Source organism: Stegodyphus dumicola, chromosome 12 (assembly GCF_044657685.1).
Source record: "Stegodyphus dumicola isolate Sdum_Otavi_A_Nest chromosome 12, ASM4465768v1".
Lineage (NCBI taxonomy): Eukaryota > Metazoa > Arthropoda > Arachnida > Araneae > Eresidae > Stegodyphus > Stegodyphus dumicola.
Window position 1 is genome coordinate 98,025,893 of NC_140779.1, and position 288,358 is coordinate 98,314,250.

The 288,358-nt window shown below is 33.6% G+C and overlaps 2 protein-coding genes across 2 annotated transcripts; one reads left to right on the plus strand and one right to left on the minus strand.

Annotated features, from left to right (window-relative positions):
* The first annotated feature begins 2,559 nt into the window (after window positions 1–2,559).
* On the plus strand, window positions 2,560–159,475 carry LOC118195984 (U3 small nucleolar ribonucleoprotein IMP3). The gene is made up of 6 exons (XM_085806710.1): window positions 2,560–2,782; window positions 13,502–13,609; window positions 152,827–152,901; window positions 154,661–154,740; window positions 158,922–159,046; window positions 159,391–159,475. Exons 1-6 carry the CDS (start codon window positions 2,646–2,648, stop codon window positions 159,412–159,414), a joined length of 549 nt encoding a protein of 182 aa, XP_085662836.1. The 5' UTR covers window positions 2,560–2,645; the 3' UTR covers window positions 159,415–159,475.
* Window positions 159,476–183,333: 23,858 nt separating this feature from the next.
* Window positions 183,334–204,309, minus strand: LOC118185356 (uncharacterized). Its single transcript, XM_035355199.2, has 2 exons — window positions 202,789–204,309; window positions 183,334–184,951 (listed from the first exon to the last, which is right to left on the minus strand). Exons 1-2 carry the CDS (start codon window positions 204,071–204,073, stop codon window positions 184,839–184,841), a joined length of 1,398 nt encoding a protein of 465 aa, XP_035211090.1. The 5' UTR covers window positions 204,074–204,309; the 3' UTR covers window positions 183,334–184,838.
* Window positions 204,310–288,358: the final 84,049 nt, after the last annotated feature.

Sequence of the window (288,358 nt, forward strand, 5' to 3'; positions counted from 1 at the left end):
AAGCGTGCTTTCGCCATAAAATATTTTACAAAAAGTATGATGGTTTGGAGGGTACGCAGAAGGCAGTTCCGACGTTTTTTCAACTTAGGGCGTTATGGTTGGGTTCCCTCGATACATGCGAGATCGAAGAAACTGGATCTGGTCTAAAAAATAAACGACAGGATGACGAAGAAGTGCTTGCAAGATTACCAGATTTCTCCATTTGTGACTTTCTTTTTGTGGAACTACCTTAAAAGTCGGGTCTACACGACTCGGCCAAGAACACTGGATGAGTTGAAACAAAGAATTCAAGATGAAATTCCTGATACCCCAGCCGAAATGTTGCAGCTATGAGTGGAAAACCTCCACAACAGAATCGTAAGAATGCATAAGTACAGAAGGGAGCTATAACTTTCAGACTTTGAACATTTGGATTTGTGGCCTTGGCTACTAATGTTCAAAACATTATTATTAGGAACAGCATGAATTATAAAGAAATAGCTAAGTTTATTGCTTTTTATTTTCCAGCTATCGAAATGCGACACTACTAGAATATCAGTATTTTGGAAACCAAAACCAAGCAACCATGAATCAGAACTCGTTGCCATTCAGCATAAAGAAATGTAAATATAAATATGAACTACTTGTTGCCATTCAGCATAAAGGAAATATAAATATAAATATTAATAAAATATTAAATTTTATAAAATAATTAAACGCATGAAAAAATATAAAATACTTGAAATAAAATATAATTATTTCTCATGCAATAACTGGGCCGCTACAGATTGTTTCTTAAAAAAAGGCAGTTGCGCTCAGTTGGTATCAATAAAGTGGCTCAGTTGCTATCAATAAAACTTTTTGTTGGATTTCTTTTATTTTATTGGGTTTTTCAAAAGTTCCCGTTTTTCTGTGTCACCCTGTATAAGGACTGGTGAAACGAATAAAAAGTTAGATTTCGGAATTTTTGTAATACTGATATCTTTAAATTTCAAAATGCTAAAACATGAACATTTACGTCATTTAAAACGTTTTTGTAACTGGGAGTACATGTCTACTATCAACGGTTGAAAAAAAAAAAAAAAAAAAAAAGAAGAAAAGGCTGGATAAGTACTTTTGGTAGATACAACTTACAGAAAAGCTAAAGCATTGTGAAAGTTAGAAAAAAAAAAAAAAAAAAAAAAAAAAAAAATCGGTTCCTATTACATATCATATGGTGTTGAAACATCTTTTGTTAAATTTAAAAAAAGAGCTACAAATCTTTAAAAAAATTTCCATTTTACTTAAACAGGAAAAGAAAGATTTAAATTATTAAAGAAGAGCTTTTTTTATCGTTTTTAATCTCTTAGTTTCTTAATCAATAACATAATAAATTTGACAAAATGTGAAACAGACAATAAAATAAATTCCAAATGCGGGCTTCCAAGTGCTCATATGCGGGTGGAGGAGTACGTTATTCAAAATTTGATGGCTCTTTCGTTGTTTTTTTCACAGTGCCAGAAACATAAAAAACATTCATGCAGATTCTTCATTATTTAGTTTCTTTAAATATGATACAGGGCAATAATAATATTTGGTGACAACATGTTGAAAAGTGATACAACGCATTTAAGTGTTTCGATGTAAAATGCTGTTCCGATACTAATATCCCATTCGGGACTAATGTCCCTTTTGGGCTAAAAATATATAACGTTATTCTATGAAAATGTTGAATATTTTTAATTATCATTAGTTAAATGTATTTTTATTACTTAAATTAATATAATTCAAAAGTAAGAAATGAAGTCTTAAGAACTGTATCTATTGCTAGAACAATTTGAAAGATAAATAGCTTACATTTTACCGAATGGCAACAGACTCGAATGAAAAGTGAAACATATTTTCAGTGATTCACTTTTTCTCTCGATGGACATTATTCGCCTTACTCCTCACTACTTTGGACTTGTTTTATTATCTGAACTGCTATTCACACCTACAGATATGTTACTTACACATTTACTCGTATATTTATTAATCTGGTATAGGGATACGGCCCAGAAACCCATGCCTCGTGCCTTCGACCACCTAACACGAACTACGTTAGTAAAGTCCCAAATTTTGACAATAATAGCCCATTTAAAGTTAATAATAATAATAATAAAAAGAAATGAAAAAGAGAAAAATCTTCTTAAAACGAGTACATTTTAGACAATCTATCCCACCCTCCCACGATTTTATGAGATTAAAAAAGTGTAACAAAATTTTCGCTTAATATTAGAGGCAGATATGTATACATGCATGCATAATTTTTAATCCATAATCGAAATTATGTAATCACTTTTTAAACGAATTTGTCAAAAAAATTAAACCCCTTAACTGGTTTGCAGATAATCTGAAATACGTAATAACTGTACACTATTTTTCATACGTTTCTCTTAAGTGACAGTTATCAGATAAAGTATTGAATATACTTTTATAAGTACAACATGCCCTTTTAGAAACTATGAATGCACAAAATGATTTTCCGTTTCCAATAATGTCATATATAATAGTTGTTATGATTGCCAATAGATGGCAGAACTGTTTTCCCGGAAATACATTAAATTTCCGGTCCTCGTAGCACGTTGTTAGATGAGTTTGTTTACTAATTTATTCGTTATTCTTGTGTTTCGTATTTAATCCTTAAAATGGTCAGAAAGCTGAAATTTCATGAAAAAAAGCTGTTGAAAAAGTTAGACTTCTTATCATGGGAGGTGGATAATAATCTTCATGAACTCAAAGTCATGAAAAAGTTTTATGTGCAAAAGCGGGAAGATTATACAAGGTTAGTTCTAATTACTTTTTAGTCTTGTATTTTTAAAATTTGTGGGCGAGAAGAAGGATTTATTTGAAAAATCATGATTAAGAACTGAAAATTCTTTATTTGACTGCTTTATATTGTAACTGAACTGTATATTACATTTTTCACTTGCGATTAAGCCTTATCAGTACTATGAAAATTGTGTCCAATACTTTCAAACTCATGGCTGTTATGGACACTTTTTGATATACATTGATGTGTCTTGTCAGGTGATTTTAATGCATCTAAATCAATATTAGTTTCCAATTAAAATAAAATTATTTTCTGTTGCTGTTCATCTGAAGTATTTGATTAAATTTTGCATTAATAATTCTCCATCCTTTATGTTAAATATTCAAACATTGATTTGCACTTTTTTACTGCTCTGTATTTGTAAAATTTCGCTATTTTCAATTTCACTCACTGTATTAGCTTTCTTATCGTGTAATTTTATGTGTTTTATTAATTAGCAAGCTTGCAGAAGATGACAAATTGTGTAAAAATAGTAACTTCTAGCTACCTTAGGTATCATATTTTTGATAGGAAAAGGTTATAGCAAAAATTCTTTTGATTGTTTTGTAAGAATGCATTTCCTGCAGTGTCCTAAACCTGCTATATTGTTTCATATTAGTGTTGCTTTCCACTAATATGAAAAAAAGCATTAATTGACTGACATGTAAATGAAGATTTACTAAGTAGTCATTATAAGTGACCTGTTTGTATGAAGGAAATGTGTATAGTAGAACGTAAAGATCGTTCAGATGGCTTTGAATGAGTTTGTCGCAAGAAAGGTCATGCAAGAAATGCCACCGACAGTCTGGCACTACGGAGGAGATTTTTTTACTCTTATTTTTTTGAATTTATGTGGTGATGGCAGTATGCATGTTCGGTTGATCTTTACATTACGGTAACTTGGCGATTTTTTGGCGAAAATTTGGCGACCAACTCCCCTACAGCAACTCTATTTTTTTTTCCCCGCCGCCAGACATGTTTCTTTTCTTCTTATCTACTGAACACTTCTTCCAACAATCTACTAGCCGAATTACACTTATGCTAGAAATTTTATCAAACAAAACTGCTTAATCATGACAAATATTCACTGCAAAATTCGGAAAAAGTGCACAATACCATACACCTTACGCGTTTTTCAAAATAACACATACACATAAACCATGTACACGCCGACTTATTTTTACTTAAAAAAACATCCCAGAATTGCACAAAAATGGCATTGCGCACACTCTTCACTATATCCATGTACACTGCTTTTTTCTCATAAATTCGAAAAATTTCACGAAAATACATGACAATTTTCTCAATCTTTAAACCCGGTAAAAAGAACATATATGAAATTACCTGATCGCGGAAAAGTATTTACCCTTTACAAATATGAACATTTCCACATATAAAATAAATAAAATATCCAAAAACTTTTACCTCTAAATCATCTATTACATTATACACGTCACCAACGAATTCATACATGAAACATTACAAATATTTAGTATCAAATATTTAAATTATTTCCGTGCACGTTTATTTCAACTTAAACGTAAACCAAATTCCTACAAGCATAAAATTCACAAAATAACTATCATTTCATTAAAATATCACTGAACCATGTACACGTCGACTTATTTTTACTTAAAAAAACATCCCAGAATTGCACAAAAATGGCATTGCGCACATTCTTCACTATATCCATGTATACTGCTTTTTTCTCATAAATTAAAAAAAATTTCACGAAAATACATGACAATTTTCTCAATCTTTAAACCCGGTAAAAAGAACATATATGAAATTACATGATCGCGAAAAAGTATTTACCCTTTACAAATATGAACATTTCCACATATAAAATAAATAAAATATCCAAAAACTTTTACCTCTAAATCACCTATTACATTATACACGTCACCAACGAATTCATACATGAAGCATTACAAATATTTATTATCAAATATTTAAATTATTTCCATGCACATTTATTTCAACTTAAACATACACCAAATTCCTACAAGTATAAAATTCACAAAATAACTATCATTTCATTAAAATATAATTAAATTCAAAAACGCCACTTAAAATATACATGAGCACATACATTCAATTAATAAAAATTACCTTACAATCCTAATTACTTTAAACTAAATCATTGCTAATAACAATTTTCCCAATAATACCAAATTCCTTTCCACCTTACATTTCCAACAATGCATAAAAATCATTAAAAATACTAACTTACCTAATCTCCTTCAGAATCTTCATTACGTGGCGGATACACTTTTCTTCATTCTCTTTCAGAATCTTTAAAATCATACTTATCTTTCAAAGCAAGATACCACGTAAAATAAATAACATAATAAAACATGTTTATTTCTCTCTCACACAACCTTAAAAAACATTTCTTACTATCCTTTTCAATACCACTAAATACCCATTTCGAATTCACTTTACTTACGGCCATGGGATCCAAAAATTCACAAACACTATTTCACACAACACAGAATAAAGCCAAATACAAAATTCCCAGAATTTTCCCCATTAAAGAACAGTAATTCGTCCATTAAAATCACATGACATATCCCATGATCTCTTCCGATTAAAGAACCGTAATTCGTCCATTAATATCACATGACATATCACACAATCTCTCATTTCCCCCACACAAAATAATGCGTAATCGGAACTCAGTACTGCTCACATTATTGCCAAAGTCCCAGGTAGTAACCTTTATCGCCTCCAAAATGTCGCCAAACTACCAGTTACCGTAATGTAAAGATCAACCGCATGTTCTAGTTCAGATAATTTTAGAAAGTTTTTTTTTTTGGGGGGGGGCTTAGTGCAGAATCACTCACTATTTGGCATGTTTTTAAGAATTGCACAAACTCGATATTCATGTACACATCGACCTATTTTCCAGTTGAATAAATAAGATGATGTTCTCTAGATATTTAATTTGCAAAGATGCAGTGAACAAGTTACGAGCTTCATATGCATGCATTTCAAAGTATGAATGATTAAGTAATGCATCTGACAATGAGCTTTCTTGTAATACCAGTTCAGATTTTGAACATAATACTATTATATGTGAAAGTGAAAACTTGAATAGTTCCTATATGAAGAGATACTTGAAAATGAAGGTAAAAGTATATTTTAGGGTGCCTCTTGGCGATTTTTGGTGGTACATGGATACCGAGTTTGTGCAATTCTTTGACTTGCGTAGCGGTGATTTTCACGCCAAAAATCGCCGCTACACAAAGCCATAATAACAAGACAAAGAATTGCACAAACTCGGTATCTATATACACATCGACCTATTTTCACTTAAAAAACATCAGAGAATTGCACAAACTAGGCTTTGTGCACTCTTTTGTCTTTGTCCATGTACATATCGAACTATATTCGTTTAAAAAGTCAAAGGAGCTGCCAACAAAAAATATACAATCTGAATAAACTACATTTTAAATCAAGCAATGAAATAACATAAAAAAGGAAATTCATTTTAACACACGAAGAAAATATCCACTTACCTTATTTACGAATTTATGCGTCTTTAGTGAAACAAAATTCCTTAACAGCATCCAAACGCTTCCTAAAATTATCTGAACTAGAATTTGTATACTGATGTCACCACATAAATTCACAAAAACAAGACTAGAAAATATCTGATGTTCGACCATATGCATTTCCTTCCTCCAAACAGGACACTTAATAATGGCTACTAAATAAACTTTCATTTACACACCAGTCAATTAATGCTTTGTTCCCTTTTGTTCCAAATCCTACAGAAACTTCAAATTAATCTTACCACATTCAGCCAATTTACCATGTAAACCACAAAATAACAATGCACTTATCCAACACACACAAGCCCAAAATCTGACACACACTTTCCAAATTTTTTCCCATGATTCAAACTCATCGCAACCAATTACGTCATAATAGGGTTTCCATAGCATTCAATTACTCAGGTTGTCATAAATGAGACAACAACTTGGCAATAAATGAAACAACAACATGGCGATAAATGAAAAACGGCTTTGCCAAAATATAAGAAGCGATAAATGAAAAACGGCTTTGCCAAAATATAAGTCAACTTTAACTTAAATTAAATTTTAGCTAAATAAAAACATTTAGTTATTGTATTGTGATCATCTAGAAATTTGAAAAATGTAAGGGTTAGTCTATATTTTAGGGTGCCCTTTGGATTGTCGCCAAGTTGTTGTTTCACTTATGGTAACCTGAGTAGTTGAATGTTATAGGAACCCTATTATGACGGGATTGCAGTAGCTTTGACTGATGGGAAAATATTTGTTAGGGCATATTTCTGCATTGGATGTCAGTTAGGAAGTATGCTGCTTATTTTGTGCTGTATACATAAATGGCTGTATGTCATGAGATTAATCTGAAGTTTCTGTATGACTTGGAAGGGGAAAAAAAGCATTAATTGACTGACATGTAAATGAAGATTTACTAAGTAGTCATTATAAGTGACCTGTTTGTATGAAGGAAATGTGTATAGTAGAACGTAAAGATTGTTCAGATGGCTTTGAATGGGTTTGTCGCAAGAAAGGTCATGCAAGAAATGCCACCGACAGTCTGGCACTACGGAGGAGATTTTTTACTCTTATTTTTTTGAATTTATGTGGTGATGGCAGTATGCATGTTCTAGTTCAGATAATTTTAGAAAGTTTTTTTTGGGGGGGGGGCTTAGTGCAGAATCACTCACTATTTGGCATGTTTTTAAGAATTGCACAAACTCGATATTCATGTACACATCGACCTATTTTCACTTAAAAAAATATCAGAGAATTGCATAAACTCGGCATTGCGCACTCCCTTGACTTTGTCCATGTACGCATTTTCGCTTAAAAAGACTAAGAAAACTGAGAAAAATCCAATTCTTCATATTCTCGTAAAAAGCGCCAAACAAAACATGCCAAATAAGTGGCCAAACAAAACATGCCAAAACATGCCAAATAATTTACTAAGTAGTCATTATAAGTGACCTGTTTGTATGAAGGAAATGTGTATAGTAGAACGTAAAGATTGTTCAGATGGCTTTGAATGGGTTTGTCGCAAGAAAGGTCATGCAAGAAATGCCACCGACAGTCTGGCACTACGGAGGAGATTTTTTACTCTTATTTTTTTGAATTTATGTGGTGATGGCAGTATGCATGTTCTAGTTCAGATAATTTTAGAAAGTTTTTTTTTGGGGGGGGGCTTAGTGCAGAATCACTCACTATTTGGCATGTTTTTAAGAATTGCACAAACTCGATATTCATGTACACATCGACCTATTTTCACTTAAAAAAATATCAGAGAATTGCATAAACTCGGCATTGCGCACTCCCTTGACTTTGTCCATGTACGCATTTTCGCTTAAAAAGACTAAGAAAACTGAGAAAAATCCAATTCTTCATATTCTCGTAAAAAGCGCCAAACAAAACATGCCAAATAAGTGGGCGATTCTGCACTTCACCTGTTTGTGGCTGCTATTAAGGAAATGTGTAGGCCCACCAGCGGCCGAGCGGTAAAGTCGCTGAAGTTGTGTTCACTACGCCACTGTGCGGTAAAGTCGCACTGGTAGTTCGGTCCGAGGTTCGAATCCCGCGAACGGGCGCTGGTTGCATGGGTGTTTTCGTGGTTTTTCCCATGTGTAACATGTATACGAGCCAGTTTCCCTTAGAAAGTCCTCCACGAAGGCATCCCTTCCCTTAAGCAGATAGCCCTAGTGTGCTTTGCCATAATTAAAATGCACCATCTAAGGAAATTTGTGTGCCACAGACTGAAGATACAGAAATTTCTAAATATGATAAGTCGATATGGTTAGAGTTGTATACATGGATAAAGTCAAGGGAGTGTGCAGTGCCAACTTTGTGCAATTCTGTGATGTTTTTTTAAGTGACAATAGGTCGATGTGTACATGGATACCGAGTTTGTGCACTTTTTTGTCTTGCTATTCGCTGCTACACAAGCCAAAATAACAAGTCAAAGAATTACACAAACTCGGTATCCATGTACCACCCAAAATCGCCAATTTTCGCCAAGGGATACCCGTAAATATACTTTTTCTGTCGATATTTCCTTTTTATATTGCGTATATTCGATAAGATGCATTTCCTTTTTTGTGTTATTTTATTGTATGATTTAAAATGCAGTTTATTGAGCTTTGATTGGCTACAAACTTTGTTCAATTTTGGTGATCAGTAACTTCGTTTTAACATCATATGATGTCATCATTCTCCTCATTTTTTTTTAAAGTGAAAATAAATCGATGTGTATGTGGACAAAGTCAAGGGAATGCACAGTGCCGAGTTTGTGCAATTTTCTGATTTTTTTTTCAAGTGCAAATAGATTAATGTGTACATGGACAAAGTCAAGGGAGTGAGCAGTGCTGAGTTTTGTACAGTGGCGTAGTGAACACAACTGGCGCCTGGGGCAAAATAACACAAAATACCTTTTTGGCATCCCCCCAAAAACAATTACAGTAATATAATGTATAGAATATATTCGTAATAAAATGTTGAATCTGCCATAAAAATACTCTAAAACATGTTAAGAATAGTTACTACTGGATTCGGAAATGTATCTATGTTGGCTGAAAAATCAAACATACGATTATCTGGAATGAGTTAAAAAAGTATTATTTATTTTACATATTTATATAATTGTTTTTAAAAAAGTACAATTTTTAAACAATTAAAAGTTTAATATATATTACAGATAAGTAGATATATTTAATAATAATATTATAATACATTAATACAATTAATTACTATGTATACATTTTTCTTGCCTTAGATGAAGGAAATTTATCAATTACTTCATCAAAATCGATTATTTCAAATTTTTCTCTTTCCACATTTAAAAATGCTAGATGACTTAGGGGATCTTGTCCCACCGTTGATTGTAACTAGTCAAAATTTATTTAATTTGCTGAACGAACATACATAGCTAGCACTTGATAATGAAATAGTAAGGAGTATTTGAAGTGCGACTCTTAGGTTTGGAAAAACATTTTCTCCATAGATCTGTAATGGAGTTTTAGGCTCAATTTCTTTTCTAATGTGGAGTAATATCTTGCAGTCACATTCACTGCTCAAAACAATTAGGTTATATTGTGAGTTTGGTATGAAATGACCATATAATCGACAACCATTTTAACAAAAAGAAAAAAAAAAAAGAGATTATAAAGGAAAATTAGAACCTCTACAAAATATGCAAATTTAGTCTGTTACGTTGAAAACTATGTGTATTAGATAAGGAATAAGGAGTGACCTGCAGCATTCCTTTGTAGTAGAAGATTAAAAACAATTGACACACGTTGAATGCTTTATAGCAGTGAATATACAATGTCTCAGTAAGATGACTTAGTTGAATCAGTAGTCAGGAAGGCCATTAGTTGAATCAGTAGTCAGTCGTTTACAGAAGAGTCAAACGAAATCCCTTGTAGCAGAAGCATTAGGAGTTTCCAAAAATGTCATTTCCAGACTATGGAATTGTTTTTGAAAACTGGATATGTTTGAGAAATTTGGGACAAGGCCGTGTTATCAGTTTAAAATAAAAAGCGAGAGCTATATGTGCATTTCGTTTAAAAAAAAACTAAAAATATATCTCTATTTTAGAGAAATAAAGTGGTCATAAAGAACATTTTGTATGTGGAGATATTTGGTTGATGTACTGCAAACATTTTATTACACATTTTATCAGACAAACCAAGAAAATAAATAATTAATTATATTACAATAGTTATTAATTTTAAATATATTTTCTAGAAATCTATCAAAATAAAAACTAAAATTTTCCAAAAATCTCGCCCCTCTGCAAGCGACGTCCAGGCATCATGCACCCCCCTCGCCACGCCACTGGTTTTGTACAATTCTCTGATTTTTTTAAAGTGAAAATAGATCGATGTGTACATGGACACTGAGTTTGTGCAGTTCTTTGAGTTGCTATTTTGGTTTTGTGTAGTGGCCATTTTGAAATTGTTTGTGCAATTCTTTGACTTATTTTGGTTTTGTGTAGTTGTCATCTTGAAATTGTGCCTTGCTGACCAATTGCCAATTTTCGCCAAGGGCACCCATAAATATATTTTTACCAATGTAAGAAATATTTTCATGGTTTCGACAAGGAGATCATGAGATCATGAATGCAGTGTATAAAATTTACGTATTATCACAGCCACCTTTATAGAAGTCGCGAAGTTTTCAGAATGTGTCATAACTGTCAAGCAATTTTAGCTCATAGCAATCAAGAGCTTATATGCATACTGCCCAGAACCATTGCTTCAATTAAGACTAGAGCAGCTGTGTTGCCATCAGTATTTTAGTTTAAAGTCTCTACCTGACCATCTTAGTCATCTCTATACACTTGGTGGCTTTTGTGACTTACTATTTGCAGCAAGGCCACTGTGCATGCTTCCTTTCCATGAAAGAGTCCAGCCACTGTTATGAAAATATCTGGTTGTACTGAAAGTTTTCTACCAGAAACATTCTAATTGAGATAACAACAAAGAAGGGATATAAGCTCTGTTTTTTTTTCCTTGCATTTTGGAAAAATGCTTAATGTTTGGGATTGCATGAAGTTTAGTACAGTAAAAGTCTGCGATCCGGACTGATTTAAAATCCAGATCTCAAAGCCACCACCAACTTTTTCTTTTGTATGTTTTACACATGCGTATTTAATTTCCCCCCTCCCCACATAATAAAACACATTGAGAGTCCCGATTCTTAATTTCACTTTGGTACTAAATAAAATACCTTGTTATTGAAGAAACGGTCATTTTAGCATAAATTTGTATGATCAATAATTTGGCTGCGTTGCTGCATATCTTCTTGGCATACATCTCAAACCGAAACATTGTACATAGAAATATCGTTGATTTTACACCTACTAATAATTTATTTCTCTGACGCCAACCTGGCAAATCATCATTTATTATAGTTTACTTTCATCACTGTATGTTCTTCAACACGTGACAACTTCAGTAATGACTCATGTAGTGATGCTTAAACAATTTTTTATGTTAGTAATTGAATAATAAAGAGCATGGTAACCTTTTATGTTGACATTATGCTTGGCGCTGATTACAGATTTAAGTTAAATGCGCTAAGAAATGTTGACAAGGAAAAATTTAACGAAAATTTCTTTACATATGCTAAAAATAGATTTGGTTAATGATACTTATATGTCAAAAGATTACATTTAGTGCTATTTGAATTAAGAATAACTGATTTGTTATTCACATAAAACCAGAACCAGCACCAGCACCAAGACTCGTATGGCTGCACCAGGCGGTAAAATTTAGGGAAGAAAAAAGGAGGCACTTAGTAACAGAATTTAGGACCCACAGAGACTGCATCAGGCTCTAGTGCTGTCCCTCAGCAAATATATGTAGGAATGTTAAGTATATGTAGTTAAGTATGTTAAGTATATGTAGGAATGTTAAGTATGTTAAGTATATGTAGGAATTTATTTATTCAGGACTCAGATAAGCCTTAAGCATGTGTAACAAATAGGCATTAAGTATAATAAATAATTAAATTAATGCAATTCACCTTAATTGTCTCAATGCGAGATGGAAGCAAGATAAAATTTAGTGGAACAACTTGTCATTAGTCACCAATCTCATGATACATAGCCAAATATGAATAGTTAATGATAGCTAAATTTTATGATGATACCTGCAAATTTTAAATCGCAAACCAAAGGTAATCGGATATCACAAGCCAAAGGTGAAATTTTTCAATTAACGGATTTTGTAAAGAAATGTAGAGAAGCAGTAATAAATGAAGATGATATAAAAGAAAGTGTTTCATTGTAATGACAATGCTTCTCAATCATCAATCAATTAATGGATGGTGAAATCTGTAGTATGTTTCTAGATCCAGAAAATACCACTGCCAATAGTGAAGAAAGTGACAGAGAAGTTACTGTAAACAAAAAAATTTTGATTGACAACTTAGTTGGAATTCTTGACGCAGCAGTTACAAGACTTCAACAATGTAACTGAACAAGAAATTATGTCTGTCTACAGAATTAAAGAGAAAGTATTAGCACAAAAAATGAAATAACGTGCATTAAAAGAAATGTTTAATAAAGTAAACAAATAAATATTAAGCTTTTTTTAATTAAATTTTGATACCCATTAGAACATAAATGCTACTAGTTTTAAGTTAGTTGATCTAATATCTGGAAAAATCCCAAATTCGGAATCGCGGAAGTTCCTTCCAGTCCGGATCTCGGATTTTGTACTGTATTTTCAAAGCTACAAGATCCAGTATCAATAAAAGTCACAAATGGGGAAACAATGGAGGTATAACATAAAAAAGTTATAAGTAATTTAAGTTTTTCTATGCCATACCTGTATTTTGCATCTGTTTATTATCTAACTGACTAAAGAGTGATCTGCTTCTGACGAAATGATTGGTGTTATCTCTGCCAGCTTTCAAGTTCGTCGGTAGTACATTATTGGATCAGACATTTTACCATGTTAAAGGCCTACAAAATCTGTTGGCTTTTATGGCTGAAACATGTATTTTTTCATGAAATCCTGTATCATTTTAAGTGTAGGCTTTTGATATTCATGTTTGTAACAAATAAGATGATTGTTTTCATAATTTTATTGCAAAAGTTTCACCATTGATTTTTATTTTTTCTTTTCCCCCCAATTTCTAATTATATATATGTACATTTTAGGTATAACAAATTATCAAGAAAAATAAGAACTTTGGCTCGCTTGATTAAAGATCTTGATATGAATGATCCATTTCGAAAGGATGTAGGGGGTCGTCTTTTGCAGCTGTTGTAAGTAAATGTTGCTGTAATGTTGTTGTAATGTTGCTGTAATGTTGTAGTAAATGTTGTTGTAAGTAATGTTTGAAATGTATTATACATGTTTATTTATTTTTATTAAATCTTTTTTTATGCTATTAAGAAATAATAACACTGCATTCACAATTTAGGTAATTCATGTAACAAAGTCCAGCTGACTTCAGCCAGTTTAAGAAAAAATAGGGATTTTTTGATTAAAAGGGCACCAAACATAAATCTTTAAACCTAAATAGAAATAGGAATAGCAGCTCTAAGAATATATGCAGCTTCCTGAGAAGAATGAAAATTAAATAGATACAAAAATTTATTTTCCGACATTAATTTCAATGTACACAGGAAGTATAAAGCTGTTGATATTGTTTAACATTGCTGAAAACATTTGTCTCTCAAACATTGGTCATGCAATTAATTGATGCCACGTGAATTAAATTAGTAAAAATCTAAGTAGTGGCAAACAGTGCTGTGCTGATGTTTAGTTTGCAATTTAGTACTATCAAGCCCTACAATCCATGTTGATCTGCTTCTGGGAAACATAGCAGGAAAACAGCTGCAAAGCCAAATGGAAAATTGTTGGATTGATTAAGAGAGAAAAGCAACACATAAATAAAATTTAAAATTAGGCAAAACAGCAAGTTTGTGTTTTGGAGTAGATTTTATCAAAACTCTTGATTTCAAGGGCAAACAGGAACAAGTCTCTCTTCATCAGGAGTAAAAATATTGTGCAAGAAATGGAATAGCTACAGCCATATTTGCATCAAAAGTGAAGAGCAAAGCAAAGCAAACTTGAGCGTAGTGGCATCTATCTAGGGAAATTGTTATGAAATATGAAAAATTAAGATGTTAGACTTTTAAAAGCATTAGAATTGCAAATTATGATATGTTACTTTTTCATGTTTCATTAATATTCCCCTCGACAGACAGTGCTACATTCATGTTTGCTCCTCCCTTTGTTTTTGGTGTAAATATGATGATAAATCCTGTGTCCTTCGGAGAATTCTTTTGCTTCTGATGAAGAGAGGCTTGTACCTGTTTGCTTTCAAAATCAATAGAGTTTTGATTAAAATCTATGCCAGATACTAGGTTGCTTTTTTTGCCTTATTTTAAATATTGGATTAATGTTTATGTTTCCTGCTTTTTCACAATGCCATTGCTCAATTATTTAGATTATGAAATAAAATGGTTACCATAGGTTACCATATGTGGCACCTTTGTCACACAATTATGACGGGTGCCAGTAAGTACCAAAATATACAACACAAGAGAAATGTATTTTTCTCCTGAAGTGGCTGATGAAATCATCACTTCAGAGTTAAAGATCTTGACTGAAAGTCCAGTGCAACAGAACCCAAAGTTCTAGATTTCTACCATTGCTTCATAAATAGCATAAATTGTATGAATAGCTTTATGCATTATGTTTGTTTATTTATTTACTAGCAGCTTTGCTGCCAGCCTTTGCCGGACTTTTAAATGTACCGGAAAAATGGCTGAAGGGAACACCAAACGTTAAATTTAAAAACTGCGTAGAATTTTACTCTGCAGAACAACTTCATAAAAAAAGTTATTATGTATAACAAAATTAGAATGAAATAAGCAATATCCCTTAATAGTAATTATCCTAATAAATAAATTAACCAACTTCCCTTTGCAAAATCTTAAGAACTCAAATGATATAAAAGAGGTTAAGAATTTTGTTTCCTAAAAAAAATCACTTAAAACTTTTCAATATCTTAAAAACAGTGAAATGAGCAATAAATAACATAAAAGAATACAAAAAACATAAAATTCTGAAAAGCAAAGTATAATTAATGATATTTTATCTTATATTTTCAATAGAAAAAATTTACAATGAAATAAGCTATATCCCTTAATACAAATGTTAATTATCCTAATAAAAAAATTAACCAACTTTCCATTGAAGAAAAAAAAAAAATCATGCAAAACTTTTCAATATCTTACAAAGAGTGAATAAGCAAAAAATAACATGAAAGCTACTCAAAAAACATAAAATTCCGCGCAGAATTTTGCTCTGCAGAACAACTTTATCAAAAAAAAAAAAAAAAAAGTATTATATATATATATATAAAAGACAATGAAATATGCCAATCTCTTAAAAACAGTGACAAAAGAAATACGATGAAAAATTGTTGCCAAACCCATATTTCTAAAAGAATGATACTATTCAAAATGATGCAATTTCATCAAAAATCTATCTACAACAGTAAGAAAAGAAAATTGTTGCCAAAATCACATTTTTAAAGATGAGAGATGTGAAAAGTGTACTCGGAAGCTTCATTTAAAAATTTTTTTAAAAATAAAAAATATTATTTTTCGAAAATTCTTTTTGTAAAAGCAGTCGTAAGGATGAAAGTTTAACGTGTCCAAAAATCAAAGAAAAATAAGCTATACATTTTTAAAAATAAACTTTTTTAGAAAAGATCTCATTGAAAAGGTGTTAAGCTCCCTTTGTTAAATAAATTCATATTTAATCGATATATTGAAATGCAAAATTTATTTTAAGTTTGTAAAATAGCTAAGTGCTTTGTTTCATGACGATGTGAAAATAGAGTGTGTAGAGTAAAATCTCGCTTTCCTATAGTCCATTATGTCTCAAAATGATGTGATTTCGTCATAAAACATAAAATATAAAAAAATTCTAATTCGAATTTCGAAAAAATCGCTTCGAGGTGCACTGGCTCTTGTCTAGGTGCACCTATGTACCACCAAATTTCGTAGCCGTGGGTCTATTAGCTTACGTGCAGCGTGAACGAAAGACACACACACACAGACAGACTCTTTCTTTTATTATATGTAGAGATTTATCAGGTTGATGAGTCTATATGACAAAATTCTGTTAGGTTTAGCCAGTTTAAGAAAAAATACAGCAAAGAAGGGGTGCACTTCATCATGTAGTGCCAAATGAAATTAATTATAATGTGAATTCAACTTCTTGAATGGAAATTCTGTGTTAATTTCAACTTCTAAATCTAAGAAAAAAGTACTAAGAAAAAAATTACTAAGAAACTTACTAAGAAAAAAGTGAATAAAGAATGAGGGAAAGAAAAACAGAAATATGCATTATTAAAACAATCAGCCAATGTAAAATCATGCATATATTTATGTTAATCTCAGTTAAAATCTTTTCTCAACATATCAGTGGGCATGTTCAAAATTGGTTTCATATGGAATGAATTGTGATAATCAAAACATTTAGATTTTCCATTTTCATTTCTGTTTGAGAAATGGGCTCATGCTATAAGCATATACAAGTGAATTATTTTTCCTTATGTCTTAGGTGTAATCAGCTCAAATCTAAACTTGCATATATATGAAAAAATGGCTTCTGTGTATTTTTTTTTTAACCCATAGTGGAACTTCTAGTTATGTATCAATAGATAGATTTACCTTTTTCTTTTTGCTTTTTTTAAAATCTCCAGTTCCTAGGTGTTACTTTTCATTAAAGAATCATATTTTTACAGACCATGTTTTTAAAAATATTTTTTATAGTTCAAATCAAGTAGAAATGCAGATATTTTTTCACAGCTATTGTTACCTGTTTCTTTAACAGCAACAACTTATATACCCTCATCACTGAGCCTTTTGGTGAGCTATGAAAGTTTCAGTGCTATCTTATAAAAACAAAATATCAAATTTTAATTAAATGTTTTACTTTTTTTATAAAAGCAGAAATTGCAAATAATTGTGCATGAAAAAAAAATGTTTTGAAACCAAAAAAAACTAAAATTAAAAAAAAAAATGAAATAATAGCACATAAATTACAAAAATAAAGAATGAAATTAATTATTCTGCATGATTTATGAGAGCAGCTGCTACACATTATCTTCTTTGTCATTCAGATCAGTCCATCTTCGGAAAGATTCTAAAGACAAGACATAATTTTTCAAAATAATTTTTTATCTAATTTTTAGGATTAAATTCTGTAGAAGGTTGCCCAAAGATTGTGTATCTTCCATCTTGTAAAAGTAAATAAGAAAAGAGACTTCAGCCGACTGTCCTGATTTTAAGCAGTTTGACATCCAAAGATACACTTATTGAAAACGGAGTGCATTTTCCAACACCTGTTTAAAATTTAGGCTATCTCAATGTATTTGACTGAAAGTAAATGAAACTAAAAGAAATCCTAGAGTAACATAAGCGTAAGCAGGATTATGACACACAAAACATGTTTTTTGTGATGTAAATATGTAAACAAAAAGATAGAACTAGGGACTCCCAAGTTAAACATGAACTTAACAAAGGTCTATGCCTTTTGTAGCTCACCACTGCCCATAACTCTATTGAAGGAAAAATAATAACATGATCGCAATTTGGGTGAGTCTCTTAACAAAATTCAGTTACATTTAGTCGATTTCAAGAAAAATAGAGGAAAGCGAAAGTGCAGTTCTTCTTGAAGTGTTGGATGAAGTTACTGACTGAGGCATGCTCATGCTGAAGATCTTAACGTAAAGTACAATACAGTGAAATTTAAAATCCAGACTGTCTCTCTCCCATTTCAATATTCTTGCCTTGGCTCCTATTAATATCCCTTTGCCTTGACTCATATCAATAGTTGCATATGGAATTATGATGTAAACTCCTCTTGCAAGGAAATTCTATGCTAATTTAAAATTTCAACATCTATTAACTCTGTTTTATACGATTATAATATAAGATGCGCTTTTCATTATTTAAGTATAAACCATTTATTATTGTGTATTGATATCAAAGAAAATCAGAATTGAGCTCTGAAGTATATATCTAATAATTTGAATCTCATCTGTCAGCTATATTTCTCTTATTGTTATTATCATTTGCTCTCTAACCAATTAGTCAGTTTTTCTAATCAATGAATTAAAAAAATAAAGGGTACTTTTCCGTTTCACCGGCGCAATTTCGCCAGGCAAACTTTATTGGCGACAACATACAGTATACACATAAAAAAATGTTAACATATGTTAGTTCTAAGATTTTTCTTATTATGAAGGCATAAACATTTTAATATCGTTTAAAATTTTATACAAAGCCAATAAATAAAGACAATAAATTTGTAAAAAGACATTAAGAATTTACTATTCTTTCATGGTTCAACATCCTGATTCACCGGTTCATATCATGTGATCTCATCTCATGCAAACTACACTACAAAAATCTAATTCTCTCAGTAATTATCTACTTTAATTTCAAGTTAAATCTTGATTTGGGATGCAAGAATTATTTCAATTTGTACGAATAGCTTACTCAGAAATTATGTAAAACCACAGTGCTTTACTTCGCTAGTGCATTCTCATTAAAATTGATGAATTTTCCTATTCTATATTTTCACCTTCGGGTGAGCGCTGTGATTGCTTCCTAATTGACTTAATTACTGTGAATGGCCTTAGGGCATAAAATTGAACTATCTGGTAAAAATTCTAATTGTGTGCAGTATTGAAAGAAACAATCAATCTGATAAGAAATGGCTTCTTTTGAAAATGAGGCGTAAAAGGTTGCAAGTGAGGATAAGCCGTTTGGCATCAGTTGTACCATTAATTGGCGATGGCAAAACGGAAAAGTGCCAAATAAAGTTTTTATTTAAATTGGATAGAATGGTTAATAAGCTCAAAAGAGAAAAATAATTTGTGATTTAATGGAAACAAGAGATTAAATAATTCTCTTTGTAAAGTCATTAGGTTTTTTTGGAAGCAGGAGTACATGAAAAATGAGCAATGCCCTCGCCAGGACTTGAACCTGGACCTCTCAAGTATGTGCCGAGTGTGCTAACCGTTACACCACGAAGGCATGCAGAAAGAAGGGAGAAAATACCTTTTATCTTTATAAAATACATAAAAAATTTTATGTGTTTAATGATAAAAGTTTGGGGCATTCTTGATAATCATACACAAATAATTACATATTACAATATTATTTAAAAATTTATTTTGTGTACTCTAAACATTTGTAAAGTAATTTCAATAAGATTAACACATTAAAAACCTTTAGATTAATTAAGACACAATAACACGCCGAATAAATACTGATTCAGAAGTCAAACAACAAAAATCAGCGTTAATTCACAAAATTTTCACAGGACTAGTTTCGATGGATTTACCGAACCATCCTCTTCAGCTGCAAAACCGCAAATGAACAAGATAGGAAATAATGTTTAGATAAGATAAGAAAGCCTGGACAAGAATAAGCAAGTGGCGCCATCTGTTGGCGAAACCAGAACTAAAACATAATTTCTCTAAAAGCCGAAGGCAAATTTGGATTGGAATTAGGATCGTTAACTAGAACAGAAAGATTTTTCTGAATGTGAAATGCCTCTAGAAAATCCAGTTCTCCAATGGAAGATGTTTTTTGAATAGTTTTGGCAGCAGAAAAATTGAAAGTGTGATTTTCGGACCAACAATGTTGAGCAACAGAAGACTTCTGTGTTTCCTTTTTTCTAACACATGCCTCATGTTCTTTGACGCGAAATTTTAAGGCTCTCTTAGTTTGGCCAATGTAAATTAAACCGCACTGGCAAGGAATCCTATAAATACCCCAAGAATTCATATCCGGAATGGGGTCCTTGAGTATAGAAGTTGGAATTTTATTGATGGGAGAGTAAACAACCCGAAAGTTAAATTTCTGCAAAATATGTGCAACTTTATAGCTAATTGATGGAAAGAAGGGAATGACAACAGAATTTTTATAATCAACTAAAATAAGAGTGTGGCTTTTAGTGTGTTGAGATGAGAATTTTTTAACTGCTTGATTAATAATGTTGGGTGAAAAGCCCCTGTCAATAGCTATTACTTTTAAATAATTTAGTTCTTCATCAAGGGCTAGTTTGGAGGAGCAAACTTGAAGAGCACGGAAAACATAGGAATAAAATGAAGCTAACTTTTGTTTAGTCGGATGACATGATTTAAAGTGTGGTGGAAGGCAAACCGATGAAGGTTTACGGTAAACTGTAGTACTGAAGTTGGATGTGTTACGTGTGACCAGAATGTCGAGAAACGGAAGAGAATTGCAAGTCTCAAGTTCAAAAGTGAACTGAATAGCAGGATCAATAGAATTCATTGTTGAAAGAACTCTATTTAAATCATCTTTATTACCTTCAAACAGGGTAAAAGTATCGTCTACGTAGCGGAACCATGCCGGGAAGTTTAAAGTTTCAAACAATTTTGATTCATAATAATGCATGTAGATATCAGCCAGGATGGGACTGAGGGGGCTTCCCATGGCTAATCCCTCAGTTTGCTTGTAATATTTATTTTGGAAAACAAAATATGTTTGTTTCAAACAGAGTTGAGTGAGAGAAATTAGCTCATCAATTTCGATGCAAGAGAAATGAAATTCGCGAAGTCTGGTTTCTAGACATCTTAATGCACCCTCCACTGGGACATTGGTGAATAATGATTTTACATCAAAAGAAACCACGAGTAAATTACGAGGAGAAATGTTTTTAACCTTTTTTACAAACTCTATTGAATTTTTTATGGTGTAAATGTTATTGTCTAATAGAGTGGAAAATCTAGAAACTAAATATTTAGCTAATGGATACGAGGCAGTACCTAAATTTGATACAATAGGGCGGAAAGGAATACCACTTTTATGAATTTTCGGAAGAGCATATAATCTGGCACAATTCGCAACAGATGGGATAAGCGAATGTTTTAAGTTGCTTGAAATGATTTGCGAAGATTTGATCGCAGTTTTTATTTTGGATAAGTCCGAAGGTGAAGGATCTTTAGGGATCGGATTATATGGTCCTTCGTTTAAGAGTTTAGTGACACCATCGATGTAAGTGTTCTTATCCATGACGACTATCTGGCCACCTTTGTCGGCCTTTGAAATGACAATATCCGGGTTAGAATGAATCTCGCGCATTGTAGCTCTTTCTCTCGCAGTTAGATTTGGTTTCAAAGGTTTATTATTTAATTTCACATTATGAGCGATAAGATGCCTAATCATTTCTTTCTGTGAATCTGAAACTTTACTGAACTTGAAAGCTTTATCGATAGGAGCCAAAATCTTTGGAATCGAGGGTTTACAGGTTTGTGAGAAGTTAAAATTATATTTTAGAATTCTCTTTTGTTCTTCTGAAAGACTAACATTAGAAATATTAACTATTGGCTTGATGTTTACAATGGGAAGATTTTTTGAACTACTTGAACTGGAAGACTGTAAAAGAAGTTTTTCGAATTTAACTGCAAGGGTGTTTTTATGACGGTTAACTGCATTCTCCGTTCTAGACCAAGACTTTTGTTCAAGGGCAGTGAATTTTGGATATGTTTTAGCGAGTTCCAGATGAAGCTTATAGAGTTCATGTTCAATTTTGGACAATTGTTGACGTGTATCCCTTATCACGGACCGAAGTAAGGCAAGTTTGCAATTTAACAGAATTCTTGAAACGCGACTCGAAGGTTTTTGATTAGATTTGATTTGAATAACTCAAGGGACCCCATTCCGGATATGAATTCCTGGGGTATTTATAGGATTCCTTGCCAGTGCGGTTTAATTTACATTGGCCAAACTAAGAGAGCCTTAAAATTTCGCGTCAAAGAACATGAGGCATATGTTAGAAAAAAGGAAACACAGAAGTCTTCTGTTGCTCAACATTGTTGGTCCGAAAATCACACTTTCAATTTTTCTGCTGCCAAAACTATTCAAAAAACATCTTCCATTGGAGAACTGGATTTTCTAGAGGCATTTCACATTCATAAAAATCTTTCTGTTCTAGTTAACGATCCTAATTCCAATCCAAATTTGCCTTCGGCTTTTAGAGAAATTATGTTTTAGTTCTGGTTTCGCCAACAGATGGCGCCACTTATTCTTGTCCAGGCTTTCTTATCTTATCTAAACATTATTTCCTATCTTGTTCATTTGCGGTTTTGCAGCTGAAGAGGATGGTTCGGTAAAACCATCGAAACTAGTCCTGTGAAAATTTTGTGAATTAACGCTGATTTTTGTTGTTTGACTTCTGAATCAGTATTTATTTGGCGTGTTATTGTGTCTTAATTATAGAAGCCCCAAACAGGCTTACATTTTGCTTTCTTTTTTGCACGTGGTGTGGCCGCCATTTTGTGATTGTAGGAGTTTCTGCGAGTACATTTTTGCAATTTTCAAGTTATGTTTATGTTTTGTACATTTGGATATTGTGCTTTGCTTGTCTGATTTCATGCATTTTGCTTACAAACATTTTTTTTCTATTCATTTCAGTGAGGGATTTTTCTGCTATTTTGTGTGTACTTTATTATTGCTCAGTTAATTTAGTTTGATTTTCTGCATTGTTTATCATGCCTTCATCCGTTAATCGTTTCACTAAATTACGCCTGAAACGGCAAAAATTCCTGAATCATCTTGACTTTTTACTTAAATGTAAATGTAAAAAATTGATCCCCAATTTTATTCAAATCAAATCTAATCAAAAACCTTCGAGTCGCGTTTCAAGAATTCTGTTAAATTGCAAACTTGCCTTACTTCGGTCCGTGAAAAGGGATACACGTCAACAATTGTCCAAAATTGAACATGAACTCTATAAGCTTCATCTGGAACTCGCTAAAACATATCCAAAATTCACTGCCCTTGAACAAAAGTCTTGGTCTAGAACGGAGAATGCAGTTAACCGTCATAAAAACACCCTTGCAGTTAAATTCGAAAAACTTCTTTTACAGTCTTCCAGTTCAAGTAGTTCAAAAAATCTTCCCATTGTAAACATCAAGCCAATAGTTAATATTTCTAATATTAGTCTTTCAGAAGAACAAGAGAGAATTCTAAAATATAATTTTAACTTCTCACAAACCTGTAAACCCTCGATTCCAAAGATTTTGTCTCCTATCGAAAAAGCTTTCAAGTTCAGTAAAGTTTCAGATTCACAGAAAGAAATGATTAGGCATCTTATCGCTCATAATGTGAAATTCAATAATAAACCTTTGAAACCAAATCTAACTGCGAGAGAAAGAGCTACAATGCGCGAGATTCATTCTAACCCGGATATTGTCATTTCAAAGGCCGACAAAGGTGGCCAGATAGTCGTCATGGATAAGAACACTTACATCGATGGTGTCACTAAACTCTTAAACGAAGGACCATATAATCCGATCCCTAAAGATCCTTCACCTTCGGACTTATCCAAAATAAAAACTGCGATCAAATCTTCGCAAATCATTTCAAGCAACTTAAAACATTCGCTTATCCCATCTGTTGCGAATTGTGCCAGATTATATGCTCTTCGGAAAATTCATAAAAGTGGTATTCCTTTCCGCCCTATTGTATCAAATTTAGGTACTGCCTTGTATCCATTAGCTAAATATTTAGTTTCTAGATTTTCCACTCTATTAGACAATAACATTTACACCATAAAAAATTCAATAGAGTTTGTAAAAAAGGTTAAAAACATTTCTCCTCGTAATTTACTCATGGTTTCTTTTGATGTAAAATCATTATTCACCAATGTCCCAGTGGAGGGTGCATTAAGATGTCTAGAAACCAGACTTCGCGAATTTCATTTCTCTTGCATCGAAATTGATGAGCTAATTTCTCTCACTCAACTCTGTTTGAAACAAACACATTTTGTTTTCCAAAATAAATATTACAAGCAAACTGAGGGATTAGCCATGGGAAGCCCGCTCAGTCCCATCCTGGCTGATATCTACATGCATTATTATGAATCAAAATTGTTTGAAACTTTAAACTTCCCGGCATGGTTCCGCTACGTAGATGATACTTTTACCCTGTTCGAAGGTAATAAAGATGATTTAAATAGAGTTCTTTCAACAATGAATTCTATTGATCCTGCTATTCAGTTCACTTTTGAACTTGAGACTTGCAATTCTCTTCCGTTTCTCGACATTCTGGTCACACGTAACACATCCAACTTCAGTACTACAGTTTACCGTAAACCTTCATCGGTTTGCCTTCCACCACACTTTAAATCATGTCATCCGACTAAACAAAAGTTAGCTTCATTTTATTCCTATGTTTTCCGTGCTCTTCAAGTTTGCTCCTCCAAACTAGCCCTTGATGAAGAACTAAATTATTTAAAAGCAATAGCTATCGACAGGGGCTTTTCACCCAACATTATTAATCAAGCAGTTAAAAAATTCTCATCTCAACACACTAAAAGCCACACTCTTATTTTAGGAGATTATAAAAATTCTGTTGTCATTCCCTTCTTTCCATCAATTAGCTATAAAGTTGCACATATTTTGCAGAAATTTAACTTTCGGGTTGTTTACTCTCCCATCAATAAAATTCCAACTTCTATACTCAAGGACCCCATTCCGGATATGAATTCCTGGTGTATTTATAGGATTCCTTGCCAGTGCGGTTTAATTTACATTGGCCAAACTAAGAGAGCCTTAAAATTTCGCGTCAAAGAACATGAGGCATATGTTAGAAAAAAGGAAACACAGAAGTCTTCTGTTGCTCAACATTGTTGGTCCGAAAATCACACTTTCAATTTTTCTGCTGCCAAAACTATTCAAAAAACATCTTCCATTGGAGAACTGGATTTTCTAGAGGCATTTCACATTCATAAAAATCTTTCTGTTCTAGTTAACGATCCTAATTCCAATCCAAATTTGCCTTCGGCTTTTAGAGAAATTATGTTTTAGTTCTGGTTTCGCCAACAGATGGCGCCACTTATTCTTGTCCAGGCTTTCTTATCTTATCTAAACATTATTTCCTATCTTGTTCATTTGCGGTTTTGCAGCTGAAGAGGATGGTTCGGTAAAACCATCGAAACTAGTCCTGTGAAAATTTTGTGAATTAACGCTGATTTTTGTTGTTTGACTTCTGAATCAGTATTTATTTGGCGTGTTATTGTGTCTTAATTATAGAAGCCCCAAACAGGCTTACATTTTGCTTTCTTTTTTGCACGTGGTGTGGCCGCCATTTTGTGATTGTAGGAGTTTCTGCGAGTACATTTTTGCAATTTTCAAGTTATGTTTATGTTTTGTACATTTGGATATTGTGCTTTGCTTGTCTGATTTCATGCATTTTGCTTACAAACATTTTTTTTCTATTCATTTCAGTGAGGGATTTTTCTGCTATTTTGTGTGTACTTTATTATTGCTCAGTTAATTTAGTTTGATTTTCTGCATTGTTTATCATGCCTTCATCCGTTAATCGTTTCACTAAATTACGCCTGAAACGGCAAAAATTCCTGAATCATCTTGACTTTTTACTTAAATGTAAATGTAAAAAATTGATCCCCAATTTTATTCAAATCAAATCTAATCAAAAACCTTCGAGTCGCGTTTCAAGAATTCTGTTAAATTGCAAACTTGGCTTACTTCGGTCCGTGAAAAGGGATACACGTCAACAATTGTCCAAAATTGAACATGAACTCTATAAGCTTCATCTGGAACTCGCTAAAACATATCCAAAATTCACTGCCCTTGAACAAAAGTCTTGGTCTAGAACGGAGAATGCAGTTAACCGTCATAAAAACACCCTTGCAGTTAAATTCGAAAAACTTCTTTTACAGTCTTCCAGTTCAAGTAGTTCAAAAAATCTTCCCATTGTAAACATCAAGCCAATAGTTAATATTTCTAATGTTAGTCTTTCAGGAGAACAAGAGAGAATTCTAAAATATAATTTTAACTTCTCACAAACCTGTAAACCCTCGATTCCAAAGATTTTGGCTCCTATCGAAAAAGCTTTCAAGTTCAGTAAAGTTTCAGATTCACAGAAAGAAATGATTAGGCATCTTATCGCTCATAATGTGAAATTCAATAATAAACCTTTGAAACCAAATCTAACTGCGAGAGAAAGAGCTACAATGCGCGAGATTCATTCTAACCCGGATATTGTCATTTCAAAGGCCGACAAAGGTGGCCAGATAGTCGTCATGGATAAGAACACTTACATCGATGGTGTCACTAAACTCTTAAACGAAGGACCATATAATCCGATCCCTAAAGATCCTTCACCTTCGGACTTATCCAAAATAAAAACTGCGATCAAATCTTCGCAAATCATTTCAAGCAACTTAAAACATTCGCTTATCCCATCTGTTGCGAATTGTGCCAGATTATATGCTCTTCGGAAAATTCATAAAAGTGGTATTCCTTTCCGCCCTATTGTATCAAATTTAGGTACTGCCTTGTATCCATTAGCTAAATATTTAGTTTCTAGATTTTCCACTCTATTAGACAATAACATTTACACCATAAAAAATTCAATACAGTTTGTAAAAAAGGTTAAATACATTTCTCCTCGTAATTTACTCATGGTTTCTTTTGATGTAAAATCATTATTCACCAATGTCCCAGTGGAGGGTGCATTAAGATGTCTAGAAACCAGACTTCGCGAATTTCATTTCTCTTGCATCGAAATTGATGAGCTAATTTCTCTCACTCAACTCTGTTTGAAACAAACACATTTTGTTTTCCAAAATAAATATTACAAGCAAACTGAGGGATTAGCCATGGGAAGCCCGCTCAGTCCCATCCTGGCTGATATCTACATGCATTATTATGAATCAAAATTGTTTGAAACTTTAAACTTCCCGGCATGGTTCCGCTACGTAGATGATACTTTTACCCTGTTCGAAGGTAATAAAGATGATTTAAATAGAGTTCTTTCAACAATGAATTCTATTGATCCTGCTATTCAGTTCACTTTTGAACTTGAGACTTGCAATTCTCTTCCGTTTCTCGACATTCTGGTCACACGTAACACATCCAACTTCAGTACTACAGTTTACCGTAAACCTTCATCGGTTTGCCTTCCACCACACTTTAAATCATGTCATCCGACTAAACAAAAGTTAGCTTCATTTTATTCCTATGTTTTCCGTGCTCTTCAAGTTTGCTCCTCCAAACTAGCCCTTGATGAAGAACTAAATTATTTAAAAGCAATAGCTATTGACAGGGGCTTTTCACCCAACATTATTAATCAAGCAGTTAAAAAATTCTCATCTCAACACACTAAAAGCCACACTCTTATTTTAGGAGATTATAAAAATTCTGTTGTCATTCCCTTCTTTCCATCAATTAGCTATAAAGTTGCACATATTTTGCAGAAATTTAACTTTCGGGTTGTTTACTCTCCCATCAATAAAATTCCAACTTCTATACTCAAGGACCCCATTCCGGATATGAATTCCTGGTGTATTTATAGGATTCCTTGCCAGCGCGGTTTAATTTACATTGGCCAAACTAAGAGAGCCTTAAAATTTCGCGTCAAAGAACATGAGGCATATGTTAGAAAAAAGGAAACACAGAAGTCTTCTGTTGCTCAACATTGTTGGTCCGAAAATCACACTTTCAATTTTTCTGCTGCCAAAACTATTCAAAAAACATCTTCCATTGGAGAACTGGATTTTCTAGAGGCATTTCACATTCATAAAAATCTTTCTGTTCTAGTTAACGATCCTAATTCCAATCCAAATTTGCCTTCGGCTTTTAGAGAAATTATGTTTTAGTTCTGGTTTCGCCAACAGATGGCGCCACTTATTCTTGTTCAGGCTTTCTTATCTTATCTAAACATTATTTCCTATCTTGTTCATTTGCGGTTTTGCAGCTGAAGAGGATGGTTCGGTAAAACCATCGAAACTAGTCCTGTGAAAATTTTGTGAATTAACGCTGATTTTTGTTGTTTGACTTCTGAATCAGTATTTATTTGGCGTGTTATTGTGTCTTAATTATAGAAGCCCCAAACAGGCTTACATTTTGCTTTCTTTTTTGCACGTGGTGTGGCCGCCATTTTGTGATTGTAGGAGTTTCTGCGAGTACATTTTTGCAATTTTCAAGTTATGTTTATGTTTTGTACATTTGGATATTGTGCTTTGCTTGTCTGATTTCATGCATTTTGCTTACAAACATTTTTTTTCTATTCATTTCAGTGAGGGATTTTTCTGCTATTTTGTGTGTACTTTATTATTGCTCAGTTAATTTAGTTTGATTTTCTGCATTGTTTATCATGCCTTCATCCGTTAATCGTTTCACTAAATTACGCCTGAAACGGCAAAAATTCCTGAATCATCTTGACTTTTTACTTAAATGTAAATGTAAAAAATTGATCCCCAATTTTATTCAAATCAAATCTAATCAAAAACCTTCGAGTCGCGTTTCAAGAATTCTGTTAAATTGCAAACTTGCCTTACTTCGGTCCGTGAAAAGGGATACACGTCAACAATTGTCCAAAATTGAACATGAACTCTATAAGCTTCATCTGGAACTCGCTAAAACATATCCAAAATTCACTGCCCTTGAACAAAAGTCTTGGTCTAGAACGGAGAATGCAGTTAACCGTCATAAAAACACCCTTGCAGTTAAATTCGAAAAACTTCTTTTACAGTCTTCCAGTTCAAGTAGTTCAAAAAATCTTCCCATTGTAAACATCAAGCCAATAGTTAATATTTCTAATGTTAGTCTTTCAGAAGAACAAGAGAGAATTCTAAAATATAATTTTAACTTCTCAAAACCTGTAAACCCTCGATTCCAAAGATTTTGGCTCCTATCGAAAAAGCTTTCAAGTTCAGTAAAGTTTCAGATTCACAGAAAGAAATGATAAGGCATCTTATCGCTCATAATGTGAAATTCAATAATAAACCTTTGAAACCAAATCTAACTGCGAGAGAAAGAGCTACAATGCGCGAGATTCATTCTAACCCGGATATTGTCATTTCAAAGGCCGACAAAGGTGGCCAGATAGTCGTCATGGATAAGAACACTTACATCGATGGTGTCACTAAACTCTTAAACGAAGGACCATATAATCCGATCCCTAAAGATCCTTCACCTTCGGACTTATCCAAAATAAAAACTGCGATCAAATCTTCGCAAATCATTTCAAGCAACTTAAAACATTCGCTTATCCCATCTGTTGCGAATTGTGCCAGATTATATGCTCTTCGGAAAATTCATAAAAGTGGTATTCCTTTCCGCCCTATTGTATCAAATTTAGGTACTGCCTTGTATCCATTAGCTAAATATTTAGTTTCTAGATTTTCCACTCTATTAGACAATAACATTTACACCATAAAAAATTCAATAGAGTTTGTAAAAAAGGTTAAAAACATTTCTCCTCGTAATTTACTCATGGTTTCTTTTGATGTAAAATCATTATTCACCAATGTCCCAGTGGAGGGTGCATTAAGATGTCTAGAAACCAGACTTCGCGAATTTCATTTCTCTTGCATCGAAATTGATGAGCTAATTTCTCTCACTCAACTCTGTTTGAAACAAACACATTTTATTTTCCAAAATAAATATTACAAGCAAACTGAGGGATTAGCCATGGGAAGCCCGCTCAGTCCCATCCTGGCTGATATCTACATGCATTATTATGAATCAAAATTGTTTGAAACTTTAAACTTCCCGGCATGGTTCCGCTACGTAGATGATACTTTTACCCTGTTCGAAGGTAATAAAGATGATTTAAATAGAGTTCTTTCAACAATGAATTCTATTGATCCTGCTATTCAGTTCACTTTTGAACTTGAGACTTGCAATTCTCTTCCGTTTCTCGACATTCTGGTCACACGTAACACATCCAACTTCAGTACTACAGTTTACCGTAAACCTTCATCGGTTTGCCTTCCACCACACTTTAAATCATGTCATCCGACTAAACAAAAGTTAGCTTCATTTTATTCCTATGTTTTCCGTGCTCTTCAAGTTTGCTCCTCCAAACTAGCCCTTGATGAAGAACTAAATTATTTAAAAGCAATAGCTATTGACAGGGGCTTTTCACCCAACATTATTAATCAAGCAGTTAAAAAATTCTCATCTCAACACACTAAAAGCCACACTCTTATTTTAGGAGATTATAAAAATTCTGTTGTCATTCCCTTCTTTCCATCAATTAGCTATAAAGTTGCACATATTTTGCAGAAATTTAACTTTCGGGTTGTTTACTCTCCCATCAATAAAATTCCAACTTCTATACTCAAGGACCCCATTCCGGATATGAATTCCTGGTGTATTTATAGGATTCCTTGCCAGCGCGGTTTAATTTACATTGGCCAAACTAAGAGAGCCTTAAAATTTCGCGTCAAAGAACATGAGGCATATGTTAGAAAAAAGGAAACACAGAAGTCTTCTGTTGCTCAACATTGTTGGTCCGAAAATCACACTTTCAATTTTTCTGCTGCCAAAACTATTCAAAAAACATCTTCCATTGGAGAACTGGATTTTCTAGAGGCATTTCACATTCATAAAAATCTTTCTGTTCTAGTTAACGATCCTAATTCCAATCCAAATTTGCCTTCGGCTTTTAGAGAAATTATGTTTTAGTTCTGGTTTCGCCAACAGATGGCGCCACTTATTCTTGTTCAGGCTTTCTTATCTTATCTAAACATTATTTCCTATCTTGTTCATTTGCGGTTTTGCAGCTGAAGAGGATGGTTCGGTAAAACCATCGAAACTAGTCCTGTGAAAATTTTGTGAATTAACGCTGATTTTTGTTGTTTGACTTCTGAATCAGTATTTATTTGGCGTGTTATTGTGTCTTAATTATAGAAGCCCCAAACAGGCTTACATTTTGCTTTCTTTTTTGCACGTGGTGTGGCCGCCATTTTGTGATTGTAGGAGTTTCTGCGAGTACATTTTTGCAATTTTCAAGTTATGTTTATGTTTTGTACATTTGGATATTGTGCTTTGCTTGTCTGATTTCATGCATTTTGCTTACAAACATTTTTTTTCTATTCATTTCAGTGAGGGATTTTTCTGCTATTTTGTGTGTACTTTATTATTGCTCAGTTAATTTAGTTTGATTTTCTGCATTGTTTATCATGCCTTCATCCGTTAATCGTTTCACTAAATTACGCCTGAAACGGCAAAAATTCCTGAATCATCTTGACTTTTTACTTAAATGTAAATGTAAAAAATTGATCCCCAATTTTATTCAAATCAAATCTAATCAAAAACCTTCGAGTCGCGTTTCAAGAATTCTGTTAAATTGCAAACTTGCCTTACTTCGGTCCGTGAAAAGGGATACACGTCAACAATTGTCCAAAATTGAACATGAACTCTATAAGCTTCATCTGGAACTCGCTAAAACATATCCAAAATTCACTGCCCTTGAACAAAAGTCTTGGTCTAGAACGGAGAATGCAGTTAACCGTCATAAAAACACCCTTGCAGTTAAATTCGAAAAACTTCTTTTACAGTCTTCCAGTTCAAGTAGTTCAAAAAATCTTCCCATTGTAAACATCAAGCCAATAGTTAATATTTCTAATGTTAGTCTTTCAGAAGAACAAGAGAGAATTCTAAAATATAATTTTAACTTCTCAAAACCTGTAAACCCTCGATTCCAAAGATTTTGGCTCCTATCGAAAAAGCTTTCAAGTTCAGTAAAGTTTCAGATTCACAGAAAGAAATGATAAGGCATCTTATCGCTCATAATGTGAAATTCAATAATAAACCTTTGAAACCAAATCTAACTGCGAGAGAAAGAGCTACAATGCGCGAGATTCATTCTAACCCGGATATTGTCATTTCAAAGGCCGACAAAGGTGGCCAGATAGTCGTCATGGATAAGAACACTTACATCGATGGTGTCACTAAACTCTTAAACGAAGGACCATATAATCCGATCCCTAAAGATCCTTCACCTTCGGACTTATCCAAAATAAAAACTGCGATCAAATCTTCGCAAATCATTTCAAGCAACTTAAAACATTCGCTTATCCCATCTGTTGCGAATTGTGCCAGATTATATGCTCTTCGGAAAATTCATAAAAGTGGTATTCCTTTCCGCCCTATTGTATCAAATTTAGGTACTGCCTTGTATCCATTAGCTAAATATTTAGTTTCTAGATTTTCCACTCTATTAGACAATAACATTTACACCATAAAAAATTCAATAGAGTTTGTAAAAAAGGTTAAAAACATTTCTCCTCGTAATTTACTCATGGTTTCTTTTGATGTAAAATCATTATTCACCAATGTCCCAGTGGAGGGTGCATTAAGATGTCTAGAAACCAGACTTCGCGAATTTCATTTCTCTTGCATCGAAATTGATGAGCTAATTTCTCTCACTCAACTCTGTTTGAAACAAACACATTTTATTTTCCAAAATAAATATTACAAGCAAACTGAGGGATTAGCCATGGGAAGCCCGCTCAGTCCCATCCTGGCTGATATCTACATGCATTATTATGAATCAAAATTGTTTGAAACTTTAAACTTCCCGGCATGGTTCCGCTACGTAGATGATACTTTTACCCTGTTCGAAGGTAATAAAGATGATTTAAATAGAGTTCTTTCAACAATGAATTCTATTGATCCTGCTATTCAGTTCACTTTTGAACTTGAGACTTGCAATTCTCTTCCGTTTCTCGACATTCTGGTCACACGTAACACATCCAACTTCAGTACTACAGTTTACCGTAAACCTTCATCGGTTTGCCTTCCACCACACTTTAAATCATGTCATCCGACTAAACAAAAGTTAGCTTCATTTTATTCCTATGTTTTCCGTGCTGTTCAAGTTTGCTCCTCCAAACTAGCCCTTGATGAAGAACTAAATTATTTAAAAGCAATAGCTATTGACAGGGGCTTTTCACCCAACATTATTAATCAAGCAGTTAAAAAATTCTCATCTCAACACACTAAAAGCCACACTCTTATTTTAGGAGATTATAAAAATTCTGTTGTCATTCCCTTCTTTCCATCAATTAGCTATAAAGTTGCACATATTTTGCAGAAATTTAACTTTCGGGTTGTTTACTCTCCCATCAATAAAATTCCAACTTCTATACTCAAGGACCCCATTCCGGATATGAATTCCTGGGGTATTTATAGGATTCCTTGCCAGTGCGGTTTAATTTACATTGGCCAAACTAAGAGAGCCTTAAAATTTCGCGTCAAAGAACATGAGGCATATGTTAGAAAAAAGGAAACATAGAAGTCTTCTGTTGCTCAACATTGTTGGTCCGAAAATCACACTTTCAATTTTTCTGCTGCCAAAACTATTCAAAAAACATCTTCCATTGGAGAACTGGATTTTCTAGAGGCATTTCACATTCATAAAAATCTTTCTGTTCTAGTTAACGATCCTAATTCCAATCCAAATTTGCCTTCGGCTTTTAGAGAAATTATGTTTTAGTTCTGGTTTCGCCAACAGATGGCGCCACTTGCTTATTCTTGTCCAGGCTTTCTTATCTTATCTAAACATTATTTCCTATCTTGTTCATTTGCGGTTTTGCAGCTGAAGAGGATGGTTCGGTAAAACCATCGAAACTAGTCCTGTGAAAATTTTGTGAATTAACGCTGATTTTTGTTGTTTGACTTCTGAATCAGTATTTATTTGGCGTGTTATTGTGTCTTAATTATAGAAGCCCCAAACAGGCTTACATTTTGCTTTCTTTTTTGCACGTGGTGTGGCCGCCATTTTGTGATTGTAGGAGTTTCTGTGAGTACATTTTTGCAATTTTCAAGTTATGTTTATGTTTTGTACATTTGGATATTGTGCTTTGCTTGTCTGATTTCATGCATTTTGCTTACAAACATTTTTTTTCTATTCATTTCAGTGAGGGATTTTTCTGCTATTTTGTGTGTACTTTATTATTGCTCAGTTAATTTAGTTTGATTTTCTGCATTGTTTATCATGCCTTCATCCGTTAATCGTTTCACTAAATTACGCCTGAAACGGCAAAAATTCCTGAATCATCTTGACTTTTTACTTAAATGTAAATGTAAAAAATTGATCCCCAATTTTATTCAAATCAAATCTAATCAAAAACCTTCGAGTCGCGTTTCAAGAATTCTGTTAAATTGCAAACTTGCCTTACTTCGGTCCGTGAAAAGGGATACACGTCAACAATTGTCCAAAAGTGAACATGAACTCTATAAGCTTCATCTGGAACTCGCTAAAACATATCCAAAATTCACTGCCCTTGAACAAAAGTCTTGGTCTAGAACGGAGAATGCAGTTAACCGTCATAAAAACACCCTTGCAGTTAAATTCGAAAAACTTCTTTTACAGTCTTCCAGTTCAAGTAGTTCAAAAAATCTTCCCATTGTAAACATCAAGCCAATAGTTAATATTTCTAATGTTAGTCTTTCAGAAGAACAAGAGAGAATTCTAAAATATAATTTTAACTTCTTAAAACCTGTAAACCCTCGATTCCAAAGATTTTGGCTCCTATCGAAAAAGCTTTCAAGTTCAGTAAAGTTTCAGATTCACAGAAAGAAATGATAAGGCATCTTATCGCTCATAATGTGAAATTCAATAATAAACCTTTGAAACCAAATCTAACTGCGAGAGAAAGAGCTACAATGCGCGAGATTCATTCTAACCCGGATATTGTCATTTCAAAGGCCGACAAAGGTGGCCAGATAGTCGTCATGGATAAGAACACTTACATCGATGGTGTCACTAAACTCTTAAACGAAGGACCATATAATCCGATCCCTAAAGATCCTTCACCTTCGGACTTATCCAAAATAAAAACTGCGATCAAATCTTCGCAAATCATTTCAAGCAACTTAAAACATTCGCTTATCCCATCTGTTGCGAATTGTGCCAGATTATATGCTCTTCCGAAAATTCATAAAAGTGGTATTCCTTTCCGCCCTATTGTATCAAATTTAGGTACTGCCTTGTATCCATTAGCTAAATATTTAGTTTCTAGATTTTCCACTCTATTAGACAATAACATTTACACCATAAAAAATTCAATAGAGTTTGTAAAAAAGGTTAAAAACATTTCTCCTCGTAATTTACTCATGGTTTCTTTTGATGTAAAATCATTATTCACCAATGTCCCAGTGGAGGGTGCATTAAGATGTCTAGAAACCAGACTTCGCGAATTTCATTTCTCTTGCATCGAAATTGATGAGCTAATTTCTCTCACTCAACTCTGTTTGAAACAAACACATTTTATTTTCCAAAATAAATATTACAAGCAAACTGAGGGATTAGCCATGGGAAGCCCGCTCAGTCCCATCCTGGCTGATATCTACATGCATTATTATGAATCAAAATTGTTTGAAACTTTAAACTTCCCGGCATGGTTCCGCTACGTAGATGATACTTTTACCCTGTTCGAAGGTAATAAAGATGATTTAAATAGAGTTCTTTCAACAATGAATTCTATTGATCCTGCTATTCAGTTCACTTTTGAACTTGAGACTTGCAATTCTCTTCCGTTTCTCGACATTCTGGTCACACGTAACACATCCAACTTCAGTACTACAGTTTACCAGTACTACAGTTTGTCCAGGCTTTCTTATCTTATCTAAACATTATTTCCTATCTTGTTCATTTGCGGTTTTGCAGCTGAAGAGGATGGTTCGGTAAAACCATCGAAACTAGTCCTGTGAAAATTTTGTGAATTAACGCTGATTTTTGTTGTTTGACTTCTGAATCAGTATTTATTTGGCGTGTTATTGTGTCTTAATTATAGAAGCCCCAAACAGGCTTACATTTTGCTTTCTTTTTTGCACGTGGTGTGGCCGCCATTTTGTGATTGTAGGAGTTTCTGTGAGTACATTTTTGCAATTTTCAAGTTATGTTTATGTTTTGTACATTTGGATATTGTGCTTTGCTTGTCTGATTTCATGCATTTTGCTTACAAACATTTTTTTTCTATTCATTTCAGTGAGGGATTTTTCTGCTATTTTGTGTGTACTTTATTATTGCTCAGTTAATTTAGTTTGATTTTCTGCATTGTTTATCATGCCTTCATCCGTTAATCGTTTCACTAAATTACGCCTGAAACGGCAAAAATTCCTGAATCATCTTGACTTTTTACTTAAATGTAAATGTAAAAAATTGATCCCCAATTTTATTCAAATCAAATCTAATCAAAAACCTTCGAGTTGCGTTTCAAGAATTCTGTTAAATTGCAAACTTGCCTTACTTCGGTCCGTGATAAGGGATACACGTCAACAATTGTCCAAAATTGAACATGAACTCTATAAGCTTCATCTGGAACTCGCTAAAACATATCCAAAATTCACTGCCCTTGAACAAAAGTCTTGGTCTAGAACGGAGAATGCAGTTAACCGTCATAAAAACACCCTTGCAGTTAAATTCGAAAAACTTCTTTTACAGTCTTCCAGTTCAAGTAGTTCAAAAAATCTTCCCATTGTAAACATCAAGCCAATAGTTAATATTTCTAATGTTAGTCTTTCAGAAGAACAAGAGAGAATTCTAAAATATAATTTTAACTTCTTAAAACCTGTAAACCCTCGATTCCAAAGATTTTGGCTCCTATCGAAAAAGCTTTCAAGTTCAGTAAAGTTTCAGATTCACAGAAAGAAATGATTAGGCATCTTATTGCTCATAATGTGAAATTCAATAATAAACCTTTGAAACCAAATCTAACTGCGAGAGAAAGAGCTACAATGCGCGAGATTCATTCTAACCCGGATATTGTCATTTCAAAGGCCGACAAAGGTGGCCAGATAGTCGTCATGGATAAGAACACTTACATCGATGGTGTCACTAAACTCTTAAACGAAGGACCATATAATCCGATCCCTAAAGATCCTTCACCTTCGGACTTATCCAAAATAAAAACTGCGATCAAATCTTCGCAAATCATTTCAAGCAACTTAAAACATTCGCTTATCCCATCTGTTGCGAATTGTGCCAGATTATATGCTCTTCCGAAAATTCATAAAAGTGGTATTCCTTTCCGCCCTATTGTATCAAATTTAGGTACTGCCTTGTATCCATTAGCTAAATATTTAGTTTCTAGATTTTCCACTCTATTAGACAATAACATTTACACCATAAAAAATTCAATAGAGTTTGTAAAAAAGGTTAAAAACATTTCTCCTCGTAATTTACTCATGGTTTCTTTTGATGTAAAATCATTATTCACCAATGTCCCAGTGGAGGGTGCATTAAGATGTCTAGAAACCAGACTTCGCGAATTTCATTTCTCTTGCATCGAAATTGATGAGCTAATTTCTCTCACTCAACTCTGTTTGAAACAAACACATTTTATTTTCCAAAATAAATATTACAAGCAAACTGAGGGATTAGCCATGGGAAGCCCGCTCAGTCCCATCCTGGCTGATATCTACATGCATTATTATGAATCAAAATTGTTTGAAACTTTAAACTTCCCGGCATGGTTCCGCTACGTAGATGATACTTTTACCCTGTTCGAAGGTAATAAAGATGATTTAAATAGAGTTCTTTCAACAATGAATTCTATTGATCCTGCTATTCAGTTCACTTTTGAACTTGAGACTTGCAATTCTCTTCCGTTTCTCGACATTCTGGTCACACGTAACACATCCAACTTCAGTACTACAGTTTACCGTAAACCTTCATCGGTTTGCCTTCCACCACACTTTAAATCATGTCATCCGACTAAACAAAAGTTAGCTTCATTTTATTCCTATGTTTTCCGTGCTCTTCAAGTTTGCTCCTCCAAACTAGCCCTTGATGAAGAACTAAATTATTTAAAAGCAATAGCTATTGACAGGGGCTTTTCACCCAACATTATTAATCAAGCAGTTAAAAAATTCTCATCTCAACACACTAAAAGCCACACTCTTATTTTAGGAGATTATAAAAATTCTGTTGTCATTCCCTTCTTTCCATCAATTAGCTATAAAGTTGCACATATTTTGCAGAAATTTAACTTTCGGGTTGTTTACTCTCCCATCAATAAAATTCCAACTTCTATACTCAAGGACCCCATTCCGGATATGAATTCCTGGGGTATTTATAGGATTCCTTGCCAGTGCGGTTTAATTTACATTGGCCAAACTAAGAGAGCCTTAAAATTTCGCGTCAAAGAACATGAGGCATATGTTAGAAAAAAGGAAACATAGAAGTCTTCTGTTGCTCAACATTGTTGGTCCGAAAATCACACTTTCAATTTTTCTGCTGCCAAAACTATTCAAAAAACATCTTCCATTGGAGAACTGGATTTTCTAGAGGCATTTCACATTCATAAAAATCTTTCTGTTCTAGTTAACGATCCTAATTCCAATCCAAATTTGCCTTCGGCTTTTAGAGAAATTATGTTTTAGTTCTGGTTTCGCCAACAGATGGCGCCACTTGCTTATTCTTGTCCAGGCTTTCTTATCTTATCTAAACATTATTTCCTATCTTGTTCATTTGCGGTTTTGCAGCTGAAGAGGATGGTTCGGTAAAACTATCGAAACTAGTCCTGTGAAAATTTTGTGAATTAACGCTGATTTTTGTTGTTTGACTTCTGAATCAGTATTTATTTGGCGTGTTATTGTGTCTTAATTATAGAAGCCCCAAACAGGCTTACATTTTGCTTTCTTTTTTGCACGTGGTGTGGCCGCCATTTTGTGATTGTAGGAGTTTCTGTGAGTACATTTTTGCAATTTTCAAGTTATGTTTATGTTTTGTACATTTGGATATTGTGCTTTGCTTGTCTGATTTCATGCATTTTGCTTACAAACATTTTTTTTCTATTCATTTCAGTGAGGGATTTTTCTGCTATTTTGTGTGTACTTTATTATTGCTCAGTTAATTTAGTTTGATTTTCTGCATTGTTTATCATGCCTTCATCCGTTAATCGTTTCACTAAATTACGCCTGAAACGGCAAAAATTCCTGAATCATCTTGACTTTTTACTTAAATGTAAATGTAAAAAATTGATCCCCAATTTTATTCAAATCAAATCTAATCAAAAACCTTCGAGTCGCGTTTCAAGAATTCTGTTAAATTGCAAACTTGCCTTACTTCGGTCCGTGAAAAGGGATACACGTCAACAATTGTCCAAAATTGAACATGAACTCTATAAGCTTCATCTGGAACTCGCTAAAACATATCCAAAATTCACTGCCCTTGAACAAAAGTCTTGGTCTAGAACGGAGAATGCAGTTAACCGTCATAAAAACACCCTTGCAGTTAAATTCGAAAAACTTCTTTTACAGTCTTCCAGTTCAAGTAGTTCAAAAAATCTTCCCATTGTAAACATCAAGCCAATAGTTAATATTTCTAATGTTAGTCTTTCAGAAGAACAAGAGAGAATTCTAAAATATAATTTTAACTTCTCAAAACCTGTAAACCCTCGATTCCAAAGATTTTGGCTCCTATCGAAAAAGCTTTCAAGTTCAGTAAAGTTTCAGATTCACAGAAAGAAATGATAAGGCATCTTATCGCTCATAATGTGAAATTCAATAATAAACCTTTGAAACCAAATCTAACTGCGAGAGAAAGAGCTACAATGCGCGAGATTCATTCTAACCCGGATATTGTCATTTCAAAGGCCGACAAAGGTGGCCAGATAGTCGTCATGGATAAGAACACTTACATCGATGGTGTCACTAAACTCTTAAACGAAGGACCATATAATCCGATCCCTAAAGATCCTTCACCTTCGGACTTATCCAAAATAAAAACTGCGATCAAATCTTCGCAAATCATTTCAAGCAACTTAAAACATTCGCTTATCCCATCTGTTGCGAATTGTGCCAGATTATATGCTCTTCCGAAAATTCATAAAAGTGGTATTCCTTTCCGCCCTATTGTATCAAATTTAGGTACTGCCTTGTATCCATTAGCTAAATATTTAGTTTCTAGATTTTCCACTCTATTAGACAATAACATTTACACCATAAAAAATTCAATAGAGTTTGTAAAAAAGGTTAAAAACATTTCTCCTCGTAATTTACTCATGGTTTCTTTTGATGTAAAATCATTATTCACCAATGTCCCAGTGGAGGGTGCATTAAGATGTCTAGAAACCAGACTTCGCGAATTTCATTTCTCTTGCATCGAAATTGATGAGCTAATTTCTCTCACTCAACTCTGTTTGAAACAAACACATTTTATTTTCCAAAATAAATATTACAAGCAAACTGAGGGATTAGCCATGGGAAGCCCGCTCAGTCCCATCCTGGCTGATATCTACATGCATTATTATGAATCAAAATTGTTTGAAACTTTAAACTTCCCGGCATGGTTCCGCTACGTAGATGATACTTTTACCCTGTTCGAAGGTAATAAAGATGATTTAAATAGAGTTCTTTCAACAATGAATTCTATTGATCCTGCTATTCAGTTCACTTTTGAACTTGAGACTTGCAATTCTCTTCCGTTTCTCGACATTCTGGTCACACGTAACACATCCAACTTCAGTACTACAGTTTACCAGTACTACAGTTTGTCCAGGCTTTCTTATCTTATCTAAACATTATTTCCTATCTTGTTCATTTGCGGTTTTGCAGCTGAAGAGGATGGTTCGGTAAAACCATCGAAACTAGTCCTGTGAAAATTTTGTGAATTAACGCTGATTTTTGTTGTTTGACTTCTGAATCAGTATTTATTTGGCGTGTTATTGTGTCTTAATTATAGAAGCCCCAAACAGGCTTACATTTTGCTTTCTTTTTTGCACGTGGTGTGGCCGCCATTTTGTGATTGTAGGAGTTTCTGTGAGTACATTTTTGCAATTTTCAAGTTATGTTTATGTTTTGTACATTTGGATATTGTGCTTTGCTTGTCTGATTTCATGCATTTTGCTTACAAACATTTTTTTTCTATTCATTTCAGTGAGGGATTTTTCTGCTATTTTGTGTGTACTTTATTATTGCTCAGTTAATTTAGTTTGATTTTCTGCATTGTTTATCATGCCTTCATCCGTTAATCGTTTCACTAAATTACGCCTGAAACGGCAAAAATTCCTGAATCATCTTGACTTTTTACTTAAATGTAAATGTAAAAAATTGATCCCCAATTTTATTCAAATCAAATCTAATCAAAAACCTTCGAGTTGCGTTTCAAGAATTCTGTTAAATTGCAAACTTGCCTTACTTCGGTCCGTGATAAGGGATACACGTCAACAATTGTCCAAAATTGAACATGAACTCTATAAGCTTCATCTGGAACTCGCTAAAACATATCCAAAATTCACTGCCCTTGAACAAAAGTCTTGGTCTAGAACGGAGAATGCAGTTAACCGTCATAAAAACACCCTTGCAGTTAAATTCGAAAAACTTCTTTTACAGTCTTCCAGTTCAAGTAGTTCAAAAAATCTTCCCATTGTAAACATCAAGCCAATAGTTAATATTTCTAATGTTAGTCTTTCAGAAGAACAAGAGAGAATTCTAAAATATAATTTTAACTTCTTAAAACCTGTAAACCCTCGATTCCAAAGATTTTGGCTCCTATCGAAAAAGCTTTCAAGTTCAGTAAAGTTTCAGATTCACAGAAAGAAATGATTAGGCATCTTATTGGTCATAATGTGAAATTCAATAATAAACCTTTGAAACCAAATCTAACTGCGAGAGAAAGAGCTACAATGCGCGAGATTCATTCTAACCCGGATATTGTCATTTCAAAGGCCGACAAAGGTGGCCAGATAGTCGTCATGGATAAGAACACTTACATCGATGGTGTCACTAAACTCTTAAACGAAGGACCATATAATCCGATCCCTAAAGATCCTTCACCTTCGGACTTATCCAAAATAAAAACTGCGATCAAATCTTCGCAAATCATTTCAAGCAACTTAAAACATTCGCTTATCCCATCTGTTGCGAATTGTGCCAGATTATATGCTCTTCCGAAAATTCATAAAAGTGGTATTCCTTTCCGCCCTATTGTATCAAATTTAGGTACTGCCTTGTATCCATTAGCTAAATATTTAGTTTCTAGATTTTCCACTCTATTAGACAATAACATTTACACCATAAAAAATTCAATAGAGTTTGTAAAAAAGGTTAAAAACATTTCTCCTCGTAATTTACTCATGGTTTCTTTTGATGTAAAATCATTATTCACCAATGTCCCAGTGGAGGGTGCATTAAGATGTCTAGAAACCAGACTTCGCGAATTTCATTTCTCTTGCATCGAAATTGATGAGCTAATTTCTCTCACTCAACTCTGTTTGAAACAAACACATTTTATTTTCCAAAATAAATATTACAAGCAAACTGAGGGATTAGCCATGGGAAGCCCGCTCAGTCCCATCCTGGCTGATATCTACATGCATTATTATGAATCAAAATTGTTTGAAACTTTAAACTTCCCGGCATGGTTCCGCTACGTAGATGATACTTTTACCCTGTTCGAAGGTAATAAAGATGATTTAAATAGAGTTCTTTCAACAATGAATTCTATTGATCCTGCTATTCAGTTCACTTTTGAACTTGAGACTTGCAATTCTCTTCCGTTTCTCGACATTCTGGTCACACGTAACACATCCAACTTCAGTACTACAGTTTACCGTAAACCTTCATCGGTTTGCCTTCCACCACACTTTAAATCATGTCATCCGACTAAACAAAAGTTAGCTTCATTTTATTCCTATGTTTTCCGTGCTCTTCAAGTTTGCTCCTCCAAACTAGCCCTTGATGAAGAACTAAATTATTTAAAAGCAATAGCTATTGACAGGGGCTTTTCACCCAACATTATTAATCAAGCAGTTAAAAAATTCTCATCTCAACACACTAAAAGCCACACTCTTATTTTAGGAGATTATAAAAATTCTGTTGTCATTCCCTTCTTTCCATCAATTAGCTATAAAGTTGCACATATTTTGCAGAAATTTAACTTTCGGGTTGTTTACTCTCCCATCAATAAAATTCCAACTTCTATACTCAAGGACCCCATTCCGGATATGAATTCCTGGGGTATTTATAGGATTCCTTGCCAGTGCGGTTTAATTTACATTGGCCAAACTAAGAGAGCCTTAAAATTTCGCGTCAAAGAACATGAGGCATATGTTAGAAAAAAGGAAACATAGAAGTCTTCTGTTGCTCAACATTGTTGGTCCGAAAATCACACTTTCAATTTTTCTGCTGCCAAAACTATTCAAAAAACATCTTCCATTGGAGAACTGGATTTTCTAGAGGCATTTCACATTCATAAAAATCTTTCTGTTCTAGTTAACGATCCTAATTCCAATCCAAATTTGCCTTCGGCTTTTAGAGAAATTATGTTTTAGTTCTGGTTTCGCCAACAGATGGCGCCACTTGCTTATTCTTGTCCAGGCTTTCTTATCTTATCTAAACATTATTTCCTATCTTGTTCATTTGCGGTTTTGCAGCTGAAGAGGATGGTTCGGTAAAACTATCGAAACTAGTCCTGTGAAAATTTTGTGAATTAACGCTGATTTTTGTTGTTTGACTTCTGAATCAGTATTTATTTGGCGTGTTATTGTGTCTTAATTATAGAAGCCCCAAACAGGCTTACATTTTGCTTTCTTTTTTGCACGTGGTGTGGCTGCCATTTTGTGATTGTAGGAGTTTCTGTGAGTACATTTTTGCAATTTTCAAGTTATGTTTATGTTTTGTACATTTGGATATTGTGCTTTGCTTGTCTGATTTCATGCATTTTGCTTACAAACATTTTTTTTCTATTCATTTCAGTGAGGGATTTTTCTGCTATTTTGTGTGTACTTTATTATTGCTCAGTTAATTTAGTTTGATTTTCTGCATTGTTTATCATGCCTTCATCCGTTAATCGTTTCACTAAATTACGCCTGAAACGGCAAAAATTCCCGAATCATCTTGACTTTTTACTTAAATGTAAATGTAAAAAATTGATCCCCAATTTTATTCAAATCAAATCTAATCAAAAACCTTCGAGTCGCGTTTCAAGAATTCTGTTAAATTGCAAACTTGCCTTACTTCGGTCCGTGAAAAGGGATACACGTCAACAATTGTCCAAAATTGAACATGAACTCTATAAGCTTCATCTGGAACTCGCTAAAACATATCCAAAATTCACTGCCCTTGAACAAAAGTCTTGGTCTAGAACGGAGAATGCAGTTAACCGTCATAAAAACACCCTTGCAGTTAAATTCGAAAAACTTCTTTTACAGTCTTCCAGTTCAAGTAGTTCAAAAAATCTTCCCATTGTAAACATCAAGCCAATAGTTAATATTTCTAATGTTAGTCTTTCAGAAGAACAAGAGAGAATTCTAAAATATAATTTTAACTTCTCAAAACCTGTAAACCCTCGATTCCAAAGATTTTGGCTCCTATCGAAAAAGCTTTCAAGTTCAGTAAAGTTTCAGATTCACAGAAAGAAATGATTAGGCATCTTATCGCTCATAATGTGAAATTCAATAATAAACCTTTGAAACCAAATCTAACTGCGAGAGAAAGAGCTACAATGCGCGAGATTCATTCTAACCCGGATATTGTCATTTCAAAGGCCGACAAAGGTGGCCAGATAGTCGTCATGGATAAGAACACTTACATCGATGGTGTCACTAAACTCTTAAACGAAGGACCATATAATCCGATCCCTAAAGATCCTTCACCTTCGGACTTATCCAAAATAAAAACTGCGATCAAATCTTCGCAAATCATTTCAAGCAACTTAAAACATTCGCTTATCCCATCTGTTGCGAATTGTGCCAGATTATATGCTCTTCCGAAAATTCATAAAAGTGGTATTCCTTTCCGCCCTATTGTATCAAATTTAGGTACTGCCTTGTATCCATTAGCTAAATATTTAGTTTCTAGATTTTCCACTCTATTAGACAATAACATTTACACCATAAAAAATTCAATAGAGTTTGTAAAAAAGGTTAAAAACATTTCTCCTCGTAATTTACTCATGGTTTCTTTTGATGTAAAATCATTATTCACCAATGTCCCAGTGGAGGGTGCATTAAGATGTCTAGAAACCAGACTTCGCGAATTTCATTTCTCTTGCATCGAAATTGATGAGCTAATTTCTCTCACTCAACTCTGTTTGAAACAAACACATTTTATTTTCCAAAATAAATATTACAAGCAAACTGAGGGATTAGCCATGGGAAGCCCGCTCAGTCCCATCCTGGCTGATATCTACATGCATTATTATGAATCAAAATTGTTTGAAACTTTAAACTTCCCGGCATGGTTCCGCTACGTAGATGATACTTTTACCCTGTTCGAAGGTAATAAAGATGATTTAAATAGAGTTCTTTCAACAATGAATTCTATTGATCCTGCTATTCAGTTCACTTTTGAACTTGAGACTTGCAATTCTCTTCCGTTTCTCGACATTCTGGTCACACGTAACACATCCAACTTCAGTACTACAGTTTACCGTAAACCTTCATCGGTTTGCCTTCCACCACACTTTAAATCATGTCATCCGACTAAACAAAAGTTAGCTTCATTTTATTCCTATGTTTTCCGTGCTCTTCAAGTTTGCTCCTCCAAACTAGCCCTTGATGAAGAACTAAATTATTTAAAAGCAATAGCTATTGACAGGGGCTTTTCACCCAACATTATTAATCAAGCAGTTAAAAAATTCTCATCTCAACACACTAAAAGCCACACTCTTATTTTAGGAGATTATAAAAATTCTGTTGTCATTCCCTTCTTTCCATCAATTAGCTATAAAGTTGCACATATTTTGCAGAAATTTAACTTTCGGGTTGTTTACTCTCCCATCAATAAAATTCCAACTTCTATACTCAAGGACCCCATTCCGGATATGAATTCCTGGGGTATTTATAGGATTCCTTGCCAGTGCGGTTTAATTTACATTGGCCAAACTAAGAGAGCCTTAAAATTTCGCGTCAAAGAACATGAGGCATATGTTAGAAAAAAGGAAACATAGAAGTCTTCTGTTGCTCAACATTGTTGGTCCGAAAATCACACTTTCAATTTTTCTGCTGCCAAAACTATTCAAAAAACATCTTCCATTGGAGAACTGGATTTTCTAGAGGCATTTCACATTCATAAAAATCTTTCTGTTCTAGTTAACGATCCTAATTCCAATCCAAATTTGCCTTCGGCTTTTAGAGAAATTATGTTTTAGTTCTGGTTTCGCCAACAGATGGCGCCACTTGCTTATTCTTGTCCAGGCTTTCTTATCTTATCTAAACATTATTTCCTATCTTGTTCATTTGCGGTTTTGCAGCTGAAGAGGATGGTTCGGTAAAACTATCGAAACTAGTCCTGTGAAAATTTTGTGAATTAACGCTGATTTTTGTTGTTTGACTTCTGAATCAGTATTTATTTGGCGTGTTATTGTGTCTTAATTATAGAAGCCCCAAACAGGCTTACATTTTGCTTTCTTTTTTGCACGTGGTGTGGCTGCCATTTTGTGATTGTAGGAGTTTCTGTGAGTACATTTTTGCAATTTTCAAGTTATGTTTATGTTTTGTACATTTGGATATTGTGCTTTGCTTGTCTGATTTCATGCATTTTGCTTACAAACATTTTTTTTCTATTCATTTCAGTGAGGGATTTTTCTGCTATTTTGTGTGTACTTTATTATTGCTCAGTTAATTTAGTTTGATTTTCTGCATTGTTTATCATGCCTTCATCCGTTAATCGTTTCACTAAATTACGCCTGAAACGGCAAAAATTCCCCAATCATCTTGACTTTTTACTTAAATGTAAATGTAAAAAATTGATCCCCAATTTTATTCAAATCAAATCTAATCAAAAACCTTCGAGTCGCGTTTCAAGAATTCTGTTAAATTGCAAACTTGCCTTACTTCGGTCCGTGAAAAGGGATACACGTCAACAATTGTCCAAAATTGAACATGAACTCTATAAGCTTCATCTGGAACTCGCTAAAACATATCCAAAATTCACTGCCCTTGAACAAAAGTCTTGGTCTAGAACGGAGAATGCAGTTAACCGTCATAAAAACACCCTTGCAGTTAAATTCGAAAAACTTCTTTTACAGTCTTCCAGTTCAAGTAGTTCAAAAAATCTTCCCATTGTAAACATCAAGCCAATAGTTAATATTTCTAATGTTAGTCTTTCAGAAGAACAAGAGAGAATTCTAAAATATAATTTTAACTTCTCAAAACCTGTAAACCCTCGATTCCAAAGATTTTGGCTCCTATCGAAAAAGCTTTCAAGTTCAGTAAAGTTTCAGATTCACAGAAAGAAATGATTAGGCATCTTATCGCTCATAATGTGAAATTCAATAATAAACCTTTGAAACCAAATCTAACTGCGAGAGAAAGAGCTACAATGCGCGAGATTCATTCTAACCCGGATATTGTCATTTCAAAGGCCGACAAAGGTGGCCAGATAGTCGTCATGGATAAGAACACTTACATCGATGGTGTCACTAAACTCTTAAACGAAGGACCATATAATCCGATCCCTAAAGATCCTTCACCTTCGGACTTATCCAAAATAAAAACTGCGATCAAATCTTCGCAAATCATTTCAAGCAACTTAAAACATTCGCTTATCCCATCTGTTGCGAATTGTGCCAGATTATATGCTCTTCCGAAAATTCATAAAAGTGGTATTCCTTTCCGCCCTATTGTATCAAATTTAGGTACTGCCTTGTATCCATTAGCTAAATATTTAGTTTCTAGATTTTCCACTCTATTAGACAATAACATTTACACCATAAAAAATTCAATAGAGTTTGTAAAAAAGGTTAAAAACATTTCTCCTCGTAATTTACTCATGGTTTCTTTTGATGTAAAATCATTATTCACCAATGTCCCAGTGGAGGGTGCATTAAGATGTCTAGAAACTAGACTTCGCGAATTTCATTTCTCTTGCATCGAAATTGATGAGCTAATTTCTCTCACTCAACTCTGTTTGAAACAAACACATTTTATTTTCCAAAATAAATATTACAAGCAAACTGAGGGATTAGCCATGGGAAGCCCGCTCAGTCCCATCCTGGCTGATATCTACATGCATTATTATGAATCAAAATTGTTTGAAACTTTAAACTTCCCGGCATGGTTCCGCTACGTAGATGATACTTTTACCCTGTTCGAAGGTAATAAAGATGATTTAAATAGAGTTCTTTCAACAATGAATTCTATTGATCCTGCTATTCAGTTCACTTTTGAACTTGAGACTTGCAATTCTCTTCCGTTTCTCGACATTCTGGTCACACGTAACACATCCAACTTCAGTACTACAGTTTACCGTAAACCTTCATCGGTTTGCCTTCCACCACACTTTAAATCATGTCATCCGACTAAACAAAAGTTAGCTTCATTTTATTCCTATGTTTTCCGTGCTCTTCAAGTTTGCTCCTCCAAACTAGCCCTTGATGAAGAACTAAATTATTTAAAAGCAATAGCTATTGACAGGGGCTTTTCACCCAACATTATTAATCAAGCAGTTAAAAAATTCTCATCTCAACACACTAAAAGCCACACTCTTATTTTAGGAGATTATAAAAATTCTGTTGTCATTCCCTTCTTTCCATCAATTAGCTATAAAGTTGCACATATTTTGCAGAAATTTAACTTTCGGGTTGTTTACTCTCCCATCAATAAAATTCCAACTTCTATACTCAAGGACCCCATTCCGGATATGAATTCCTGGGGTATTTATAGGATTCCTTGCCAGTGCGGTTTAATTTACATTGGCCAAACTAAGAGAGCCTTAAAATTTCGCGTCAAAGAACATGAGGCATATGTTAGAAAAAAGGAAACACAGAAGTCTTCTGTTGCTCAACATTGTTGGTCCGAAAATCACACTTTCAATTTTTCTGCTGCCAAAACTATTCAAAAAACATCTTCCATTGGAGAACTGGATTTTCTAGAGGCATTTCACATTCATAAATATCTTTCTGTTCTAGTTAACGATCCTAATTCCAATCCAAATTTGCCTTCGGCTTTTAGAGAAATTATGTTTTAGTTCTGGTTTCGCCAACAGATGGCGCCACTTGCTTATTCTTGTCCAGGCTTTCTTATCTTATCTAAACATTATTTCCTATCTTGTTCATTTGCGGTTTTGCAGCTGAAGAGGATGGTTCGGTAAAACCATCGAAACTAGTCCTGTGAAAATTTTGTGAATTAACGCTGATTTTTGTTGTTTGACTTCTGAATCAGTATTTATTTGGCGTGTTATTGTGTCTTAATTATAGAAGCCCCAAACAGGCTTACATTTTGCTTTCTTTTTTGCACGTGGTGTGGCCGCCATTTTGTGATTGTAGGAGTTTCTGTGAGTACATTTTTGCAATTTTCAAGTTATGTTTATGTTTTGTACATTTGGATATTGTGCTTTGCTTGTCTGATTTCATGCATTTTGCTTACAAACATTTTTTTTCTATTCATTTCAGTGAGGGATTTTTCTGCTATTTTGTGTGTACTTTATTATTGCTCAGTTAATTTAGTTTGATTTTCTGCATTGTTTATCATGCCTTCATCCGTTAATCGTTTCACTAAATTACGCCTGAAACGGCAAAAATTCCTGAATCATCTTGACTTTTTACTTAAATGTAAATGTAAAAAATTGATCCCCAATTTTATTCAAATCAAATCTAATCAAAAACCTTCGAGTTGCGTTTCAAGAATTCTGTTAAATTGCAAACTTGCCTTACTTCGGTCCGTGATAAGGGATACACGTCAACAATTGTCCAAAATTGAACATGAACTCTATAAGCTTCATCTGGAACTCGCTAAAACATATCCAAAATTCACTGCCCTTGAACAAAAGTCTTGGTCTAGAACGGAGAATGCAGTTAACCGTCATAAAAACACCCTTGCAGTTAAATTCGAAAAACTTCTTTTACAGTCTTCCAGTTCAAGTAGTTCAAAAAATCTTCCCATTGTAAACATCAAGCCAATAGTTAATATTTCTAATGTTAGTCTTTCAGAAGAACAAGAGAGAATTCTAAAATATAATTTTAACTTCTTAAAACCTGTAAACCCTCGATTCCAAAGATTTTGGCTCCTATCGAAAAAGCTTTCAAGTTCAGTAAAGTTTCAGATTCACAGAAAGAAATGATTAGGCATCTTATTGCTCATAATGTGAAATTCAATAATAAACCTTTGAAACCAAATCTAACTGCGAGAGAAAGAGCTACAATGCGCGAGATTCATTCTAACCCGGATATTGTCATTTCAAAGGCCGACAAAGGTGGCCAGATAGTCGTCATGGATAAGAACACTTACATCGATGGTGTCACTAAACTCTTAAACGAAGGACCATATAATCCGATCCCTAAAGATCCTTCACCTTCGGACTTATCCAAAATAAAAACTGCGATCAAATCTTCGCAAATCATTTCAAGCAACTTAAAACATTCGCTTATCCCATCTGTTGCGAATTGTGCCAGATTATATGCTCTTCCGAAAATTCATAAAAGTGGTATTCCTTTCCGCCCTATTGTATCAAATTTAGGTACTGCCTTGTATCCATTAGCTAAATATTTAGTTTCTAGATTTTCCACTCTATTAGACAATAACATTTACACCATAAAAAATTCAATAGAGTTTGTAAAAAAGGTTAAAAACATTTCTCCTCGTAATTTACTCATGGTTTCTTTTGATGTAAAATCATTATTCACCAATGTCCCAGTGGAGGGTGCATTAAGATGTCTAGAAACCAGACTTCGCGAATTTCATTTCTCTTGCATCGAAATTGATGAGCTAATTTCTCTCACTCAACTCTGTTTGAAACAAACACATTTTATTTTCCAAAATAAATATTACAAGCAAACTGAGGGATTAGCCATGGGAAGCCCGCTCAGTCCCATCCTGGCTGATATCTACATGCATTATTATGAATCAAAATTGTTTGAAACTTTAAACTTCCCGGCATGGTTCCGCTACGTAGATGATACTTTTACCCTGTTCGAAGGTAATAAAGATGATTTAAATAGAGTTCTTTCAACAATGAATTCTATTGATCCTGCTATTCAGTTCACTTTTGAACTTGAGACTTGCAATTCTCTTCCGTTTCTCGACATTCTGGTCACACGTAACACATCCAACTTCAGTACTACAGTTTACCGTAAACCTTCATCGGTTTGCCTTCCACCACACTTTAAATCATGTCATCCGACTAAACAAAAGTTAGCTTCATTTTATTCCTATGTTTTCCGTGCTCTTCAAGTTTGCTCCTCCAAACTAGCCCTTGATGAAGAACTAAATTATTTAAAAGCAATAGCTATTGACAGGGGCTTTTCACCCAACATTATTAATCAAGCAGTTAAAAAATTCTCATCTCAACACACTAAAAGCCACACTCTTATTTTAGGAGATTATAAAAATTCTGTTGTCATTCCCTTCTTTCCATCAATTAGCTATAAAGTTGCACATATTTTGCAGAAATTTAACTTTCGGGTTGTTTACTCTCCCATCAATAAAATTCCAACTTCTATACTCAAGGACCCCATTCCGGATATGAATTCCTGGGGTATTTATAGGATTCCTTGCCAGTGCGGTTTAATTTACATTGGCCAAACTAAGAGAGCCTTAAAATTTCGCGTCAAAGAACATGAGGCATATGTTAGAAAAAAGGAAACATAGAAGTCTTCTGTTGCTCAACATTGTTGGTCCGAAAATCACACTTTCAATTTTTCTGCTGCCAAAACTATTCAAAAAACATCTTCCATTGGAGAACTGGATTTTCTAGAGGCATTTCACATTCATAAAAATCTTTCTGTTCTAGTTAACGATCCTAATTCCAATCCAAATTTGCCTTCGGCTTTTAGAGAAATTATGTTTTAGTTCTGGTTTCGCCAACAGATGGCGCCACTTGCTTATTCTTGTCCAGGCTTTCTTATCTTATCTAAACATTATTTCCTATCTTGTTCATTTGCGGTTTTGCAGCTGAAGAGGATGGTTCGGTAAAACCATCGAAACTAGTCCTGTGAAAATTTTGTGAATTAACGCTGATTTTTGTTGTTTGACTTCTGAATCAGTATTTATTTGGCGTGTTATTGTGTCTTAATTATAGAAGCCCCAAACAGGCTTACATTTTGCTTTCTTTTTTGCACGTGGTGTGGCCGCCATTTTGTGATTGTAGGAGTTTCTGTGAGTACATTTTTGCAATTTTCAAGTTATGTTTATGTTTTGTACATTTGGATATTGTGCTTTGCTTGTCTGATTTCATGCATTTTGCTTACAAACATTTTTTTTCTATTCATTTCAGTGAGGGATTTTTCTGCTATTTTGTGTGTACTTTATTATTGCTCAGTTAATTTAGTTTGATTTTCTGCATTGTTTATCATGCCTTCATCCGTTAATCGTTTCACTAAATTACGCCTGAAACGGCAAAAATTCCCGAATCATCTTGACTTTTTACTTAAATGTAAATGTAAAAAATTGATCCCCAATTTTATTCAAATCAAATCTAATCAAAAACCTTCGAGTCGCGTTTCAAGAATTCTGTTAAATTGCAAACTTGCCTTACTTCGGTCCGTGAAAAGGGATACACGTCAACAATTGTCCAAAATTGAACATGAACTCTATAAGCTTCATCTGGAACTCGCTAAAACATATCCAAAATTCACTGCCCTTGAACAAAAGTCTTGGTCTAGAACGGAGAATGCAGTTAACCGTCATAAAAACACCCTTGCAGTTAAATTCGAAAAACTTCTTTTACAGTCTTCCAGTTCAAGTAGTTCAAAAAATCTTCCCATTGTAAACATCAAGCCAATAGTTAATATTTCTAATGTTAGTCTTTCAGAAGAACAAGAGAGAATTCTAAAATATAATTTTAACTTCTCAAAACCTGTAAACCCTCGATTCCAAAGATTTTGGCTCCTATCGAAAAAGCTTTCAAGTTCAGTAAAGTTTCAGATTCACAGAAAGAAATGATTAGGCATCTTATCGCTCATAATGTGAAATTCAATAATAAACCTTTGAAACCAAATCTAACTGCGAGAGAAAGAGCTACAATGCGCGAGATTCATTCTAACCCGGATATTGTCATTTCAAAGGCCGACAAAGGTGGCCAGATAGTCGTCATGGATAAGAACACTTACATCGATGGTGTCACTAAACTCTTAAACGAAGGACCATATAATCCGATCCCTAAAGATCCTTCACCTTCGGACTTATCCAAAATAAAAACTGCGATCAAATCTTCGCAAATCATTTCAAGCAACTTAAAACATTCGCTTATCCCATCTGTTGCGAATTGTGCCAGATTATATGCTCTTCCGAAAATTCATAAAAGTGGTATTCCTTTCCGCCCTATTGTATCAAATTTAGGTACTGCCTTGTATCCATTAGCTAAATATTTAGTTTCTAGATTTTCCACTCTATTAGACAATAACATTTACACCATAAAAAATTCAATAGAGTTTGTAAAAAAGGTTAAAAACATTTCTCCTCGTAATTTACTCATGGTTTCTTTTGATGTAAAATCATTATTCACCAATGTCCCAGTGGAGGGTGCATTAAGATGTCTAGAAACCAGACTTCGCGAATTTCATTTCTCTTGCATCGAAATTGATGAGCTAATTTCTCTCACTCAACTCTGTTTGAAACAAACACATTTTATTTTCCAAAATAAATATTACAAGCAAACTGAGGGATTAGCCATGGGAAGCCCGCTCAGTCCCATCCTGGCTGATATCTACATGCATTATTATGAATCAAAATTGTTTGAAACTTTAAACTTCCCGGCATGGTTCCGCTACGTAGATGATACTTTTACCCTGTTCGAAGGTAATAAAGATGATTTAAATAGAGTTCTTTCAACAATGAATTCTATTGATCCTGCTATTCAGTTCACTTTTGAACTTGAGACTTGCAATTCTCTTCCGTTTCTCGACATTCTGGTCACACGTAACACATCCAACTTCAGTACTACAGTTTACCGTAAACCTTCATCGGTTTGCCTTCCACCACACTTTAAATCATGTCATCCGACTAAACAAAAGTTAGCTTCATTTTATTCCTATGTTTTCCGTGCTCTTCAAGTTTGCTCCTCCAAACTAGCCCTTGATGAAGAACTAAATTATTTAAAAGCAATAGCTATTGACAGGGGCTTTTCACCCAACATTATTAATCAAGCAGTTAAAAAATTCTCATCTCAACACACTAAAAGCCACACTCTTATTTTAGGAGATTATAAAAATTCTGTTGTCATTCCCTTCTTTCCATCAATTAGCTATAAAGTTGCACATATTTTGCAGAAATTTAACTTTCGGGTTGTTTACTCTCCCATCAATAAAATTCCAACTTCTATACTCAAGGACCCCATTCCGGATATGAATTCCTGGGGTATTTATAGGATTCCTTGCCAGTGCGGTTTAATTTACATTGGCCAAACTAAGAGAGCCTTAAAATTTCGCGTCAAAGAACATGAGGCATATGTTAGAAAAAAGGAAACACAGAAGTCTTCTGTTGCTCAACATTGTTGGTCCGAAAATCACACTTTCAATTTTTCTGCTGCCAAAACTATTCAAAAAACATCTTCCATTGGAGAACTGGATTTTCTAGAGGCATTTCACATTCATAAAAATCTTTCTGTTCTAGTTAACGATCCTAATTCCAATCCAAATTTGCCTTCGGCTTTTAGAGAAATTATGTTTTAGTTCTGGTTTCGCCAACAGATGGCGCCACTTGCTTATTCTTGTCCAGGCTTTCTTATCTTATCTAAACATTATTTCCTATCTTGTTCATTTGCGGTTTTGCAGCTGAAGAGGATGGTTCGGTAAAACCATCGAAACTAGTCCTGTGAAAATTTTGTGAATTAACGCTGATTTTTGTTGTTTGACTTCTGAATCAGTATTTATTTGGCGTGTTATTGTGTCTTAATTATAGAAGCCCCAAACAGGCTTACATTTTGCTTTCTTTTTTGCACGTGGTGTGGCTGCCATTTTGTGATTGTAGGAGTTTCTGTGAGTACATTTTTGCAATTTTCAAGTTATGTTTATGTTTTGTACATTTGGATATTGTGCTTTGCTTGTCTGATTTCATGCATTTTGCTTACAAACATTTTTTTTCTATTCATTTCAGTGAGGGATTTTTCTGCTATTTTGTGTGTACTTTATTATTGCTCAGTTAATTTAGTTTGATTTTCTGCATTGTTTATCATGCCTTCATCCGTTAATCGTTTCACTAAATTACGCCTGAAACGGCAAAAATTCCCGAATCATCTTGACTTTTTACTTAAATGTAAATGTAAAAAATTGATCCCCAATTTTATTCAAATCAAATCTAATCAAAAACCTTCGAGTCGCGTTTCAAGAATTCTGTTAAATTGCAAACTTGCCTTACTTCGGTCCGTGAAAAGGGATACACGTCAACAATTGTCCAAAATTGAACATGAACTCTATAAGCTTCATCTGGAACTCGCTAAAACATATCCAAAATTCACTGCCCTTGAACAAAAGTCTTGGTCTAGAACGGAGAATGCAGTTAACCGTCATAAAAACACCCTTGCAGTTAAATTCGAAAAACTTCTTTTACAGTCTTCCAGTTCAAGTAGTTCAAAAAATCTTCCCATTGTAAACATCAAGCCAATAGTTAATATTTCTAATGTTAGTCTTTCAGAAGAACAAGAGAGAATTCTAAAATATAATTTTAACTTCTCAAAACCTGTAAACCCTCGATTCCAAAGATTTTGGCTCCTATCGAAAAAGCTTTCAAGTTCAGTAAAGTTTCAGATTCACAGAAAGAAATGATTAGGCATCTTATCGCTCATAATGTGAAATTCAATAATAAACCTTTGAAACCAAATCTAACTGCGAGAGAAAGAGCTACAATGCGCGAGATTCATTCTAACCCGGATATTGTCATTTCAAAGGCCGACAAAGGTGGCCAGATAGTCGTCATGGATAAGAACACTTACATCGATGGTGTCACTAAACTCTTAAACGAAGGACCATATAATCCGATCCCTAAAGATCCTTCACCTTCGGACTTATCCAAAATAAAAACTGCGATCAAATCTTCGCAAATCATTTCAAGCAACTTAAAACATTCGCTTATCCCATCTGTTGCGAATTGTGCCAGATTATATGCTCTTCCGAAAATTCATAAAAGTGGTATTCCTTTCCGCCCTATTGTATCAAATTTAGGTACTGCCTTGTATCCATTAGCTAAATATTTAGTTTCTAGATTTTCCACTCTATTAGACAATAACATTTACACCATAAAAAATTCAATAGAGTTTGTAAAAAAGGTTAAAAACATTTCTCCTCGTAATTTACTCATGGTTTCTTTTGATGTAAAATCATTATTCACCAATGTCCCAGTGGAGGGTGCATTAAGATGTCTAGAAACCAGACTTCGCGAATTTCATTTCTCTTGCATCGAAATTGATGAGCTAATTTCTCTCACTCAACTCTGTTTGAAACAAACACATTTTATTTTCCAAAATAAATATTACAAGCAAACTGAGGGATTAGCCATGGGAAGCCCGCTCAGTCCCATCCTGGCTGATATCTACATGCATTATTATGAATCAAAATTGTTTGAAACTTTAAACTTCCCGGCATGGTTCCGCTACGTAGATGATACTTTTACCCTGTTCGAAGGTAATAAAGATGATTTAAATAGAGTTCTTTCAACAATGAATTCTATTGATCCTGCTATTCAGTTCACTTTTGAACTTGAGACTTGCAATTCTCTTCCGTTTCTCGACATTCTGGTCACACGTAACACATCCAACTTCAGTACTACAGTTTACCGTAAACCTTCATCGGTTTGCCTTCCACCACACTTTAAATCATGTCATCCGACTAAACAAAAGTTAGCTTCATTTTATTCCTATGTTTTCCGTGCTCTTCAAGTTTGCTCCTCCAAACTAGCCCTTGATGAAGAACTAAATTATTTAAAAGCAATAGCTATTGACAGGGGCTTTTCACCCAACATTATTAATCAAGCAGTTAAAAAATTCTCATCTCAACACACTAAAAGCCACACTCTTATTTTAGGAGATTATAAAAATTCTGTTGTCATTCCCTTCTTTCCATCAATTAGCTATAAAGTTGCACATATTTTGCAGAAATTTAACTTTCGGGTTGTTTACTCTCCCATCAATAAAATTCCAACTTCTATACTCAAGGACCCCATTCCGGATATGAATTCCTGGGGTATTTATAGGATTCCTTGCCAGTGCGGTTTAATTTACATTGGCCAAACTAAGAGAGCCTTAAAATTTCGCGTCAAAGAACATGAGGCATATGTTAGAAAAAAGGAAACACAGAAGTCTTCTGTTGCTCAACATTGTTGGTCCGAAAATCACACTTTCAATTTTTCTGCTGCCAAAACTATTCAAAAAACATCTTCCATTGGAGAACTGGATTTTCTAGAGGCATTTCACATTCATAAAAATCTTTCTGTTCTAGTTAACGATCCTAATTCCAATCCAAATTTGCCTTCGGCTTTTAGAGAAATTATGTTTTAGTTCTGGTTTCGCCAACAGATGGCGCCACTTGCTTATTCTTGTCCAGGCTTTCTTATCTTATCTAAACATTATTTCCTATCTTGTTCATTTGCGGTTTTGCAGCTGAAGAGGATGGTTCGGTAAAACCATCGAAACTAGTCCTGTGAAAATTTTGTGAATTAACGCTGATTTTTGTTGTTTGACTTCTGAATCAGTATTTATTTGGCGTGTTATTGTGTCTTAATTATAGAAGCCCCAAACAGGCTTACATTTTGCTTTCTTTTTTGCACGTGGTGTGGCCGCCATTTTGTGATTGTAGGAGTTTCTGTGAGTACATTTTTGCAATTTTCAAGTTATGTTTATGTTTTGTACATTTGGATATTGTGCTTTGCTTGTCTGATTTCATGCATTTTGCTTACAAACATTTTTTTTCTATTCATTTCAGTGAGGGATTTTTCTGCTATTTTGTGTGTACTTTATTATTGCTCAGTTAATTTAGTTTGATTTTCTGCATTGTTTATCATGCCTTCATCCGTTAATCGTTTCACTAAATTACGCCTGAAACGGCAAAAATTCCTGAATCATCTTGACTTTTTACTTAAATGTAAATGTAAAAAATTGATCCCCAATTTTATTCAAATCAAATCTAATCAAAAACCTTCGAGTTGCGTTTCAAGAATTCTGTTAAATTGCAAACTTGCCTTACTTCGGTCCGTGATAAGGGATACACGTCAACAATTGTCCAAAATTGAACATGAACTCTATAAGCTTCATCTGGAACTCGCTAAAACATATCCAAAATTCACTGCCCTTGAACAAAAGTCTTGGTCTAGAACGGAGAATGCAGTTAACCGTCATAAAAACACCCTTGCAGTTAAATTCGAAAAACTTCTTTTACAGTCTTCCAGTTCAAGTAGTTCAAAAAATCTTCCCATTGTAAACATCAAGCCAATAGTTAATATTTCTAATGTTAGTCTTTCAGAAGAACAAGAGAGAATTCTAAAATATAATTTTAACTTCTTAAAACCTGTAAACCCTCGATTCCAAAGATTTTGGCTCCTATCGAAAAAGCTTTCAAGTTCAGTAAAGTTTCAGATTCACAGAAAGAAATGATTAGGCATCTTATTGCTCATAATGTGAAATTCAATAATAAACCTTTGAAACCAAATCTAACTGCGAGAGAAAGAGCTACAATGCGCGAGATTCATTCTAACCCGGATATTGTCATTTCAAAGGCCGACAAAGGTGGCCAGATAGTCGTCATGGATAAGAACACTTACATCGATGGTGTCACTAAACTCTTAAACGAAGGACCATATAATCCGATCCCTAAAGATCCTTCACCTTCGGACTTATCCAAAATAAAAACTGCGATCAAATCTTCGCAAATCATTTCAAGCAACTTAAAACATTCGCTTATCCCATCTGTTGCGAATTGTGCCAGATTATATGCTCTTCCGAAAATTCATAAAAGTGGTATTCCTTTCCGCCCTATTGTATCAAATTTAGGTACTGCCTTGTATCCATTAGCTAAATATTTAGTTTCTAGATTTTCCACTCTATTAGACAATAACATTTACACCATAAAAAATTCAATAGAGTTTGTAAAAAAGGTTAAAAACATTTCTCCTCGTAATTTACTCATGGTTTCTTTTGATGTAAAATCATTATTCACCAATGTCCCAGTGGAGGGTGCATTAAGATGTCTAGAAACCAGACTTCGCGAATTTCATTTCTCTTGCATCGAAATTGATGAGCTAATTTCTCTCACTCAACTCTGTTTGAAACAAACACATTTTATTTTCCAAAATAAATATTACAAGCAAACTGAGGGATTAGCCATGGGAAGCCCGCTCAGTCCCATCCTGGCTGATATCTACATGCATTATTATGAATCAAAATTGTTTGAAACTTTAAACTTCCCGGCATGGTTCCGCTACGTAGATGATACTTTTACCCTGTTCGAAGGTAATAAAGATGATTTAAATAGAGTTCTTTCAACAATGAATTCTATTGATCCTGCTATTCAGTTCACTTTTGAACTTGAGACTTGCAATTCTCTTCCGTTTCTCGACATTCTGGTCACACGTAACACATCCAACTTCAGTACTACAGTTTACCGTAAACCTTCATCGGTTTGCCTTCCACCACACTTTAAATCATGTCATCCGACTAAACAAAAGTTAGCTTCATTTTATTCCTATGTTTTCCGTGCTCTTCAAGTTTGCTCCTCCAAACTAGCCCTTGATGAAGAACTAAATTATTTAAAAGCAATAGCTATTGACAGGGGCTTTTCACCCAACATTATTAATCAAGCAGTTAAAAAATTCTCATCTCAACACACTAAAAGCCACACTCTTATTTTAGGAGATTATAAAAATTCTGTTGTCATTCCCTTCTTTCCATCAATTAGCTATAAAGTTGCACATATTTTGCAGAAATTTAACTTTCGGGTTGTTTACTCTCCCATCAATAAAATTCCAACTTCTATACTCAAGGACCCCATTCCGGATATGAATTCCTGGGGTATTTATAGGATTCCTTGCCAGTGCGGTTTAATTTACATTGGCCAAACTAAGAGAGCCTTAAAATTTCGCGTCAAAGAACATGAGGCATATGTTAGAAAAAAGGAAACACAGAAGTCTTCTGTTGCTCAACATTGTTGGTCCGAAAATCACACTTTCAATTTTTCTGCTGCCAAAACTATTCAAAAAACATCTTCCATTGGAGAACTGGATTTTCTAGAGGCATTTCACATTCATAAAAATCTTTCTGTTCTAGTTAACGATCCTAATTCCAATCCAAATTTGCCTTCGGCTTTTAGAGAAATTATGTTTTAGTTCTGGTTTCGCCAACAGATGGCGCCACTTGCTTATTCTTGTCCAGGCTTTCTTATCTTATCTAAACATTATTTCCTATCTTGTTCATTTGCGGTTTTGCAGCTGAAGAGGATGGTTCGGTAAAACCATCGAAACTAGTCCTGTGAAAATTTTGTGAATTAACGCTGATTTTTGTTGTTTGACTTCTGAATCAGTATTTATTTGGCGTGTTATTGTGTCTTAATTATAGAAGCCCCAAACAGGCTTACATTTTGCTTTCTTTTTTGCACGTGGTGTGGCCGCCATTTTGTGATTGTAGGAGTTTCTGTGAGTACATTTTTGCAATTTTCAAGTTATGTTTATGTTTTGTACATTTGGATATTGTGCTTTGCTTGTCTGATTTCATGCATTTTGCTTACAAACATTTTTTTTCTATTCATTTCAGTGAGGGATTTTTCTGCTATTTTGTGTGTACTTTATTATTGCTCAGTTAATTTAGTTTGATTTTCTGCATTGTTTATCATGCCTTCATCCGTTAATCGTTTCACTAAATTACGCCTGAAACGGCAAAAATTCCTGAATCATCTTGACTTTTTACTTAAATGTAAATGTAAAAAATTGATCCCCAATTTTATTCAAATCAAATCTAATCAAAAACCTTCGAGTTGCGTTTCAAGAATTCTGTTAAATTGCAAACTTGCCTTACTTCGGTCCGTGATAAGGGATACACGTCAACAATTGTCCAAAATTGAACATGAACTCTATAAGCTTCATCTGGAACTCGCTAAAACATATCCAAAATTCACTGCCCTTGAACAAAAGTCTTGGTCTAGAACGGAGAATGCAGTTAACCGTCATAAAAACACCCTTGCAGTTAAATTCGAAAAACTTCTTTTACAGTCTTCCAGTTCAAGTAGTTCAAAAAATCTTCCCATTGTAAACATCAAGCCAATAGTTAATATTTCTAATGTTAGTCTTTCAGAAGAACAAGAGAGAATTCTAAAATATAATTTTAACTTCTTAAAACCTGTAAACCCTCGATTCCAAAGATTTTGGCTCCTATCGAAAAAGCTTTCAAGTTCAGTAAAGTTTCAGATTCACAGAAAGAAATGATTAGGCATCTTATTGCTCATAATGTGAAATTCAATAATAAACCTTTGAAACCAAATCTAACTGCGAGAGAAAGAGCTACAATGCGCGAGATTCATTCTAACCCGGATATTGTCATTTCAAAGGCCGACAAAGGTGGCCAGATAGTCGTCATGGATAAGAACACTTACATCGATGGTGTCACTAAACTCTTAAACGAAGGACCATATAATCCGATCCCTAAAGATCCTTCACCTTCGGACTTATCCAAAATAAAAACTGCGATCAAATCTTCGCAAATCATTTCAAGCAACTTAAAACATTCGCTTATCCCATCTGTTGCGAATTGTGCCAGATTATATGCTCTTCCGAAAATTCATAAAAGTGGTATTCCTTTCCGCCCTATTGTATCAAATTTAGGTACTGCCTTGTATCCATTAGCTAAATATTTAGTTTCTAGATTTTCCACTCTATTAGACAATAACATTTACACCATAAAAAATTCAATAGAGTTTGTAAAAAAGGTTAAAAACATTTCTCCTCGTAATTTACTCATGGTTTCTTTTGATGTAAAATCATTATTCACCAATGTCCCAGTGGAGGGTGCATTAAGATGTCTAGAAACCAGACTTCGCGAATTTCATTTCTCTTGCATCGAAATTGATGAGCTAATTTCTCTCACTCAACTCTGTTTGAAACAAACACATTTTATTTTCCAAAATAAATATTACAAGCAAACTGAGGGATTAGCCATGGGAAGCCCGCTCAGTCCCATCCTGGCTGATATCTACATGCATTATTATGAATCAAAATTGTTTGAAACTTTAAACTTCCCGGCATGGTTCCGCTACGTAGATGATACTTTTACCCTGTTCGAAGGTAATAAAGATGATTTAAATAGAGTTCTTTCAACAATGAATTCTATTGATCCTGCTATTCAGTTCACTTTTGAACTTGAGACTTGCAATTCTCTTCCGTTTCTCGACATTCTGGTCACACGTAACACATCCAACTTCAGTACTACAGTTTACCGTAAACCTTCATCGGTTTGCCTTCCACCACACTTTAAATCATGTCATCCGACTAAACAAAAGTTAGCTTCATTTTATTCCTATGTTTTCCGTGCTCTTCAAGTTTGCTCCTCCAAACTAGCCCTTGATGAAGAACTAAATTATTTAAAAGCAATAGCTATTGACAGGGGCTTTTCACCCAACATTATTAATCAAGCAGTTAAAAAATTCTCATCTCAACACACTAAAAGCCACACTCTTATTTTAGGAGATTATAAAAATTCTGTTGTCATTCCCTTCTTTCCATCAATTAGCTATAAAGTTGCACATATTTTGCAGAAATTTAACTTTCGGGTTGTTTACTCTCCCATCAATAAAATTCCAACTTCTATACTCAAGGACCCCATTCCGGATATGAATTCCTGGGGTATTTATAGGATTCCTTGCCAGTGCGGTTTAATTTACATTGGCCAAACTAAGAGAGCCTTAAAATTTCGCGTCAAAGAACATGAGGCATATGTTAGAAAAAAGGAAACACAGAAGTCTTCTGTTGCTCAACATTGTTGGTCCGAAAATCACACTTTCAATTTTTCTGCTGCCAAAACTATTCAAAAAACATCTTCCATTGGAGAACTGGATTTTCTAGAGGCATTTCACATTCATAAAAATCTTTCTGTTCTAGTTAACGATCCTAATTCCAATCCAAATTTGCCTTCGGCTTTTAGAGAAATTATGTTTTAGTTCTGGTTTCGCCAACAGATGGCGCCACTTGCTTATTCTTGTCCAGGCTTTCTTATCTTATCTAAACATTATTTCCTATCTTGTTCATTTGCGGTTTTGCAGCTGAAGAGGATGGTTCGGTAAAACCATCGAAACTAGTCCTGTGAAAATTTTGTGAATTAACGCTGATTTTTGTTGTTTGACTTCTGAATCAGTATTTATTTGGCGTGTTATTGTGTCTTAATTATAGAAGCCCCAAACAGGCTTACATTTTGCTTTCTTTTTTGCACGTGGTGTGGCCGCCATTTTGTGATTGTAGGAGTTTCTGTGAGTACATTTTTGCAATTTTCAAGTTATGTTTATGTTTTGTACATTTGGATATTGTGCTTTGCTTGTCTGATTTCATGCATTTTGCTTACAAACATTTTTTTTCTATTCATTTCAGTGAGGGATTTTTCTGCTATTTTGTGTGTACTTTATTATTGCTCAGTTAATTTAGTTTGATTTTCTGCATTGTTTATCATGCCTTCATCCGTTAATCGTTTCACTAAATTACGCCTGAAACGGCAAAAATTCCTGAATCATCTTGACTTTTTACTTAAATGTAAATGTAAAAAATTGATCCCCAATTTTATTCAAATCAAATCTAATCAAAAACCTTCGAGTCGCGTTTCAAGAATTCTGTTAAATTGCAAACTTGCCTTACTTCGGTCCGTGATAAGGAATACACGTCAACAATTGTCCAAAATTGAACATGAACTCTATAAGCTTCATCTGGAACTCGCTAAAACATATCCAAAATTCACTGCCCTTGAACAAAAGTCTTGGTCTAGAATGGAGAATGCAGTTAACCGTCATAAAAACACCCTTGCAGTTAAATTCGAAAAACTTCTTTTACAGTCTTCCAGTTCAAGTAGTTCAAAAAATCTTCCCATTGTAAACATCAAGCCAATAGTTAATATTTCTAATGTTAGTCTTTCAGAAGAACAAGAGAGAATTCTAAAATATAATTTTAACTTCTCAAAACCTGTAAACCCTCGATTCCAAAGATTTTGGCTCCTATCGAAAAAGCTTTCAAGTTCAGTAAAGTTTCAGATTCACAGAAAGAAATGATTAGGCATCTTATCGCTCATAATGTGAAATTCAATAATAAACCTTTGAAACCAAATCTAACTGCGAGAGAAAGAGCTACAATGCGCGAGATTCATTCTAACCCGGATATTGTCATTTCAAAGGCCGACAAAGGTGGCCAGATAGTCGTCATGGATAAGAACACTTACATCGATGGTGTCACTAAACTCTTAAACGAAGGACCATATAATCCGATCCCTAAAGATCCTTCACCTTCGGACTTATCCAAAATAAAAACTGCGATCAAATCTTCGCAAATCATTTCAAGCAACTTAAAACATTCGCTTATCCCATCTGTTGCGAATTGTGCCAGATTATATGCTCTTCCGAAAATTCATAAAAGTGGTATTCCTTTCCGCCCTATTGTATCAAATTTAGGTACTGCCTTGTATCCATTAGCTAAATATTTAGTTTCTAGATTTTCCACTCTATTAGACAATAACATTTACACCATATAAAATTCAATAGAGTTTGTAAAAAAGGTTAAATACATTTCTCCTCGTAATTTACTCATGGTTTCTTTTGATGTAAAATCATTATTCACCAATGTCCCAGTGGAGGGTGCATTAAGATGTCTAGAAACCAGACTTCGCGAATTTCATTTCTCTTGCATCGAAATTGATGAGCTAATTTCTCTCACTCAACTCTGTTTGAAACAAACACATTTTGTTTTCCAAAATAAATATTACAAGCAAACTGAGGGATTAGCCATGGGAAGCCCGCTCAGTCCCATCCTGGCTGATATCTACATGCATTATTATGAATCAAAATTGTTTGAAACTTTAAACTTCCCGGCATGGTTCCGCTACGTAGACGATACTTTTACCCTGTTTGAAGGTAATAAAGATGATTTAAATAGAGTTCTTTCAACAATGAATTCTATTGATCCTGCTATTCAGTTCACTTTTGAACTTGAGACTTGCAATTCTCTTCCGTTTCTCGACATTCTGGTCACACGTAACACATCCAACTTCAGTACTACAGTTTACCGTAAACCTTCATCGGTTTGCCTTCCACCACACTTTAAATCATGTCATCCGACTAAACAAAAGTTAGCTTCATTTTATTCCTATGTTTTCCGTGCTCTTCAAGTTTGCTCCTCCAAACTAGCCCTTGATGAAGAACTAAATTATTTAAAAGTAATAGCTATTGACAGGGGCTTTTCACCCAACATTATTAATCAAGCAGTTAAAAAATTCTCATCTCAATACACTAAAAGCCACACTCTTATTTTAGTTGATTATAAAAATTCTGTTGTCATTCCCTTCTTTCCATCAATTAGCTATAAAGTTGCACATATTTTGCAGAAATTTAACTTTCGGGTTGTTTACTCTCCCATCAATAAAATTCCAACTTCTATACTCAAGGACCCCATTCCGGATATGAATTCCTGGGGTATTTATAGGATTCCTTGCCAGTGCGGTTTAATTTACATTGGCCAAACTAAGAGAGCCTTAAAATTTCGCGTCAAAGAACATGAGGCATATGTTAGAAAAAAGGAAACACAGAAGTCTTCTGTTGCTCAACATTGTTGGTCCGAAAATCACACTTTCAATTTTTCTGCTGCCAAAACTATTCAAAAAACATCTTCCATTGGAGAACTGGATTTTCTAGAGGCATTTCACATTCATAAAAATCTTTCTGTTCTAGTTAACGATCCTAATTCCAATCCAAATTTGCCTTCGGCTTTTAGAGAAATTATGTTTTAGTTCTGGTTTCGCCAGCAGATGGCGCCACTTGCTTATTCTTGTCCAGGCTTTCATATCTTATCTAAACATTATTTCCTATCTTGTTCATTTGCGGTTTTGCAGCTGAAGAGGATGGTTCGGTAAAACCATCGAAACTAGTCCTGTGAAAATTTTGTGAATTAACGCTGATTTTTGTTGTTTGACTTCTGAATCAACCTTTAGATTGTTTGTATTCAGTTGGCAGTTACATATTTATGTATTATCACAATCACCTTAGTGTAAAAGTTGCCAAATTTTCGAAATTTGCAATCTCTGACAGTGATGCACATAACAATCCTTCAGTCAAGCAATGTAGACAATTTTTTATGCATTCTTTTTGTTGTATTCCAATTCCAACTTTTTTTTTTTTTTTTTTTTTAAGCAAATTGTGATATTTTTTGTCTTAATTTTAAAATATGCAGTTGTGGAATTTGCCAGCTGGGAGATAAATTGCACTAAAATTTCTGCAAAAATACAGTATTTTGCCATAAAGTGGGTAAAAAGAAAATTGTTTTGAGTTTGGGATGTCACAAAATTTCATTTGAACCAGTGTGTAAATAGATTTAATTATTGAGTTTTGAATAAGTACCAAATTAGAAGATAAAATATATATGCAGTAATACTTATGTATAAGTAAATTTTTGCGAGTTAACTGAATGGTTATTTAAGTCAAAATTCTTTTAATGGGTTAAAGTATGTGTCTCCAAACTTTTTTAGCCCGTGGGGCATATTGATTCTTTATGAAGCTTCGAGGACTAAGACCTAGTCAATTCATCATAACATGGTGATGTAATTATGATGAATAGCATATACATGTTTAAACAAGTCATCAAGATTTTTGCGACTGGATCTATACAGCTATGTAAAATTGTTTAAATATTTACAAAAATATTCTTGCCTCAGAATATCAGAGATTTCTTTGGCTTGCAATGTAATTTTACTTTTAACTGGATTTATTTCCCCATTATAACAATTTATCTGTGCATTTTGTTTACATTTTGATCAGATGCAAGCTTTTACTCAAAGGTATTTCATATTTTGGACAAGTTTTGTGTGAAAAAAAATCTTCAAAATTAAAATAAATTACAACATATGTAGAACAAAAATTAAGATTTAAGCAAAATCAGTGCTGAAAATTTATGTGAATAAAACAGAATACTTAATAATAATTTTTTAATACAATTATTGTATTTCATTTGTAAATTTACAAATGATTGTACAGTATCCGGAATGATCTGAAATCAAGAATCCGGCAGCCACTTTTTAGTCCAAAGGGATTTGAATCCCGAAGGACTATTAGTTTCGTTTTGGCATTTTGCGTCGGACTCATAAATGTCGGTTCACTTTTCAAACTGTTGCCACAAAATGTTAGAGTCCTGCATTATATTTGAAGAAATTAAATAATGAAAAATCTGCATAAATGTATGTATATTTCTCGTATTGTGATAAAACAACGGTACATAGAGTCATCGAATTTTGAATAACGTAATCCTCCAACGAATATGAGCATGTGGAAGACCAAATTTGAAATTTGAAATTTGTTTTATGATCGATTTCCTATTTTTTAAAACTTTGACGAATTTTTGATTAACAAACTCAAGGATTTCAAAGCGAGCAATGGCAACGTTGTGCAGAAAAAACATTTTTATCTCCAGCGCGTGAGTCTCTGTATCGGAAATTCTAAAGATATGCTCGTTTTAAAACTATTTTGCGATATTGCTGTTGCACTGGATCTTATGGTTTAAGTGCGAGGAACATGATATTTAATAAAGAAAGGTAACACACAAAATGTTAAAAAACGCCTCTTTGGACGTAATTTAAAATCTGAAACATTTCAGATTTTTTTTTTTTTTTTAAATTTATTTTTATGCTTTATGCTTGCACAGTTGTTATTTTGTCGTACATGTGGAGAGCTTGATTCTTAATCAGACACCAACCTGGCGAAACGCTATTTAGTTTTTTTTTTGCTTTCATCATCGCATGGCTATAAACACACTGTAGCTTGAAAAATAACTCATGCAGTGATGTTTAAACAATTATTATTATTTTAAAATTTTAATATTGGTAATTGAATGCCATAGAGCATGGTAACCTTTTGTGTTGACATTATGCTTGGCGATGGTTACAAACTGCTAACTCCGCTGCGAAGTGTTAAGTGTATTAAAAAGAAGTTTAACGGAAATTTTTGGAATAGAAAATAAATTTTGTAAATGATACTCTTAAGTCAAAAGGTAACATTTAGTGCTTTTTGAATTAAAAAAAACTGATACGTTATTATTTTCAGAATTTAGGAAAGTCACTGGAATGCAAAATTTAGGGGCGGCAAATTTTTTTCTGAATTTACGGAAGTGCTTGGCAGCAGAATTTCGGACCCGCAGAGACAACACCTAACCACAAAATGTCTAGCACTGGCCCTTGAAAAGCCTTAAGTATATGTGGGAACTTATTTATTCGGAACTCGGATAAGCCTTAAACATGTGCAGGAACTAGGCTAAGTACTATAATAAACAAGCGGATAAGACTAAGGCTTAACTTTTTCAGCGTGCTATAGAAAAGCAATTAATGGAGCAACATGCTTTCAGGCACCAATCTCATGATACATCTCCAGTATAGCAGATGTTAGCTAAGCTTTATGATTATAGCCGAGAAATTGAAGGTTTTCAGATATGGCAAAACAAAAAGGGAAATTTTTCATTTAGTGTTACTTGTGGAGAATTATGCAGAAGTGGTAACAAATGAAGATGGTATAACAGAATTAGGATGATGCAACAGAATTGAAAATTTTATTGCAATGGCAGTGCCCCAATCATCAATCAACTAACATATGGCGAAATCTGTAACATGGTTCTAAATCCAAAAAATATCGCTACCGATAATGAAGAATGTGTCAAAGAGGTTGAGAAAATTTCCAGTGATAATTTAATGGGAATTTACAGAATTTAAACAGTGGAACTTTGTAACTTGACAAGAAATTATAGCTATCTACGGAATTAAAAAGAAGACATTAGCAGCAGATGCAGAGTGATGGTGCAGTTTTTCAATTTTTTTAAATTTACACTGGAAATCACTTGGCTTCTGTTTTCAACTTGTTAATTAAAATAGTTGTTTCTTGTGCTAAGAAGCAATGCGCAAAGTCAAGTGTTATTAAAAGGCTATTTCTGTATACATGCTAAATGAAATAAAAAGTATAAATTTTGGGAATTTGGATTTTATTCATTGCTAATGTAAAAATGTGGTGCTTATTATGTAGATTGCCAATAAAAGGTAAAATAAAACTGCAGTAAGAAATAAAGAAAAACTTATGCTTAATTTAGATTGATACTCTCTGATTATCCTCACCCCGATGAAACGTCGCGAAAAAGTATTCGCGAGGCAAAGCAATATAGTTATGTGGCAACCCACGATGTTTCCAAAATGTATTTACTAACAGTCAAGGTGTATGTGTCGCTTACGTTTGTTTTGACCGGTGGGCAAAGCGGAAGTTGTACACTGCGGGGGGGGGGATAAACAGCTCTATATCTCCCGTTCTACTGGGCCGATTGACGAAATTCAAATAGCATTTTTCATATCTCGAAAGAGGAACTTAGGACATATATTAGATTTATATATAGCTTTGTTCTAACATAGGTATTTTGACACAAAATCGGACTTTTTCTGAAATAACATACCAATTTTTTTCCATATATCGATTCTACGTCTTAAATTATGCCTAGATATTAAATTTTGTAATTTTTAGTGAGAAGTTTATGTAGAAATTTAAAAATTATCTTGGCGAATTTTTTCAGTATGCGCCAAGAATCAGTTCGCCACATGGCGAACTTTTTAATTCATAGCAACATATTTTCCTTCACTGTCCACAAACGAAAAAAAAAGGTCATCGTTCATACTTTCAAATAATTTTAACAAAGTGCCTAAACCACATTTAATGTTGTAATCGCTTTCAACAAATAGGCCAAATTTCAAAACGCGCTAGTATATCGAGTAAACCTTCGGCAATATTAAATACAAAACTCTAATTTTTTTGCAGATATGTTTAGAAATACATCTGCATTAAGATGATGATAAAAATTTTATACAATAATTAAAAAAAATTTTTGAAAAAGTTATAAAAATTATTTTAAAATACAAATTTAAAAAATAAATCATAAAAAACGCACGAATTTTATTTGGAATGAAGTTAAATTTCGAAATGGGAAAGGAAGAATCAAATTTAATAAAAGAAGACATATTAATAAATATTTACCAAATTCAATATACACTGAGGAGCTAAAATTTTGAGAGCTAATTTTTTAAAAACTACTCGTACGATTTTTACAAAACTTGGCAATTTTGACATAATTTGAGTCGTAGAATTGAAATATGGAAAAAAATCGATATATAATTTGAGAAAAAGTCTGATTTTGTGTCAAAATAACTATATTAAAACAATGCTGTAAATAAATCTGATACATATCTAAAATATTCTAAATTCTGTTCATATCTAAATATTCTAAAAGTTGTGCTATCGAGACGTAAAAAACGCATTTTGAATTTCGTCAATCGGCCTGGTAGAACGGGAGATATAAAACTGTCTTTTTTTTTTTTTTTTTCCTGCAGTGTACCGAGTCAAGCGTATAAAACGGAGGATTTCTTGAAAAAGGTAAGTGTCTTTATTCCCGATGTATCTTGCTTTTTTAATTTTATTGATTCTATAGAATTCTGCGCACTCCGCCATTTTGAAAATGTTGCTTCTCTCCCATTAGCTTGGCAAAACGGGTTAGCAGCCTTTCAGGCAGCGGGGTGCAGAAAATCAGAGAGTACGTGTAGATTTTATTGCAAAGGCCCAGTGATGTATTTATGACGTATACGGTGCACTAGAGGCTGAGGTGACTAGAATTTTATCTTCATGGTAATAATAAATCACAGCAAAAATCATGAGAATTAACTGATTTTTCTCTAGAGATCTTATTATTCTTATTAAAGCGCAATTAGTTTTCATTCATGGTAAAGTATGGAGATTTGTTTGAGATTTTTACTATTCATTTGTGAATCAAGATTTTCAAATAATCAATTCGCGCTATATAAAGACGAGCAAAACCTGTCTTGGTCTGTTAAATCAGTTTTTAATTTTATAGTCAGTTCTGAAAATTGGTTTAAAATAAATATAGCAATTAATATCTCATCATAAGTATAATTAAATAATGTTATAAATGGACTTAAAAATGAAAGGAATTGTATGCAAAATCCATTTTGTCCACCTAATCATTAGCGTGAATGGCCTTTTAATACGTACCCTGCAGAAAAAAGGGGGGGGGCAATTCTGTAACTCTCATATTAGATATATGTATAGCATTGTTCTAATACAGGTATTTTGACACGAAAATCGGAATTTCTGAAATGACATGCTAAGTTTTTTTCATATTTGGATTCTATGACTCAAATGATGCCAAACTGCCAATTTTTATAAAAATCGCACGAGTAGTTTTTAAAAAATTAGCTCTTAAAATTTTAGCTCCTCAATGTTAATTGAATGTGGTCTGTATTTATTAATATCTCTTTTTTTATTACACTTACTTGATTCCTTCTTTTACAGTTCGAAATATAGGTTCATTTGAAATTAAATTAAACCATTTTTTATGATTTATTTTTTACATTTGTATTTTTAAATAATTTTTATAAATTTTTGGAAAAACATTTTGTATTATAACCTATAAAATGTTTTACCATCATCTTAAAGTATATGTATTTCTAAGCATACCTGCAAAAAATTAGAGCTTTTTATTCAACATTTCGGAAGATATATGTGAATTTATATATTGGCGCGTTTTGAAGTTTTGCACATTTGTTGAAAGCGATAATTAGATATAATGTGGTTTACGCACTTTGTGAAAATTATTTGAAAGTAGGAACGAAGTGACTTTTTTCCGCTTCTGCACAATGAAAGGGAAGGGAAAATAGGTTGCTATATATTAAGAAGTTCGCCAAATGAATTATTCTTGGCGCAAAGTGAAAAAATGCGCCAAGCTAAATTTTTAAATTTCTCCGTAAATTTCGCACCAAATTTTACAAGATTTAATATTTAGGCATAATATGAGTCGTAGAAACGAAACATGGAAAAAAATTGTTATGTTATTTCAGAAAAAAGACTTATTTTGTGTCAAAATACCTATGTTAGAGCAGAGCTATATATAAATCTAATATATATCCTAAACTGGGCTTTCGAAACATGGGAAACGCAATTTGAATTTCGTCAATCTGCTCGGTAGAACAGAAGATACAGAAAGGTCCCTGCCCCCCTTTTTTTTTTGCTCAGTGTACATAATTAATACGGGAAATATAAGCAAAAATTAGTTTCAACTTTATATTGCCTTTCCAGAAATCTAAAACATGGCAGATCTTAGTTCATTCGCCACCTGACAGTATAAAAGTATGTTGGTTAATATTTTATCTTTGAGGAAGGGGGAGGGAGTAGAGGGCTTTTGAAAGTAAACAACAAAACATTGTCTTGCCTATCTGGAAACTATTTACGAATTGAACTGTGCGATATAATTTGTAAAATTTAAAATTCCATTTGAATTCTTCTTGATATATATTTATTGTAAAATACAAGAGTTAATTTTTTAATTATGTGTAGTATTAAGTCTTACTCTTAAATTATTTAGAATGTTTTGCCTGATGTAGCGAAGATTTTATTAAGCATTTCTTTTTAATTCTTTAAGACAGTATAGAAGGTTGCCATGGGGAAAACCACCAACGATTTTCCAAATTACGGTATAATTTTGATTGGTTTGATTTATTTAGTCATGGCAAAGCACACTATCTGCCTAAGAAAAGGGATGCCTTTGTGGAGGAATTTCTAAGGGAAACTGACTCGTATACACATTACACATGGGAGAAACCACGAAAACGCCCATGCAGCCAGCCCGTTCGCGAGGTATAATTTTAAAAGTATGGTATGGTGTAGATTGATACATAGCATTACAAATGCAGAAGTTTTTTGTATTAATAAATACGGCATTTTTGAATTGCACTTAAATAAATTTGTATTTTTTGGATAGTTTTATAAAGCCGACTTTTTATTGGGGCATTTTTTTTATAAATATAAATAACAATGCATGTAACATTTTTGCATACATAAATTGGATGTAATTATGTGATGATTAATTAATTTGTGACAAGGATGAAATTAGTTATTCTTTACCAGCTTAAAATAATAGCTTGTACACTTATTATACTTCGCAGTGCATTTTCACCCTTCGCAATCAGGCGTGTTCTACTTTCGCTAAGACCAAGACAGAGATGAGAAATGTCTGCGGTGTGAGGGTGGAGCTCTTCTGCTATTCCTCATCTACGAACTCGTCAGTTAAATGACTTTCCCCAAGAAGTGTGACAGCTGTTTCATCTGACTCCTACCTCCCAAAAGCAATAATAAAAAAAAATTAAAGAACGAGTAATGGATGCCGTTGTACCATAGGTTGGGTTGCAAAATTAACTGTACGTGGGTTAGCCACAAATACCCTGCAGATCTAATTGAATGCTAGTCAATAATCTTCCAAATTCGGTAGACATTTGTGGACGTTACTTTCCGCTTTCGAAACTGGATTTCTATACCCCTGATCTTCATAAAGCTGTTTTATAAATCTTGGGACTTTAACAATATTGGAGAGTAGACTGATTGAACGATAGCTATCGCAATATTTTGGATTTTTTTTAGGCTTTTTAAAAATAATTTGAATTCCCAGGTTCCAGTTTTATGGGTAATAATATTGGATGAAGCATTTATTGAAATTTTGAGCTAATATTTTAATGTTAGAGTTGGTTTAATCATTAAGGAAAATAAGCACATCCTTAGCACGTGTATCAAGGAAAGGACACATGAAATGCATGCTCAGGGATTACGGGAAAAATTTCTGTAGCGGCCCGCTACAGAAATTTCTAAAAATTGACATAAGTTTATGTTAAGTGCTTAAAAGACCTCTAAAAGTCTTAATTCGGCCATCTGTGATATGGTTGCTGGGAAGCATCTTCATAGCTCTATTGTTAATTTTTTTCATACTCTGGGGCTTTTCTGTGTTTAAAATTGTTGATAATATCACAACCTCCTGCATATTACTGATTAAAATTATACAAAATTAATTTATCATTTTAATAGTTGTTCAGTTGAAACTGGTAGTTCGAATTAGCAGATTTATAATGTCAAACTTCCAGAATATATAGAATAGTTATGGGTAATTTTTTTTTTTTTTTTTTTTTTTGCTATTGCAATAAGTATAAACAGTAGTTATGAACTGTGTAAATTTAAATTGCAATTATTAATGTGAAAACTTCAGTTAATTTTCCAGTAGGAAAGTGTTCTACCATTAAAATATTGAAATCAAAAAGTATCTAAAAAATATCTGCCTGCTAAATAGATGTTCATTTTAATCGTTATATATAGTTTTTTTTTCTTTCTCTTTATAAATTTATGAAAGAATCTGATTTTCTGAGTGATCTGATCGTCATTTTATTGAAATTTAAATTTTCTATATTTGTTAATTTGTGCATAATTTAATCACATATTTGTGAATTTGAAATATTTGCTTTGCTATATTGCTATCTTTCTGAGATCTGTATGAAGATATCGCATTGCTTTGCATATTATTATTTTTTTTTGATACTTTGTTTTTATCATATACTTTTTTAATGCTTGCATATTTGTTGATGGATGTCTAATGTGGCGATCCTTTTTCAGATTGAAGTTGATTGTGTAATGATCAGGTTCGCCCTTTTCTCCACAAATGCACTTCTCTCTGTGTTGGAAATTTTTTTGGCGTAAAAATACATGGGAAAGGGTCTATGCCCTGTTAGATAGTAGGTGATATAAGGATTGTTAAAATTTGCTAGCTTGTTTCCTTTTAGGATTATTTCATGAAGAAGATGTCTGCATTGTTGACACAAGCCCTACTCTTCTCGCCATATTTTATTTCGCAGTTCTTCATGTTATCCCTTTAAGGAAGATTTTGAGATCTTCACTTGTGAAGTTCCTCTAGGACTGACTGGCTATCTGACTATGTTAAAACTATTTCATATTGTTTGTTTATTCTAATGTGAATTGCTTTCTTTATGGTTATAAGTTCAGCTTGGAAAACACTATTGTTTTCTTTCGGTTTATTATCGAAATTTATTTATTTTTTTTTTCGCCTTGTTTCTGATTCATGCTGTTGATCTTTAAAAATAATGTAATTAATTCCAACCTTTTGTCCCATTTTTGAATCGTCTGTGCATAATATTGCATATATATTATTTGTTTGTTCATTATGTTTCACTGAAATAATTACTCTAGGACCTAATACAAGGTGTCATCCTTAATGTTTCTATTTCTAGGAATCTAGCGACTTTTAACCTATCGTTTTAGTGCCTCGCATATTATAGTTGATATTAATGAAACGGAATTATTTAAATTGGTATCCGCATCAGAGGTTCCTTCGCTCATTCTACTGTCTTTAATTTTATAGGTTCATTTGTTTTTACGATAATATATATATATATCTAAACAGTGGGAAGGGGTGAATTTTCCGCAATTCCCTAAAGGGATTGAGTAATTTCATATGCGAATATATGTGAAATGTGTGACAGCTGAAGCTGGAGGATAAGCTTAAGAATATTAATAAATAAATGCAGAGATAAAAACTGTATATCAGAAGCTCTAAATAAAGCTTGTTTTCTAGAATGAGCGATTAGTTGTTTTTGCTGTAGAGGCATTCAGAAAACTATTTTAGTGTCTGATACTTCAGGTATTAAATGATGGAATATTTACATGAAAGAATATAATATAGCATATTTCATCGCGTATTTCCCCCCTTTTCTTAACTAATTTTAACCGTCGAAAATCGAGAGGAAAAAAATATGCGAATCATGTAATTTCCGAAGAATGCTGTTGCAGTAAGAACATAACGAACGAAACTTAGTCATGGATAAACTACTGGTAACTATCACAATATTATTTCTTTAAAAGAAATCTACATTCCAATAAGAATACATAGTAATATTAACATAACAATATATGACGATGGTTGAGAAGGACACATCGCGCAGAGCGCGTCGTATCCGGCTCAGGTCCCTTGTGAAGCCTCTGGGGTACCTCACATGAAGTCATGATCGCAGTTTGCGAGTGGAATGGAGAAGAAGGGGGCAAACAAAAGACCCGGATTTGGAAAGATCGAACATGTCAGTAGTAAGTACGGCTACAGTGAACTGGAACGTGAATAATAGGAGTAAGGTGAAATCAAATCTTTGTAAAGTTTCTCAAGTGGAACAACACGTGCCACGTCCGGGTAGTTTAACGAAGATAATCTGCATAAAACGAGTTTCAAATAATAAATACAAGGGAAAATGAAATAGATGAAATGCTGATACAAAAATGCAAATACAAATTGAGAACACTAAATAAAAATAATAAAGGGAATACAATTTACTAATAAATTGCTCTCATAGGGAAAAACTGTCTAGAATAGAGAAAACGGAAAGTTTAGCGAATATTTTTTCATTTTAAGAACTTAGCGTTAAATTCTGATTGTGAAGTATTTTTTTTTTTTTTTTTGTATTTTTTTTATTGAAATGCTGCGAAAGCTAAGATAAAGACTCTTCTTCCTTAATTTCTATAACTGTGTTCTTTTTTTTTTTTTTTTTTTTTTTTTTTTTAAATCAGATTGGGTTATTTTCTCATTTTTTACATATTGTTGCTTGCATACTGTTCTTAATAGATTGAATGCACACAGAACCAATGATGGCTTGATAAAATTTATTTTACCAAAAGGAATACTTTAACCTTCTGGAACTTTGCACAAAAGTACTCATGCAGCTCTTCCCAGCATTACACAATACGATCAGTAAAAACTGTTTAGAATACTGAGAGCGTTAAACACAACGCATTGCAAAACGCTTCTAAAAGGCGAAGCTCTCACGGATATGTCTACTCTCTGAATTCAGCTCTAAACTAACAACTGAGAAACTGATACTCCCTCCTCTCTTTTATAGTTTCCGCCGGCCGCCGGGAAATCTGTAGTACTTTCCACTTTTCGAAATTACTGGAAAGTAAATGAGGGCGGATTCGGTTACAATTGCATATAGTGATCAATTACATTTATTCAATCACAGTACCAATTACAGTTAGAGACCGGACCGAAATTCCTTAATTATCGCAAAGTTTGGCAACTTTTGGGTAATTTCTCGCCAAATTTGAGGATAAAATTAGTTGCCAAAACATCTCCAGCTTTTCCATATCTCGTCCGTTTAGCGAGTTAGCCATTTACCTCAATGATAGACTTGGCGCTGTGATCTTATTTTTTTCGCAGAGCTTCGTCTCTTTCAAGCATTTCATGTTACGTTATACAAAAAATACTACAGTTTCACATATAATTTCACTAAAATTATTTACATGTGTATAAAAAAAATCCCTAACAATATGTTCCACCATAGCGTTCTGCTAAATTTAGACGCATTTTGATGGCGATTTCTGCGTGTTCAACATCGAACTATGCGTGTGAACTGTTACTAAAAAAAGTATGTCAAGTACTCTTTTGTCTTTTTGTATCATGAGTTTAATCTTAATATTTACAAATTATTTTCAGTCAGCTTGAATGGAATGCCGGTATTTCCTAGTCATCCTAAGTTCATTGCTCTATAAAGATAAAAGAAGCATCAAAAGTTTGAAAATACCATTTTTTCCGATATCTGTTTTTGTATGGGTCTTTGGATTACTGGGGCTTCTTTAGGGTGCGAGATCTTTGTAGCCTTAACTTCGGAGACCTATTGTCGGTCAAATGCTTTCCCCTTCAAGCTTTTACCTGTCCCCCCCTTTAAAACGTGAAGTCGAGAGTGTTCGTAAATGGCCTCCCTCGTGATCAGAAGCACGCCGAGCCACTTTCCCATAACCTTCCCGATCATCTCTCTCCAGTAGCTGCGGCTTTATGGGGGGGGATCGTGATCCCACAACATCCGGGATCTAGGATCGTCCGAAACTTTTAAGGGGATGTGCTCTATCTGAATCGGAAACTTAACGGTGGTTGCCAGGGTTCAAACTAGCTCATGTGTACTAGTTTTATGTTGTTGATTTTTTATGCTGTTTTTATGTTGTCGTCAAAGAGTTGCTAAGCAGGTATGATGGCGCTGAACATACTAGATCATTTATCAGAGTTGGTAGTCTGCCTTATTAAATCATCATTAGCATCAAACATAGCGGGTGCAGTGACATTTTATGGAGTCACATAATTAATCAAACTTGCTTATTTTCTTTAAGTATCATCGAGAGGATAAAGATATAGATAAGTTTCAACTTTTAAGCGATAATTTTTTTATCAATCTTCTCTCCTTCCCCAGTACGCTATTTGAGAATGTTTATATATATATATATATATATATATTTTTTAAAATTGTTTATTTGTTGGTTAACTGATAACGGCAAACACAGAACTACCATCTGCCGTAAGAAGGTTACTTTTATGGAGATCTTTCTAAAAGAGTTAATTTGTATTCGTGTTATATACGAGTCTAGCTAGCCTCATCGTCCGGAACAAAACCTAATTCTAATAACTTCTTATCAGTCTTATCTTATGGTCTATCATTATCTTATGGTTATCAGTCTTATCTTATGGTAACTTCTTATCTTATGGTCTCCAAGTGATTGGAGACTGCTGAATCCTGGCAATACACTGACTTACACGCGCGGCGTCAATTAGGACGAGTGATTCAAATTTAAAATTCAAAACTCTTTTATTGCACTATATTTTATTATACTTCTGGTAGTGTAATTAGCATTTTGTCGACGATTTGAAAAAATTCCTGTATCTTTGCAAATTGTAATAGAAATAATGTTAAGAAAAGCAAATTTAATTTATGCTGCAAATGTAACACATTTCTCTTCATTGGTACAGAAGACAGGGAGAAAACTAAAAAAATTTGACTGCTCTCTCTCTGATTGTTTTTGATTACTGTCATTTTCGAAGACATTGCTTGTAAACGTAAGCATTGTTCAGCTGCATTCGTCCAGACCATACCCATTTTTTTCACTTTGCTGTTCGTTTCTCTTCGCCTTTCTGAATCATATTAACCATGAAGCTTATGTCACTGCTAAGGCTGGAAATAATAACTAAAGTAAACAAGAACTAAAGTAGGTAACTGATGTATTAAAAGCTCATTCATCTCATAACATCAAAACAGTTTGCAGAGCGCAATTCATAAAATTAGATGATAATAATAATTTTTATCAATCCTATTAATTGTATTATTCAACTCTTGAATTTCACAAATTTATATACTTGAAAATAACATTTTGCCTGTTCTCCCAAATAAAAATTTTAAAACATAGGATTCGGTTTTAAATTGCTATACAAATCATTGCCATCTACAGCTACAAAACAGAGAATAATTAATCTAAACATTTTGATATTTCCCGCTTTTTTTCAAATACACAGTTGGTATATTTGTGTGTTAGCAGTTCGTATAAATTTTGTGTATAACCATGCCAGAAGAGTAAAAAAATTAACTAAAAATTTAGAACCTCATTTACGATTCTAAACAGTAACAGTTTTTGCAGGTGATGATATCCGGAGCAAATCCAGATAGCTTCATCAATTTACATATCAAATATAGCGAACATAAAACAGAAGTATGGCAATACCCTTAACACTCTGTAAACGTAAACATTGATCAGCTGACTACATCCATAGCACACACATTGTTTTTTTCTCTTCGTTCTTTCTAATATCAGCTATGTTTATCTTTTGGTATTGTTTTACTGATACAGATACATCGATTATTTGATGTATTTCAATTTAATTACCCAGTTATATGATTTGTGATGCCTTTTTAATATCATTTTTGTGTTAAACTTGACTGAGAAATCGTCTTAATTTACATTAATTGACTATCTTCAGTGCGCGAATACTGGCATTTTGAGGAATGTCCTGTTCAAATATTGTACCTTTACACCTGGGGGGATCTTGAGGGGGAAAATCATTTAGCATTATTACTTACTGCGACCTTGTAAGTGAATAGCGTTTATAAATGTTTAAATAAAATCTAATTTACATTAGTTCTAATCATCAATTTTGAATGCTGAGGAGTGCTACAATAAGCGCCGTTGTATGCGATCACGTTTGTCCACTGCTATTTTGATAACATTAAACCGAATCATAACATTAAACGATGAGAAAAAATAGGCTTCAAAAAAGCAATGGAATTTAATTAATTTAATTTAATATAACTTGAAGCATATAAGTAAGCCCTTTCACGGCATTTCGAGTAGGAAAAAGCTAAAGTATGTTTATGAACTGTTCATAGCATTTCTGGAAATTGTTTAACTAGTGCTGTATGCTGTACTTCTAATATTAATACACAGAGGGCATTTCTCATTCGAAGAGTGTAAAATTTAAAATTAAGCAAAAAAGCAACCTTAGTTTGGCGTAAATTTTTTCAGAGATTTCCCCTCCCTCCAGAGGAAAATATTCTGTCTGTACACATTTTTTTGCTTCTGAAGAAGAGGGACCTGCGTTTGAGTTCAAAATTAATAGAGTTATGGAAAATCTACCCCAGGCTAAGGTTTTTTTTAGCCTAAGTTTAAATGGTTCATTAAAACCGAAAAGTAGCTTTTTGGCGATTTTATAAGGCACTTTCCCCCTCCTTCCAGCAGGCCTTCGTGGTGTAACAGTAGCACACTCGGTGTGTATTCGTGAGGTCCAGGTTCGAGTCCCGGGGAGGGCATTGCTCATTTGTCATGTACTCCTGCTTCAAAAAAGCCTAATGACCTTACAATGGCGCCCGAACTAAAAGGCGTTGGACAATAATTCGTCACCACCAGGATTTGACGACTGGTGGATCCAGTCGTCAAATCCTGGTGGTGACGAATTGACGACTGGATTTGACATCCCCTCATTTTCTCCATGGAGGTAGGAAGTAAGAAGGAGTCGCCCTAAACAAGTTTCTCCGTACCCTGCTCTGAAGCACCGGCGATCCCTACGTGGTGACCAAAACATTGGGTCATTTACCATTGAGTTCTATGGGATTTGACGCGTTCGGGTGTAAATATTTTGTAATTACGTCGCAAATATACATATAAATGTATATATTTTCTTTTTCTACAACACTTCAGAGTCCTAAGTATGTGAAAACAACATATTTTTAAACATTTCATTCTGAACGGAATTAAATGCTATACTTTTCACAGGACAGTTTTCTCAGAATGGTTTAATTTGAATGAAATATTTTCACAAGTTTTCATTAATTACATTAGAAAAAAAAAATAAGGTAATTCGATTTTATTCGGTTAAGGTACAAAAATTAAGATCAAAGTTTATTGTATTATTAATATTAAAATTATGCATTATTTCTTTTCTATTTATAGAGCTTCTTCCTAAAATACTTTCTTAAATATGACATGATTTTTTGGCTTCTTTTAAAATCGAAAAATGTAAGTCAATTTATAATTAATACTCTATTCGGTTCATTTTAAATTAGAGAATTATTAGGAATTAGCGAAATACTTTAAATAGTACTTGACTTTCTCTGAACATTCCTGAAAGGGAATAAAATAATTTTTTTTTTTTTTTTTAAAGTATTATTTAAAACTTGTAACTGAGTTATTATAAAATGTAAAGGGAATAATTCTTTTAATTATACTTATCAGATTTTTTTTAACCCTTCATTTCAACAATACATATTCCAAAACTCTTTATTACGTTCTTAAGTGCGCATCTTATAGCATTTGCTTTACAATACCTTTTAACAGATTGCTTTCCAATACGAACAATTCTTGCTTAAATAGTTTTATAACGTATTTGTCAACAGGATTTCAATTTATGTTTACAATTCAATATTAAGGTTATTATATATTTAGATAACATTTATAATCATTATAAATTAGATACATTTAATCAGTAGATTTCTTCACAGTACTTTCACAGTTGTTTATAAGTGAATAAATTCTTCATTTGAAATACATTTATAAATAATTTAATGAATATTTAAGTATTTTGTCAAAGGCAGATACATGCTTTTTGCAAGCACATGCATAAATACCCGTAATATTTCCTATTTATCATTTCCGCATGTGCAAATTTTTAATTTCTGTGCATTCACTATATTTTTTGTGTAAAGTAATTTACACTAATTTAGCATACACCCGAAAGTTTTACATAAAAAATATATATGAATATAATTTGAATGAAAATTATAAGTATTATTTTTAATACCCACTCAAAGGTCAGTTTTTCTTCAAAATTCCTCCACGATGGCATCTCTCTCTTTAGGCAGATAGCCCTTGCATGCGTTACTCTATTTAATAAAAACTTAATCTGACCTATGTGCCTAATTACAAACATTTTAACATACATAATTTTATATTTACATTTAGCCATCAAGTTTCAAACGTTTCAAATCTTCTAGAAAATAAATTTTGGCAGATCTCTTTTAGCAATTTTCTTAAAATCTATATGTTTGTAGTGCAACAGCTTAGAATTTTATAAAACAAATTCATAATCAAAATCGCTGTTGTTAGTTATCGAAAAATAACCAAGATGTGATTTTTGCGTAAATGTCAGTAAACTATACAAATTGCTATTATCCATCACACTATGAATGTTTCTTTCATGCGAGAGTGTCCCTTTTTCGATTTCTATGGAACTGTCGTGTGTCGAAATACTATCAGAATCTTGTCAAGCGAGCTTCTGAATGTAAACAAAGAACACCCCGCCTGGTGACCCAAGCTTCAAAGCAGTGCTTCACTTCTAGCGCGGAATGGCCCCTCCTCCCTTTCCTACCTCCATGATTTTCTCCCTTCGTTCCATATGCCTTCCTGGTGTAATTGGAAGCATACTCGACGCGCATTCGAGAGGTCCAGGTTAGAGTCTCGGCGAGGGCATTGCACATTTTTCAGATCTCCTGCTTCAAAATAATCTCTACAACTTAATCTTTTACTTGGCGCATTTTCTTTGTCACTTGCCAATTTTATAATCTATTGTGACCTTATTTGATGACTTCAGTTAAAAAAGTATATTCTGTAAAATTTTGCTGATAGTAACGGAACTGTTGATCACAACAAGCGATGCACATATCCCGTGTTTTCCAGAATAATAACTTTAACCGCGATCACATTAAGCGGCGAGTACTGTAGATGAGTTTTAAGAAACATAGGGCAGGCCAAAAATTTTAACTTATGGCAAGATTTAAGTTTTTTGCTAATGTTTAAATTAATTTTATTGCTTATTCCTCTTACTTTTATGAAAGTCTGATGTATAAAAATTTTCTAGTTTTCAGACTTTTATATGAATTACGTTTTAATATTTTGTTTTTATTATTATTTTAGCTCGTTTTGTTATGAAAGTGACTTCATACTAAGAAAAAGGTTTAACTATGAATACTTAGATTAAATATATTGAAACTACTGGGATTTAAATTACAGCCTTTTATTTGAAATCTTTTGAGTTGTGGGCAGATTAAAAATACATTCTAAAATTTGTAATAGTGTAATATTGAGAGAGTTGAGTATTCCGAAAAAGGTGTATGTTAAAAAGCTTTTGCCAATATTTTCTATAAACGTGGCACATAATTTACTATTTAGAAGTATGTGCCATAATGGAAATAACATCAATGATGGTCAACGCAATGGAAAATTTGGTGGCGTTACCTTCTCATGAATTTTAGGTAATATAATATTACCTTTTGGAACCAGTGCTATGTTTCAAATATTTTAAAGAGCTGAACTTGTTAATCAAATATTTATTCCTGATTGTAAATATATAATGAGTTATATTTTTCTAAGAAGTTTGTCTTGATTGGAGGATATTAGCTTAAGTCAAAAATACGTAAGCAGAGTAACTGTAACTCTTTCCATTTAATTCTTAAGTAATGGAATTTGAAAATATTCCCATTTTAGTTTTTGAACCAAAGACCGTAATTGAAGTGTAATGCATTTAAAAAAAGAGGAAGAGGAGGACGGGAAAAGTAATATTAACTTTTCTGCATAGCCTTTTTTAGCATACGTATTTATTTCGTCATTATTGTTGTGTAGAGACATAAGGATTTTTTGGAAGCAGGAGATGTGAAAAATGAGCAAAGCCTTCGCCGGGAATCGAACCATGGACCTCTGGAATACGCGCCCAGCGTGCAGGCCACTACACCACAAAGGCACGCTAAGAAGGCGGGAGGAATACCTTATATACTCCTTTTCAAGGGCGACTGAGGTTTTAGGGGACCGAATCGCCAAATTCTGGGTGTGGAGGATCATCATCCACCACCCTTTTAGTTCGGGCGCCACTGTAGAGTTTGGAAGCAAGAGAGATGAAAAATATGCAACGCCTTCACCGGGAATGGAACCACGGACCTCTGGAATAGCGGCCCAGCGTGCAGAACCACTACACCACGAAGGCACGCTAACTTTTTCGGTTACTCAAAGAACTTTTTCGGTGTCTTCTCAATTTACCTATTTATGGCATGGTTAAACTCTCAAACACGTAAAGGTTTTTTGAAATGTGGGAACAGAATGCTCCCCGCAGACATGGAACAGTTTCTAAAATTTTCACTTCCTCTTTCTACGAAACGAAAATAATTGTTCTTCGCATCTTTCAGGGTTGCAAAAGCGGTGCTACAAAATTGCGCCAGTATCTGTCAACTCCAGTGCAATAAAGAATATTGCACGGAATAGCTGCATAAACATGTCAAGACTTGGCTGTGGCCGATAGCGTTGCCTATAAATCTAGAACTTTGAAAACATCCTGCATAAATATATACTTCGTAAATTTTTTCTAGCTTCATTTGTGAGATTCTACGGAGCTTGAGGCAAGGTTCATTTTTAAGGCATTATTCTATTTGCGCTTATATTCCGACCACTGGGTTTGAGAGCTGTTTTTTTGGAAGCTTTGCATTCTAGACTTCTCGTGTTGTGTAAGGCTTTAAAATAACTGAGTGTTGATATTTAGTTGGTCCCCCCTACGAGTTTTCTCCTTAGAGAGGTTGGTGTAGGCACGATTCAGCAGGGATCCAGTCATCTTAGCTGAGATAGGTGAAGGCATCATGCCTTCCTAAAAATTGCCTTTCAGTGGGAATGAACTCCAAATCTCTCTGGAACCGATTGATGATATATCTATACATAAACGCTGAATTGGAGGGAGAAACTTCACGGCACAGTTCGGGTGAAGATAACGAAAGTTGTGTTTGTAACCTGCAGGCACGACTTTCAACCCGGAGCATACTAGGTACCGTTCTTCAAAGAGTACTTCCCCCCAGGTAATTATTTATTATTTTTTCCCTCTATGATGGTTTACTGGGTACTTTGTGGTCACGTTTTAGTAGCATCACATTTACTTACTACTCTTTTTTTTTTTTTTTTTTTGAACTGCACCACGGTCTTCCTTTTCCTTAGGTACCAACCACCTCAGGGTATGTTTCCTAGTGGTGTGCTAAAAGGTGGGGTGGTGAAACATGGTTGTAATTTCATAATTAAGAACGTGTTTAGTGTTTTCGCTCCCGTTTCCCGGTACCGCTGTGAAGCGCCTCTGAAGTTGGGGCTAATTTTGAGCCCTAGTTATCTTCAATTTATATTGAACAGTGAGTGATTTTGTTCCCCTTCTTGAGAAAATTGGAGAGGAGTAGAGTGGGTTCGGGAGGACCAGAGATTGAGTTAAAAGACTTTAACATTTATTTAGCAGTTTGAGTTTTTCTTCTTCTTTCATTTGACAGCTTTGTTTCGGTACAACTATTGATTGTATTATAAAGAGGTGAAATTATGATTTCACATAGTCTAAGAATTCTTTTTCTTATAAGCGTTTATTTAGTTTACTCATGGTGCTGCACTCTACGACGTGGTGAAGCGATTTTGTTTTGTTTCAAAATTAGATTAAAAATTTTTTGTTTAATGTTTAAATGATTTTTCCCACATACCTTCGTTTAACGAACAAGCTAAACGTGTCAGAATTTTACTTGTTTGCATCATCGAATAGAATGGAAAAAAATCTTTTCAATGAAAATTAAAATTATACCTTAGTTTCTGAATTTTTGAAAATTGCGCGATTTTTTTAGACTGACGTTTATGATTTAAAATTTCAGCATATAAAAGTGTATTGGATATAAAAGTTTTGAAATTTTAACAGGTTATAAAACAAACTTTGCGTCCTCATTTGAAATATGAATGATTAAAAAATAGTAATAGAGCAGTTTCCTTCATTTTTATTAAAAATGTGTTGCAATCTGAAGTAGACGGGAAAATAAAGCTTTACTTGCGGAAAAACTCCTTTCGATCTTGGGCGCCCACCAGTGGCCGAGCGGTAAAGTCGCTAAACACCGGTAGTTCGGTCCGAGGTTCGAATCCCACGAACAGGCTGGCTGCATGGGCGTTTTCGTGGTTTTCCCCATGTGTAACGTGTATACGAGCCAGTTTCCTTTAGAAAGTCCTCCACGAAGGCATCCCTCCCGTTAGGCAGATAGCCCTAGTGTGCTTTGCCATAATTAATTAAATACACACCTTTCGATCTTGGCGTCTTAAGGGTCTTGGCGACGAATTGGCGGTGTTTTTCCTTTTTCCTCCCATTTTACCTTAAATAAAATGCTTTTTATTAACACTGTTATCACATCGAATTTACGAAACTCAATATTTAAAGCAATTTCTGCATTCCCCGAGTAGCGTTCAGTTATTTTTCTTTATTTCATAATTTTCTTATAATTCATTGGTTGTAGTTTAAAAATGACTAAAAATTTCATCATTGATGTGTGCAATTGAGATTAAAAAAGTACAATTAAAAAAAGCTTTTTATACAATAAGCTTTTATTTAAAATGGATATAATAATTAATGCACTAAAGGGAGAAAAATAATGAACCATATTGTGGAAGGCAAACAGTAGATTAAATAATTCTATTTATAGAATTCATTTACAGTTTTATATCGCGATTAATAAAAACATAACGCCTAAATAACGAAATCTGTTAATTTAATTGCATTGTGAAATGCATAAGCCATTATCTTTTTAAATTTATCATGACCCGTGCTTTTATTATTCGCGATATAAGATTTTTGATTGCTAGAATGTAAATAGATTTATTTAATCTAGTACTACCATTAAACTGTATGATAAATTATTTTTTTCTTTTGAGTGCATTTATTGTAGGGAAGCGTCTCTTACTTAAATAAAAGGTTACTGATATCTGCAGATTTTGAATTAATTTTCACAAATAATATTTTGATTATCTTTCAGAATTAATTTGCTTTTACCTCCTTATTATGTGCGTACTGTTAGATTAGTACATAGTTAGATATGAAAATACTTTAGCTTACTCCGTGCTTGAAACAGCTTTAGTATGGGTATTGATCCTCAAAGTATTAAGTGTGTTTTAGGGAAAAATAAACTTTTAAACATCATTAAGAAAATAAATGTAAGAAGTAGGCGTGTATCAAATGTATGAAGTAGAAATGATGAATGTAAAATCACTAAAAAATTTTATAATTCTTGGCGATGATGAAAAGCGAATATAATATAAGGTAAAGCAATATGTGTTTAAAAATCAGTATTGCAAGTTTTACATATTTTAACGTGATTAGCCAAAAAAACTAAGTTTTACAGTTATTAATTAAGGAATCACGAGCTTGTAATATTTTTTAAAAACTTGCATTGAATACTCAGCTATTTCGGGATTTATATATATCAAATCTTTTTTAATTTCATTAATCCACCTTTAAGATTTTAACGTTACATAACAGAATTTGTTAAGTTTTTTTTTTTTTTTTTTTTTTCCCCTCTTTCGGAGTATCTCAGGCTACGAATCCTGCTCTTAGACTCACTCCTGCTAATAGATTTTTTTTTTCCGTCTTTTTATCCTTATTATTAAGCATCGCTTTTTTTCGCACTTACACTGTATAAAATTTAAGAGCAAACTAACAAAATATTTAAAAACAGCATACCTTTTAAATTCTTGATAAAGTGTTATAGGCTGTAATACATTTTTTTTTTATTTTCGCTATATTGTTTCTTTTAAAACTAACCACTCGAGCGGCCAATCGCCTACAATATATATGTAATATTGTGGTAGACAGGCACAGGAATGACGAAGCTTGGCATCAGAATCCGGACATTGTTGTGCCTGATTGTAAGTAAGGCATTCAATGACGACACACAGAAGAATTTAACTTTATAGCTCCATATCTGTATTCAATTCAAACGGCAGATCATTATTCTTTCAAATTGTCCAAAACTATAATGAAACTATAATTTCATCCAATAATGATTTAAATTAAAATGAGGTTAAATTTAAGCTTTCAACTTCATAACTATTCTAATAAAGGGAAGAAGAAGCGACAGAGGACGGCAAGGTCTTATGGTAGAATGCAGTCTCATGAAAAATTGCGCGAACTCTTTATTTATATAGCAGCGGTTACGTAACATGCCCGAATGTTCTCGAAAGTACTGGTCTAGGGAAAAGATCCCGAAATCGCGGAAAGTTAATTAAGGGTTACCTGTTCGCGTAGAGCAAAGCCATTGCATTTTTTCTATTTTACATCCCCCCCCCCTCAAAATGAGAGGCCGGGAGAGTGCATTAGTACATTAGTGAAGCAAGAAAAAATTTTAAAAGTATGAGGAAAGATATGAAGAAAAACATCCAGGACATAGCTTTAACTATGCCCTACTATAACTCATGATCTTTCTCATATAATTAGAAACTTCTTAATTGTATAATTTTACAATGGAACCTATGATTTATAAATAAACATATGATTTAGAACTATAAGACAGTAATATATGGAAGAATAATACTAAATAATAAATTACAATTCTAAAAATCCTCGATTTTCTTCAAAATGTCCATTGAAAAGTGAAAGTTTTGTTTTAAAGTCCTTTCACAAAAAATAGTTTGAAGTTATATGAAAATGCTTTTTTAAAGTCTCTTGATGTCAGTAAGTCCACAACACTTTTTTCAATGAAGATAGTTCCATAGTAAGTTTTGAATACAAGATGTTTAAAAATTTTGCGGGGAACATCTTTTCACTTAAAACTTAGATGATATACAATTTATGCGTAATGTACTACTTGCATTCATTCTTCTCATCGTAGGTAATCAAGAATACATTGACATATTTTAAAGCAATATAAAAATTCAATAAAAAACATTATAATATAATACACCTTAAGAAAACAATTCAATATAAATCTCTAATAATATAATGCAATATTTGATAAGACAATAGCATCTTGAATAAATCTTTGGCATGTCCTCTCCAACAAATTTGCTGTTGGTTGGGGGGTGCATAAGTACAAAATATATATTAAAAAAAAAAAAAAAAAAACCTCCACTGGCTAATAAAAGGTAAGTGGTTTTTGGTGTTGTGCATTGAATCAAAGTCTTTTGTAAAAAAAAAAAAAAAAAAAAAAAAAAAAAAAAAAAAAAAACATCGTATTTTTTTTTTTTTTTAAATTTTACACGCACACACATATATATAATGATTTTAATGAATCCAGCTAGTGTCATTTTATATAATTAATTAATATTTTAATTATTCTTCTCACGATATAAATGCATTCTGATTTAAATCAGTCGGATTAAAAAGTAGAAAAAATATTTTTAAAAACTGTGTTTATTGCTTTTCCATCATTTGTCTTGCTACTCAGTAACAGAAATATTAAAGTTAAGTTTTACGCTTTGCTGAATGGCAACACATTGGCGTATAGAGCTAATACGTATTCTATTTGAGGGAGTGACGACATATTTATTTCTGAAAACGTGTTTATATTTATCAAATTAAAAATAATAATATAAAAAATTGTTAAACGTAAATATAATAAACCATTTTTTCATTCTGTAAATACCTTATGCAAGAGTGAGCAGTTAGTTCATTCAATAGTTTATAATTAAGAAATTTTTTACACCTTGACATAGTTTTAAAAATTATGTATATTTGTTCATCTGGCAGGAGGATCACGAGGGGGTGGAGGAAAGTTTTCGTAGCTGTCATATGATAGGAAACGGGAATAAAAGCAACGAAACTAATCTACCGAAGGGTAAAATGGAGTAGAAAAAACTGGGATCAGGTTTTAATCCGCCTTCTTTCAAAAAGCATCTTTGAAAAGAATGATTTCTTAGAAATTTGAGGGTTCAATGGCAAGAGTTCTTAACCAAATAAAAAAGAGAATCGTCATCTCCGAACGCCTCACAAACGGATCTTTTGATATCGCCACGTGCACGTAGCCTCTGGCTGCCAGTTTGATTTTTTCATAATAAATATCGTCTGTCTTGTTCATATCATTTAACACTCCGACTTTCCCGCATAGATCAGGCAAGGCTCACAATGGCGTTCTTTGTGTCGGCTGTGGAATGAAGGCAAAGGAAAAAAAAATTGTTTCCCATGTTTTGAAGTAGTATTTCCCTCTTTTTATATATGTGTATGGACAGTGTGCTAATTTTGATTTTTACAACGTTATAAAAGATTGATGCATTGTGAGAAAAAGCAAAGAAGTCTAGCATGTAAGCAACGTTTAAGTAGTTGTTTCTGGAGTTAGGTTTAATAATTCTTCGGTGCCAATTTTTTTTGGCAATTTATTTCAGTATGAAGCACTGGTAATGTAACCATTTCAGAAAAGTCAAATGAAAAAAGTTATACCTAATTACATATAATCTCTAATTTGTAAAGCGTCTACTCTTACTTATTGACTACAAGTAGACGTTCCCATTATTGTTGTTTTTTTTATGCAAATGCGATAGTTCAGCAAGTAACAACTACTGTGTCACACACACGCACATATATATAGAGAGAGAATCAAGGTATAATAATTAAATCGAAATTGGTGGCTAACAGTCTAACAAGAAGAGCATACATCAAAATTGGAACAAAAACAAACAGCTCAATAACATAAAAAAAAATAATATAACGAATAGTCAAAAATTGTTTGGTCTTTTTCAAGACGCATCCAAAAAGTTTCCTACAGCGCCACGTTTTTGAATATTTCTGAATGATTATAAATTCGTGAGAAAGTAATAAAAAGAAAGTGCCAAATAAAATTAAAGGAAAAAAAAAGTAATTAGTCTTTTTAATAAATGATTAAGATATATTCTGGCACGACGTGGCTCAAAATCAAAAATACTGTCTAAAATTTAAACAGTAAGTGAGAAATTTCGAAATAAGAAATGAGCTAAATTAATAGTTTTCAAAACTGCTGAAAAACTGTCACAAATTAAAAATACGAGGAAACGAAACTTGAAAGCCCGAAGTGGCGTTAGCCCAGGGCTATTAGTATCGAAACGGCATTTTGCGTCGGTTCACTATAAATGTCCCTTTCACCTTTCAAATTGTTGCCAGCAAATATTATCGCTCTGTATTATATTTAAAGAAATTAAACAATGAAGAGTCTACATGAATGTATTTGTATGTCTCACATTATGTAAAACGACGATACCTACGGCCGTCGAATTTTGAATAACGGAGTCGTCCAACCGAACATCACCGGCACCTAGAAGCCCAAATCTTGAACTTCGAAAACCTTGAACTGAAAAACCTTGAACTTGTTTTATTATCTATTTCATATTTTGTAAAACTTAACACATTTATTAACAACCTCAAAGATTTTAAAGCCAGCAATAACAACGCTCTACGGGGGGGGGAATAATCTCCAGCACAACGAGACTGTGTGTCGGAAATTCTGAAGATATGCTGTTTTTAAACATTTTTAACTCAAAGGGACACTATCCCAAATGCTCTCGAAACATATATGGGTGTGTAAATGAAAATAACACTCCTTTAGGCATAATATAAAATCTGATTTTTTTTTTATAAAGAATGTTTGGCGATTAGTATAAACTGTGAAACATTTCAACAGGCAAAAGATTTTAAATTCTTAAAAAAAAGCATTAATAATAAATTCTAATGAGAATTATTCCGAGAGATTAATGCCTAGGAAAAAGTATCACAAGAAATCAGTTTTCATACACAGACATTGGTCAAATTAAATACAGTAAGCTAAATAAAAAGTTTTCAAAATATGTAGAACAAAAGAATATTTTGAAGAAACTGCTAAACAACTGCTGCAAAACAAAAGCAATTAAATTTTATCAAAATTTAAGGAATATAACTTTACTTCTAAGGAAGGTATTAAATTAAATTTTATTGCAAAAGCAGTCATTATTCAAAAACCTGGAATGAATGTGCGAGTTATTGAATCGCAAGCTGCGTTTATTGCGTGCTGGAAACTCACTTTTTTATCCGTTTCTTTTTTGTGTCCGAATGGCTTTTCAAACTGTTGCCACCAAAATTTATTGCGATGTATTATTTAATAAAAAAAATAAATAATGAAGAATCTGTGTGTATGTATGCTCCTTGCGCTGCGCAAAAATGACGGCCCCTAAAGCCACTGAATTTTGAATAATGTACTCCTACATCGGCCCATGGACACCTCGAAGCGCGAATTTTGAATTTCAAATTTTTTTAATATTTATTTCCTATTTCGCACAAATTTTAACAAATTTTAATTTAATTAACACAGCTATTTGAAAACGAGAAGTGGCAACATTGTTCGAAAAACTTTTGTATTTCCTGCTCGCCAGGCTGCTTCCATTCCTCAAAATGTAAGATTTCTTTCAATATTAATCCACAAATAATGCTGTTCGAAAGCAATATGTTGCCACTGCCTCAAACAGAATACTTATTATATCCATGCACCAGCGTGTTGCCATTCAGTAAAGCGTAAGATATTTAACTTTCAAATTTAACCTTTCTGTGAGTAGCAAACCAAGTGATTGAGAAGCAATAAGCACAGTTCTTAATTTTTTTCTACTTTATAATCTGTCAATAATTCATGTACGTCATGAGATGTCTAATTAGAAATGTTAAATATTTTTATGAAATCGCACTAACTAAACCTATTGAAATCATTATGTACTTATAGTTGTTAACTGCATAATCATAATGAAATTTTATAGTTGTTAACTGCAGCTCTGCACAAAAAAGAAGAAGGGGAGTACTAGTGAAAAAGCAAAGAAGATGATATGATGAAGGCACACCCACACGGTTGCGCTTTGCATGCATTTAATTAAATCATTTTCTACATTTACTGAAGTCACGGAATGCTCGTAATAATAAATGGCGCTCTTGTACGTGTGCTTGGGCGTTTTCTTGATAAGCATAATAGTATCTAACACCTCTTCGTAAAAACTGTAATTCTATACATTTTTTATTTTTCATATTTAAGTAGTATTGAAATTCCTGTCACGCAAATTGTCTACTATCAGACTGAAACGTATCAAACTTATCAGACTGAAACATCTTCAAATAAATACAAAGTCCAAAACATGATATATTAATTTAAACATAATGATTTGATTGAAATTTCATGAAACTTCTGGAGCTGATTAAATATTAGATTGCAGATTTGTGATGTGAAGGGACAAGTTTTCATCTGTAATATTCATTATTACCGAGTTTCATTGAAGTTTTAAAACGTTGAAATAAAGAAATTTTTTGTTCTGAGTAATCCAACCCTTAATCAACGATTAAATAGTATTCAAATTTTTGGACTAACATCTCGCAGATTCATTATTTTCGTACACTGTTGAAAACAGTTAAGAGATGAAACACTTTTTACCAAATATCTCGAAAAATACTCGATAGAAATAAATGAAATTAAGTATGAATATAGCTTATTGTATGACAATAATGTATGCAGAACAACAATGAAAATGCCATTCATTAGCATGAGTTATGGCCAAGAGTTCAATGTTGTCCAAACTTGAGATTGAACGTTGGCAGTGAAAATGGCTAGTAATGGTGTGTGTTCACATCTCACAGACAAACAACATACACAACGAGTAACCATGCTATTAACAAGAGAGTTCAGGAGTGTCTGTGGCGGTCTCACCCACTCCTTCACCAGAGCAGTTTTTAAATCCTGAATGGTTCTGGGTGGAGTTTGGCGTATTGCAAGTGCCCTCCAAGAGTATCCAAGCATGTTCAATAGGATTAAGGGCAGGAGATTTGGCTGGCCAATCTATTCGGTGAATATCCTAGCTTTCTAGATATTCATCAACCAGGTATGCCGTATGTGGTGGTCCATAAAAATTAACTCGGGCCAACAGCACCCCTGAAAATTCGCACATAGGACTCTAGGATCTCTTACCTGTACCTCTGGGCATTCATGGAACCAGTGTTAAACACATGGACAGGTGTGCGGGTAACTTGCATGATCCCTACCCAGACCATCACTCTTCCACCACCGTAATGGTCCCTTTCCATGATGTTGCTGCGATGCCATAGGGTTCCAGGTTCCGCCTCCCCATATCAATAATAGCCGAGAATCAGGTTGTAGACTGAATCTGGACTCATTCGTGAAGATAATATTAGCCCGCTGGAGCTGTATCCAGTTTGGGTGTTGTATGCACCATTGTAAACGCTTTCTTTTGTGGGAGTGAGTGAGTGGGATGTAAATAGTGGGCTTTCTGGCATAATGTCCTATCTTATGTAGCCTTCTGGCAACTGTCTTCCTTGAAATTGATGTTCCTGTGGCAGTAGCTAGGTGACAAAAAGTTGTGTGGTTTTAGACGTCCTCTGGCGCTTGGCTGAAAGTAATAAATACCGGTCGTCATTGGTCGTTGTGGCTCTCGGGCGACCTTGTCCTAGTGTTCTGAATACTGTCAAACTAATTCTACAAATTAGAGATGGCACTTGGTCTTACATCCAGTTCTCTTGCAGCCTGAACTAAGAACTGTCCCGTCTAATATCTACCCACGATTCTCCATCTCATACCTTTGTCTATGTTATACCATCGATGTTTGCTCATTTCACTTAAAAACAGCAAGATTATTTAAGAATAATAAAAGTCGCTACAGTGTTGCGGAGTAGAATAAGCTGAGCGGACTTTTATACCTCCTGTTGGCGTAGCGACGTCCACAGGAACACATAAACTCATCTCAGCGACACCAGCGCCACAGTGACATTATATGGCAACCAACTATCCAGGATCTATCTGGTATTTTAGGAAAAATGTGGGAAATTGTTTTGCATCTCTTAATTTTGTCCACCAGTATAGTTGGAACTATAGTTGGGCAATTATCTCAGTAACTGATTCAAGTAATCGATTCACTTTATTGAGCGAATGGACAGTGATTCCGGAAAACCGAGTGGTACTCTTTTATAGTTCATGGAGAGCTTTGGAAGCGGGCCAAGAATAGAGATGTGCTGTTTGTTCATAAACCGCATGATTCGGGAGGGGGAAAGAGCGAAGTTCTTTTAGAGTTCACTCATTGAGAACTTTTGTTAGAAGCATGCCAGGAATGTTGGATTCCCATTTTAGGGAAGAAAAGAATGTTTATTCTCTTATGTTAAAAATTGAGTTTAATATCTTATTTCCCAATTAAAAAAAAATTATTCTAGAATTTTAGTCCTTTACAGAAAGGAAGCTTTAGGGAATTTCAAAACTGCAGTTGAAAGAAATCAGTTGAGGGACTTGGCGCTTAAGTGTGTGGATTCTTTCGATCCTACTGCATGTTCGGTTCTTTTCGCTGTTCATTGCATCCTCACTAACTGTTCCAGATCTCGCTGTTCGTGCGATTTTTCTGTTGTTCGTCCATCTTCGCTAACTGCTCTTGATTCACTCCGATGTTTTCAAACAAGGTTATTGTTAATTAGCGGCGAATGATACAAAAGAACCGATTCGCTTCAGTGAGTAAACGGTTCTGATCCGATCTCATAAAGGAGTGGTTTTGCCTGTTTCTAGTTGGAACATTATTGTAGTATCTGCATTGCGTAGGTAGAGTGTGAGTGAAAGGAAAAGAGCTGCGAATATGCAGTCTTTTCAAAAGCATTGTGCGAGTATTGGTATCCTTACATGGTTTTCATAATGTTAGCTTATGTGGTATAAGTGTTATTCCTCATTTCTTACCTCTACTTTGAAAGCATTAAAACTTATAAGAATTGCTCCATCTACGCTGTTAATATCTTAACAAATATCCTTTTGTAGAAGGCTTACACGTAGTGACTTCTAAAGTATTTCTTTCTACTACCGTATATGCTGATATGCTTGGATTTCTATTGTTCATGAGGTGCGTAATTGGTTTTTCAATATTCATCACTGCGTTTTTTTCGTTATTAAATTTGCTTTTTATTTCAAGAAAGTGCAACATTTTCTGTGCCTTGTGTCTGTTCAAATAGGTTTTTGGATTTCTCCCAAACTTTAATTATACTTTCAGAGTTATTTCCTCTATGTTATCTGATAACTTTTTATTTGTCTGAGTGCTATTGAAATTATTTCATTGGCATTTATATTAAACTAATTCAAACATTAATGCACGTGTCATTAATGCACGTGTAAGTCAATTTATATTAATTTGACAAGCAAAGTAAAATATTCAATAATGTAGTATACATTAAAATATTTCTAGCGTTATAAAATACATTACAATACTAAGAAGACTTTTTTAGGGTTAGAGACAGATTTATACAATGAATATTTTTCATTTGAGGACATTTATATTCTGTGTGAGAACAGAAAAAATCAAAGAACTTCGGTGTACTGTTTTTCACTCAAAACAAGCAAACAGACAAACAAAACTATTCTTTCTATTGTAAAGTTGAAAAAGCCTTTGGAAATCCCCACCAGCGGTTTACCGATAAATTCACTGAACATAGTAGGTTCGACAAGGTTCGAATTCCGGCGAACAGGCTCGTTACGTGGACGTTTTCATAGTTTTCCCAACGTGCCTCTCTGTAATTAAGTACACCCAAATCCTTTCTTTGAATGAGGTACACTTACGTAAAATTGCCAATTATTTCATTTATTTTGGAATTATGTTTTCTTTTTTCTCCTTCTATTACCTAATTTAAATTATTGTTCAGGTATCTTGAATAATTTTTCAAAAAATTAAAGGTGTGGCTGCCATGTCTCCATGTGTCGTAGTGTTTAATATTTTAGTAAAAATGTTTAGTAAATAATATTCATTAAGGAACGCAACTGTATTTGCATAACAAAAAAGATTAAGAACATTTTTGGGATATGTATGCAATATATTCAGGAGCAGGAATTTTGATGCGTAGAAGTGTTAATCCACAATGACTAAGAAATTGGAGGCGAAGGCAGATTAAATCTTCAGTTTTATTTTCAGCAACATGTTACGGCTACACACAAGTCGGCACATTAAATGTGCCTGTTCCAAAGAGCTTACATTTTTGATAACTTTGCAGCAAGAAAGAAGCAGTAGATAGACAGCAGTCCAGCTAGGCCAAAGCGTAGAAAGTAAGTGCGTAATGCTCAGGATGAAATCTTAAGTCAAACTGAGTTAGTTTTGGTTCTCAAAGCATTTTGATTGGATAGTTAATACTGCTTTAAAATTATTATTGGCTGCTTGAGTTTTAGTTCCATTTACATCACCAGAATTACGTAAGAATCATATGACGTAGATTTTTCTCGAAATGACGCAATACAAATAGATGTTGCTATTTTTAGAATAGAGAAGGGAAATTTTAATTTACGCTGCTAATTTAATCTTTTACATATTCTTTATTTTTCTTACATGTATATTTGCAGTCCTATTATCAGTTTAGTAGAGATGAGCAAAATCGCCGTTTTATGGGACCGCTCAGTAAAATGGATTTTTTTTTTTTTGCTCACTGATCATTTACAATAACCATGATGAAAACGATCCAAAACGAGAAGTTAATCAAGAGTGCTTAGCAAGGATGGAGTGAAGAGCGGAAAGAATCAAACGAGCGGTGGATCAGGACCAGTCGCTGAGGATGGAGCAAAGAACGAAAAGAATCGAACGCACCGTGGGATTGGAAGCATCGATTCAGTCAAACACTTCCTGAACTAATTTCTTTCAACTGTTATTTGAAAATTCTCTAAAATCTCCTTTCTACTTATAACTAACAATAATATTCTAGAATAAAAAATTTTCAAAATGTTGGGAAATGATAAAAATTTAACTTACTTTTAACATGATAGGATAATCATTCTTTTTCCCCCTCAAATGAAAATCGAATTTTTCTGTCACGCTCCAACAAGAGCCCGCTATTTTTCTGCGAATGAGACTTCAGATCACTATTCCTGGCACGCTTCCAACAGGAGCTGTCCATGAACTGTAAAAGAGCTACAACTCCAATTTCTGAAATGGAAGTAAATCGCTGAGAAAACTGAGTTTCGGAACGGATCATCCAACTCTAGTTTGCAAATATCATCTTCATAAAAATCACTGAGTATTTTGATGAATCAATGTCTTTGTGGTTTCGCCAGAGTGCGAACTGATATTTGTTTTTTTTATCGGTAATGATGTATTATGCAATCAACCACATCATGTTAGTTGCTAATTGTTTAGACGGTAACTCTAAAATTGGTTGCTATTTTAGCTATTTATTTTCCCGCCATTTATCGGATGAATTTTAAAATAGCATTTTAGTGGCGCCATTTATAAAATAAATAAATAAAGAACAGCCGTAGATCTCATATTACATGATTAGCGAAGTATCAACTGTTATAAAACAGGACTATAGAAATATTTATTTCCTATCTAGCGAAATTATTATCTTTTGTGTAGGGATAAGTTGTCAATAGTTTAATAACGAAGTTCTACATTTGTTGGAACTTTTACATCACAGATACGTTTGGACTCTGTCAAGGAATTTGAATGGTAGCTATGTTAAATGCAAATGCATAGACAACTGATATAACTGGTGGGGAGGATATTCCACCCCCCGGCAATCTTAGCATTTAAACATGAATGTATCTCAAATTATGTAGTAATGCGTCAAATAATATATTTCAAAGTATGTAGTAAATTTTTTTCCCTTTAAATGCCGTCAAATATACCTTTATGTTACCTGCATAAACTCGAAAATTGCCAATTTAGGTATTATTATCCTATTTTCTAAATTAGGTTAATTTTTTTTTTTTTTTTAAATGAGAAAGAAACTTTTGTTGTGTAGTAGAATAATTCGTAGTGGTATTAAATAAATAGTCGAGTGCTATGTGTACGTAACCTAAAGCGGGCGATCATGAGAAAGACTGGAGGATTTAATTATGTTTGATCAGTTAATGACGATAATTTTTTTGTTAAATGATAAAATGACCTATTATAATTATGGCGGCATAAATAGGCTGAGAACAATGCGAAGGCCTGTGACGGAAATTTATCTGCGGTAGATGACAGTAATTAACTGTCATCGCGTCCGCTCTGATACAATTATCAAGTGCTCCTCACCTGTGTTTTTCGTTGTATGTTAAGCTTTTTTATGCTCGATTACCTCGAAACACAATACGGATATGTAATTATGCCATAAACATTTCGTACATTTTGTCTTGTTCTAATTTTTTTGGGCTGATTATGTTTCTGACTCTCAGCTTTAGGCTATAAATTTTAGCTATTTTCTGTTCTTTTGATTAATATTGTGTAATTGATGAGCTTTGCTTATGAATGGTGTTACTTTATTTTATTTATTTATTAAATTTAATTTTTGTTTATTTGCCCGTTCTGTTTTCGAGAGTTTGTGAAATCATATTCAATTTTAAGTGTAATTTTTATGCTAATTGGGTGTAATGTTCTCTCAAAATGGTGTCACTGATTTTATGATTATTTCATGCTTTCTTTTATTAATTATTTTAAGCGGTAGAAAAATAGTTTTATTTTCTGTAATGTCATGAAAAGAACATGCTGTGTAGAGACATCAGTTCCTTTTTTTTTTTTTTTTTTTTTTTTTGAAGTAGGAGAAAGGCGGAAGAAATACGTTATATACTTCCCCTTTTAAAGGGCTATTGGGGATTAGGATACCCAGTCGCCAAATCCTGGTGGTGGCGAATCATCATCCACCACCTTTTTTAGTTCGGGCTCCTCTGTAGAGACATTAGGTTATTTTTATGCGGAAGACTTGAAAAATCAGCAGTGCCCTCGCTGGGACTCTAACCACGGGTCTCTCGAATACACGCCGAGTGTGCTGCCCATTACCCCATGAAGGCATGCTAAGAAGGCGGGAGAAATACCTTATAGCTGTTTAGTGGAACTTTTCGAATATGATGTTCCATAGCTGGCAGCTTTGAAATATGAAAAACGAGGAGGTTCACCTACCAAAAATCGGGAGTTTTCTGGAAGTTTTCCAAGTGATTGAAAAGCATCAAACGTAGTTTTTTAAAACATTTTTTTCTACTTTTTAATATGTTTGATTTAAATAAGAATTGGTTTAAGTCATGAAATGTTTGATTAGAAATGTTAAATATTTTTATGAAATGACACTGGCCGGACTCATTAAAAATCATTGCGTACTTTTTTCTTTTTTATGATAACTGTGATTTGTAATAAAGCTAAAAAATGTATTAGAAGTGAGTCCAAGATCTAATTGATAATCTGCGATACTCACCGAAGGCATAAAAAACCTTAGCAAATCCTCTGGTGCTACGTTAAAATCTTAATCCTTTCAGATTTTCTAGGTTTCTTTTCTCTCTCTCTTCCTGCCCCTGAAGAAACGAACTTGCAAATTAACGTTTAATTGTAGTTTAAAATTTCGTCCTCCATCTTTTTTGGTTGCTGTTGCGTAAGACAAGAAAGAACCAATCATATTCAAGTTTGTTGACACGAAATATTTCCCGATAACGGTATCCTCCTCCCCCCCCCGTGCTTTTTCCTTGTGAAACCTAAAACGCTATTCATGAATATTTCTAAAGCGTACTTACAAAGGAGCTACATTAAAAAGCTAATTCGAAACATGATATTCGATTAAAAAAAGTTGACAAATACATTGAGAATATTTAACGAAGATCATCACTTTTTCCATAGTCAAATCTGAATAATTAATTGAGACTTCCGAATTAAATAGACTTTATGGCGCCGGCAGAGGAGATGGGGTTAAAAAAGTGCGACGAGACAAACTGGACGCTGCTAAAAAACTTTTCCCAGCATTTTCACGTGACATAAACTTCCGCACCTGTTGCAACTGTCAACGACCCTCAGTGGATCGGAGAAATAACTTTTTTTTTGCATAGTTAAATGTACTCTAATTTCTTTTAATGGTGCACTTCTTCTGTGGGAAAAGAAATTTTATCTGTATGTGCTTGCCTCGAGTTGATAATTCCGATCTGAGTGCGAGGCACGAAGACTTTTGAAATGATTAATTAGTTCATTCTGACTTCCAAAAATGACTAGTTTTTTCTCCTCCTTTTTATTTTTTCCGTGAATTCCCAACGCAAATAAGGGAACGTGATCGCCGTGTTTAATGACGTGAGATTTTTCATAGGCCTGATCGTAATACCCTTCATAAAAAGCAAAGGGTTGAATTTATTTGGAATGTGCAGCTTCATCTTTCTGTCATATGGATAATTACTTATAATTAATCCAAACTTTAATGTTAAAAAGTTGCAAATTAATTATCAGGGCATGCTGAAGTTGACGTTGCGCTGAGTTTTATGCTGACGGCAGTTCGAGTTTGAATCATTGAAATTTTACTTCTCGAAGTTTGTGGCAGAAATATTTTCATTTTGTGCTGGAATTCTGAAATACCGAAACCGTGTACTGTTTGCTAAATTTTATGAGAAAATTTTTGCGTGATTTTTTTTTTATTTAGTCCAAATCGGCAATATGCCCTGAAGGACTATTATTTTCGTGTTGGCATTTTTGCGTTGGTTCACTATAAATGCGCAATTCGCTTTTCAAATTATTACCACCAAATATTATCGCCCTGTATTATATTTAAAGAAATTAAATAATGAAGAACCTGCATGAATGTATGTATGTTTCTCGCATTGTTAAAAAAACGGTACCTGGAGCCATCCTTGTTTTGAATAAGGTGCGTTTCCACTCAACTATGGGCATCTGTAAGCCCAAATTTGGAATTTGTTTTATTATCTATTTCATATTTTGTAAAACTTCAGCGAATTTTTGATTAACAAACTCAATGATTTAAAAGCGAGCAATGGCAACGCTCTACGGGGGGGGGAGGGAACATTTTTATCTCCAGTGCGTAAGACTGTGTATCGAAAATTCTAAAGATATGCTCAGTTAAAAATCATTTTGCGATATTGCTGTTGAACTGAATTTTATGGTTTAAATGCGAAGAACATGGTATTTAATAAATAAAGGTAACACACAAAAACATTGAAAAAAACGCCCCTTTGGACGTAATTTAAAATCTGAAACGTTTCTGATTTTCTTTTTTTTTTTTTCTTTTTTTCTTTTTTTTTTTTTTTTTTTTTTTTAAATTTATAAATTTATTTTTTGAGCTAAGCATTTCCACTATTAAAAATTAACTTTGATAAAATGAAGAAAAATTCTTCTGAGGAAATATTTAAGTATTAAGCATTTCTGTTTTAAATGTTTCAAGTCAAATATGGATTATTTGCATAATGTACCGCAAATAATAGAGGGTAATGTTGTAGCGAGTTTCAAAATACAGAATATTTCATTAGGAGTCCGCCTTAGTTTGTTGTATATTCTGTATAGCAGGATCATAGACCATTAAAGATCCATAGTGCATAAAAATGTAGCAGTATTCACAGAAAATGTTGGAAATATCCCAAACCATATCCAGACATACTTGAAGAAAGTGATACTGCGTGAGATTGCTTCACTGATGTTGCTTTCTAAAAAGAGACGTAACTCTTCAATATATATATATAAAAATGTGGAGTCGAGTGGAGTGAAAAAGCATATTGGAATCATTGGTAGAGATAACATGGAATGTATGAAATATTTTATTTTCGGGAATAAAGTTAGGTTTGGTCAGTTGAATTATGGCATAGCTATCAGCCTAAAAAGACGTAAACCGCGATCCCTCATGAATTGTTGGTGGAGATTCCAATGGAGATTCCAATTCCCCTTGATAAGCTGGGATCATTCTGTGGAATCAACAATGATGATACTCTTGTTTAATTATTTAATAAAGCACTTTAATTACCTATTCCAGTTTAATTAATTACAAATTCCAATTTTTAATTCTCTCAATAGTATATATTGACTATCTAAATTTCATTTAGCATTTCCTAGGAGATAGATTTTCATTCATATATTCTACATGCACACACATATATGTATGTGCAGTGTTTTGAAACGTATAAATTATTATAGCTTAACTTTTTATTTAATTGTATGCTTCCTGCTAAAATAAAAACCCCAGAGAGAGCGCGTTCGAGAGTGACGTTGCAAGCTTGTTTTCTGGGAGTTTTTTGCTGTGCTATAGAATGTTGTTTATATTGTTAAATGCATCATATGTTGTCAAGTTTTTAAATAATAGAAGTCTGGATATTTTTTAAGATTATTCTTTTAATTTCTACGATGCCCTTGGGTGCAAATTCCCGTATGATTATCCGCATTGCCATATACATATGTAGTGCCGATCGCTTGCAGCCATGACGAAATCCAGCCGGCCATCCGAGGGTGGACTGGTCCTCCAGGACACTCATATAAGTATGTATATTTTCAGTACTTTTTTGCCTTATTACAGTTTGGTCCATACTGGGGCGTAATGTGTTTAATTTTTAATGTATTATTTAATGTATTTAATATTATAAAAATATTACTTTTATTATCGCAGATATATTTGTGAGAATTCGCAAAATGTAATGTTGCCTCGTAATTTTATTTCTTTCATTCCTATTGGAAGTTGGTACAGGGTAAAACATATATACCAAAAGGAAAATTAAAAATTTTTTAGCCCAAAGAGGCGCAATTTACCCAGAAGAGCTATTAATTTTTTTTGGGATTATGCATTGGTTCACTATAAAAATCTCAATCATTTTTCAAATTGTTGCCACCAAATATTAGAGCCCTACAGTATGTTTAAAGAAATTACATAACGAAAATTCTGCATGAATGCATGTATGTTTCTCGCATTGTGGAAAAACAACGGTACCTAGAGACATCAAATATTGAATAACGTAATCCTCCACTCGGATATGGGTATCTGGAAGCCCGAATTTGAAATTTGTTTTGTTATCTGTTCCATATTTTGTAAAACTTTAACGAATTTTACATGAAGAAACTCAACGATTTTAAAGCGAGCAATGGCAGCACTGTACGGGAGCGTGCGAGGCTGTGTATCGGGAGGTTCTAAAGATATGCTCATTTTAAATATTTTGTGATATTGCTGTTGAATTGAATTTTATGGTTTAAGTGCGAAGAACATGATATTTAATGAATAAAAGCAGCGCGCAAAACCTTAAAAAACACCCCTTTAGGCGTAATTATAAAATCTGAAAGCTTTAGGATTTTTTTGTTTTTTAATGTTATTTTTAAATCGCAAATGTATTTGTGAGACTTCGCAAAATTAAGCATTGCCAGGTAATTTTATTTCTTTCGTTCCTATTGGAAAATGTTACAGAGTAAAACATACATGCCAAAAATTAAGTTTATTTATTTATTTATTTATTTATTTATTTTTTTTTGTTTTATTTTATTTTATTTATTTTAAATAGAATGGATAGGAAGGTATGCTACAATGTCTGGTATCAGACATTTTACTTTTCATGTTTCATTTTCCAAAGAGCTTGATATTATCCATGACGAAAGGAAAATGCTATTAAGATTAATTTCTGTCTCTGGAAAACACAGAAATTATAAGAGTAGGAAGATTCATAATCATCTTTAGTCTTTTCCAACCAAACGAGAATCAACCTGTCTTTAAGGATAATCATTACTTGCCGTTTTCGAGTGAAGAAAACCGCATTTACCTCATTGTCTATGCAAGTATTATTTTTATTTATTGTTTATAGCTTCTCTTTCGCAAAGATTGAGTCATACGATATTCCATTTTCCTTCAATTGTTCTCTGGCAAAAGTTCGGAACAATTCCAATGTCTCACTGATGTTTGGCGGGAGGAAGCCTTAGAACATTGCCACATTCCAATCCGCCCGTTCTCTTCTTTCTTTACCTTTCTCTCTCTCCTCCTCCTTCTTTCTCTCTGTCTTTTTTTTAAAAACTTTTAGAAGTGGTCCTTCTGGTGGCTCGTTTTCTTCTGTAACTCATCGCAAAGAAAGGAAACGCCCTTGTCTTTACCCTCGTTGGCTTTCCAGAGCACTTTTGCCTCATTTCCTTTCCCCCCTACTGTTGCTTAAGCTCTTACTCCCTCTCCTTCGTCTTGACCCTTATTACTTTTGATGGGATGCCCTTTCATCTTAGTCAGTTATTATAGCATGTGACGTTTCCAAGGTAGTTATTGCAAAATTTTACCGCCTGTGGAAGACAGGTTTTCCATGATACTGTTGCTGAGAGATTCTGGTACTGAAACCAATTTCAGTCCTTAGCCCTGTAATCCAGGGAGTGAATTTCAGAGTAACAACCATAGACCATTTAGTTAGTATCCAGGCATTTGGAAAAATAGTATTCTGGCAAACGAATTTTTCGCTTTTTCTTCACTCGGTTTTGAGGCCACTCGTTGCAAGCGTGTGAGAGAGATCTTTAAAGCGGTTACGTCTGAGGTTACGTGAGATCCGTTCAAGTCTTTGGTTTTAAATTGTAAAATATAAAGAGGCAAATTCAATTTAATATAAGTAACTTTAAATTGACTTGTGATCTTCAAAATCATAATAATTAACGCATTCCCTCTTCCAGATTTTTAGCTGCAGGTTCTGAAAATTTAAAAAAATTAAAAATGAAATATGAAATATACTACACATGTATATCATGTAAAAAAATGAACTGGCTTTTGAAATGCCAGAAATGGAGTTTTAAAAGTTCAAAATGGAGAATACGTTTATATGTCAAGAGCATTTAAAACCCGATAATCAGTTTTGTAGAAGCGTTGCATTAACTCTTCCATAACTTATTTTTTGCATGTACGGGTTCGTAATGGATTGAATGCACACAGTACCGATGATAGCTTGATAAAATTTATTTTATCAAAAGAAACACATCACAGTTCTGGAACTTTCGACAAAAATACTAGTACAGCTCTTCTCAGTATCACAGAGTGCAATCAGCAGTTACATTTCCAGCAACTAAGAACGTTAAACAAAGCGCATCTAAAAAGGCGAAGCTCCCACGGAGATCTCTCAATACTCCGAATTCACGCTGAACTCAACAACTGAGAAACTAATCTTCTCCCCTATCTTCTTACATAGTTTTCTCCTGGCTGCCGAGAAATCTATAACCTTCTAGTTGTCGAAATTACTGGAAGGCATACGAGGGCCGAATACGGTTACAGTTACATACAGGGATCAGTCACATTTACTCAATTACAGTTCTACATGGACCGGACCCAAATGTTGCCAAGTTGTTACCTTTGTCCATTTATCGAAAAATTTACGGATAAAAATTAGTCGCCGAAACCATGGCTACTTTGATGATATCTCGCCAATTTAACGATATAGCCATTAATCACAACGTTAAATAGACCTTCCCTGTTATCTTATTTTATTATATATTATAAAATTATATATATATATATATATATATATATATATGCATAATTCGTAACAATCTATATCCCAGCCGGCCATGAATTTGCTAGACTTACGTGAACCGTTGGTAATGAAAGGATTCAAATTGTTTAATAAAGACATCGATAAGCTTTGTATAAATAAATAAATAAAAAAAAAAAAAAAAAAAAAAAAAAAAAAAAAAAAAAAAACACCTGATAGCTTTTAGATTTTATATTACGCCCAAAGGGGTTAAAGTTTTGTGTCTTACCTTTATTTATTAAATATCATGTTCTCTTCGCACTTAAAACCTAAAATTAAATTCAACAGCAATATCACAAAACAATTTAAAAAGAGCATATCTTTAGAATTTCCGATATGCAGTCTCGTGTGCTGGAGTTAAAAATGTTCTTTTTCCTCCCCCCCGGAACAGTGTTGCTATTGCTCGCTTTGAAATCGTTGACTTTGTTAATCAAAAATTCGTTTAAGTTTTACAAAATATGAAATAGGTAATAAAACTAATTCCAAATTCCAAATTTGGACTTCCAGATGCCCATATTCGATTGGAGGACTACGTTATTCAAAATTTGATGCCTCTAGGCACCATTGTTTCTTTCACTGCGCGAGAAACATACGCACATTTATGAAGATTCTTCATTATTTAATTTTTTTTAAAAATATAATGCAGAGCTTTAATATTTGGTGGCAACAATTTGAAAAGTGAAACGCCGTTTATAGTAAACCAACGCAAAATGCCAAAACGAAATTAATAGGTCTTTTGGGAAATTGCCCCATTGGGCTTTATATATATATATAAAAAAAAGCCAATTGTCCTTCAGTATCTTGACAAGAATTTAGAAATAACGGTATTTTTGGGGGAAAGTGAGAGAAGAAGAAAATTGGAAAGAAGCGCAAAATTGAAATTTAGTAAATGTTAATGTCAAACTGATAAATATACTTAGGGACTGCAATTTGATGAGGTCCGATGTTCAAATTTCTAGTCAGAGTGTCTGGTTTATACTGCAGTGGTTTCAAATTCGCCGCTCCGAAGCAATTTTATGAGTTCCGCGAATGCATTTCTGTTATGTATTTGTTGCAAAGGCGGTGTGACTAAGATCCAAGATTTTAGTTATTTGATGTCGGAATTCACATTAGTTTCGCTACCATTAACAGTGAATATGAATAACGCACAAGAAAATTATCTATAAGTGAAACTAATTAATTTGCAATGTGATATAAATCTTATTCAAAGATTTGAAGGTACAGATATTTGCTTTCATTTTTATATGTCGAAAAATAAATTTGCTCAGTTACGAATTTTTGCATTAAAAATAATCGTTTTATTTGGGAATACATTTATTCGCGAACAGCTCGCACAGTTGAAAATTAATAAGAAAAGGACCTGATTAGCTAATGAGCATTTACAATTTGTGATGAAAATAATTTTTAGTATCTCTCCAAGACTTCAGATATTATCAGAATCGAAATGCTAGCAGATACCAGCTGTAATAAGAAATAAAGTTTATAAATTATTTACATACAACTATATGCATATTTATTTATGCGACGAAGAAAAATTTGTTAAAGAGATTAGGTTGCCATTATTTATTCTGAAATTTTGTGCCACTTGGGAAGTTTTCATAAGTTTATTTTTAACTTATGAAAATTATTTAATGATTAGTTAAACATGTTAGAATTATTCAAAAGACATCTCCATGTAAGAATTGAATGTTTAGCTATTTTATATTTGAATTACAAAATATAACCAAAAAAATTCTTTTGCAGGTACCAAACTTTGGATTTCAAAAAGAAAATAAATATAAATTTGAATTTTTTCTCTATGTGTTATTATTATTGTTTATGTATGTTTGGATAAATGTTTAGTAAGAGAAACATAAAACTTATTTAAAATATTTTTTACTTTTTTCATAAAAATGTTCTTCGTATTGTTAATAACTAAGTAAATTAAATAAGTAAAAAGATTATGGCTTGTCAGCTGTTTTTAGATCGTACATTCTGCATTCATGCAATTTGAATTTGAGACTGCTGTAGTATTAGACAAGTAGGACATGCCAAAATTTCGGTGTCTGTGTTCCACATGTGTGCATTCTTCGGTTCTCAATTCCTGAAGATCAGAAAGTTAACTATATATATTATTCTTTGCCACGCACAATGGATCTAGCATTATTTCTTCAAATATCATAAAATTTGAATTTCACTTATATTTAGTATTTTAATATCTGTTACTAAATTGAAAGTGGTTACCTATACAGGTTTTTTTTTGTATTAAATCGTAATAAATGCTTAAAAACATTATATAAATTTATAATAATATATAATTTATATTACTTTTTACTTCCTTGTGCGAAGTAAAAGAAGTATTGTAACAGCGAAAAATGTCGAGTATCATATCGAAATTGGCATTGGAATGTTTTATCGAAAATATCTATTTTTACTATTTTTTTCCCCCGTGAGGTCTGTACGTACGGACAGAATAAAGGAGTCTTTATTCCAAAACGGGTTGTAAAATGATTTCAAAATGGATTTTTTCGAGACGTCTGTACGTAGATATGTACGCATGTATCTTGCATAACGCAAAAATTATTAGCCGCAGAACGTTGAAATTTTGTATATGGGATTGCTATAACATGTACTTATGCATAAGAAGTTTGATGGGGGGCAAAATTATAAGAAGTTTGACAAAATTTGACCGAAATACTCAATTTCAAAATTTGAAGTTTTTGATGTCATTTTCAAATTGCCTTGAAAGATAGGTTAATTTAGTTAGAATAATTTAAATGAAGTGTTGCAAAAAATGTGTACAATTTAATAGGCCGTACAAAGAAGTCACGTGGTTTTTCAAGAACGAATCAACTCCACTTAAATTAGGTATAAAAATTTTAATCGCTGTCTCCGAAATATGAACTTTTACAAACGGCTCGTCAAACCCATATATAAACAGATGAGTTTCATTGAAAAACAGAAAGTGATTAATTAGAAAAAATAAATTGAGGGTTGAAATTAGCAGTTTTTGGGAGAATTTCAAGAACAAAACAGTTTTATAAGGAATTATCTTTGTCTGTTATGTGCGCCGGCGAGTGGTAGTGTGGAGCGCGAGAATCTCTATAGTGGCGGCCGAAGTAAAATATGATGGACAATGATTTGTCACCACCCTGGATTTGGCCGATTGGGTCTCGTTCCTCCTTTTCTACCGCCTTTTAAAGTAGGAAAGATGAAAAAGCTTGTAGCTTTCCCTCATGTATGCTTTTATGGTGTAAGTGGTTGCACAGAGGTTATACATCGGATTATCAGAAGATTCGTCGTTATCAGAATCCTGCAGAAGTATAGCTAATTTTTGACTTCTCTTGCTCAGAAAAATGTAATAGCTGTGCAACATACGAGGTTGTTCCTAGAATATCTAACCATTCATTATTATTTAAAAAAAATTTTAATTAAAATATTTGTTATATATTGCACTTGATTAAAATTTAGTTAATTTTTCTGTGCTTTTTTGTATTTCTTAACTATATTATTCCAAGCATAATCACTTATTATCCTTTACAGCCAAATTCATGGCCTTTCATACCCAAATTCGGATTTTTGTCTCCAATTTTTTTGACAGTTTGACTTTTGACCCGTTTTAATTAGATTTCTGAGAACACGAGAAAGAACAAAGCTTCGTGTGAAGTATTTTGTCTCTTATCGGGCACACCTCCCACTCGTAACTTTTCGAAATATTCTGAGGTGTGTTTCGTGAAGAGGCTGCAGCAGACAGGTTCTGGACAAGCGCCCCGAAGGTCCTCCTCCACCACCTCGCCTCGTGCCGGCAGGCCAGAAAGCATTTTTATTCAATGTACCTCGGCTTAGAGGCCATAATTTGTGGGTGGAGCGCCCGTTCTGACGACTCAAATTCGTTTTTATGCGCATAGAAAGCATATTCGTTGGCATTAAACAAAGACAGTTGCGGATTTAATTTGGTTTAGAAGGTTCTTTTCTTAGTTTTACACTCCCTTTTGAGACAATTGTACTCCAGTCAGAATATATTTAATGAAAGGGATTTTTTTAGCAGCGAAATGCAGCAATGCGTGGGTCACCTTCTTTCTTTCTTTTTTTTCTTTTTTAAATATTAAGGGAATATTAGTTCGAAAATATTCAAAACTGAATGTTGCTGACTGAATATTCGCTCTAGGATTTTATTACTGAACGCTAGAGCTTAGAAAAATTGTAATTAGCTTAAAAGAGCGTTAGCCCAGAAGGATTGTTAGTCTCGAAACGGCATTTTACTTCGGTTCACTCTAAATGTCCGTTACACTTTTCAAATCGTTGCCACCAAATATTAGAGCACTCTATTATATTTAAAGAAATTACATAATGAAGAATCTGCATGAGTGTATGTATGTTTCTGGCATTGTGAAAAAACAACGGTACATAGAGCTATCAAATTTTGAATAATTTAGTCCTATATCGAATGTGAGTACCTACAAGCCATAGTTCGGAATTTCGAATTTGTTTTATTGTTTGCTTCATATTTTGTTTAATTTTAACGAATTTTTCATTAACAAACTCAGCGATTTCAAAGAGAGCAGCGGCAAAACTGTACATTTTTTATCTCCAGCGAGCGAGACTATCTGTCGGAAACTCTAAAGATACGCTGTTTTGAATTATTTTTAGCCTAAAAGAACATTAGTGTTTTTCGGCGGACGCGTCGGGAAAAGGGAACAGAGCATTGAAGCTCCAAAAAAGATTTATTCGGGACTATTCATGTTTTTTATAAAAATTTTTTACTCATCAAACAAGAGCTTCAATGGTCTGTTTCGGCGGAATGCGTAATGGTATTTAGCCTAGTTCGACATTTTTTTTGTCTTTTTGTAATATATATATGTACAAGGAAATCTTAGTGTGAAAATATTCAAGACTGAATGTTGCTGATTGAATATCCGCTCCAGAATTTTTATACTGAATGCTAGGGCTTCGCAAAATTATAATTATTACCCCAAATGGGCCATTTGTCTCGAAACTGGATTTTGCATTGTCCACTAAACGGCCGTGTCACTTTTCAAATTGTTGCCACCAAATATTATCGCTCTTGTATTACATTAAAGAAATGAAACAAGGAAGAATTTGCATGTGTGTTTGTATGTTCCTCGCATTGTAAAAAAAACGACGGTACCTAGAGAGATCAAATTTTGAATAACTTAGTGCTTCACTCGAACACGTGCATCTGGCAGTTCGAATTTATGTTTCATATTTTGTAAACCTTTAATGAATTTTTTATTACCAAACTCAACAGTTGAAAGCGAGTACTGGCAACACTATACAGAATAAAAACATTTTTATCTTCAGCGAGCAAGACTATCTATGGTAATTTCTCAAGGCGGCAAAATTACTGTTGAATTGAATTTTTGTGACGTAAATGGGTAGAACGTGATATTTTAATTAGTAAATTGAGCACACATAACGTTAACAGTAAGAAGACAAAAAAAAAAAAAAAATTGTTATGTTTAAGATGGCTGGCTATCTTACTAAGAAAACTAAAAATTGATATGATAAAAAGAGAAAAGTATAGGAAAAAGGTATGCTAGCACTTAACATTGCATCGGGAATTTAAACTTACGGTGCTATGCAGCTTTTAATTTTTTTGTAATTTTGCTGTATAAGTGTAATGGTTAATAATAGAGCTTAAAAGAAAAGGGGGGAAAAAATAGCACGAGCTAGTGCAACAGCAGATTGGTAGACTACGAGCTCATCGAGAGCGTAAAAAAATTCTTAACGAACACTTTTGGGCGGCAGTTAAAATCTGAACCTGTGAGACTTTTTTTTTGGGGGGGGGTTCGTATTATTATTATTATTATTTAGTTGTTATCAGTACGACCTAAGTATTCTGCTCTCTGCGAATGTGCATTTTTACTTAAATTACTTCAGGGATTCTCAAACCTTTTTCTTACATTGAACCCTATTAAAGGAATGGCTTTTTTTTATCGGCCCCCTTACATCATCTTCATATTCTAGTGTATACCATGTAATCATACAAATAACTGCATATAAATAACTTAAAAATAACAGTTAAAGTAAGAATATGAAAAAATATGCATTATATTTATGTTTAATTTTATTGCATTATTGTTAATTTTACAAATATAAACAAATATATCTCATATTCTAACAGCACGATTTTAATTGATACGATGGCTGTGCTCGACGTATTGATGCATTTTTTAATGTTATGCATAAAATTGCGTATTTTAATTTTTAAATTGGCAGGTTCAAAAATATTTAACCTGTTTCTTGTTTTCCATTTTAATTTTGTGTTTTTCTTGTTTTATCGGCGGGGGTGACATTATATTTGCGTGTGTTTTTGCGTTTTACTTCTTTAAATTACGCTTATTGTATAAAAAATTATATATTTGAGAAACATGTTATTTATTCTTAAAACATATTAAAAGTAATTTAATGTATTTTCTCCTTATGTTTATGTCACATTATTTCTTCCATCCTACATGATACAGCTTTATATTGATACGCAATTAATTATCAATTTTATGAATAAATTTCTTTTTATAATCAATGGGATGTTGATTTTGCCATTAATTGCCGGTGCATATTCGGCTAGCGACCCCTTGATCATCGTCGATCCCGATGGGAAACCCTGCTTTATTTCTGTGAAAGAGTTTTACCTCATTTCTCTGACTGAGGTAATCGAAAAGAGGTTTCGCCTTTACGAAAAAAGACGAACAACGGAGATGGCGTCCAGAAATTGATTTTGTGCAGTTATATTAGAAGAGAACTGAAAATTTAATTATGAAAGAGCACACAAATTTAAGGCATGTTGCAGAGTACTTCTGAGTTGATAAAAAAAAAGGATGCTTAAGTGGAGAAAGAAGTTTAAAGTATACTTAAATTTGAAGCCTTCCGCATCAGGCCATAGCCAATGAAAGACTTTGACCTTCGGCATTGAAACGTTCTAATTACGGATTCAGACAATAATAAGGCGTTCTTAAAGATTCTCTTTTAGGTTTTATGTTTTTAATCTGCCATTACTTAACCTCGGCGCTTCATTCTAACGTACTGTCGTCACCGTAGCTACTTCTGAGACTCTCAGTTATAATGTTTCCATTCTTCGTGGAACATAAACTACATAACGTTATTTCTGCTTTATCATGACATTTCTTCCCCCCTCATGTTAGTGTTATTTTATGTTTTATTTTTCTCTTTAATATTTCTGGAGTCTGAGAACACAAAAATTTTCCCCATAAAAATAAATAAAAATTTAACTTCGGATTAAAAAAAATTTTTTTTTTTAAATTTTTAGTTTAAGAAAATTTTCAGGAAAGCTGTTTTTCACTGTATTCCACCATTAACTGTATAATCACAGTAATTGAGAAATGTACAGTTTTGTAAAATCTGAGACTAATATAGTATGCTACTATATTAGTCTCAGAGTTTACAAAACTGTATTGGTTAAGTTAAACAATTAACAAGATAAAAGTAATATAGTATTGGTTGTGCAAGATAAAATAATTTTATCTTGCACAACCAATACATGAAATATTTAAAACTGTATAGTTTAGGTTCAGTTTATGGTATCTTGCATGCGCTATACATAGAAAGAAATGCCTGATTTGTTAAACTTCATAGCATGCCTTTGTTAGTTTTCAATATCTAATCATGAGCTGATCTTGCAAATTCTCTTAATGTAAAGGAACTATAAAGCTTTATGCAAGAAATAAGTGCGATTAAATTTCCGATGGCTATCATTGAGAGAGCAAGAATTTGACGTTTTATGCAGTTTTTATTCTTGAACATAGTGCTTTTCAAGTTCATTTTAAGGAAAGGTGCTTCAACGAAAAGTAAGGATGTGTGTCTGATAGAAAGTCCGTGATTGTTTTTCAGTTGATTTATTGTGCTGTCGATATTTTATTGCATTTTGCTGAAATTTAAATATAAAATGCATTATGCCTTATTTGCTTACGTCTAAATTTTAGAGTCTAGAAAAAATTCAAATATTTTTGTATTTCCTGTATTTTAATCCAGTTGCCTGAAAGGGAATTCTAAAAAAATTATCTGTAGTGTGTAACAAATAGTTAGAATTAAAAAATGATATATTCTATAGGATCGAATTCTTTGAGTTATTTTTCTCTTATTCTGTTATTTTTACATACGTGGAATATTTCTTTCTCTCTTTAAATGATTTTTATTTATTTTTATTTATTTATATTTTTTTTAAATAACGACCGCGTGCATTCTACTTGGGTAATTTTAGATTTGATTTCTTGAAGAGGAAAGCTTACACTGTGTGTAACTGTTACCTTATCTTTTATTAGTTTTGATTGCATGAGTTAAAAAAATTCCTCATGCAATTGAATTCTTCTTGCTTGGAGTTCCTGCTTAGATAGCCTGGGGATGAGGGGTACGTAGCTTCCTTGCGTGCATTTGTTTTTATCTTGTAGATTTGTAGATTTCTATAAGATGTCTCACCTTCTGGGAGGTCTAAGTTCTGAGTTTCTTTGACCTCCTTTCGCTCCTACTCAAAAAATTAGCTTTGGACAAAGTCTGATAGTACTCCCCTCCCCCAATTCCAGAGGAAGTTTTGTTCCTAAATTCGAGTGACCTTTTCCCTCCTTTTCACTTGCAATTGTAATAAAATAAACTCCCTTAATTTTATTTTGCGAATTTTATTTCGCAGTCTTTCGTAGATCTTGAGCGTTATTAAAATGTTATTAATTATCTGTTAAGAAAGGCTGTTGGTCTCAAAACGGCATTTTGCATCAAATCACTAAAAGTGCGTTGAAACACTTTTTAAATTGTGGCTTCCAGGTACTGTCGCCATGTGTTATATTTAAAGGTATTAAATAATGAAGAATCTGCATGCTTGAATGCGTTTCTCACATGCCAAATAAATAATAAAAAAAATAATTTTGGATAAATAGCGAAATATAGCTTTTAAAGTGATCCTGTATTTGTATTTTGGAAAGTTTTGTATTCGTTACCAAAAAATAAAATAAATAGAAATTTGACTTAAGTACGGCAAAAATTAAACGAGATATTTATTTAATTTCAAAATTTGGAATTTTTGATGTTATTTTCAATTTGTTCTGAGGGTTGGGTTAATTAAGTTAGACTAATTCGTGGGAATAAGTTTAAATTAAGTACAGCAAAAAATGTGTGTAATTTAACAGGCCTTACAAGGAAGTCGTTGTGTCCACATCAGATTTACATTGGCGTGTGCTCTTTCAACAAGGAATGCCTTTCGAGTATTAAGAATAGGGGTATTTAACATTTGTCAAATAATTTGCACAAATTTTATGGACAGTCCATAAATGAACTTTTGCATTAAATAAATTTTTTGCGTAACTTGCTGTGAAAGTATGAAAGTATTTGCTTAAAATTTTCAAAAGAACAACCTTGTGTTTTGCATAAATTTAATTCAAATTCTGTTGATTTCGAGGGCGAACAGTACAAGTCCTTCTCCCAGGAGCTGGATCTAGGCTCTCGAAATCGATAGAATTTCAATTAAGTCTATGCCAAACACAAGGTTGTTGTTCTTTCGCCTAATTTTTTAAGTTTTACTTTTGGGTGTTTTTCCTTTTTCCGGCCATGAAAGTACAGTGTTTTTGGTTATATTTATATGACATTTAGTTTACTTGCATTGCTATTTTGAAGGCGTATTTTTCTTATTGTTTAGTGTTATCATTCCGTTAATGTTATCAAAATAGCTATGGATAAACATGATCACATTAACTGACGCCTATTGTCGAGCATTTGTGCATAATGAGGCGTAACATAAGAAATGAAGCTCCTATTCGAGAATTCCGTTTCTGTTATACGGTAAGAAGATTAATTTTTCTTTTTAAAGCTTGTTTAAATCCAACTTGTTTTGTTTTTCAAACCAAATTCTATCGCAAATCGAAGGATTAGCTATAGGATTCTCTAGTCCAGTATTTATTGATATTTATGCACACTATTTCAAATTATTAAAAAATTTTTTTTTCGTTTTGTATTTGATATTTGCATGACATAATTCGCATTTTCTGATGACAAGAAAGATGACTTAACAAATATGCTAATGAATTCTATTGAGCCTGCTATTAAAAATTTCACTTTTGATGCTAAATCTTTCAGCCCCTTCCTTTCTTTGACATTCTAATAACATGCGGTAAATTTAATTTCAGCCCTATAGTTCATCAGAAACGTTTGCCTGTTTGCTTTCCTCCCCATGTCAACTTTTGTCACTTTCTTAAACCAAAAATGATTACTTTTTATTCACTTTTTTCGCGTCCTTTAAAGTTTGTTCTTTACAGCCATCTCTTGCTCAGGAACCAGTTATTTGAAAGCTATTGCTATTGACAGCTGGTATTCCTTTTGTGATTGATTAACCTCTTTCTTTTCTTTTACTGTTACAAAGAATATTCTGTCATTAAAAACATTTAGTACAATAATTTCATTTATTCTCATTTTTCCATTCTGTTTGTTGAAAAGTTCCAGGGTATTTCATTAGTTCAAATACCAGGTTATTTCATAAGTTCAAATACCAGGTTATTGTCTTTTGTAGTAATTAAATTCGTTGTTTAGACATTTTTCAGTTTTAATTCCTAAGTAATTTAAAGTCAATGTTTCCTGTCAGTATAATTTAGCATAAATCGGCCAAAACTAAGCGGAAATTTCATTTTAAAGAACATGAATCTTCTGTAAATCTTCGATTGCTAACCATTGTGTTGGTTTCTTAACTATTCCTTTTTTTTTTTTTTTTTTTTTGATCATGTTAAAATTATTCAAAAGATTTCAGCCTCTGAATTATTACCGAAGCTTTTTACATTTATCAAAAACAAGTCAGCTTCAATTCGTGATTTTTGATTCGTTTTCCTGACTCAATTTTATGAATTCATATTTGTTTAATCCTTTTATTTCTGACTTGTTCAGTAGATAGCGCTGCAATGTTTGCTTCTCGTTTTATTTTATTCAAATTGTTACTGTTATACATAATTAGATGATTTTAGTGCTGTTACGTGTGAACCTATTGTATTTTTCTGTGTAATGCAACATGAAAAATCGAGAGAGGAACTGTACTGGAAAAGTAAGGATGCAGGGGCAACTTTGTTTAACATTAAGTAACTTGGTATTTTGGTAATTGACGAGATATCGCCAAGCTGGCAGTGGTTTGTGCGACTAATTTTGTCTCTAAATTTTGCGAGACGTCGCTAAACGTGGCGGCCATTAGGCGACATTTTGGTCCGTTGTCTGTATTATCGTAATAGGTATCGTAATTGATCACTGTAATTAGCTGTAACCGTAATTGACTCTCTTATTGCCTTCCAGTAATTTCGAGAAGGAGAAAGTACTAGAAATATCTCGGCGGTCGGGTGAAAACTATGTAAGGCCGGAGAGATCATCTGCTCTCAGTTGTTGTCAGCTATTAGCTCAGTGTGAGTTCCGAGTACTGTCTCCGGTTTAGCTACGCTCTGTAGATGCGCTTTGCATTGCATGGTGTTTAATGTTCATAGTAGTTTGAAGTGTAACTACCGATCGTACTCTGTGATATTGTGAAGAGTTGTACGACTATTTCCGAGGAAAGTTCCAGATCTCTGAAGGGTTTCTTTTGATACAAATAAATTTTATCAACTTATCATCGAACCTGTATGCATTCAGTCTATTCCGAACCCGTACGCGCGCAACAACATTTCTTTTATTTAAATGAAGTACTTCCAGAAAAACAGCGTATAATCCACCCTTCAAAAAGAGGGATCCTTTTCGTTTCTTTAGAAATAATATAATTTTGCTATAAAGTCAACATCATTCTAATGTTCAATACTAAACGAATATTAATAATAAACGCAGCCATATCATAATGCAGTACAACTCTAATTTGTTAGAAGCATCAGCATCTAAACAGGGGACCATTCAGCTCACGCCTAAAATAGTAACATCCGTCAATTCATATTCATGCTTGTGATGTACTGTATATTATTCTGCAAGAAAACACCAATAAGACAATTTCCTTTTCGCCTTAAAATTGCAAACGTAAGTATTATTATGAAGTTTTCATATAATCCAGATCTAAGTACGAGTCCTGCAGAATCATTTCTGGAATACGAAATGCATTTTCCATACTCAATACATACACACATTCAGAAATACTCATTTGCTGTGTTGTACCTAACCGACGCCAAAAACATAAAGATAATTTTTCGATTTTTTTTTTTTTTTTACGTTCTGTGTGTTAACATAGCACATAGTTTAAATCCGGTGTATCATACTTAGGGGGCGGCATAAAATAAATCAAACCCAAAGCAAGTGATAACACATTGTAATGTCACAGACACTCATGGAAATCAGGACTGCTTAGTTAACCTTCATGAAAACCTTTATTTCTGGACTAAAATACAAACGAAAATTCAACGATTTACGATCAAAATCATCAACGAAACATCATTAATACTTTATCGTCTCACGTAGCTCGTCAGCAACTCGTTTCCATGAGGCGAACAGTTATCTCCAGAAGAGAAAAATCTCAGTCTTCCGGTGCGCATGAATCGAAGCATAAGGGGTTGTGTACTTCTGACCTTTCTACATTACACTAGATGTCTTCTCTTTCTCATGGGTGAAAACTTGTTTAGAAGGAAGATTCCTGAAACATCCGTCACATAGTGTGGCTTTAAACTTGTGGAAAGTCTAAGAACGCGTATATTAAAATTGAATGGTTCTCCAAAGCAGGAACGACTCCGCGAGATCTCAAAGGGAAAGTATACTCCAAATTTACTTTACAGGGACTATCCATCTATCCATCTTTCTTGTGCACATCGAGACTCGCAGAGGGAAAAATATATTCCAAGTTTACTTTACAGGGGCTATCCATTTAATACTTTCTTGGGCATGCACGAAATAGTTCTCGAACCGGAATCGAAGCAGAACCAGCTTTAATACCTTTTTGCGCATACGCGAAACAGTTGTCGAGCCGGTGAAGATCGAAGATCATGTTGTTCGAGAGTTCAAAGTTCTGAAGTTCTGTGATACCATTTTTCCCCACGGTATCGACGTAAATCAAATCAGTGATCCTTGCAAGTAGATTAATTAATGGATTATTTGAGTAATAAAATCTGCGAAAATTTTCATTTAAATTATCGCGAAAAGATTTGTCAAAGAACGAATCTTATAAATTCTTTAGTTATGTACCATATTGGAACTTGGGAATTGGCCGACGAGAATTTGTGGAGAATTAGCGGCTCAGTAGTCAAACTGGTTTACATTACGTGTATGGAAGGTTTCCTTCTTCACATACTATACGTTATTTCGTCTAAGCTAGCTGCTCACATGTGTGTAGAATACGTTAAAAATTCGCTGTCTTTAGAAAAATGAACTGCTAGGCGATAATGTACAAGGATTTGAAAGGCAAAAACCTACTTATGTGGGTTCTTCAGTCTGTATAGCTCATGTTGGAGATGCTGACCGTCACGGCCCAGACACAGTTTTGCCCGATGAATCACGTCATGTGCGACTTACTGTAACGCTTCGTTTTGGATGTTAGTTACAGCGTTGCATATAATCTGTTCTATGCATGAAGAGTTCGTGAATCGTTCTGGCAAACCTTCAAGTTGCACTACAAATAATAACAGTTACTGATACATTAGGTGACTGTGAAGACGATAGATCTTTCGAGACGATTCTGTTAGGGGTGAAAACTGAGTGCACTGCTTCCAAGGAATCATGCATTGTCTCTCCGTCAAGTACACTTATTTTTTTATTATTATTATTTTTGTTTTGTTTTGTTTTGTTTTTGTTTTTGTTTCTCCTCTGACACGTCCATTTCGGCTTATCGTGGGCCACGTTATATATTGTCCCCTCAAACTTATCATTTACACAAGCATTTGCAACTTTGACAGGACTATGGACCAGATTAGTAATTAGAAGTAGTACGCGGGCCGGAGTACTCTTTAAGAGTTATTTATATGAAAATATTTAAGAAAAATTAATTAGTTTAATTTCTCTGTTACTTCATATAACCTTTCTACCCATCATGAAATCTAAGAAACAAAATAAGATAATAATTTTAAAATAAAATAAATAAGTAAATGAAATAGAAAAAACATTTTTTAATATGACGATTGTGACTTCGTGCTTGACCGAATACACTAGCAACGCGTTTTCAAGGTGCGCATCAATAATTCACGTCTTCCTCTTAGATTTCATGAAAGTCATCTATGAAAAGTGTTGCTCCCATGTATAAATGCTTCCAAGTAGCGTCATTTTTTCCTGGGCTAAAACTGCCAGTTGCCGAATCTTGTCACATGAGAAATAGATTTTATAAAAGTCAGTTACTATAATATCCTTGATTTTTGTCTTCAGAAGGTTTTCTTGTAGTTCAATTAATTCCAGCTACGAGTGTTTGTTGTTCACATTTTAACAGTTTACAGGCCATATTCAATGATATTTGCAAAACGCGTTGCAAGGCGTACAAAATCAAGACTTAGCCCGCAGGTCCAGAGTTAGCCCTCGAGCCGTGTGTTGCATATACCTGATTTACAGTGTTAAAATTAGGGATTGTGTGAGAGGGGGATAGTTTAGTCTGAGCCGTGGTTCAGCTGATCAGTACGCCTCCGCGACATTTACACGAAAAAGCATGTGTAAAAAATATGCTGGCGGAATTCTCCCGTTACTATGTATTATTATATATCTAGCACATAAAGTATAAAAATTAAGACAACCGTGAAGCAATTGGCAGTTTTCAGACTAACGAGGACTTCGTAATCTCTAGATTTTTTAACGCATAAATAAATAAATAATAATAATAAAAACTAGATATAAATTATAAGAATTCGTATAATTTTTAAGGTGTAGCATTACAGTTCTGACTTTTAAGGAAGTAGCGCAGTTTTTGCAGTTATTTATAGTGCTGATTAAGCAGCTTTTAAATATATATTTGATAATTTTAGGATTCGTGGGAGAGAAAACACATTATTTTTTTAATGATGGCCGATATGGTTATAGATGTTACCGGAACAGTGATAGAAAGCATAGTAGAAGGCAGGAACACACGCAGGAGACAAACGAAGGCAGGAGACAAACGTAGCTGTAGACTCAGCATATAATTTTATTTCTTGATGAATAATATTTAGGGCACATTTTCTTGTTTATACATCAGTATGGGTACGACAAGTACCTTACAATTTGATATAGCGTATATCACATCTCGAGACAATGGATGGAGCGGGGAAATGTACAGCACACGTTTGGACAGCGAGAGGAAGGCAGAGTGCGCATTTCAGTAAAGGGGTTGGTTTGATTTTTTTCTTTAAATTTTCAACGGTGATTGCACAAGAGGTACCCGCAATGCTACTTTTACAAAATGGCGTTATGCGGACTTGTTTTCAGATGACTCAGACAGAAAGGGGATATAACAAAATTAAAAGGAGGAATTAAAAGGACCATTGCTAAATTAAAGTTAATAGTTTTCTTTCATGTTTTTTATCACATGTGTAATGTTAGAATTTCTGTTTTTAATTATATACAGGTCGTATCCACGGAAGTCCTAATCCAGTCTTTATTTTTGAAACCGTTGATCGTAGACATAATATTTCCAATTTCAGAAATGTTTTAAAAGTCGTAAATATTCATCTTTTATCATTTTTTAATTAAAAAAAAATCAATTTTTAAAACATTACGAAATCTAACTTTTTCTGTTTTCTCTAGGTCTGTATATTTAGGAAAACTCTATATTCATTATAATATATAAAAGGCAAAAAGTAGTAACTCTTACCCGTTGCGATTAGAATTTATGTTTTTTGTATTTGTCCCGCCCGTTTCTCCGATAGTGCTGTTAGTGGGAATTGATTGTATAATAAAAAACAAAACTTGTTTTTCCATATTCAACTTTGAACGCGCAGAATATGCTTTTCTGATTTTAGAGCATAAGTTATAGCTTTATTTATAGATTTGTTTGAGATAACATCAATGATAACTATGAGTACTTTCGAATTTTATTATTTAGCGAATGAATTTCGTACTTTGAAAATTTACAAAATACATTTCTTGGTGAGAATGAGAAATACTTCTAACTCGATAAGGTTTTGGGCGAAATAATGCTTCTTGTATAAATTTCATTGTTATGTATTCTGGTAGATAATAGTGATAAAAAATATTCAATACATTTTAGGGTTATATGTATTCCTTAGCATGGCAAATGAGCGAGCGGGCGTGTGGCAACTTCCTCTGATCCAACACGTCGTTTGACGAGCAATTTCCAAAATTGCTACATTTGCCTCCCCCTCATTAAAGTCAAAACTTAACTGATGACGTCTTTTAAGTATTATTTGTTTTCCTTTTCCTTCAATTTCGCGTCGTGACTGTGGTTTTCTCAACGGAAATGCGCTTGCGTCATTGTCCAGATGTCAACGAAATCTACGTTAATGACCGGTGGCGTCTGTCTGGGCTCTCCATAATACACAATTTCTTCTGACTATCCCCCCTCTTTCCTGCTGATCTTTAAAATGATGTAAAGACAAGCAAGGGCAAAAAGCGGGTAAAAGGCATCGAAAAAGCAGAAGTTAACGTCCATTTGAAAAAATTTTTCTTTTTCGTTTTTTGTTAATTTCGCATGCGAATTTTTTTAGCTATAAAAATTTAAACAAGCTTTGCTAAATTTGTTCTTATTAACGATACCTTCACGCTTTCAGTAATTGTATCATAGTTTCCGGTCTAATGATATAAACTAGGGGTTTCCAGAGGGGTCGGTGTAAGGGGTCTATGATGATCAAGGGACCGATTGGGAGTCGGTAGTCGAATTTGCTCTGCAGCTTAATCAAGACTCCATGGATTAGAAAATACGTGTTAATAAAATTGTGATACCAATCTTTATCGTATATATAAATCAAATCTCATTCAAACACACATGAGTACGCTAAGTTTTGGAATTTAAAAGTCATCTGAGAGGAATATCCCTAAATAAAAGTTGTTACCGGACGAGCATTATTGATTTTCCCTTCCTCTTAGCTAGTGTAAGCAAGCTTAGTCAGTAATTTACTATGGAAAACTAGAAAGAAGTTGAATATTTTTGAACGAGCAGCTGTATGGCAAATATTCCAAAAATTGCATTAATACATAAAGCGCAGCCATCTCATTCATTAAAATTGAACTTTTGGGTCATTAGAATCTGAAATTTATAGCGTGATAACTTGTAATTCTGTTTAACTTGATATTTGTAAAATTAAAAGTAATAATAAGAAAAAACTAATATACATTTTTTTTTCTCAAAAACCTTTGTTTATATTCTAAATCTAATTGTTACCTTAAAGTTACGTATACGCAATTATTTGTATTATGATTATGTTGTATGCTATATGCTATAAAGAAAAATGTAACGGAAAGCCGATGAAGAAAATTATTCTTTAAAAAGGGTCGATGCAAGAAAAAAAAATCTCCAAAATAGATAAATACAGACCAAGGGCTTTTAATCTTTTTTGCCTCATGCATCCTTTTCACCACTCCTCAAAGTTCATTCTTTCCTACCTCCTCTCCTTTCTATGACTTGAAAAATACATATGCATTTATTTAGATTATTTTTTACGGGTTCTGTTAATTTGTAGAACATTAAGTTATTTTGAAGCAAGATATGTGAAAAATGTGCAGTGCCAGCATAACAATAGGACGAGAACTCATCATTGTTTTCGGGTACCTTGCGCATTGAAGTTAATAAAAATACACATTAATTTATCAGATGCTATTTTTTTAAATAATTTAACAATTCGCAGTTTCAGTAAAAGAGTATTTGGCAAATATGAAGTGTCAAATAGCTGTTAAAATTTTTTGCGCTTAATTTTGAAACAAATACACTGGCTGATAATCTAGCACATGAGTAGCATTGCAGGAAGCATGAAAAAGTATGCGAAATGTGTTTTCTTTTTAGGACTCTTTAAACTTAGCGAGGCTGGATGGCGTGTAACCCTTCGGTTTAGTTTGGGAAAGCATGCGAGGACTGTCAGCCTAAGGGAAGGGATGCGTTCGTAGATGACTTTATAAGGGAAATCGAGTGGTATCCACACTACACATGGGGAAAATCACAAAAACGCCCATGTCGTCAGCCTGTTCGCCTGGAATCGAACACAAGTTCAGAGACTTTACCGCTCAGCCGCTAATGGGTTCCTTTATCTCCTCGGAAAGAGATGCTTGTTATAGAATACAAGGCTTGTTTTTCACTAGTAACTTAGACTCAAAATATTACTTCCAGCGCTAAATTTCGTGTAACCCAGACTGTCAGGTAGGATGAAGATCGGGGGAACATTTTGGTATGATGATGTCAACAATGTTTGCAATCAGAAATTATGATCTGATGAAATAAAAGCTGCTTACATTGAAAGAATTAAAAAAATAAAACTGTATCTTAGAGATCTGAAGCATCTGCATTACAGTGAAAAACTGCGGAAAATAAAAGATCGGTTTTGATAAAATAGATTAGAATTTGAAATGGTATTCATCAAGAATGGAGTTTTTAATGTTGCAGCAGTTTTAAGTGATCATACAGTTTCTGATTTTGGCATTAATTTAATGACTATAGTCTACGAACTAGTGCGAAGAATTCACAGAAATTTGCGGTTACATCTGTGTTGTCTGATGTTACTAAATCTGAATAACCCTCCAAATAACTTGAGCGTATGTCATGACAATCTTAATAAAATAAAAGATCGGTTTTGATAAAATAGATTAGAATTTGAAATGGTATTCATCAAGAATGGAGTTTTTAATGTTGCAGCAGTTTTAAGTGATCATACAGTTTCTGATTTTCGCATTAATTTAATGACTATACTCTACGAACTAGTGCGAAGAATTCACAGAATTTTGCGGTTACATCTGTGTTGTCTGATGTTACTAAATCTGAATAACCCTCCAAATAACTTGAGCGTATGTCATGACAATCTTTAAAGTAAGTGAAAATTGAGCCTGGATTAAAATGGCATGTATAAATATTGGGAAAGAAATGTTTTTATGAATTTGAGACAATTTTTGTGCAACTAGCGACGAAAAATGCTTGAAGAATAAATTATCCTTTGCTTCGATTCTTTTATAAAAGTTGTAAAATTTATAAAACTAAATTATTAATTTTTTATGAGAGTTATTCGCAGCTTCGATGAAGTTCCCAATAATAAATGTTAGAAAGGCTATGCAATCTACTCATCTATGAAAATCGAAACTGTTTTCGGAAATGTTTTATGCATTCTTGCGCTTGTCTTTTGTGCTACGTAATATTAGATGTGTTCTTCATCGACTCTGCAGATTACATTTTTCTTGGGTCGAGAGCACGTTTGTGTAAACTTTATTTTAAAAGACTATGTCTCTATGACCACTTTCCTTTGACACTGACACTTGACTTTCTGTAGCTGTAGCGGATTCTCACGAACTTAGCGCTGCATTGTTTTAAAAAACGAGAGAGTAGCGCCACACTTCTGCAGATCCCGCTGCTTAATGTGTGATATCCGGTTTCAAGTTCAAAATGTGAGCCATGAATTAAAGCAGAAGCTTATTTAAAATATAGACGAAATAGTTTATAAAGTCTCTGTAAGGTATTTTAATTTATCTGATATTTTCAGGTAATTTAATTGCACTCAGTTAATCTTTTTTAATCAGGTTATTACTAGTTATTGATGAATGAAATTTAAATGAACATTTTTGTGTATTATATCCATTTTCCTCCTCTGAAATTTTTATCAAACTTTTCAGTTGCTGCTAACTCATAAGCATGAAATTGCTCGATAGGGAAATAATATATAGTGAATCCTCTCGTTACGACCACTCCCTTAGGGTGACCACTGTTATAAGTGACTATTATTACGGAGAATTTAAATAAACATCAGTCCTGAGAGGCAGTTCTTTAAACTGACCACATCCTCAAAAGACCCCAAATCATCTAGAACTTTTTAAATGGTTTTAGAGAGATTATTTATTTATAGTATTATTTTTTTAATTCATTATTTAGTGGATTAGAAGTAAGGTTGTGTTGATAGATTTATTTCGAATTTTATGACTACTAGTTTTAATTTTTTTTAATGAGATATTACTTTTTTTTACGTTAGATAATTGTGAATAAGGACGCTAAAATTTAAATATTGCTCTAAAAATTTCAGTGCAATTAGAACAGCCTATAGAACATTATTACAATTACATAACGGAAAAGGGTTTCTTAACTGTGGGGCATTACTCTTGGATTATTTCAGAGTTTCAGGCAGAGGGATGGGATCAGCCTGACTCCGTTTGCTTCGTGCTCTGCTGTTAAAAAAGTATAGTCTAATTTTGAATAAATAGATATTTCGAGTGTTGGAAAGGGGGAAAGGTGTGCATGGGGCAAAACAGGTTGAGAGCAACTGGTACAGAATTTTAACCGTTTCCTTTAAACTTAAATTTCTTTCAAAAACGTTTGTGAATGAGAATATTAAATGAAAAGCGAGAAATAAAATTATTTTTACTTCCTTGTACGAAGTAAAAAGGAAGTATTGTAATCGCGAAAAGTTTCAGGCAGCATATTTCAACGAAAATATACATTTTGACCGCTATCGAATGCAATTTAACGATGTTTTTGCGTGATATCTGTACGTAAGAGCAGAATAAAATACTCTTTTCCTCCAAAAAAAAAATTATAAAACTTCTTTAAAATGAATTCCGAAGAGAATTTTTCGTTGCGTCTGTACGAACGTATGTATGTACGTATCTCGCATAACTCAAAAACGAGTAGCCTGAGAACGTTGAAATTTTGTATATAGGTCTACTATAACATATAGATGTGCACCTCGTACTTCGGTTGCAATCGGCCGCACCAAACGTATATAAATATATTTATATATATATCCACTCTGTTACCCGGCTCAGTGATCTCAGTTTCTTTAAACTTATGCAAGACTCTTGCAAATTGTACATTTTTTGCTTTAAAAAGGATTGAATTATGCTGTTCTTATCTTCCGGTTAAGGTTTTTATGCCTTTAGTAAATCTGTATGCAATATTTTTAGAATTATCAACAATTTTAAAGTTGTTTAAGTGCCGCTAAGCCTAATAATTTTTTCGATGGCGGCCATTGCTTGTTTACAATTGAAACAGCAGGATAGTGGATTTATTGCCAATCTAGAGAAACTTAGCTTCGCAACAACAAAGATAACGCCTTCATTTATTATTGCGAATTAAATCATGCTTAATCCTTTCTGGAATGTTTTTGAGGAAATAAGTGTTTAAGATTTACTTCGTAATTTTTAATACAGATATTTTGAGTTTTTATCTATTTTTGCTTTGTTGCGAAGTGAGAACTGAATTAATTGAATGAGAAATACTCAATCGTCTGTGAAAAACTGTTTCTTTTTTGTTTTGTTTGCTTAATTTCTTTTATACATCGTTCTAGCTTTATTATAGTATTTGAATAGAACATGTAGCAACGATTAGATAATTCTTTAAATGATATAAATTTTGTGCATTCTGAGTTATAATATGAACGGAATATAATACTGCTAAGTGAACCTAGCGCCAGAGTGTCGGTATGGTAAACAAATAGAATGAATTTTAAAGAGTGCATTTATTCTATTGTAGTTTATGCGCTGTCGACGAAGTTGATTTAATTCAATCCAATAAATTTAAATGAAATGCAAGAAAAAATGCGTATAATTTAATATTCCGTGCAAGGAAGTCATGTGGTGTACACATCTGATTTTTTTAAAGTAGGTTCCGTAACGAAAGGCAAAAAAAAAATTTCTTAATTAAAGTATAAAATTAATTATTCTCTTAAAGTACCTTGGGATATGAATAGTGTGAACTCATATGTTTCAATTATTTCAGTTTATTCCTTTAAAATGCACATTTTATCCTGCTTATGCACGTTACATGCTTATGCACATTTTATCCTAGAAAATGATTATGAGCTGTCATCTGTGGCGCTTCAAATGGATACCAAACACCGATTAACGTCTATTATGTAATGCATTCTTTTATAAACTGTGGATCGCAACTCCCAAGGAGGTCGTGCGACCTGCAGCAGGGGGTCGCCAAAAATTTTAAAAGTTTTGATATTTCTTTAACTTAATATAATAATTTTACAATTATCAAGTATTTTTACACAATGTATCTGAAAGTAGATAAAGATAAGACAATACAGACAAAGGAAAAAACGAAAACGTTTCGACGCATTCTTTTTATAATATAAACGTTAATTTTCCTTGCTTTGCACGTGACGCTATCTTTTTTTTCTGTTACTTTTTAAAATTTTTAAAATTGTTCTATGTCTTAAAATTAGAAATTAAAGTTAATGACCTAAACCTGCAAGAGTATATTACAGTATAAGGGAAAAAAAAAAAAAAAAAAAAAAAAAAAAGACCGTTTTACTCACGCGTGTGTCGGATTTGCGCAATACTTATGGGGCCCCACAAAATTGGTCTTGGGGGACACGAAAAAAATCTGTGATAAAAAGGGGTCGCGACCGAAAAAAGTTTTAGAAACCCTGGTGTAATGTATTCCTTTGTATTCGTGTGAACATATTTGCCTTGTTTTATTTTTCATTTTTATTTTGTTTAAGTATCTTTTGTTTTTCATGTGGTAAATTAGCCTCCTAGTGGCCGAGCGATAAGATTGCTGAGCACTAAGAGTTGGATACGTATTCAAACTCAGACGAACAGTCTGACTTTGATAGTTTTTGTGGTTTTCATGAAATTAAAATAAATTAGCTACTAAAGGCATTTTTTTAAAGTTATTAGGATGGCTGAGCCTCATTCAGAATGTATTATGAATATTATGAATTTATAGTCCTTGGCTCAGCGAGCTGTAAAACAGTACAGTTCGTTTCTGTGAAGCCTTCAGTTTCGCAGATTTTGGAAAATAAAAAATTTTAATGCTTCCCTTATGAAATCTGAAATATCTCTTTAAAAGTTTTCCCGCTCGATAAATTGTACGCAATATGGGCTGGGGAGAACAACATTTTTTTAAAGTGGAAGATACTCGCAATGAAAATTTTATGTTAGCTGCAAAAGACTTTTTTGAATAACACTGGTGTCATGATGTCACATTCCAGCATCAGCCCCAACTAGGAACGGTCCGACTGCAGTCTTTTACATTCTGGTATCCCACTGAGAGAGAGAGTCTGCTTTCATCTCCTTTTGTATCTTATCGTCTTATCGACCTGTCAGGACATCGTTCAAGTGTTTTGGATTTATATTTGCGTCTTGCCAGAGATTGGCGGCGCTTCTTTTGGGGGATTAGCAGTCCGTCCGCCTTTTGTCTCTCCATTGCTTGGTCTTTGTCCTTACCGTACTTTGCCTGACCCCTGATCTTCAAAGTCTTCTCAGATCTATGGGGACAACACGAAGATTTGTCTTGTGTTTTTCGGAGGTCTTTTATACTGATAAAAATCTTGTGGTTTCAGCCATTGCTGGTTGAAATAACGGATGTCAATGTATGTTTACGCTTCGCGAGATGTTTTCTGATAACATGCGATGCAGTCATTTCTTTGTAAGTTGTTACTGCTAAGAGCAAAATATTATAGTAATCATTTCAGAAACCACAAGTCCAGCTTTGTTGTTAGTGTCAGTTTGCTGATTCAGGGTTTGTGTCCATTTAGTTGATTCAGTGTTTTTGTCCGCTCCGGTTGTCTGTTGTTACATCTATGTGTAAAAGTTGATTTCTGCGCCTAAGCTATCCTGAAACATTGGATTAAGCTGGAAAATTCATTTAATTTTACATTACATAAAAATTAGAGTAGTTTTCAAGATTTTAATTTTATGTAAAAAAGTAAATGAGAGATGGTAGCTGTTTGCAGTGTGTAACCATTTCAGATTCTCATAGAAATTAAATTCTCTGGATTTTCAAACCTTTGTTATTGTTTCTGGCAGCTTAAAGCATAAAATCACATCATATGCGCATTCATATATCGAATTCGTTGCCCGAGCTGTAAAGCCGCTGAACACTGGTCAGCCTAGGTTCAATTCCTGCATGACCGTGGCGTAGCTTTTGACCCCCTCCCCAAGGTGGTCTGTAAATTTGCCCCTGTATTTGTATACAACCAAATAACTTTAAAAGTGTCCAAATGTGTTAGGAAAAAAGAAATTAAAATTATTTAAAAACTACTGTTGTTTTTTTTAAAAAAGTTTAGTTCCAAAACGTTTTAAAATTATGTTATTGTTATTTTTGTGTTAATTATTATTTTTTATTCATAAAACCGGGGAGGACAGTTAAGAGGTCCACTTGATTTCACCAGTTGCTATAATGTAGATAATATAGAAAGACTCCTTACATGCGAAATAAACAATTTTAGATCTTAAAATACTTCTCGAATGATTTTTATTCAGAAAACTCGTATCACATCTAGCAGCACTTACAGCAATTGTGAGAAAATTTCGCAGTATTATTGCAGTAATTAGGACTTAAAAAAAAACATCATTTTAGAGCAGGCTATAAAAATTCAAAAGTGCCGCCTTTCCACGTTCTTGTTTTCCGCAACAACGGAAATAAAACTCTAAAATATTTCTCTCTTATGGAGAGATTCTTCTTTAAGAATGTCACCATGAGTATAATTTAGTTGGTATTCGTAATTTACGATCAAATACGGAGTAAAAAATGATATAATATGCTGAAATCTCGTGGTGTTTCTTTGAATACTTCATGTGCAACAAAAACTGTCTTTCTTCTGAATTTATTTCCATATGGCTATTTAGAAATCTCGTAATTCTTCACCTGCCTCAACGATCCACATAACAAAACCATATAAAATAACGTTTCGTGAGGAAAATTCCGGTTTTAAAAAACGGTGCCGCCCGGTTCGGACCACCTCCCCCTTTGCCCCTTCTAACTACGCCACTGCTGCATTTTTTTTTTCCATACTTTTCTTCCTGTGCAAGTGTGATACAGATACGAGCCAGTCTCCCTTAGAAAATCCGCCATAAAAGCAACTTTTCCCTTAGGCTGATAGCCTTAACGTGCTTTAGCAATCAAATACACCAAAGTAAACCATCCACCGGCGATTCGCATAAAATTTGATCGAATTTCTCATTTATACTGTAAACTTTAAAGACTTTGAATGAAACTTCTTTGAGAAATTTATTTGCTTTCATTTCGCAGATTTAGTGTTCTGGTGAAATAGGGAAAGAGAAGGGATTCAGGAAAATGTTTGTTGCAAGCTTCGCGCGCAAGCGGTCCTGTGAACGAATTGTGCAACTGCATCTCGCATTATTAAGTATTTCCGTTATTAAATAAGTGTTCAACTCTCCATGTTGCGTTCATTCAGAATGAAATAATACCCATGGCAATTATTTTTCCTATCATTTTACTTTGCTAGTTTAAACATCTCATTTTAAATATAAAATTTTATTTTCTTTATTATTAAATTTTAGGGAACTAACCTTAATAGGCCTGTCGTAACTCTTCTGTCAAAAATTATTTCAGATGTTTAATTGAAGTCTACATGCTAAGACCTGATTGCGATTTTTTTTAATCGTATGCTTTTTAAACTTTTTAATTTGTTAACTTTTATTATTTATTTATTTATTTATGTATTTATTCTTAAAGATTTTGAAATCTTAACCTCTTTGAGGTGTTAGAATGTAATTTGAAGTGTCCTGCAAAATGTATGTAATTATAATTTAATTTTGATTATTTAATTCTAATAAAATAATTTTGATACCTAAATAATGTTACCAAACTGAAGCTTAGTATATTTCTCATATACCGAATCTTTTATTTAAGATGGACTAAAAACACATATTTTAATCGTGATGTGAGCAAAATGGTCGAAATATAAAAACCGGATCGTTCTCATTCCAGTATGAAATAGTTCATCAGTGAATATTTGTCTGCAGAAGTTTATAAGTATTAAAAAGGGTCATTTCCTCAAAAGCTGAAACGGTATTACGGTGAACTGTTTTAGTTCTAGTTTAAATTTTTGATGAAATTTGATGTTCTAATCCGTGACAGTCATTGGCCTAAACGTACCATCTATGTGCATAGATAATTAATTTTTCGTTAATGAATTCTGTGCTTAACCTTAGTTTTGAAGAATTTTTGAAAAACCAACAGGTAGGTTTTATTTCCTATATAATTTTAGCCTAGCTGGCGGCTGTTCGCATTGGAATATCCGGATATTAATAATGCACGAGGCGAGGCCATCGTTCGTTACACGATCTTGTGTTCTCTGAAGTATGTTATTAAAAATTCTTCCCAGGGTCTCATCATCACTTGACGTAGAAAATATGCATATTTCATTAACCGCCGTTGTTGTCCATTTTTGGAAATGCAGTGGCGATCTGAAAGATGCTTAACCCGCGTAATTATAATTCTCTGACAGAGGTCACTTCAGTTTTAACCCTAAAGACAAAAAAGTAGTTTTGCGAATATTAAAATCGAGACACGAATCCATCAAGGCTGGGAAGTCTTGTCTTTACTGGGATGGTCTCTAAATTAAAAAAACCTCGCGGAAAGAATATCGTTGTTTTAGTTCCTTTGTTGTTGGAAATTCTCAACCGTGACTTGGTGGAGTTTCGATACTTCGATCACGTTAGCTTAACTGCAATTAATTATTGACCCTTTGCCTGTTTTTCATCCCCTTCTTCCCCCCCCCCCCGTCTCGTTCGCTACCGCCCGACGTCTCTTCCTGTTCCTGCAGCAGTAGGGGTCGATTGTTCTTGTTAAACAGTTAGGAATGCTGCTTTAAACGAGACAACGAAGACCTCGACCGACTTATTGAATTCTACCCATTGTATTTATGTATGGGCATGATGAGAATAATGTTATTGAGAGATGGGTTGAGGTTCCTTATTGCCATAGCAGAAATCTATCTTCTTTTCTCCCTGTCTTTCTCATGAAGTTTCGCAGTCAGTTTTAATTGATATCGGGTTATCGGAATACAATTAACATCGTTATTTGATGCCTTGGTTAAATTGTAGGTGATGTTTATGGTGAAAGTTAATTTGATTAATTAAGTCATTAATTCCTTTCTTGATATTATGCAGTAATGGTTTCACATAGATCCTGAAGGCATTGGGAAAACCTGAAAATGTATCCTGCATATTTAATTTAGTAAATGAAGACAAGTATAGAATAGAAATAGAATAGAAAGATTATGTGGGTACTCATAAGTAAAACTGACAACTGAAGTTTAAAACATTGAAAAAAATGTTATATAGGGTTGATGCTACAGTAAAGAAGATAATTGATTTGATTTTCCTTCTCATGAGGATCGAGGTACATCATAACTGAGGTAGCAACTCTTAGGCTTAGGAAGCATAATACTGTACAGGAAAATTTCAGGTTATGAGAAGAGTTAAAGGATTATGGAGGAGTTTATATGGTATTGGAGGAGTTAAAGCTACAAGAATCAGCGTAATATCCATAAATTTGCAAGACTAGTTGCGAAGTTTTAAATATAGAACCTTTTTCTTCACCTGCAAAAAGTGCAAAGCAATCGTTCTCCAATAATCGTTATTCGGCGTGCTATTTTTAATTTAAATATTTTTTTGCTTTTCTTTATTGTTTCCATTTAACAGACAAGAGTGTCTTGTTTTCTGTCAACACATTCTAATTGGTATGCACATACGAGGCGTATAAGTAGACTGAGTTTTCTTTTTAATAATTTTTTATCGATTAAAATTACAGTCTTACATTGTCTTCTTCAAAATAATCAATGGGCAAACAAATAGCGTTGGAGAAGATTTTTCCACTCTTCTCACCAGTGCTGGAAAGATACTGAAATTATCTTCGCTTAGTCGGCTACGATCGTTTTAAAATTTCCTATTGCCTCAAACGACGTCCTTTGAGATAGAATTTCAATCTCGACAATAGAAAAAAATTACATCGGCTGAAATTGGGGGAATCGGGGGCTGAGGAGCCACAGGGTTGTTTTTACACGCCAAAAACTCATTAATTGAAAATGGGGTCCACCAGTACGGCCGAACGGTCGCTGAACGCTGGTAGTTCGGTACGAGGTTCGTATCCCGTGACGGGCTGGCTGGATGGACGTTTTCGTGGTTTTCCCCATCCCAAGTAGCAAAGACGTTGCAAACTGGTCCGAGAGGTTGCAGAGTGGTCGTGGCAACGTCTTTGCTACGTCATGTGCTGCTTGGGATGTGTAACGTGTATACGAGCCAGTTTCCCTTAGAAAGTTCTCCACGAAGGCATCCCTACCCTTTGGCAGATAGTCCTTGAGGCTTTGCCGTAATCACATAAACCAAACCCATTAATTACAAATGCAGTATCACAAAGCGCATTGATGTGATGCAGCACCCAGTTAGTCTTGATTCTTAGCCTCACACCACGAGATGCTTTTTCGAAATATTTTAATGACTCCTCGGTAAAAGTAAACTCTTTGTAGACGACTCCCTGGCAAACCTAAAAATAAATCAGCAACCTTTTGATCTTCGACTTGTTAATTTTTTCTTCCCCCCTTTTTTTGGAAGGGGGAAGGTCACGGCGAATCAAGTGCTCCATTCTTGGATCTGGCGCTTCGTTTATGTGTCATATTCGAACGCCCAAGATTCGACACCAGTAATGACATGTTGGAGAAAGTGAGGATCATTTTCTGTCCGCTGCAAAAAAATCAAGCCACTTATTCCTTCAGTTGTTTCTTTCTTCAAGAACATTCTTGCGAAAGATTTTTCGGAACAGTTTTCGCGCAGATTTTTGTCATCTGCAACTCGTTTGCCAAAATCTGATGAATATTGATGTGATTCGATTCTTTTCCGATCATTCTGACTGCCAGGGGACAATCAGAACGCGTAAGATCCCGGGCTCTGACAACATTTTCGTCAGTTCTTGCAGTTGCAGGCCTTCTCTTGTGAATTTCGTCTTCAACTGATTCTTTTCCTTCTAAAAAGACCTTAAACACCTGAAAACCTTGGCCGTTGACAAACTATTGTCTCCACAGGTCTACCGAAGCTTTGCAAAAGTTTTTAACAAAATCTGATAGTACAACTTTTCTCGAATCATTTTGAGATAAAACTAGAAAGAAACAATTTACGAAAAAAATTCTACTGACATCTACGCGATTTAACGCTGTTCAAATTCATAGTGGTTGTGTATGGAATGTTCCCTTCCCGCCAGAATGGGTAATCCAGAATGTTGCTAGATTGAACGTTAAGGTAGCAGTGCCATTAATTTATTAATACACCTCTTATCGTATCTAGTGAATATTGGTCCTGAAATTGCTCAAAATTCAAAGTTTCGGCCATCGTAAATTTGACAAATTGGAAGTATCTTAAAGTATGCGAGCATTACTTTGTCTAAGCGAAAAGGATGTCTTTACGGATATATTTGTAAGGAAAACCGGTTAATTTCATGTTACGCCTGCAAGAAACCACGGAAACGCTCATGTAACTAGCATATTCGGCCAGGCAGTGGCCTAGCTAGAATGGGAGGGGCGATCCGCCCGGCGGCACATTTGGGGGGAGGGTTCTTTTTCTTATGAAATATATTACATTGGTTAGTCATATGACCATAGCAGAAAGACTAATTGAGATTTATTGGATTAAGCACCGTTTTACACGGTTATCTGTTTTCTTGGGGGCAACCAGTATTTGCTTATACTTTCTACATAAATTTCTTCTTATCCGAAATGCTGTTTTATATTTGGTTATGCTACATATGTATTCCATAAAATTTCACTGAAGTTTTCCTTTGCGCAGTTTTTACACATGTTAATCTAATGATTGAATTACGTATGTTTCAAAATCTAATGCTCTTCGATTCCTTGTTGATCGAATCTTGGCGACAGTTGCATAGCTAGACCATTTGCCGCCCGGGGCGACCCATTTGCCATCCCTCTGAATGCACCCCAAAAAATCAAATCTTTAAAATGTTAAAATGATATAAAGGGAAATAAATAAAGGCTGTGTGTTCTTTTTTTTTTTTTTTTTTTTAAATAAAAGTTTAATACCAGCCTTTAAAAAAAGTGCTATTTTGCTTTTTTTCTGTTACAAAATCGTCGAAGACAATGTAATTAAATACAAGGTTGTATAATTTTTAGATCTCCTTTATCGGATGTAGAAAAAATCCTTTTACAACAAGAAATATTTACAGCAAATGTGAGGAAAATTCGGAATCGAATTACAATATTTGAAATTCATAATTTAATATTTCGTTTGAAGATTGTATTTTAGAATAAATTATAAAAGTTCAAAGCGACTACTTTTTCATCTATCGAATTCGTCATTCCAAGCAATAACAGAAATAAAACTTTGAAGTATTTCTTTCTCAGTGAAGAATCCTTCCTTATATAGGTCACTAAGGTTATGATTTAATTGTCATTCGTATTTTCCATTCAAAAGTTTTGTTGGAGTAAGGAAAGTATAGCAGGGACGTGAAGCTATGGATGTCTGTTTATAATTTTTTTTTAATACTCTGTTCAGAGTAGAAACAATTCTCCCCTCATTTCAGTTTCGTATGACAATTCGGCATATCGTAATTTCTCATCTCGTTATTGGACGAAAGGATAAGATTGTTAACTAATAGTAGCTGGACCTGGGGTCAAACCCCAAACAACGGGCTGGCTCGCAACGGGTGTGTGGTGCCTTGTGGTTTTTATATTATCCGTAACGCAGGTTATGTAACGTTTTATTCATGTATGAGCCAAATTCCAATTTTCAGGACTTTCACGGAGTCTTCCCACTCTCTGACAGATAACCATGTAAATGATAAAACGGTGCTTAATCCAATAAATCTCAGTCTTTCTACTATGGTCATATAACTAACCAATATCATATATTTCATTGGAAAATCTCCTCCTCCCAAATGTGGCGGCCGGGGCTGATCGCACCCCTCCCCTTTAGCTAGGCCATTGTCTGGCGAATGTGCTAGATAGGTGAGCGTTCCATGATTTCGTGTAGGCGTAGTATGAAACTGACCTGTTTCCCTTACAGAGATCTTCATAAAGACATCCTTTCTTACGCTTAGATCGGGCCCACCAGCGGCCGAGCGGTAAAGACGCTGAACACTGGTAGTTCGGTCTGAGGTTCGAATCCCGCGAACGGGCTGGCTGCATGGGCGTTTTCGTGGTTTTCCCCATGTGTAACGTGTATACGAGCCAGTTTCCCTTAGAAAGTCCTCCACGAAAGGCATCCCTCCCCTTAGGCAGATAGCCCTAGTGTGCTTTGCCATAATTAAATACACCACACCTTACGCTTAGATCCTTCGTAGACGCTTAGCTAGGTAATCCTTGCATATTTTGTTGTAATTGATTTAACAAATAAGTAAACAATTCCACCATGAATGCCAGTTTTGTTTGCCTAATAAATAATAATGTTTGCCTCTCTCTTTTTGTGCATATTTTAATTACTAACTAATCTATCAGTTCGGATAGTGTTTTTTGGTTTTGGTTGCGCGGAAGTGTTTGTATTCTCATTTTTCGTATTGTTTACAAAAATTTTAAAGCACCTTTAGTTTTGAATATTTTATTTTTCATGAGATTTGCGGTAATATGTACCCAAACGAATCGAAATCGGTTGTTTTTATTTCCAATTTTTATTAAAAAAACGAAAAGATCAGCGCGATATCTTATTTTACAAAACCGGATGGTTTTATACATTCAAGAGTCCCTCTTTATTTCATAACGAATTTTTAAATCTTTGGAGAAAATTGTTTCTAATATTTAATTTTGTTACGCTGTTTCACATACCTGCTTTCTGGGAAAGTTATTATTTAATACCGTGGTTTAACTTTCCTGAAATCGGAAGCAATGTAATTTCACTCTCTTTTTTTAATTTCCAATTTTCAACATGCATTATTCATTCTTTTAATATCCTTACCATTAAACGAGCAGAAGAGAAGAAATTAAGCTGTTAACGTCATAGATGTAGACGGTCCTGTTCCATAATTGCGCTTGATGGGGTAATAATTTTGAGGACACGTTGCCCTGTTTCTCTACGAAGACGGAAAGGAAATTTGTGTATGTCAAAAGTCGGCTTTTGCTTCGTAATCTATGAAGTTCATAGTAGCTTATGAGATACGAAGGTTTTTCGTCCTCTTCGTTAGTGGCCGCCATTTCGAGGGTTCTAATTACAGGGCCGGCGAAGGATATCGTTTGACGCGCAGGATTCATGAATTTTTCATCAACTGACGGGGAATGCTTAAACGCAGACTGCTACCACAGTAAATTGTGTGTTTTTTAACGAAGGGATTCCATTGCGTCTAATTTCTAACATGGCTTCTGTTAATAAATAAAAATGTTATAAATTGGTGAACGGATGTTTCCTCCCCCTTGCCATGAGCTATTTTTGGAATTACGAAAGAAAAGTGATGATAGTAGGCCAAAGGTTTATAGTTTGTTAAGGAAAAATGAGGTTTTGTATGTGGACTTTTTATAAGATTTGTCATGTTTTGAAATTCATTTATTAGATAGTTTGTCCTACTGCATATCATATCAGTATCCACAGTTAATTTATTACACGTGGAGCAGACACCGCCAAATTTGCGCAAAACTTTTCATATTTAAGCTAGATGGTGGCATTAAAAATTGCGGAAGAAATAAAAGCTTTAATCCGAGAACTTTTTTATAAAATTTATTATGTTTCGAGCTTCTTTCATTAGCTATTTTGTCTTATATCATGTCATATCCGCGTTTAATTGGAAATATATAGAGAGTGTTTACACATTTTTAAAATTAATTGGTAAAATGTGAAGAGCATTATTTTTTTAAATATTTGATCTGATAGCCTTTTTTACTGTCTATAAGTTCGCTTAGTGATTTCTGTCGTAGAAGAGCTTTTCGTAAAATTTGTAGGGGTATGGATTTCCATTTCTCTTTCACTACTTTACATAATCCATCAATCGTGGTAGGTTTGCGCTTAGAAAGAGCTCTTTTCAAAACACCAAAGGCAAAAATAGTCCATAGATGAAACGCCAGAGGACTTCGCAGGAACGCGTTGAAAAGGACATACAATACATCTATCAGTCTTCCGTTTTTGAAGAACTGCAGTGGTACTTTTCGAAGTATGACGTATTGCTTTGTCTTGATGCAGCTTCACTCTTTGAAAGTCATCGGGATAAAGAAACGAAATTTCTTCTGTAAATATCGGACGTAAAACTTTTTCTTGATAATATACGTTGAGCTCATTAAACATTTTGTTCAACTCTTCTTATTTTTAACTTCCCAGCGTTTGAAAATCCTGCGAAAACTACAAACCTCTTATTGAAATTTTCTTTGCATTCATGGAACCAGACTTGTATATCTTTTTCTCTTTGTTTTCTGTAATAAATAAATCTGCTTTTATTGCAGTCGTTTAGGTGAACCCATGCTTCATCAAGGGTCACAATGTATTTCTGTTTATCTCCTGCTAAATAGTTTTCGTACAAGGTTATATGAATTGTTCTGTGTTCAGCTCCATTTCCTCGGAAGAAGTTAGTAAACGTTATGTTCTTTAGCTTTTTTTTTTTTTTTTAAAGTTGTAAATCGTGGTTTATTATTCTATTAATTGTTGCTACAGATGTAATTAAAGAGTCTGCAATTGATTTCTGCGTCGGCGGATTTTCATTTCAAACGTTTCTGAAAAATGGAATAGGAATATTTCTCTTCGGGAAGGCAAAAACATGTCCTTCAATCCACTGTTTGTTTACGCGCGATATGTTGAAAGAAGAATAAATTTAAAAGTATGACCCGATATTTTCCATTTAAAAAAAAAAGCTGTTTCCAATTTTTCTTTTTTTTTTTTTCTCTCTCTCTTTCTTTCCAAAACATTAGTTTCTTTTAAATTCTTTTTCGAAATCGTTCTAAAAATGTGTAAACACCCTCTGTACTTACCGTTATTATACTCCTCCTCCTCCTCTTCTTCTTCTTCTTTTTTTTTTTTTTGACAAAACTTTGGAATGAAGTTTACGAATATGAACTAAGTCATGATCACGATGGATATTATACTGTGTTCAACAGATAGTTTTCATACAGTGTTCAACAAATGGTTTTACATTGAGCCACTTGCCTTTACAAAAACTGGTGAACAATGTTTTCTAGCTTTTGTTTAAGTCGTAAATCTCGGTTTATTATTTTAATTATTATTGGAACAGATGTATTTAAAGACTTTGCAATCGATTTCTATGTCGGTGGATTTTATTTTGTTACCAACGATTGAAATTTATAAACATTTGAAAGAGTAAATATCTTTTTTGGGCATTTGTTAAAAGTCTTCTTTCCATGTAAAAGAAACGATTGATGGTATTTCCCTATCCGATTAATAATGTTGCTAGAAGTTTTAATACTATGTATTTCATAACTTTTTTGAATCATGAAATAGGAATATTTCTCTCTAGAAAGTGGAAAAGTGGGAAAACATATCCTTTCAATCCACATCTTGTTTACATGGACATTTTGGAAAAAAAAAAAAAAAAAAAAAAAAAAAAGGATGAATTTAAAGGTATAGCAGAGGATATTTCGCATTTCAAATAAAGAGCCGTTGCCAGAAATTTTTATCCTAAAACATTTGCTTTTATTTATTCTTTATCTAATCGCTCTAAAAATGTGTAAACACGCTCTGTACGTTTATTATACGGGAAGCAGAGGTTGCCAACTTTGGCTTTTTGTGTGAAACTTTACATGTTGAGTCTAGTTGGTGGCGTAAAAAATTACGTTCGTTAACGAAAAATAAATGCTTTTATCGGATAACTTTTTATAAGATTTATTACGTTTTGAACTTTGTATATTAGATATTTTGCCCTACATCATATTCGCATTTAAGTGGAAATACGTTTACTATACGTGAGGCAGAGAAGCCCAACTTTGATTTCTTGCATAAACCTGTGAAACCATAACGAGACTAGCTGGTGGCGTAACAAATTACCGTATTCCCTCCTCCCTTTTTTTACTAATTTCATCGCACGAAAACCGAAAGGGAAAAATTATGCGAATAATTTAAATTTCGAAAGACGCAGTTACAGTAAGAGCATAAGAAGTAAATAGTAAGATAGAATAGTAAGAATAAACAGTAAGAACATAAGAAATAATTCACTGACAAACAGCCGGTAACTACAGTATTATTTATTTAAAAGAAACCCGTACTCTAGTAAGAACATACAATAATTTTTACATCGCAGTATCGAATGAGATACCTTCATTTCAGCTTTCCTGTTTCTTGAATCTCACGCGCTCTTGTATTCTACTGCTACTCTTTAAAATTGTTTAACGCTGCTGGAACTGCTCTCTGTTTGAACTACAGCTTACAAATCGTTGCATCGTCAGTGTTGTCATTTGTCTTCGTAACCGTTCAGCCTGTCTTATCACATGGAGTCATCTTCAGAACCATCAAGAGCATTAGATATCCCCATTATCTTACAGCTCTTTTCTAATATTGCTTCATCAGACATAGCACATACACTCAAAATACACGGGCAAATCAATTAATAAGATGAAAACAATCACTATATGGCGAATTCGTTTTAAAATTTAAGTGAGCACGCTTTCTGAACGCCTTGAAGTTGGAAATTGCATGAATACGCCAAAGAATTTTTTCTTCGGAAATTTAACACGAATAAATACAGTATTTAAATTTTGTCAGCGTGTCGACGTATTATAATTTTACCATTTCTTTAACAGTGATTGCTTTATAATTTTAGACATTTAAACTAGTTTTCAACGGTGAGGGAGACTCTTTTTGGTCCATTTTTAAGCTTGATTTTGACTAGCATTCCCAGAAGGCAGTGAAAATATCCTCGCAGTTGAATATATTAGAAAGCTACGGCGCAGGTTCAGCGAGGTTGACATAGGGCATATTCACATCTTCTTATCTCAAGACATTTGTTTGTGAGATAATATTCTGCCGAAGGAGTGGTTCACGATCCATTTGCAAGAACTATGACTTCTCGTGTATTGTATGCCACGCCCTGTAGGAATCTGAAGCTTGGTGGTGATCCTTCTCTACTGACCTTCGCTTTTATTTTATTGTTCTGTGCATTTCAATGGCTGGTTCTCTATTATGTGAAGTTTACTTGCTCGATTTTATTATTTGCCAGTCGTGATATCATAAGCCATGCCTTTCTTCTTGAGGTACGGGGGGGGGCTGATACTACATTATAAACAAACTCGTAATCTTCTAAGTTTTGAGTGGCTTTTGTTAATTTATGAACCTAATTTCTAAAAAGAAAAGAAAGCATGTATCTTAATAGGAGAAAAATAGTAATGCTGATTAAAAAAAATCTGATGTATACACCACATGACTTCCTTGTACGGAATATTAAATTATACGCATTTTTTCTTGCATTTCATTTACACTTATTGGATTGAATTAAATCTACTTCGCTGACAACCACAATAGAATAAATGCATTCTTTAAAATTCCCCCTATTTGTTTACCATAGCGACACTCTGGCGCTAGATTCATTTAACAGTATTATATTTCGTTCATATTATAATTCAGAATGCACAAACTTTATATCATTTAAAGAATTATGTAATCGGTGCCACATGTTCTATTCAAATACTATAATAAAGCTAGAACGATGTATAAAAGAAATTAAGCAAACAAAACAAAAAAGAAACAGTTTTACACAGACGATTGAGTATTTCTCATTCAATTAATTCAGTTCTCACTTCGCGACAAGGCAAAAATAGATAAAAACTCAAAATATATGTATTAAAAATTACGAAGTAAATCTTAAACACTTATTTCATCGAAAAAATTCCAGAAAGGATTAAGTATGATTCAGTTCGCAATAATAAATGTTCGCAATATCTACTCATTGATGGCACTGTGGGTAAAGAGAAGGTATTTGAAAATTGGGTATAAAACATGTTCCTGATAATATGTGGAGTTAATCTCAAACATTTTTCTGCACTCTATGTTTAATTTGCTGTTATACGAAAAACCAATAACAGTCATAAATCTCTTTAAAAAACTTTCTTTAGATTCTTTGAACCATGTTTAAGAGTTTTTTTTTTTTCTTCTCTTTAATGATAATAAATGGATAACTTTTTATTGCAGACTTTCAAATACGCATAAGATTCATCTATTGTGACAGCATTTGTCCGTTCTTATCGGCATAAATATTTCTCATAAAGAATTCTGCAGCACGTTCTGGTTTCGGTGATATATCGTGGAGGAAGACGGTGCACATTATGTTTTTTTTTTCGCTTTTTAAGATTGAATTCAGCATTAATCACTTTGTTTGTTTTCCATTTGAAGCCAAACTTCTTTTTCTTGTTGACAATATTATTTGTCGTAGCTTTAGATAACGGAAAGGCATGACTTTCACAGCGTTTTTTAATAACTAGATATGATAATAATAATTTTTTAATAACTAGATATGAATTTCTTCGTAAAGAGCACAAACATAACGTACCATCTATTGCTTCTTTAAAATCGCCATTTTGCATGAAAACAAAACTGTCAAATAGCAGACGGTAATTTATACTTTCAAAAATGTAGCAGTTAAAAAAATTTCCAGACAGACAGTTTTCTTTTTAATAGCAAAGAAAAATCATCTAAACATTGTGCGAAAGCCTGAAGTAGTAGAAGTGGAGAAGTTCCTGATATTTGACTTCGTTTTTGAATTAGAAAATAATCTTAATATGAATATTATACAATTTCTCAATTTTCAGAAATTATAAGATTTATAAGTATCTATTTCTTTTAAGTTTGTAACGAAGTACGTCATTTGTGAATAGGTGTAATGTAATTATGACTTAAGTCAATATTGTTACGAATTTGGTATTTAAAAAGCTAATATTAGTTCAATTATAAATTAATTGGTTTTATTTCTCGCGCAGTGCAGCGCGTGACGAATATTAAAAGAAAGCTAAGCCGGAAAATTGAAAATACAAGAGCGCGTGCATTAAATAAATAAATATCTCTTTTTGATTTCGAGAAAGTACTGGAAAATTCTAGCGCGTGATTTTAAAATCTTATAAAAGGAGGAAAACATCTCAGTTTGTAGTAGTTGCTTAGTTTGTTGTTGTTTAAAAAAAAACTACTGTTGTTGATTGTAGCGAATTCGTGGATTAGCGTTCTTTAGCTGTTTTGAATTACGTTCTATTGGACATTTCAGTAGTTAAAAGAAAACTACTGTGAGATATTGTAATACTGCGTGATAATTTGAGAAAATTTAAGCATTTTTGTTGTGATAATAATAAATTTTTGTTCATTTTTTTTTCATCGGACTTGTGCATTCATTTCATAACGAACCCGTACGCACGCAACAATTTTTGGTGTCAGGAGTGGGATTTGAATGCCAATAACAAGAGCGATGGAAGAACAATTCAGGCAAATGATGACTGCATTTGCTGCTTTCCAAGAAAAGATGGAAGGGGCCGTCAAATCCGTTAAGGAAGAAATGAAATTGGGCCAGGAATCCGTTAAGGACGAAATGAAAGCCGTTCAAGCAGGTCAAGAAAAGATTGAAGCACGTCAAGAAGAAATGAAAGAGAAATTACCTGCATAATAGAAAATAAATTTGAAGCTATGGAAGGCAGAATTGACACAGTTGAAAATAAAGTTGGACAAATTGAAGAAAAAGTTTCTTTCGTAAAAGATCAAATTGAAGAAAGAGTTTCTTCGGTGAAAGAAGAAATAGAAAAAAAAGTTTCTTCTGTAAAAGAACATATAGAAGGGAGAGTTTCGGCTGTGGAGGAACGAATTGAAGGAAGAGTTTGTGCCGTCCAACACCAAGTCGAACAACAAATTGATGAGAGAGTTTCTGCAGTTGCCAAAGAAATGGAAACGTTAAAGAAATTCGTAGCGACGGCAGGGAGCAAAAATGATGATTTTAAATTCTTACCGATGCCTGCTCGTCCATTTCTGAAGCTATCCACATATGATGGGAAGACATCCTGGCAAGTGTACAAGACCCAGTTTTCTATCGTTGCGGATGCGAATGGATGGGATTCCCAAGCTAAGGCCTGTCATCTCGCCGCTTCTTTAAGAGCCGACGCAGCGGATATCCTTCAGACTCTTCCCGAAAACAAAAGGTTAGATTTCGAAGCTCTGTCCGGCGCTTTGGAGCTGCGCTTTGGCGAGAAATGTTTAAAAGACTACAGCAGGCTTCAATTAAAATCCCGTCAACAGAAGCCCACCGAATCACTCCAGGAGCTCGCCACGGATGTTGAAAGGCTGTCCCACCTCGCCTTTTCGGAGTGCCCGACAGAAACAAGAGAAATCCTGTCGCTGCAATATTTCATCGACGGCATCCGGGATCCTGAAATACAGAAAGCTCTTCGAATGGCAGATGTAAAGGACATAAAAAGCGCTCTGTTGTACGCCATGAAGTTCGAGGCAGCCCAGCAAGCAACTCTTAGAGATCGCTACCCAGTCAGAGCTGTGCGAGTCCACGACCCAGGGGACCAATTGATGGCTCGTTTAGATGATTTATCCAGACAAGTCGATGCTTTGATACGGAGTAGGAGGGAGAACAAAGTGGCTGTAAGATGCTGGAGATGTGGTTCTGAAGGTCACCTACGACGGCATTGCAGAACACCCCAGGGCACGGATAATAAAACGGATGAGTTGACAAGACCAGTGAATGCTTTAAGACGGAATAGTGGTGAAACGAAACCGACCCTAAAGTGCTGGAATTGCGGTGTTGAAGGCCACCTACGAAGGAACTGCAGAACTCCCCAGAGCACGGAAAATAAAGCATACGATTTAAACAGACAATTAAATGCCACGGGAAGGAAAAGGACTGACAAGAAACCAAAGTGCTGGAATTGTGGAGCTGAAGGCCACGTACGAAAGAATTGCAGAACACCCCAGGGTACGAAAATTGAGACAATTTCTGAGCAACGACGCAGGAAACAAATTAATGACCATATCAAGAAACGGAGGTTGCCAGATAATGAGAAACCCTGTTTTAAAGCGCTTAAGATCTCTATAGTGAGTGGCAACAATAACGGACTGTCCATCAATGGGAATATCGATGGAGTTCCTTGCAATATGATCATTGACACAGGAGCTAATGTTACCATCATTAGGAAAGATTTAGCTGAACAGTTTAAAGATAAACTTATTTGGACGCCATCCTATGTTACCCTTCAGACTGCGTCTGGTGATAAGATCGACATAGCTGGGAAGTTAAACCTGAAAATCACGTTTGGAAGTGCCGCCTACTATCACACGGCATATGTGGCGGATATTACAGATCCATGCATACTCGGATTGGACTTTTTAAGGAAATACAATTTTTCCTTAGATTTCAAAAACAATAAGCTGCTTTCAGCATCTGATGGCATGATTATCCATCCTCAAAAGGGATCCTCGCCTGGAAATGTCGACGCCTTGTCCGAAAGATCGAGCTCGGGAAGCTGCCGAAATCATATCAGGGTCGAAAAGAAACGCAAGACTATCAGCTATTCTCCATCTCAGAAGTTCTTCGGTCAAGACCTTCGTCTGCCTTGTGACCGCCTGTTTAGTCTCCCTACGGATGCGCCTTCATCGCCTGAGGAACACATCCAAGATGCCCAGGCCCGGTTTGAGGGGATGCACCGTTCTGCACGAAAGCGAGTCAACTTGGCGACGGAGAAAACGAAGACCAGATGCGACACAAGAGCGACTAGACATAGATCCAACAAAGGAGACAAGGTGTGGTTGTGGAACCCGATTCAACGAAAAGGACTGTCACCTAAATTACAGTCACCTTCGGATGGTCCATATACAGTGCTGAACACGAATGACGTCGTGGTTCGGATCCGTGAGTCTTCGAACTCTTACGACAGGTTAGCTCATTACTATGGCCATAGTACATAATGTAAATAATTGTAAATAGTATAAGACCATGGTCCTTTTTGTTTATAAATGTGTATTTGATTTGATTTGTATTTAGTATTTGATTTGCATTTAGTATTTGATTTGTATTTAGTATTTGATTTGTATTTAGTATTTGTTTTGTATTTAGTATTTGATAGCATTTGATTTGTTCAAGTTAGTTATTGCATTTATTGTTTATATTGTTTGATATTGTAATGTAATGTTTATGCCTCAGTTGTATTTATGCCACAGTTGTAAATTTAGCTTCCTGTCCAGGGATTGTACTGCCCGGGACGTGCAGTCCTTGGGAAGGGGGCAGTGTTACGAATTTGGTATTTAAAAAGCTAATATTATTTCAATTATAAATTAATTGGTTTTATTTCTCGCGCAGTGCAGCGCGTGACGAATATTAAAAGAAAGCTAAGCCGGAAAATTGAAAATACAAGAGCGCGTGCATTAAATAAATAAATATCTCTTTTTGATTTCGAGAAAGTACTGGAAAATTCTAGCGCGTGATTTTAAAATCTTATAAAAGGAGGAAAACATCTCAGTTTGTAGTAGTTGCTTAGTTTGTTGTTGTTTAAAAAAAAACTACTGTTGTTGATTGTAGCGAATTCGTGGATTAGCGTTCTTTAGCTGTTTTGAATTACGCTCTATTGGACATTTCAGTAGTTAAAAGAAAACTACTGTGAGATATTGTAATACTGCGTGATAATTTGAGAAAATTTAAGCATTTTTGTTGTGATAATAATAAATTTTTGTTCATTTTTTTTCATCGGACTTGTGCATTCATTTCATAACGAACCCGTACGCACGCAACAATATTTAAGTACGTCTGCATACGAAACGCTCTGAAGAATATCCAACTTGGTATATATCCTTTTTGCATGCGAAAATTTTGTTTGGTGTACGGTAGTTGTTTGGAATTCGAGTTCGATAAGTCACGACTGCAATCATTACTCTTGTTTGCTTCTCTCGAGATAAAGCTGCGACTGCCTATGAGCATTAGTACGTCTGTTGCTACTATTCAATAAATAACACACAAAAACTTTTTGAGTTTTCAAATGTTTTTGTGTTTTTTCGCATACATGTTTTGTAAATTCATTAAAATTGAGTTTTAGGGAAGTTAATGAAAAAATTCAAGAAACGAAATGTATTGTTAGGTTCACCGTGGAGTTGGAGGGGGGGGAAGAAAGAGAGAGAGAGAGATTGTTAAGACATGTGAAGATGGCATGCGTATCCGGTATTTAGCAGTAGCATACTGTATGCCGAGTACGATGGTATCTACGGTTGTCAAAAACAGAGACACTATTAAATTGGCACGTTGCGAAGGAGAGCCGTTGGATAAAAATGCTTATGATCTGGATAGGGGGAAAAAAAAAAAAAAATTCAAGAGTTTTTTCAAGAGTAACATTATTTTTCAGTTTGATTACAAGAATACTCATCAGATGGGGGAAAAAAATAAGAAATACAGGGCCAAAATATTTGGTGCCAACAATTTGAAAAGAGATTTTGCCTTTTACAGCGATTCAATGCAAAATCCCGTTTCGAGACTAATAAAGTAAAAATCTTAAAGCTTCCATATTACGCCCAAAGGGGCGTTTTTTTAACGTTTTGTGTGTTATCTTTATTTATTAAATATCATATTCTTCGCACTTAAATCACATAAAATTCAATTCAAGAGCGATATCACAAAATATTTAAAAGCAGCACATCTTTAGAATTTCTGATAGACAGTTTCGCGCGCTGAAGATAAAAATGTTTTTTTCCGTACAGTGTTGCCATTGCTCGCTTTGAAATCGTTGAGTTTGTGATTCAAAAATTAGTTAAAGGTTTATAAAATATGAAATGTAAAATTCGAAATTCAAAATTCGGGCTTCCAGGCACATGTTCGAGTGGAGGATTACGTAATTAAGAAGTTGATGTCTCTAGGAACGTTGTTTTTTCACAATGCGAAAAACATACATGCAGGTTCTTCATTATTTAATTTCTTTAAATATAACACAGAGTGATAATATTTGGGGGAACATTTTGAAAAGTGATTCAGACTTTTAGATTCGTTCAAAATGCCGTTTTGAGACTAATAGCTGTTCTGAACTTAACGCTCCTGATGAAAGGCATATATCATCAGAATCCGGGCTTTGGTAATAACAAGAAGATTTTTTATAAGAACGGATTAATTATTTTCCTTTTATTTCTTGGAAAAATTCGCTTGACCCAAGGATATCAAAGGATAAATGACGTATACCGAAGTTTCACTGTATATGACTGAAGTCATGAATGTTCTTATCAAATTAGTTTTTCGTGTCCTGCCTAGTACGTATCTTCGCACTTTTGCAAGCCTGATTTATCTAAAGTGATAGCCATCTCATTACATTCCTTCTTTCATTTTAATGTGTGACAGGAATGTTTAGAATTCTAGAGATGCATTTCATCCTTAGAGCAACTAATCCCTTTCATTGGATGACTTCGATGGACAAGCGGGAGGAACTTGTTGAAGTTAATTAATGTTGACTCTGATGAGAGATTTAAAACTGAAAACGCTTAATCTGTAGTCGGGAGAAAAAAAAAAAAAAAAAAAAAAATCTGGTCTATTCATCAAAACCCACGCATGGCAGTCTTAAGATTAAAAGAAAATACGAGCAAATGATTGCATTCCTTTTCCTAGAAGTATTAATGAAGATCAGAGTGAAAAAAAGTATTTACGACTGTTTTATTTTCGCAACTAGTTTTTCAGGCATTGTTCTACAAGCTTGGTTACGTAAAACATTTAATTTCGAAAGCTTTTCTTCTTGCTATTTCTTTAAGCCAATAATATAAGATTTCCGAATACTTTTGAATTCTATTTATATCCATTCTGAAATACCATTTGGTTCGAAGATGCGTTGGAATTCTCGAAAAACTCAGTTAAATATGTTGGTTATTTGATTAGGAAGAAGCATCCATTAAAGTAGTCTTTCTCAGTCTGTTTTGCCTCCATGCATCCCTTTCACCATTGATCAACCAAAGATCACTTCTTCTCAACCCCTCCCGCTTTCTTTTTAAAACTCAAATAATTTATATGCATTTATTTAGATTTAGATTGTTTTTGTAACATATTTTTTAAATTAAACAAGGAAAACTACAGATAATATTAGTAAAGAATACCAAAACTTGAATACCATTGATCAACCAAAGTTGATTTTGTAACATGTTTTATAAATTAAGCAACGAAAACTATAGATAATATTAATAAAGAATACCAAAGCTTGAATACCATTGATCAACCAAAGATCAGTTCTTCTCAGCACTCCTTCCCCACTTTCTTTCTAAAATTCAAGTAATACATATGCATTTATTAAGATCTAGATTATTTTTTGTAATATGTTTTATAAATTAAACAACAAAAAATACAGAAAATAAAGCCAAAGCCATACCAAAACCATATAATACCAAAACTTGAATATATATATGTAACTATTTTCAATTCTTTTTCTATTATTATTTCTATTACTATAACTATTATATTATATATATAACTGATTTTCATTATCAGAGGTATCCAAACTTCATGTCAGTAACAGTCGTATGTTGAAATTCGAGACTCGCAACCAAATTTTCAAAATGCCACACATCCATATTTACATCATTTTTAATTTCGTGAAATGTGAATTTTACCATTTAGTGAAATGGGTTGTAGAGACATTAGGTATTTTTGGAGCAGAAGAGATGAAAAATTAGCATCTGCCTTCGCCGGGAATCGAACCAATCGAACCTCTGGAATATCGGCCCAGCTTGCAGAACCACTACACCACAAAGGCACGCTATTAAAGTGGGAGAAATATCTTATGTACTCCCCTTTTTAAAGGGCGACTAGAATTTTAGGGGACCCAATCACCAAATCCTGGGTGTGGAGAGTCATCATCCACAACCCTTTTAGTTCGGGCGCCACTGTAGAGACATTAGGAATTTTTGGAGCAAGAGAGATTAAAAATTAGTAACTGCCTTCGCCGGGAATCGAACCACGCACCTCTGGAATACCGGCCCAGCCTGCAGAACCATTACACCACGAAGGCACGCTAGGAAAGTGGGAGAAATACCTTAGAGGGTTTAAAATGGAAAGAAACACCTGATAACTTTTAAAAAATGAAATAAATTAATTACTTTCTTTTGGAGTAGTTTTAGTTTACCATATTTCATACCTATATTTTATTTTCATTAGAGCTATGCAGTCCACAGCCACTCGCCTGTGAGAGCCGCCCCTGATATATATGTAAGATAAAATTTTGTAAAGCAAACTTCTAATTCTTCTAATTGGTTATAGTCCTTTTTATTCTTCATTTTAACTTGGGTAACTCCCCTTTCTGTTTTAAAAATAGTAACTACTTAGAATATATCAGTCTAAAAATAAATCCTCCTTATACTAGCTTACACAACGCTGCAATACAGACGCTTTTTATCCAATCACTGAATAAGATTTTTATTAAAAGCAAAAGTGTTTTGACGCTCTTCACCATGCTGTTTAGAATGCGTCACTGGTATTTTTTGATTGTTTATGGACACTGGAAATGTCTTCAGCCGAATCTTTTCATTTTTCGCATCACGTCTCGTTCTGGAATCAGATCGCTTTCCCACTCATTCCATACCAACTCTTGGAACTGCCAACTATGAGAGCTGCGGCCATTATCTTTAAAGCATTCGGCGATTTAAGAACAAACTCATCAGTGGTCTTCAACTGGCGGCCCGCGGACGTATGCAGTACACGAAACAATTTTACGTGGCTCGTGAATAACATGTCTTAAATTAATTAGCATTGTTATGAATTTAACTATTATGAAAGCAACCTGAAGAAAGATGCATGATTTTAATTATTGGGGCTCCAATTTGATATTATTTTCATAACCATTGAAAACAAACTTGATTAACGTCCCAGAAAATCTGCAAATGGATTTATACTGTGATATAAATCTTATTCAAAGATTTGATTAACCTTTTCTCATATTTGTCAAAAGATAAATAACCTCAATTACGAATTTTGAAACAAGAATAATTTTTTTGTTTGGGAGTATATTTATATATGCGATTTGCTCCCCGAATTTAAAATTTAGTAAGTACAGAAAAAGAGAACCAGACTGACCTAGGGAGCTCAGTGAAGATAATTTCTACTTATTTTTTGTGCAAGATTACAGACTTTATCAAAATTGAATCGAAATGCGATGAAGTGTTATAGTAGCAGAGATGTTTAGAATTATTTACATATAAATATATGTATTTTTTCCTATATGCGTCATATAACTATTTAATAAATAAAAGGAAGAAAATAGGTTACCATTATTTATTCTCATATTTTCCCCCTCTTGAAAAGTTATCTTTTTTTTTTAATTTTTATTTTAAGTAAATTATCCAGTGATTCACTCAACACATTAGAATTATTTGAAATAAATATCAGTCTGAAAATTTAATATTTAGCTATCAATACGACTGACTGAATTACAAAGAGTAACGATCAGAAATTTATGGCTAGAAGTTGCGAGAAGTGTTTGATACCTTGGTAATGGTGCTGCCATCTAGTGGCACTAGTGTATTGTTTACTGAGAAGTATGGATATTTTTGCAATAAGTTTTTGCAATTTCATCAATTTACATGCAAGTGATTAATATTTTCAACGAATTTTTTATTTTGTTCTGTTTATTTATTTGTTGTTTTTTATGTAAAACATTGAATCTAATATGTACTGTAATTTAATTTACATGAAGGTTCATATTTAATGTTTATATATTTTTTTCATTTTTAAATCTGAAAGAGCCATTGGCTCATCTTCAGGATGCTTTTGAAATTTTAACTTTACTAAGCATAAATTGTAGCACTGAATTTCTTTTCCAGGTATTCAATGGGCTTGATATCCAAAAATGAAAATTTAGAACTTTGCAATAAAGTTACAGCTTCTTCATTTTGCAGGTATGTAAATATTTTGTATGCATTTTTAAAGCTTGCAGTTTTATTTTTGGGCATTTATATATATCAGAGATGGCCAAACTTTGATTAAGAACCGCATGTTGGAATTCAGAAGAGTTAGAGAGCCATAACTAGAATTTCCAAAACCCACAAGTCCGTATTTATTATAAATCACAACTAATTCACTAATGGTGCTTTGCAAAGAGCAATGCTGCAGCTGTAATTATTACCAGGTTTAACTGTTCACTGTAGCCAATAATACTTACTGAAAATGTAATAGCTGTAACTGGTGGATAATTAAAAGAAAGAAAAGAAGAAAAAATTTGTTTTTCCATTGCATTTGTCCGAGTTTAAAGTTTTGACCTCTGAGAGAGAGGTGACAAACGGTTAACCCCTGTAATGCACATATCATGGATGGTGCCAATATTTTTAAGTACTGAAAGAACTTTTTCTAGTTTAAAATCTCTTAATATGAAGTTCAAAAAATTAAATTTTTTTTGTAGGGGATGTTTAATGGTGAATGAATATGAAAATTGTATGTTAATTAATTGATAAAACTCATATTTTTTTTTGGGGGGGGGTGCATGTATAATATGCTTTTAAGGTTCAGTGAAATATATACAGTATTTCCTTCATGTATTTTACCCCGTTTTTTAACGAATTTTATTGTCCGAAAACCGAAAAGGGAAAATTATGTGAGTAATTTAATTTCTGAAGAACATGGTTACGATAAGACTATGACAAATGAAAAGTAGTCAGTGATAAACTACAGGACTATCACAATATTATTTCTTTAAAAGAAACGTACATTCCAATATGCATACATAGTAATATTAACATTGCAGTATGTGACGGATATTGAGCCAATATCTGATGGTTCCCAAAAGAGACGTCGGAGGAGCGAGAGAGAAAGGGGACGAACAACCATTTCGAAAGATCGAACATCTGCAGTAGATAAGACTACAATCAGCTGGAATGTAAATAATTGAAGTAAAGAGAAATCATACATTTGGAAAGTTTTAAGTATGATAACAACTGCTCTGTAGCTTAATTAAGAATCTGCACAAAATAGCTTTCAGACAATAAATGGAAGGGTAAATAGATTGGATAAATGCTAATATTATACTGATATGCTAAAAATCCAAATACTAATTGATTGAAGTGAATAAAAATGAAAATAATCTATGAAATACAATTTACCAATAAACTAGCCCTTAACGGGAAAAAGCTATATACTATATAGAATGAGGAAAATTGCATAAACATTTAAAAAATTTTAGTGTTAAAAAGCTAGGGCAGGAAAATATAAGAGGAAATACTGTAATTAATAAAAGCAATCAATTCCAAGTACTAACTGTAATCTGTGTCTTTTGAAACACTCAATGACACTTCAATGAAGCTGTTTGAATTTATAACCAGGTAGGAATTTGCCAGCTGATACAACCTCTTAGAGTCTTAAATTCTGCTGCATGGTACATCCCTAAATTCTAAAAAAATTAGTGCCCAATGCACCTTCCTAAAATTAAAAGAAAAATTGTCATCCTTAAATTTTGCAGCTTGGTGCTTTGCAAATTCTAAAAAATTTGTTGCACCATTTACACCAACTCTGAGACGCTAGCCCTGTAAATGTCTGGAGATGTTTTGCTTTAGTATGCTTTAAAGCATTTTAATTATTATATGAAATAATCTTAACATGGCAAAAATTGTTGGATTATTTTTTTAAGATATTATTATTCTTTTGTATTCTTATTTATTTTAATAGGAGACGTCTGCCAGTTTTAATGGTTAGAAGTCGGATGGCCCCTTCTTTGAAAATTTCTACTCAGTTTGTTGAACAAGGACGTATCCTTTTGCATTCTAAGATGCCAATGCATGATTTATACATATACTGGGTTATTTTTCTGAAAATGATAATTTTATAGCAATTTTAATCAATGTTGTTATTTAAAATTGAGAACTATTAAGTGCATCATTTAAAATTGAGAACTATTAAGTGCATCTTATGAAGGTGATGTGATTAGTTAAAATGTAAAGTTAAAAACTGCAGAATTTCATGTTGATAAATTCAGTATTTAATATTATAAACTTTCAAGTCATAAATTTATTTTAAAGCTTCAAGTGAAATGTTTTCAAGAGTATCATTTTTGTTTCTTTTATTATTTTATGGGAGTAAAATTTCTCTTTAGTCAGCATTTATATACTCTGTCTTAAAATATGCTTCATTTTTTCTTCATATATCTATCTATCACTCTATCTAAACTTTTTTCCTAAATTTTCGTGTCACTATTACCTGGAAAACTTGAATATTACCTAGCTATGCAAAATTAAAACAAAAATGTTTTTATATATTAAAATATATATATATATATATATATCTTCCATTCACTCACCATACTCAAATTTTGACCACCTATGTGGTAAAATAGGTGATGGAACTGCACTTCACTGAAGAGGAGACATATACTCCACTGCAATGGTCTCCAAATGTACAATTTGATCTGGTAGATAAGACCATTTATTCAAACCAGTTCTAGCACTCTAAATACTGAGGTTAGTTACGGTTCCATCACTCCGTATCACTTCAGGTTCTTCAAGGAAAATCTCATCAAAGTCAAATGGCAAATTAAAGTAGAAGCTGTATCTTTAGCAAGTCTTCTAAGAGGGAGAAACATGGTCGATGTATTCTGATACTGGTTCTTATATGCGAAAATAATGGTCCTCTTTTCTAGCTCTTCAAAAATGCTTAGAATTAAAACAGTTTTGTTTCAAATAAAAATCATGTCATCTGTTCTTCCATCATGTTGTATTTCTTAATTCTTCAATCATTTATATTATTATGAGTATTTCCTGTTCTTATTTTGTCTCTGTCAATTATGTGAGAATTGTCTGAATCAGCTATCACATGCATGCTTGCATAATATTTACAATATAAACAATATTTACAATTACAGAATATAATTACATAATATTTGATAATTATAGTCACTATTTAAAAAAGTGTATAGGAAAAATTCTGAAATATTGTTATTTTTACAAAACTATGTCTTTTGAGCTTTCTGTGCAAGCAATAAATAATTTGAAATTTCCGATTTTAAACCTTTTCCGTGTTCTTCGGCCTCCAAAATTCGCATTAAGACTTGTAGCATTTCAATAGTAGGGAATTTAGTAACTGTAAAAAATTGATGAAAAACACAAAAATTCCACCATTTTTCAGTGCTATCTTAAGTGTAATACATGAATGAAAGCTAAAATTTTATTTGAGGTAGGGGAAAATCAGCTTGGCGATAAGCAACGTTCAAGGGGTATAGTGATACAAAAAGAGAAAAGAATGCTTTAGGGCCCATCCTTGTAGCTATACATTACTTTTTTGTTTTGTTTATAACACTTTTCATTTTTCCCCCCTGTAACTTACATTGCTGGCCATCCAAATTGCAACACCAAGAAAGACAAGAAATATCACAACAAAATTTATTTAGTAGATAACATGTTGACTAAGTATCAAATGATTAAATTTATAGACTTCTGTGAAGTGTGGTTCCTTCCGGAATCAGTAACCAGAGTAGCCACCGTTGTTGGAGATTACCACTGCCACATGCCTCAGCATTGATTCAAAGAGACTTTGGATGTGTTCTTGGGGTACAGCAGACCAAGCAGCTTCCACAGGTTGCCGAAATTGATCTGGTGTGGCAGCTTGGGATGTAATCTGGGTCAAACGTTCAACAACCATGGACCACATGTTTTCTATTGGCGAAAGATCCGGAGAGCGAGCCGGCCAGGGAAGCAATTCAATCTGGCGATTGACGAAGAGCCCTTGGACAATGCGTGCCACATGTGCTGTTGAAATATGGCTGTGGGCAAGTCCTGAAGGTAAGGAAGGACAACTGGCTCCAACACATCAGAGATGTAGCGCTGGCTGTTTAAAGTACCGGCAATGCGTATTAGAGGAGTGCGAGAGTGATATCTAATATCTCCCCATACCATAATATCCGGTGCAGGATCAAGTGTGGTGGTGCATAATGCAGCTGTCCTCTCTGCACGGTGTTTCCAGATTTGAATCTGATTAGAGTGGTGTTGCAGGAAGCGGGACTCGTCAGTAAAGACAATTTTATTCCATTCTACTGTCCATATTCTTCTTTCATCGCACCGTTGGTGGCAGACACGTCTGTGGTTCTGTGTCAAGGGTAGATGAAGCAATGGACGTCTTGTGGACAGACCACTCTGCTATAAATAGCATCGAATGGTACGCGCAGACACCGGATGATGCATTACAGATTGAATGTATTGTGCTATGGTTCGTGATGTGACTGAACGATCCGTCACTGCCATGCGCACAATGTTCCTGTTATCACGTGAAGTGGTGCACTGAGGTGGATGCGATCGAACACGTCGGTCAATCGTCCCCTCCTGCATCCAACAGTCACATATCCGCATTACAGTTGTTTGGTTTCGTCCAACACGATTACCGGTTTCCCTGAAAGATAATCCACACTCTGGGTAGGCCATTATCCTTCCTCTGTCGAACTCGGGTACTTGATCAAACGATGATCGCTGTTTACTATGAGGCATAATTGATCACTTTTTTGAAAAAAACCACAAGAAAACACAGTTGCTGAACTTGAAATCATCGAAAACTCCAAGCCTTAAATAGCTTTCTGAAGTGGTGCCACAGGCACGCGTAATGTGCGTCTGTGCTGAAAATCTAATCATTTGCATATCTCACCTCCACTAATGCATGTTGTAAATTTCATGTTATTTGCATGCTTCCTTCAGGGTGTTTTATTTACAGTGGCCAGCAGTGTATTTTTATGGTTTACAGCAAGATTTTCTTGCTTCGATTTCATTAAAAAAATAGTTATCTTCATCAACTCTCTTCTTCATAGTTTAACTTTTCTATGATGTATAGCATACAGCATAATCATAATACCAATAATTGCATGTAAATAACTTTGATAGATAACAAACAATTAGACTAGGAATATGAGCATATGTTTAGAAAAAAATGGTTTATTACATTTAAATTTTATTATTTTTTGCATGATTATTATTTAATTTAGCAAACATAAACAAGTTATCAGACACAAAATCAGATTCTAAATGTCCAAAATTTTAATATTAATTAATGTGATAGATGTGCTTGATGTTTTGATGAAATTAATATTTGGCATTTGGCATAAAATTTGCTTAACTTAATTCTGAAATCACCTCATTCAGAAATGTTCAACCTGTTTTGTGTTGTTTATTGACTTAACTTACTGTACTTAGCTTACTGGTACCTGCTTTCACTGGGTAAGAGAGGGAAAAGTTAATAATGTTAATCTAGTAGCAAATTTAATTTTGGGCTCTTTCTCTCAGATGACTTTTAAATTCCAAAGCTTAGCATATGCATGTGTTTTGAATAAAACTTGACTTATTTGGATGTTAAACTTGTCTTATTTGTATGTTTTATGTATTATTAATAATAATTAATTATGAATTTTATTAATACATTTTTTATAGTCAGTAGGATCTTGCTTGCGCCTATTTGGCTGTTGTCCCTTGGTCTTTATCAACCCCCTTTAAAATATCATCGACATTCTAGAAGGTCCATAACCGACCGCATTGGGAACCTCTTATTTACAGTTACTTCTTTCTTGCTGTGAAACTGTTTATAGTTCTGTAGAAGCTAAATCATTGCATTAAGGCATTTTTATACAGTGCTTTTGATCTCTAATTTTTATGCATATATAAAAAATGTTTTACATTTTATGCATAAATAAAAAAATGTTTTCCATAAAATCTGAGTTCACAATTTTCTCTCTGCTTGGGGAAAACGGTCTTGTCAATTAAATCCAGATTAGGTAACTGTCACAGTGCATATCAATTAAGATAATTATATTCCACTTTGGACCATTTTCTATATAACAGCTAAGCCTCTCATATTTATTGTTTTACATTTACTGACGTACATCTGTATGCTTAAAAAAATATTTTAAAGATTTTTCATATTTCTATGGTAAAATATGATTTTCTTGACTTGACTGCAGATGTCCGTGTTGGTCCACATGTTGTAATGGATCCAGCATTTCTAGTTACTAGAAATATGGAAGATTTTATAACATGGGTTGATGGATCTGCAATTAAGAGACATATTGCAAGATACAATGAAGAGGTAATCTTAATTGTTATATTATCCATTTATTTCATGTGTTATATTTACTTTTATCATTTCATTCTGATACTGTTATTATTTGTATATAAAGCCTGCAGAATATTTAATACTTTTTTGTTTCATGTTTCACAAATTTGAGGCTATTACCATTCTATCCTATAAAATATTTGCTGAATTTTTCTAATAAATTCAGTCATTAATCTTGTGAAAGGAGATATTTAATTCATGATATAAAACTAATGAATTCCATTACCATTATTATGCTCATTACATAAGAATAAATATTTATTGAAAAAAATTATTTATTTAGTAAAAATATTTAATAATTTTTTGTTCTTTTTCAGCTGGATGATTTTGATCTCATGTGAAAGAAAACATTTGTATACATTATTTGTAAATAAAATCTAAATAAAATCTTTTTAAAATATTTCTAGGTGTTTTTGATTATATTAACAATAAATTGTATTTGATTGTATTAACAATAAAGATTATACTGCTATCAGTCCTAGCGATGAGTTTGGTAGAACATTAAACGTGATATTGCTTATCTTGCTTCTGCTCCCCATGGACAGTGGATATTGATCTTGTAATCAGAGGTGCTGTACATAACAGAGAGCTAAATACTATATGATTTTTGTAGTGAAACTCATTCATAGTTGATAAGAATGTACAAATAAAATTGGATCTTCATGGTTATGTAAGAAAGAGAATTGTTAATAATGTTTTACTAATTAATAATGTCAATCCAGTGTTGGCTTTAACTGTAGAGAAGTTGGAAAACAAAACAGAAGTAAAGAGGACTGTGCTTATCGCATTATGTTTTTACTTTGATTGCACATCAGTATTAATTTTCAAAGCTATAAATCTGAAGTTACATGTCATTTTCCTGCTTAGTATTGTAAAAAACCCATTTTCTAGATATGAATGAATTCTGGATTTCCATCATAAATTATTATTGTGTTTATGGTTGTTTTACCCTAAGAAATATATGAATTAGGTATCAGTAAATTGTTCAGACTGCATTATTGTAGTTTGAAGATATCAATTACACTGTGATTATCATCCAGTCCTGCAAGGGGGTATATCCCAATGTAAAAAACCAGGGCTAGAAAGAAGGGATTTTAATGCTGGAATTTTTAACTTTTTTTTACAAGAGATTTATTTGAAGTGATTGGGCTATGAAAATAATTTAAGAATTACATAAATTTGCTAAATCACTAGAGAATTGCGTAATTTCTAACTTTGGTAATATTAAAGCCACAGTGATGTTTTCCGAAATACTAGATGTATTAGGAACCGCAGGAGTCCACTGAACATTTTCTTGTCTTAATTCTTGAAATTTGCTCTTTAATTTAATTTCAGCGGACAATAGTTTGTCGTCATTTTCTTTTGAACCTTTTATTGTTTATTAAATTTTTCCAAATCGTTTTTCAGTGCTTCTGTCTCTAAATCACAGCTTTTCAAAATCTGTTCTTTAGTTTCTAAAAAGTCTAATAACTGTGATAATGATTTTAGCCGTTGGAGGCTTCATCGAAATTTTGAACTTGTTGAACTAATTCAGTAACACTTGTTGGAATGTTAACTTTTCTTTCTGATTATTTTCAAAAGCTTATCCATATTAACTCAGAATTTAAAAGTTTAAAGAGACCTTACCTCCACAGTCCATAATACAGAAATTTTTATAGTATCCAAACTCCTCAGAATTACATATCTGATGGCCAACTATTTCCGATATTTTTCTTTTGAAGAATAGTAAGTGATGTATCAACCACTATTACATTAAGTGGCATCTACTGTATTCTCTGTTTCTGTAATTCTAACATTATATTAGTGTGAGTTTCAGTGCTTATCTATACACAGTGAGTTTATTTATTTATCCCCAGAATTTTCTGCTGCTTCTCTACAAGTTTTATATTCAAGGATGAAAATTTATACGAAAACTGTGTACTATGCATCTTGACAAGAGATTTGTTTGATGATCTTGTATGTGTATGTAGCCTGAAATGCTTTTGCTTCTTGAAAAGTTTTTAAGAGAGCAACAAGTTTAAAATGTAAAGTATGCAATATGTGCTTAAAATCGTTACATCTAATGTATTTTTATGTCTGTATTAGTATATTAATATATTAGAATATTTAAGTAATCTTTTTTTTTTTTTTTTTTTTTTTCCCCTATGGAATGCAAGTTACTGGAAGAGGGTTAAAGAAACTTCTTCATAAATCTTTAGTTCTTGGTGAAATTTTGATACAGAAAATCTTGATAAAAGCAAAACTTCATATTTCCACTTCTGTTTTATGTCTCTTGACCTTCAGCTTTGGAATCAAACAAACAAGAAAAAAATTTTCAAAATATTCTGAAAGAGATCTGTAAAAATTATAAAAAGTTCTCTTAAAATACATCAAATTTAATAATTTTGGAAAATAGTATTGTTCAAGTATTATGAATTCTTTCATTTAGCATAATATTAATGTACTCCGAAAGTAAAATTAGGTAGTTCTAAAATCAATTTTGGCTTCAATATGCAATGAAAGTATTTTATATATATATATAAAACATGCATTAAAATTTTGCATTCTTTGCTTATTCCTGGTATGCTAAATGTTGGACTATGGAAATTCTGTCTATAAAATTTTTACAGATATATGTTTGTGTTAAAATATGCGGACAAAAATATGTAACATCATTGAATTTCTTTATTTTATTGAAATTTTAAGGTTATTTTGGGCATAATGCAAAGTAAAAAAAAAGGGGGGGGGGAGAAAGAGCGAGAAAAGAAAGGAAACTTGCTGAAAAATGTAAAGTAAGTGTTTAGTGTCTGAGGCAAACTCTGGGGGGGGGGTTAGGTATTATAATTTGGTTAGTTAGTTAAGTTAGTTAGGTATAGATGGCAGCACCACGTATGCAGACATTCAATGATGTTACATATGCAGACAAAAATATGTAACATCATTGAATTTCTTTATTTTATTGAAATTTTAAGGTTATTTTTGGCATAATGCAAAGTAAAAAAAAAAGGGGGGGCAGAAAGAGCGAGAAAAGAAAGGAAACTTGCTGAAAAATGTAAAGTAAGTGTTTAGTGTCTGAGGCAAACTCGGGGGGGGGGGTTAGGCATTATAATTTGGTTAGTTAGTTAAGTTAGTTAGGTATAGATGGCAGCACCACGTTTTTCTGAAACTTGTAGCTTGATCTTTGCGTCATAGCGCCATCTAGCGCTTAATTAAACAAATAATTTTTATTGTAAATAATAAAAGTTGTTTTCAATAATGTATGTACGGTATAATTACGGAAGGAGAGAACACTCTTTCGAGTTTTTTTTTACTGTCAATATCACATTTTATTAAAAAGTATGTTAAGAAAATGTATCATAACATATTTAACCGACAACTTTTGTGTGAACATTTATTTTTAAAGCTAATAAAGACGAAAAAAAGGGCAAACATGTCCTCATTATGGCTGAAAAGATTTCATTTGTTTATTTTTGTAAAATGTTTTGTGTAAAAGCGATTTTATATAAATTCTGTGATTTAAGAATTTTTATTTCGAACTGTAATTTAAAAAAATTCTAATTCTAAAAAAATCCAGTTATATATTCGGTTTCTTTTAAAATATATATGTATAGTTAGTATATTTTTTTTAAATACATTTCTGATTTTGATGATACTTCATTACTTCTAGCAAACACGATACATTTTAGACTAAGAAGGTAGAATATGCTGTTAACTTGGCGTGTAAGCTTCGAAATGAAATCCTTTTTTACTATTTACAATTTCTCAGTTTTTTTTTTTTTTTTTTTTTTTTTTTTAAAGCTCAAATGGCCAGAGGGGCTATTAGTCTCGAAACGGCATTTGTGTTGAATCACTATAAACGGCTGTATCACTTTTCAAATTGTTGCCACCAAATATTATTAGCCTGTATTATATTTAAAGAAACTGAAATAATGACGAATCGACATGAATGCATGTTTGCTTCCCCCATTGTGAAAAAACAGCGTCGCCTAGAGTAATCAAATTTTTAAACATAGTCCTCCACCCGAAAATGGGCACCTGGAAGCCCGAATTTGTCATTTCGAATTTATTTTATTTCTGTTTCATATCTTGTAAAACTTAATGAATTTTTAATTAAAAAACTCAGTAATTTGAAAGCGAACAATGGAATAAAACTGTAGGACAAGGATGTCAAACTCGCGGCCCGCAACAAATTTTTTTGCGGCCCAGCCAATATATCGGCAAATAATAATATATAATAATAAAATAACATATCGACGAAGAAAAAAATGAAATGTTTACTGCTAAGTAATTAACAATAATTTATTCAGTGTTGTTAGATTACTCACAGCGAGCTGACACACACACTACTTAAATTACAAATGCGTGTGAGTAGCTTGCGTTCAGCTACCTTCGGCTTTTGGGTAACACGTGCACTCAGAACTTGTACGCATCCCCCGATAGCCGAATGTGGCCGAACTCATGGTCTCAGTTTTCCAATCATAGTTTTGTACGATATATTGGTGCATGCATTTGCATGCACTTTGCTTTATTATTAATTATTACTTAATTCATATTGTTACGGATTTCATAGTTATTTATTTTAATTAGTTTTTTTTTATTATTATTATTTTTTTTTTTTTTATTTAGAATTGTAATTAGATTTGCTTCATGTTGCCTTAGCAACGCAGACGATTTTTGAAAAGACAGCTGCGTTGGAAGGTTAAAAATAGAACAGCGCGTGCATTTAATACCTAATAAATAAATATCTCGTAATTGCTGTTGCCATCCACAAAAATCGAGATATTTTTAGATGTTTCCAGTATATTCGAGAAATTAATTATAAAGCTTATAAATGCCGAGAACAAACAACTCATCTCAGTAGTAGCTGTAGTTCTAGCGAACTGTTTGTTTACTTAATGCTGTGATTGATTTGTAGCGCTTTCGCTGTGAGATAGAATTAGTTTCTCTGTTTTGAATTGATTTTTGCTAAACGTTTGACATTTTGTGATATTGTTAGAATATTTTTGAAGAAATATTTCAGCATTTTGATTTATCTGTTGTGGAAAGAATAAATTTTTGTTAACTTTTTACGTTAACCGTGTTTATTCCAGCCCTTTGTATTCAGTATGTCTATATCAAAACCAAGTGGTAGTAAAATTAAACGAAAAATCGCTGACGAACATAGAATATTCCAAGCAAAATGAGAATTAGAATATTTTTGCTGTGAAATAAAAGATAAAATAATCTGCTTGATATGTAATAATACTATTAATGTACTAAAGTTATATAATATTAAACGTCATTACGAACAACACAAATCGAAATACAACAATTACGAAGGATTAATGAGAGAAGAAAAGTTGAAAGAGCTCAAGTTAGGAGTGAAAAAGCAACAGTCCATGTTTAGTAAAGTATTGCAAGAAAGTGAAGCGGCGGTACATGCAAGCTACGTCTTGTCCGAGTTGATAGCTAAACATTCGAAGCCTTTTACTGACGGTGATTTCATCAAGGAATGCCTAATGAAAGCTGGAGAAATTGTTTGTCCTGGAAATGTGAAGGCTTTTCAATCAATTTCATTGTCTCGAAATACAGTTGCGGAAAGAGTTACTGATTTAGCCGCGAATTTAAGTGATCAGATCAAAGCAAAATCATCTAGTTTCGAAAGTTTCTCCATTGCCTGTGACGAGAGCACGGACATTAGTGGCAAAGCTCAATTAGTAGTGTTTCTTCATTCTTGTGTCAAGAATTTTAACATTTTTGAGAAATTACTGGAACGAATACCGATGCCTGGTACTACCACAGGAGAAGATACATTTACTTGTATTTTTGGACTTCTGCAGAAATACAATCTACCTTTGGCAAAATTAAATTCTGTAGCTACAGATGGCGCTCCATCAATGACAGAGAAAAACAAGGGCTTCGTAGCATTACTAAGAAAAAAACTTAGTGAAATTCACGGTTCAAACATTCATCATATGCATTGTATTATACATCAAGAAGTTCTATGCACGAAAGTAATAAATATGGAGAATGTTTTGTCATATATAAAAAAAGTTATAAATTTTATAAGATCTCGAGATTTAAATCAGCGTCAATTCATTGCTTTCTTAAGTGAGTTAGATAGTGAATATTCGGGTTTGTCCTACTATACCGAGGTACGTTAGTTATCTTGCTTCAAGATTCTCAAACAATTCTGGGATTTGAAAGAAGAAATATGTCAGTTTTTAAAAACGAAAAATCAAGACGTAAGTTTGTTTTGCGATCCAATATGGATACAAGATTTGTCTTTCTTGGTTGATATAACCAAACACTTAACCGATTTAAATTTATCGTTACAAGGAAAAGATCATATCATTACGAACATGTCTGACATAATTAAAGCATTCAAATGTCAACTAGTTCTTTGGGAAAAACAACTTAAAAATGAAGATTTGACGCACTTCCCGACGTGCAGCATGAACAAATCAAGTTTAGATGATACTTGTTTGTATCAAAAATACGCAGAAAAAATTGCAAATTTAACAACTGAACTTGAAACGAGGTTTAATGATTTTAGTTCCCTCGAAGACAATTTTTTTTTTTTTCTTCGATTTTCTCAATAAGTATTGACCTCAGTACCCAGCCATATGCAAATGGAGGTGATCGAGATTCAATGCAACTCAAATTTGAAAGCAAAATTCATTGAAGTGGGCGTGCCTGAATTTTACAAATATTTACCAGCCAGGTTTGAAAATACTCGAAAATTCGCATATGAAGTTATTTCCATGTTTGGTAGCACTTATCGGTGCGAGCAGGTATTTTCAGTCATGAAAGGTAATAAGTCTCTTATTAGAAACCGTATTAATGATGCTCACCTTGGGTCAGCGTTGAAAGTTATCACTGCCCGAAATAGGAAAGATAATAGCAGAGAAGAGATGTCAAGTATCAGGACGTAAACATTAAATTTTTCTTGTTATTTTCTATATAAATATATATATATATGTTTATTATTGTATTATTCGAAATAAATCTACGTTTCTATGAATATTTTTTTTTTTTTTTTTTTTTTTTTTTGTTTGACATCCCTGCTGTAGGGAATAAAGCATTTTTATCTACAGCAAGCGAGACTGTCTACTCGAAATTCTAAAGATATGGAGCTTTTAAATATGTTAGCCCAAATGCTTTGGAAACGTGTATGTGTCTGTAAATGAAAAAAAAAAAAAAAAAAAGTCTCGTTTGGGCATAATATAAAATCTGAAAGCTTTCAGATTAAAGATTAAAGATTTGACTTTAAAAAACACGATAAGAATATTACACAAAAAAAATTTGAATTGATGTGTGTGTCTGAGATTTGATATTAATGAAAAATTTAGCTGAATTCGTAAGATGCACATTTTATATTAAAAAAAAGAAGGGGGAGGGGAAAAATTAACTTCTCGATAACTGGAATTGGGAATTTTTACACAAAAAAGTAGTTTGTGTGTGCTTTCCGTTTTATGAAAGAGGTTGCTTTACTTTACTGAAATGATATTTATGATTTAATATAGAAATTTGGATTTACTACAAAGCACATGAATGAAGCATTTTTATCTTCTGAAGCCAGCTGAACCCGGTAGGAACATTGGATACTCAATTAATGGTATTTACTCCCGTATTTTTTCTCTTATCATATTTTTCACTTAACATTTAGATCCAAGATTTTGAAATTGTTTAAGGATTTACGTAATTTTCAGTATTTTCTAGGCATTCAGAAAGCGAACTCCCCTAAACTTTAAAATGAATTCGTCCATATAGTGGTTGCTTTTATTTTAGTAATTGACTTGCTCCTGGATTTTGTATACACGAGCTCTAATTGACGAAGCAATGATAGCGAATTGCTTCAAGAAAACGAGGATATATATAATGCTCTCGATAGTTGCTGAGACCTCACGGGGACGAAGATAATTTCGACGATTTCCAAGTTGTAAGCAGATGGCTCAGACAGCAATTCTAACAGCATTAATTATTTGAGGCCAAGGGAGTAGCAGTTGATAACAATAAGAGGGAGCAAGATTCAGGATACAAGAAAGTTTGAAATGAAGATATCTCATTAGATATCGTAATGCTGATATTACTATGTATTCTTATTGAAGTGTAGGTTCATTTTAAATAAGTAATATTGTGATAGTTCAGTTAAAAAGTTCAGAAACCTGCCAGAATGAAGTTATTTCTTTTGGCCTAGATATTAGAAGACTCTTGTTAGAGTAAACTTTAATCTATAACGACTGAAATAAAAAGTGTAGCTTGAAATTAATTACTTTTCATTAGTTATGTCCTCACTGTAATCGCGTTCTTCGGAAAATAAATTATCTGCATAATTTTATTGTCTCGATTTTCGCACGATAAAATTACTAAAAACAAGGAAGGGGGTTCAATACGCGATTAAATACGGTATATATAACAGATTTTGATTATTTGAATATTTGTCTTTCAAAACAATGTGATCATGACTGAATGATTTATGAAGATTTATTGATAAAAACGAAAAGATATGCATGTTGCTGTGGCACACCATAAAGAATATACTAAATTTTAACGTTTTCTTTATGAACGAAATTGCAAAGCAAAGATTGAAGGCTTGGAGCAAAACTTGCTGGGCAGTTTTTAGGAGTTTCAAAACCAGAATATTTTGCAAAAAATTCTGCTCATAAGAAAAATCTACCTTACTTTTTTTTGGGGGGGGGGAGGGTGTAGAATTTTACTTACTAAAATTTTATTAAATCACTGAAGGCGGAATTACGATCTAAACGCTTAGAATATTAGAAAAAAAAATCTATACCAGTTACATAATGCTTTCTGTGTGAAACATCTTTAATTAAGAATTAAAAAATATATAAAATTTATTAATTTGGGTATGTATGTATTTGAATTTATATCAATTAGATACATTATTAAAAATAAAATAAAGATTTCAATTATTAAGAAGTGCGGTTATTGCTTTTATGTAGCTCAATTTGTTGCTTAATGACAAATTGATTAAATTAAAAGTTAAATTTAAGAGCGTATCTTTAGCCGAATTGACGCATGGAAAGTAAATTATGCGTCTAGATTCTTTTCATTTTTTGTCTATGAATTTCCAAGGCATGATCGAATTAGTGGAAGCTAGGACATGATTTAATATAAATCCTTCGAGAAAATAAAAGAAAAGGAGTGTGATCTAAAAAACTGTGTAAAAAGTTCAGAAACCTGCCAGAATGAAGTTATTTCTTTTGGCCTAGATATTAGAAGACTCTTGTTAGAGTAAACTTTAATCTATAACGACTGAAATAAAAAGTGTAGCTTGAAATTAATATTGTAAAAGTGTGGATGTAAAATTTCTTGAGAATAACTAAGGAGCCTGGCATAATGGTTATGTATTTTGTACATATGTAAATAATTTTAGTGAAATTATGTGCAAAATTGTAGTTTTTTTTTTTTTTTTTGTGTATAATGTAACATGAAATGCCTCAAGAAAGGAAGCTTTGTTGGAAAAATAAGATTACCAGAGCAAGTATATTTGAGATTGAGATAAATGACTATCTGGCGAGATACCTCAAAGCATTTTGTGAGAAATCGTCGAAAGTTGCCAAAATTGGCGACCATTTGCCAACATTTGAGTCCGTTCCCTGTATAACTGTAACTGGCTTAACGCCTATGTTTTTTTACTGAACCAAGGAGGTTAGAATAGAAGGAGGGAGGGTTCGCAATTTCCTCCACTATCGGGGAATGAAACTTCACCGAACAAGCGGCGTCCATGTTTGGTAACTTCAAAATATTGCATTACGGCAGTGAAACATGCGTGTTTTTAAGCTGTTCCGTGCATGTATTTTCCACTAAAAATATGTAAAATTTATAATGAAATGCTTCGCTATTGTTAGTTTTTTGTTTTAAAGTTATAAAGATGATATCCGTAATTTACTACGTACAGAACATCATTAAGAAATAGTTCGAAATCTAAATGCATGTGCATAACATTAAAGCCTTTAAAAATAATGTTTCTGCATATTTCAAGAATTTGTTTAGGTTTTATTAGCAGCCTGTTGGGTGTACTTTCCAACTTTTCCTTTAAAAAGTGGTATTTCTGATTTATTCACAATATTGTAATTTATTAAAGAATCATTTAAAATAATTTTAACCTAAAATTAATAGCAGATAATTTTCTAAAAAAAATAGTCACAAGTTGCATTTTTTTAAAATGAAAGTTTAAATAGATTCTTTTCACAACCAACAACCTTATAATAACAAGAAAATAAATATTAATAAAATAAAAACAGATTTATGTGAATTCAGTGATTTCAGTTTATGCGCGTTTCATATTTATGAATCTCAAAGAAATTGCCTTGAATTAAGCTGAATTACAGAAATATACCTATATTTTTGGATACATCTTTCCACATGTTCAGTTGTGTAAATATTTTACTTACTTTTATTGCTATACTGTCCACAAATTTGTATATTTATGCAAAAAAAAAATTTTTTTAACAACAGAAAAGTTAGTTTATCTTGACCAAATGCACAAATTATATTCCTAACAGTTCACAAAACTTAAAAATTAATAATAATTAATATATAAAGAAAAGAATTACTTTGTTTAAAACCTTTACAATTAATAAAAATAGTAACAATTGGTGTCTTACTTTTCGTGAAAATTATCAAACGAATTACCTAAAACGTTCAAATTATATAGTTTAAATTCTAGCATACATCATTGTATGGTAAGGAACAAAGGTGCCAGCTATAAACAGAAACATTAAAATGTATTTAACATATTTTGATTATTATTAAGTCCTTTTTTTCACATCTGGAAAGAAAACAACATGACATTGTGATATTTTTTATCTAACTTATCAAATTACATGAAAAAAAGAAAAAGAAAGAAAATCAATACTTACGCGGGAAAAGTAATCCCAAGAACCTTTTTCGAAAATCTGTTTGTGCATTCATATACAACACAAGCTGACATGCTTCAAAAAGAAAAGAAGAAAAAATATTGTAATTACGGACTTCCTTGCACAAATCACAGCTATAACAGTAACATGGCTGCCAAGCTTCACCGTTTGAGTTGAACCTTCCCCTCTTCTATTCTAACCTCCTTGTATTGAACCGTGCCCAGGGTTCGTACGGTTCTTAAGAGTCCTTAAAAGTCCTTAAGTTTTTTGGAATCGATTTTTGGTCCTTTAAAAGTCGTTAATTTTAGCACAAATCAGCAGAAGGTCCTTAATTTTAATCATCTGAAATTTCTGTCTGTTTTTACGACTGCCATTTTGAGTGTGAATTAGCATTTTGGAGGAATATTTTTGGCGATTCACTGACGTATGTGGTTATCTTTTGAATGGGTTCATGGGTTGTAATTTGTTTCTATTTCTAATATAAATGATGTGATAGTCGAGTTTCTAAGCAAGAATAGAAACATAAGCATTTCGAAATTAATTTTTTGTAATAGAGCTCTTAAACAATTTTCTCTTTTGAGGATGTGAATTCTTTTATTAAACTTAAATTTGGCGACTTGTCAACATTTTTGCGATTTTAAGGTCAGTTTCTATAGAAAATTTTTAATTCCGAAATCTGAGAATTTTTTGACAATTTTTTTAAAAATATCGTAACATTGATAAATTTCATTAAAATAATGGTAATATATTGGAATTATATTTAAAAAATAACATTTTTATTTTTCGCTGTAATATTACAAAGTTTCATTTTGGCAAATTTTATTATACAATATTTTGAATCTGAAAGATAAACGAGGTATAATGCTATAAGGCATAATTTACGAAACAGCTCTTAGCAAAAGCACAATTAGCTATGTAATTAATTAAAAATGTCTTCTTTTTAATTTTTTCATAGTAAGCGTTTTTCCCATGTAATTGTCTCAAAATATTAAAAATTCACAGAATATGCATCAGTTTTCTCTATAAAATTAATTTATAGAGAAAATATGTATAAAATTAATTTAGTCATAATTAAACCCTATCCAAGTTTCTTTTCATTAATACTCACTGTGGTCACAAGATAAAATACAAAGATGTAGAAATAAGTAAAACTTATTCTTTGCATCTAGAGAATTAAAATAATACAAAACAATCATATCACCTCTGGTGCTTTAATGTTATCACCTCTGGTGCTTTAATGGCTTATTTCAACCTGAAAGTATATTAATTGGGTTACAACCCCTAGAACTCTACACAAAGCTATGACACTAACTGCATCAAACAGAGCCTGACTAACTTTCAACTCTTGCTTAACCATGCCTACATCTGGCCTTTCAGGATTGTTCGAATCAGCACGTCTCTCTGGACAAGCAGCAGCGGTGATGATAGCATTCAGTTTTTTGTTATGAATCATGCTGACTATGATCTTACTTCTCATTTTAACCTATGCTGTTTGATATAAAATCTACCTGCTATTTACTAAACCTCTAGACCAGCGGGGATCAACCTTTTGGACTATGAAAACTTTTAGCACCACCACTACAAAGTACTATTACCAGCACCACTCTTGAACAAAACTCAGATCGCATAAATTTAAAGTGTTAGAGAAAAAACTCAATCAGGATGTTGGGGTTTTAATTTTTAAAATACATAGTTAAAATTACTTTGTTCTATATAGTAAAGGTAGTTAAAGTAGTCTTTGTGTAGTACCTATTTTTTTCTTGCGTACCACCCGTGGTACGTGTACCACCGGTTGAGAACATCTGTTCTAGACTGACCAAGTATGTGACAAAATGAGACATAAAAAAAAAAAAAAATCAACAAGCTAGCTATTAGTAAAACGTAAATGTCACTTATCTTCTTTCAAATATGTCCAACCTATTATAAGTGTAAAATATTTAATGCTACCTGATAAACTGCATGACGTTTATTTTATTCTCAAACTTATTAATAATTATGTTAATTAATTTATGTTTAGTAATAATGCATACTACTTAGGGATCTATTTTATTTTTAGGATGGTATTACAAAAGTGAAATTTAAGCATAGAATAATATTTTTAATTGAATTTATTCAGTTCCCATTTGCTTATAGGTCTTTAATTTTTTTCATTAATGGTCCTTAAAAGTACTTAATTTCCGTGTGCAGAAATGTGTACGAACCCTGGCACCCGACCCTTTAACTGTATATGCCTTCCAGAAATTTCGAGAAACAGAAGGTTCTGGAAACTAAGACCGGAAAGAGCATCGTTTCTCAGTTTTTCAGTTTGGAGGAGACTTTGGAGTATTTAGAGATCTTCGTGGGACCTTCGCTCTTTATATGCGCTTTGTATTACGTTGCGTTCAAAGTTCTTAGTCATTTGAAGTGGCAATGACTGGATATGCTCTGTCATATCGAGGAGAGTTCTTCGAATAAGTACTTTTGTGGAACGTTCCAGAACTGTTAAGTGTTTCTTTTGTGAAAATAAATTCTATGAAGCTATCATCGGTTCTGTGTGCATTCAATCCATTACGAACCCATACGCATAGAACAATATTTACTTATTTTTTCGATCATAAATGAATTGGACCTCTATCCCTATGCTGTTAGTAGAAAGCAGGCGAGAAAATGTTAAGGTTCAATTCAATGAATATTCATGGTTATAATAAATATGTATTTGAGTTTATATTTTATAAGCAAACCTAGTTGCAGTAAGTGAGGCAAAGAAACTAGTTTTCAGCAAGACATCAACGAGATGAAGCTGACGCCATCATAAGAAAATTCGAAAACAACGTATAGAACAGCAGACACAAATTTACTGGCAGATCAGCTCAAGTTGAAGTATAGTAGATACAGAAAGTTTAACTATAAGTGATGTGGGTATAGTCCAATTGCATTAAGTATTTAAACCACAACACACCACAGGTATACATTGAGTACCTTAGAAAATGTTTTGCGACTGGTGCTTTTAGCTTTTACAAAAATTTATAATAGTTTTTGCCTTTCGTACTTTCAAAAATTTAGAACAGTTAGTTTCACTCTTATAAAAATTTAGAACAGTTGGTGCCTTTCGCACTTGCAAAAATTTTAAGACAAATTTCCGATAATTCAGGTGTAATTTGAACAAAATATTTGCGCACAATATCCGTTAGTTGCTAGTTCGTTTATGCGAAGATTGCTAATTCCAAAATTATTTTATGCAAATTTCTTAATGCGAAGTCTTTTTTATGTTGTGTAAAGTTATTTTCTTTGTACAGTTCTTTTTCTTTTCTTCTTTTTGGTTCCTTTATCTAAAGTTTATTTGTGTAGAAGTTCTTAAATTTTAGTGGCAGGTACATGTAAAAGTGAGCCGGACACCAGAAAATCACCATTGGTCATATAGTTCAGCCGCGCTAGATGTACATTTCCGTCCCAGACCGAGAGTTACCCACCTTTTTCTATCACCAACCTGACCATTCGGCTCGCCGCACTGACAGTATGCGTTTATAAACGTCTTTGGGATTCGAACCGGGTCCATTGGTACGGCAGTCAGCGTCACTAGCCAATACACCGGCTGGACGGCTACAATGAAATATTTGACCTTTGGTGAAGTCTACGATATAAAGATATGCATATTGTTTGATCTTTTTATAAAAATTTCGTAGCTGGTGCCAGAGTAGCTTATAAATGTTCATTATTAATTCTACTGTCATATGAAGAATGTGGAAAGAAATTTGCAAAAAACTGAAAGTAATGGAGAAAAATCCGAGGCAAATTAATATTTAGACACGAATTCTACAAGTGTTCTTGTAAAAATTTAGAAGTCTTTTTTCGTTTAAGATTTTTTTTTAAGAGAAATTTTCGGCTTCAGCTACTCTGCTGAAACTAACATTTTGGCACAAGTGAACTGAAGAATATCCGAGCCTCTGATATCTTTTAAGCTGGGCTCTCCCAGGCAGGGCTTTTAGCATTTGCGTATATTTCTGCATCCTTCATTAATGTTTGGTTGCTGTAAGGCTAGAAATGCTTCTTCCATATCGCATGTCGGTGGAAAATAGAAGGAGGGGAGTTCTGTGGGCATATTTTAGCCTTCTAGAGGTATTGTTACTCAATAAAGAGAAGAAGCGGATCAAGTGGCTCAGCATAAATTACTTCAGCTTTGCCATTGTCGGAGAAAAATGCTTTCCAGGGCGTATGAAGGCCTGTCAGAGTGTCAGCCATGGACAGGTGTGATTCTATGAGAGCGAATGTAATTTCATTTTTATCGTAAATTGCATTACCATTATTGTGGCCTGTTTGGCTCTTTGGATATTGATTCCTAGAACTTTTATTGAGAAACCTTTTGTTGCTGTATATTTATGCTGAGCAGTTCTTTTAGGGAATCACTGTATGTTGGATAAATTATCTCATTCGCTCCGTGATCTGTGCAGTACGTTAATCCTTGCCCTTTACGCTGGTCATGGATTTTTGAATCTATAGAAGCAGTGTCTGAGGGAATGTACACCTGTACACATTGAGCAGCATACTACTTTATTGTGTTGACTACTGTGCTGCTCTAAGCCTTGACAACTGTAGCACCACGTTAAGTTGGTGTATTTCCGGTAGGCGCACGAGTTAAAACTGACTAAAATTCGTCTGGAACTTCTAGACTCTCTGTTTGTCTGGAATTATATAGACCAGCCAGTTATTTTTTTTCCAAAGGCGGGCACTTGCCTATAACGGCATTGGCCACTCCTAAGGTCAGAAATGGTGGCCATTTTATTGTGGAGGCACCTAATATTCGGCCACCGTTACCTCCTATGAAGGGACAGACAATTTTACATCCATGCCTTCTACAACATATTGAATACAATTAAACTGGTCTTCTTAGGCTGCGAAATTCGGTGATGTGTAGAGAAATGAAGAAACTGTGTGTTTTTCAAATCCTCTTAATCCTTTTCACAGCTGATCAGCAGCTCTTTTGAGCTGGTAGCTCTGAAATGTTTTAGTCTAATCCATAGCTGATTTGGATTCAAACGGACTTCCTTCGTCTACCTAATATGTGCAGCTAAAACCATTTCCGGTAATCCTAAGTTCCAGATATTTTTAATGAAACTATGCTGTTTCTTAGCGTCTGTAGTATTGAATTTTCTTTTTAATTTGTACCAATCCCAATGTTGTAATATGCTATCCATGACTCGCAGTATATGTGGCCGAGCCTTGTAGACGAGGGACGAGGGGTTTTGACGCTGTAGTACTCAAAATAAAGCCTGTTAGAGAACTTTTGCGTGAACCTCTGTTTGATGGGAGATTAGACATCGAAAAGTAATCAAGAAAGTATCTAAAGAAGATTGAACTTTGACATAAAATTTCTACAGAAAAATTGGGCTTTTCGGAATGTAGTGCTCCCAGTTACTAATTGCAGTAGTTGGGTAAGGAAGAATGGGTGATCTTGGTGACCATACACTCAGAATACCACTAAAAAGAAATACAAACACAAAAAATCTACAAATCGGCCGGCAGGCAGAAAAGCTTGAAAAAACGATGAATCCAGGAGTAGGCAAGTCTTCCTGATGCAAAACATGCACACTAAGCTTAAGTAGTCTTAGCTATATACAACTTAAAAAAAGTTCATTACTTATGCAGTTTGACTCAAAATAGAAAATACTAAGTCACTCTAGATAGAATATTACGCAAATTACACTTGACACTCAAAATTACAATTCTAATAAGCTTAAAAACACAAAAGCATAACTTGAAGAGCTCACAAACTTCCATGAAACGCTCATCGCGTCATGCACTGCTGGTTAAACATGTTAGAAAATTTCCTGTTCCCGCAGGGATGATGTGAAACTTTCAAACTTTGCAAAGCAAATTAATTGTCCAAGTCAGTGTTCCATGTTATCGAAAGATAATCAGGAAAATGTAGTTTTATGCGGAACTGTCACTAAACTATACAAACTACTACTACCCGTCAAACAATAAGTGCGCAAGTGCCACTAAACTCGGTAAATGCTTCAATTGCCTCATTTTTGTGCTTTGAGTTCGGCCATTTCCGCTGAATAATGCTTGAGAAGCAAGCATACAACCATTCTATTTAAAATAAATAAGAAAACAAATATGTATATAATGTTACGGATTTGGCATTTAAATAGCTAATGATAGTTGAATTATAAATCAAATTATTTTATTCCCCGTGCAGTGCAGCGCGTGACGAATATTAAAGGAAGGCTAAGCCGGAAAGCTAAAAATACAAGAGCACGTGCATTTAACATTTAATAAATAAATATTTCTTTTTTTGCTTTCGAGAAAATTCCAGAAATTTCTCGCGCGCGATTTAAAATCATATAAAAAGGAGGAAAACCTCTCAATTCAATGAAAAAAGAACACAATCGCCAGCTGCTTTCTAGACCTAGAAAAAGCATTTGACAAGGTGTGGCATGAGGGTCTCCTCTACAAGCTGCACCTTGTTCATCTGCCCATCAGTTTTATTAAGCTCATGAAAAGCTATCTTAAAAACAGGACCTTTCAGGTAAAAATTAATGACTCTCTCTCTTCAAGAAAAAGAATTAAAAGCGGAGTGGCTCAAGGAAGCGTTCTGGGACCGCTTCTGTTTAATATCTACACGAATGATATGCCGGTTCCTTTGAATGCAAAAGTAGTGAAATATGCCGACGACACAGTAATTTTAACCAAGTCGCTAAAACCTCAGCTCGCTGTAGATAAACTTGAAAGCGCAGTAAATATCATAGCACACTATTATGATTCATGGAAATTAAAAGTAAATCCGTCAAAGAGCCAAATTCTCCTTTTCAGACGTCATCGGAAGTTCACTCCTGTAAATGTAAATATAAAAATTAATGATCAAGCCCTAGCAATTGTTTCAAGTACCAAGTATCTAGGAGTGGTCTTCGACTCACAGCTGTTATTCAAAGAACACACGGAGTATGCCTTGCGCAAAGCCACCGCTGCTAAAATGTCTCTTTACCCTTTAATAAGAAGAAATGCTAAATTAAATATCAGTCTCAAGAAGAAGATCTATACCAGCTTAATAAGACCCACCCTACTTTATGCAGTGCCTATCTGGGCCACTGTGTACAAGACTTATAGACACAAACTACAGGTCTTTCAGAACAAAATACTCAGACAAATTGTTGACTCCCCATGGTTCGTACGTAACCTGCAGATACATAAAGAACTAAAAATAAGACCCATAGATGATCAAATTCTCACCACGAGCCACAATTTCTATTCTAAAATAGAACTTTCTCAATACGAACATATCCGTAATCTGAAAAATTATGATCCTACTATAGAAATTGCAGCAAAGCGCCCAAGAGGCATCTTCCATAACAGCAAATGGTGAAATGTGTATATATTGTACATAGTACTATTATCTTTATTTTATCTTCATTGTGTCATTTTACCAGTGTCTTTGAAACTTTATAGACTTATGGACATGATCCGTCTACCTGGATCTTCAAAGCACTGATCTTATATTTGTCATTTTCGTAATCTTCTTATTGTTATATCAGAGACATTGTAATATTGTGGACTTATGGACATGATCCGTGTACCTGGATCTTCAAAGCTCTGATTATTTATTGCTAGTGTAAAATGTTTTTCACCATTTGCCACTTCGCTCAAATACCGCCGTCCCTATATGTACATAGTGTAGAGCTACAGTAACTCATGTGCCTCAGTGTTGTTCAGACCAAGACTTCACTGAATTGTGATATCTACTATTTCAAGATGCATTGGGCTGTGGACAGTTCACGGGAGGGTGACTCCCACGTGACTACCACTGTCCAATCTGTGTTTTACAGAAAGGATGAATTTGAATATTTTGTTTAGCTAATCTGTTGCACTTAGTTGTGCCATTTGTCTTCATTTAGATCGCGATATTAGTTTAATTATTCCAATCTAGATAACCTGTTTCAAAACTTGATAATTATTAATATTTCCAATATTTCTCATTGTACGCGTAAGCTGGTGACCACCCACGTGACAGGCTCCTGCCAATCATCTCCCTTACTCCACCTACATTTCACAAAATTTGACAAGTTTCGCCTAGTTGGCGCGGCGTAAATCGCCTTAATTAAAAACTTAAGTACCAACGCCTTAGGGCAATTTACCAACAGAGACGGTTAAAGTAGCGGTTGGCTACTAATTGCCGCCTAGCCATTGACTCGATTTCGATTTCGATTTCAATTCGATGATTAGTTAGTTTGTTGTTGTTTTAAGAGTTTGTTTAGAAAACTGCTCTTGTTGATTGCAGCGAATTCGCGGATTAGCTTTCTTTAGCTTTTTTGAATTAACTTCTGTTGAACGTTTGAGTGGTTAAAAGATAACTACTGTGAGATATTGTAATACTGAAAGAATATCTGAGGGAATTTAAGCATTTTTGTTGTGATAATAATAAAATTTTGTCCATTTTTCATCGGACTTGTGCATTCAATTCAAACGAACCCGTACGCACGCAACAATATTAAAAAGATCTGAAAGCTTTCAGATTTTATATTGCTCCCAAAGGGGATTTTTTTTTTCATTTAAACATACGTACGCGTTTCGAAAGCATTTGGGCTAACGCCCCTTTGGCCTAAAAATACCTAAAAACAGCATATCTTTAGAATTTCCAACAGACAATTCCGCGAGCTGGAGATAAAGATATTTTACTCCGTACAGTATGTTGCCACTGCTGGCTTTGAAATCGTTCAACTTCTTAATATAAAATTCGTTAAATTAAAAAAAATATGAAGTAGATAATATAACAAATTCCAAAGTTGGGATGCCCATATTCGAGTAGAGGACTACGTTATTCAAAATTTGATGTCTCTAGGTACCATTGTTTTTTCACATTGCGAGAAACATACATACAATCATGCAGATTCTTGATTATTTATTTTCTTTAAATGTAATTAAAGTATGCAGCGTTGTAATATTTGGTGGCAACAATCTGAAAAGGGAAACGCCATGTATAGTGAACCAACGCAAAATGGCAAAACGAAATTAATAGCCTTTCTGAACTAATAAATAGCTCTTTCGGTTAATAAAACATAGCACACTTTTTATTTGTCATCACGACTCAGAAAAATTCAAGTGAGGTTCGTTCCCACATCATAAATCTGCTACTGCATGAAAATAAGGGCATTTTATAAGGATCTTAAACAGAATTATTTGGACAATTTTTATTATGGGGGTAAATGCCTTTATGGAGGACTTCCTAAGAAAAACTGATAAGTATTCACGCATTAATCATAGGTTAGATTATTTGAATGTGGAAAACCCATGAGCTGGCTGACCCATGAGGAGAGATGCTTTCGTGGAGAACATTATGAGGGAAACTGGCTCGCATTCACTTATTAATCATAGGACATTAAATGTTAACGATAGAGTACTTATGAATCCTGAAAAAGAATGTCGTTCCTCCTATACATCAAATTAGGACTTATTAAGAATTTTGTTAGAGCAATGGATACAAAATTCAAATACTTTGAGAAAAAGGCTATTTAATAAGGTACTATCATGTTACCTTTGAGTCAGATACTTTTCCTTATTTAACTTAATAGGGGGCACCTAATAAGTGGGCCACCTTTGCCTCCTATGAAGGGACGGCTTTTGAACAACGAACTACCTCTGGCATACTTTCGTTATTTCTAGATGCACTTCTTAGTGCTTACCTGTAACTGTAGTTTGTGTTTTTTTTTATAAATTTTTGAAATATAAATGTTCTTTATGTTGTAAATTACGCTTTTTTAAGGAATCACTCCAAAACAACCAATGCCATCTCCGGGATTCGAACCCGGGCTCTTTGGTATCACAGTCAGCTCCCTTATACCAGGGATGGTCAAGCTTCACTACAATAGGAGTGGCATGGTAAATTTCGTGAAACCTCGAGAGCCGCATCTGAATTTTTCAAAAGTTACAAATACATATTAATATTGTTTAAAAAATAAACATTTCAAGTCAATTAATTAGAATTTCCCATTTTTGTGTAATTAATATGGTTTCGTAAAAATGCGGAACTTTATTTATCCTTCTTTGTGATCAGAAACGTGTATCTCGGAAGAATATGTATTGGTCTTTAGAAATACATGTTCTAAAATATTTTTCATGAGTGAAGAGTCACTCATTTTAAAAAACAAATTTATTGCTTTTTCTTAAATTTTGACTCCTACGTAGTGTTTAGAGAAAGTAAAATAAATGATACAGAAAAGCGCACATATCAGAGAAACTGTTATTCGAGAAATAAAAATTATTTTAGAATTAGCTGTTAACGTTTTTAGACTTTTGCGTGAAAATTAATATTTTTATTTTCCCTCACAATTAACAAAACAATGCGATCAAATCTGACTTTAAATAACAGAATTAATTCATTAGATGCGAACTGGATTATAAGTCACATTTTTCTTTTTCTCAAGGTTGATACTTTCGAAACCTCATATTTCTCGAATCTTCAGAAGGAATTTTGATTCTAAACCTCTAATCTTAGAACTGTTTTCGTCATTCAAATCTTTTGAACCCCAACCTAAAAAATTGTTAAACTTTTTAATCCAAAACTTTGGAAATGATTTGTCGTACTGATGCCCTGTAAGTAAGAATTCACTAAAAAGAAAAAAATGATTCAATTTATGCCGGCATTTCATTTCATTTATGCCGGCATTGAGCGCTGCATTGTTTCATTATAATTTCTAGCGACGTTTGCCAGAATTTTTAAATAATCTATACTTTGGGCATCACTGAAAATTTTCGAAACTATCTCTCGAATCGTATCGATAATTCTGAACATAGAAAACATACTACTAATAAATTTAGTAATTCATATCGTAATATATAAATATTCCATCTGTATACTAGTTGAACTCTTCAGCAATGGCTGTTGAATCTGAGCTGTTTTCAAACACAGCCAAATCAAAATTAGTGATACAGAAATAAAATATTCTTATAACTACTGTAAAGAATTTATTTCACAAATACATATATAAAATGAAAGTTGAGTTCTCAAAATTTCTACAGACATGCACAAAAATGTCGGATTTGAAAATCATTTGCAACATGGCAGATGTCTGCACGCTCGTTTAGTTCCCCAGTTGTAGCCAAACAGACACAGGCATCCACCCTGTTCTGATTGTAAACTACCAAACATACAATGACAGTCAGATGACGTATCCCATCTCCACCCAAGTATGGGCATCTGGAAGCCCAAATTTGGAATTTTATTATCTATTTCATATTTTCTAAAGCATTTATGAGTTTTTGATTAAGAAACTCAACGATTTTAAAGCGAGCAATGGCAACACTGTACGAAAAGGCAACACTGTACGAAAATAAAATATTTTTATCACCAGCGCGCGAGACTGTGTATCGGAAATTCTAAAGATATGCTCTTCCAAGTATTTGGGGATATTGCTGTTGAATTGAATTTTATGGTTTAATTGCGAAGAACATGATATCTAATAAATAAAGGTAACGCATAAAACGTTAAAATAGGCCCTTTTAGGCGTAATATAAAATCTGAAAGCTTTCAGATTTTTTATTTTATTTTGCTAAGCTAGTGGTGTTGCGATTTATAGAAATTTAACGCGCATAGCAGATTTTGTACCAACAGAATTTACTGTTAAGCAGTGTAAGATAATACAGGATTCAGTAGCAGGCAACATTTGTATGGTTGATGCATCCGTATACTATATTCATCCACCTGGTAATTCAAGACATCTGAAGATGTTCTTGAAATATTGTGAGGCTATTTTATAGATCGATAAAGCGTTTACTCTAGATACTATACTAATATCACTATCGAAGATTTCAGTGTAGACGTCAAACGAAATTAAAAGATATTTGAATTTAGGAAGTCATTTTAATCTCTATATGGTACCAAGTAACTATCCCAGCATATTTGGCAATTCATTTATAGGTTTAACATTTATTAGGAATATAACTGCAGACATTTTAAATTATGCACTTTATTTCTCATATTATCAACCAGTTTTACGTAGGTCATTTTGAATGAATAAATTTAATAAGTAAAAAAATGCAATAAGATATATGTGTGCGTAAACAGCTTTTTTCTGTTTTATTTGTTCTATAACATCCTCACACTTCCGTTAGTAATCCTACGCATTAAACGCCAGGGCCTTTTTAAACTAAAAGAGAAATCCCGCCGTCAGTTTTTTTTCAATGCACTGATATTTCTGTATACATACTCATGAAAATTTTAATTATGTATTCATAAATAACAGAAAAATTCGAATTACATATTTGAATTCAGCCAATGAAATGCTGTGAAATCTTCACATTTTCGTTCGAAGGGGAAGTCAAAAATTTTTACTGCATTATTTGTGAATTAAAGCTAAATAATTGTGTTTGGTAATATCGAAAAATATATTTTACACTTACAGTGCAATGTACGACTGTTATGCACTGCACAAATTTTGAATAAACTTGCATATTGTTTTATAATTATTATATAAGATTCAAATTTTTAATAATACTGCTTGTTATTACTATATGCTTTTGATTTTTTATCTCTGTTTCTACTGTATCTATAGGAGAAGAATTAGTAGGCATCTTATTTAAATTAACACTTCTTCTATTTATAAATATTCTATTGATCTTTGATTTACAAATGTAATTTTACTTTTATATTCCAAGCTAACCTGTATTTCTCTTTCATACTCTTTTTCGTCTGTTATGGCAAATTCAATTTTAGTGTTAATATAACGTTTTCATTTTCATTTAAGGTAGATAAATCATCTTCTAATAGATCAAATTTAATATTATCCGATTCTAGTATTTGCCTTTCTAGTTTAAAGATCAGCCTGATAAATTAATGCTTTTATCATTCCTCACTTCTTTTTTAGTGCTTTTAACTTATCCATCTTAATAATCTATGTTCAATCACTAATCGAACAATAATAATTACTTTAATCTATCTAAAGATTACTGTTATTCCGGAACTTCGACCCCATTTTTGTGTTTTATTGTTTCTAATTTGTATTTTCTTATTTTTATATCCCCATTTAACGATATTTTATAAGCAAACTTTTTTGCGTACCTTTCCTTGAAGAAATTGACAGAATACTTGGAATTTTTTTGCCATTTTATCATATTGAAAATTTTATTTACAGCTATTTACAATTCGTTTTACTTACAGAATAACATTTGTCTTATTTTTCTATCGTTGCTACTATATCTCAATCAAAAAATCCGCAAAGCGGTAAGAAAAAAGTAATAAACATAAAATAAAAAAGCTGCCTCCGTCTTGGCCAGTAGCACGAAACTGTAACATATACTTATCTTTTCAATGCCTGAAAACTGTTCTATTTCAGTTTGTTAGAGAGCATTTTGAAATGTATTGGGAGCGTTTTTTGTTAAGATAATTATCAATAATATAGCATTTTAAATATCTTGTCTTGTTTTCGAAAGTACAGATACAAGAACTTATATAAGTAAAAATATTTTATTATAACATATAAGAAAGATTAACAAGGGTATTTTAATATTTTACCCATATTGCATTGTTATATTGATCTTTATTGCACAAATCTTTGAATACAGATGTCAACATATATAATTTGGAAGATTTTTACACATTTCATTTCATTCTGCTTCTAAAAAAACAAAATTATAATTCAAACAAAATTTTACCATTTTCTTGCATTATATTTGTTTATCTATTTAGGATTAAATTTTTCTGTTACGATGTGTCGAAAATTCACCTGAGATTTCATTGCATTTATTTCTAAAAGAATGCAAATGAGGAAGCCATTTAGAAAATTACAAAACAGTAATTATGTAAATTTAATAAATTTTAACTGAGTCATTCCTACAATTTGAGCTGAGGTTATTGTAGTTTGTATTTTATTTTACATATTTTGCGTTTTACTTTTTTCGTATTATTTCTGGGATTTGATATAATAAAATAGTTATTTGTACAGCTAGCAGTTTCCTTTTCTCCAGGATAATTCCTGTAGGATAATTTCATTTTCCTTTTTTATTTTTTAAACTGTATGTGTAATATTATTACTAATTAACGTATATTTCTATTTACAGAACTATTTTTTGAAATTTTATGCAATTTTAATATCTTCGTTGTTAGCTTTCAAATTAAAAGTTAATTAAAATACTAAAATTTTCGTGCAGTTCGTACTTTGTAAAATGTACTTTATTTTAAATTTGACGTTGACTTTTTAAAAATTATTACTAATATATATTGCACAAGACCTTTTTTCCCCCACTTAAAATTTAAGTCTAAAGATGAATTTTAGTTCTTTTAAAATTATTACAGCGTTTTACATTTGCATTTCATCAAAAATATTATTTATTTTTTTTTCAGAAATTCTTTTATACAGAAGATATTTTTTCTACAAAATTTTGTTAATACACTAAGAATATAGTATTATATTTATGTATGAAGTTCTTGCATAGATTTCGTTGAAGACGGTATAAATTTCTTTCCGATTTTTCATCCGCAGTGGAATAGTAATTTTGCAATTTCGAATTACATCTGTTAAATTTCAATTTGGAATTTATACTCTTTTCCCCGTTTAATTTTACTTGAATTTTTGTCACGTAACTGGTTATGAAACACGTTATATTCTTTTTGAATAAAATATAAAATTCATCTTCTCTCACTTGAGTAAACAAGTTATAAAATCTCTCCCCCAGTATAATCATATGCAGTTTTTCTTTTCCTTTTTAAAATCAAACCGTGTATTCTTCTATGAGATAGTCTCGCTGCAAATACTGCTGCAGTATATTTTATTTTAGAACAAGGTTTTTCAAATTTCACTTTTTCTTTTATCTGCTGCCATCTGGATTCTATGCATACAAATGATTAGAAAGAACCAGTTTCTATACTAAAGTCTTTATCCAGAAGTTTATCTCACACACAGGATGTAGCGTATACGAATTGGTCCATAGTACGTTTGTAACGGACTCGAAGGTCATAGTGTGTTTTCGGACAGATAGCAATACGGCTTTCCAACAATATCGACATCTCTCGCCTCGAGATCATTCAGGATTTCCACTAAGTGATCTGTGCATTCCCATGGGTTATCTGTAAAAAGAGAAAGAAAAAAAGTCAGCATTCATAGCGTAAATTTCCCGTATTTGTGTAACTAATTACCTGTAATATTCCTTGTGGATATAGCTATCTTACTTACTATTACATAAAATATAATTCTTCAGGTAAAGAGTATTCCAATAAGAATGATAGTATTTTAAAACGAAATACCAACCATATTTAAAACATTATCATCAATTGTGTTTTGTGCTTAATGTGTTCTGATAGTTTATGGCTAAATAGATTCTTCAAGAACATTTGTTATTAACCAAAATTTTTATGAAAATAAAGGTTCTTCAGTGAATACTCAACGTGCACTTCGCAAAAACTATGGTTTCCATAATATCCCTTGCATTCGCTAGAGATCGCTCTATGGTGTGGTTTATGGCATAGTGACATCACCGAACCACCCCCCCCCGAAAAAAAAACGAGGGAGGGGATGCAGTTACAGTGACTAGGGAACGATATCGATTAAAGATAACAAATTTATTGTGGCCAAATTTGGAGAGCATGTGGTTCCAACTAGACAGTGCCACATATTACACTGCTAATGCCACTGTCGACGTACTGTGAAGGGGGAAAAAAACTTGATTAAAGGATAATTTCACGAAATGAAACTGCTAATTGGCTTCCCAGAAACTGTGATTTAACGCCTTTGGGTTACTTTTTGTGGGGTTATTTGAAATCAGTGGTCTATATAAACAAACGACGAATAAATACTGAACGCTAGATTCGTGACATTAGGCCCGAGTTATTGCATAAAATCATCGAAAATCGAAAAAAATATAAAAAGTTTGGTTGTATCTGAGATAGTTTTTATTTTGTTTCAGTTTAAAATCGTATCATTCTTATCGAAAAACTCTTTATATATAGCTAACTATTAAAAACAGAAAAATAAAAGCTACACTGTTGGAAACTGCATGCATATTTTTCCAATCGCCCTTCCCTCCAAACATAAATATCAACAGCCTGTTCTTAACCGGAAGTCTCTCTGATAACATTAGCAGACGATAAACACATATTATGTGTGCTGTGTGCATTAGACACTAGCCAAGGGATGGCTCATGCACCATATATTGCCCGCCAGTATTGTTATTTATCGCCGGTAGTAAATTCAGTTAATTTCATTGTTAGACTTAAAGGAATAGGCACTTTTCTTCGCATATTGGACGTATCTTCAACATGTCCGATTCACTTACATTTAATCAAGCTTTACACGCCTTCAACTTTCCAGTATAGTAAGGAAATTGCGAAACGATTCATAATTTATCAAAATCCACAGCTTGTAAAAGTTCCATTATGCCAAGAAAATCAATTTAAAATGAATTTGCAAGACACATACTTTACTCCAATTTCTAGTGTGGGCAATTTTTTGAAAGGGATTATTATGCATATCATGTAGAAAAGTTAATTTTAGAACTTAATAAACGATTTCAAAATGCTTTAAGCATTTAAAGCTAAATGCAGTATAGAGTGCCAACTAAAGGACTGTTTCTAGTGCTCTCTTTCCTGAATCCTGTAGCACCTTTCTGTGATGCCCTTTACCTTGCTGCGTTATGCACGCGATTATTTTACTTAATGGTTAATATAGCTCTGCAAAGCACACGACGGTTATTTGCCTATTGGAAGGGATGCCTTCTTGGAAAATTTTCTGAGGAAAACTGGCTCGTTGAAAATAGAAAAACTCGAAAACCAGCCCATTCACCTGGGATCATATCCGTGTTGCATTCCGAGACTTAAGCAGTCTTGAACATTAGACGTCTCGTGGGGCATTTATTGGAAAAGGTTTCCGTATAAATGAAATTGCGCAGTTATGCGTAAGCCGTTCAAGAGTGAAAATGCACTACACTTTTTCAATCAAAATTTGCTTTTTAATATATAGAATAACTCTTCAGTGAGTATATATTTTCAAGAGTATTACTTCCAAGTGAACTGAAATTTGTGGTAAAAATAACATTATATAAATCTTGTACAACCTTATTAAATTTTGAACTTGTGTGTAAAGATTGTTTAAACAGGGAATGAATTTCATTTGCAGAATGAGCTTTGTGTTAAAAATAAAGAAAAATACATTTAAAGTAAATTTATTCATTCCATCGTGATACAGCGAATATTTATTTTTCGTAATACTGTAAAAAAAATATATTTTAGCAGCAAAGAACGTTGCTAAGTAAAAGTAATTGAAATCGTGTCAACAATTTATGGTAGGATAAAAGTGCGAAGCATGAATGAAAATTCTTAGAATCCAAAAGCACATAATCTTATTTTAAAAAGATGACAATTTGATTATATATACTGCATTTTATGTTCATATGTTTTCGCTGCATTTTTCTGTTACACGCTTAAAGAGTGGATAAAATCGCGGAACATAGCTACCATGAATCAGGCTGTATTCCGTTCATTGATGTTAATATCAGTGGGGTTCTCAACTTTTTTTGCTCCATGCAGACTTTTTACCACTGCTAAACGATCATCTTCCACACTCCTTTTCAAAAAATGAAAAATACATGTATATCTATTTATATTTAGATATTTTTAATGCGTTTTATAAGGTGTTTCCACCGTACTTTCTGCATGTCATCGTGGTGTAACGGTAGCACATTCGGCGCGTATTTGAGAGGTCCAGGTTAGAGTTCGGCGGCTGCATTGCTATTTTTCATGTTTCCTGCTTCAAAATAATCTAATATTTTTACAGTGGCGCCCGAACTAAAAGGTGGTGGAGGATGATTCTTCACCACCAGAACTTGGATATTGGGTCCTCTAATCCCCAGTTTTCCTTTAAAAGGGGAGGTAATATATAAGGTATTTTCTCCCGCCTTTCTGCATGCCTTCGTGGTGTAATGCTAGCACACTCGGCGCGTATTCGAGAAGTCCAGGTTCGAGTCCTGGCGAGGACATTGTACATTTTTCATATCTCCTGTTTAAAAACAAAACCTAATGACTGTACAGTTTTATAAATTAAACAAATAAAAGCATGAAAAATGTTGATAAATACTAAAACTTGAATAAAAGTCGTTTTTTATATTCCTAAATTAAAAATAAATACTTAACATCTAAATAAAAGGCTGACCGCATACCCCTCTTGAATCTATAAAATTCAAGGGGGAATGTTCCCCGATTGAGAAACTCTGATAACGCCAGTACATTTTTTGATAATATAGCATTATTTAAATGACCAATTCGAATTATAGTCGTGCTTCATCAAACTGCGTTTAGATATGCTGTTGTTATTTCTTAAAGCAAGTTATAACGAATAGAAAGTCCATTCTTCGAATATTATAAATTTTAAAAGTCTTAAATTATTTAAATTAAAAACTTTAATTATATCTATCGGAAAAAAGAAAAGGAAATACATATTTCAGTGCATTTTTATCAATGTCTTAAATCATAAATTTTCTTATATTCAATAATTCTGATATTCTGATCGACTAAAGGAAATTGGCTGAATTTTTCAAAAGGTATTTACAAGCATCAGCACAACATAAATGCTTTGACAAAACTGCGATATATTTCATCTTGATATTCATATAGAGAAATAAATAAGCAATTTTTCTATTTTATGCATATTTCATACAGAGGAAAGCCGATAACTAGTTATGTTTTCTCTATCCTTATTGCATGTTAAAGGTTTTACGGGACCTAAAAATTTAACTATATGCAAATTTAGAAATTTACCTTGTAATATCCAGCTTAAACAAAATACTGCCAAGAAACATTGTTAAATTTCTTCTGATAATCGAAAAGCAATCATTGAGTTCCTTTTTTTAAAAAAAAAAATTTTTTTTGATTTCCTGATTTCTTTTTCTCTTGAATTTATTGGGTTGGCAAGAGTTTCGGTTTGCACACATAGGTAGCGTTATGTTCGTTTTGTCACTCTTCTACCAAGCTTATAACTTTTTTTCTTTTGAGATTCGGCAGATGATATTTTTAAGTTACTATAAAAACAAATTCTATGTATATTCTCAATTTTTAATTTACGGTCAATTTTAACATGGGGTGCAGGGAAAAAAAAAATTTAGATATGATTTACTTTTTTTATTTTCATAAAGGCAAGAAAGAGTCTAAAGGCTCACAAACCGATATGTGAAGTTTATGGTGATGATTGCCTAACAGAACGTGCGTGTCATAATTGGTTTAAAATTTTTCATTCAGGACCTCTTTAAGGTTACCAAAGTTTTGGCAGACCTTCTGACGTTGATGATGGCAAAATTAAACCATAATTTAATCGAATCGTCATATAACCGTGGGAGAGATTGCAAAAAGGTTAAATGTATCACACACAGGAATTGAAAATCACATATCTTGGACTCGTTAAGAAGCTCGATATTTGCGTCTCGCATGAGTTGAAAGAAGTTCACGTAACACAACGAATCAGTATTTGCGAAACGCATTTCAAACGTAATGCAATGGAGTCTTTTTTGAAACGAATTGATGAAAAACGGATAACGGATCGTCTACCACAGCATTTATCGGAAAAGATCATCGTCCAGACAGGATGAATCAGCACAAATCGTAAGCTAAATTGCATCAGAAAACAAAACATGTTGTCAGTTTGGTGGGATTACAAAGAGTGTTCCTTATTTTGAGCTGCTTGCAAGCAACGAAACGATCAACTCACATTTACTGCCAACAACTTATGAAATTGGAAGAAACAATGAAAGAGAAAAGGCTAGAATTGCCAAATCTCAAAGGAATCGTGTTCCACCATGAGAATGCGAGGCCTCGCCGATCTTTAGCAACACGTACGAAATCATTGGTACTTGCTTTGCGAAGTTATTATCTTAAGTGACGAAGTCACGCAGTCAGGTTCCTGGAACACTTTCCTATCCTGTGTTTAACAACGTAAGATGGTGTGCCATATCTTTGAATTTGCTTAGCATATCATGAAGTTATGTCAGGGGAAGTTATGTCGCATTCCCCATATAGCTCCGATCTTGCACCATCAAATTACCTTTTATTTCTAGCTTACAAATGTTATTACCTAAATTACAAATGTTCATCAATGGTTAAAATTTCAGTAATAACAATGACCTCAAATCGCACTTGGTTGAGTTGTTTGCTGATGATGACCAAAAGTTCTGTGAGCGCGGAATCATGAAGTTACCAGAAAGATGGTAAAACGTCATCGAACAGAAGGAAGATATCCGATTGAATGAAGTTCATTATTTTTTGCATAGAAAATAGTTAGCTTTATTTCACACTTAAAAAAAAAAAAAAAAAAAAAAAAAAAAAATTAATTTCTTGTCAACCCGATAATTGCCTATTACTGTAAATTAGAAGCAGAATAAAAAGTTCTGCTTCTAATTTTCTAAAGTAAAATAAATGAGCTATCAAACTGCTTTTTTTCCTTCCCCTCTGTAATCATTTAATTAAAGAGTAATATCGATTAAATTAATACATTTAAATTTTCTCCATTAGAATAAGCAATTGGGTAAATTCTTTAAAAATTAGATAAAAATTTACGGAATTTAAAATTATTGAATAATTTAATTATGTTTGTAAGATAAAACAATAAAAATTAAGTAATTAAATATTTTATTGCTTTGAAGGATTCTCCCCTGTGTAATTCTAAGTTAACTTTGAAAGTGAAGAATCTTAAGAACTGATAAGCGAATAATCGCTTGAGTTCGTGTGACAGGAAACAACAAGATAGAAGGGTAAAATAACCCTTTATTGTTCAAATAAAATTTAACAGAACTCCTTCTTGGAGTTGTACAATAACGCTGACACTTGGGGTTGAACTTAAGAGACTAAGAATTAAACTTAACTAATCTTAACTAAAGAGATATAGCCGAAGCTATCAAGATTCTAACAGAGTTGGCCCCTTAACACTAATTGACTGCGAAGCTCTCAAGGGCCTAAAATACGGCCGAGCGTAATAATAGCTTACCAGAGAGTAACCTAAAAAGGCGGACGCGTGCAGCCAGAATATCTGGTATCTCTCTAAGACAGTAGAACTACCGCTCTTCTTAACTTAAATACATCTCTTCCTCATTAGTATTCAGACGTCATTCTAAAATTACGTTCTGGCCGGAAGTGATAAGTTAAAGTTAAGCGATAGGAAAGGAAGTTCAACTCAAAATTTAACTGTTAATAAAATTAGCATAATCCTTACAGCTTCTTCTTGAAAGAATAAAGAATTAGACAATTTTGTTTTCAAAAATAAAACAACTCGTTTATGTTTAAAAATTTTTTAAATACAGATTGAATATCTGGCAGCTGATTCTTTTTCTTCTGAAAAATATGCTTATTTCTTTATTCGTAATTGTCTAAAGATTTCTCTTAAAGACATGACCTACAGATTCAGTCTGCATTACGAGCTACTGAGCAATCTAATATTAAACAGAGAATTCTCTAGAAAGTCTTCGGTGTTTACGTAATGGACTAATTGTTATCATTTCACTATTTGCTTCATGATAATAAGCAGATCTTACATCATGCCAAATATGAACGAAATTGAAAGAAACACACAGAAGGTTAGTTCAGATTATTACAAAATTATTTAACCATCTTTTTTTTAGAATTAGAAAATAAATAATAAAGCCGAAATTTAAGAAATTGCATGAAATAATCTGCTTCGAAGCAAAATTAAACATGCCCTTTATTCGAAAACTGATTATTTAAGAACAAAGATTATTAAGCTCTCATTTAGATATAATAGCCGAAATCGCTTTTTTAAATATAGAATAATTTTATGAAGATTTAATAATTTACATGTTTGTTGCACTATTATCATTACCGAAGCTGAAATAAACAAAATTAAAAAAATATATAAAATAAAATACTAAAATAAAATAAAATAAAATAAATCATTGAAATTATTCTATTAGAAAGACGTAGTTAACAGAAACAGGGAATTTATAGATCTTTCAGTGCCTAATTGTTATCTTGCCTTCCTTCTTTACATAAAATTAAATGATTTAACTCCTACTCCTTAACATACTAAACTGAATGTAAAGTATACTCATAAAAGGAACTGTGTAAGCATTAACATTAGCGTTTCTTAATCTGTGTTCCTTGGGGAAAAAAAAAAAAAAAGAAAAAAAAAAAAAAAAAAAAATCACAGACCTCAACAGAGGCTAGATGGAGTTTGTGTTGCCCAGAATGGTCCCTGAATTTGCTGCTAATCCTGATATACAAACAAATCAGAATGACATATAGGCAATACATTAAAACTCTAGTTTTATTTTGAAAAGCTTAAATTCCAACAAAGCTAAATTACTCTTTCCTTTGCTTTTTGTCCATTAAAACCGTCGATGACATTGTAGAGGTTTATTTGATTGCTCCAACTGCTGTTACGCAGATAGTATAGAAAGATTTCTTAAATGCCGAGGTGCACCCAAAAAGCAACCGGACAAATCGAAAGACCAAACGATAAAGTTAAAAAAAGTGAAAGAATAAATGCATGTTTAGAAAAAGTGACTTTTTTTATAAAAGAGATATTTAGAAAGATATTTTAAAATAGTTATTTTGTCGTTTGCATATCAAAGCCCCGGAGTCCCTATTTAATGACAAGACACTGTACAAAAAATTTCTTTGAGATGGAACAATTTTATAATATTAAATTTTATTACAAATTAGGTATATCTGCTAGCGAAACGTTAGAGATGATTCGAATTGTATGTGGTGATGTATCGTTATCAAGAATACAATAACTACCGCGACTAGCCGTCTAAAATAAGATAGACGGGACCAAGACTCATTGTAGCAAACGCTCGATTATGATGAAATGGATTAGATTAGATTAGAGTGGTACAACTCTTTTAAACATGAGCGCAAAAGTATTAGAGATGAAACAAAGGTAGGGTAACTTTCAGCTTCAAAGAATGGGGAAAATGTGGAGAAAATTTGTTCTTTGCCAAAAGCCGATAAACGTATAACAATTCAGCAACTTTCAGACATGCTTCGGATAAGCAAAGAAAGCTGTAAGCTAATTTTAATTGAAAATCTGAAAATAAGGAAAGGTTTGTGCTGGATTGGTGCCTCAGATTTTGACTGTGATGACCTGCTGACTATTGCAAGTCAGGGGAACAATTTCTTAAAGTGTGTCATAGAGGAAGATGAGACCTGGTGTCTACAATACGATCCAGAAATAAAAAGAGTAAGCGCATAAAAGGAAAAGACCGTCTTTTTGCTTACAACAACAAACAAAGAAACAAACAAAAAATGGGGGGAGCTTGGATGTCGAACTCTAAGACTAAGGGGCTACTGATTGCATTGTTTGATTATTTTGAACTTATTCACCATGGATTTGTCGCTAAAAATCAACCAAATAATCAGTATTTTTAAAAGGAGGTGCTTTCTCGATTAAAAATCAGGACAGGACAGGGAGTTAAGAGGACAGAGGGTTGGAATTTTTATTCTGTTTTTTATTCTGGGCAATGGTTTCTTTTAAATGATAATGCTGGGCGCCATACAAACAATATCTTGCTAAGCATTAAATTACAGCTAAAACTGTTCACCGTATTCCCCTTACTTATCGCCAGCCGCTTTTTTCCCTTTTCCGAAGCTTACGACGGCATGAAAAGGCAGAGATTTGAAAACACCTCAAATATTAAATCAAATTTTACGAATATTTTGCGAGCGGTTAGTTTCAACGCCTATAACCGTGTTTTCTATGACCCAAAGAAACGTTGGAAAAATTGTAGACTCCTTTGGAGATTATTTTGAAGGAGATAAATTTATTTGAAGATCAGTAAAAGGAGCTTTTTTCAGGAGACTGCATTTATTTTGTCCTGCTTTACTTTGTATTAACTTTCTGATTTACTTTGTATTAACTTTTCTATTTTACTTTGTCTGGATTAACTTGTTCTGCTTAAAAATGTGCTTGTTCTGCTTGTGTTTACTCTGGAAATTTCAGTTTTTTCTGCTTTACTTCACATAAACTATGTTCTGGAGATCGTATTTTAGTTTGTTCTGCTTTATTTTATTCGTATTAATTTTGTCCTGGAGATTGTATTTTACCATCAAACTGCAATCAAGCGCCCATCTACATTTCTGTTTAGTTTTCTCTCGCAAAAGAGAAGAAAACTCTGAAATATTTCGGTCTTAAGGAGGAATTATTCCTTATTAATGTAACCATGATCATAATTTAGCTGGCATTCGTTATTTTATTCAAACGTTTCGACTGATAAAAAAAACAGGTATAACAAGGGTATGTAGCTGCTGAAGTTTCGTCTTTATTTCTTTGAATTTTTTTTATCTGAAGTAAAAATTATTGTTTTTCCCTATTTAATTCCGTATGATAATTCAGAATCTTATTATACTTTGCCTGCCTTGACAATGCAAATCCTTAAAAAATAATGTTCCTTATACATTAATCCATATAAAATAACGTTTCAAACAAAAATGCATCTCACAAAAATGATCGCTCTTCCACTCTCCTTTAGCTACGCCGCTGGACTTCATTATCAGTGAAAAACGAAATATGGTGAACTGTAAATTGGTGTTTTAAAAATTGTAATTCAGTTTGTTTCTACGTACCTATGCGATGAATCAAATAAAAACAAAGCACGGATATCAACTTGAGATACAAGGAGGTCACGAAAAAAATCCTCCCCCCCCCCACATATGTACCCCTAGCGGCTTATGCGTTCAACCAATGGAAGCGAAATTTCAGACATTGTTATTTGAAAGTATGTACCTGAAATTATGATGATTTAAAATAATAGAGCTCGTATATAATAGAGAATGAATGGCGTTGGAAAGATACACGTATGACGAAAATTGCCCGCGTAAAATATTTACAAAGAAGAGTACTGTAAAAGACTAGTGAGTGCAAGAGAGGAGAGAGGAAAATTTATTATTGGAATTACAAGTTTTCAAAGTATACAACGTTTCATGATAGAGTCATCTTCCGTTACTTTGCAGTTTGGTGGTCATCACGATTCTCCGACCTCACTTCAATGAATATACGGTTCTGGGGTCATCTGAAGTCTAAGGTGTACACATCAAATCTACGAGATTCGTCAGAATTGAAAGAAGGCCATAAAACGTGAAATTACACAGATTCCTCCTGCGATGTTACGTTCGTCATTTTTGTCCACAAACTTCCATATGCAATGCGTTATCATCTGGAAGGTGGGCACGTTGAAAACATGTGTTTTCCCCCCCTCTCCTTTCTTGTATTGTCATTAGTAATAATGACCTTTATAATGCTCTTCTTTGTGCTGTTGTTTTACGCCGGCAATCTTCGTCATATGTGTATCGTTCCAATGTCATTTATGATTTTTCAATGCGCTGATCAATTGGTGTCCGCCGAAAACATCGCGGACCGAAACGTCGCGGTGAAAACAACGCAAGGCGAAAACGTCGTGGAAGAAAACATCGTCGGAGAAAATAAAGCAAAGAGAAAATATCTCAGTTCTAAAACATCGTGGCACAAAATATCGTCATCGAAAATAAGAGGGTTCAAAAACTTCGCAGTTTAAAAACATCGTCGTCAAAAATGTCGTGGTGAAATATAAAGTACCTACAAATTATCGCAGACATGCGTTTTTCTGGCTTTGATAATTGTAAAAGGATACTCGCATAATGATTTGTGAGCGCAAGAAGGAAAGGAGGATAATTTTTTCATATTTATTATTATCTAATAAATATTTGTTGAAAGTGTGAAATGCAAACTTAAGCATAGAAAATTAATGCAACTAATAGCACTTAATTTTAAATTGACATAGTTAACTAACAAAGGTCATTAATAAATTACTTTTTTATAAAGTTTTACTGGTAATTTTGCATGAAAAGTATAATCGAAAAAAGAATAGAAAAAGGAACATAAGTATCTGCATGACTTCATGTATAAAAATTTGCTAATTACGAGACTATTTTCTTCACTTTTGTTAATCGGCTACTCTTATAGTGAAAGTTATTTCTTTTTTCGTTTAAATTTCTTGTTCTGTTTATTAAAAGTTTATTAGTTAATAAAAAATATGAAATTAAAAATTATCATCTTTCCATCTTGCGCTCACAAATCATTATGCGAATATCCATTTTATTAAAGAAAAACGCATGTCTGCGATGTTATCGGCATGTGATGATTTGTAGGTACTTTATTTTTTACCACGATATTTTCGATGACGATGTTTTTAAACTGCGAAATTTTTTAACCGCTTTATTTTCATCAACGGTATTTTGCACCACGACGTTTTAGAGCTGTGATGTATTCTCTTTGCTTTATTTTCTCCCACGATGTTTTGTACCACGATGTTTTCGTCTTGAGTTGTTTCCTCCGCGACGTTTTCGTCCGCGATGTTTTCGGCTCTGACCGATCAATTTGTGCAGGAAAAGAGTGGGTGTTGCTATTCGAATTTGGAAATTTTTTCACTGTAACCGTAACCGTGAGAGCTTTATTGTTTTAAATCATCATAATCTGGAGCTCATACCTTCAAATAACAATATCTAAAATTTCATTTTGATTGGTTGAGCGAATAGGTGGTTGGGGCTCATATATCGGGAACGTTTTTTTATGACCACCCTGTATGTGCCGATCGCAGACTTAATCTTACCAGCGTACATCGCAGCATGGAATAACTGCGCAAGAATCAGAGGCTCATCCATCTCATTAATTGCGAGTACCAATATTTATTTAATTCTCAGTCAACTAAATAAAGATTATTCCAACTCTAAAGGGCCGGTACTACTGGGGTTTATCTGAGCTAACGGACACAGCTAACGTAGATGATCCATCTTCAAAACCAGTTTTTTCACCCACAGGGCAACAAATTGAAAAATCTGAATTGCAGGCATAGCGGAGCTAGTCGACACATGGAACTGACTCCGTTAGCTCAGATTAACCACAGTGGGAACGGCCCTTAATAGTCTTGAGATATTTAAAACGAAAACAATTTTTTTTTCTATAAACTTAATTACTTATGCCAATATAAAATTAAATTAATTTTAATTAATTGTATTTTAAAACTATAAGTATACTGGTAACAACACATGCTAAAAAACTACTTCCATTTGAGTCAAGAATAAGAACATTTTAATTTATAAAAGTGATTTTATATAAAATAATGAGAGGAAAGGTTCTCTCATCGATATATCAAAAATGATACTGGTAAAACCGGATGATATGAGAGAATTCCTGTTTATTTTAATTTGATTACAGATTACTTTACACAAATATAATTTCAAGGTTTCAGGAATTAGCACAAAATGAGAATGAAAATATCACTTCAATTCAAGATAATGGCTTGACCAAATTTGTTTAAAATGATTTTAAACGGAAGTTTTCAGCAAATTGTGCAATTTCCAACAAAAAAATTTCATTGAGCTAAGTTAATTATGGCGAAGAGTGTGAGAGCTTCTTTGTGTAAAAGAAGAGTGCTTTCTAAGAAAAGCTGGCGTGTATACTGGGAACATGCATACTGGGAAAATGCTTGCAGCGTACCTCCTGGGAAATACGCTTGGGACAAAAAGCTTACTTGACTCCAAGTAAGTTGTATGTTCCAAGGCTCACTTGGCTATTTTGGACAAAATGTTTAGTACATTTTTGAAATAGGCATAAGTTGTGGAGTCATTAGGTTTTTGAAGCAGGACACAGAAAAAAAATGTGAAGTCTCCTTGTTGGGTTTCGAACACCAGACCTCCCGAAGGCGAGCCGGGCCTCCTATTCAGTTAGACCCTATTCAATTAGATTCTATTCAGTTAGAGTTTAAGAAATTATGTGATATTTTGAGGCCAAAATTGAAAATATTTTTAAAGTTACTATAAGCGATATTTTTTCAACGAAACTTAGGCCTGAAATATATATTAAATATGACTTATTCCCTTATTTGAACAATTCCGTAGTATTCTGCGATAAGGAAAGAAAGAAGATGCCATCAGTAAAATTTCATTACGTTTGTATTCGCATGTAATTTTATCCGTCTAAAAGGCCTGTGAGTCTCGAAACACGATTTCACGCTGTTTCACTTTTCATTCGAGTCTGTTGCCTTTCGGGAAAATGTAAGATATTTATCTTTTAAATGTAATTTGTCTATGATTCGTTAACAAACTGAGCTATATAAAAGCAACGGATGCAGTTCTTGAGAACACTATTTTTGTCCTTATTAATCAGATTGATTTAAATAAAAAATACATTAATTTATGAAACCTCTAACCGAAAATATTAATTACATTTATGGAATTACGAACGCACTGCACATTTTCCACTTTACAAATATATAGAATATATATAATGTTTTCGTGTTAGCTTAAATGTGTATTCATTCATTATCCTATAAATTGTTTCGCTATTTCACCTGGACCATTTCCATTGGTAATATCTGCTGATAAACCATATTAAACTTTAAAAGAGCTTTTTGGACGACCGTTAAAATCTGAACTCTTTCAGATTTATTAGCCTAAAGGGGCGTTAACCCAAAAGGGCTATTAGTTACGAAGAAGGCTATTATTGAACGGCTGTATCTCTTTTCAAATTTTTGCCACCAAATATTATTGCCCTCTATTATATTTAAAGAAATTAAATAATGAAGAATCTGCATGAATGTATGTATCTTTCTCGCATTTTGAAGAAAAAAAGATATCAAGAGCCATCAAATTTTTAATAACGTAGCCTCCATTCAAATATGGACACCAAGAAGCCTGAATCTTGAATTCCCGAATGTATTTTATTATCTATTTCATATTTTTTAAACTTTGATTAAGAGACCCAACGATTTTAGCACTCTGCAAAATAAAATATTTTCTTATCTCCAACGCGCGATACTGTCTATCAGAAATTATAAAGGTATGCTGAGTTTAAATATTTTTAGCCCAAAGAAGCGTTAACCCTAATGCTCTCGAAACGTACAAGTATGTGTAAATGAAAAAAAAAGTGCCTTCGAGCGTTATATAAAATCTGAAAGCTTTCAGATTTTTAAAAAATTATATTATTATATTTTATTGCAATTAGAAAAAATATTCATTCATCTTGTAGAGTCATTAGGTATATTTTTATAGCAGGAACGATGAAAAATAAGCTATGCCTTCGCCGGGAATCAAACCTCGGACCTCTGGAATACGCGCCCAGCGTGCAGACCACTACACCACAAAGGCACGCTAATAAGGTGGGAGAAATACCTTATAATCTAACATTTACAGTGTATATTATGTAGTAGAGATTTTATTAGTAATGAACAGTAATTTTTTTCTGCCAACAGATGGGTGCCCGATCTTCTGAGGCGCTAACATATCGGAGTAATAGCCGTACTGTAATTATCTGTAACACAATGCCTAGGAAACTGTTACTTAGAAGAGTCTGTCGGTTAAATACATTGACTTCTAAATTAATACATGACTTAAATATTGAAGGTAGTGTATGCGACTGAACATGACTGATGGAAATTTATAACAATTAATAGTTGAAAAGGCGGATGAGGAAATATAAAATAAAATAAATAAATAAAGAGATAGTCGGATGGAAAAATTAAAAAAATAAATAAATAAATTACATAAACTGAATGAATGTCTACATACAGCAATGCAGTAACATAAAAACAGTAGGGAGGTTGTGTCATATTCTAATAATTATAAAAGATGCAATGAACAGTAAGTATTATTTTCAGTAATAATTGCTGAGCTCTAGCGCTTTAGGGGGTATGGTAGGATTATCGTCTAAGGTGTCTAATGTAGAGGAGCCCAGCCCAAAATTATGAAGATTTCTTTTCTTTTTTAACATCAAAAGGCTTTTTTTGTGAAATGGCGATTTCACTGCTTTGGGCTTTTAAAGAAAAGCGCCAAAATAATTTTCGCCCAGGGCGTCAATTATAGTAACAGCAACTCTGCCACAGAGCAACAAGAGTAATATCTTAATTCATTAATCGGTGTTTAATTTGTGAAATAGGTTGAAAGAAATATTTAACTTATTTCTAAAATAAAACAGTGATAAAACTTTCATGGCTTGTCTCGTATGGTGATATGAAAATTTCTGAACGAAAGGCGAATTTGTGTATAAAAATTAGACCTTTTCATAGAGCGTTTACAAACCTTTCATTCTTAAGCCAAATTTAAGGTAATAAATACCTTATCATATGTTAAACGGAAACCATTAATTAAAATGCAGCAGTACTTCGTAAGCATTTTAAATTAAGGAAGAAAGAAGAAAAGCTTTTCTTTACCTTTTGAAATATTTCAGAAATATTTTTACTCTTGAACTGATTTTGTCTTTAAGATTACTAATATGCCTTATTAGATAAATGCAATTAAATTATTTTGTTAGAACTTAATAATAAATGCACTGGAAATCAGTACATTTAAAAAAAAACAATAATCATAAGAAAATATTACATTTCGGCTCATTGTGACTTACATTTTGGCTCATCTCAATAATATTATATTATTATTCGGTGTCGGTAAGACATTAATAAAAGTGCGTTAATAAAAATTATTTTGTTCTTTTCATTAAAATTTGAATTACTCGATTTAATATTTTGTGATGGGATTAATAAAAGCGTTTTGACATACTATCTTTTTTATACATATTACCATTTTGCAGATATTAGATTTAACTGAATGAAAAAAAATAACGTTCTGTCGTGAAACAGAAGAAAACCTTATATTGGATAAATTTCTACAGGAAATGTGCCCCTTTATTCTAGATTTGAATAATATTTGAATGAATGAATGCACAACTAGTTTTTTTATATAATTAGAAGTTAAAAAAAGAAAAAAGCGAATCATTTTCCCCATTTTCCAGTATCTGCAATGAAGAACGCATTAATATTAATAAACTGCATAAACTGAGTTAAAATGATACTCGGGTGAACACAAATCCCGCATTATTATCTTTATTATTCTGTATATATGAAGGCCACTGGAGTGAAATATCTTTGTCAAATAATTAAAATATTAACTTGAGATTATTATTTATATCAGAAAAGTGGTTTTCAAACTGTTTTCCACGGAACCTTCGGGTTGCACCAGTCAAACCCTATGGTCCCATGAGTCAAAATAAATATTCGAAAAGAAAATTATAAAGCACTCACAACACTTAACTAGCGTATATTAACTAAAACGTAGAAAGCTACACTTAGTTGCAGATTAGTTTTAAGATTTAATATGTGGTCATAATATGTCAAAGAGAATGAAGGACGTGCAAATACTAAACAGTTTTCTTATGGAAAATGGCGAACGGGCTGGTTGCCTAGGCGTTTCCGTGGTTTTACTCATATGTAATGTATATACGAGCCATTTTCCCTTAGAAAGTCTTCCATGAAGGCATCCCCACTTCGGGCAGATAGCCCTCGAATGCTTTACCGTAATTACATAAACCAAACCAAATCTAATGGAAAATGAACTGCATTTAGATGACGGTGTTAAAAATTATACAATGGAGCCTCTTTTTCAGTTGAAAAAAAATATGAGAGAATATGTCCCGGAAGGAGGGAAAAAAATAAGCATGATTTTATAAAATATTCCGTTCGAGTACTACGTTAAATCAGAAGGAACGTGACCAACTTATGATTATATCAACAAACTCAATGCTAAAAATCTAAATTTAAGCAGGAGCAGTTCCTAAATGTTTAGCTGTAGATTCATGCACAATGACTAGCAATTTATCACCCAGCTATAAATATTTTAATGCCATTCGGAACAAAGTATTTAAAAGAAAAATCTTTCTCAACGTATGTAGCAACAAAAAATATAGAAATAAATTAAATGCAGACTATGAAGTGCGGTTGAAGATAATTAGCAGTACAGCTAAATTTCGACGATTTGGGCAAAACAACAAGCACACTTCCTGTCACTAAAATAATACAAGTGTAGGTGATAGCTGCAGCAGGAGTTAATTCTATTAATTAATAAGTTACATTAATTTTATGTTACAGATTTTTACAAAAAAAATCTGTAATTTTACTAAAAAATGCAATAATTTAAAATTTTCTTTGCATGAAATACCATATTGATCTACTAACTATTAAATTAAGATATATTTTTTCTAAGGGTGGAATGAGCTTCCCCCCCCAAAAAAAAAATAAACCTTACAATTCTATGAGTTCTGTGAGTTGACAAAGTCTGCAGCGCATTGAGCTAGAAGATAAACCGATTAGTGAGTATTTTTCAAGAAGCTTTACACTTCATTCATTAATTTGATATACTTCATATTTGCAGCTATCAAAAATACTCAACACTTACGTCAAGCTGCATACACATGTTCACTTAATACACATTTGGTTATCCGACTACGGAAAATCATGCACAGGCTATGTGCCTGATGAGAGGAATGTTTTCGTGGAGGATTTTCTAAGGGAGGGATGCCTCCGTGAAGGATTTATTATGAGAATGAACTTAACGTAACTAACATATTCACGTCACACATGGGGTAAATCACGGAAACAAATCATGCAGCCAGTCCATTCACCTAGGATCGAAATCCGGTGGAATTCCCAGTATTCAGGGTTCATAACCACTCGACTTGTGGTCGAACCACGTCATACACGTGCAGTAATAAATAATTTGTTATTACATAAAAATCGCTTGCCTGGAAAAATTACTACCTTTCATAAAAGTATGTCATTTTAAAATGTTACGACATAGAAATTAGACTATAGTATTTTTAAATATGTATTATAAAAACTCAAATATTAGCTATGCATTTCGACGTGCATTTAACATTATTAACATTATTTGAAGATCAATAAGAAATCAACATGAATTCTAAAGAATAATTTTTGTAATCATATCAAATGATTTTTATTATAAAGAATTGCATAGAATGACGATTAAGGAATAAATGCACAAAATTCTTAATTAAAATCTTGATGAAGATGTTGACTTAAGATGAAAACTACAGTTTGCTCATTTGCAGCAACATTTAAAGAAAATGAAGAGAGATATTTAGAACTTACCTCCTACTTTAAACGAATACAGTCTCTTGTTATGCATCAGATGATGTCTTTTAATGGAAGTGAAACCATTGTTACTAATGTCCAATTCTCCAAGAGCTTTCAGATTCTTGAGGCTGTATTTCAAAGACAACAATTTGTTATCTTGAAGATTGAGGGTTAACAGATTTGGGAACGAATGCCCAGTAATTGCATCAATGTTAGTTAATTGGTTGTGGGAAAGATCCAAAGATACGAGATCTCGCATTCCTTTAAAGCAATCAAAATCCAAACTGTCCAAATTTGTGTCGGATAAAATAAGTTCGCGTAGATTTTTCAGATGTTTCAGCGATGAACAAACGTCTCTCAAATAGTTTCCAGAAAGATCTAAAGTCTGGATTTTATTTAGGTGTTTAAAAAGTTCCTCGTCTAATTCAGTGATGTAGTTATAAGAGAGGTTGAGATGCTGAAGATTCCTGAGGTGATACAATTCCTTTCCAATATTCTTCAATCTGTTATAGGACAAACTGAGTGTTTGAAGGGATGTCAAATCTTTGAAACTGTCTTCCACATCTCTCAATTTATTTTTATCAAGCGAAAGATGTCTGAGTTGAGTGAGTCCTTCCAGCTCTCCTTTTACAGAAACGAGTCTGTTACCTGACGCATAAAGCGTGTCTAATTCATTTAAGTAGTTGAGAGTTCCATTTAAGGTTGAAAGGTGATTCCTAGCTATGGATAAGGACTGCAGACGTCTAGGAAAAGCATTACGTTCGATTTGTGACAATCTGTTATCAACAAGTATGAGAGTCACCAAATTATCCAGATTTTCGAATGAGTGATCAGTAAGCTTCATAAGAAAATTCCCAGCTAAACTGAGCGAGCGTAGACCAGGTAAACGCTTGAGGGCTTCGGTCGGTACATCTGTTAGTCTGTCTTCTGATAAAACTAGCAATCCCAAAGAATCTTGATTCTCAAACGCATCGTCGTGGATTCGTCTTATGTTGCTTCCATTCAAGACCAGTCTTCTGGCAGAAATATTTCTGAAAGCACCATAAGGAATAGAAAAAGAATGGATGTTGGTTATGTACAACCATGGCAAGGGTTCTGAGAACTGTTGTCCCAGTGCCTTCCGAACAGCTGCGAGATTCCTGACCCCTTCGCACCTGACGATCTTGCGCGGGAAAGAAGAGCATGAGCAAGGACGAATGAGATGCGCGTCTGGACAGTCGAAATCCCACTTCCCTGCAGGAAAGCAACCGATCCCGGCGAATACCAATACCAAAGCTAAAATTCGCAGATGCAGTTTCATAGTTTTTCTTCTCTAGATAAGCAAAAATCTTCCAAATATTTGCTCTGTTGAAGAACTGATTAAAGTAGACCCTCTATAGAATCTTCCTTGGGTATCGGATCTGCTGGCTCTTTTGGTCTGCGGAAAGTCGTGTATTTGTCGCGAAACCGTAGCCTGCTGTTGACGGCCATATATAATTATCACTTCCCGATCGTTAAGCCCTGAGCGATCGTTTGTTTGGCGGAAAAGTGAGATATGAACGACGGATCGGAGATTTGGTTTTTAAATCTCGAGCTCTCACGCGCTGTTCACGTGCCAGCAGATCAGCTCCTATTGGTTGCAGGCATCGGTGATCTCGCCCTATCAAAACAAGACTGCTATAATAATGGGAAAGGAAGTTCCTTTTTTAAAAGACCGCTAAGAAGAAAATGATGAAAGAAAAATATGAATTGATGATGATGCAAGAAAAAGATTAATTTCTATTTTAAAATGACAGTTTCTATAATCGCTTGAATGAGCCGAAAATACAGAAAATAAATTATTTTATTTTTGAATAACAGCTGGTCTATGAAGACCCTTTTAGGGCTTATAATATTCATCAAGTTAAATTTGAAATGTCTTTTAAATTTATATTTAATATAAATGATCCCTTCATTTAATTATTAAATATATTGATCGTATTTTATTGCAGCAGTTTAAATGTAATAGCATCCAATAGCTCACAGAGCTTCCTTCAGTTTACCTTAATAAATTTTTAAATATATTTGAAAATTCTAATATGCAAACTTAGTAAATTCTACTTCAGATTACTTTCCTTAAAATTTTAATAAACAGAACAATGAAAGGTTTATTTTAAAACATATACAGTTAAATGTTTCAACACTGTCGAATGCTTTTCAATTAAACAGTATATGTCTGAAAAAGAAAACTCAGTGTTACATAAAAGGCGTAATTAAATCTTAAAAAAATTTTATTGAGATATGTAAGATTTTACAGAAAGCAAGAATGGTATTTATAAAAGTGAAACAAAAGAAAAAAATCATGAAAAGGGGGAAAAAATGTGAAAGCTTTTTCAGATTTTAGATTTTTGTTTTGTTTTTAAAGTTTTGTGTGTTACCTTTATTTATTAAATATTATGTTCTTCGTACTTAAATAAAATTCAGTTCAACAGCAGTATCACAAAATAATTAAAAAAGAGCATATCTTTAGAATTTACGATACACAGTCTGGCTTGCTGGATATAAAAAGGTCTTTTTGTTTTCCGTACAGGTTTTGCCAATGCTCGCTTTGAAATCGTTGCGTTTGTTAATACAAAAATCTTAAAGTTTTGCAAAACATGAGATAATAAAACAAATTCCAAATTTGGGTTTCCAAATGCCCACATTCGAGTGGAAGACTACGTTATTCAAAATTTGGTGTGACTAGGTACCGTTGTTTTTTCACAGAGCGAGAAACATAATTCATGCATAGTCTTCATAATTTAATTTCTTTAAATATAATGCACGGCTCTAATATTTGGTGGTAACACTATGAAAAGTGAAACGCCGTTTTATACTGAACGACGCGAAATGCCAAAGCGAAATTAATAGCACTTCTGGGTAAATTGCCCCTTTGGACTGATGAATTTTAAATTTCGCTTTCAAAACATATATAAACAATAATAATAATAATAATGTAACTATGGAAAAAATTTATATTTATTTTCTAAAACATATATAAACAATAATAATAATAATAACAACAATGTAAATATGGAAAAACTTATATTTATTTTCTAAAACATATATAAACAATAATAATAATGTAGTTATCAAAAATATTTATATTTATTTTCTCTCTGACATGTATCTATCTGAAAGGTTTGGTGTCTATAAGACGCTTTTCTTGGTTGCGATTTCTTATTCAAATAGACTGAAAATACTTAATATTGAATACTAAATATTAAATTAACTATTCAGTTTTCAGATTGACATTTGTTTAAAATGTTTCCAACATGTTTAATTAATAATTGACTAACTTACTTTAATTTTAAACTAAAAATAAACGAATTATGAAAACAAACCAGTTGGTACAAAACTTGAGAATAAATGATTTATCTATCAATCTAGTCTCTTTCTCTTATTTATTAAAATTTTCTTCTATGCATAAATAAAAAAAATTTCATGTGTACACCACCATGACTTCCTTGTATGGAATATTAAAGTATACGCAATTTTCCTGCATTTCATTAAAAAATATCGAATTAACAGTTAAGGAGTTTTGATTAAATCTACTTCGTGGATAGCACATAAACCATAATAGAATACATGCACTTTTTAAAGTTCACTATATTTGTTTACCATAGCGACACTTCGGCACTAGATTTATTTAGCCACATTACATCACATTTATTTTATAGCTCAGAGTGCACAAAAATTATATCATTTTAAAAATTACCATATGTTCTATTCAAATACTATAATATTTATTTACCATACTACACTTTGGCACTAGGTTTACTTAACCATATTACATCTCATTTATTTTATAACTCAGAGTGCTCAAAAATTATATCATTTGAAGAATTACCGCAAGTTCTATTCAAATACTGTAATAAATCTAAAACGATGTATAAAAGAAATTAAACAAATAAAAAAGAAACAGTTTTTCGGAGACGATTCAGCGCCGCTTATGTAATGCGCATTTTGAATCCATTTTAAAATCCTCTTTTTGAATAAAAAAGTCTTTATTTTGTTTATGCGTATAGATGTCATTCAAAAATAATCAAAATGAATTATGAAGAGGTCAAAAACTGATATTTCTGTTGAAACCTAGTTATGAAATTTTTTGTCATTAGAATACTTTTTTTACTTCACATATGGAACTAAAAATAAAATGAAAAGATATTCTTTCATTTTAGAGCTTTGATTAATAGGCAAAGCACTCTCTAGGTTCTCTGCCCGGCGGATTGTTTCCTGAAGGACTTCCTAGAGAATAACTGACTCATATTTACACGTAGGAAAAACCCACTGCAGCCAATCCGTTCGCCAGAATTTGAACCTAGATCAAATTACTACTATTTACTTGACTACTAAAGAGCCCATTTTCCAGCGAATAAATGTGTATATGTGTAGATCTTGCTTTAAGATTCTGATGCTGATTCAAATCAGCTATTTAAATGCGTTCTGTGAAATTGTAACCATTTTCAAGGAACTGATAGTTTAGTTTGTTTAAACAGTCCATCTTATTAACCCAAAAGGGACTTTAGTCCAGAATGAGATAGTAGTCTTCAAAGGTATTTTGCTTTGAATCACTGTAAGCGGCATATCACTTTTCAAATTGTTGCCATCAAATATTATCGCCCTGTATTATACTTAAATGAGTTAAATAATGCAGAATTTTCATGAATGTATTCATGTTTCTCCGGTTGTGAGAATACAACGGTACCTAGAGCCGTCAAATTTTGAAAAACGTAGTCCTCTTGCCGAACATGGGCGTCTGGAAGACCGGATTTTAAATTTCGAATTTGTTTTATCATCGATTTTATAGTTTATGAAACTTTAATGAACACTTGATTAACAAACTGAACGATTCCAAAGCGAGCACTGCACGGAAACAAACGAGCATTTTTGTTTGCAGCGCATATATCAGAAATGCTAATTTTAAATATTTTGTGATTTTGCTGTTGAATCGAATTTTATGTGGCGTAAGCTCCAAGAACGTGGTATTTAATAAATAAAGTAAACACACAAAACTCTAATAATAATAATTAAAAAGCCATCTTACTAAGAAAACGGATCATTGATATGGCGAACTGAGAAAAACAGAAAAATGTATGCCGACACTTCACGTTGCATAGGGAATTCTAAACATGTACTTCAATGAGGCTTTTAAAATTTTTGTAATTTTGCTGTTGAATTGCATAAAATAGGTTAGTAGGAGTGAGTGTAACCTCATATTGGTAAAGTGCGAGAACGTAAAAAACTTTAATGCCCCTTTTTGGGCTACCGTTGAGATACGAAATCTTTCAGATTTTTTTATCTGTATTTACGTTATGTTTATTTATTTGGTTTTAATATATAACAGTTTTTTCATTTTCATCTAATTATTCTGTCAGTTAGCTATTTAGTGACCTTTATGAAAGTATTTCATGTATTAATACGTATTTATACATGAAAATACTACTTCCAGATATTCTAGGGTCAGATATCACTTTTGCATGGTTAACCGAATTCCCTGATTATATTTCAACTTTGAATTTAAATTTAAATTAAGTTTATAAGTTTTACTGAAAAACAATCTGCTGAGAATTTTTTTTGCAAAGGCTGTATCAATTTCATATTTAATTTTATGGAAATTTGTATCAGATCCTTTTCTCCTACTTCATTTTATCATGTTGTGACAGACAGTTTCAAATTTAGTATTCGTTTTTTAATAAATTATAATTACTATATAAAGCATTTTCTTGTCACTTGCACATATTTTGCAAAAGAAGCGGTGAGATTTCATTTTCTGTAGGCTATCATTTAAACAATATTTTGCTAAAATACTGCTTTTTATACGTTAAAGAAATTAACTTTTTCATCATATGCTGATAAAAATTAAATTTAACTTTCTATGTTGTAACTTTATTAAAGAACAGGCATTTAATTACCAAAAAGAGTTAAAAAATAAAATATAACTTCGTTTTTTAAAATGACTGAGAAATTCTTTCTCATTATAAAAATTTTTATTGGTGTAACTGATAAAAAATAAAATATTAGTAATGACATGTCAGAAAGCTTCTCACTGCTGCTGTGACAAACTTTTTGTAATTAAGATTTTATTTTAAATATTTGCTAATATTTGCAATCACGTTTGCTAAGGAATTACTATGGTATTTAATCATAAACGAAACTAGTATCTACATCAATAGCCTCAAACTGGCGGCTCCTGAAGCAGCCAGTTTGCCCTCGCCGAAGCAATTTTATGCGGCCAGCGTCGGATGCAAGTACGATGTATAGCAAAGCTTTCAAGATTTTAATTATTTGAGGTCCGATCTAACATCATTTATATATCCATTAAAAACGAACATGAATGACGCACAAGAAAATATGTAAATGGAGCTAATCTATATATATAAAGAAAGAGGTCTGTGTGTTTGTCCTCTAATAACTCAGTCATTACTATAACTATCGTCACCAAACTTTCTACAATTTCTTTCTGGGTCTTGGAAAAGATCGACGTCCACCTTCTTCTTCTTCTTCTTTTTTTTTTTTTTTTAGTAAGGTTTCAGATTTTAAATTACGCCCAAAGGGGCGTTTTTTAAACATTTTGTCTGTTACCTTATTTATTAAATATCACGTTCTTCGCACTTAAAACATAAAATTCAGTTCAACAGTAATATCGCAAAAAAGTTTTAAATTGACCATATCTTTAGAATTTCCGATACAAATTTTCCTGGATTTCTGATTTCCTGGAGATAAAAATGTTTTTTCTGTACAACGTTGCCATCGCTCGCTTTGAAATTCTTGAGTTTGTTAATCAAAAATTCGTTAGTTTTACAAAACGGGAAATCGATAATAAAACAAATTTCAAATTTCAAATTTGGGCCTATATTCGCAGCAGGATTACATATTTCAAAATTAGATGGCTCTTAGGTTCGGTTGCTTTATCACAATACGAGAAACATACCTACATTTATGCAGATTCTTCATTATTTAATTTCTTAAAATATAATACAGGGCGATAATATTTGGTGGGAACTGTTTGAAAAGTGAAACGGACATTCATGGGGATTCGACGCAAAATCGCAAAACGAAAACAATAGTCTCTCAAGGACAAACCCCCTTTGGACTAATAAATAAACAAATAAATAAATTTGTCCCTTCAGCTATTTTCAGAAGGCGCTTTCGGTCCGCATACAATTTGATTTGAGACCACAGATCAACGTTACGTTCTTATGATATGCGCATTATCCTGAGTTTAGACGTACTGACTAATTACGTAGAATAAAAAAAAAAAAGACAAAAAGAAACAAGAAAACTCATCACTCATTTAACTTTGGAGGTCCTATTGCCAGGTTGTTTGGGTCACGATCTGCCAAAGTTTCGGTACAACTGCATATATCATAGTCAGGGTCATTCTTTCTAACATAACAACAAGCAAATCAAGAAAACAAAGAAAACAAGGCATCCTGAGTAAGATACGAGGCAGTTAAAACGCAGCAAAGATACGCTTTAGTTTCAGGATAATGATGTCTTTGAGATGAAATAAGAGTGCATTCCTCTGAAATTTTACTTCATTAGGCGCCGGTTAGTATGATCACGTTTGTTGACGGCTGTTTCGATAACATTAACCGAATGAGAAAATAAAATCTATTAAAAATCACAATGGAATTTAACTAATTTAATATAAAAATTACAAGAAACATATAAATAGAAATTTTGAAAATATAGAAGTTTATTTATGAACTGCTCATAATGTCTTTAATCTTTTTCTGCACGCTACCTTTTAAAGTTGGAATTTCGACCCCCCTCAAAAAAAGGTAGGCAGTCTAATCAGGCCTAGTGGAGTACACAGGTAAAATTTTGTGAAGCTAGCCCATATCGTTTTAATTCTGTGGGTGTGCCCGAAGCGGTTACAATGAATAGAGCTTCGAAAAGCGTGCTGAAACGAGCATTGCTGGGAAGCGCGTAAAAGAGTAAGAGATATTGCCTACGATTAAAAAACACTAAATTTTGAATACCGTAACAGATTTAGCAATACCCAGGGTGTGCCATGTGAAGGCCTGCTACTCTAGACCCCATAAAAAGCTCTTCTTGGTTATATGATGATTCGTGCGTATGAATGGAAAAAATTAACTTGGGTATATGATATTTATATTTAATATTTACATTTTCGTCTATTTTTTTCATGGTGGTGCTTTTCGAAGAAAGTGACACCGCCTCTGAAAAGCACAGCCCAATATTGCATGTTTCGCACATGTACCAGGATCCGTATCATATTCACTATCTGAAAGCAATTCGTGTAGCACTTTCAGTGCTTCAGAAATGGTCAGCCCTCTCTGATCCATTTGAGAAATAATTAAAAATCCGAAAAAATAAACTATTATATCTATAATTTGAAGTTATAAACTATACAATAAAATTATAAGTGTCTACAACTCAAAACTATTAAACGTAGCGCTAACAAAACTTCTTTGAACGAAAGCGAAAGAGAAAAAGAAAACTGCTGTAGTGAAAAACCAAACAGCTAACTGATAAAATTATCCCTGACCTTTAGAAAATCCCCAATAATTTCTTAGCTGATAACCAAACCTCCCCCCCCCTAAAAAAAGAGGAAAGAAGAAAGAGAAAAACAGGAAATGAAACACAGATGTGGACCTACCTTTCTGTTGTAAATGAGCTGCAGAGAAACGAAGATACAGGTTTTGGGCTTGTCCTAGTCTTTCAGTTAGCACCTTCTGGGCACACTTGATGTGCACACTGTTCGATTTTAGGTAAGATTTCAAGGTAAAAATTTAAAACTAATAGGGAATAAGGAGATTAGCATGTAGCTAAGAAAATGACAGAAATTTCTTTTCAAACAATTTCTTTTATATCCTGAAAAACATGTGGAAGATTTTTTAGAAAAATGAGGGTCTTAAAAAACTAAACATGGGTAAACTATATGGAATGTTTTGTCTTGGGCTGCCATCTACTATAAATAAAGAAGGTTCAGAGTAAACTATAAATCCTTTTTCATTCAGTATTTCTGTGCGTACAGGAGGAAATTTTTAGGCGTGCCCAGACCGCTTAAACCGTGCCCCAAAGAGTTAAGATAAAACTTTATTTATGAACTATTCGTGACTTATTTATAAATTTTTGACAAATCTGGAAATCATTCCACACTAGAACAGAACACGAGAATGTAAAATTTTAAACTAAACAAAAATCTAACTTTAATTTATGTTTTCAGGAAATTTGTTTTTCTTTGAAGAAGAAAGATTTGAAAATGTCTGATCGCCCTCAAACTCTATGGAATTACTCAGACTCTGTGTCACATTAGGGTTGGTTTTTTGCCTAATTTTAGATGGTGGACTAGAATTAAAACCAAGCCGCTTGGCGACTGAATCTCTCATTTAGCGACATTTCAATGTCACTTCGCAATTTCTATAATGTATTTTGACCTTATTTAGCAAATTTATCTTTTATTTGGCGATTTATCTTTTGTTATTTACTTCAGTTTTATAAATAGTATTCTATTATTTTCTATTATATGATATTAACTGAATTGTTGATCACAGTAAGCAATGTATTTTTATGTTTTCTCATGCAGATGTGTGGGGCCTACTTGAGCTACACTAATGGAGGGGTGAGTATGTCAAGAATAAAAAGTATGAATGTTTAACTACGTGCTTGTATCGCATTTTTTATAATGAATTATTAATGTCTATTTGGAAATAAAGCTGGAAGTAGAAAGCCGTCGATCAAAACCAATAAATTAGTATGGAAGATACGACTGTTAATTCTTTCTGTTTCAGATAAGTTATGGAACATGAATTGGTAGAATATGAAAGTAATTCAAAATGGACCGAGAGTTATTTCCCTCTCCCCTGCGATAATCTTAAAAAATTGCATTTTCTCCTTTTTTCATTTGTTGGCCTCATTAAATGGTTGCATTTTTATGGAGGTATTATTTTATTAAGTTATTTTATTTGATAGCATGCTTCATTTATAAAGGTGCTTATAAAGGTATTTTAAAAATCATTACCAGCACAGTTCAGCAATACGTCATTAATCCGTTTCAGATCCTTGGACGTATACTAAACAAATTTTTCCAGTAAGGAATAAAGGGAAAATAATTAATCCATCCTTATTAAAAAAATCTTACTATCGTTATTGTAATACTGTTTAATACTAAAATATAAATATACACTGTATATAAATTAATCACTGCACTTGATTATGTACATGCATTTTTTTCCTACTAACCATACTAGAAGCAGTTTCTAACGTGCTCAAACGTCTCCTATCTTTATTTGGTTGTGACCCCTTCGCAACGTTAGCCAACTTAATAACGTTTCTTATTTTCACAATCGTAGACACCATCGTATTCGGCAGATGGTATGTAATAGCCAAGCCCTGAATAAGCATGCCATTTTTATACATATTTATTTTATACATATTTTCTGCATTCTGCCAGAAAATTGTCTAATGTAAAAACCGAGCAGTGAATCCACAGCAAGTTTCTTGTGAAACTTATGAAAGAAATCACCCAAGGAGGAAACATTTCAAATGTTAACCGAGGCTTGTGGAGATGAAACTTTGTCTCGTGCACGTGTGTTTGAATGGCATACGCGGTTTTCAGGGGGAAGGGACAATGTGGAAGATGAAGAACGTGTTTATCGTCCCCTTGGGCGCCCAGTACGTTCATCGTGATTGAATGGGTTCCCATTGGTCAGACTGTTAATTAACACCACTACATTGAAGTACTAAAAAGACTTAGTGAAAAAAATTAGGAAGGGGGAGCTACAGTTGTGGAATGATGGATGGCTGTTGCACCAGGATAATGCACCCGCAAACACGGCCCTATCTGTCAAGCAGTTTCTAACCAGCTAAAACATTACTGTGGTGGGACATCCTCCTTATTCACCTGATTTGGCTCCATGCGATTTTTTTATTTTTTGTTTTCTAAAATTAAATCTTACTTAAAGGGAACCCATTTTACCTCAGCTGAAGAGGTTTAGGAAAAACGGAGAATCTCCCGAAGGGCCTTCCAAAACCCTCGCTCCAGAACTGTTACCAGCAATGGCAGCACCGAATGCAGAAGTATGTGAATGCTGAAGGGAAGTACTTTAAAGGTGATAATGTCATGGAGAACTGATTCTGTAAATACAATGATTTATTGGACCAGTCTCTTTTTTTGTGTCACACTTTGTACATACAGATTTCTCCTACGTTATGAAGGTAGAATGCTCTGTTATACCTTTCATAAGTTGAAATGGTGTAAAGCGAAAAAACAGTAATGTTTAATTTAAAACTTATGAGTAGTGATGGGCAACTTCGGTACATTCTTGTACCCGGTACGAGAGTAACGGGTACAGAGAAGTACCCGGTACAAACCCGTTACTCAAGTAACCGTTACTTTGAAAAGTACCGAAAACCGATTTCAAATACCGAGTACCCAAGTAACGATTTGGAGTACCGAAGTAACGAAATACCGGAGTAACGGTTTGCTGTACCGGAGTACCCTAGTAACGGTTTACTGTACCGGAGTACCCTAGTAACGATTTGGAGTACCAAAGTACCATAGTAACGATTTGGAGTACCGAAGTGCCCTAGTAACGATTTGGAGTACCGAAATACGCAGCTAACGATTTTGCGCACTGAAGGAACTCTGCCACGTCACCACGTGTTTGATTTTATCTGTACGGAGTAAGATTTTAAATATCAGAAAACATGTCAACTACGGAAGTGTCTGAGGAGCAGGCCATTCATGGACACAGAGTGCATATCCACCATTTCGCAAATACAACCAGATACTACTGTCCTCGTACCAAAATCGAAGTGAGCTGAACCCTCATCGATCCTCCAGTAACGAATACCGAAATACCGAGAAGAGACGCATATTTTCGTTACAAAGTAACGAATACCGAAAAGCACCCGTTTCGGTACAGAAGTAACGAATACCGAAAAGTATCCGTTTCGGTACAGAAGTAACGAATACCGAAAAGTACCCGTTTCGGTACAGAAGTAACGAATACCGAAAAGTACCGATTTCGGTACTGAAGTAACGGGTACTTGGATGTACCGATTTTCAGTACCCGTTACAAAATACCCAGTTCGGTAGTACCGACTCATCACTACTTATGAGAAGCTTTTTGAAAGTTCTCGGTCTTACAAAAAATACTATTAAAAAGAAAATTAGTATGATAAATATGAGTCTAAAATAGATCAATAGAAGTAACTTATGTTTAGAAGTAACAGATGCGTTTATTACATAGTACCCTTTTAAAATTCTGAAATACGGTGAGCGTAGAGGAAGGTATGATAATAATGGCAGAATGACAAGGCTATGATAAATTGCGTTGTTGAAGAGTAATTGGCTGAAGATGCAGAAGACTTGCAGGTGAAGAATAATTAATTAAATATTCATGTATTAAAGAACTATACATAAATAAATTTATGAACCAGGCACCAGTGATCTGGTTGAGGTTGCAGGGTAATTAATTAAACAATGATTTATTGAGAAAAAAATGATAAATTAATGAAATTGGTAAAGCATCTGATTATTATAATTTCAATCCATAATAATATCTGAAGGGCGAAAAGAAATGATTTGTCAGTTACTTTCTGTTGTCTAATTAGAATCTAATGCAATAAGAAGAATGCATACTGTCTTAATATATGACTGTTAAGGCTGTAACTTGGTTATTAAGATCAGTGACCTAAAACTCAAATCGCATGCGCGCCGAATGGTTGATCTAAAAAGAGCTGATGGGCAAAAGTTTTTAATAAAAGGAAAATTTATGAACAAAATAAAAATCTGAAAGCCTTCATATTTTATATTACGTCCAAATGAGAGTTTTTTAAACGTTTTGTGTTTATTTATTTATTAAATATTATGTTCTTTGAACTTAAACCATAAAATTCAATTCAACAGCAATATCCGAAAATAATTTACAAAAAACCATATCTTTAGAATTTCCGATACACAGTCTCGCGCTGGAGAAAAAAAGTATTTTTTTCCGTTGATCGCTTTGATCGCTTTTTTGTGTTGCCATCGATCGCTTTGAAATCGTTGAGTTTGTTCATCAAAAATTCGCTAAAAGTTCACAAAATATGAAATAGATAGTAAAACAAATTTCAAATTTCAAATCTGGGCTTCCAGATGCTCATATTCGAGTGGAGGACTACGTTACTCAAAATTTGATGTCTCTAGGTACCGTTGGGTTTTCCCAGTGAGAGAAACATACATACATTCATGCAGATTCTTCATTATTTTAATTTCTTTAAACATAATGCGGGGCTCTAATATTTGGCGGCAACAATTTGAAAAGTGAAACGTCATTTAGTGAACCAATGTAAAATGCCGAAACGAAATTAATAGCCCTCCTGGGCAAATTGCCCCTTTGGATTAGTAACTTTTAAGTTGCTCTTACTAAGTATTTGATAAAGCATGCATAAACTATAATAATAACACCCAAAGAAAAAATTCTAATTTATATTTATTTTCTACCTGAAATCTAAAGTTGGGTAACTGCAAAGAATTTTTATTCTTTATATTTTATAACTCAAATGTACTATTCTGACATTTAAATACTGCATTTTGAGATTGATATATTCATTTCAAATAATTATAACATGTTTATTCAATTCATTAAATAGCTCACTTTAATTTAAACAAAAAACAAACAATTTATGAAAATTTTCCAAGTTTTCAGAGAAAAGCTCTCAAGCGGAACAACATTTGTGAACAAACAGAAGATGATAATCTAATCTCTCCCTTATTTAATAGTTTTTTCCTCGACGCATATAATAATACATATAAAAATACACATGTTTGTATGTAAATAATTATTAACTTCTTAATTTCTTACTACAACTAGATACTCGCTGGCGTTTCGAGCATAACAAAGTTTGTAACCTTGGAGTAAAATTACTAGAAATTATCTTCTTCACGAACTATAGTTGCTCATCGGGCAATCGGGCTCTTTTCTTATCAGTTTCCAGTTGCGGGGAAAAGCTGTTCAGATATAAATAAATGTATTCTCAAACAAAGCTATTATTCTTAGTGCAAATATTTGTGAGGGTATTTATTTTTTGACAAGTATAAATAAAAGTTAATATAATCTGTATCTTCAAATCTTTGAATAAGATTTATTATATATCACATTGTACAGCTTCATTTATAGATTTTTTGATGCATTATTTATGTTTATTTAAATGGTAATGAAAATAATGTAAATTCGGACTTCAAATAATTAAAATCTTAAAACTTAACATCCCTGATTTAGATTATTAGGTTGTAGGGATTTTAAATTGGAAAAAATGTATCCAAATATTCGTTCCTGCAGAATTTAGTCCATGACCAAATATTTCTTATCAGAGTTCTAGTTTCTTCCTTGAATGTAAGAAAACGACAAATAATAAAACAGCAATATTATGTCGAAAGGAAAATATTTGTCCTTTCTTTCTTACATAATTAACTTATAGAGATATTAGGATTTTTTGGAAGCAAGAGAAATCAAAAATTAGCAACACTTTCGCCGGGAATCGAACCACGGACCTCTGGAATACCGGCACAAAGTGCAGAACCACTACACCACGAAGGCACGCTAGGAAGGCGGGAGAAATACCTTTTATACTCCCCCTTTTAATGGGCCACTGGGGTTTTTAAGGGACCCAATCGCCAAATCCTGGGTGTGGAGAGTCCTCATCTAACACCCTTTTAGTTCGGGTGCCACTGTAGAGACATTAGGATTTTTTTAAAGCAGGAGTGATGAAATTAGCAAACGCCTTCGCCGGGAATCGAACCACGGCCCTTGGAATACCGGCCCAGTGTGCAGAACCACAACACCACGAAGGTACGATAGGAAACAGGGAAAAATACCTTATAAACTTAATTATAATTTACAGTATTAAAACGTGAACAGAACTTCTCTCCCGTTTGATGTTATAAACGCTTTTTATGCAGTTTCCAAAGTTTTCAGACCATTGGGTGAGGTTACGTTACTTATTGTTACTATTCTTTTATCAACCATTAGATCTGGCAAGTACTGTTAATTGAACAAAATATAGGAACTTTAAATTATCTGCCATACGACATCGCAATTAAGCAGCTCTCAGAGTATTCTCGTACGGCTAAAAGTAAGATCTTTAACGTATGTTTCAAAATAAATAAATGTGTAATTATTTAATAAATTTAGAGATCTAAAAACAATAAATGAAATTTATAATAACTTTATTTTATTTTTAATAATAGTATAGCTAATAGATGAAATTTAAAATTTGTTTAATTTACAATATAACCCAACTGATAGCTTTTATGAGCATTTGTTAGCATTATGGTAATTTAATGAAAGACGCTATAAACGTCATATATTGTATATCTCGGTTTGAAATTTTTCTCCCTCGCCCTTTTACAGTTATAATTATTGATTTTTTGCTTTAAAAAGTAATAGCATTTATGAGGCATTTTGTGACAATACATGGTAATGAAAAATAAAATCATATTTAATTCAAAGGAAGAAAAAAGTGTACCTCGTTCAGTTTTTTCAAATATAAGGTAAGAACTGATAAATCTTGCATCATACATCACCATGATATAATAGGCGGTCAGTCGGTGTTTTGTAACTCTTAATTTAGATTCAGAGCCAGGCCTTTCCTGTCTGATATGACCTCTGGTGTGCTGCTGGAGATGTTAAAGAATTCCGACCTTTAAGCGAGGTTAAAAGAAAAATACTATTTTTGAATATATATGAGGCAAAAGAAGGAGTTTTCAGAAACAATTTTTTAAAGATGTTTTAAACAGGATATCAAGCTTGAAACTTGAAAGCTTGAAAGATTTTAAACAGGATATTAAGCTCACTGGTGTATGAAGCGTGCTTTAGGGATAATTAATTAAAATGGCTGATAATTAAGTCTAGAAGAAACAATTTTTCAAAGACGAAAACCGAAAAAAATTAGCTAGGTTTTCTATTTTAAGCTGGTGAGGGCATGCTTATGTAACTTGCACAAAAGTATTGAATTTTAATTTTCCTACGCTTAATTTTTTCTCAACTGTTAGCACAAAACATTTAGTACAGGAGAAAATTGGAGAAATATTCAACTCAACCTTTATTAATGTAATTTAGAACATTTTCCCTTGACGTTAAATAGAGAATTGCTCTAGGGATTTGTTCAAAACAAGATCCTTCTTATTGCGAGCATATATTATACTCAAAACGATCACATAACGGGTGTGTATTAAAGCACCAAATTGCTCTCTACCGGGTGTCTCAAAATGTCGTTGCCAAGCTTAACATGTTGGTCTGTCATACCATGACAAACAAGATTTACATAGGAATCTGCGTCAGAAAATGGCGAAGGACAACGATAGAGGGCAATGTTCGCAGACTTATGAAAGAGTGTTAAGTGTGATCATTTCAGGTAAGGACGTTGCAGGAGAAAGATGGATCGGTTTACTAACTCAATTCTTTATGGGCATTTTGTGGAAACAGTGTTGCCAAATCTCATGGTTGACGTTCCAGCTGCACGCCGAAAATTCTGGTTTGAGCATGATACAGAGCCTGCATATTTTAGCGGCACTGTGCGGGAGTACCTCGATAGAATATACCCTGATCTCTGGACTAGCAGAGGAGGACAAGTTGCATGGCCACAGCGATCTCCTGTCCTGACACGCCTGGATTTTTACCTATGGCGATACATGAAATCCATGGTGTATGGACATGGATCTAGTCTCCATGATCTTAAAAGCCGGTGGCACGTGTCCGTGACACACCTGCCCATTTTGAACGGATCAGTGAATCCATACGTCGACGTTGTGAAGTATGCAGTATGATGGATGGAAGGAGTTTTCAATGTTTTCTATGATTTAACTATTATCTTTAATATAAGTTATATTATCACCTCTTTTGACACCCTTTCTTTCTTTCCCTCTACGCTTGTGAACATTGCTCTCTAGCAGTCGCCGTTCGCATTTTCGGGCACAAGTTCCTATGTAAATTTTCTTTGTCATGGCACCACAAACCAGCATGCTAAGTTTGAGACACACTGTATAATGTCTGATTTTTAGAAAAGAGACAATATGCATATTTACAGCAGTCAACTATTCCGATTTAAGAGTGGAAAATAATGTTTAGCTTATGTCTTCCATAATTTGCTCTGCAATACCGCACTCTCTCGATGAAATTCATAATTATTTTTTTATGTATCTGCCTGTTGAAGTGGCTAATGATACGCCCAGTTACCTTCTTTAAGTTCGTTTGCTGTTTAAATTCAAGTTTTTTTTTTGGGGGGGATGGGATTTGCAGTAACATTTTCAAGCACAATAGCACAACACACCGGCTGGATCGGGAATGTGCTGACCGAATGTCTGCTGTCGAACCTATATCCTCAGATTTCACTTTGCGACTATTTGATGCGCTTTCACCTCCAAAGTTTGCACGAAACTTCCTAACAGTTTACGCATAACGCTAGCCATTCTTGTAATGAATTTTCACAATCAAAAATCGCTGTTTCTTTGTGTAAAGCAGTGCTACCAGAACACGCGATTTTTCGCAAATTTGTTAATTTTAACAAACCTGGGCTATAGAAATTTATGTCTATGCGATTTCTCGAATTTCCTCCTACTCCATACCTATGCTGCCTTTTGCTACTTAATTTTTTTAAATATACTACAGTATGCTTTTTGTGTGTTAATAATACGTTTTTATACGTTAATATAATGCGACCGTTGAAATTAATTTCTAGTTAAAAGTAATAGGATTGGATTGGATTATTCAGTTATGACAAAGCATACGAGGGCTATCTGCCTAAAGGGAGGGATGCCTTCGTGGAGGACTTCCTAAGCGAAACTGGCTCGTATACACGTTACACATGGGGAAAACCACGAAAACGCCCATGCAGCCAGCCCGTTCACGGGATTCGAACTTCGGGCCGAACTACCAGTGTTCAGCGTCTTTACCACTCGGCCGGTGGTGGGCTTTAAAAGTAATAAGTTTTTAGACTGGTAAGCTACGACCACTGCCTATGAGAGCATTTGCACTCAGTACCAGCACTTAAGTTGGTAATTTCATGCTTTTCATTGATTACTTTGTTTAATATTTTGGTGGTCTAGATATAGGATTCTAAAGTTTAAGTCAGATTGCATGCTATATTAACTAAAATGTGAATTATGAAAGTGAAAACATTCAGCTCCAGCTCTTTAAAATGCTTGGCTTAAAAATACTCATTTTTGAGAATTGGAAGGATTCAAAACAAGCAACACAGAGGCTTATTACAAGTTACATAAATGTGAACTAAGGGCACATAAAATTGATTTAATGAAGCACAGCACTCTTTTAAAACTTAACTGAAATTTTACGTTTGAAAACGATGGTAGTCTTAAAACGTGCTCACTGTGTTTTTTCTATAATATACTTTGTAAATGAAATTTTTGAGAATCTAATAGGTGAATACCTGTTTATAATTAAAACCAATTTCAATGAATCTACAAAATGCTAAGTATCATAAAAATTCCGTACAAAAATTTAATATTAGTTCTAAGTATCATTTTTACATGTATATACGTCAGTAGTGCTTTTCTGTTCCATGCTAAGAATTTAATATTAGATGACTTCTAAAACTTAATTAAAAAAGGATAATATATACATATATATATAATATACACATACATGATCTCAAAAATGGATACTAAAACGATTGTAAAATTTATACTCTAGCTGCTTCACTTTTGTACGAAAGGTGGTTTAAAAATTCTTCTTTGAACTCACAGTAGTTGTATTGTATTGTTGATAGATGAGCCAACTCCGTAAAATTATAGTAATAAAAGAAAAATTATTTTAAAACGAGGGTCTGAAAGCCTCAGATTTTATTTTACGCCCAAAGGGACTTTTTTTAACGTTTGTGTGTTGCTTGTACTTCGCACTTAAACCACGTAAAATTCAGTTCAACTGCAATACCACAAAATATTTAAAAACAACATATCTTTAGAATTTCCGATAGACAGTCTCACGCGCTGGAGATAAAAATGTTCCCTTCCCCCTATTGCTTGCTTTTAAATCATTGAGTTTGTTAATCAAAAATTCGTTAACGTTTTACAAAATATGAAATAGATAACAAAACAAATTTAAAATTCGGGCTTCCGGATATCCAGATTAATAAAAGATAAAAATGTTTAAAGGGAGAAAAAAATGTTTAAAGGGAGATAAAAACTTTTTTTTTTCGTACACTGTTGCTATTGCTTGCTTTGAAATCGCTGAGTTTGTTAATCAAAAATTCATTAACCTTTTATAAAATATGAAATGGATAATAAAACAAATTCGAAATTCAAAATTTGGGCTTCCATGAGCCGGGAGGTTCGGTGGCAGGATTACGTTATTCAAAATTTGATGGCTCTAGGTACCGTCATTTTTCCACAGTGCAAGAAACATACATACATTCATGAAGATTCTTCATTATTTAATTTCTTTAAACATAATAGAGGGGGGATAATATTTGGTGGCAAAAATTTAAAAAGTGATTCGCTGTTTAGAGACTAAAAGCCCTTCTGGGCTAACAATATTAACAATCTAATTATGAGAAAGCACCTAGCAATGGATATAAAGAATTTAACCAAAAATAAAAACTTAAATTAGCGGAGAATCAATTAATGGAAGATAGGAATATTTAAATAATCGAAAATTAGCGATCTGATTTTTAAGATTTTCATCAAAACTAATATACGTAATGCAACGACCAAGAATACGTAGAATTACGATCCGTCACCTACAGAACCCTCTGAGAGCGTCAGAAATCATGTGAGCTAACGAATCTGTGACGTCACAACCACATGAACTCTGACTTCACATAATACCACAACTTATATATTCATCTGTTGCTACTTTAACTGAAAAATTTCTGCCAACAGTAGTGCAGAGGAGCTCCATGTAGACTAAGCTGCAACGAAGATGCGAAAATGATAAAATGCTTGTGTTGCCAAATCAAGTTTAGCTTCCTTAAATTGGAGCATTTAATGCATGTATCGATATATTACAGGTACAAAAAAAAGTTGAAAATTCCGTTGTATCTTTTACCAACTCAGCTCTGAAGTGATCTAACGTAATATAAGTGTCTGATCTCTGTGTTTGAACATGGTGACACCAGGCAGCAGATTGGAGGCTCACGATTCCCAGACTTAGGGCTATTTTACTCGACATTGTTCTTAATGTCACGAGGTCTAGATGTCTGCATCAGGTAAATGTCATTTCAAGTAAAACTGAAAAGACAAAATAAAGAAGAACAAAAACAGGCAAAATTAGTTTGAATAAAAGAAAAGCCGCCTAAATGTGTCTTTTCTTCTCCTTAATCATCTGTATTTAACCTTTTCCCTTTTCTTTGTCATATTTCTTTTATGTTTTCCTCATCACTTTTCAAATCGACTTTCTTTCATATTGATGATCCTCTTTGAAAGCACATGTCAACAAGTTTTAATTTAATCATCAGTTACGTAACCTCCACACATGCTGAGTTTCTGAGTGTCCTTTCATACTTGCCTTCTGTGATGATATCATAAGTGATAACCAAAGCCCTGATTTTAATGATATATATATATATTTTCATTTTTACTAAAAAATGCTTTAGAGCTTTTTTTAGGCATTTCAGAGCATTTTAAGGCATATTCTGTAGAGACATTAGGTATTTTTTTGGAAGCAGGCAAGATTTATAAATTAGCAAAGCCTTCGCCGGGAATCAAACCCCAGACCTCTGGATTACGCGTCTCAGCATGCAGACCACTACACCACGCAAAGAAGGCGAGGGAAATACCTTATAATTCTAGTAATGAAATAGAAAAGAAATTTACGCTTGAAATAACACTGTGTCAATTCCTATGAACTCATATTTATTGGGCAGGTATGTCCTATCTACAAAAAGCTCGTTATATAATCTATTAGCCTTATCTGTCACAGACTTTCCCGCAGGGTATGCGTGTGACTTTTAAGAATTTTTCCATACCGGCATTTCTCAGTTCTTTAAGATTTTTTTCGTGGTTCAATGCGTGCATGTACTATAGGGAAAATTTTTAAACTGTGAAGTCAACTGTGAACAGCTTTTAAGCGAATGCTGATGCTTCGATTCAAATAGTACAGAATGTTTCCTCTTCAGACAAAATTGAAGAAAATTCTGCATATATATGATCTAATTTCAAGATCGTAAGTTCAACTAATAAATTCTTACAAGAACAAAATTTGGAACTTGTCTTTGCAATAAATTGCATTGATAAATTAGGCGACGTTTTAAAAAAGGCCAAAGGCAAAAAATACTGCATTTGCTAAATTCAGCGCTGTTTGACTGCGAGCTGTGGCATCCAAACTATGCAAGAGATATCTCTCATCTTAAGAGAAGAAGCAAACTCTTTGAAATTGAAGAAAAATTAACAATAAGTAATACATTTTTTTTTTCAAGTATGTTCGAATAACTACAGTGTGTGTGAAGAAAACTTCACGATATAAAAAGCTTGTATATTGACAATAAAAGATCTTTCACTTTCGAAAATATCATGAGGCACTTAATAACTTAATGCATATGTGATACACTATAAGGCTGAAAATTCGAAGAAAAAAATAAACTTTAAATGACTGCTTTGAGCATTTGCTTGAACTTTAAATTGCCAATAGTATGATTTTTTTTAAATATTACTTTTTGTTTTGCGGGGATCTTTTTATTTTTAAGTGCAGGTTTTGGTAATTTTTAACGGAATTTTTAGGTCATCAATATCCAGAGCTTGTTGATAACCTTCTGTGATCCTAGGTATTTGGATTTTATATTAAGAAATTGCCAAAATTGAATTCTTTTAATTGGACCTAACTCATTAATCTTGTATTTATGAGGCTGTTGTCTTTGGAGACTGTATTTCAGTTTCCTATCTAGATATTGTATATTCGTTCTTTCTACTTTTTTACGAATTTCTTTGCTGTAATTACGGAAGCTGCTTTGAAGTTCAGAATGTAAAACCTTGCTTATTTCTATATTTCCTTTCGTGTGCGTTTTTATATCAAACAAGAACTCTAATGGAATAGTATTAATTCTTCCTTTGTGTGAAAAATTTATGAAATACTGTATTTTGCCAATGTAACTGCAACTTTTGGGGGGGGGGTCATCGACAGCCAATTTTGCCATCCTAGATCCGCCTATTAGGTACTTCCATAATTAAATGACCACCGCCTCTGGCCTTAATAGTGGCCAAAAAAAAATTCGCCGCAGTTGTTATTAAAGGATGATTGGTATTCATATTTCTATAATAATCTTCGAATTATTTTATGGTAAAGCTTTTCCTCTGACAGGTATTACGTGAAATGTTCTTTCAACTGCGAATTTCTGTCTGCAATTATAGTATAACACTTCAGCTGTAGAAATTTACTAGAATACAACTAGACGAACTTAATGAAACTGAGTTATAGCTAACACTCGTAGTAACTCGTAGTAATTATTTTAATTCATAAAAAGTATTTCCTTATTTAGCATCGAATTAAAATTTTTTCTTTAACAGATTGCTTAGTAAGTTTGTAAGGTTTCACCAGTTGTTATATGAGGATTAACTATTTATTATAATCTGAACTTTTACTATAACTTCTTTTTTCCGTAGCTTTACCAGAATGAAAACTGATTATTGAGTATTTAAGCCAAGGGTTTAAAAATTTTAATGTTAGAGCTTTCGTTCTAGAAGGTTCTCCATCCGTCTATGGTATATCGCCAATTTTGTAGCCAAATGGGCGATTTCTCGTCAAATATGGCAACCCTGACTTCTCTTGCCATTTTCTGGCAACCCTAAACTCGCCTTGCAGGGAAACTATCTTACTGCGGCTGGCATTTCGTAACAGTGTGTTCCAGTCAGTTTCATTTACTGCTTACATGTAACGCAACGTTGCACCTTTATTTATTAGAGAACAAAAAGCAATAAAGTAGCCGCCGCTTATTAAACTCACTGGTTCATAAACTCAGCCACTTATTACGTTAAATTTCGAAAAACCAAAACAAACACATACTAATCAATAAAAAAAAAAAAAAAAAAAAAAAAAAAAAAAAAAAAAAAAAAACGCATATTATTAAACGCCTCTTCGTCGCTTATAAAATTCAGTTTGGGAACAAAATGAGTCCTCAGTGTCGGAATATTCTATTGCACTTATGAAAGCTTTTTGTAGTTCATCCATTTAACATATTGTGAACCGTGGCTTTAACTTTCAGGTATGGAATGCTTCAATAACACGGGTTTGAAAATTTCCTACCTCTCGGTCCCTGTATCTGCGAGGAACTGTTTTCAGAGTTCTTTGTCCGCACTTGACATCAGAGGAGCAGAATTTCTTTATTTTAAGGTTAACAAAGACAATCCTCTAAATTGGAAAATCTCAAATGTTAATGAGGTTTCCTTCTGGAATAGCAGCTGATAGAAGATGGAAGTGCAACTTCTCTATCCCAGGTTTTAAAATAGCATCTTGCTTTAGCAGAGCTTATATGCTTCACACATGTGCAATAGGCATTTTTGTTAGCATGGTAACCTACGTTGCTAGGCAACGAATGCAAACTTCAGCTACGTATAGTCAGCTTCTGAGGAATGTGCGCGCTGCTTTGAAGACGAGAAATTTAACAAGAAATTTTTTCCATATGCGAAAAATACATTTATAAACACTAATCATACGCCAAATGAAAAATATTTATTACTGTTTGGATCAAAAATTACTGATTTTTTTTATTTAGATAATACCAGATAAGGGAGAATTTACTCGGGACTTTAAAAGGTATATGCCGAAATACACTTCACTGTATTTTCACTCGTGTTGTTTATGTTTCTGAATTGCTTTAAACTGATTCTGTATGTTTCTGCAACATGCAATAATCAATTAACTTAACCTTATTTCACATTTATTTCCTATCGTATTTTTCTTTGATATCTCATCTTATATTTAGTTATCACAAAAGTCCTCTTTTTATTCCCTTGTACGAAGTAAAGCAAACAAGCAATCGCGAAAATTTTCGGGTATTATATTTCAACGAAAACATCCATTTTGACCACTCTCGAATCCATTTGAATGATGTTTTTGCGTGACATCTGTACGTATGGACAGAATAAAGGACTCTTTTCCGGAAAAGGATGAAAAATGGACATAAAATGGATTCAGAAAAAAGTTTTTCTTGACGTCTGTACGTACGTATGTACGTATATAACTCAAAAACGAGTAGTCTCGTAACATTCAAATTTTGGATATGCACGTAAGAAATTAAGCACGTACGAAATTCAAGCCTGTTTTCAAGCAATGACTTCTGCAGGAGTTCTCTCACTCCTGCAGAAGTACATGTAAATAAGAAAGATTTAATGCAAGAGCGTTGAATCTTTATTAAATAAGTGTGGGACAAAGGAACAGTTCTGCACTGACTCGTGAAAAATTATTAACTTTGATAGCAATCCTTGCTCTGATAAATAAGAGAAGTAAAATAAAGGTATTCCTTAAAATTTAAATTAATATTCTTTTACATTTTTGTTTGAAAATGTTTACACAATGTTTTTATGATGCATCAGTGTTTCTTTCCAGCATGTATTTTTTGATAATATTTAAATATAACTATTTCTTTTTACTTTCTGTTTAACAAATGTTAGCAATAATAAATTATATCATCTGCTTTTCCTTTTTATTTATCAATTAATAATCCGCAATAGGGATAAAATGTAGTATTTTTCGAGAGATTTTTAGCTATTTAGGATCAATTAACTTATAAAATAAGTAAATTGATCTTATAAAATAATTAACTTATAAAATAACTTTAAAATTGTTTATTTTTCACTTTAACAGTCTATCATTAGTTATTTCATAGAATAACTAGGTAAAGTATGAAATGCTTCATCTGTTATGTACTTTAACTGACTTGTCTAGTTATTTCATGAAATACCTAAAGGAACGGAGGCCTTTTCAAAGAACTACCTAGGCACTCTGGGCCACCAGTGCAGAGAACAAACATACTGGTTAGCTCAAGAGGACAGCCCTACTGATGTATATGTTTGTTTAGAAGTATTGCGAAGCCTTCCAGTTTGGTAAAATCAAGAATTGTAAATGAAAGATAATAACGGTGAAACCATAATTTCTGAAACTGTTACTCCTATTATATTTATGGTGTTAAAATATAATTTATCAGTATGGAAATTAGTATCATAAATATTTATGTGCGTTACATTTTATTATAAGTAATGATTATGTAAAAGTTTTATTTTGTGATATTCTGTGATAACAAGAACCTTACCTGAAGAATTCTGATTGTGTGAACTCTCAAACAAAACGACTTTTGGACTGAAATGCTGAAAAATTCAATAGGACTCTAAAAATTAAGAATTTATTTTAAAAAATTGATATTTATAAATTATATTTTACAGGATCAAAATTTTATGATTTATGTTTTTTTTTTTTTTTTTTTTTTTTTTCCCCATTTGCTAGTGCTTTAACGCTTTTTCTTTAAAATGGCTTCACTGTCGCTACGCCTTTTTCTTCTTGAAGGGGGGGGATATGTAAGAAAAAGAGTATGGAAAAGATTAAGTTAGCAACGTAAATTTCCCTTCTCAATTCTAAAAATAGTAACCCCTCTCTGCACTGCGTCATTTCGAGACTATTCTATGTCATATGATTCTTACGTAATTATGATAATGTAAATGGAACTAAACCAGCCTATAGTAATTTTACAGCAATATTAACTGTCCAATCAAAACTAACTCAGTCTGACTTGAGATTTCATTCTGAACATTACGCACTTGCTTTCGACGCTTTGGCATTGCTAGATTGCTGTCTGTCTGCTGCTGCTTTTTTGCTACAAAGTTATCAAAAATGTAAGCCTTTCGGAACAGGCACATTTAACGTGCCGACTTGTAAGTAGCCGCATCATGTTGCTGAAAATAAAACTGAAGATTTAATCTGCCTTCGCCTCTAATTTCCTAGTCATTATGGATCAACTCTTCTATGCCATCCAGATTCCTGCTCCTGAATATATTACATATATATGTATATTCGCTCTCTTACCCGGCTGGATGAGCTCATATTTTTATTCATATATGTTGGTAAATTCTGCATTTTTTGCTTTAAAAGTTATTGACTTATGCTGTCCTTATGATCCGATTAAGGTTTTTATGCCTTTAGTTAATTCTGCGTGCAATAGTTGTAGAATTATCAACAATTTAAATGTTGTTTAAGTGCTACTAAACCTAAAAAAGCCGCCATTTGTTTACATTTGAAACTCTTAGTGGAGATCGAAAGCAAACTTTAACTTCTGTGCACTGAAAAATATGTCTTTTTGTCCGTTGGCTGAATTGCTTGTTTTTCTGTAGAAACTCTAATTTTAATCGCAAAAATTGCTTTTTTTTAAACTGTTTTTAACTGTATTCGGCGTTTTATGTTTTTCTGTATTTTACAATTTTTAATGAAGATGTTTTGAGTTTTTATTATTTTTGAGCTACAGCGAAGTGAGAAATGAATTAATTGAATGAGAAATATATCTCTAATGAAATTCGAGGAAATAAGTTTAAATGAAATGCAGCAAAAAATGCGTATAATTTAATAGGCCTGTACTAGGAAGTCATGTGGTGTCCACAGTTTTTCCCCAAAACGGATTGTAAAATGGATTCGAAAGGGATTTTTTAAATTTAACTTTTTGGATACTCTGTTTCAACTATAGTTGGCAATACTGGAATTAATCCTAACCACTTCACCGTGCGGAAAAAAATAAACACCATGCAGAATAGTAAAAAAACGATAAAGTCGAGTAAAAAACGAAAAAAACGAGGGGGGGGAAATGAGATTATTCTAAATACAATTATGTTCACTGCGAAAAAAAAGGAGGGGGGCAGTTCTGCATCTCCAATTCTACTGGGCCGATTGACGAAATTCAAATTGCGTTTTCCATGTCTCGAAAGCGCGACTTAGGATATATATTAGATTTATATATAGCATTATTCTAACATAGGCACTTTTACACAAAATCGAACTTTTTCTGAAATAACATACCGATTTCTCTCCATATTTCAATTCTACAGCTCAAATGATGCCTAGGTATTAAATTTTGTAATTTTTGGTGAAACTTATGGAGAAATTTAAAAATTTATCTTGGCGAATTTTTTTTCAGTATGCGCCAAGAATAATACTTTTGGCGGAATCCTTAATTTATAGTAACCTACTTACTTTCCTTATTTTTCATTGATGCACGAGAGGAAAAAAGTTCCATTGTTCATTCTTTCAAAAAAGTTTAATAAAGTGCGTAAACCACATTTTTGTTATTATCGCTTATATTAAATACACCAAATTTCTAAACGCGCCAAAATGTAAATTCACGTATAGCTTAGGAAATTTTGAATAAAAATCTCTAATTTTTTGCAGATATGCTTAGAAATACAATTACTTTAATCTGATGTTAAAAATTTTATGTATTACAGTTCAAAATATGTTTCGAAAATTAATAAAAAATATTTAAAAATACAAATTTTTAAAATAAATAATAAAAAATGTGCGAATTATACTTGGATTAAGCCTAAATTTCGAATTCTGGAAGAAAGAATCAAGTAAGTTTAATAAAAAAAGAGATTTTAATAAATATATATCCAATTAAATTAACATTGAGAAGCTAAAAGTGTAAGAGCTAATTTTTTGGAAACTACTCCTGCGATTTTTACAAAATTTGGCAGTTTGGCATAATTTAAGTCGTAGAATCGAAAGATGGAAAAAAATTGGCATGTCATTTCAGAAAAAGTCCGATTTGGTTTCGAAATACCTATATTAAAGCAATGCTGTATATAAATATAATACATATCCTAAGTCGCGCTTTCGAGCCATGAAAAACGCAATTTGAATTTCGTCAATCGGCGCATTAGAACAGGAGATATAGAACTGTCCTTTTTTTTTTTTTTTTTTTCTGCAGTGTACATGATCAGAGATACATTTTAGATCCATAGGACGTGGGAGAAAAGTTTACAGTGAGTCAGAACTTCACAGTTTCAAATCTTTAATAAAAATTAATTGTAGATGCAGGAGAAAAAATTTGATTATTGATGAATGATACAGAAAAGAAGCTGGATGAAGCAAAAATGAGCTTTTATGACTAGGCCAAGAAAAATATAAAAGCGCCGTCAGATAGGTTTGAACCGTTGATCTAAACTTCTGTAACGGACGCTGTCCATTGCGCTATTTACTACGCTAACGTTTGTATCGAAATGAGCTGGATAAAACTGAAGGCAGCTAAAATGAAGAAGGAAATATTCCTCCATTTAAAAATTGTATATGAGAGGTGATGTAAACAAACAATTAATGTATATGGATTTAACATGTTGAATAGAGGTGCTACGTAAAGTCCGGAAAAGTAATCTTCTGGAATAATTTCATAGTTTAAGATTTAAGCAAAATTTGTTTCGGCATTGTGGTATAAATTTTTGTTTATCTTATCGAAGTAATCAGTCTTCAATCTTTATGCAGATTCCTGTTTCTGAGAAACCGAAGGGTTCCGGTAAGAAGATAAAGAAATTTATTTTGCAAATTTTTAGCTTTTTAATTTCCTTCTTCTCTTCCATAATGTCTTTAATCGCCAATCTCATGATGCACTGCCAGTAGTGTATAGCGGACGCCAACTAATTACGCCAGCGAAGCATAAACTATGTTAAAGCGAGACGCTACTATCTTATAAGGTTTCCGCATTCAAAATCTTCCTTATCTTCCTTTTGAGATAGACACATTATGTTCACCGAGAGTTATAAGAAAAGTTCATGAAATGCTTCTAAGAATTACCATACATTGGTAGTCTGTCTGCAAATGGAAAGGAAGTGGTAACTGTATACTGAAGCAAATGCAAGGAAATCATTGGTTATGCCTGCAATGATAGTAGAAGATCAATTTGATAGGCAAAATGCAGTTTCTGCTGACTAGACTTGTAAGTTTTGAAATTGTATAAAACACTGAAAGAAGCATTCTTTTAATTTGTTGTGTACTTAATGTATAACGTGTCGAAAATGCCTAAGCAAAATAATTTATGCCTGCAAGGAAAAGATAAACCATTAAAAGATCTTGTTCTTGGTAAGTGCAGCCGTCTCCCTTACCCCAAAAAATCTATAATTAAACTGGAAATTTCTCAAATAACATTGTGTAGTTTACTTAAAGAAAGACATATTGATTAAAAGTAATGAAAAAGACAAATATCTCAAAGTAAAATAAAGGTATCAATTAAGCTGAGCGCCAAAATGGAAGAAAACTGAGAAACGGTGAAATTGCTCTTCTAGAATGGTATCAAGCTATAAAGCTAAAACGTATTTCTATTTCTCAAGATTTTTTTCAGTAATTCACTAAAGGCTTGGAGGGAATTTTATATCATTTGACATGTGGTTTATAAGTTGGAAATAGATGAACCTAATATTTTTCATTAGAAGCTGCAGGATGAATAGAAATAAGAAGAAGAATAAAGAAATAATAGTCTAGAAATAAGAAGCGGATTATGATGTAAGTAAAACGTCATGACTTTGTAAGGTTCATCCTAAGTTTTTAACAGTTATCTTTAGTTAAAGCTACTTTCCAATCCCTCTTAATTTCAGCTTACAATTCCTACCAGAATGTTTTTTTACAATTGCGGTTAATGCAAATGAGTAAGAAAGGTATTTAAGTCGAAATTCCACTGACTTCGTTACAGAGCCAAAGATTCTGACTAGAGCGCGTTTGCCTTTTGGCTACACTCTCTCTCTAAGCTATTACTACGCTCGGCCATATCTCAGGCCCTTGATAGCTTCGCCAGCTTAACTGATATTTAGAGGCCAACTACTTAGAAATTCTTGATAGCTTCGGCTATATCTTTTGGTTAAGCTTTAGTGAAGTTTAATTTCTTATTACTTTGAGTTCAAGCCCAAGTGGAGGCTTTGCTGTATTTTCCGAGAAAGGGACCATCTGTGAAATTCTTATTTTGAGAAATAAAGAGTAATTAACCCTTCTTGAGTTTTACTCATCTGTTTCTGACCTAAAGCGAATATTCGCTCACCTGTTCACGGGGTCCCTACACTTAGCTGTTAGATAAAAGGTTGGAACCCCACAACGTGATCATAAACATAAGTAAAACGTCATGATAACACATTATTACTTGATCAAACATGATCCAAGTAAAACGTCTTTTATCTCGTTATCGATATGATATACCTGATAACGAGGTTATCGATATGATATACCTGATAACGAGGTTGGGATGCTAAGTGAATACAAGACACGCAAAATTTATAACACAGACGAAACTAGATTGTGCTACAGAATTATTGCCTGAACACACATTAATATTTAAAAGAGAACTAGCAGTCGAAAGTTACTGACAAAAGCAGTGCTAGTTACCGACAAAAGCAGTACTAGTTACTGACAAAAGCAGTAGTAGTTACTTACAAAAGCAGTACAGTATACTAGGAAGAAGGAACTCCTAAACCTGGCTTACATTTAAGTTGCTTTACACGGTTATCATGCTCTAACCTCCAGAGGCGATCCAAGGAGGCATAACTCCCCCATCAACCCAGGGGTCAAAAATGCACGAAGTCTAGAAATAAGAATACAAGTCAAAACAAAATCGCCGACAAAGAGAACATAGTATAATGTCGTCTGACTCTAGTGTTCAAGGGCAGCCAAACCCCCAAAGACAACCTTCGATATCGAAACAGGTAATGCCCCCACAACCAAAGGGACGGACAAGACAATACCTCTAGTGTTCCTGCCCAGCCTAAACCTACCAGCGAATTAACGATGGTTCTTGTCACTATGAGAACTGATTATTTACCCCAGAAGTCGATTCTGTCTAGGTGCAGGTCCTAGCCAGAACGTCGGGAGTTGATCCCCAGTCGACACCTGGGGGAAATGACAAAAGCAAAAACCTGAGAGTTTGAAAGCAGGCAAGAATTTGCTAACTTGCCAAAGCAATTAAGAATTCATGGGTGACAAATAGTGTGGGGTGACCTCAAACTTTATTCTCTTACTATCATCCAGAACAACTTTAGATTTTTATTGTGAGCACGCTGTAAAAAGTGCTGTTATGAATCTTCGTGCTATTATAAATAACAATATATAAAGTAATATATAAAGTTTATATACGTGTTATTATTCATATATCAACGCTCTTTGAAACAGTTTGTTCTGGTTAATGTATAAAATGGGAGGATTTAGAGATCCGAAAATCCTCTTGTCACCAGGGAAGTTCAAACGAGACAGTCCGAAAACGAATGTTTGGCCCAAACAACAAGCTGTTAAATTTCTTCAGAAACTTTGTGGACACACTGTATTTTCACTGTTTTTTTTTTTTTTTTTTTTTTTTTTTTTTTTTTTGAAATGAATGTTTGGGATGTTACGTAACAAGATTTTAAGACAATTTTTCTTCAATGAACAAACAATAACATCCAGAGTTTACCTCATTTCATTGATTAAGGTTGCCTATAGATGGAGGACCGTCAAGCGGAGGTCATTTTGTTGCATGTCGAGATTGTGTAATTTATGTCACTCTTCACTTTGGACCTTGACTGTGAAAGTGAGACTAGTACCAAATGCATAAGTTGTTTTAGTCTCAAACAACAAGTTGTTAAATTTCTTCAGGAACTTTCTGGGCACATTGTCTTTTCACTGATTTTCTTTCGAAATGAAATAGCTTTATGAATTAGGTAACTGTGGAGCATACACATATTAGATCTTTTCCTGAAAAACATTAGTGTCTCTTTATGCAAATACAACTTCTAACATCCAGCCTTTAATTTCCGGGTATTACAAAAGATGTTAAATGTCATTACAGAGGAGGTGTTCGGTAAACGATGAATAAAACGGAATTTTGTAAGAATGCAAGCACTTCGAAGGAGAAGAGTTAAGTCGATATTTCTACTATCTCTTAAAATCATTTAAAAGCCGTTTTAAAAAATGTGACTTTAATGTATAAGAAGCCTTAAAGGAATCGAATTACAGCTTTTGCTATAGATATCAACGAGAAACGTTACGAGGATTCATTTTAGAATATTTGTTACTTCGTAAAAACATTGAAATAAAGTGTATAACAGCCGACTAAATATGGAGCACTAAAAGAGCTGCCGAAACTGACTGTGAACATGGTACTGGAAAAAGTGATGACATGCCATCATCTTGAACTGAAAGATGCTGATCAAAAAAAAGCTATCAACGGCTTTATGAAATTGAGAATACACCTGAAAAGCTATTGTTGAACAATATGAAACAATCGCAGTTGAAATAATTGTTGAGAGACAAAATTTCATCAAGAACGTAATTGTAAAAAATAATTTTATAAAAAAAATTCAAAAATGAATTCAAAATTGCGTAAATAATTTCAGTATAAATTTTTAATTATTATTTTAGGATTAATTCATGAAATAGTTGTTACTTATTATTTTGTTGATACCACGGTCTACAAAACACAAAACGCCGTTTATTAAACTTAGCCGTTTAATAAACTGAAATACTTTTACTCAAAGACCTCGCGGTTTTGATTACGGAATGAAAAATACAAATTATGTTTTTAAACAAAAAATATAATTATTTAATGACGAATACATAAGCGTGCATGTGCCTGTGTAGGGAGTGGTTAGAGGAAGGGTCGTTTAAATGCGCACGGGCATTTTCCCTGCTTCGTTAACTCGCGCTCCTTGGTGGCATTCTTTCTTTTCTTTTTAATTCAAAGGGGCTTTTTTCCTGAAGCACTATTGTTTTCCTTTTGCGATTTTGCGTTGGATTCACTATAAATGTCCGTTTCACTTTTCAAACTGTTGCCGCCAAATGTTACAGTCCTGCATTATATTTGAAGAAATTAAATAACGAAAAATCTGCATAAATGCATGTATATTTCTTGCACTGTGATAAAACAACCTGTACATACAACCATCGAATTTTGAATGACGTAATCCTACTGCGAGTATGGGCATGTGGAAGCCCAAATTTAAAATTTGTTTTATTATCGATTTCATATTTTGTAAAACTTTAACGAATTTTTGATTAACAAATTCAAGGATTTCAAAGCGAGCAATGGCAACGATGTATAGAAAAAACATTTTTATCTCCAACGCGCGAGACTCTGTATCTGAAATTCTAAAGATATGCTCAGTTTAAAACTATTTTGCGATATTGTTCTTGAAATGAATTTTATGATTTAAATGCGAAGAACGTGATATTTAATAAAGAAAGGTAACAGACAAAATGTTAAAAAACGCCCTTTGGACGTAATTTAAAACTCTTTTATTTATTTATTTATTTATTTTTATTTATTTATTTATTTATTTTTTAACAGCGTTAGTCCAAATTCAAAAGTAGGCAATTAAAATGAATAATTACTAACATTTAAATGATTGAATGAGATGCGTAAAAATCGAGAGCCTGTAAGCAGTGTAATTTCAGGAAGATTGGTAGTGCCTGGACAAGGTTTTTCCAATAACTACAATGACTAATGAAGAAGGAAATGTTTTCATTTTAGGGAAGCATAACAGGGGGTGCAACCGCTTTTCATCTCTCTCTCGTTACCTCCCTGAGGCTTAGAAGCCGAGTTTCAAGGGTTACTGTTTCCAGATATGAGAAAGAACGGTGTGTTTGTCTTCACAGATGAGTACCGATTGATTGACTTTAATAACAATCCTCAATATACCGTCAACTGAAGAGAACCTCGGACCGCTACCAGGGCTACCTGCCTAAGAGGAGGATTGCATTCTTGGAAGCTGTTGTAAGGAAAACTAGTTAGTATTCATGTTTAAACATGGGGAAAAAGCGCCAAAACCAATCATGCAACCAGTATCCGACACGGCCTGTCTCTTCAGTAGTCTTAACCACTCGGCCACTGGTGGGAACGAGCATCATATTGGATGATTGCTGAAATTTTAATGTATCTGAAAGTTGATTCAGAGTTCTGTTTTTATGTATGACAACGCTCTTTCACATAGGTTTCATTTCTTGGAAAGTCAGAATGCTAACCGTCTTTATTGGCCAGTCACATTCCAAATTTCTACAGAACATGTCTGGATGTTCCTGGAAGAGCAATTACAATTAGTCTCTGTATTCCCCAAATCCTCGAAGACCTGAAAACAGTGTTGCTACAAGAGTGCAACCGACTATTACCGAGATTCATAAGCTGCAACATTTTCAGTAAGAAATCATATTGTAAGAGCCTGTTTGATTGTAAAAGGGACATACTCCTTATTAGTCTCTCTCTCTCTCTCTCTTTTTTTTTTTTTTTTTTTTTGTGTGTGTGTGTGTGTGTGTGTGTGTTCGGTATTGGGATCTCTCTTTTAGACATTCTTGCCCTGATAGGCCTTACCCACGGTTCCATGACTGTTATATACTATATTTTTTGTATTATTTCAGTCTGTGTCCATAATAAATTTCAATAATATCTACCACCCATTCAAGAGATAATAAGCTAAGTGTGAAAATTCTCTTAAGTTTGAAAATCGATGCATCAAATTTATTGATTATTTATGTAGTACTTTAAGACTACCAAATAGTTTCATTTTTAGAATAATTCGCGAATATGCTTCCTGCATAAAATTTTATTCGCAGTGAAAAAAGAAATAAACTTCCTAACAATTCACAGTTCTTAAGTTGCTCACATCAAAAGTTCTTCTTACGTTACATTAAATTAAAAAAGCTGAAATAGGTAAAAATCTATATCTATAATAAACTAGTTCTTCGTCTATAAGTTGTAGGGTTTATATTTATTTTAACTAACATTTATTTTAAGTTTAAACTATCTTTCCTGTCAAGCCTTACTTTCCCCTGGAACTGCCAATGCCAGAGTATGTAAATTTTAGTAGAACGCGCAAGGATTCAAATTGTCAGCGGAAGTATTCTGAGTTAAAAAGGAAAGGAAACGAGTTCGAGGTGTGCTGTTCTTACTTCACGAGCGCGGAGGTAGCCAGAAATTGAAGAACCCCGCGTTTCGGCCTGTGTGCTTGCCTCGGAGAATTGTTAATCGTTCAACGTGATATTCAAAGTTTGCTGAATTAGCAGCGGTATTGTAAAACGCGGTGAGGTTAGTTACTTTTAGAGAGCCTCCTAGTTAGAGTCTTGTTATTAGTTTCTTTTCAGGTTCTTATTTTTATTTTACCGCCGAGTCGGCGTAGTTTGTGAGCGTCAAGAGCACGCAATTGTAACTTCTTAAGTTGAATAAAAAGGGACTTAAACCCTTAGCAAGACTCTGTCATTTTTCCAGTTTCAACAGTCACCTCTTGGTTGCGTGCAAGTTGGAGGCGCGCAACTCTACAAAGTGATATAACTATTTCAATATCAAGTATTTTATTATATTATTGCGAAATGCCCAATCATGGTGAGATGCCTTTCCCGCCGAGGGGTTAGGGTTGCCAGAAAGTGACAGAAAAGGACAGGGTTGCCAGATTTTGCGCGAAATCGCTCATTTGGAGATATTTGGCCACAAAATTGGAGATATGCCATAAATGGAGCGAGAGCATTCTAGAATGCATTATTAGCGGTTTTTCTCGAGAATGTTCTCGAAGGTAAGCATCGAATCGAAGTTTCAGAATGATAAGATCGAGAATATTCTTGAAGCTTTGCCTGTACGCGGAGTAGTGTATAGTAGTAGTATCTTGAAGGTTGTGTTGCTGATTGTCTCCGCGTGTTTACCGTGGTTTTTCGAAGACTGTAAACTTGTCTTTAGAACTGTCCAGTGTAATAGTGCCTACTGGCGAAAAAATTGTGTTTTGATTCTTCATCAAGTGTTATCATCAATTATTCCAAATCCACGAATCCATAGAACGCGTAACAATATTTAAAATAAGATATCATATTATTAATAATATATCGCTGAGCGTGAGTAGTTTTAGAACCTATATCGACTAGGAATTCACATCTAAGGTGTGACGCTGACTCGATGTTATTTATTATGTTCACTGAGTAATTTCTCGATACCTCTAAACTCAACACCAGCTTTATTTATTTTAATTTCTGTTTGGTTAATAACATCCATTTTATTGAAGTCGAGGGTTTCATTGTTTACTGCATGGTTATTGCCAGTTAATTCTAATCTGGCTTTCTCAATCTTAATCATAAATATGCTTAAGGACTTAATTTTATCCTTGCTTAAGCCATACAAGGCTTGAGAAGGTTAAATTCGAATATGGCAAAGCAAGCAAGGATTGTCTATTTACGGAAAGAAGTGCCTTCATGGAGGACTCTCCAGGGGCAACTGATTCGTACTCACGTTACACATAGAGAAAACCACGAAAACCAGCCATGCAGCCAGCCCTATCGTCTGCAAAACAACCTCGTTCCCGTTAAAGTTCTAGAATTCAATGGTCTCAACCACTCGGCTACTGGTAGCGCCAATGCTTGAAAAGCGTCTAATAGTAGCGATGCTACTGGGAAACACTTAGTGTTGAGTAAGAATAGTGAGGCTACCGTATCAACAAAAACTTCGAAATACAGATAATTAATTTTAATATTTTTCATTATTACAATTACAGAATTAGTATTTCTAAGGATTATATATATTGCATGCGTTTTTATTATTCACAAGACTTGTGGTCAAATTTATTATTCCGAAAATATGTCATTTCTTTATCTCTGAAAAATCATGCATGTATGACTCTAATTTTAATAATCTCGACTTTTAATATATTGAATAAGCTTTAGTTTTTGTATAGGTTGCACTTGTCTCGGTTGAGTTTCATCAGTGTCTTGCTTAAGTTAAACAACAATTTTTAACTTATCTAGAAATTACTGAGATTTTTCAACCGTAAAGTATCCGTTTACAAATTTGTGAATTAGTAATTTCATTTATATGCATCTGATGAATCAGTGTAATTTCGTTAATGTTATCTGTACGCGAAATTTGTTATACGTAAAATATATTCTTCTGCAACTTCATTTTCACGCATGAGTTGTTAAGCTAACGTAGCATATTATTAAAAGGAATTACGATACTCTTTTTCTTCAGCATTCTTAATAATAATAGTAATGTAAACGTCAAGTAAAAGAATAATAGCAACAAATATTAACGAAATGAGGGCGAAATAGTCTCATTCGCTTTCCTTCCACTTCGAACAACTTAGATCAATTATACGTCATAATCCAATAGTTCTAAAGACAGAAGTTTATTCTAATTGCTGAAGAACTTCTCAGAAGTAAAAAATGTAATAATTGTTATAGAGGTTTGGTTTTTAAAATAAGAGTTTTTTTTTATTATGAACACCCATTATATTTAAGACAATAACTTTTAATACAAAATGTATTCTAAAGATTTAAAAAAGTCTTAGTGGCAATGCGACTTCTACTAATTAAACTAACGTTACGCAATGTGTCCGCAATAATCATTTTTGGCCTTTTTTTTTCCAAAACCATTGATTGTAGAAATATACTTTCAGTTACAAAAATGTTTTAAATGACCCAATTATTCATGCTTTGGCATTTTTAAGAAACCAATTTTCGCAAACCATTCGCAGAGTTTCTTAATCGAAAATTCGTTAAAGTTTTAAAAAATATGATATAGATAATAAGACAAATTCCAAATTTGGTCTTCCAGATCTCCATATTCGAATGGAGGACTACATTATTCAAAATTTGATGTCGCTATATACCATAATTTTTTCACAATGCAGAAAACGTAAGATACATTCATGCAGATTCTTCATTATTATGCTTCAAGTATAATGCAGGGCTGCAATATTTGGTGGCATTAATTTGAAAGTGAAACTTTATTTTATAGTGGACTACACAAAATGCCAAAATGAAATTAATAGGCCTTCTTGGCAAATTGTCCCTTTGGGCTAAAATTGTTTCTGACGTTAAAAGATTGAATGCATATTTTCAGAAAATTCAGAATTTCTATGCAGATTTTTATCAAAAGTATTGATAAATAACATTTCATTTCAAAATGGAGATTTTATCTAATTATTATATCCTATCTGGTTCGTTTGCGCTTTGCAGCTGAAGATGGTGGTTCGGTAAAACCATCGAAATTAGTCCTGTAAAAATTTGAAAATATAACGCTGATTTTTGTTGTTTGACTTCTGAATTAGTATTTGTTCGGGGTGTTATTGTGTCTTAATTTAAAATAACTAGTTAGAGAACTAAGGGAACGTTCCAAGCCAAATGGGCTGTTTATACATTAGCTGCTCCAAACACCCCCAACACGATATAGTGCTGGGTATTCTAGAATTATCAATTTCTTTCATGTCAGAAATATTAGTAGCCACTAGGTATTTCTGTTTTGGATGGACTCTGACCATAAGCCAGTTAGAATTATCCTGGACATAAGTTGCTATATCACACCATAAAAAACAGCCTTTACTATTCACTGGCTGAAAATTACCGAAACCCTCAATAATATTCACTACAGTATTCCAACGATGCAATCGGGAGATGATATTGCAAATTTAATTCATGGAATTCATAGAATTTAATTCAATTCGTCGTTACTGCTTATGATAGTTGTGGAGCAGAAGAGTAATATGTCAAGATGAACAGTTCTAATAAATTTAAAAATCTCGTTAAGGAATGCACTGCTGTTAGGAGGCAGTTTCAACTATCCAGGCATCTTGATGATAAAACATCGTCTCAAAAGACTGCGCTGAACTCTCAGGTTTGTTACAAATGTAACAAAGGTAACTCGTTTGGACTAATTGCTTAAATTCAACTTCTGAGAATTATCAGTCTCTTCTGAAAACTGTATACAAGCGCAAGAAATTCTACAATAAAATTCTGCTCCAAACAGGGCCGGATGTAGACTTGATAACGCTCTAAGTTATTTGAGATATGGGGCCCTTTGTTAGTCTGTTATACTATATTTTAATACTATATTTATATTTTAATTTTTGGGGGCCTCCAAGAAAGTAGAGGCCCTAAGCTATAGCTTGTGCAACTTAAACATAAATCCTGCCCTGGCAAGAAAGATTCCAGAGGATATGTTACACTGAATTTGAGGAAAGCGGAACACTCAGCTCAGCATCTGGAATCTCAGTTTTGCATTAACAATATCCATGATTCTTCATCACAGCGCATAGTTTCGAATTTCATATTACAATGCACAATAATGTCATGCACATATAATATCTATTCACTCTTTCGTCGGAAGTCTAGGGGATTATAAAGGAATTTTGAATTAAGATGACCTCACGTGTCGATCGAATAAATAACAAAATAGTTAAGGTTTTCCCACTCAAGGTGATATTTAAATTTAACAAGGTATTCAGTGCAATGCTTCAAGTACAGTACTTTCCAAAGGTTTAAAAGTGTTCATCAGGCCAATTTTAAAACAGAGCTTAAAGCTTACGTCCCTAGCAAAATTATGAAAAGAGCTGTATTCAGGAATATCGACGATCAACTGGATAACAATAATATTATTACTTCGCTTAATTCGGATTTAGTTGAAATTTGCTCAACGACAGATCAACTATACTGAGTGTCAGAGATCACTCTGAAGCCTTACAAGAAACATTTGTTGGAAGACCTTTCCTGGCCAAAATTTTCGATAATATCCAGTCTATATAGATATTATATATATCATATGAAATAAAAATACTCAACGTCAGAGAGGACCATATTTTTGCACATCCGGCATAGTGGTTAATAACGCTGATTGCCGATGGGCTCGGCTTCGAATCCTTAGGAAGGCATAGATGTTTGTAGGCGTATAGTGTCTGTACAGCAAGAAGACGTTCAAAATACATGGCACGCCAAAAGTCCTCTCGAGAGGGTGATGGTAGCGGAAAAGAAGTGGAAGACTTTCCGACAGTTCCCCGGATGATCTTCCCCAAAGTTGGGCAGGAAGCTTAACAGTCAGCTAGGTTCAGCAACAAAGACGTATACTGGCGCCACGAGTGCATAATGATTTCTTTTGCCAATATTTAGGTGTATGCCAGAGAAAAATAAACACGAATTATTTCAAATTAAAAACAGAATAACACTGCTGCCACATGTAAGATAATATACATAAGAAATTGAAAATCCTGTTCTGAACAAATTTTCAATAAATATTCATACCCTTAAATTTTAGGGCCTTAAAGTGTAATGCCTTTGAGATTAAACTAATTTTGCCTAAGTCTAATTATTTTGCCTAAGTCTTTGAGATTATACTTTGATAGTCAAAAATCGGAAGACATATACCAATCAGGACATTCGCAATTAATAATAAATTAAATGTCATTAGTCTGGCTGCAGGCCGGAAGAAAAGACCTCATTATCGGCATTTATCCAATCCTAATTTTTAAACTGAGTCACACAGATTACTGAGATTAAATACCGTTACGGTTTATACCCAAAAATAAGACTGGAACATTCGTATGCCTTACACTGAAATTGAATATCAATAGAAATTATACTGTATACTTGTTTAGCTTGTGATATTCATAATGATATTTAGGTGATACATACGTAATCGTTTTTCTCTCACGCGGTAATGAAATATTAACTTCCTGTGAGCGATGTGTACACGTATGCTTACTAATGGTAAGTCCTAGATTTAATCCACATTTTTCATATTCACTTAAACCGCCATGCCGTCATAAGTCCGAAAGGGTCAAGAAACATTTGACTACTGTCGTTAATTCTCAGTCACATGTTGAAATAGAAGTTCAAGGCGACAGCATGTCCACTGCATAATTAATCGCGCTGTAGATGCACGCCATGGTCAAGGCTAATTCCCTCTCTCACTGAATGGAAGTAGTAAAAATGAGAAGCGAGCTTTGGGATGATATACTGCCGCTTATTTATAATGCAATTCACGACAGCCTTGTAACGTCAGGATCTGTCTAAATATTTCTTTTTCTGACAAATTAATGAAACAAGAATTTGATGTCTGAAGTGGTATGGGATTCTTATCGCCAAAATCAAATTTAAAGACTTTATATTTTAAATTATTATTTCACATTTTAAATAGCTACGAAACTGTCTTTTAACTTCCTTGCACAAAATAAAGGAAAAATTGTAATCGCGAAAAATTCGCTTATCAGATTTCAACGGATATATTAGTTTTGACGGTTTCCGAATCCATTTTGACTATTTTTTTGCGTGACATCCGTACGCAGGAAAAGAATAAAGGACTTTTTATTCTGAAATGAATTGTAAAACGGATTTTTTTCGTAACGGCTGTACCTAAGTGTCTCGCGTAACTTAAAAATGATTAGCCATTGAATGTTGAAAGTTCGTATGTGGAACTGCTATAGAATCTAGTTATACACCTATCTTTTTTATTGCAGTTGGCATTACTAATAGTATATACACTGGTGTGCAAAAATTAAGGACGAGACGGTTTTTTCAATATAACTTTGTACAAAAGCTTTCCAAATCAACACATTTAATACCGTAAGATCCCCAATACGTAAGGACATGAGTAATGTAAGCAACACTTACTAAAAGAGAAATCAGAGGGATAAAAAGAAGCTTTATTGAAAAAGTAGAATGGAGCGCAATGCGACTGAAGGCCGAAACATCCCTGTGATGGGTGTCCAGCAAGAAACATCCGGTCTTTAATAGGGGATATGATCTCCCCTGACTGCTAGGCAGGTTTCACAGCGTCTGCCCATGCTGAGAATGAGGGTGTCAATGAGATGTTGAGGCATTGCTGCCCATTCGTCTTGCAGCGCCAATCGAAGCTCCGGAATCGTTACTGGTGGTAAGGTACGAGCTGCCAAGCGTCTGCCTAGAAAATCCCATACATGCTCGATGGAATTGAGATCCGGAAATCGTGCGTTCAATATCCTCACTCTCTAAGAGCTGTTCGGCAGCTACTGTGCGATGACATGGTGCATTATCGTCCATGAAAAGGAACTGAGGACCCATAGCGCCTCTAAAAAGACGCACATATGGAAGAAGAATCTCGTTACAATAACGGGTCCCGTTGACTGAACCTGCGTCGAAGATGTGAAGGTCTGTACGACTACCAAACATGATGCCTCACCAAACGAGAACACCGCCACCTCCATACCTGTCCCTTTCAATAATGTTCGAGGGATGATTGCGGCTTCCCCGCTCTCTCCAGATGAGTATGCGATGAGAATCGCTACTCAGACTGAATCTGTTCTCATCTGTAAAGAGTACTCGTCCCCATCCATTGTTTCTCCAATTCCGGTGTTCCCGGCACCACAGAGAACGCCTTCTCCGATGGGCAGGCGTTAGAGGTACACACCGTACAGGGCGTCGTGCAAACAGACCACCACCGTGCAGTCTTCTGGCCACGGTAAAACGCGATATCGGTCGTCCAGTCGCCTGTGTCGTGTGTCTAGCGATTTCTCCCGCTGTCTGCCGCCTGTAAGGCAATATACCGGTCATCTGCGGGTGTGGTTCCTCGTGAACGACCACTACTAAACCCCCGGATAGCTGTTCCTGTAGTTTGAAATTGTCTCCAAAGTCGTGAAACGATGCTGTGAGCAATTCCGAACTCCGCAGCCACACTTGTCACACTGCGGCCTTCCTCCAACTTCCCAATGATTCGACCTCGGGTAAAAGCATCCAGATGTCGTCTAACAGATTGATTATTCGTCATTTCTCGCTGAGGCAGCAACTCAGTGTGATTTTAACTGCTATACGGCGTTCAATCTCTTTGCCAGAAATACTGATCTTACACCGACAACATGCTTTATACTACTCAGACACTCCCCCATTACGTCTACCTGCATATCTGCGCATGTGCCATCGTACATCACCTTACTTAATCTCCTGATTGGTCTTTCTGTCCGCTCTGCCTCTTCGTTCAGCTGATATGCTAATTTTTCGACTTCGTCCTTAATTTTTGCACACCAGTGTATATAGAGAGAGTACGAACTAGGATTTTTCTTTTAACTTTTTTTCTAAATTTTGCAGCTCAGTGCGCAAAGTTTTGACAACATAGGTCTTTTATCGTTTGTTCTCTTTTTCTTTAATTATATATAGTATATATATATATATATAGCTTCCTTACCCTACTTAAAAGTCCTTACCCATCATTTAGTTTCGCAATCTTAACTTATGTTGCGTTCTCCCGCTTGGTATACATACATCTGGCAAAGTTTTATACTCTTTATGAAAAAATAAGAATGCAAGAAGTTTGACCACAGTAGGACAAAAACTGTCCGAGATATTTACTAATTTCAAAATTTGAAATTTTTGATGTTAGTTCAACTTGCCTTGAAGAAACGTTTACTTACGTTAGAATAATTCGAGGAAATAAATTTAAAGGAAGCGCAGCAAAAAGTGTATATAATTTAAAAGGCCTTCCGAGGAAACCATATAGTGCTCACATCAGATTTTTTTATATATAAACTGCTATTACATTTACGCAGAAAAGTTGATTTTAAAATGAGATATGTTTCAGAAATGAAAGCATCCATTCTGTAATACTGTAAGTACTGCACTAAATGTTAGTTAAATTTTCTCAACAAGTGGCAAGTTTCTAGTCGATCTTTTATCATATTATAAAATACTAACAGAAAACTCCAACTGTCGGTTGAACTTCTAAGCCAACACAGATGAGTTCACGCGGAAGAAAATGTAACACTTCTACCTATGTGCTTGTCTTGGGGTAGGCGGTTAATATGTCCAGCTAGAAAATGGAAGATCTCTATTTCATACCCAGCGATGACACAGTTATTTTTCGTATTTCCTGCTCTAAGAAACGTCTAGTGGTCTGTAGAGTTGTGTTTGAACTAAATGTGATGGACCATAATTCATCACTATATGAATTTAGTCTACTGGGTCTCGTTCTGCTCCCCTTTGCGAGTTGTTTTATCCTCCAATAGACAAACGTTTCTTCCTTTTTAACATTTCAGAGAAAATATTCAACCGGAAATGTTCTAGAGCTAGTAGACATGACTAAATGTAGCTAGAGTTTTCACAGTTCAGTAAGTAGGGAAAGTAGTAGTAGGGAAAGAGGGGTGTGTGGGGTGTTTTCCTTCAAAATTGGAGGCAGAACTGAACAAAGTCTAACTGTCACCTGTATGGTGCTCAAGGCTATTGTCAACGAGAGGTGTAATCTTGCCACGATGAATTTCGTGGCCTTCTTCTGATGTTACTGTCAGACAAGTGAGATAGTCACAACAATGTTCTGTAACTGTCTCTCTCCCTTCAGTGTCAGAATTTCAGTGTATAGTTATTTTTTCCCAGTACGTTGAAACGAACCATAACGTGAACCTGCTTTTTTTCTGTCATTGTTTAAAGTATTAGGTCTTCCGAACTATTTATACTAGCACTCTTTATAGACAGAAAATGTCTTCTGCTTTAATTCTGGAGGTACTCCGCTTTCGTTTTGTATCAAACCACTCTTCAACTCTTTGTTGTTTGTTGTCAGAATGCTTGTTGTGTATCTGCTTCTATAAGAACGTTAGCAAAATGATGTAAACGTGAATTTTTGTTGATGTCACGGGTACGATCTAGGAACGCAAGCTGAATTAATGTTTCAGTTTCTGCTGCAAAGTAAGAGTGATTCACCAGCATTGGTGACGCAGTCTCATTGATTTCCCTGATATTGCAAATTGTGTTTTTATGCATTACAGAGCGATTTCTACTGTATAGCAACAGTTTAATAATGGAATGAACAACTGATTCGGGTCATGTGGTAAATAAAGGAAAGATAAATCGCAGTATTTTTTCCCTAATTTGTTTATATTCCGAAGTCATTCTCTGAGAGTAATTAGTTCATTTACAGTATTTCTTTTCATATTTTTATTTCTTCCCTTTCAGCGAATTTATGTTCTCTAATTCTTTATCAAATCTTATCTTCCTTACCTCCATTTTCTCGAGCATTCCACTCAAAACATGTTTTAACAGAACAACCTTCGTAAGGGCAGATCCTTTTTCAAGGTTGTGATATTAGCTGCTTTAGATTCATTTATCTTTCTAGGTCATCATATTAGATGTAACAGATTCTTTTATTTCGTCTCTGGTACCTCAGATGGGTGCTAAGTCGATTTCTAGCTGACTCCAGTTGTACCCTGATATTCGTATTCCAGTTGCGCTTTCATATTTCTGGTGACTGATATGCAGAGAAACCCTGATACCAACTGTTTCTTGTTAATACTTCGCACGTATCTCCTGAACAAGGTAGCTGGTTGCAAAACAATTCGTTACAGTTGCAAGAGATAGATATTTCCACAAATAAGGAAAAAAGTTAACGATAACTTAAGCAGAAATGAAAGATATACTGATCATCTTCGATCTTGGCCTAGAAATAATACTGTAAATTCAATTGTGAAAGCTTCAAACTTTCTCTGGGTTTAATGACATCTTAAAGAACACGATTTTCTATGATGTCCAATACTACTGTTTAGTTAAATTAACAAAAAATACTTATCACCTTCAAAGGTAGTTTTAAGGAGCTCGTCGCCGGGAGAAGTTTTCACTACATATTTCTTTAAAGAGATGATATTGGCTATCGTCGCTTATTTATTTAAGAAAACTACACTTTATGTTAAATTCCCATTGTTTGAGCTATATTAGAAATTTAACTAAATGTAAATAAGTAAACTAAGCATTAAAAATAATAATAACAAGACGGATTTTCATTCATTCAAATGTGTAATGTATTTGTCCAGAAGACATTAGTTGGTTGAAAAATAATAAGGTTTATCTCGAAAGCTTCCAAAATCAAATGCTTAGTATTTCATTAGTAGATTTCTTTATACGATGCAAGAATAAAGTCACATATTACATTACGTCTGTGCATATGTTATGTTCTTGCAGAATGTAATATATATGTTACCGTGAAAGACCGAAATCTGAAGACTATCCACATTCTCTGATAAATGTGAAATTTCGCATAATCGCTTGGAGTATGGCACTTTTGCTTTGGGTTTGGATTAATGGGACCAATTCAGCTAGCTCAATGGTATCTAACTACAAAGTGCCATTAACTTCCTTTCCCGAGATGGAAGGGATACTTGCATGTATTGTTGTACCAAGACTTAATAGCATTTAACATGAAAACTTTAGTGAGTCTGTGAATGTTTATTTAGTTTGACTAACAGTTAATTTTTAGTTAAAACAGCTTTCCTTTCAGTCTCGTTTTCAACCTCGCTTTTCTGACAGAATGCTAGTGAGATAGTGCGCGTGTATTCAAATTAAGATAGAAAGAAGTGCTGTTTAAGTTAGGAACCTCTTAAGGACCAGCGTCGGAAGAACGAAGCTCAGTCACGGGACCGGACCCGCTGAAATGGATCGTCGCCACCGGCCCGCGCATTTTCAGCAGTTAAGCCTAATTTTACAAAAAAAAAAAAAAAAAAAACGCATGAAAATAAGGATTTTGATATTATGACTTCAATTTTTGAAGTTGCATATTTAATGTACTTGTTTTTAATGCGTATTAATATAAAGAATATCACATTAATAGAAATAAATTAAACAAGCAAAATACTAAAATCATTACTATACACACAGAAATAAGTACTATAAACATGGAAAAAAAATTACAAATAAGAAATTAAAAAAAAAAAAAAACTAAAGAATTACCTGAAGATAATTAAATTCCAATTTAAAAATTCTGCTGTGTGTGAAATAATTCAAAACAAGGGTCGCCACACAGTCCCACATTGCATATTTCGCATTCAAAATACGTTGTTTGCTTTCGCTTTTCCTTGGTTTTAGCGCACACAACGCATCTTCTCCTACTTTTATTACCTTTTCCGTCAACGTAAATTTTAGGAAAATGTCTTCCAGTTAGACGGAAAGTGGAATGTGCGGTGATTTTAGACAAATTTCTAAGTTTTTAAGTAAGGTCTCTTAGGCATGGTTAACGGAATGAAACTGAATATAAACCCAACACATATCCCAAAATTTCTTCAGAAGACACTCAGAAATATTTCATCCTCAAACCCTGTGTGACATCAGTTTTAACAGCGTCTACGATGACCGGAAAGTGATCAAGGAAAGACCCCCACTGGCGGGATATCCGTTACTGATCACGTCAATCTGTACATTATATGTAAAGTAAATACATTATATACCAAAATATAATGACCTATTAAATCGAGTAAGAAAAACAAAAACGCTGTCTCTTTCCTGAGAAATGCGAGCAAGACGCATTACGCGTTGAGAAAGCTGATAGTCTCCCCTTCTGTAATAATGTTGTAATGTTACTTTTTAATTAATCAAGAAAGCTTATGTTATGTTTCAAAATAAATAGAAAAAAAATCCTAACGAAATAAACAAAACACCTGTGCCCCTTTAATTCACAGGCGCACTCATAAAGACGCGTGATTTCCAGTTTGTTTATTTCAATAAATTTCCAAAAACCAGAATCACAAAACAGAAACTAATGCCAGTATATGAAGGTCAAATGCCGTATGAATCAACCTATGTGAAAACAATTATCACTTTGCTCCATTTACTTACTGGCTTTTAAAAATTTAAATAAATCGTTCCGTTTTAATGTCGCGTATACGCGACGCTGGGCTCGTAGGAGCAGAATCGTTGTGTCGCGTATACGCGATGCTGGTGCTGAACGGGTTAAGCGAAGGTTTGGGAAGGTGATTTTAGAGTGTGTTATGCTTGCTTGAAGACGACGTTTTTATTCTGAGTTCCTAGCGATTTGATTCTATAGCATTGAGTGCTTCTAGCCATTAGACTAGATTTCTGCCGGCTTCTCAAAGCCCTCCTGCGCGTTAATTTATGCTGTGAGGCTTTCAACGTTACCTGTGTGATTTAAGCCAGAAGTATTGACTTTATGTAATTCCAAGTGGGGCCATCTGTGCAATTATATTGGACTTAATAAAAGGCTCTTTATTCTGACTTATACATTTTTATTTATTTCAGCAATTTAAACTTTTATGATAATTTGAGTTGCACAAGAGTTACTTGCTCTTACAACGCCTCGCCTCTTTATCTGTCTTCTCGGCTTTTCGTTGGACCTTTACCAGAACATATCTGTGCTTGTCGACATACAACGGTGATGATCCGAATGTGTAAGAATATATCCAAATACTAGGTCTGTCACCGACATATTTGGTATATGTTGACATTCATCGAAGAATGTCGACATTTTCCAATTTCGGTCTTTCACGGTAACATACACAAAGTGCGTTCTCTAAGAAGTAACAATAGCAGTTCAGAAATTTTTAATATCGACCTTCCTTTGATTATAAGATATTATTATTTTATTTATTTATAAGATATTATTATTTTATTTATTTTGGCTTTGTAATGTGAGTAATCATTTTTCATTATTATATAAGTAGCTCCCACAACCGTCTTCAGCATCGTCTCTCCTGCCCTCGAGCGACCTCTAACGAGGTACTTTTCTCGGCCTAGGGAATACGAAACTTTAGACGCCCGCCACGGCAAGTAGGAGCAAGCTCCTTCGATTCAACAAGGGAGTAACCATTATCGTACTGTATTTTTTTTTTAATAATACCAGCAACGAAAACATACAGTTAGCAATTATTTTTAAATAATGCAATAATCAATTAAGTTGTCGGCAAGATAATGCTTAAATAATTACATTTTTTTAAATTAAAACTTAAAATTTGTGTTCAAATACGATATTTTATTAGAAAAGATAAGAAAAAAAATGTGTAGAGCGTGGACGCACTCAGCTGATCAATGTTTATGTTTACAGATATCTAAACTAAATGTTGCCATTCTTTTTTTATATTTGTTGCACTATTTCTATTTGGGGTGTAAATTGACGAAGGTAACCGGATTTGGTCAACATGTCTTCACCTGTAAAATTTGTTACTGCTTGGAGATGTAAAAAAGGTTCAGAATTTTGGTTAATATTTTTGCTTTTCTGACATGTTTATTCACAAAGTTTATACGAACTATTAACACACAGAAATACTAACTCAGTATATGAAATCACTAGAAAGTATCAAAGTGTCCAATTCGATTATTCTTTGCTTTGAAGCTGAAGATGGAAACAATTTGTGAAGCAATTTAAAATGGAATTCAAAGTTTTCAGATTTCTAAGTTGGAAAACTGGTAAAGCGTTATCTTACCGGTTACAACTTTGACTAATACGATCAGCAGGATGTTCTAAACCTTTTCATTGTGATTTAATTTTATGATTTGCATTCTGCGAACTGCGAACTGAATGTTAGTTTTAAGATAATATAAGACGAACGAGCTTTAAAAGAATGAATATCTTACTTATTGTTTTTGTTATTACTTATTGTTTAGCTTTTATTTTCAGCTCTAGCAGTGACATCAGCAACATCTCAGTTCTTATTCGATTCATTGGAGAATCGAAGGTTTATTAGTATTAAATGAAATGTATGAAATTCTGATTAAAATCTAACGGTCTACCAGGAAAAAAAGGTCTTGGCCAATTTAAGAGTTGATTTTAATAAGTTTTCGGCATATCCCATTTGTGCAATTTTTCGAATGTTTATCTAAGATTTAATTTCGAATGTCAAATTGATGCAGTTCTCTTCTATGTATCATTACTTTGAAACTGATCCTCACGAATTCATCTGCGAAGACTTAATAACCCAGAAAACATTCATAAAAACAGTCTTCCAACTTTGGCAATGCTATGAGCATTTTAATGCTCCCTTATAAGCAACTTTTTAGATGTAGAAATGGGGGATGACTGTTATTCTTTTTTTTCCCCTTTACACTCAGGGTGGCTTAGGCATGAAAGACAAACTCTTCGAACCAATCACAGACCGAAGACCTCGTGGGCTTCACGTGATTCTTCTTAGTTCTTTCTTGTCTATTCTTCCTGGTGGGTAATGGCACTGGATAATATGTATTCTGCTGAGTTGAATATTGTATGACAATCATGTGAAGTGTTTCCTTGTAATTTACCAGGAAATATCCTTCGTTGGAAAGTTTATTGGTCTCATTTAACATCGTCATATGGCCATTTAAATTCAAGTCTCCTTTCTTATACAAATAACAATTGCATAATTAATTGAAGTAAGGAAATTCAGAATCTTGTGGGGAATGCTTTAAGTAAAATTTTGGAATTAAAAAAATGGAAAAGCATTATAATGATATTTACGAAATGCAAATAGTTTTGTAATTTTCTATAGGTTCTTTTCGATTAAAATTCCAAACTTCTAAATGCAAATTGACATTTACATTTAATAAAGAGCATTTAGTGTATAGATTGATTAAGAAACATAAATTCAGGAATTTTTTGGATTGAATTGGGCTATTTAACTATGACAAAGTACCGCAGGCCATTTGTCAAAGAGTTCAGATGTCTTTGCGGAGAACTTTCTAAGGAAATCTAGCCCCAAAATCTAATTCGAATTAAGCACGGGGGGAGACGGTTATGCGGTAAACCCATTCTTTGGAATTTGAATTCGGATTGAGGTACCAGTATTCAGCGATCCTATACATGCGACCACAGGTTAGCCAGTTCTTTCTGCTATTTTTTGCGTATGTCTCTTTCCCCAGCCAGTTAATGAAAGTTTCAACAAACCTATTTAAAGCCTGAATTATGTATTCTACAAATAGAAATCATATCAGGTCGAAAGACGCTTATTCTTTTCTTCCAAGAAAATGAAATTCTGCCAGGCACTAGGCGTTGTGAGAACAATCATGAAATGACACTTTATTACGAACTGACATGGCGTTGTACAATTAAATAACGCCTAAAAAAGAGTTTCTGTCGTAGAAACTGGTTTCGTGGATAAAAAATTCCTTTTTCGACCGGAATTTTTCATTTGTTGTTGATATAAAGAAAAGATATAAATGAAATGATGTAAGAAAGAACTAAATACTTGCAATGATACAATTATTAATTAGAATACCTTTATGAGGAAAGTTTGTTCAAGGCATTAAATCAGACATACTACTGGCCGAATTGAGAAATCTGTAAAATTGTTGAAATCGACGAGAGCTCCTTCATGCATACAAAAACAACTGCGGAAGAATTAACAAAACAATAAATTTCCAGGAGCCAAATGCCAGGAAACCGAAGATTTCCTTCTGGTTGATTTCCTAACACACTTGCCAAAACACATCTATAGAGTACATTATTTGGAGTCCTATTTGACTGAATATATGGCCAGAAAATTGTTTCGAAACTAGTTTTGCGATAATTGTAGATATATGGCCGTCAAATATTACTGGGACTTGCACTGGTTCTCTTTTGAAGAGATTTTGGCGAACTGGTTTCTTTGAAGATCCTCGACAAGTACCAAAAAAATTATTACATGTTTCACCACTAACCGCATCTAGGACCAAAGAGCCGCAAGTAGCTCACTTGCCTCAATTAGGTTTTATTTAATATAGAACCTAAAATAATTTGATTTTGTGATTGTAATAACTTATCTGTTAAACTTCAAACCTGTGTTTCTATTGCATCTGTTGAACTTTTCCATTGAAGACTGTGTGGGAATAGAGTGATCCATTCTATATTTTCTACCCACATTTTCTTCGAAAGCAAACCAAAGCTCTTGTGTGAACATCCTTTTCAATACTTCTATGTTACATACATGTAAAACCTATCGGCTACTTCTAATCTACTAATATGCCGAACTTATCGGATACTTTTAATCTTCAGGATTTTTTAAATTAAATTACTGTTTTAATAAGGTATTTCTCCCGCCTTCTTAGCATGCCTTCGTTATGTAGTGGTCTGCACGCTGGGCGCGTATTCGAGAGATCCGCGGTTCGATTCCCGGCGAGGGCGTTGCTCATTTTTCATCACTTCTTACAAAAAATACCTAATGACTCCACAGTGGCGCCCGAACTAAAAGGGTAGTGGATGAGGAGGTATTTCCTTCGAAGTGTAGTGTTCTGCACGCTGGGCGCGTATTCCAGAGGTCCATGGTTCAATTTTCATCACTCTGCTTTAAAAATAACCTAATGACTCTACAAAGATATATAAAGGATAACTTGTGGTATAGGTAATGATAAAATGATTTTATTGATCTAAGAGCAACTATGTAGGATTCTATTCTTAATGATATACTACTTTCAGGTATCTGCAACTTTAGGGCTGCGGGTCAAAACGAATACATTTGTATTAAGATGTTTTGGTTCAGAGCTATTTTCATCTTAAAACAGTCTTTCTTGGTGAATAATAAGATAAAATTTTATTGCGAAGGTACAATACGCTTTAAATTTAAACATAAATATTTAATTTCTAATTCTAATTGTTATAAAAATAAACATAACTGAATAATCTTTATTTTTCTCTTCGATATCAATGACTCCTTCAATGTCTGATGCTGAACTTGTGACGTCAATTTAGTAAAGTCTGGCTTAGCGTTAGTCGTCTTAAGACGAATGTAAACCGCCTAACCGATTATAACGGTTAACATCGCCGACTGCCTTGCCGAAGTGCCCGGGTTCGAATCCCGGAGAAGGCATGGATATTTGTAAATGTATAGTGTCGGTGCGTCATGGCGGCACTTTAAATATGCGGCGAGGCTAAGGTCCTCTCGTGTGGTTTGGTAGAAGGGGAGAGGGGTGGAAGACCGTATCCCCGGGTCGCTCTCCTTCAAAATTGAGCCAAATCGCACTCTCACCTGTTAGGTGCTGAAGGCTGTAATCAACGGCAGGCGTAATCCAGCACTCCTTGCCATGAGGATCTTCATAGGCTTGGGCTGAATACGTCAGACAAATGAGCATTAGCAACAACGACAACAACAATAAGCAAGTAAATTTTCGGTAGTTAAACTTCTCCTTTCTTACTTAAAACAAATTTCATGTTTGAAAATATTTGCTCCCATTTATGAGTTGAATCAAATGCGGACAAAATGGCAAAATAATTTTTTTTGGAATTATGGATTATGTATCGACGTCGCCTCACTTATCGATTTCTTCTTAAAGTTATGTTACAGTTTTTAATTTTAAAAGTAAAAATGCATGTTTGTTACTCCAACTTTGTAATCAAACAAAAATGTTATTGTTATTATCCGTTTTTAGTTTATTTTTTATGCATTCTTACTCGTTTCATATCTCTGTTTTATAATTTATTTTTATATATTATACTTTATTTTCGGAACTCAAATGGGTCACTTAAAACTATGGTGTCATTTAAAACTTAAAATGGGTCATACGTTGCCAAGGCCTGCATACTTCGATTCCTGGTTTAAAATATTATCGTTGAAATAAGTAATCTTGTGCTCTGTTCCATCTACTTCTTGCAAAAACTATGTTCAGATTAGTTAGCCCCATTTCTGGAACATTACTCTTTTTCGTTTTTGGTAATGAAAATAATGTAAAACTGGGCTCCAAACCATTAAAATCTTAAACGTTTTCGTGAAATTCATTTCTTAATAATGCCAATTAATTTACGGAAAATGTATTCGCGATCCGCATAAAATTGCTTCGAGCGCTGCGTACGGCACGAGGACCATCAGTTTGTGACCATTACCTTATAAGCTGATAGCAGAAGCAGATGAATGTATTTAATTGACTTTTCAGATTAATCTGGGGGAGGTGAGAAATTAATAAAATCGATTTCAAAGTTATGCATATCTTTCTTATGGCTTTGAGAGACTGTTTAGAAAAGTGATGTTCTCTTTGTTTATAATCTGGTTCTCCCACTAATGCGTTTTGGCTGAAGTTCACTAAATCATCGAAAACTTCAAATAGAGGAATATCCTTCATCAAAGGCCAAACAAAACTGCAATTTTTATAGGTATACTTTCTAGAAAATAGTCACTTAAACACAAATGTTGAAGAAATAGGTTGAATACTTAAACGAAGCACGGAATGCAAATGTGATAGAAAATAACATCCAGATGTAATAAATGTGTTAAAAACAGCAGCTTCAGCTTCCATTCACAGGTAACTAATATCCATTTACCAACTACAGGTTCAGTCATGTGATCCCAAAGCGAAAGAATCAGTTCAGCATCGACTACATGTATTCGAATAATAGTTCTGCTACCTTCTATGCCGATTATCGTACTCAAGTTTTTCGGTAGTATACCTCAAATTTTACTTAGCGAAGTGAAGAAATGCTAGCGAAATACTGAATAGGGTACTTCCACTATCCGGCAAAGAAAATATTATAATTTTCAATTTACTGTGCGGCCTAATACTTTAACACAAAAGACTTTTTTTTTTGTCATAGTATAGCATAGAATGAATGGTTCAATAGGCGGGTTAGCATTTTTTGCTATTTACCTGTTACCCTATGGCGATGGTAAAAATTTTAGTTTAAGCACACAATAGCATGCCGCCGATGAGGCATTAGTGAAAAACGTGGGTTAGTAAACACGAAATTATACAAAAACTGCTCAAGCATATGTGGCATCCTCAGATGAACAAATAAAAAGTAAACGTATCTGCCGAAGCAGGAAAAACAAATTGAAAAAAGGCAGGCCCGAATCTACTATCTCAGGATCAAAGCATAATTTCGTTGCTCTGTAACACTGTGCTGTGGGCTGTGGTTTTCTACTTTCAAACTGTGAAAAACACGATGTCATTCATCTGTGTTATAATTACTCCTCGCTGTCACTGAATTGATAAGCATTTACATTTCTTTAAATCCCATTATTAATTTTTGGTTGCAGTTCGTATTTCTCTGATTTTATCGCTATGAAAGATAATATTTCCGAGGAAAAGTTGTATTTTTATGTCTTGCATCCAATTAAAAGCATCATTTAAATCTTCCGTCTCTTCTTTGTTTTCTCAGTTTTTACTTCAGAATTCCTTAAAGCTAGAAATTCTTCTTTTCTTAATTTTTGAATTGCAGGTTTTCTTTGGGTTTACTCCTTTCAAATTTCATTTTTCACGCTTACATTCTAGGTAACTGCTAACATGAATCTCACTTCAAAACCTGCAAGGAGTTTCATCAGGTTTCTTTAGGCAAAATCTACTTCGGTGACCCTGGGCCACATTTACAACATCATTCCTGAGAGTAACAGAAGTGCTGGGTATGTACTACATACCTCTGGCAATGGAAAAATTGGTCTGTTATTGGCAGGTCTGTTATTGGGAAGTGAATCTTTAAACTTTCAAATTTACACTAAACATATTGTTCAGATTGAAAATAGATTTATCAGCAGTAATCTTTCACAGGCTAACAAAATAAATAAAAAGTTTTCCAAGATTTATGTGTTTGGATCTCGTAAATTGTTTTACTTTTGTAATGGGAAATTTTCTTTTTCTAAGTCATTAAAAATCGCTTCCTTAGTAACTGAAGCATATAATTTTTTTAAAACTATAAATAACGGTTTATCTCTTCATAGCTGATATGTTTGGAGCAGATGCTCTTTCCTGGAGAATTTTTGTCATTTTAATGAAATCAATAAAGCTATTTACATAAACGAAAGTTGACTGAGTGTTCATGTGAGCTTCATACTCATCGTCCCATATTTCCCTAAATGTTGCATCAATTTTCAGCCAATCGGTTGAGTTTTTGCCCAAAAACCATCGGACGGATTTTCTCCTCTTCCTTCATTTCATCATTATCCTGTTCTTTTTTTTTTCAAATTTTCAAGGTACTGGACACGATTTTGTTGAACTATTTCGATGGGCTTCAAATTTTCAGGGACCTTAGGTGGATGTTTGAACGTTTTGCGTTCGTTGTCTTTTTGGACGTAAGTAATTTCATCGTCAGTACGAGGATTTTTCGGCTTGGAATTATATTCTTTTCAATCAGAGTTTCCAGTATTTGTTTTCATTTCATCGAGGGAGAGTCAACTCCGTGCTTCTTAATTATCTGCATTAGCTACTTTTCTTTTTCTCTTTTTCATCACTTTCTTCTGAGTTAGATGCAGCTTTACCCAAGGCGATGTATACTGCGGAATCCTTCGATTTTTGCTTAGCTGAGCTTTTCGTTTTCTCTGAGCATGAAAATACTTTTTTTTTTTTTTAATTCGATGGCTTTGATCCCTTGCAGGATTTCTTGTTGATTACAGGCGAGGACTTCAGGAATTCATTTGGTCTTGAAGAACAAACAGGCTGTGATTTCCTAGAAATATCCGAGTCCTCGTAATCGTTGTATTCATCGTCAGCATTCTCAACAGGAGTCCTGAGAAAACACATTTTTCAACATGTGTAACTCTCAAACTCCACAATACGCTAAAATATCCTACCAATACCAGAGAAACCGTGTTACACTATGTGTTTCAGCACTATGTGTCTGAAACCACAACTTGTTAACTAGGATTAGGATAAGAGGCTTTTTTTTTTTTTTTTTTTTTTTTTTTGTGTGTGTGTGTGTGTGTGTGTGCGAGCATCTCATCCTTTTGATGGTTTTCTTTACCACCTAGCCGGTATAGTATAGCCTAGCCACCTAGCCGGTATAGGCAGGAAGCCACCGAGCTGGCTTCCTGTCTAGGTATATAAAATAATCATACAATAGTGGAACGCCGACTCAGCAGGAGTTTCCACCATCAGCCAAGCCATAGCTTAGGGGCCTGGCCAGTAACTAAGATAGCATGTGTTGAATCATAAGTAAAATTACAGAATCATAATGTCATGCACATCAAAATTACAAAAACAAAGCTAATTCCCGAATGATTGTACAAAGTACATAAAATTCGATATATTTCATTGTAAAATGTTACTCTGGCATAATCACCAGAGAAAAATATTATTTATCAGGTTACATGCTAAATATTTGCCTCATTCTCGCTATAAACATAACGTACGATATGTTGAAAATTGTGCAGTTGAGAACTAAAAGAAAATATGTAACAAAACTCCAATAGCGCAGCATATCTTGCTACAAAGCATTACGAAAAATCCTATTATACAGTGTTACATAGGGTGTTTATAAAGTCCCGGACCCATTTTTGATGTTTAATAACTCATAAAATAATGAAGATATAAACAAACTTATGGCATTTATTGATGAATTAACTTATATATATATTCCTTTTTAGGTTTGAATATCTTTACTTTTGTAAATATCGTCTGCGCGTGTGCAACATATATGCTAAGCAAGATAGAAGATGATGCTGAATTTCTGAAGCGCATAATGTTCTCCGACGAAGCATCCTTTCATTTCTCTGGCATTGTTAATCGCCATAATGTGCGCATATGGGGATCCGCATATGGGAATCCGCATATGGGCCGCCGTAAGGCACAAAGGGATTTTCCAAAGGTTAATGTGTGGTGTGGTTTCTTTTTTACAGAAAAGACGGTCTCATCAGTTCTATACTTAGACATGTTGGAAAACTTCGTATTTCCACAACTAGAAGAGCTTCAGCCACATGTCTTTTTGCAACAAGATGGTGCACCACCTCATTGGGGTACCATCTTTCGTAATTCTTTAAATGACCATTTTACAGGAAGATGGATTGGGCGAGGAGGTCCAATTCCTTGGCCACCCAGATCACCTGACATAACGCCTTTTTCCTTTGGGGATTTGTAAAGGACAACGTTTATAGAAGGAGAGTGTCGAACATTGATGTCCTAAAAGCCAAAATTACAACCGTAATAGCCTCTGTGGATGCCGACATGCTTGCCGGTATCTGGCGGAAAATTGGGAAATTGAATGTCGACTTGATATTCTCCGTGCGAAGAAGGGGGCACACGTGGAAGTTCATTGACAAGGGTCATGGAACTTTTTGAGTCTATCTAACCATTTATGTTATTAATTTTAATCTATCTTTATTATTTTAGGAGTTATTAAACATCAAAATGGGTCCGTGACTTTATAAACACCTTGTATTACAGATGGAGGGAGAGGTATGCTATATTGTTGCCCTGCTGTAATATGAACAATACATGTTTAGGGTCTCTGAATGTTGTGACGCTGACTGCCGTAATGACGGGCCCGGGTTCATATCCCGGAGAAGGCATGGGTTTCGTAAGCGTATAGTGTCTGTACGGCAAGAGGGAACTCAAAATGCAGAAAGTCGTCTCAGGAGATTGAGGATAGGGAAAGAGGAGTGGAAGACCTTGAACCGCCCTTGGGTTGTTTTCCCTCAAATTGTGGCAGAACTGCACAGTTAGCGCAAGGGATACTACCATAGGTGAAATTTTGTCCCGTTCACTTCTACCTGTACCTGCTGATTTCTTGAACATTACAAAATGGAATACAAAGACTGAAGGTCTAGAAGGAATAGGACTGTTCTCAGTATTTTGCTCATTGAGTGGGTGTTTCTTCCGAAAACCTTAAATATTCATTATGTTTTCCCGCATTATATCAGTTTCATATTAAAGATATAATTTAGATATTTCTGCTTTTTTTCGATAACCTATTTTTAATAACCGATTTAAAAACATATTTCCTTAATTTACTACGAGCATTAAAATAATTTTAAGACAGGGAGCTTTTAAGAGTTTAAGTACACCAAGTGCGATTGTAATATGTAAACAGTGTATGCCTGCCCCACGAGTATAAACATCCATAATTTGGCACATTTATTGCTATTCTTGAAAAGGATGTAGGTAAGGCCACTACAATACTATACCACAAAAACTCAAGGACTCAAAATTTGTTAAGATGGCCTGAGCACAATGTAGCGTCAAATAAATGGGGAAAAAAAAAAAAAAAAAAAAAAAAAAAGGAAATATTTAGAGCTCAAATAATGGGACCTCTTATTTGTGAATTCTTGTTAATGAACCTCTTATTAGTTCTTATACTAAAAGAATGTGTTGATATGCAGTGCATTACAAATACTTTGTTCTAAGTGCGCTTTTACTTGCTTATAAAATAGTATACCGTATTTCCCTCTTTTTTTTTAATGAACTTTATCGTCCGAAAATTGAGGGGGGGGGAGGGAATTATGCGAATAATTTAATTTTCGAAACATTACATTATCTAATATCTTCATTTCCCTGTAATTTAAATTTCGCGAGTTCTTATTGTTGTCTTTGCTAGTCTTTAAGCCTCAAACTATCCATAAATAATTAGAGACAGTGTAAGCGCAGCTGACTCGGCGAAATTAGACATTGAGTGTGAGTCCGTGTTTGCTTTGAAGGGAAAATTTCGGCGTGACCTTCGCAGGTAGTTTGCGAGGTAGGTAGTTTATCTTCGTTAGTAAGACGAAAATAATCACTACTTGGGGCATCCATTTTAAAATTTAGGGGAGTTGGTGCAGTGAGTGCACCACTATAATGGCGTCCGACCACGGACATGAACCAAACGGAGTTATATACCATCACAGCAGGGAAATCTCCAAAATAACAAAATTGAATATTACGTACTAATAACAGTTTCTATAGCTTGATAACTGCAGGCATCAAGCATTATTCTGATTATCTGCTTAGCTCGTTCTCTAGATGCATAGAGGAAGAGGAAAGTAACTCGAATGTTTTTAAAATTTTCAGCACAGGGAGATAAAAAAATAGGGGATACGCGAGGAAATACAGTATTATATGGCGCATTACAGCGATGAAAGATCATGAGAAATAATTTCCAATTAAAATCTGCAAGTAAGGAGCTTTCGCGCTCCCCGCAGAATAAATAAAATTATAATAATACACCCTAAACTCTCTCTCTTGAACATGAAATTACTTGAACATGAAGAGAGAGAGAAAATAAGAAAAAAAACAAATGCAGCTGAGAAACAGAAACTTCTGAAAAATATTTTTTAAGAAATATCTAAACCTGATGGGCTTACACAGAATGTACGCTACTTATGAAAAGTTCCTATCTTTAACAAAAAATAAATAAATAAATAAATAAATAAATAAAATAAAATAAAATAAAATAAATAAAAACTTAAAAAGTTTAAACTATCCATGTAAAATGAAGTAACTGATGATCTACTGTACTTTGCATTTCAAATAGAATTTCAAAATTTTTCTGTAACTATATCAAACTCCATTACTGTATCATGCTATTTCATATTTTGGTTGTTCTAATTAAAGATGCATTTAAAACAATAACAAATTATCAAACAAATTTTAGTTATTCTTATTTTCTTTCCGAGGTAAAAGTATCGTAAAAATTTCTTAATTTAACGCAATGATTAATCACTGGTATTTTATGGAGAGTCGAAAGCTGCGAAATACGAATTTCTTTCAGAAAAGTCGAAGATTTCTTGTAAACACATTTGACCCTTAGAAAAGAAATCTTTCGCAATTCTGTCTTCCTGTTATTTATTGTTGTGTTTCTTATTCTTTGTTTCAAATAAGTTATTTATCAAACTAAAAATGACTGACATTTCATCAAAAGAAAGTAAACAAGCTATAAAAAATAATCTTATTCTTCGATGCTACACCGAACAGTCTAAACGGAAACTGCAAAGATCCAGTTTACGTTACAAAGATATGTGTGTTGGATGCGGCGTTTCCTGTTTCAGTTTTTTTGTGCGTAGCATCATTTGATAATTACTCATCACAAATAGGAAGCGGCCGAAGAAAAGATGATAAGTTATTTCTTAGCAAATATAGTACAACGTGATAGCCACGCAGTCAATCCATGCGAAATTTCTTTTCAAGTATTCGATCTCGTTTTTCAAAGCATGATAAATGGCTGAATGCGAGTGTCAAGAAACTTCTGACATTCAATCCTTCAAGTTACGTTTCCCCATATTGAGAATTTGAGTTTTCCTTTTCAAACTGCCTTTGGCAATAGCCTTTGGGCGGACACCTGCTTTCGTTAGGTGATAATAACAAAACAAAGAACTTCTTTCACGGGCTTTTAAAAGATATAGCCAAATTTCAACATGATTCATTGGTTGAATGAGAAAGTTGTTGAGGAAAATCTAAGCATTTTTTGACTGGGTTCAGACATAAAAAGCCCTCATACGGAAAAAAAGATATTATCATAAAACCAGATCAAAATCACCATGATATACGCTTGTTTGTCAAACAAAGAAAACATGCAGTTTAGGAACATTTAGAAACATTAAGAAATTTTCTAGGAGTACTTGTTCAATAACATGTCTCATTTTTATCTTAGTTGTAAGGTCTCGCAACTTATCTGGAACTGAATTAAGTTCTGCAGACCTTACCAGACAGATTAGCGAATTATGGCTACATCTTAAAAACTCACGAAGCACTGAAGAAGGTTTGTAACTATTTTTACTTAATCTGAAATTCTAACGAAAAGGGTACATCTTGTGCTAGAGACAAACCATTTCTCGTGGTGACGTAAATTAAGAAATGACAGACAATTAGACTCAAGCGTTCATAAAGTAGTCTAAGTCTACACATTCCATAAACTAAGCTGTAAGCAGGCTCAATTAATTTTACCTGTCCATATTGTTGCAATTTTTCTTTTCTGACACCAACTGTTGCGTTATTTTCTTACTTCACGTTCGTACGGGGTTCGTAGATTTGGAGTGAATAACGACGACACTGGATGAAGTATCGAAATACACTTTATTTATCAATATTAATCAAGACAGCTCGAAAACACTTATACAGTCGGCGAAGATCTACTATAAACACGCTGGAACATTCAGCGACACAGCCTTCAGGTTATCAGGCTATCACGGTGGAGACAGCTTCCTGCAAAGCACCCGACTCAGCTTTCCGGAGTGCAACTCCCGACTCTGCTTGGTCGTTCTCGGAAATCCACGTACTCTCGAGACTCTCCATGCTACAACTCGCGATGCAGTCGACGACACACGAGCACAGCTCTTGACTCTTCGGTTCAGTCTTTCCCGGAGCTCAACACGCTCTCTCGACGATGCACTAACCGCGATACACTAACAGACTCCTTCAGTGAACTGGACGACCCACTCGGCACTCGCTGCCCGGCTGTCAACTCGATCGACTCCGCAGGGATTGACTCGCTAGACGAGGCTCACACACTCTCGATGAGAGACACACTCTCCCTCTCGATAAAGCCCACTTGCTGACTGCAGACCAGCACGGTTTATATAGCTTTCGGCTTGTGTTCGGGAACATTCTGGACTAAACCGTAAAAATTCGTTCCAGAAGGTTCTCCAACCGTTCATGGAATATCGCCGATTTGGTTGCCGAACGGGCGATTTCTCGCCAAATGTGGCAACCCTACTTTACATTGCCATTTTATGGCAACCCTAAAGCTGCTTTGCGGGGAAGCCATCTCACCGCGCCTGTACATTTCGTAACAATATATTTAAAGTATTGGTTGTCAGAGAATGTAAACTTGGAGTAATCACTTTTAGATAGACCTGGCGAAATTCTAACGGTGCGGCGCGAATGCCAAAAACTCTAAGATTCAGAATTAGGCAGAATCTAATTCTGAATCTCCTATCTTGTATATGCTAAAAGCTAATTTACATTCTGGTGAGGAATACCGAAAAAACACATTATAGTATAGATCAAAATCATAACTGGTTAATTAACACAAAAACATGACACAGTGCTTTATGGCAAATCATTCAAGGGCTATCTGCCTAAGGGGAGGAAGGCCTTTGCGGAGGAAATTCTAAGGAAAACTTTCTCGTATACACGTTACACATGGGAAAATCCAAACATCCATGCAGCCAGCCCGTTCGCCTGAAACTGAAGCCAGGTCAGAACTACCAGTGTTTAGCGACTCTACCGCTCAATCAGAATTTTCTAGGAAGCTGAGAACATATTTCAAATAATTAGACTTTTATACTATATTAGATTCCTAGTATTAAAGATCTGAAGATTTTGATGTTCATATGGCACTTTAATTGAAAAAGGGATTTTGGAATTATTTACTGTAATTTGATTTGAATTTAAGCTGTGTTTTTCGAAATTATTTCTTCAACTCACGTATAAAATATTTCGTCTAATATTTTGTTATAAAATTCGGGACTGTTTAACTCTTTTGAAAGCCTAATTTTTTAGAAAATTATATCTTTTCATATATGCCACGTTTCTTCAAATAAATGTTGATTTTTCGTAGACAAATTTGATTTACAAAATATTCTGAACCAGCTGTTCGATTTGGACACTGTTTGCTTGTAATAAATGGAGCCCTATTTGATAAATTAAGCTAGAAATATTTTTTCTGTCATATTATGAATTTAAGTAGCACTAAAAATAAAATCTGAGAAACGATTTAAATATCCCAATTTTACTAAAATAAATTAATAAGGATTTAAGTAATGATGATAAATTAATAATTATTAATGAGGATAAATTAATAATAATTCTCAAAAACTGAAAAGTGTCTTTTTTTTTTTTTTTTTTTCTTTTTTTTTTTTTTAAGAGTTTTTTTTAAGAGACGTGAAAAATATGCAATGCCTTCGCCTTCGAATCTGGACCTCTCGATACGCGCCGAGTGTGCTACCGTTACACCACGAAGGCATATTGTAAATAGGGAGGAAATATCTTATAAACGAAACAATAAACAATACTGGTGAACAGTTTTTTCTGTACTTTAAACTAATACAAGTGTAATTTCAAACTAATAACTGGATAATTCTACATTTATTAATCTTTAAAATTATTACGACGAATCATATTAATATAATTTCTCTGATAACATGACGTTAAACATAAATGATATAAATGACCGCGACGAATTCTAATAATAGCTGTTCTCCTACTTATTATAGAGATAACCAAGAGGTTTCTTAAAATATATTGATTCTTTTTAAGTGAAATTAGCACCGATCAAACAAATGTTGAATTTTGTCATTTGTTAATTTTTAACGTGTATGCAATTCTTATATCTGTTTTTGAATTTTAATTTCATATACGTTTGTAACTTAAGCCCTGCTGCTTCTGATATGATTACTGTAATTCTGATAAATAATACTTGTTCTTGATAATAATACTTGTATACAGTTCGCTTGTGTCTTAAACAATTTATGAAATATTATTAACAGCCTGAGTATCATATTTTCCCCTTTTCTATTAATTATATCGTCCAAAAATCGAAAGGCGGATGAATTGTGCGAATCATTTAATTTCTGAAGTATGCAGTTACAGTAAGGACATAACAGATGAAATGTAGTCATAGATAAACTACAAAAAACTATCACGATATTATTTCTTTAAAAGAAACTGCATTAAAAAATCTACGTAGTAATATTTAATAAGATATCTCCATTCCTGCAGCAACTAGAATCCAGCTGTATCTGCATTCCTCCAGTAACTAGAATTTCAGCCTTTCTTATTGTTGTCTCTGCTTCTCCTTAAGCCTCGAATCATCCATAAATAATCAGAGAAGGTGCATGTGCATCTGAATCGTAGATTAAATATCACTTCCTATTTGCTTCATTATCATTAGTCCGCTCTTGTAGTAGACTGGCGTAAAATTTAGCAGTCAGAAGGAATAGGTTCTACTTGTACTTCATAGGTAGTCTGCGAGGGGTTGTCCTTGTTAGAAAGACGAAAACAATCGCTACTGCGACTAACACATATTTGAAATTTAGGGCAGCTAGTTCTCTGAGCGGACTGAAGAAGAAAATTACACAAATATTTAAAAAAGCTAAGAGGTAAAATATATGAGGAAATACGGTATTTGTTTTTATCTCTTTCTATCAGTTTGTACAATAACGCTGATTTTAAATTTCGCACGAGTTTTTTTTTTTTTTTGTAAAAATTATCATTTTCTTGCATTTTGAGTGAGTACTTTATTGCCGTATAATTAAATATAAAAGTATACTGTGTATCAGTATTTTATAAGGTTCTCTAATATTTTTCTACAGGATAAAGAGGAACATATACGTACCTTTTTTAACTTTCCTTATTTTTCCACTATATATAGCTATGACGATAGAATATTATCTTAAACATAAATAAATAAAGCTAAACATGAATAATTTAGAAACTGACAGAACAGGTTTTGAGATTTTTGCCTCGAATGTTAGATCGAGCTCTAAACGAAAGGTTGAGTTGTAACGAAAACTAAGATCAAACTGTAAAGAACTCTTTAATCCTTTTACATGGGCTCTATAGACTAATTTTTTATGTGTCGAAGCCATTTAACTAGCTTATTCAATCAATAAGAAGCAGAAAAAGGAATCAAAAGGGTCTACCATTTTCTGCTCTGCATTAAATAGCAAATTTCAAATCACCATAATGAGCTAAAATTTTTTTAGCCTTATTTAAGGCAGTAAATTCATTGGGCATATATATCCCAGCCCCAAGGAAAAGGTTTCATAGCAAACGTAGAATTTAACTAGCAAATTTAATAAGCATCTTTTCCTGTATGGCCAGTGAATTAAAATAAGTTTCCTGCTTTGGAGAAGGCTATAAAATCAAGTTGTTTGTCAATTAATTATGAATATGAAGCGAACTTAAGAGAACGGAAATGTACTCAGGTTTTATGTTCAATAAGGCAAATATTTCCATTTCTAAGATTAACTTATTTAATATGAACTATTCAGAAGATTTTTACAGTGATTAATTTATATTTCGATTGAAAACACGAGGTTACAATGCAGGATTATAACTATAGAATTTGCTTGATGCACAGATGCAATAGTATCGCTAGCGCAGATGGAGGTGTCAGTCTGCTTCGGCTGTCGTCATCAAGAGGAGTATAACGTACCAAAATTTGTTATAAAAGTGAGAAACGAATAATGTATTTCAAGAAAATAAAATAAAGGGAAGATTGTTATATGCAAAAGCGTACCATATCTGTGTATTTAGATCCTTATGATTTTATTTAGAAGAAAATTATGATAATTAAATTAGGCGAACAGATTTGCTCACGCTGTCCAACCGGGATAGTGATTAGTGACTCTAACTGCCGTACCGAAGGGCTCGGTTTCGAATCCCGGAAAGACATGGATGTTTGTAAATGTGTAGGGTCTATGCGGCATGGAGCACTCAAAATAATGCCGCTACCCGAAAGTCCTCTTGAGGTGTAGGAGACCCTTGGACCCATCCCCTCAGGGTGCTCTCTCGGGGGCGGAACTGAGCTTAAGTTGGGCTGAACCTATAGGGTGCTCAAGGCTCTTGCCAATGACAAGTGCATATGACTCCTTGCAAAAATGAAAATCGTGGGCTTGTGCTGAACTTTATTATGGAAATGAGACTGGTAACAACAACAACATTTGTCCACGGCTGTTTTGATCACATTTGTCCGTGACTCTTTTGAGAACATTAATCCAATGATACCATTAAACGATTAAAAAAAAGGTGCTTCAAAATAGCTATGGAATTTAATTATTTTAATATAGTGTAAGGATTATGTTAATTTTATTAACAGTTAAATTTTAAGTTCCTTTCCTGTCAAATTCTTAACTTCAACTTACTACTTCCAGCCAGAACGTAGTTTTGGAATCACTCTGAATACTTAATGAGGAGGAGCGGTATTTAAACCGCGAAGTCTACTTGCAGAGTTAGAGAGAATCAGAGTTTCTGATTTACGCGCGTCTGCCTTTTTGGCCACTCTTTCTCTCAAAGCTGTTATTACGCTCGGCCGTACTCAGGCCCTTGATAAGCTTCGTAGTCAAATAGAGTTAAGGGATCAACTCGATTAGAATCTTGATAGCTTCGGCTATATTTCTTTTTAGTTAATCTTAGTTTTAGTTTATTTCTTAGTCTCTTAAGTTCAAGCCCAAATTTCGGCTTTGATTGTACACTCCAAGACGAAGTTTTTAAAAATATTATTAGAATAATAAATGGTTAGTTACCCTTCCATCTTGTTTCTTGTTACAAGGACTTAAGCGATTATTCGCTGACTAGTTCTTAACATTCGTCACTTTCTACAGTAACTGAGAAATACACTAATGATAATCTTACAATAGCTATAATTAAAAACATATCAATGGCTACTTACACAGCATTTTCATTAGAAAAAGAAAAATCTTTATTATAAGCTGTTCATAGCTTATTCTGATCTTAATACTCAGAGAGCATCCCTCATTGGAAGAGAACATGCCAAAAAAATTTAAATTAGGCAAAAAAGCAACCTTTGTCTGGCAGGAATGCTTTCATGGAATTTTGTTTTCCAAGGAAACAAAATTTTGCAGAAATGTTTTTGGTTCTAAAAGGTAGGGCTGTGGAGTAAAAGTCAGAGTCATGGAGTCGGGCTAATTTTGGGGTAAAAGAAGTCGGAGCTGTAGTCGCTAAAAACAGGGCGACTCCGACTCCGACTCCAGTTTTTGTTAGACAGTTTGAATTTGGAATGAAATTAAAATTAATTGAAAAAAATTAGAGACAATCTGAGTTATTATTTTTATTTATGGACTGTGTACATTAATAAATAATTATTTCTATTTTATTGACATATTAATAAATCAATATAAGGGAGGAGGATGTATGTGATCTTTGCCATTAGTGATTAAACTGATTCATTTAGTTATAAATCTCACCGGTAAATTTGGAAAATAGTAAGAAGATGGTTGTTTAGATTTTACTATGTTTATTGTGTCGATTCAGAGCGTAAACTTAGTTTTATTAATTCTTCATCCTGTGGGAAAAGTTATGTTAAGGTATGAGTTACAACTCGCCAATCTAATATGTCATTTATATATTTCTCTATCCTTACTAAACATTTGTTTAAATTTTAATCTTTCATTAGATTATCTATTATTTTTATATCGTCTTCTTAAGGCTAGGACTTTACATCTCTCAACTGATAATGATTTGTTCTACCAATCCAAAGTTAATTTTTTTAGCGGATGAACGTTGTCTATAAGAAGAAATGAAAATATCTGTGATAGTGCGAATGAAGTTTTCCAATGAATTGTTGACTGCCTCTTTTGTGTTTGATTCTTCCAAGCAGTTTATAAGTTCTTGAGATTTTGCTATTAATTTTGCTTTGAGTTTATCGTGACCTCCATAAGAAGTTTTGAATCTTCTCTTAGTAATATACATAAAAATAATTCAGTTTGCAACTGAAAAAATATATAGCGGTGATCGCTCAAAAATTCCTGATCCAAGACGGACCAGTTTGTAATTAAGGGAGCTAATTGAGAAGTTGCTATAGATCAATCCAGCTTTGGACTGAAAGGGTGAAGAAGGTTGCTTAACTGTCTGCAGATTTTAAAACTGCTGGTTGTTTTTCCTGAATAAATTCTAAAAGAGTGACATCTCGATAGTTTTCAGATTGAATTCCTCAGACTGAGCTGTGGGCATTAAAATCGCCTGCTATAAGTTGATGATATGCTGGAGGTAGAGTTTTATAAGGTATTTCTCCCGCCATCCAGCATGTCTTCGTGGCGTAATGGTCAGCACACTCGGCGCATATTCGAAAGATCCGAGGTTCGAGTCCCGGCGAGGGCATTGCACATTTTCCATGTGTTCTGTTTCGAATAATCTAATGTCTCTGCGGAGTTAATGTTTCTAATTTTTGTAGGACATCATGGAGGTCTAAAGACGGTGGAGCGTAGACAAAAGTATAATAAAAAGTTTAATTAATTTGAATTAACAAAGTGAGAGTGCTAGTGATTCCAATTTTATGGTTAATGTATGGAGAGTTATATGAACAGGAATTGGATTCAAGGGTCTAGAATAAATAATCGCAGATTTTGTTGAATGAGAGAGTAAAGAGAAGAGTCCTATTGGCAATTCTAGTTTTCGCGTGTGATAAGGTTGCTCGCGCTCTTTGTAGATTGATTTGTAACATTCATAAGAGTGTAGGGTGTCTATTTGAAGTGTCATTATACCGAAGCGTAAGAGTTGCTGACATTATGATCTTAATACAAGGGCAAAGTATCAGATTTTTAATAAATTAATAATTTATCATTATTATATTAATTATATAATATAATTATAATAAAAATTGTAATTAAATATTCTCCTAGTTACATCACATGCTAACACACTGCTACACATACTCGTAACATTATACATATTATAATATGCATTGCATTGATCATTCCACTGTACTTAAGGCCACATTTACAAAACTCAGTGCTACACTTAACACACTATACATTTTATGCCACATATTATGCTGAATATTACTCTTGACAATTCAGCGTAGATTCTGAATAATGTAATTGATTATATAAGACATAACTTGATTGTATATAATACATGGTTATATAAGACAGTTTTTGAAACAACTGTACAGTAATTACATGCGACATGCGACGGAGGACGTGGGCACCACCCCTCTACCAATATAGATAACCATACGTAGTCATTGTGCATAAAGACATAAACATACATACAAATTTGGTACTTAATACAGTGTTAAAGCTACAGCTATTCTGTGGTGTTGGTAGTTGGTGCCAGACACTGAATGTATGGCTCAGATCTGTGTCAAGGTCGGCCAGTTTATCCATTAAAAGCTTTATTTTTCTAACCAAGTGCTTCTGTTTTATCAAAAACTTACAGAAGGCTTGCCGATTGGTCGACGAAAGGTTAATGTGTAACCCTTCTGTAAGGGAACAGGAGGTCAGGTAATGCTCCGGAGAGCCAGTCTGTCCACAGGCGCACTGGCTAGTGTGACTTATTCCGCCTTTGTTAAAGTACTCGGGAAATGGTCCATGATCCGTGATGTATCTAACCAATTGCATGTTTTCAAAAGTTTTGATTGTGTCCACGTAGCTGACATGGTAATAAGTTCGTCGGCCGGTATCGCTGTTATCCCATGTCTGCTGCCATTTTCGGATTGCCTTTAAGAATACTGTTCTTTGCAGTTAAGATGCTGTCTATGGGATGTTGATTTGTTGAGTTATTGGTCCTGAGGCAGCTTCTTTGGCCAGATGTTCAGCCGACTCATTGCCATGGTGGCCGGCATACGCTTTGATCCATTCAAGTCTTGTATGGAGTTGGGAATTTTTTCGCAGACCTTCCTGGATTCCCTGAATAATACCGGAGGGGTGGTCAGGGTTTCCTATTGCGTATAGTGAAGAAAGACTGTCTGTCTTTACTGTAGCGTTGCGGGAGTGGTGGGATTGCAGGTAGCGGATTGCTCGCGCAATTGCCGCTGCTTCTCCCTGAAACACGCTATTAAATTGCCTTAGTTGACCCTTCCATTCGTCTATGCTGGTAGTTCGGTCCGAGGTTCGAATCCCGCGAACGGGCTGGCTGCATGGGCGTTTTCGTGGTTTTCTCCATGTGTAACGTGTATACGAGCCAGTTTCCCTTAGAAAGTCCTCCACGAAGGCATCCCTTCCCTTAGGCAGATAGCCCTCGAGGCTTTGCCATAATCACACACACACACACACACACACACCACTCATCTATGACTATATCTTGCAGCATGACCACATAAACACTTCCCACTTTTTCATCTATCTTCGACCCTTGCGTGACGATGGTAAGCTGTGCTGGACGGTGGGCCGTAGTGGGATTGGTAGTTATGCTTATTCTAGTGCCTTTGACTTCTGGATGGATGTTAAGCGAGTAGCATTTAGCTTCATAGTCCTCTGGACGGAGGACGCATGATCTTATGATTATGTCCGGAAAACAACAATGAAAGGAAGTTCAAACGCACGAAATCCAAAAATCGCACGGCGGGTATAAAGACTAAATGATGCACTCAAAAGCAGGTGTAGCCGGAAATGAAGCGAAGCAATTAAAGCCTTAATTACGCTTAGCATGACGCAGCGCAAAAAAGTTAATTATTTTACCAGTTTTGCTCAAAATCAAAAATATGAAGTATCACTTAAATTATATTAAAGTCACAATTCAAATAAACTTAGAAGTACAGAATAAAAGCATAAATTCTGTTCTCATCAACTTCCATCGACAGGTGACGTAGACTGTCCATCTCTTCATAGGAGGCAAAGATGCCCTACCTATTAGATGCCTCCATAATAAAGTGAACACAACTTCTGGCCTTAGTAGTGACCAAGCCGAAGTCGGCTAAAGGCCCGCCATTGGTATAAAAAAACTGCGCCTGACATTAAAAGAATTTGTAATTTAGAGGATCACAACACATCGAAGTCCTCGAAAATTAAAACTACCGTACCATACTTCATTTTCTCTCCTACCTTTTTAGCGTAAGGTTCTGAAATTTTAGAAAAATATTCTTATAATTTTCCCCTTTCCTCTATTGTCTAGACCTTTTTGAGAACTAATTTATTGGTGTATTGTATTCCCTTGATTATTTTTGTTTTTATTCAGTGTATTCAATTTGCATTTGCATTTTCGTATTAACGTTTCATCCATTTTATATTTCCTTCTATTTGTTACTTGAAACGTATTTTCTGCAAATTTAAGGAACGGAACCCTGCACTCAGATATAAAAATAGAATTAATCAAAAATTTCACCACACGGATTAATGAAAGATTTTATGGGATAACTTTGAGAAAAACCCAGCAAATTTTGCAGAAATCCTGGAGTACGACATTCTCGAGGAAGATAGGTTTTTTAGGCTCTAGGCTCTAGGCTGCTCATTTGCTGAGTATTATACTAAACAATCAGGCTGACCAATGAGAAAGCAGAATTTCCTAGTACTTTTACTGTTCAGTTTGACATTGTGTCTTTGCAAATGCGTGAATTCTAAGAGGCAATCAGCATCGACACCGACCAGTCTCCAGACGTTCCTCTTCACGCTAGTAGCAAGGCGCTTCAATCTGTTCTCTCCCCGTCAGGTACTTATCTCTTATGGAGAATATTCTTTACGGTTGCATCATAGGCCAGGCCATAATGGGACTCTCTCAATAACTGGCAAGAATATAGAACACTATCACCTGCTGAAGGCTAGTATACCAACCAAAGTATCAAATTATTATCTGCACATTTTCATTACCCGGACTTGGCAGATGTTCTAAATTTTCCGAGATTACAATACTTCCTTTACTTCGTACAAGGAAGTAAAATAGTGGGATATGCGAGGAAATGCGGTATTTTAATTTTACTCTTTCTATATTATTCATTTCAGTTAATAAGTTTTATGTGCGATTCTTTTGTGAAATTTAAAAAAAAAAAAATCGTTTATAGGTATGATGTAAAAATTGGTATATACGTTTATTTTGTTTGTCTAATTTATCTGTCTTTTCTGTTATTATAATTAAAAAAAATTACTCTGCTATTTCTTAATTTTAGAATTTAAAAGTTTTCTGCGATATGAAAAGTTTGGAAAACGCTGCTAGGTTATCTTCAGAGTAATTCTCATTTCTTTCTGAATCTCTTCAGTCGTTTCAAATTTGAGTTTATTGGGCTTACACTTTGTGAGTAACAGATGAAGAAATGTTGAGGATACTATGAATTTAATGCTGAAATATTTTCCAGACACTCACATATGCATTAGCGTAACTAGAACTTTAGCCGCTCGAGGCGGTCCCTGAGTATGAGCCTGTGGCAAGCACTCAGTTTGCCGCCTCTCTCGATACAAATAACTAAAAAAATGTCAAAATGGAATGTCTTGAAATATATTAAAACTCTACGTTCATTTTGAAGAAAGAGTTGTATTTACTTTACGCTCATTTAATTCCGTTATTTTAAAATTATATTATTATTATGCCTGTTTTTTCTGTTTGCAAAACCATCGAGGACATCATAGAGGTCTATCTGATAGTAGTTTTGCAACATTCGGAACTTTATTCCAGAGATTTAATTCTTGAATAAATTTCCAAAATTCAAAAGAACTGCCCTTCTACATTCCTGTTTCCTTTCCCTCAGTAATAATGGTAATGAGATTCAAAAATATTTCTTTCTTAACTAGGAATTCTTCCTGATTTAATGTCAACGTGGACACACCAGCAGCCGAGCGGTAAAATAGCTGAACATTAGTAGTTCGTTCCGAGGTTCGAATCCCACGAATGGGTTGGCTGCATGGGGTTTTCGTGGTTTTCCCCAAGTGTAACGTGTATACGAGTCAGTTTCTCTTAGAAAGTCCTCCACGAAGGCATTCCACCCCTCAGGCAGATAGCTCTTTAGGTTTTGCCTTAATCACATAAACTGAAGAAAATGTCAACGGGATCCTAGTGTAATTGGCGTTCGTAATTTTTATTCAAAGTTTCGACCAAGTGAAAAAGGTATAACAAGAATATAAAGCTGTTCAAAACACGTAGTGATCTCTTTCAATGCTTTATCTAGAGCAAAAATTGTTTTTCTTCTCAATTTAATTCCGCATGGAATGTAAAATCTCATTTCGTTTCCCCTGCCTCTACGATTTGGACGATGAACCCTTAGAAAATAATGTTCCACGCTGAAAATAGTGTCTTAAAAATGTATCACACGGGCAGATCGCCTCCTCCGCCATTCTCTATCTACGCCATTGCACATATATAATAAAACATCAACCGATACTGAAAACAATCATATAGTTTAAATCAATTTTCTTTCATAAGGTCTGTAGTGTCTGACAAAAGGAATTAATTACTTTTAATTTTTGAAAATGATACCGAGAGATTAAAATGCATTAAACAGGAACTATAAAACAAGGTTTCCATTCATGGATGTCTTCACTTCGTCTTCTTTTTTTGTAATGAATAATTTTCCAAAAATAAAATATTGGGTTTAAAAATTAATGTCTTCCATCCAATGGGAGAACTAAAAAGTCTCTGACTATTACTATTTGTTTTTGTTCATTAATGCTCACTTGTCTGACGTATAGTCAGCCCAAGCCTACGAAATTCCTCGTGGCAAGGAGCGCAAGATTACGCCTGTCGTTGGCAACTGCCTTATGCACTGTTCAGGTGACAGTGCGATTCAGCTCAGTTCCGCCCCCCAATTTTAATAGAGAGCACAACTATGATTTGGCCATTTGTTCCTCTCATCCCATGTCGCCCTTTGAAAAGGGGGAGCATATAAGATATTTTCTCCCTCCTTCCAGCATGCTTTCGTGGTGTCACTAGAAGCATACTCGACACGTATTCGAGAAGTCCAGGGTTCGAGTCCCGGAGAGGGTAATGCAAATTTTTCACGTCCGCTGCTTAGTAACCTAATGATTCTACAGCTTATTCAAGAAAGCATATGTGTTTAGAAATTCATAAGTTATTTCTAATTTTCAACAAGAAGGGGAAAAAAAAAAAAACCGCGTTGCTGTTGCGTTCTACGGGTTCGTGGATTTGAAGTAAATGATGATAACGCTTGATGAAGAATCAAAACGCAATTTATTCGCAAGTATTGCACAGGACAGTTGCAAAGATACGTTTACCGTCGTCGAAAAATAACGATAAACAGACTGAAATAATCAGCAACATAGCCTTCAGGCTATAACTGTGAAGGTAGCTTCAAGGCAAAGCCCTAAATTACATCTCCCGACTCGGTCGATCGCCCTCAAGCTAATCTCTGAACTCAAGATACTCTACTACAGTACTTTCTCCGGGTACAGGCAGGGTGCATAAGCTTTAACCTACCTTCGAGAATACTCCCGAGGAAACCGCTAAGAATGCTTTCTAAAATGCTTTCGCTCCGTCTAGGGCCTATAGCCAATTTTGTCGCCAAATGGGCGATTTCGAGCTACCTGAAATCGCAACCCTGTCTTTCTCTTCTAATTTCTGGTAACCGTAACTCTGCTTTGAGAAGAAGCTATCTCACCGCAGCTGGGCATTTCACAACAATATTTACAAATATTTTTGAAGAATTTAACAGTTTTGACACAATAAAATATTATTCAAAGCCTTAATATTGTTTCCGGAATTCAGAAAGCTTCGATCGTTTTGTGAGTCACTATTTATCATTTTGCCTGTATCGCTGAAGCTCTGTGTTGAAATGTTCGTAGATTACTAAAGCCAGTGTCCTGCCGTCATTGGAGTGGATAGACTAGGCTAATCCCCTATTTTATGCATTAAAACTTTCTAATATATTCCTTTATCTAACGTTCAAAAGCATTAAAAACGACATCATTTAATCCCTTTTGAAACCGCCAGCCACTAGAGTGTAGTCTGTTTTTCTGGAGTATTGAAGGAGCTTGGATCTCGTTTGCTCTATGGGAAGAACTAGCTGGCTTTCACCTGTTCTCCTAAACACTTTGATATGCTATTAACTATTGGCGGTGGGTCATAGGAAATTTTAATTCTCTCGTGATTCTTATAAGAGAAATTAATTTAAACTTTTATTGCCATGTTTTAATTCGTCTTCATGAAAGCGTTCTTGTGGTACTTGAAAGAATTCGAAGTAAAATATATTGATGCAGTTTAATTATGGAGAGATAAGTGGTACAAAAAGCTACTTCGTACTCATTATATCATTATGGAGCATGCGCAAGCAGCCCCAAATGCCATTTTATGATAATGCGCTCATCAGCTGTCAGAATCACACACCTGCGTGGTGTTTTTATCATATTTTTTGGGATAATTTCAAAAGACACGAAAATAATGACAACAGGTAGATCTGCTCTAGATGTTCTTATTTACGCAAGCATGAAACATTACACTCGTTTTTCTGAAGTGAAGTATCATATAATTTCAAAATGTTTCAAAACCTTATATAACCGAAGCAGTAATCTGTTTTGCTGGCCTCGGGCTCTTTTTGAGATAAAATGTTTTTAACTAATTACTTATTTTTTGTGACATCCATCAGATTAAAAAAAATGTTTATTTATTATGGTAAGATCATTTTAACTTCTTCTCTTTATCCAGTTTACATAAATTCATCAGAGTATTTTAACCATCATTATACTCATCAGCGCTCGTATTCAAACTGCTATAAACCCTGCTGTGATGACCACTTCCTTACGATGACCACTCCTGAAAGTTACAAGTATTTCCGTATGCATAAATAAACACTAGCACTGAATTTTACTTGTCTAAGGCGATCACCACTGTTTTCGATGCGCGGTCGTATTAGAGAAGCTTATACTTTACCTTCACACCTAGGTCAAAACTACGACACGCCACTGACTAGAGCTTCACGTATCACTAATGATTACATAACACATTAAATCCTTCACATAGATTACTAACAGTGAAAATGAATATAAACTGTTAGCGATTATTTTGCGATCGGAAAATGCGTTCGTTCTAAATTTAAAACAAACCAAAAGCGCTCTGGAGAGGTTCTCTCTTTAAAAAGATTTAACAGACAAGAGGGGATTCCTTTCATACACTTAAGCAAAGCTTGCTAAGTTCTTAATTTTTTTTTTTTAATAAATGATTCAGTTGTAAAATTCTTCGAACATTTGTACGAATTTTATATTTCATAGGAAATTATGTTGTTTGGAAATTAATTAGTTCTAAATAGTTTCGAAATTTCAAGGCTCAGAAAGTTAGACAGTCATTTAGATCAAGAATTTTCAGGTACATGATGTCAATATCTATGACGACCAATAATGCTTTTATGGAATGAAAACGCATTCACATAATTAGACATTCAGATATGGACTTAAATCCACACCTGAATTCAGTCATTTTTCTTTTAAAATATATTTAAAAATTTATATAGCTGTTCTTAAAAATGTGAGATGAATGAATATCTCTTGTCTAAGTTTTGTTACTCGAGAACTTATGTTTTAGATAGTTCTAAATTAAGAATGAATTCGCTAAATGCCAAAATTTGACTATAGTATCGACTTTTGACTCGTCGGCTCGTCGCTATAAAAATAATTGGAAAACTCTCTTTTACTAAAATTTTCAAAAAGAATTAAGTTTAAGTAGTTATTTCCGAAGTAATGGTAGTTTTAAATATATCTGTCAGATTAAAATGAAACTGGAAATGATATTGCAAATAGTTTAATAATATTTTGAAATTTTAATTACGAAAACATAAAGGAAAATTTTTATTTAGGTTAAAAATACCAAACGATTTTGTATTTAGACACATAATGCAAAGCATTAGAAGTATCTTTATTAATTATAAAAATGTTGCAGATACTGCATTTCTTCGTGCATTTTTTCCCCATAGCTATTTAGCCCTAAGTCCAAAAAATTTTTAAAGTATTCTCATAATTTCCCCCTTCTTCTATTGTAACATAGTTTTTCCTTCTGAGAGCTAGTATATTAGTAAATTGTATGATTATTTTGATTATTTTTCTTTTTATTCAATATATTCAATTTACATTTACATTTCTGTATTAACATTTCATCCATTTTATATTTCCCTGTATTTCTTACTTTAAAAGTATTATCTGCAAATTTTTTGTTACCCGGAAACGTGGTTCTGGCACTCAAGAAACTTTCTAAACATGTGATTTCACCTTACTTCTGTTATTTACGCTCCAGCTCCTTGTAGCCTTATTTACTGCTGATAATTTTTCTATCTTTCGAAATCCGAGTCTTTTGTTCTCCCTCTTTCTCCTTCCTTTTTTCAATGACCCTCTCGGAAACTGCGGTCAATACTCATTCATAAGAGGTGTTGTTGAGTCAAATATTGTAAAGTTAATATTACTACTTTTTCTAATTAAAATAAAAATTTCTTTTAAGGAAATAATACTGTGATATCTGTTAATAGTTTATTCATACTACCTTTCTTCTTTTTACTGTAACCGCATTCTTCGGAAACTAAATTACTGGCATAATTTTCCCCTCTCGATTTTCGGATGATAAAATTCGTTAAAAAAAAGTGGGGGATAGTAAATATGGTACTCATAAAAATCGTCTAGGGATGCTATAAATTAAATGCATTTTAAATTAAGTTAATCCGATAAATTATTAAAAAATAAAATTAATATTTAAATTGTTAAAAAGCGTGTTTATTGCTTTTAGGTGGCTCTTCTTAAGTAATTGCAGATTAAATTTAAATGTAAAAATAATAAGTCATTTTTTGTTGAATAGCAAATTGTGAACAATATCTAGTAATGAACGTGGGGGTGAGTTGCTATTACTGAAGAGCCGCTCTGATAAGGGTACTGGTTAGCGCTACCGGCTTCCTTAACCGTTGAGCCCGTGTCTGAAATCCGGAGAAGGCTTGGATACTCATAATAAATGTGTAATGTCTGTGTGGCGCGGCGATACTTAAAATTACTGGCCAGTTAAAAGTCCTTTCGAAAACAGTTGCTAGTAGTAGAAGAGGGGTGGAAGACTTCCGAATCGTCAAGGCTCGAGTCATTTTCACTGATTAAAAAGACATTGTGGAAAAAAAAAAAAAAAAAAAAAAAGTTTCAGATTTTAAAGTGCGTCCAAATGGGCGTTTTTTAACATTTTGTGTGTTAGCTTTCTTTATTAAATATCATGTTCTTCGCACTTAAACGATCATATCCAGTTCAACAGCAATATCGCAAAATAGTTTTAAAATGAGCATACCTTTAGAATTTCCGATAATAAATTCTGGAGATAAAAAGTTTTTTTTTCCCCCATAAGAATGTTGCCATTGCTCGCTTTGAAATCCTTGAGTTTCTTTATCAAAAATTCGTTAAAAGTTTTACAAAATAGGAAATCGATAATAAAACAAATTTCAAATTTGGTCTTCCACATGTCCATATTAGTTGGAGGATTACGTCATTCAAAAGTCGATGGCTCTATCTACCGTTATTTTATCACAATGCGAGAAATATACATACATTTATGCAGATTTTTCATTATTTAATTCAAATCCCTTTGGACTAAAAAACACATTGCATTGAGGTGGAACAACGTTACGAAATTAAATTTTGTACGAATTAGGCAAATCTGCCACAGAAAAGTTAGAGATGATTCGAACAGTATAAGATCGATGCATCGTTATCAAGAACTCATATTTATGAATGGTACACAATCAAAGACAAGGCGCCCTTCAACTTAAAAAAATACATAAAATGTGGGGAAAATTCTTTCGAATTATTCACCGTGAATTTGTACTTGAAAATCAATCAATTGATCAGTATTTTCACAAGGAGGCTTTTTCGATTAAGAAACAGGATAACGTGAGTTAGGAAGAAAATTTTTATTCTGGGCAATGGCTTCTTTTAAATGATAATGCTGGAAGCCATACAGTATTATCTGTACAAAGAATATCTCGCTAAGCATTCAGTTCCAACTTTAAATCACCCACCATATTCGCCCGACTTATAGCCAACTTTTTTTTTTTTTTTTTTTCCTCCGAAGCTTAAGATGGACAGAGATTTGAAAAATGTCTCGATATTAAATTAAATGTTAAGTGTATTTAGCGAATGGTTAGTTACAGCGCCTTTAAACAGTGTTTCAATGAGTTAAAGAAACGTTGGAAAAATTGTTTACACTTCTCCAGCGGTTATTTTGGAAGGAGATAAATTTATTTGAAGATAAGTAGTCTTCTTCTTATTTATAACAAATTGTCCGTCTACTTTATGGTCGCCCCTTTTATGTTAAAAAGGGGAAAAATTATATTTTTCGAAAGCGAAATTTATAAAAAAGCAGTTTTATAATAAAGGCTTATTACTTTATAGATTAAGATACATTCTTGAAATTAATAAAAGATGCTTTAATTCCAAAAACTGTGCGCTTGGTAAGAATCGTTTGCTTTACGTCTTAGAGTGACTGTTGTTACACTGGCTTATATTTGTTTTCAGGCACTTTGTACCGTCATTAGGTTATTTTGAAGCCGTAGACATGAAAAATGTGTCCTGTCCTCTTCGGGACTCGAACCTGGACCTCTCGAATACGTACCGAGTGTGCTACTGTTACACCGCGAAAGCATACTGGAAGGAGGGAGAAAATACCTGATATATTCCTCCTTTTAAAGGGCGACTAGGGATTAAGGGACCCAGTCGCCAAATTCAGGTAGTGACAAATTATTGTCCACCATCTTTTAGTTCGGGCGCCATTGAAGTGTCATTAGGTTATTTTGAAGAAGGAGACGTGAAAAATGTTCCCTGCCGTTGCTGAGACTCGAATCTGAACCTCTTCAACATGCGCCAAGCTTGCTACCATTACGCCACGAAGACATGCTTGAAGAAAGGAGGAAAATGCCTTATAACTTATGTTTTTCAGTTTTATTTGCAAATAATCAATTACTAATTTTAGTAAAATAATTTTATTCTTTTCTCATATATTATTAATCATCTATTTTAAAACTGATTGTTTGAAAAAAGTTATTCCGAAACGTTTTTTGGTTAAAAAAATAAACAAAAAGTTTTGAAAATGAGCTCAAAGAAGCTAGGGGTTAATTGTAATAATTTTTGAAAAAATGTTTACATTTTTAAATGTATTTACGATTCCTTGAGTATAACTTTTTTTTGGTCACATAACTATTCTTTCATCTTATTCACAAAACAGACATTTGGCAATTTTGTTGATTTTAGCGCGAAAGATATTTTACCAAAACTATTAGTCTCTCGCAATTTACCCCGAAATTGCGGCAAATTTTAACAGATCTGGGGCAAGTATTAATAATAAAAATGACAGTATTTAGAAAGTATTTGGTATTTATTATTGCTTGATACAGTGATACTGAATGAAATTAAGTGATTTATAGTAAAACAAGGACAAAATTATTTAACCAATCGACATAAAAGTCAGTTTACATCAGAATTTCAATTAAAGCGAGGAAATGGTAGATTGTTTCCTCTCACACATTTAACATGTGCTCATATTTTGCAAATTAAGGACTGACAGTTAATTTTCCATCATAGTTGTTGTAAGCATCTTCGCGAATTAAGCAAAACCCATTTTTCTGTTTCAAAATTGGTATATGAATTCAAAATCCTCTTCTTCACCAATTTTATTGCTCCGTTTTCTTTTTTCTTTTAACCTCCCTTTCCTTCATCTTTTTTTTTTTTTTTTTTTTTTTTTCTTCTTCTTCTTTTTTTCCACATTTCCTAATAAATTTGCGTCGGCCTATGTTAAACTGCTTCTAAGGTGAAGCCTTAGGGAGAGATTTAAACTTAAGAATGAAAAGTATATTTTTATATTTTAGAACAGAAAAATAAATATAAAATAGTAGTTTGCATGTTAACATTTAAAGAAGATCTAAATGGTACATGAATGAAAATCTCGTGGCATACCGAGACTTTTTTTACAACATGGCCTGTCGTATGGTTTCGGATATTTTTGATGATTTATAAAAAATATTATGATTACTAAAAAAAAATTACAGCATTTTAAGACTTAAATACATAGGCCAAATAAACAGTTAAAAACATTTTAAAGAAGATCAATTAATTTATTTTAAATCAAAATTTCGAAATATTTTCCCTCTGTTAACCAATTACGATGGAGCACGTGCACGCAACCAATTTTGGTAACTTCAGGCTAACCGCAACGGAATATTTAAGGTTATGTTTAGTATCGTTACCCTGATACAGCTTGAATGTATTTTGCATCCCAAGATTCTTGTGCATGTTTTCAGATTTTCCTTAAGAATATTTATGTATTTATACTAATCCATATTATTTTCGATAAATATTAAATTTCTTATTCCAAAGACAGCGAAACGTCTCCAAATTATTATGTCTGTACTCCGTACGTGACAGTAGGCAATATGTTTTTCGAATTCTATTCTTAATTCGGCTTTAACCTCATGCTGATTTGTCTGTCGGCCCTAAAGACATTAAATTTTGACATTTCTGCAAATGCAGCTTTCTTCTAATAGTAAAAAAACTTAGTAGAAATTTGTTGAGGTATTTTCCTTGTTTTCCTGCTAACGAAGAATTTCCTATTTTCTGATCACTCAGTGTATCCATGAGCCCCAAATAACTCTTCTAACAGTTTCAGGGTTAATTTTTGTTTCAAACCATTCTTCCAAACCTATTGAACGCTTTACAAACTAATTTTTGAGTGTTGTTTAATTTTTCATAGAATTAATATGCGATTCTTTGGTGTTAGTTTACAATGTGCCCCAGACTTCAACAGTCAACAGTTCCACACAATATTTTCAACAGCTCTACACAATTTCTGTCAATTTATAATGTCAAAGTAAAAAATTAGTATTTTTTGGATGTTTTGAATGCTTTTGTCATCGTTAAAAAGATGAATTATTCGATTTCTGGGGAAAAAAAAATGGTCGTTAATTTTTAACGTCTTGGCATGTTCTCTTCAGATATGGAACTGTTAATATAGTTTGCTGATCAAGCAATAATTTCCAAATGCAGTCGATAATTCTGATAATGAATCTTCATTTAAAACAAAAAAGAAATTGTAACTAAAAACACTGTTTACTAAAACATCTCAACAAAAATTTGGAGTGTCCGAATTATTATATGAGTTACCAATTAACACTTTTTCAGCAAATTATTTTGTTGCAAAGAATATTTTGATTATACTTATTTGACAGCAAGCAAGGCTTAGAACTAATAAAAAATAATATATTAGGAAAAAATTTGAAGTCTGTGGTTCAATATTTAGTGCAGGATTTAAACAAATTAATTAAAAAAATACTCGTGTTCGAAAGCAAATATGAACCACAGTATATTTTACTGAATACATCTTGAGAAAAGATGATTGAGAGAATAATGTACGTAGACAGGTAGTAGTAATTTTAACCGAAAATTCCTAATCCTTTACAAAATATGATTTCTGATACTCTGAATTTGATGAAAGTTAATTTTCCATTATTAATGGAAAAAATAATGGTGAATGTATAATTATCAGCTAAAGTTAACCAGATTTTTGTAAATTCGTGTCCTTATCTATAGAGCTTTTGAAAATGGGTAACTAGAATATAAAATTTGCAAAAGCTGTATTTTTACTGCAGTGGTTTTCAAATGTGTTTTCCTAGGGCAATTACCCAAATATGCAAAGATAATCATCAGTATAAGGAAAAATTATTATATATAAATATCTAGAAAACTGAAAGGTGATGGAAGAATATAATTAATTCGTTCTTTCTCTTTTCAAAGGTTGGAAAAGTAACCACTCCTTAGAGTGGCCTTTTTTTATTTCAAGTTGTCTTAAAAGAAATTCATTGTTCTCCTTGTAAGTTTTTTTTATGAATTAGACATTATTCTTTCCCATATCCAAACAAGGACATAAGGTTATGTTTCATGTGACTGTTCATGTGATTGGGTTCTTTTTCATTTGGCAATAGTCCAGTAAGTTTAAGAAAGTGTTTTATAAGTTTGAACGTATGTAAAACTGTCATTTCACGTGATTGTTGCGTGCTTTTGCAGCTGCCAAGTTTCTAATTTCCCGCTGCGCAAAGAAAACTTCACTTACTTTAACTAATGGCAAGAACGTTTGGATGGAGCTAATTTAGGTTCGGTTTCAGTACATAAGCACTTCAGAATGTTTTTTATGTGAAATTATAGAAAGGAAGAAAATAATACATAGAGATAGAATCAAAGTCCCACACATTCACACAAAACACACACACACAAATCATTCTGTATTTTCTTACACTGTCTTGTCAATTTTCATAAAAACAAATTAAATTCGATTATTTGAGAATGTTTTATTAAATAAAGAATAACAATTTAATAAAGAACAAAACTTTTTTCGGGAAGTTTTTATGCTATGCAGCAGCGCCATTTCAAAAAACTCCAAGTTGACTTAAATTCACTTTATAATAAATGATTCAGGCTCCTGAACTATTCATAACGATTCTAGTATAAAATATATATGAATTAGATATGTTGAATTTTATGTCCTTTGACTAATTTTATTTCAAAATTTTCTTAAAATTTTATACCGAGAAAATCCCTAGTAAGGAAGAAAAATGCTTTTTATTTATAAAAGTACTTTTAATTATTAAGAAAATGAAATAATACTTAGAGTACATATTAGCAGATTTTCTTCGCGTATTTTTCACCCTCTCCTGTTTTTTTTTTTAACTAATTTTTCGGCCGAAAAACGAGAGGGAAAATTATTCGAATAATTTAATTTCCGAAGAACACTGTTATAGTAAAGCGATAACAAATGAAAAATAGTCATAGATAAACTGCAAGTATTATTCCTTTAACCATTTTTTTTTTTTTTTAAAGAACCCTGTATTCGGTTCGGAATATATAGTAATATTGATATTACAAATATTTAAAAGATATCTTCATTTCTACTTCCCTGTAACTTGAATCTCGCCCCTTCTCGCCCGTTTGTTGTCTCTGATACTCCTTGAGCTTCAAATCTTCCATAAATAATCAGAGAAGGTGAATGTACTTCAGACTTAGAGAAATAATCTACTGAATATCAGTTCGAGCTTATTTCGCTGTGATTGGTTCATTCTTGCGTTAGGATGGCATAAATTTCAACGGTTAGAAAAGAAAGGTTCGGTGTGACCTTCGCAGGTAGCTTGCGAGGGTTTGTCTTTGCTAGTAAGATGAAAACAATCACTACCGGGACGAATCCATTTTAAAATTTAAGGGAGCTTAAAAAAATTGAGCAGAATTCTTCTGACCAATTTCTGCATTACTGGTGGTGCTTTTGACGGAGGGTAAATCACTTTCATATTATATGAATCATTTTTCAAACAAGAATTTACAGAACATAAAAGGTTGGTTCCTCTGTATATTTCATATGCTAAAGTTCCTGCTGTCCATAAATTTGATCTCAAATAATCAATCACTGAGAAAGGGACTTGCTTCATCATTTACAACTTCTGGTACCATTAATGCTATATTTACGCCTTTCTCAGAATCAAATGAAATATAAACCAAACAGAGACCTTCAAAACAGCATCCAAAGTCAGTTATTACAAGTCTAGAAGAAGTGGCTCCCTACTGGAAATCTAATAAAATATTGTTAATTCCGATGAGTAATATCATTTTGAAGCACACACTAGAGCTTCCAGAAGCTGAGTAAATAGTGGCAATGCTGTATGACCAAAAACATTCTTTTCAAATATTCTTTTTAAATTGCAATCGTATCTCTTCATAACAAGAAACAGAGTCATATTTCTACCACATCCATCACTCAGAAGACGAATAGAAAGTGCATGTGGATAGTTAGTGAAGGCACCAGGAAACAAAGGTGTTTAATCAGCAAAAGCAAAATACATTTCAACTATATTTGGATGAGGCCCCAATTTCTTTTTCCTGACTGACCCAAGGTATGTTTTATCAGTTCATCCAAAGAAAATTCGCCAATAATTCGGGAAGACTGTAAATTTATTTAGACAATTAAAGATAAATCTTTTTATCCAAGCAATCAACCGTATCACTTTGTCATAAAAAATAATAATAGTACCAACTTGATCCGTAATGGCTGCATCCATTATTTTTCTTTTCATCAGTTTTGCAGCTACAAGTACTTGAGTAACTTAGAGAACACAAGAGGAATGCCCATCAGATTTTGCTTTTCTCTTTCCTTAAATGTAGAATGTTCATCAAAATTTTGTTCTTTGAAGTGCCAGTTAGAGGAAGGTTCTAATAAGCAAGTGAGTCCCTCCCACCGTTTCCTTGATAACAGTTGTCCAGCAGAACATCCTGGAGAAGAGAAAATAAGCTGGATTCTGGAACCCAGGAAGGTGTTTCCATGCAAGAGGATCCGTTAAACTATTTGTGTAATTCACTCCGTTCTTCGCAAATACCGTCCAATATTCTTTACGCTGAATCCACCCTAAAACAACCGTAAATTCAGTCCAATAATGCTGTTCAACATCTTCCCTTCCACAACAGATGCACACAAACGAGCTGCCACCATAGCAGCCATCAGCTCCAATCGAGGAATTGTCACTGATTTTTCAGAAGCTTTGGTCGCTAGGAGATGAACTTGGACATTTTCCGATGATTCCACATGAATGTAAACAGCTGCTGCGAAAGCTGGAGCTAGCATCACAAAGCATATATAGAAAAATGTTTTTCTACTTGGATCAATTAAAAAACATCGTGACACGGTCACTTCCTTCAGTAAATAAAGTTCTGAAAACCAGCTCATGAATTCTTCTTTCCATTATCGTTAAATTCACAGTTCCAAGGTATGTTTTCTTTCCACATCTTTTGCAATAACAATTTGGGTATCAGCAAAATAGGACATAATAAGCCAACAGGATCGAATACCTTCTGAGTGACAGAAAGAATTATCCTTTTGGACAAAGTTTCAAATTTATAGCTTATTTAACCAGTCCAGATTTATCATCAGCGTATCCTTTTTTTGATCACATAAAAGTCCTAATTCAGAAGTAAATGGTTGGGGACCATTATTATTGGGGAAATGCCAACCTCTATAATTGAATTTTCCTTCACTCAGTATAGTTTGAAACGTCTCAATGAAGGGTAATATATAACATGTATCATTTAAACTCGTTACTAAATTATCAACGTAGAAACTCGAAAGAAGAATCTTAACATAATCGTGATTACGTTAAAATTACATCTGGCATCATTCAAATATTTTCCGAAATGATAATCTAAGACTGCTCCCAAAGGAAAATTGCTGCTCTTTACACC

Excerpts from the sequence above, each read along its gene's own strand:
- LOC118195984 (XM_085806710.1), top strand. The coding sequence starts at position 2,646 with ATGGTCAGAAAGCTGAAATTTCATGAAAAAAAGCTGTTGAAAAAGTTA. Across the intron at positions 13,610-152,826 it reads GGTCGTCTTTTGCAGCTGTT|GTATTCAATGGGCTTGATAT; the intron begins GTAAGTAAATGT and ends TTTCTTTTCCAG. Across the intron at positions 152,902-154,660 it reads ACAGCTTCTTCATTTTGCAG|GAGACGTCTGCCAGTTTTAA; the intron begins GTATGTAAATAT and ends TTATTTTAATAG.
- LOC118185356 (XM_035355199.2), bottom strand. The coding sequence starts at position 204,073 with ATGAAACTGCATCTGCGAATTTTAGCTTTGGTATTGGTATTCGCCGGG. Across the intron at positions 184,952-202,788 it reads GTATTCGTTTAAAGTAGGAG|ATAACCCATGGGAATGCACA; the intron begins GTAAGTTCTAAA and ends CTCTTTTTACAG.